Raw genomic sequence first — 288,358 nt, 5'->3', positions numbered from 1 at the left:
AAAAAAAAAGGAAGCCTAATCCTCCATTTCTGTGCACCTGCATATTTAGTGTGATTTGAGACAATCAAGACAAGAGCCTCACTGCCAAGAGCACTTCATACTCCTACAAAGGCATTCCTTTGTGTTAAGGCATTGGGGTTTTTTAGCAGGCATGAGGTAAAAAGCAAGTATGTTACCTGGGAAACTTAATTCATTAGCCACTTCTGGTACATTAGTTTATCAATTCTATAGCAGAAAGTACGAACCAAGAAATGAGGTTTAAGGGAGCTAAAGAAAAAAATGTGCTAATTAACAGAGGAGTAGGATGGTGAGAAGGCTGCAAAGAGCTATGTGGCCAGCTGTCAAGGGAGGATTACCTCAAAGGGCATGCCACAGGGGAGGACACAAAATAACTAGGAAACAGAGCAAAGATATTGAGAGCTAGTACAAAGTGGGAGGTGTCCAAAAAAACGAGGGGAAAGTAACTAAGAAGGGCGAGGGGGAGGGGGGAGTAAATAACACCAATTACATACTCTATTTTAAATTTTTGCCTGAAGCCAGTTGTAAGATATTATCATCACCAAGGAGTTCAAGGTACTTACAGTCATTGTTTCCAAAAGCTTTATGATTTCCTTGTAAGGCAAGGGGCAGCTGTAGTTATTTCTATTATAAAGATAAGGCTCCTAGACAGATAGAGACTAAGCAATTTGACTATGGTCATAAGGAAAATAGCAATTTAGCTAGGAACAGAATGTAGTCTTTCTAATTCATAATGCAGTTCTCTAGCCAACTCCTCCTTCCTGGATAAATAATAAAGACAGGTGAGAAGTGGAGGGGAGGGAGGGGGGGTTTGTTTTTGTCATGCAGTGGTTAAAATCTTGATTCATATATATATGTATATATGTATATGTATATATATATATATGCATACATACACAAATATATAGACACACACATATTCAATATCAATATAATTGACTTCTTTTGTAACACTATTTTATTTTGTATATAAATATTTACATATACACACACAAACACACATATACATACACACACACACACACACACACACACACATATATATATATATAAACTTTCAATATAATTGGCTTCCTTTGTAATACCACCATTTTATTTTGTGTATCTAAAACTATTATTCTAAGAAGGGGTCCACAGAGTGTCAATGCATAAAAAATATCCTAAGAACCCCTGAGCTAGAATGTGGCTTCTTTTAAGTGCCATCCAGAACCTATGACCATCTATTTTGCTAATTAAGGCCCTTTAGAGTCTAGCTCCAATCTTCCTTTTCTTGGGTTCCCTTCACACTACTTCAGTTCACCCCCTCTGCAGTCTAGCCAAACTGGATTGGTTAAATGTTGATCACTGAATCTAACACTGTACGTCCTATATCAGCCACTGCCTTTACATTGACTGTCCCTCATTTGGGGAATATACTCCCTTCTCCTCTTGGCCTCTTAGAATCCCTAATTTTCTCATCTCCTTTCTGGTGGTAACTTCTTAAAGTTAGCCTTCCCTCATGCTTCCAATTGATGGTGTTGTCTCTCTTCCCCAAACTATCCTGTCTTTATTTGTCTATGTCAATTGCATAAATAGTAAATACACTAAAGTATATAAATTATATGTTGTATTTCTCCCCCTTCCTAATCCCTGAGATCAGGAACTACTTCATGTTGTCTTTGTTTTCCCAACACCTAGTACAGTGTCTTGCACAAAGTAGGTTCGCGATACATGCTTCTTAGCTTGTTCAGTTAGATTTGGCACTAATATACAGGATATGAAAAGACACATTTTTGTTTCTGTCAATTAATAGTTTACTCATTATATCCGATAAAAATGGATATTGCCACATTGTTGTTTCAGTGAAAACACTGTCCTTCATCCAGGAGTATGCTAGTAAATGTTTAACAACCAGCTTTTGGCGGGGGAGGGAAATGTATACATGACACACTTTTAAGTGTAATCTGTATTATTATTTTCTCCAGCACTTTCTTAAGTCTAGATTATCAACAAAATAATAAATCAAAATTTGATTTGGAACATTTGCCAAGCTGGCTCCAGCCCCCTGCCTTCTTCCCATTTATTATGGTGGGGATTTGGATGTATGTATTCCAGAAGCGAAGGGGATGGGCACTTTCTTCACAATAACCCTTTGAAGTACATAGTAAAAATGTATTATCAGAATTCTACAGTACAGTCAACCAGACAATAAACATTTACTAAGCATCTACAATTTTCAGGCACTGTGTTAAGAACTGATGCAACAGTAAACACCCTAACATACACAGGAGTCCCGCTGTCATAATCTGCATTCGTAAAAGGAAGGGCAACCTTTGAGGGGTTAACAATCACTTTAGTTCAAGGGAAAAGTCAGCACCCTGAACTTCAGAGAAAATATAGAGAAATCAAAAGTCAACAGACATGCTTCCAAACTGCCTGACCATTACCATACATACATCTTTACCAGAGAGGGAAGCACCAACATCTGGGTTTTCAAAAAGCTGGGGGGCAGCTTAGTGGCTGCCCAGAATCTCATCTGGCACACAGACCTTCTTCCAAAAACTAAGCTCCAAAGTAAAACCTCACCCTCAGAGTATGTATACACTTTTCAGAGCCAGACGGCATAACCCTCTGACCCAGTGCCTCAGTAGCAAACACAAAAGGGATCCTATTCAGTCAGAGGCACTTTTAGTAAAACAAAAACAGCAAAAGATCCCAATTTAATTGCCATCACAGCTGGGTATAAAAAAAAAAGACAGAACCCTATGGACCCTGCATTTATAGAACTCACATTCTAATGAGAGAAGACGATATAGAATGAACCAGGTATATATAAGAGAAATACAGATTAGATGGAAAGTAATCTGAGAGGAAAAGGCACCAGGAGCAAAGGTGACTAGAAAAGGTCTCCTATAAAAGGTGAAATTTGATCTGAGTGTAGGAGTCTAGATAAACTAAAACACGGACATGAGGAATCAAAATATTCAAAGCATGGAAGCCCTCCATTGCAAAGCCATGGAAATGGAAGACGGAATATCATGTTCAAGAATCAAAGTGAAGGAGGTAATGACTTGCCCAAGGTTATATAGCTTGTAAGCAGTGAGTAGTGGTTTCCAAATCAGGTATTCTGTCTTCATAAAGATGACCATCTTGGGATCAAATCATCAGCCTCATAACTAAAAAGTCAGTTGTTACTATTCCAAAATCTGGTAGTGCTTCAAATTAGCCAAGAAATCTCATTCAACTTCTGACTCAATCATGCTCCAAGAAGTCAAAGGTTTTTTACCATACAGGAATCTGTGTCCCTCAATCTAAGTAGATTGAGGAATTGGGAATTGTTGGGAATGGGCTGTACTTGAGTAAGCAAATGTCAAGAGTTAATATGGTATAGTGCAAAAAATGCTCAACTTGGAATCGAGGAGAATCTTTGATTTGAATTCAGCCTCTGACACACATGACCTCTGATTCCCCAGACAGGTTACCTTACCTCTGTGAATCACAGTGTCCTCAGTTATAAAATATTGTAAAATAGCTATGGCATCTTCCTAGCAATATTATTGTAAAGCTTAAATGAGATAATGTGCACAAACCACAAGTAAATATCAACTGTTCTTAATAAGCTATCACCAAAGCTTTATCAGCAAGCTCACTTAAGGTGAGCTTCCTCAAGGTAACAATAGTAATAATGCCAGCATTTACGCAGCATTATAAGGTTTGCAAAGTGCTTTACAAATATTATCTCGTTTCATCCTCAAAACAACCCTGGGAGATAGGGGTTATAATTATCTCAGTTTTACAGATTAAAAAAAAAGAGATTGAGTAACTTGTCCAGGGCCACACAGCTAGTTAAGTGTCTTGTGTTTGTTAGTCCTTCGTTGCCTAAGACCATGCCATCAAAGAAATAAAGACATGACTTGCACTTGACTTTGTTTTGAGTGAGAGAGGGCTGTACAGGTCACCAGCCTCACTTCTCCTCCAGAGCCATGGGAAGCCAGTGACCTGATATTCATCAGGATGACTGGAGATGACCCAGGATGCACCAGAAAACTTTGGGTCCTTTAGGCCAAGGTCTTTGCAGGTAGTCACTTAGAGTGAGGTTAACTCCCATTCAATGAATAGGCCTGTTGAAGAAGCAGCCAGGGCATGGCCACTTTAATGAGCCCAAGAAAAAGAAAGACATCAGGCTGGGTGGGAACCAGCAATAGTGACTATGGATAATCACTCTAAAGCTAGGAGGGTCCAGAATAGCCCATAGGTAGGACCCCACTGGTGTCCCTTTGTTTTGAGTGAGGGAGAGCTGTGCAAGTCAAGTGCAAGTCATGTTATCTTTTCTCTGATGGCATGGTCTTCTTCAGCAACTGAAGGACGAAGACAAACCTGTGAGAAGACTCAGCTGGCTGAATGGTGACCCAGCTAGCTGGGTAACTCAGCTCCTCCTCTCCGTCTGCTTCCCCCTCCCCTTCCTTCTGCTCTCCAAAGAAAGGTAAATTTGGATGGCCAAAAGATGCCCAGTTGACTCGGTTTTACTGGCTAATTCCTCTCCTCTCCCCTGCTCTGCTCTCCCAAAACCTTAAACCTACTGCACTCCAAAGCTGGGATGCTAATGGGGTCCTGCCTAAGGGCTATTCTGGACCCTTCTAGCTTTAGAGTGATTATCCACAGTCACTGCTGCTGTTTCTCTCCCAGTCTGATGTCTTTCTTTTTCTTGGCCTCATTAAATGGGCCATGCCCTGGATGCTTCTTAAACAGGCCTATTCAATGAATGGGCATTGCCTCACCCTAAGTGAGTACCTGCAAAGACCTTGACCTAAAGGGGTCAAGGTCTCCCAATGCATCCTGGGTCATCTCCAGTCATCCTGATGAATATCTGGTCACTGGATTCAGATGGCTGTGGAGGAGATGTTAAGTATCTATGGTTGCTTTAAACTGGACTTCAGGCCCAGTACTCTATCCGCATTATCAACCAGCTGCCTCTATAGAACTACTCAAAGTAAGGATTTCCAAAAAGACATATTTCCTATAATCAGGATTTTGTACTGAGTAAAGTTGAGGAGAACAAGTCTTCTCCAACATGTGGTATCAAAGAGGGTACTTATAAACTGAATCAAGTGCTTCAATAAAAGAACTTATTAACAGATTCTGAAAAATGCAAATTTTAACAAGGTATTAATAGAACATGAGGACTATTTCTGAGCACGTCTGATGAGTGGGAAGTAGTGTGGAATTCACAAGTTCCTTTTATAAGAAGCAATTAATATCAGCTACCACAATACATGGTAAGAGAAGTGAAAGTTTTTGAGCTTCCTGAAATAGTATAAATTCTGGGCTAGAATTTTTTTTTCTATTTATTTCTTCTATATATGGTCAAAGGCTAACATTTTAGCCTTTTATCATTGAGGTATTAGTTAAATAATACTTCAACAGATCTGAGATTCAATAGTATCCTTAACAGGTTTAAATCTTATAAAAATTTAAAAATAAATCCAGGAGCTGGATCTCTCTGTATTTGGTCAAAAATCTTACCAGTAGGGGGCATGGTCATTTCAACAAGAACATAGTCAAGTTCTCAGGCTGCTAGACTTGAGCGAAGTTTATTGCTTTTTGTGTTTATTACCAACACAGGATGGAAAATATGTGCCATTTTCAAATTAAGTAATCCACTTTGACTAAAGTCTATTTGCAAGAAGAAATAAAGAAGCATATAATCAAATGAAGCACTTTTCTATTTAAGGGCAGTAATAAAATCTTTATTTTATTAAATACCATTCCTGCAAAAATACATTTTAATGTAGATTCTCTGTACAATATAGTAACTATATTAACTATCAAAATTAAATACTCACAATACTCTTACCATCTTTCCTAAATATTGTAATAGTCATAGACAATTTTAATTATGTTATAATTAGTACACATAATTCCTAGAAAAATTCATTTATAAAATTCTTTGAATATTTTAATACCTGTAATTATGCATATCCTATTTCCTAATCTTATTTGAACTACTGGTTTTCCATGAATCCCAGTTCAACTATACCTTCTAAGATTCCAAATTATGCATACATAAAAGCTGGAATGGGGGAAGGAGCATATGGAAAGAGGGAAGAGATAGAGATACAAAAACCATTTTACAGTATTAGAAAAAGAAAGCATGCATGCTTCTTACTTCCTTAATTTTTCCCCAAGAGACTGAGGGAAAATATAAATTAAATACCTGTGGGTCATCTAACGTTTCAGAATCAAGTGCCTTTCCAGGATTACACAACAGCCTTATTCTTCTGTTATTAAAATAGGTGAAGCTTCTGCCCCTGTGGTCCGTGGCCATGTATTTTTTCCATCCTTAGAGCTCCAGCTACTGGCAGATGAACATAAGAATAATTATAGTTCACTCATAACTGCACTTTAGTCTAAAGAAAGGTGAGATTTGCAACCATGCCAATACTTTGCTGTAACTTTTACAATCAGATTAGATTCTTGATAGGAAACGATTTGGAATTACATAGGAAACAAAGACTTGTGGTTCATTGGCAAAATTATCCATTTGCCTTGCAAAGATAATGTAGCTGATACAATAGATCCAGTCCCAGCTGTCATATCTATTGTGTTCTTTTCACACTGTGTGCAAGTGGAGGTGGGGTAGAGAGGGGAGGAGATGGAGAAATAAAAGGCACCTGAATATTCCGCTGCACGATAAAGATGTTCTCTGCAGTCACAGAGTTGAACTGTATAGTACAGAGGATAGAACACATCTGATGAGTAGGCAGTAATTTAATTTTCCTCAACTGAACACTGACTTTACACAATCATTTCATAAAATCAATTAATATTAACTATCACGATACATGATAGACAAGTGAAAGCTTTTGAGCTGCCTCAGCATAAATAGGATTATGCTCAATTCTGGAGGTGTTGCAGAGAAATGCAAATTATAGTACCGTGGAGGTCTTTTCTTCTTTATGGTCAGCACTCCGTGTCAAAAACTTGAGAAAGGTTAAATACATAATATTCAAATATATTGAAACATAAAATACTTGTACATCCTAATTCTGCCAAATGTCAAATGTACAGGAAAATTTTACTCTGCACGCCTATGCTTCTAAAAATAACATGGTTCAGAATGAACCCCGGTCTCTCTATACGGATTCTGGAATTGAGCCAGGTTAATAAGCATATATAATGGAATGAACCCTAAACTTGACCTGGGTTTGAGACCTGTATCTTTTACTTATTTGTTAAGTGGCCTTGGATAAGTCACTTTGCCCCAAGAACCTCAGTTATCACATCTGCAAAAGGGAGGCAGAACTGCATGGCCTCTACAATGACTTCCAGCTTAAACATTCTGTTCCACCAAAACACATGAACAAACACTTCCAACACACCTAAGAGCCAAAATCCCTACATCTTTCTACAGGATAAAATATTGGAGAGGAGAGGGGAGAGGTAGAGAGCCATGAGCAGGCGATGGATGAAAATAAATCAGTCGTTGTTGTTCAATAATCTGTCATTGTGTCCAATTCTTCGCGAACCCATGTGGAGTTTTCTTGGCAAAGATACTGGAGTGGTTTGCCATTTCCTTCTCGATCATTTTAGAGATAAGGAAACTGAAGTAAGCAGGGTTAAGTGACTCGCCCAGGGTCACACAGCTAGTAACTGAGACTGGATCTGAAGACTCAGGTCTTCCTGACTCCAGGCCCGGTGCTCTATCCATTTCACCACCTTGCTTAACTGATAGTAGGTGCTTAGCATTAAGTGGAAGTACTTAGCACTAAGGGGCAAAAGAGTTAAAAATCTAACATGGTGGAATAAAGAGATGTGGTCAGAGAGACATCCATCCTTAGGGTCTGTGATTCAACCCAACCAGCCTCTGACTACCTGTCTAACCTTGAGCAAATCACAACCTCTGGACCTCATTTTCAACATCTTTAAAACAGTGGGTTGATCTCTAGATGACCTCTGAGATTCCTTTCAGCTCTAGATCTATGAAATCTAGATTTCAATTATTGTATTCTGATAAACTAACACCTTCCTTCTACTTTTTTGTTTGAACAATTCCTGTTTCCAAACATTGTCTTAGGTGTGTTGGTCAAACCTGAGATTCTTACAATGGCTGTGTCAAAAGTAAGCACTTCCCCTTCCCGATTAGATCAGATTTTCCCCTAAATAGAACAAGGTGGACACAATCCTATTTGGGAGCCCTGCAGAGAAGGTCCAGGTGGGAGGTCATTCAGCATAACTGCATTCACCAGGCTGCCCTGACACGAACGTTTTAAGGACATCTTGAAGGGCTTCCCAGGTCAGTTCCTTAAACAGACGTAGAGGAACTGACCTGGGGCAGGAAAGCGTCCAGCTGAGACCTGAGTTAGATGAATGTATCTCAGAATCAATCTGGCCGAAGTCAGCCACAGCAGGGTTCCGAACACCCTTTGAAAAAGGTGAGACAGTTTTCAATGAAAGGCATAATACTTGGTGAGGCGAGTTTGGTTCTAAGTACTGACTGCTTTAAACTAATCAGTCTCGGAAAGTAATTTACTAGGCTCTGAGCCAATCAATTAAACAAGGATTGACTTTTTTTTAAAAAAAGTCTCTGACAGTTCACAAATTAAAGCAATTTTCTCAGTTAAAAAGCTTCACTTTTCAATTAAAATATACAATGGAGTGAGATGTACCAGGGCGGAGATGCTGAAGCCCAGATTTCAAACACGATTCTTATGAGGTGTCTTTTGGCTCATGGGGTGAGGAGGTGGGAAGAAGAGGGGGAGCACACCGAGTCGTGCCCATCTCTCTCCTTTCTCCCTGAATCAAGAACCGCTCTTTCCATCCAAGGTGGCTCCAGGTTCGTCTGGTGAGCCCCGCAGCACGCACGAAAAAGGTTAACAGCCTGAGCCATACAGTGAGAGATCTTTGTTTATTCCCTTCCCCCCCCCCCCCCCCCCCCACCTCACCCCGCAAAAAAAAACCCTTTCAGAGTTTCCAGCTCCGTTTTGGCATCACTGCGCATGAACTCACAGGGAGCACTCACGTCAGCACTGTCCTCAGCTCCAGCCCCAGTGAAGGGTGGCGGGGACTCCCGAGGCGGTCGCTGACATATCTTTTGTTCCCAGCAAATCCTCTCTGCGGCGGGGCGGAGTCGAACGCCATCGCCCTCGCCTTCCCCAGCCTCCGAGTCTTATAAAGCCCGGCGGCTCCAGGAGGAGCCTTCAGAGGCGACTGCCGTCTTCAGCCCAGTTCTCGGATCTGTATCATGCAAAGTGCTATGTTCCTGGCTTTCCAACCCAACTGCGGCTCCATGGAGAAAAGTGCCAGCAGCTACCCAAAGGGCGAAGAGAAGAGAGAAAAGATGAAGCGCACGATGTAAGCATCTCTCCCACCTACTCCCATTTCTTCTCCTTTTATGGGATTTCTTCAGAAACACTAGGCATCAGGAAGCTTTTCCCCCGGTTAGAAAAGCATAGTAAGAGGTTACTTTATAACAGGCTGTATCTCAGTCTTTAAAGGAGACTAAAGTAAGGTTGTAGCGGTTTTTATTTATCACAGTTAGGGGGAGGGAGGGTCTTGTTCTCTTATTTAAGCCAAGAAGAATAAATTGGGATGCATTTAATCCCCGGACATTCCTCGATTTTTAAAAGAAGAAATCATACTCCCTCCACTCCCTCATTAAAGAAAAATAAAAGTAGCCTGAAAATCCTGTCTTCCCGAGTTCCAGCCTTTTTCTCCGTATTCTAACTCTCCAGGTCGGTAGCTCTGCCCGACTTCTATCTTGCTCCTTGGACAGGGATGCCTTTATTGATACAGCAGGTGCTGGGCTTACGAATTTACTTCCCAAGTGAGAAGAGTTATTAAACTAGGAGACCTACTTCTTTGGCTTCTCTCTTCTTAGAAAGTATTAAAGCTCTTTTGTTTGAAAGGAGAAACTTAGAATTGCTTTTGAGAACTGTTGCACAAACTTTCCACGTAGGGCTTTATCCAAAGCCTTCAATTTTTGGAGGGGGGGGGGGGGGAGTAAGGAGGAAACTAATTAGACTGCTCTGACTCATTTCAGTGTCATTGAAGTAGATTTCACCAGATGACTGAAAATGGCCCAGAGTTGTCATAGTGTTGCAGAAACTAAAATTTCACACTGGCCAAAAGGAAAACCTGTTTCATTCACCACTTTTAGGATGACTTAAAGTTTCTCAATCATTAAAGCAACCTCACCTTGGCTACTTAATGAACCAGTAAAACCAAAAGCCATGTTCAGATCATTCAAGATAAGCTTAAACATTATTAGTGCAGAAAGGTTCATTTCACTGCAGTGCTTAGGTTTTTATTTTGGTAAGGTCTTATTTGTCTTTCTGTCGTTTAAGATTCTGTTTCTGGTATGAATAGAAGTACTTGGTAAAATGTGGGCAGCTATAATGATAAAGCATCATCACTCACTGAATATGATTGTTTCCTTTTAGCATAAAAGACTGGAAGACACGTTTAAGCTACTTCCTTCAAAACTCATCCACACCTGAGAAGCCAAAAGCCAACAAGAAAGGCAAACAGCAAGCTTTTATTAGGTAAGTTAGAGATCCCAAACTTAACAGTGGACTTTTGTCTAATGTGCATTTTGCCTTTTCTTTGAAGTAGGAGAAATTCAAATTTTTTTTTAAATGTATGCACTCATTTTTGCAGACCTTCTCCTGAAGAAGCACAGCTGTGGTCAGAAACTTTTGATGAGCTTCTTGCCAGTAAATGTAAGTGGAAATATTAAACTCAATCTGAAGTGATTTTAATCTCGGTAGCTGAATCCATGGATTATAAACTAGATTGATGTATTTTTAGAAGTTGGACATTGCAATTGTTTTCCAGGGTCAAGTCCTGTAACATAAGTAAGGTTTGGATTAGTTGTTTTTTTCTTTTCCCCTCATTATGAGGAAGTTCTGCCCTAAATTCAAACAAATGTCCTTTTTTTTTTTTAATAACCAGTGGAATTGTGTGTATTGTTATACCTCCAGTAAAATATCCTCAGGTGGGAAGAGAGTGAGAGAGTGAGACTCAGCCTGATTACAAATGCATTTGTTCACAGTTAAGGTTGAGTCAACTTTTCCTTTGCAAACAATGTTTTCAAAGGGCTTAGTTCAATAGGATTTATGGTTCCACCAGAGCTATTTCTTTTTCCTTGATAGCGTAGTTTTTATATATTTGAAGGTGCTCTGGAATGGCAATGTGCCAACCTTAAGAAATTTACCTGCTGGCATTTAAACTCTGAAACCTAGAGCTTTGCAAGTTTGAGTAAATTCTGGCAAGTTACTGCAACATAGAAAATCCTGTATTGAAGTCTTAGGTTTGTTGAAAAGATAAATAACAGAAAGTAATGTAAGACATTTTTATTTTAATAAATTCTTCACATTTCCCTCCTCTCTAGATGGTCTTGCTGCATTTAGGGCTTTTTTAAAGTCTGAGTTTTGTGAAGAAAACATAGAATTCTGGCTGGCTTGTGAAGACTTCAAGAAAACCAAGTCTCCCCAGAAGTTGAACTCAAAGGCTCGGAAAATTTATACTGACTTCATAGAAAAGGAGGCTCCAAAAGAGGTAATAATCCTTCATTTTGGCACAATTTTGAATACTTTAAGTTCTTAGCAGAATTCCAGTGAAAAGAAGGGCAAATATTCTTTTGTTTTAATAGGACAAAAGTTTTTATCCCACCATAACTTTCCATATTTTCCCCCAATATTAACTTTAGAGTATTAGGGCATGGTCCTTAATATTTTTTCATGACAAATATTAGCTGTTATCATTATAGCATTTTGAAATATGTTAACTGCTTTCCATACAACAGCTTCCTTGAACTGGTCCATTCAAATGTTATCTCCAGTTTTTACAAATAATGAAACTGACTCTGAGAAGTTGTGACTGACCCACAGTTACAAAGCTAGAAGTATGAAGCTGCACTATTCTAGATTCATGCCCAGTATTTTATGACATCTGAAATTTAGTTATTCAACATTAATATGATGTGCTGAAACTTAACAAACCATTGTCCATTTCTATTTCAGATAAATATAGACTTTCAAACCAAAACCATGATTGCTCAGAATATCGAAGAGGCTACAACTGGCTGCTTCATTACTGCCCAGAAAAGAGTCTACAGTTTGATGGAAAACAATTCCTACCCCAGATTTTTGGAGTCTGAATTTTATCAGGACTTGTGTAAAAAGCCACAGATTACTAGAGAGCCTCAGGCTACATGAATGAGCATGGGAAATGAAATACAGCAACAGAAAGAACATGTGACTTTTTCTTGCTAAGGAGGAAGGCCTGTGGCCCATGAAACCTAATAAAAACTGATGGTCTAAAAGACAAGCATCAAATTGAGCCTGGGTATTCAGGAAACATCACACAAAATACTGATCCTGCAAGTTGAATTGCATTCTGAATAACAATGACAGTAATGGCATAGGAGAAGATATGTTTGATTGTCTAGCAAGTGTTGTGTATAGAAGACAGTGAATCCATTGTCTAAATGATGTGTATTTTTAATTCACACTGGAGAAGTTGATATTCCAGAGCAGGTGTAAGACTATTCATCTGAAAGAATTGTTTTGTTTTGTTTTTTAATCAAATAGACCTGGGGGAGATCATATATAGCCTTCATTAAATGGCTATGCATCTCTTCCTAAACTAGTCTACGTTACCACTAAGTGTCTGATTGAAAGGTTTACTATGTACAGAGACAAGTCTGTATGACCCAGTCATTTGTGCTACTATCCCTTATCATGGAGAGAAAGAAGTGGTCCATATACATGTTGTCATATGTTGCAGGTTAAGGTTGTGTAGAACACTACCATGTTTGTGAATGCTATAAAAAAAAAAGTCGAAGGCAGCTAAACTTCAATGAAGTGGTCTTTAAATACTTGTTTTTAATAAATTTATTTTGATATTTATGACTGTTTTCTCTATTCTTTCGACCTGCCCCCCCCCCCTTTGCTTTTTGGATTAAAACCTGGTATCTATTAGGATTCCTAAAGATCAAAAAAGTCTAGAAAACCCAAAAGAATGAATAATGTGCATGAATTCAGGCATATGACTTCATCCTAGAAAGAAAGCTCCCTCCACTGATACATATGAACAACTTAATAGTCTTAGAAAATTGCCTAGGATGTTGGAAGGTTAAGTAACTTGCCTGTGTCCCCCTGTTCATGAAGTATGTACCAGCAGAAAGACTTGAACACAGCTCTTCCTAACTCCAAAGTAACCCTAGATACACTCTGCTATGCTATCTCTCTCCCTTTACATATGTTTATTGTATTTGCACAGTGACCATGGACAATATTTGAAGTTTCTCAACTGTCAACTGGGAACAGATAGTACTGTTTGCCCACTGAGGCACTAATAAAAGCAGTGTATATGGGCAAGGAAAATATCCTTTGTTTTCTCATCTCAACTTGAACAGGTGATAACTCATCAGCTAAATCAGAAATTGCAAACTGACATGCAACACGAAATTTAGCATTTTAAAACCATTAAGTTTAAGATAAGGCATAAAAAACCAAAATATTGGAAGTTCCTGGTCTTTATGAAATAGCTGTGTCAGGCACTATTATGTTGGGATAGAAAGATAAAACGAGTCAGTTCCTGCCCTCAAGGAGTCTGCATTTTATCAGGGGAGATAAACATGTATTCATATGAGCTCATAAAAACATTTACAAAATTTATGCAAGATAACTGTTGGGAGGAGCCACTAGCTTCGGAGGGCATAAGCAAAGTCCTCCTCTGGTAGAAGGCAACCTTAGGGCTGTCTGATGGAGGCAGGTTCCCTTTTATAACAGATTCAATTGTGATTTAATTAGTATTGTAAGCCACAGGTAAAGGAACTCTCCTTGACCACAGGACATTAGCACCTGCTTTGCACCTTAAGGAATTGCCTGGGGCCACAGAGAGGTTCAGTGACTTGTCCAATGTCACACAGCCTGTATATGTCAGCAGCAGGACTTGAAACCATTTTTTTTCCTGTCCCCAAGGTCAGCTATCTGTTTTGTTTTAGATGTCTCTCCTGGCAGACTTGTTTTCAATGTTTACAAAAGAATACTGCTTTTTTTTTTTCTCTCGTAAAATCTGCGAAGAACATTTGCAAAAAGGCCAGAGAGTAAAAACACCACCTAGAATTAGTGAAGAAAAGGGAGGAAGGATATCAGACCTATGATTGCATCACTGTGGGGAACTCCTGGGAATTCTTCTGCTGGTGCAGATCAGCAACTTGTCTGCCTGGAGGTGCAGAGGACTTAAGTGCCATGCTAACAATCATCCAACATATGCTAGAAGCAGGGCTGAAAATCAGCTCTTCCCAACTTCTGGACTTGCCCCCTACTCACTATACCCTACTGCAAGTCAGAAAAATGAATGGTTCTAAGAGTGAGAGCTGAATGTGAACCCTGAGAGCATATAGTCCATAGCTCTCTGTTCTACAAATAAGAAAACAAGTCCAGAAGTGACTTTACTCAAGATAAGTAACTAACCCTCTGATCCCATTTCCAGCCTTCTTTCTACTATTCTACACGTTATGCAGATAACTTCCAAATCTATACCTCAATCTCTGCTCTGCATGTAAAGCCTACCTTACTTGAAATTTACAACTAAACTCATTTCCCTACCCTAAACCTGCTTCTCATTCAGTGCTCCTCTTTCTTTTGAATGCCTTGGAGTCATCTTTGACTCTTTTCCTCCCTGTCAATCAGCTTCCAAGTCCGAATAATTACATTGCCAAAATATATCTCCCATCCTCCCCTCCCTTGACACTGTCAGCCCCATCTCAGGCTCTCATTACTTTATGCCCTGATGACCATAAAAGATCAAAGCTTTTCCCTCTAGTCTATTCATTCTCTAATTAATCCTTTCTAAAACTGGAAAAAAAAATTTTCTTTCCTAATGCACACATCTGACCATGTCATATACCTATTGAAAACCTCCAGTGATTCACAATTTTAGGGTCAAATACAAACTCCTTATACAGTACTGGTATATTTATGTAAGTCTCAACCTCCCTTTCTAGTTTTCACATATATTCATACAATATATGCTCAAGCCAATAAATTACTGTGCCTCTACTAGAAAAAAATTCATATCACCTTTCACAAAACCTTGTTTACTCTGTTTTTTGGCCTCCTGGATTTATGATTTCATTGATGTTAAAAAGCTCCAGGTAAGGGCATTATCTCTATAAATGAATATTGGCACCTACTTGTCAATTTATAGTCTTAGAGCAGGAGTTCTTAACTTGTGGTTTTTGAAGATTTTTTTTTTTTTACTAATGTATTTCAATCCAATTGGTTTTCTTTGTAATCCTATATATTTTACTTTCTGCATTTAAAAACATCATTGTGAGAAAGGATCCATGGGCTTCACCAGATAGTCAAAGGGGTCAAGACACAAAAATGGGTAAGAACCCTTGTCTTAAAGAGTTGCCTGGCACTGAGAAGTTAAATAACTTGCCCAGAATCACACAACTAACAAATGCTACAAGCAGGATTTTCACTTCCTGATTTTGAGAACAGCTCTCAAGGCACTGTACAATGGTGGCCTTTTCCCTTGCCCATAGTTGAGATATGATAATTTTCTGGTGAATTAACCTTAATTCAGTAATCTCATTGCAACTTTTCTTAAGAGGCATTGACAAATATACATCTAGGGATTACACAGAAGTAATAGCATTTTGCCAGATTATTCTGATCTAATTAGGGAAAAGGCAGGTGAGATATATGACTATTGAAAATGTATAAATTATCAAACAAGTCTTGTTGTAATTGACAATATTTCAAGAAAAGAAACCTCTCCCCTATAATGTTAATATTCTGTGGCAGATGGGCCTTTTGAAAAAAAAAAACACTCAAAGTCTCGCCTAAATCAAACATGTAACTCAAGAATATGTCCATTTGATTAGAATAAATTATACTGACAGCACTTTTAAAAAACATTTGCATGTCTTCATTGCCTTCATAGCTGGTAAAGAAGTATTTGTTTTCTACTTTCATTACAGATATGATCAGGAGCAATAGCAGAGAAAATAAGTTGCTCTAACAAAGAACAAATAAAAAATTCATTGCCCGTAATTTTTTCCCAGAGAACTGATAAAAGCATCAAATTTTCAGGTAGTATTTTCCACTGTTCTCTAGTGCCACTCACAGGACAAACTGGAATAGAGCTAAAATTAGCAACTGCATGCTTCCAGAAATAAATATTCCTTAATGTGTCAGTTTCCCAGAACATTTAGGATGTAGGTTAATTACCATAACCCATTAATTTTTACTAATTTCCCTTTTCCTCCCCCAAAGAGCATATCACTCAGTGAAACAAAAGGCAAAAGTTCTCCTAAGCATGTTGAGATCTTTCAAGATTAGTTTATAAATGTAAGCATAGTGGTAATTATTCCATCCAACTGTTAACGTCAAGTAATGCACAAAACATGAAGACATCGTCTGCAAAGGTTTTCACCACCAGAGAAGGTCCATATGAAAAATAGACTCTCTGTAGAAAGTGAGGTCCTCCACATACTCCTGTTTAAGAGTGATTGTTTTAGAGCCTAAGACATTATATGAACTCTTCATTGAAATCCATGATTACTCAAAAGGCATCAGCTTAACAACAATCCATCCAGGAAAAAACAAATGGATGAAAAATGCATATCATCCAGATGTAGCAGACAGTTGTTTGGTGATTCAATTGAGTTCATCTAGCTGTCATTATACATAGGATAAGTACTGTAAAATGATTACGAATTGAGCTAAGGACTGCACAGGTGGGAAAAAATGCAAGCTAGGTGGCATCTGAAAAACTAGTCAGAGTTTTTAGCCCTACCAAACTGTCCCCTGATTCAAAAACACATCTTCTTAACACTAGTGTTCTCCCAGCCATACTGTATGGTTGCAGTTCTTAAAACACCATAGTCTCCAAAGGATCCATGGTATAGGTGACTCAAAGGACAACAGAGAAACAAATGATGGACACTCCCACACAAAGCAGAACTGCATACCTCATGAGTCAGAATTTAGCTGACTGTCAGCTCCCATTTATTCTCTGACACCCACCATTCAGAGCTTTTGGTCATCGCTCTCCACCCAGCTGAAGCTTTCTGAAGATTCCACATTGCCCTTGAAGTCTCCTGCAGTTTCTGAAGCTCAGATGGTTTACATGCTCCTTGCATTTTGCTCATCGAGACCATCTGGGGCTAGGCTCCTACTCAGCTCCTGATTCAAGAAATGATCACTATCTCCTCCACATGATTATCTACTTCCTTCTTCTGTGATCCCCAACATTGATGATAACCCTCACATTTTTAGAAAAGTATCTGTCTGATAGGATTTCTATCAACTCCATGGCCCTGGAATATCATGATATATATGTTGTTCCTAATAGTTCAAGTTTGGGTTTGCTGTACAGGACAGTAAGAAAGAAGAATAGGCTTGCCATCACTGGTGCACTGAACAGGTAGCATCAGCTTTTGTCAGGTACCATAGCAATACATGGTGCCTTAGGAAGATGTCACTGTGGGGAAATTTAGATAGAGAGATAATAGGTGGCATTTATATGAAACCCAGGATCCACTAAGACTCCAAGCTCCCACAAACTGAGCTTTATCCTAGAAGCTGACCAAGTGGGTAATTTTCTCTTTGACAGAATTACTCCCCCCCCAAAAAAATTTAAATATAATTTGCATTTAGTTCATGTTTAGATTTCCCCAAATTCAGGTAACAACATCACAACTCCAGTACAGTCACTCAAGATAGTAATATATATGAGTAATGCCATCTTTATCTCACCCTACAGAAAGTGCAGGAGATGCAAAGGACTCATAGGAACGTATAAAAAGACGCAGGAATATAAAAAGAGACAGAGTCAGAGTCAATAAGCATTTATTAAGCTCCTATTATATTCCAGGCATTATACTAAGCACTGGGGATACAAAAAAAAAATAAGGCATGATAATTCCTGCCTTTAATCTAATGGAAGAAGACAACATACAAAAAAAAGTTAAAAAGCAAAAAGAGGGTGGGGGTGGGGGATGGATAATAGAGTCCTGAAGTCAGAGTGGAAAATTATCTGAGGAGCTGTGAATTATAGGGTCAAATTCATCTTACAGAATGATAACTTTATGAAGATTATGAAATCCAGGAGATCAGCTGGATAGGAAATGATGAGGTGAGTTCCCTTAAATAGTGGAGGATATGGGAGGAGTTTTCCAAGATTCAGCCTTCACCCTATCCAGTCAGAGAGAGGGAGGGCCTCCAGAGGCAAGGGGAACTAAGGAGATAAGGGGTTGATTTCATGCATCCTACACTGGCCTTTCGAAATATGTCATTGATCCTCTTCGAGAATGAAGAACAATCAGTAACAGCATCTTACAGAGTGAGTTTCTAAAGATCTGAAATGCAGGAGGTCAGCTGGGTGGAAATTCAAATAGCTCACCAGCAGTTTCCCTTAGAAGGGAACTGAATTTGAGATAGCTGTAAAGTCAACCCTTTGATATTCTGATGAAGCCTAACCCTCCTACAGGGTCCTATATAATCTCTTCCAGATTCATAGTGTCACTATGTAGTTTGGATTCCCCTAGGAAGGAAAAGTTTCTTTAGGACTCCTGAATAAGCAGTCTCTTTCCAAGTCTCTGTCCAAGTACTGTAAGACAGTGGTGTCAAACTCAAACATAAGTGGAGGCCACTAAACATAATACAAGAATCTCTGTGGGTTTCATGTTGACTCAGAAAACCACACATTTACATATTTCTTATTATTAATACATCATCACGTTAAAGTCATATGTGAAGTGCATTTAAATCTGATTCATCCTCACTAAAGAGAGTTGGGGGCCACATAGGGTCTCCACATTGCATGTTTGACACCTCTATTATATAGTACGTTGCTCAAGAAATATGTAGGCCATCCAATTCATTCTGCAAAAAGCATTCTTCAAGAAAAAATTCCCTTCTCTATCTAGAAGGTCTAATCCCTGAATTCTCAAATCTAGAATTTAGGGTTACCTATGAGGTAATCCTCAAATTATGTGCTGCCAAGGAAATCTCCCTTTTCTGACTGGAAGGCTAGTTTCCAGGAGGCTAGTGAATTAAAAATCCTTCTGCCTCCACAAAAAGTTGATGTTTATGAATATTATATATGAACTACTTTCTTGGGCCAAATGGGCATGTACATACCTACCTCTGCCTCATCTTCATCAGTGTCTCAATTGCTGCTACCTCAAGGTGTGGGGAAGCCCACTCTCAGGATCTCTCCTCTCTGACAGCACATGCAACCTCCAAATTCCTCTGCCCCATGAATGACATTTTCAGTTCTAAGGGGAAATAATTGTGGAAATGTGCTAGTTTATGTTGTCAATAGGGAAAAGGTAAAAAGTAGAAGTCCAAAAAGAAAGTGAGCTTAATTGTAAATTTTCTTGGAGACAGGTAGCTCCTCAAACAAGAAAACTTCTCAAACAAGGTCTGTCCTTCTGAGACCCAGCCAGTCTTAGAAGCAACCAGTGGAAGTTCCTTGTCCTCTCAGCAAAGTGTAAGTGGCTATGTGCACACTCTTCATGGGGAGATGTACTTCACATACCATCAAACAAAAGTTTATGCCCTGTAATCTCATGAAGTTGATTAGGGAACTCATCAGATTGATCAGGAACTCCCCTGATCAATACTTCCTATATGAATAGTACTTGGCTATCATCATCTCATTTGAGTCCCACAGCAACCCTGTGAGGAAAGTAGTCAGGCACAAGCATGCATAGAGTATGAATTTGGCTCACCAAGACACTCTGAGGGAACAAAAAGAATGCTCCCCCAGGGTATGCCAACACACCAGGCCCAAACTGGGCTATGACTTCAGGGATTATCCTCATTATGTCTAAAATAAGCTTAGACTGCTTAAATGAGGACATCAATAGGGTCAGTATTGGGATTTAAACCCAGGTCTCCCTTGACTACAAGTCCAGCACTTTCCCTTGCATTGTACTTCCTCTCAGATAGAGAAAAGTAAGAGTGATGGAGTGAGGGCAAGGAAACCAGAACTCTTGTGTCTCAGCCTAGGGCTTTTGCTCCTGAGAAACACAAAATAAATGACATCATAATACCATTCTGACATACTAGCCATTCAATAAGTAAGATGGTCCTTGCCTATTAGGAATTTCCAATCTAGCAAAAGTCACCTATACATAAATGGATATCAAACAAAAAAGAACATAATTAGTTGTAAGAGAAAGCACAAAAAAAAAGCAAAAGAGGAAAACTATTGATGAGATAAAGCCTTTAAATAGATGACATTTATATAGCATTTTTTAGTTTACAAAGCACTCTTCTCACAGTTCCCCTGGAAGGTAGGTAATTCAAACATCATTATATCCATTTTATAGATGAATAAATAGGGTTGTCATGTAGATTTTGGAAAGGCAGAGATGGTTCAGGTGTAGGAAAGTTTTCTCAGCAGTATGAATAGTACGAGCAACTGCAGGGAGACAGGGAAACATATGGTATATTTAGGAATAGTGGGAAGTCCAGCATGGTTTTAGATTATATGAGGAGTAATAGGAGATAAAAGTTTCAGAGGTAGATTGGGGATCAGATCAAAGAATTTTGATTACCTTTCCTTACCTGTAAAATGAGGAAGTTGGACTAAATCAGGGATTTTTAATGTGATATCCATGAACTTGTTTTCAAATTTTCTGATAACTATATTTCAGTATAAGTGGTTTCCTTTGCAATTCTATGTTGTTATTTTACTTAAGAGCATTTTATATTTATCTTCTTTTTAAGAGCATTTTATTCTGATATGGGTCCAAAGTCTTCACTGGACCTGTCGGAAAGACTCATGACACAAAATAAGATACAGAGCCTATGGTCTCTTCTAGCTCTAGAATGCCATGCTATGCTAAGATACTATTTGGTAGATAACGAAATATGATATATTAAGCTGTGTGCATCTTACTTCTACAAGACTGCAGCCTCTTTAAAGGCAAAGAAACTTCTTTTACTTTGCATCCTTTTGTACATAGTAGGCACTATGTTGAGTTGATCAGTGCTACTTCTTGTCTTTTGTTTGTTGCTAATGAGGAACTTTTAGGAAAATTTCTCTGCTAAAAATATGTAGAATGATTTGGAAGGGAAAGAAGCTGGAGATAGGAAGACTAGTTAGGGAGTGGTTGAAATAGTCTAGGCAAAAAGTGAAGAATGACTCCATAAAGCTGGTTGCAATGGGGGCAGAAAGGAGGGGAGAGATAAAAATTACAGGAGAAAATTGTTCACTGATTGGATCAAGAAAAAAGGAATCAAAGATAATAGAAGATTTGTAGCATGTATCACTGGGATAATGGTGAAGATATTTGCCAAAATAGGGAAGTTAGAAGGTTTGGAGAAGAAATGATGAGTTAATTTTAGACAAAATTGAATTTAAAGAGCTATCATGACATGTTGGTAGAATTATCCAGCAGGTGACTGGATGAGCAAGTTCATAAGAAAAAAGTTCAGGTCTGAAGATTTGGTTTTCATAATAACTAAGTTTAACTAATATGAACATTCATTAATTAACTACTATTGACCTTCCATTTTAAAGTTGGCAAATCATCTTACATAATCATTTCATTAGAACTTCACAATAACTTGTGAGGGAATCACTTGATTACTCAAATAGATTTGTACATTTATCCATGTAGATATTCCCTCCAATGATGCAGATCACAGCTCATCCAAATTTGAGAATTTGTGCATCCTGCAGGACCCTTGTCCATTTCTTCACATAATTCTCCACAAAAGATCTATCCAATATGCTGGGAGGCTTCCTTAATTCCTCCCTCTATCACCAGTGAAGTCCTTAGGCCACTCATCTGTTAGGTAACCCATCTTCATTCTGTTCATGTATTTCTTTACTATAGTTACAACTATCCTCATTCTTTATCTAAGGGAAGTGAGGCTCAGAGAGGTCAAGCAGGTTGTCCATGATCACTGAGCAAGTAAGCATTAGGAAGACATTCTGAACCCAGGTTTTCCTTACTCAAAGTCCAGCACTCTACACATACTATATAATTAAAGGTGAAAGTCAAGGTCATGGGAGAGAATAAAATTACCAGGTGAGAGGATATAAAGACAGAAAAGAAGACTGAAAACAATTATGGGAACTACCTACTTTTAGAGTTTGGTAGGAGTCAAAGAAACAGAGAAGAATAATTTAGAGATTATGAAACCTAAAGAAACAGAAATTCATAGTTATAGAAATCAAGAAAGAAGAGAATTTCAAAAAGGAAGTAACAATGATCAATGATATAAAATGCCACAGATACTTCAGGTGATATAAAGACTAAAAAAGGTGATTAGGAAGTGATTGATGACTTTAGAAAAAGCAGTTTGAGGAGAACTGTCAATGTGGACATCAGGTAGCAAAAGAAAAGAGCAATAAGAGGTGAGGAAGCAAATATAAATTGCTCTTTTATACAGTAAAAGGAAGGAAAGACATGGGACTATAGTTCAAAAAAGTCATAGGTTTCAGGTTAGTTTTGATGGATTTTTTTTTTTATTTTTCAGAAGACAATAGATTTGACCATGTATACATATACATGTGTGTGTTACTCATATAGATTCTGGGGATCCATAACCAAACTCCCCCTCCCACTAACAAGTTATGTCCCCAGAGGACAGTTAGTTCTGTCTCTTCCACAGGGTTCTATTGAGTACTTCTTAAGGGCTGGAGGATGTTTTTTCTAATGCTGTTGACTTGTGCTCTAGTTCTGGTATGCTTTTTCCAAAATCAATTACCTACGATTTCTGCCTCAATATGAAGCAGACCATATGTTTTCTTATTAGAAGATCAACCAATTAATATAAATTGCTTTAACAAATATATTTATGGAAAAGATATAATAAGAACCAAAGTTCAAAAAATGTCATTCTTTCCTCCTCTATCCCCAAAGGGCACATGCTTTCCCCTCAACATTTTAGGCACTGGGACTGAAATAAAAAGAGGTAGCTCTCAAACTTCCTCCCAATACAACTCCCTTTCAGGTATAGAATAACCAATGGACAAGTCACTCTCTTACTTGCAGGATATGGCATTTCAATTACTAAATTAATCCATTGCTAGGCTAGGTCAAGAAGAATGCTCTTCAGAGCTAACTACTTCCTAGTCTCAGTCACTGGACCTCTGGTGTCTCTTCCAACCTTCTGAGTCCTCATAAGGCCCTATAACAAAGGAAAGTAGATACAAACAGGAGGAGGACCAATACCAGATGCAGCTTTACTAAGAAGGCCATGTACCCATGGGCCACCCTGGTGGGATGAAGAGTACCCTTACACATCAGCCTTCTAGAGCACAGAGTCATCTTCACATTTCAAGGATAGCAAGAAGGAAAAAGGGAAATTTGGCATATTGATTTCATTTGTATGCATACTCAGTTCTATTTAAGCAGCCAATTAAAGGGTTTCTATCATCCCATTACAAAACAATAGGGAGCAGTGAGAAAATATCTACACATACTCTGAAGTGGAGGACAGAGCCCTTCATTTTGCTTTATCGGGAGAAGACATTCATGTAAGTGGCCACCAAGCAGAGCAGAGAAGACTTGATCTCTGACTTGCTCTATATCTCCATTATATTTACAAGCTGAGTGGAAGGAGTTAGTGGAGAGGAAGGGGTAAAAAAATGAAAAAGAAAGAACATCTGATGACATATGAAACTCTTCTGAAGAAAATGGAGATTTTCAGCCTGGAGAACGGAGCAGAGAATGACTTTCCAACTAATAACAAAAACAATGATAATAATAATAGTGAGCATTATATAGTGCTTTAAGCTATGCAGTTTTAAGTCCCTTAACTATGTTTGCCTCAATTTCATCATCTTTAAAATGAGCAAAGCACTCCAGTATCTTTGCCAAGGAAACCCCAAGTAGGGTCATGAAACATCAGACAGGACTGAAAAATGACTGAACATAATATAGTGTTTTAAGGTATACAAAGTGTTTTATAAACACTATTTTATGCTCACTGTAATCCTGGCTATGAGCAACTTGCCAAGCGTCACACAGCTAATTAAGCATCTGAAATGGAATTTGAACTGTGGTCTCCCTGACTCCAGGTCCAATGCTCTATCCACTACACTACTTAGGTGCTTGATAGAGTTAGTAGTTTGCATGGCAGGGAGCTCTCCATTACCAAAAATATTTAGCAGAGTACTGTCTGCATAGCAGATAATTAATAAATACTTGGAGAAAGACAAACTTCAAATGGGTACACAATTTAGACATAAACTAGGACATAACAAACAAATTAGAGAAACGTAGAAGAAATGATCCACCAGTTTTATAGAGTTCGTAACCAAATAAGAGACAGAGAAATTCATAGGAGATAAAATGGACAACTTTTATTACATAAAATAAAAAGAAAGTTTTTATACAAACTAAATCAATGCAGAAAAAATTAGAAGAGAAGTGGGAAATTGGGAGAAAAATTTTACAGCAAGTTTCTCTGATAAAGGTCTCATTTCGAAGATATATAAATTTATAAGAATAACAACCTCCTACAATTGACAAATGATCAAAGGATGTGAACAGGCAATTTTCAGAGGAAGAAATCTAAGGTTTCAAGAGCCATAAAGAAAAATGTTCTAAATCACTAATATTTAGAAAAACATAAATTTACAACAGCTCTGAGAAACCATCACATCATGTCCATCAGCTTAGCAAAGTTGACAAAAATGGAAAATGACAAGTGCTGGAGGATTTATGGGAAAATACTGTTGGTAGAAAACACTGAATTTGCCAATCAATTCTGTAAAACAATTTGGTCCTATGTATGCCTCAAAAGCTATCAAGCCATGCCTACTCAGTACCTCAATCCCTACCCACCAGTACCAATATTAGGTCTATAACCCAAAGAAATCAAAGAAAGAAGAAAAGTACCCATATTTACAAAAGCATAGCTACTGTTTTTTTGTTGTGGCAAAGAATTAGAAATTGAAGGGTTTCTCATTCACCAGGAAATAGCTGAACAAGTTATGGTATACATATGTGATGAAGTGCAGTGTGCTGTAAGAAATTATGATGTAGATTAAAAAAAAACTGGGAAGACTAGTATGAACTCATGCAAGTGAGAAATGAGAAGAATTAGGAGAATAACTTTTATACCAATACTATAAAAATAAGCAACTTTGAAAGACTTAAGAACTCTGATCAATAGAATGGAACCCACCACAGTTCTAAAGGACTCGTGATGAAACAAGTCTGACCCCAGATAATGAGTATAGATACGAATATATGTACATATGTGTGTATATACGCATTTACATGCACATATAAATATATGTGCATGTGAGATATATATATGCATATATAACATCACATACTATATATATATATTTGGACATGGCTAATGTGGGAATTTGTTTTGCTTGACAATACACATTTGTAACAGGTTTTGTTTTTTCTAGCTTTTTTAATGGGTGGCAAAGAGGAAGGAGGGAAGGAGAGAATTTGGAATTGAAAATAAAATTAAAATGAAATGAAATAGCATAAATAAATAGTTTGCTGAATGATTGATCAAAAAAATTTCAGTTCACTTTGTGCATGGCACTGTAGTAAAATTAAGGTAAGAATTTAATGAGGGTATGTTCTAATCACTGATATTAAATTATTATCAGATAGTTTTCACTCAAATGAATTGGGCAGATTTATAGCAATGATAACCTGCCTTTCAGGAGTTTACTCCAGCTTTGTATTTTGACTATGTGATTTTGCTCTAAAAATTTAGGACAGAGCTATTATGCAGATGTTGGATAAGATCCCAACTTGAAGCTGTCTGGAAATCTGATATTTATACAGTTTAGGAAGTCTACTGACCTACATGGAATTTGAATTTGGGAGTGCGGTTATATGTTTATTTAGCTGGTGTATATTTTAGAAATGTGAGGACGTCAAAGGGAAATCAAAAGGATTAAAAGAGAAATCAGCCAAAAGGGAGAGAAGAAATGTCTTAGTTCTTCACAAAAAGAATCACATGTAACTAGTTATAATTTTGAGTCTTTGCTTTGCTTACATTGTAGTTTCTGATAATTAATCCCCTTGGCACAAATCCACTACTCCAAAGCATGAAAAGTGTCAAAGTTGCTATTTTAAGGATGATATCTTGAGTTTGAGCAACTGGATTTTCCTGAAATTAAATGCAGGCTACCTTTAATTCTGATTTCTTGCATTGAGATTTAGCCCACCGTTTCAATGACCAGTAATGGTATTTATTAAAAGTAAATTAAAATTATCTATTAACAAGACTATTTTGGAAATAATCTTGATCTTCATACAAGTATGCTCCAATAGACAGTTAAATGAGTAGAAAATAAGCCTGATGAAATAATGAACATCAAACTTATGAAGATCAAGTATAATAAATTAAAATATATTTATTCTTCACCACTTATCCTTTGCTTCGTCCCTTCTTCCCCTTTCCCAGTTCTTTATATTTCTAAGACATAGAGCAGTTCTCTACAAACAGCTGTGCATTTTATCTGCCCATTTTGAGGGCTTTTGGGGAGTGTCATTTCTTAAGTGTCCCAAGTAAGTCTTTCAGTTACCATCTCAGAATGGATTGTTGACTGATGCCTGTTCTGAGCTTTCTTGCGTGTGTGATTTTGAAAGCTCAATATTTCAAAGAAAATTGCTCTTGTTCCTTTCTGAACTGGATTGTTGCTTCTATGTGTTTTCATTCTTATAATTCTACACTTCAAGGATCAGTGATTTCATGGTACAAATATTCCCTTTGATGACAAAGGTTGCAATTACTCTCTACCTTGGTAAAATCTTTGTGAGTTGCTATGACCAAAAAAATTATTGCCCACTTTTTGGTGACAAGCCTCTCAGAAATTAGTGAGAATGGTCCTCAGATAATAGCCATACATTCCCATCACAGGATAACAACTTGCAATCTTCCAATTTTCACAAGATTTGCACTTCATAGGCATCTCGTGAGACTTCAGGGCTATCTCCAGATCAAAAGGAAGAATGACAGTAGGACTTCAGCAGTTTCCTTACTTGTAACCCTGAAAAAAATGCTTGACCTTTTAGATATTATTTTAAAGTCATTTGCTTTGCTATACATGCAGACCTAGATTCAGGGCATTCCTAGGAACCTCTCTTAAAATTGATCACTAAAAAGCAAAGTCTTAACAATACAAGCTCTGTATCAGGACTATAAATACATTATTGCCTTTCTCTGCTTGGATATTAGTGAAAGCCATCAAAAGAGAGGTATAAAAATATTAAATGTAGCTTCATTGCTAATTACAATACCAGTATGAATAACTAGCACTTTAAGGTTTGCAAAAGTATTTTGCATTTATTATCTCATTTGATACAACAATCCTTCAGATAAGGGCAGTGGAATGGAAAATCACAAGTGGAGACTACCGATATTTTTCTCCTTCCTCTATCCTGGATTCTTTAGGCACTGGTTAAGTGACTGGTGGACTTAGAGCCAAAGGTCATGGATTCACTAACTTTGTCTGTCTCCCTGTCTCTGTCTCTTTCTTTTTTAATCTCTCTGTCTCTCTCTTTTATTTCTGTCTCTCTCTTTCTCCCCCTGAACTCTCTCTCCCTCGGTTTCCTCAACTATAAAACAGAGTTGAACTAAATGAACTCTCAGATTCCTTCCAACTTTGGATAGTTTTGGATTCTCTTCTCCCTTTAACAGAAGGCCTCAAGTATATTGTGAGTTTCTTCTACGGAAGATATGTGGAAAGGCAATGACAGGTATGAAAACGAAGTGGATGAGAAGGCATGGAAGAGGCACAATCTTCACAGGTAAAAAAAAGATCTACGGTTATCCCTTCCACATCATGACTTTTCCTATTGAGGCTTTTATGTATTGTGGTTTGGCATAAGAAATTAAATGGGAATTTTGGGGATGCTTTGTGGAAGCCAAAGGTGATGTTCAAAGGTCAGCAAGAAAAAGTTTCGAAACTAAGAAATACATAAAATATTATGTATAGTATCATACAATATCAATCCAAATTTTAAAAGTACTATAAACACCTCATGAAAGTTTTCCAGATTGCAGGGGGCAGAGGGGACTGTGTCTCTAACCCAAGAGGTGGGGTTACCTCGTATATTGATGAGATCACAGATCCCCAAAGTACTCAGACACCAACAACTGTGTGCCAGGCATTGTGAAAAGTGCTGGGGAAACAGAGATAAAGGGAAAAAAAAGTAGCTCCTTTCATCAAGGAGTTTAGGTTCTATTGGGAGGAGACAGTATGTAATCAAATGGCTATATACAAGACAGTGAGTAAGTATATACAAGATAAAGACTAGGTGGAAGGCACTAGAAGCTAGGAGACCCCAGAAAGACCTCCTATTGAAAGTGGCTTTAGAGCTCAGTCTTAAAGGAAGCCAGGGATTCTAAGAGGCAGGGACAAGGGAAAATATTTCAGGCATGGGGATGGATAATTAGTGCAAAGGTTCAGACACAGGGGAAGTTGCAGGAGAAACAATGAAAAGAAGACAGGAATGAAGGCTCCTGGGAGCCAGGAAAAATTTTTTTCTATCTCAGCTACTAACTTGTTTTACGACCTTGGACAAGTTACTTTATCCTTTTAGTCTCCTGGTTTCCACATTTCTAAAATAAGGAATTGGAACAAATAGAATAATCTGAGGTCTCTTCCAGTTCTAAAATTCTGTCCTTTTCTAGATCCTTATCCCTGATCCTTTCATTATTTATAGATTCTCTTTTGTATTGTTTACTGTTTATTCAAAAATTGACTAGATTAATACCGGTAGTTCAAAAGCAAGGATCTCTTCCAATACATCTGTATCCACAACAGCCTACAGTGCTGAACATTTAATAGGTATTCAATACTAGTTAATAGATAAATTCATCTATGTTCTGGGTTAGGCCTAACTCAGGCCAGTCTACTGATGGACTCTAAAATGAAATAAAAATGATATAACTAAAAGCAAGAAATAAAATGTGTTCAAATCCTAGAGTTAAAGAGGTAATAATTCATAAAAATGGCTCCTTGCCCTCCTCTTCTATTTTTACCACTACAAGGGCAGAAAGGTATTCCCCCAGGGCAGTGGGAATTCCACCAAAAATTCAAACACCAGTTCCCTATAGACTGGACCTTTTATACCCTAAACAATAAGAAAGTCACACCATTGATAATTCCCAAATTAGGCTCTCTGCCCCCTTGAGAGCTGTTAAGTAGTCTGGACTGAGAAAATCAGCCCAAACTACATAAAATAGATGCTGCTCCTACCATAACTGAGAAAAAACAGAAACTGGAATGTATTTCCTTCTCTCAATAGTGAGCCAAAGGAGGAATGTGCACTTAGAGACAAGTTTGATTTTCTTTTGAAAAACTTAAAATATTTTCTTCTATGAGAATAGTGTCATATTCAAATCTCTGAAATCAAATCCTTCAGCACACACACACACACACACACACACACACACACACACACGGAATACCCAATTTCTCTAAAGATTTTACGAGTATGATTGAAGGAAATATTAGAGCAACCCAGTGTCTCTAGAAACAACTGGGGCATAAGATCATAGAATTATAAATTTAGATCTGGAAAGGAAATTTCTAGTCGGATACAATCTTCTGGCCCTCTAAGGCTGATATAAAAAAAATTATAGTGTTTTTGATAAACTAATACTGATTATCTTACAATAATGGTGTTTACTGGAATTTTCCTGAATACACAAATAAGTATTCAAAATAAGACCACATGTGGCCTAAAATTTTGGCTTATAACCTACAGAAAATATTTATCAAGTTTAAATTTTGTCTCATTTCTTCTCATTCGTGTACTCTCATTGACCCAAACCTCCTACATTAAAAATGTGGCAGGTTCATTCTCTGACTCACAAATTCTTAGGGGAAAATATGACTTGATGAGGATGCTTCATAGACATTCCAATAAACTGCACAATTTTCCCAAGTCAAATTGCAATAGTATTATTTTCCACATAGGGTAAAGACATCACACCTTCAGACAATAGTTTGGTGAGCACCTTAGAAACTAGATTATTTCAGATAAACACCTAAATGACTGGCAAATATCAGATGGCAATAGCTTTTTGTCACCAGAAGCCCAACACTTTTGAGAAAAAGAGCCATGATGATTAAAATCTCAATGCCAGCCTCTGAATTTCTAGACCTATACAGACAACCCTACCCCTCTACCTTCACTTCAAAATTTTGTTGAGATAATGACAATAGTCATTTATTAAGCAGTTTCGTTTCTGTCATTAAGACAAAGCCACTAGAGATGATGGTTGCTTTCAATAGACACAGAAGTTTAAGAAGCAAACATTTCCCAGGAGCCAAAAGGAAATGACACAGTGATGATTGGGAAACAGTATGCCATCAGGTGTGACAACCAGCAAAGAAATATGCAACCCCAGCCTCCTCCTTTGATAAAAGTATGTTCTGTAGGAGGGCCCCTGGAAGCCTTTAGCCTATGAAATGCAATTAATAAAGATAAGCTTGGGTTTGGCCCACTCAGGCTGCTGACAAAAGAGTGAATATAATGATTGGTGTGAATATAATAATAAACACTGAGAGTGAGGCTCTGATTACAGAAATGAATGATCATCTCGTGCCTTTTTATCAGTGAGGTACCATTCAGGAATTACTTTGATAGAGATCTCAAAGGGAACTCCTTTTTTGAACACAGTGGAGTGCTTACTTGGTATAAACTGGAGCGGGTGGAGGTGACAGAGCCAAGGCAGGAGAATCATTATAAAGCAGATAAAAGATCTTTGGCAGGAATGAAGATGTTATTTGTGGCTTGAATATCAGAAATCTGAATAAAAATCACTTGGACAAGAAAAAAATGGTTTTAGACTTATATCCACATACAAATCAACACATTTCTTGGGGAACTGGTCATTTTTTTTTAAACTAAAAATCTTTTATTTGTATTAGAATAACATTATATATCACTACAGGTACCAGTCACATCAAATGGAGTAAAAAGTGTTTCCCTTCCTAAGTGGTGAAAACTTCCATACACAGTAAGTCAAGAGTGTCTGGTGTTCATTGCCAGAATGAGCTTCCTAGAAAATGAAAAATTATTTTGTCTGTTTAGGTTTTGTTTCATTACAAAGACCACATAGGATCTGAGGAAAAAATACTGAAAGTAGAAATAGAAGGCCAGCTTTTGAGTCCTGCTCTAGACATTACTAGCCTTTTGGCCATGGAAAAGTGAGTCACTTAACCTCTCAAATCCTCAGTTTCTCCTTCTGTAAAACTGAAAGAATAACATGAGGAAAGCATTTCCCAAACCTTAACACTTATATAAACATCAGTTGTTATTTCCTTTGAAGGAGATTAAAAAATGACTGATCTGTTATACTAAAAGGAGTAGGGCCTACTCAGTCACTAGGATAGATGCCTCAGAGGAAGTATGGGTGCGGTAGGAGGAAATGAGAAAAGAAATACAAGGGTCAGCGATGATTTTTTTCACCAGTAAATACTTTAAAGGCATTCAAGTACACTGAGTCATTCAGGAGTTAATCACTGAATATTAAATCTACTTATGATCCCTTTCCTCCTCAACTTTGCTGAGACATCATTTTCTTAGTGGTCTTTATTTACTCACTCGAAGTGGGCTGTGAGGTTTTACGTCACCTGCTCTCTGTCTACCAATATACTGCCCACATTGCCTTCAAAGGCTCAGGAGGCTTAAATACAAATAACTGATCCTCTGGACTGTCTGTATCTATGCTGGTCACCCAAAGTAATTTCAACTGAAATGCAGATCAGAGGAGAAAATGTGGCTGCTGAGAAATCCCTTATTCTAAATTACTTACACATCTATGGTAATTATACATTTCAGGCATGACTGAGTTCATGTAAGCACTCAGTTCAACCCCTGTAGGTATGGGACAATACAAAAGCAGAGCAGGAACTCTTATTTATCTACCAGCTAGTTCTCTATTGACACAGAGACTAATATTACAACCAAAAAAAGAGTACAAATGTTCCTACTTTGTAGTATAATCATTTGTCTTAGTCCTTTTACTGACCAGAGAGGTAATATAGGGTAGTGGAAAGGACCAGGGAGCCAGGTCTGATGCTTGCTGGCAATGTGACTGTGGTCAGATCCCTTCATCTCTCAAACCGGGATAATAATACTTGTATTCTCCAAGCGGTATAGCTCGATGACATAGCGGATAGGACCACTGACCTGGAGGCAGGAAGTTTGTGGTGCTTGTTGTTCAGTTGTGTCTGACTCTTTGTGACCCCAGAGGTTTTCTTGGCAAAGATATTGAATTGGTTTGTCAATTCTCCAGCTCATTTTACAGATAAGGAAACTGAGGCAAACAAGATTAAATGATTTGCTCAGGGTCACACAGTTAGTAAGTGTCTGAGGCCAGATTTGAATTCAGGAAGATAAGTGCTCCTCACTAAGGGCTCTCTAGGTCCTCAAGTGCAGGCCTTTAACTGAATCCAAACTTCACAGAACAAATCCTCTTATTAAAAGGATTTGTTGTAGAAAACTTGGACTCAGTCAAAAGGCCACACCCAAGGACCTAGAAGGCCACATGTGGTCTTGAGGTCACAGGTTCCTCATCCCTGATTCTAATCCGATCTGATAATTATATACATGACACAATCTTGGCCCCAAGAGGTGACTTCTAAGGTCACAAAATTAGTAAGTGGCAATTTCAGAACTTGAACTCATGTCCTCAGACTCCAAATCCAGGATTTTCCAGTCTCATCTCCAAATTAATGTTCGAAGGTATATTTAGACTATTAAAACTGTGCATTCATAGAAGGAGCTTTAAAAGCTACCTAGTCCAATCCTTCATTTTATAGATGAGGAACTTGACTCAGGCTGGTTTCCCAAGAGTTGTCCAAGGTCACACAAAAAGTAAGTGACAGAGGCAGGATTCCAACTATTTAACCTTTATCTCAAGTAATTCTAAATCTTGCCTTGACCCTGGGCTTGACATCTGGCTCTAAGCAGTTGTGCTGTGAGAAGGTTCCATATAGCACCTAGCCATCAGGGAGCAAATGGCTAAGGCCCATCACTTATCAGCCACCACTAGACACTTCTCCAGAGTAGTGAAGACATCATTAAGCCAAGAGCCTAGTACCTGGATACTAAGTTGCAGAGACTTCAGTGTCTCAATAACATTCTAATACACCATCTAAACTGGAAGAATGAAGTTGGTCACTCCTTTAATAACAACAAATAGCTAATCCTAACTTCCCCAGGTCACTCCAGCTTTCCTCCTTCTTTAACCACATCTACCACCCTAGTCATCAACTTCTCTCCAACTCCCTTCTTCTAACTTACTCTCATTCTTATCCAATTCAATACCACCCTTCCCAGAACTCCCTCTTCCTTCTCTGCTTACCATGTCAGCAAGTCTCCCACACTTCCTAGACAAAGGTAGTTCTAAAGGATAATCAAAACATGGCAATGCCAGAGGGTGACCAGAGTAGCCCCCCAACCTATGTTGTTTCACAATAATCTTACTAGCCTATTAATATTACTTATTAAATTATCATAATATGTGAATACTAAAATGTGACTAACACATCTTGTCAAAGTATCAAAACCCTGCTATAATATTATTTAGCAGACTGTTCATTTATACAGTTGTCCCTATAGAAACAACTGTTTCCTCTCCACTATCCCCCCCGTGACACTATTTCGCCTATTTTGTTTTTATTTTTACAGCTACTTAACAATTGGGAAGGAGGGGGAACAGTTATACAGGTACTCCTTACCCTCCAGGGCCACTTCCAGATCTATTTTCTATCACTGAGTCCTTCTGAATCCAGTCTCACCTTTCTGGATTACTTTAACACCTCAATAATAGTGTTTTTTTTTTTAGACTCCTGCTAATAAATTCAACATTGCCGTGATTTCCTACCTGACAGTATGACCCCCGAGTTTCCTCACAGCCTCAATTCCTAGAAATTTTATCTCTTCTCCATTTCAGCCACTAATTGGTACACTTGAAGTTCATGAAGGTTCCAACCCCCAAATCATAAACTCTGGTTCTTGTGTTCTGCTCATCATAAGATCATAGAACTAGAGCTGGAGGAAATATCAAATGGCTTTTAATTCACCTCCATAAAATTGAAAGATGCTTGGTCCCTTGCTCCTTGGAAGGAAAGCTATGGCATATTTGGACAGTATACTAAAAAGCAGAGACATCACCTTGCCAACAGAGGTCTTTATAGTTAAAACCGTGATCTTTCCAGTAGCATTGTATGACTGTGAGAATTGGACTGTAAGGAAAGCTGAGTGCCACAGACTTGACACTTCTGAATTGTGGTACTGGAGGAGACTTTTTAGAGTCCCTTGGACTGCAAAGAGATCATATCAATCAATACTTAAAGAAATTAATTCATGCTATTCACTGGAAGGTCAAGTACTGAAGTTGAAGCTTAAATACTTTGGTCACATAATGAGACGACTGGATTCATTGGAAAAGCCCCTGATGCTGGGAAAGACTGAAGGTAAAAGGAAAAGAGGATGGCAGAGGATGAGATGGAAAAATAGTGTCATGGAAACAATGAACATGAACTTGGACAGACTTTAACAGATAATGAAGGATAGAAGGGCCTGGCCCATGGGATCATGAAGTGTGGGACATGACTAAACAACAAGTTATTTTTCATATAAGAAACTGAAGCAGAGGAAGGTTAAGTGATTTATCCATTTCTTCTGATATAAAAATTGCATATTATATATGCACATATAAACATATATGACAACTACAACATATATGACATGTATCATATATGACATATATGATAACTACAAAATGTGTATTTTCTGAGAGTGCCGATTCCAAGAAAACAAAGCATTCTTTTAATGAGTCTATGCAGATGGGGTATCTTTTGCCTCTCCTTGTGTCCCAATTTTTGATTCAGTAATTTGGTCACTGAACTTACATCTTTCATTCAAATTAAGGCATCTGCTTTAGATAGGAACTAAGTATCTATCACTTCTTCCTAGCTATTAAGAGAAAAAAATCTGACCAGATATTGGAGGTTAGATTAGAACTCATAGTCTTTGACTCTAGAGCTAGAGTTCTTAACCTGGTTTCTGTAAACTTTTTAAAAGTATTTTTGATAATCTTTTCAATATAATTAATTGTCTTTATAACCCTATATATTTTATATTATCAATTTAAAAATTGTATTCTGAGGTGTCCATAGGCTTCAACAATCTGTTGAAGGGGCTAGTGATGCAAAGAAGGTTAAAAATTCCTGTTCTAAAGTGTATGTTTGTTCCCCTGTGCTGCACACGTCCTCTTCTACTCTTATGGAACGTTTTTTCTTCCTTCATTGTGATCTTAATCCCTTAGATCCCCTCCTATCATGTCAGTTCATCAGTTCCCTTCAGGCTCCATTTGTCCCCCTATCTTAAACACTATGTTTAACCACAAGATCATAGTAAGAGAGATGATTGATTAATGTCAAATTGTATGTGCTTTTTAAAATATAATAATAATGAAATAAAACATGTGTGATTTCCTTTATAAAAATCTCCATTCCATTTTATTATTAAAATTAAGGTTCAACATGTCCAAAACAGAACTTCTTTCCTTCCCTTCTAAAGTTGACCCTCCTCTACTCTTCCCCATTTCTATTGAGGTTACCACCATCCTTTCATTCCCACAGGCTCATAGACTTTGAGTCATCCTTGACTTTTTCCCCCTTCCCTACCTCAACATATCAAGTAAGTTACCAAAAACTTGAGGAATCCACCTTCACAACATTTCCCATTTGTCCTCTCCATTCTCCCAATCACTGTATCTATTGCTTCAGGCCTTCCCATTCATTTCTCGCCTAAGCCATTATAATATTCTTTTAATGGGTTTCCCTGCTTCCAGCCTCCTCCTTCTTTAATCTATTCTCCACACAGTTTCCAAAATAATGACCATAAGGCACAGATCACACCATGTGACTGCTCAAAATTTTTTAGTGTCTCCCTTTTGCCTCTATGGTAAAATACAAACTTCTCAGTCTTTCATTTAAAGCCACTACCTGGCTTTCATTAACCTTTCCCTTCCTTTAGACATTCTCTTCTAAATTCTCTATTCCATTAAACACTCTATTCTAATAAGAACTATAATAATGATCAGTATTCATACAGTGCTTGTAAAGAGCTTTACAAATATTATCTTATTTTATCCTTACAACAACCCTAGGAAATAGATGTTATTATTATCCCATTTTACAGATGAGGAAACCAAGCTGGCATAACTTGCCCTGGGTCATATAACTAGGAAGTGTCTGAGGTTAGATCTGAATTCAGATCTTCCTGACTCCAAGTTCAGCTCCCTATCCATTGTGCCACCTAGCAGCCTCCAGGTTCCAGACAACCAAGTTCTCTACCTATACCCTGAACTCAACATCCCATGCATTTTCACAGGCTATCCTCCATGTCTGGAATATACTCCTTCCAACCTACACTTCTTAAATACTTACCTTCCTTTAAGGCTGAGCTTAATTGCCACCTGCCACTGAAATCCTTTCTGGATTCCCATCAACACACCCAGTCTCCTCAGGTGTTAATGTTCTTTCCCTCCTCAAATTGCCTTTTAATTACTTATCTATGTACATATATGCTCCCACACTTACCACTGCCAGCCCAATAGAAAGTAAGGTCCTTGGGAGGAAAAAATGTTTACTTTCTTTCTTTAATCTGTGTGTTCCCATCACTTACATATAATGTGCACTTAATAAATGTTCTTTGAAGTTCACTAAGTGACTTTTGCTTTTATGTATCCCATTTCTTCCAAAGAACATACATGTTTGACAAGCAAACCTTGCATATTTCCTGAGACAGTACTAATTTCAAGGGGGGAAAAAAGCATCATTTTTCATGAATCTCTACCAAAAGATGATCTTGTGGCAGACCATATATTCCAACTTTGGGTAGCAAAAAAATATGGTCGTGGAATACGTGTGACTTTTGTGCAACTCAAGAATACTCTCCAGCTACCTTTAAAAAAACAAGCTACCAAACTTAGAAGTATGCATTCCAAAGATCTTTTTCTAACCTAACTTTATTTTACCCATCAATTTTTGTTCAAGACCAGTGCTTCCCTTCCCCTCATTCTCTCTTCTTGTGATCTGAGGCTCAGGTGAAAGTAGAAAGTAATTTAGGCCACACTTCAAAGTCACTAAAATGTGGTTTCATTTATAAAGCTGTGAAACACACAATCACTGCCACACTCCCATATACTGCTAGAACCAGATTAAAATGTAATTGGGAAATAGTTTGCAAAATAAATTTAAAAATAAAATTTACATGATGTTAATATGTTGTATTCTAAATCAATATGAGATTGCAGGAATCCTTAAGTATTTGTTAAATATAAATTATTTAATTAAATATTACTTATAAAAAACTTAACTAAATATTTAATAAAATTTTAAATTTAATTAATTATTGTGTAATTAATTAAATATTATTAAATATCATTAAATTATTTAATTAAATATTGATGTTTATTAAATAATTAATGATGGTTTTATTATTTAATAATCAGTTATAGTTAATATTATATTAAATAAGAATTAACATTTATTAAATAGATATCAAATAAATAATAATAGATAAATAATAAATATTACTAAATAAATGTGTTTATTGAATCCTTAAAAAATAAATATTAATTAATTTAATTAAATCCTTAATAAATAAATAAATAATGAGTTAAAGCTTTAATAAATGAATTTGATTGACCTTACTGATTTAATGGAAAGAGAATGAAAGTCAGCTTGAGGCAGTACAAGCCTTAGGTTCAAAGCTAGAAGACCTCATATTTCGAATTGTTTAGTGGTAAAGGTCTTAGAGAAAGGAGATTATTCACCTTAAAGAGAAATTTAGCATTAAGCATCCTAGATATGAATGTAATGGAATATTATTATGCTATAAGAAATGATGAGCTGGCAGATGTCAGAAAAACCTGGAAAGACTTACATGAACCAATCCAGAACCAGAACATTGTACATAGTGAAAGCAACATTGTGGGATAAATAACTTTGACAGACTGAATTCTTCACAGCAACAGAATGATCCAAGACAATCCCAAAAGACTCTTGATAGAAAATTCTATTCCACAACCAGAGAAAGAACTATGGAGCCTGAATGCAGGTAGAAGCACACCATTTTCACCTTTTTTGTTTTTTTCTTTCTCATGGTTTTTCTCTTTTGTTCTGATTCTTCTTTCACAACATGACTAATGTGGAAATATATTTAACATGATTGCACATGTATTATCTATATCAGATTGCTTGCTTGTCTTGGGAAAGGGGAAGAGATTGGAGGAAGAAACATTTGGAACTCAAAATCTTACAAAAAATGAATGTTGAAAACTATCTTTACATGTAATAGGAAAAATAAAATACTGTTTGGAAAAATGGTCATATCCTTGATCTTGCCATCACACACACACACACACACACACACACACACACACACACACACACAGCACCCTGTAGTTCAGCTCCCTCCTTTTACAAATGAGGAAACTTGGGTCCAGAAAGGTTAAGTCATTTGTTCAATGAAACAGATTTAGAGCTAGAAGGAACCTTAGAAGTCATCAAGTTAAAATCTCTTATTTTTTCATAGGAAGAAACTAAAGTCCATAAATGTTAAGTGACACATCCAGAGTCTCACTTTAAGTGTTTGAGGAAAGACTTGAACTCAGGTATTCCTGATTCCTCATCCAGTGGCCTAGGTTGCAGGCCACACTACATCTCAGGTCAACCTCCGCATTTTGTAGATGAGAAACTGAGGCCCATTCCACTGTTAAAGAGGTAGTAAATGGTCAAACCAGTGTTCAAACTTAGGAATCTGGAATCTAAGTTCCATGTGCCCTCTACTATGCTCTGCTGTCTTATAGAACCAGGTATAGCACTCAGCCTAGTAAAACCCTCCTGTGTTTACTAAATTAGCAAGCACCTAAAAGAGTTGCCACCAGATTCCCCAGCACCACTGCCAACAATTACTTTCTGTGTCTGGTGCCATGATGAGAATAAAATAAAACTAAGACAGTGCTAAAACTGACTCTTGGAATATAAGGAGGTAGGAACATTGGGGGTTTTGTGATTCAGTAGCTAATAGGGCTGTTGAGGGAAGACTAGAACCTCTGGGGTGAGGCCTTGCCATGTTCTTTTCAGGGATGCTAAGCCACCTTTGGTATCCACCTTTCTCCCAACTCTCACCTGAGATTCCAATAAATTGTAGCATGCACCGCAACCACACTTGGGTAAAACTGTCTCAGCAGATAGTCTAAACCACATTGAGGGTGACCAACTGGCCTCAAACCTGTCTGTGAGTTAGAGAGATGTTTACCCCAAGTATGTGAAGACTTTCCCCATAGAAAGGGCAGATGAGAACAATTTGTTCCAACGGTCAGGATGTGGAGTGCTGAGAGCTTGGTCAATTCACATATTCATTTTTCTCATTTTAATTTCATAATCTCTTCCTTGTTTATTTACCAAACAGAAAGCAAACTCTGAGGACAAGGACTGTTTCATTTTTACCTTTGTGGTGCCTACCTGTGTCTAGTACATAGTAGGTGTACATCTCTGCAGTAGAAGCTCTTTGACCATACGATTCCCCTCCCTAGGCTACCAAGGTTACCATGACCCCAGGCAATGCCTGGGAGGTGTGAAGAGAGGGCTAATCTGCTGGAAGACAGCATTGTGAGTGATTGGAACTATGGAGATTGTGAATAGTTTCACCTCTCTGGATTGGGTGAGCTCATCTTTTGCCTAAAGCAAGTGGGGAAGTATTAGTCAAGTATGCAAGAGCTCCCTTTTAGACTTTTTGCCAATGGATCTTCAGCTCATTAACAGCTTAAAGGAGAATCAAGACTTTATCCAAGAATTTCCTAATAGCCCAGCTTTCCTTGCATTCACATCCATCATTTGGCAGATCCTGAATGGGACATTGGCTCAGACCCCCTAATACAGGGATGTCAGATGCTTGCCTGCTATGACCCTCTTTTTGTTGTTGTTGGATACAATCCTGAGCTCAAGACTTATCACTATAAGGCAAGAGCTTCTGAAGGAGCTTCCTTGATCATAAGAATCCCTCAGTGCAACAGAGCCAGTATAAATTCTGTCATTTCTCTAGGAAATGACATATAGGAAATATACATATATGCATATATACAAATATATCTATATATGTACATATATACACACATATTTGAAAAGGCCTAGTTACCAAGAAGTTATTGCTTCCAGGTCACTAGCTTTGTAGATATTCTACCTCCTCTAGCAGCATGTCAAGCCTTAGAATATTCTCACTCAGAGTGGATTTAATGTGAATTCACAATGGATTCGGTACAGAGTTTTTAGCTCCTATTAACATTGCGTGACCATGAAGAATATGCTGACTTTAGCAAAATAGTAGATGCTCTAGAGGCATCCATGACATTGGAATCATCTTCTCTATCTCTTACACTAAGACTTTGTTGAGTATGCCATGGGTACCTTCCCTTGGCTCTGAATAAGGAGTTCTCCCTACCAAGTACCATAGTTGAAATAGTTCCCTTTTCAGATATATGAATACATCTGACCATTAAGACCATACATATATGTAGATATATGTAGAGAGATACGTATGGTATGTATCTGTGGCTACCACTGTATTATAAATGCAATCCTTGCCACCATTTGTTAGTGACATCAATTGGAGAAGTTTTTCTTATTATTAAATATACCTCCAGAATATTTTGTAAAGGAGCTTACAATTAAATAAAATCTCCCCCTTTTCATGTCTTGGTGACCTTTCATAGTTGATCTTCTCTGTTCTTTTAAAAAGAAAAGTTTTATGAGTTTTCTTTCCTCCATGAATCTTATTTTTTCCAGTCTGTTGCCCTGTTTTTAGTTCAATCGGATAAACACTTACTGAATGCTTACTTTTCATAAAAAGAGAAAATCAAGCAGCAACTTTTTAGTGCTATAGAGAAAACATTAAGTTAAAGACAATCTGTAAGTAACTCCCATTAGTATGAACAGTAATTAAGCTAAGGATATCTATTTAAATAGATATCCTGTTAAACTAGTATCAGTACCTCCCTTTAATTAGTAAACAGGAAAATAAATTATTTTCAAAAGCTATAGATATGTAGTTGTTTAAATGCTGTTGCTAAAAGAATCCCAGTATAGAGAGGACTTAATCCAGGATTAATAATTCTGCATATCATACATGTATTCTGCATAATGTTAAGAATAGTGGTCTAGGAGGCAAAACAAAAACCAAGTTTTCACTTTGTTTCTGCTACCAACTAGCCTCAGCATTTTTATCTGTAAAATAGGAATAGCGACATTTGTACTAACTACTTCCCTGGGCTATTGTGAGAAAAGGGTTTTGAAAACCTTAAAGTACTATTTTTATTATTAGATTGGGAAAAAAAGCTAAACAAACAAACAAAAAAAAGGCCTGCTATCTGATATGCACTAGGGCCACCCTAACTCTAAAATATAAACTTCTTGAGGGCAGAATTACTTTTTTGGTCCCCTTGTCTAGAAAGTGCTTTGCACACAGTAGGCAGTTGATAAATACTTGTTGAACTGAAAGACTTATTATAGCCATGCTGTGGAAGGTCTCATATGTGAGGCTATAAAGATAATTATTTCAGTTATCACAAGAATAATGTATGTATTCGTGCGTATGTGTGTGTGATCCTCGTTCACGCATTTGAGAGCAGCATTGAGTTCTCACTTTTTAATGCAAAGACACAAAAACAATAAAAAAAAAATTGTACTTCCAAGATTTCTTTCCTGGACTTTGCTTCAATTTCTCTAAGTTACGAGAATTTGCCTTTACTGAAACCTCAATTGCAGACCACATCACTCTGAGAAGGCACTGACCAGAGTATGAACTCCAGTACTATTAAAATAAAAGGGAAGGAAATTATTTCTCCCTGAACACAGCATGCAGAACCTATGGGAGAAAAATGTTCCTTACACAGGTTCTTTCCAATAAGAAAAATCACAAAAGGCATTCTTAATACCTGGACCTTCCAGTAAGCCAGAAGGCGATGTGATAAAATATGTCTAAGGGTTTTTTGCTCAAAGTTGTATATCTGCCAATGAACACATGGCTTCCTTTGGTTTGGAGTACTGGGAAAAAGTCATGTTGCTTAAGTGACTGAGTCATAGATCTACACAGTAGAAAATGTACTACAAGGCAAAAAAAAAAAAAAATCAGGCAAATTCTCCCATCTTTCCTCAGTTACCAGTAAACCCAACTTTATCTGATAAAGTTCAGTTAATATTACTAAATTGTTTGCAAAGTTAACATTATGCCCTTTCCCCTACACCGAAGGGGTCAAACATGGGATGCACATGGTCCACAACACTACAGAGAGAGGCCTAAACCAGATTAAAATATAATCAGGGAAAATTTAACAAAATAAATAAAAGCACAATAAAACTTAGGTAACATTTTAAAGCTGAGTCAATTTGTACCCCAAAAGGTCTTTATGGTAGAATCAGTGGGTCTTGGGTCTTGTTTCTGTTTAAGTTTGACACCACCACCCAACTTGCTTTGTATATATTTGTGTGTGTATATATGTATATGGGTATACATACATGTATACATACATACACATACATACATATACATATATGCGTATATGTGTATGTATGTATTTGTTTGCACGTCAGTTCCCCTGTTAGATTGTAAGTGCCTTGATGACACGGACATCTTTGATCTCCTTTTGTATCCCCAGTACCTGGCACATAATAGGTGCTTACTAAATGTTTATTGATTAACTGATTTTCTAACGAACCTGTATTTTTTAAGCTATTAGAAGAACACTTCACAATTTTCTTTGTAAACCTTAAAGCACAAAAAGGTATGTTATTGTTTTCTTTATTGCCTTCATAGTTATTGTTAAATCAATTGTTTTGATTAGTAAAGCTATTGGACTATAACATAATTGACCAGAAAGGCTCCTCGCTCTAAATGGGAGTCTAAGGATGAATATACTAGTTGAAAAATCTTCACCAACTACAGTCCCATACCCTGAAAATCCATTATGCAAATGTTTTAGTGGTTCCTCAAATTTAAAAGCAGAACATACTTTTTTAATATGTACCCAATCAAGAAGAGTACTTACTATTTCCTCTTCTCATCTTTAACATCTTGTTTCTAATTAATTCTAATTAAATGAAGCCAGTCAAAGTGGAATTTCCTATGGGAAATATAGGAATATGGGAAGCTAATGGCACTCTCCATCTGTCAATATTTCAAAAAGTATGGCCCAGAAGAAAAGAGGAAAAAGATTAAACCCTTTATTTTTTGGACTTACCTGTAGACAGCACTGTAACATCACTGGGAAACATGAGGTGGACAAGACAACTTTGTCTCAGCTGATTTTATGAGCAAAATTAGTCCTTTTGAAGTATCAGTTTACCAACAAAATTCATTCAAATTGGGTAAATAATACTGGCAGGAGCAGCATACCTTTACCATGTAAGTAAATTCTTTTGAGGAAAAAGATTGTTTTTGTATCAATGCCTTGCACACAGTAGGCAGTTAATAAATGTCTAATTGAATTACTGAAATGGGAAAAAAGTTGGATACAGTCTCTAAAGCATCTTAAATGCCAGGCTGTAAAGATATTTGTAGTTTTAATATTATTAAACTCCAAATCTTTATTTATTTCAGGTCATTTAAGTGGGGAATGAGTTGTAGAAGCACTTACTGATGTTGGGGAAATAAAATACATTTATTCTGCTTAACCTCGAGGTGAACTAAGACCAACAAGTTGCCAAGAGACTATTTCAACTCACTCTAAAGAAAAAAAAGTAGAACTGCCCCAAAATTAGCTAGACTTTTGAAAATGATGAGTTTACTATGAGAAGAGCTTTTCCAAATAAAAGCTAGGGATGCTGTAAGGGAGATTCATTTCAGGAAGAGGTTAGACTAGTTTGATTTTGTAGTCTCTTCTAGTTCTAAGATTCTATGAATATACCAAAGGAAAGTGGTAAGAAACGAAGGAACACTTTTAACAGCAGGAAAAGGAGAGAAGATTTAAGAGCCTAGAAACAGACTAGGGAATTTTACATAGCGTTAAGCAATAAAGCACAGATATAATAGAAGCCTAAATACACAGTCAAAAAGAGGTATAAAGTCTTGGAAACTGTCAAGTAGAGATTTTAAAGATAAATTCTAAATATACAAGATTAAATCCTCATTTCTATAGTAGTGAGAAATTATAAAATAAAAAGACTAGAGAAGTTTTAAAGCACAACTATTCAAATTTAAGATCTTGTTACTAATACAGAAGCGGAGTATGGTGTAATGGTTTGAAAGTCAGCCTTAAGGTCAGGAAAACCTGGGTTCCAATTCTCTCTATGACATAATAGGTATATGGCTGTGGGAAAAATCATTTAACTTCTCCCTGCTCCAGGCAGCTCCCTAAGACTGTGAATGCCTTTCCTAGGCATTCTCCATATATGTATACAAAGATGGTTTTATGTAGTTTCTTAGGACATATAAAAATAAAAGTCCTATCCATATTTTGTAGGATCCATAGGTAGTTAGATCTTGGAAATTGTTTACCAGACTTCTATTAATTAAGAGGCTTTGAAATCATTCCAAAAGTTATTTCAAAATTATTCCAAATATTTCTTGGTATGATTTATATGTTCATAATGTTAGTGTAGCTCTAATGAGAAAAACCACAGTGGCTCCCTGTACATAACTCATGTGGATTACTTTTGTAATAAGATGCATATATTACAAAGGTTGCCAGGTAGGGCAAGTCAGGTCAGGTGTGTATGGGAGTAGGAATCTAGCAAGTTGGAAGGCATTGACAGGTGCTGTCTGTTTGCCAGTTACAGACTCAAGTCCAGGAGATCAGGAAGCAGAAAGAAGGTTGAACCAGTATCATACTCAAAGTCCAAAGGGCAAACACAAGTTCTGAGTCTGAAAGTCTAGTGGCAATAAGAATGAAGGAAACCAGGTCAGCATTAGTAGAACTAAATCAAAAATAAGGAAATATATAGGAACAAAAGTGCAAGTAATCAGGTTGAGATCAATGACTAGGGATCCAAAGGAAATGGAAGGGTGTGAGGAAAGAGGAAACATCTGTAGGAAACGGGATCTGGACAGAGAGGCTAGATAGAAGTGTCCTTGGATCCTAAACATGCAGACAAGTCCACAGTGAGATTATAATCATGTTGTGCAATGACTCCAGAAAAAAAAAATTAAGGTCTCTTTATAGCAGCCCCACCCCCAACAATTACACCTTCTCTTATAACAAAGAAAACCAGTTCAACAAAACTGACAAAATGGGTCTGAGTCTGGTAGTGCATATAGAATTCTGCAACCATAGTCCCTCTCATTTCTCTGCTGAGAGAAGCGAATGCATATTTCCTCACCTGTTCTCCACAAATGATTAGTTATTATAATTCATCATGGTATAGCTTCCTTTTAGTATTGTTTTTCTTTGCATTTTTTGGCCATTGTGTTCATTGTTTACCTGGTTCTGCTTACTTTATTCTGTGTACTCTCTTACAAATCTCATGATTTCCCAAAGCCTTCATAATTTCTTGAAGAAGCTACATGGCAGACTGAAATCATGAGTGTTTGAATTTGATACCACCTCAGACACTTATTTAAAGGGAAATAAGGAAGCATATGCAACACATATAAGAAAGGGATTATGAAAAAGAATGAATGTTAAAGAGGTCATCAGAAAAAATATATGATGGAAAAAGAAAATGATCTGGTCATATGGAAAGTTAGGAGATGTGATCATGACACTGTTATCCTGGAGCTGATAGGAAGAAGTGAGGAAGGTCCCCAGTATAACTCATGGTTTCCCTGCAGTGAACTAAATACCAGACTACTGGCACCATTAGTTCTTGGCCCTTGATTAAAGAATGCTGGATCTTAATGGAGTCAGAGGATATGAATTGACTTAGGGAAGTCATAAATTCAATGGGAACCAGTTTTGATTGTTTTGTTTTATTATCAGCTGTAAAATGATTGTTGGATTAAGTGATCTCTAGAGAAACTTCTAGCCTTGGATTCTAGAAATGGAACTATTAAACAAATTTCAAAAATTGTTTGTGATAGCTTAATTTTATGTTTGCAATATTGAGTGGCTATGAAAATGGATTATTAACTAAATAGATTATGTACACATAGAAAATAAGGTGATCACAAAGAGCTAATATGTGTTCTGTAAAATCAAATTATGCCAAACCAAGTTCATTTCCTTTTCTGATAGAATCATTGGACTTCTAGATCAGGGAGATGATAAATAATATTGATGGCAAAAACTTAAATTTATATTGACTTTTAGAGTTATAAAGTACATTCCACACATCTTTTTATCGTTAAAAAGTTCTATGTGGTAGCAAGTTAAGCATTATTAATTCCATTTGGCATATGAAAAATTTTAAAGGTGAAGTGACTTACTAATGAGTAACATGGCACTTACTACTTAGGTGACTGACCTTAGAGACCTTTTCCATCATCTCTCTAGGCCTCAGTTTCCTTAATTTGTAAAATAAGGGCATTGGGGAAATATCCTATAAGATCCTTTCTTGCTTTCTTGCTTTAAATAATCCTATTATCCTATAAATAATAATAAAAAATCCTATCATCCTACAAATAATAATAAATAATTCTATGATCCTGAGAGGTAGAACAAGTACACAAACCCAGTTTTCTTAATGCCGTAACCAATGCTCTTTCCACTCTCCCATACTGCCATTAGAGACTTTCTATGAGACATTTGATAGTCTCATATGATGTGTTTGTGGACAAAATGGAGAAATGTCAGCTAACTGATGCTATGATTAGGGGAGTTTGTAACTCTGTCAATTGCAAGGCCTGTTCAGTTCAAAATTTTGTTCAACAGGATAGATGAAAGAGTAGAATGACAAATGGGATGAATATCTAAAAAGTCTCAGTGATCTAACAGTATGGACCAGAGCAAACAAAAAAATTTAACAAAGATTAATGTAAAGTTTTGCATTTAAAGAGGCGGGGATTATTGAGAGTACCAGATCATCTTACTTGTCTCTTGAGAAACCCATATGCAGGCCAAGAAGCAATAGCTAGAACTGAACATGGAACAACTAATTGGTTTAAGATTAGAAAAGGAGCACGGCAAGGTGGCATATTGTCATCTTATTTATTTAACAAATATGCAGAATATATCATGCAAAATGCCAGGCTGGAAGAACCAAAAGCCAGAATTAAGGTTACCAGGAGAAATATCAGTAATCTCAGATGATACTACTATGATGGCAGAAGGTAAAGAAGAAGCCTCTTGATAAGGGTGAAAGAGAGGAGTGTAAAAGGTGGCTTGAAACAATATTTACACACACACACACACACACACACACACACAAAACTAAGATCTTGACAACTTTCTGGTAAATCAAGGGAGAAGAAATGGAAGCAGTGTCAGATTTTATATTCTTTTACTCAAAGATCACAGCAGACAGCAACTGCAGCCATGAAATTAAGATACTTGCTCCTTGAAAGGAAAGCTGTGGCAAATTTGGATAGTATATTAAAAAGCAGAGACATCACTTTGCCAACAAAGGTCCATATAGTCAAGGCTATGGTTTGTAGCAATGTATTGATGTGAGCATTGGATTATGAGAAAAGCCGAGCACCACAGATTTAATGTTTTTGAATTGAAGTGTTGGAGAAGACTTTTGAGAGTCCCTTGGACATCAGGGAGATTAAATCAGTAAAAACTTAAATAAATTGATTCAGACTATTCACTGGAAGGTCAAATACTGAAGCTGAAGCTTAAATATTTTGGCCACATAATAAGAAGATGTGACTCATTGGAAAAGACACTAATATTGAGAAAGATTGAAGGAAAATGGGACAGCAAAGGATGAGATGGATAGATAGTGTCATGGAAAAAATGAACATGAATTTGGACAGACTATGACAGGTAGCAGAGGATAGAAGGGTCTGGTGTGCTATATGGTCTATGGAGTCACAAAGAATCAGACAAGCCTGAACAACAAGCAGGCACAAAGCAACAATAAAAACAATTGCCTAGGAACCACTGAGAAGAGATTACAATTGGTAGTGTTCCATGTGAAAAATACCATGAGTTAACCATGTTAATAATGAGCTCAGTAAATTAATGATAACAATAATAATGAACATTTAGATAGCACTTACCATGTTCCAGGCACTGTACTAAGTGCTTTACAATTATCTCATTTGATCCTTATAATAACTCTGAGAGGTAGGTGTTACCCTCATTTTATAGATGAGGAAACTGAGGCAAAAGGAGGTTTAGTGGCTTGTCTAGAGTCACAGAATAAGTAAGTGTCTGAGGCTGGATTTGAACTCAGGCCTTTCTGACTCCAGGCCTGGTAGTCTATCCACTGTACTCAATATTGAGTCAATGTTGTTATATAACTGTAATGTAGGAATTATGTAATTTCCCCATCATGAAAATATGTTAAAATTCCTTGAAAATGGGCTGGATGGTCCCACTCCATAAGACAGTTTAGATCAGGTCTCAAAGGGTCAGAGGAATAATCACAAGCCAGTCAGATTCCAAAGTCTAAGCTAGTTCTACTCAACTCTTACTCTTTCCAAGGTTGTAGTCTGCCATCATGATCATAATAAAGCTCTGAACCTAAGTTCAAATAGTGTGTCTGATCTCTGTCCAGCATTGATAGGGTGGAGAGAGATCATAGTCTCAAGAATGACGTTGTTTATCCTTCCTTCTTGAAGAGGACCAGTGACATCAGCAGGATGATGCCTTGGTTTGCAAGTGAATTGGATTTAAGTGAGGCAGAGCTGTGAAGTCATCAGCCTCACTCTGTGCTCCAGAGTCATTAGAATCCATTGGCAAGACATAGGTCAAGATAACTGGTGATGACCTCAGATGCAGTGAAAGACATTGGCCTTTTTAAGTTAAAGTCTTTCTCAGGTCTCAGTTTGTCTGAGACAATGCTCATTCAAGGGTGATAGGGCAGAGAAATATCCCAACTACAATGATCCTTCTCATCCATCTAGCATCACTGGAAGTTGCCACTGAAGGAACCCCCTTGGTCAAAGGCTTCTATTCACTTTGTGTTCCTGTAGACAATGAAAGGTGAATAGTACTGAAAGTTCATCAAGAACCAATTTTGTTACTTCTTACAAACATGTAGACTACTCAGTTCTTTCCACTCAATTCAGAATGCTCAGTAATCCTTTCAAGGACAATAACAGTGCTGAAGTATCTGCAAACTATACCATATTAGAACAAAAAATACTTGAGGGCAATAACTAGGTAGACTTAGCTTAGAGAGGAGTCTTAAGAAGCCAGACTCAAAGTACACCAAAAGGGGCACTTGAGAAATAATGAAATGTCAAAAATTCAGCCTAGAGTTTTATATCTGACCTTTAGAGGGTAAGATCAATTCTGAATTAAGTGACAGAAAGCCCATTGGAGCACAACAAGATATGACCATTTTGGTAATAAAATGAATAATAGTATTGTTTATTGATGCTGTTTATGATTGATCATTATTTCTTATTCTTGATAATTTAATACCATAATATACACTAATGGAAAATTGTAGGCTAATTAGTTTCTGTTTTAATGGCTGATCTTTCTAATGAGTTTATTATCTCTTCAAACAATGTCTATTGGCAATATTGCCTTAGATGCACATTGTGACCATGCTGTATATTTATCATTCATAAATAATTACTTCTCCTGAGTTACAAGTACTTTGAGAAGAGGGGAGGAAGTAGAATGTTGTCTTCCTTTTTTTTCCCTCTAGAAGCCTAAAAATATGATTCTTTATGGTCTACTTCTCTATGGTATCTTGTATTATAGCTAGGTGCCACAGTGGCTAGAGTAACAGGCTTGAAGTAAGGAAGACATTCAAATCTGGCCTCAGACACTTACCATCTATGTGACTCTGGGCAAGTCACTTAACCTTGTGTTACTTCATTTGTAAAATGAGCTGGAGAAGGAAACAGCTAACCACTTTATTAACTTTGCCAAGAAAATGGGGTCCCAAAGAGTTGGACATGACTGAACTGTTGTTCTGTCATGAAATTAAATATTATTATTTCACAGAATTTCAAAATAGAAAATCACCTTATAAATTTTGACTTAAAATTCTTGCTATTCTTGTAAACTCTTTTCTAGATCATTCAATTAATCTATTTTTAGACTAATTCCTATTATTTCACAACGATTGATAGGAATGAATTTTTACGGGAGTCATGATTTAAATGGAGCTGTAAAAATGTATATGCTTTATTCAAAAAGAACAGAATGGGTAAAAGTGAGAATGACAGTATTGCATATAGAAAAGTCAGTCAATAAATGTTTTAAGTAACTACTATGTGCCAAGCACTGTCCTAAGGCCTAGAAATATAAATACAACAAAGAAAGATATGATGGAATACTATCATGCTATAAGAAATGACAAGCAGGATGATTTCAGAAAAACCTAGACTTACATGAACTTTTGCAAAGTGAAGTGAGCAGAACCAGGAGAATGTTATACACAGTAATAGCAACATTATATGATGAAGAACTGTAAATGGCTTAGCAATTCTCAACAGTGCAATGATCCAAGACAATCCCAAAGGACTAGTGATGAAACATGCTATCCACCTCCACTGATATTGTCCGACTAAAGAATACTATCTCTCTCTTTCTCTCTCTCTTTCTTTCTCTCTCTTTCTTCTTGCTTTCTTTCTTTCTAGTCTTCTTGAACAAAATGACTAATATGGAAATTTTACATGATTGCACATGTATAATCTACATTGAATTGCTTACCATTGGGGGTGGGGGAGAGGAGGGAGGGATAGAATATGGAATTCAAAACTTTTTTAATGTTATAATTGTTTTAATATTTAATGGAGAAGAAAATAATGTTTTTAAAGAAAGATGTCTGCTGTCTCTAATGGGAAAAGACAACCTAAAAGGAAGGTGAAAAGATGGGGAGGTACGAGAAGAAGGTACTGGACTTAAAGGCATGAGGAGAAGTCCAAAGAAATCCAAAAGAATGCGATCAGATGTCTGATCTAGCCCATCTCCTTAAACAGAGCTTTGGGGAGTTCATTACTCCATCCTCCATAACAGAGGGGGAGAGGACACTGATAAGGTATGACTACCAAGGCTGACCGGATCTTGAAGAATGATGAAATCTTCCAATGATAAGGTTTTGGGGGCATTTGGCATGATGGAGAAGTCCAACGGTGTGGGAAACAAAGGAAGGAGTTGTGTTTCCACAGGTTTAAAACTCCTCCCAGCTCTAAGTGATAGCAGTTAATCCAAGTTGTGACCTAGAATGGTCAGGTAAAAGGTCAGAAACTTGAGCACAGGCTTGATGAGTTGTTTGAGGGGAAGCCTATTAGAGAGGAGAACATGAAGTCATGTGGCCAATAGATGGCTTGGCGGGAAGTTCAAATTTGGAACCATATAAAGGGCCTTGCATTAGTCTGAGAAAATTGTAGCACTCCCCTAAGAGCTATCCATTCATTTACAGGGAATGAGCATAAAAATTAATAAAAGCTTTCCTGATTTCACAACAAATATTGTTCTTTGTTTAAGGTGGGCACATTTCTCACATTTGGGGGCTTGGTGGGGGCTCGTTTCTCACAAAGAGTGCAGTCAGGGGGAAATGAAGAGATAGCTGACTTGGTCCACTCCTTAAATAAATATATTCATGTGAAGAAATTCAGGAACCAAAGAAGAAATCATGGTACAAAGCATTTGGGTGAATTTGAAAAGAGGAAAATACTAATATTTCTGTCTAGACATACTACAGACCACCTGAACAGGTGAGAAAAAAATAAGTCTGAGATCACAATGAGAGATAATTCCAGGAGTGAAAAAAAAATAGTTATTTAAAGGGACTGATATGGATGGGCAAAGACAGACAGCATAGGATGGGGAAAAGAGTACTGGACTTAGAATCAGGAGAACTGGATTAAAGTCTTGCCTTAGATATTTATTAGTGGTGTTATCTTGGGCAAATTTTTTAACATCTCAGAGTCTATTTCCTCAACTATAAAGATAGTAATATTCATACTGCTTACTTTAGAGAATGATTGTAAGAAAAGCATTTTAAAACAGTACAGTAGGAGAATGTGGGGAAATGGCTGAATGCTAGGACTTAGAAGAACCCAGGTCCTCTGAAAACACCTCAGAAAAACTTAAAAATGCCCCATTAACTAGTGAAATGAGAAGAATTGCTTGTAGATTCTTCCACCCGGAACATGGGTAGACAGAATGACTGTCTGACTTTTTCAACAGTACTGAATTAGACAAGATGGGAAGGGTCAAAAAGTAGCCTTAAGGCCACTGGAAAGGTCTAACACAAACCTGGAGCAAGGATAAATAAGATCGACATGGGAGGAGGTGTTCCCAGCTCAGTGGTAGGGTAAGGGCCAGTCCTAGGCAAAGACCAGACCCACATTACTCCAAAGCCAAGAGTAGAGCAAATAAACAGGTGACAAATAAACAGGAGCCAAGCAGGAGAGGGGAAAGGGCCTTGAGTAGAGCCTAAAGCATGGGTAAGGGTGGCCATGTCCTAGTAAGAGGGAAGTATTATGCAGGGTCCAGCAATAGTCTTAGTCACTTGAAAAGGGAGCCTAATCTTGACCACCACTCTCAGAACCAGGCACAGGTTTACCATCCAATTCAGAAGAGCTGGTGCAGAGCCTGATCCAAGCACAGTGGCACCTCTCCCAGCTCTACTGAGGCAGATGAGATGAGTAAACTGAGGAAAATATCAAATACTGTGAGGAAATACTTAGACTGAGACACTCAGGGAACAAACCTGAGAAAGAAACCTCACAAAAAGTCTGGTCACAAGGAATACAAGAGTATTGGAATAAATGAAAGGGGAGATACAAAATGGAATAGTTAGGGAGAAAATAATGGCAAGGAAAGCTGTCACTTTAGAACAGGCAGTGGAAAGTCACACCTAAGCACTGAAAGCCCTCCAAAATTATAATAATCTTAATAATTCTGTCTTTATTTAAGAGGATCATTCTTCAGACCTTTACTGAAAGTGAATTTGTCAGCAGACATGGGAAAAGGAGGCAGGAAGAGGGCTGCGTATTGTGTAGGGAGGGGGCCAGCACATGATCCAAGCACACGTACAGTTCCTAACCAACACAAACACCGACAATAGAAAGGGAGAGTGCACAGGGACAGACACTCAATCAGTAACATGAAGGGACATGTGGTGGCAAGACACTTGGGAAGGTGGGCAGAGCAAGGTGAAGCTCTCTTTCAGACCAGGAGATCTCAAGCCAAGCACTCAAAGCCTCGGTGGTGCTGTCTCTGCCTCCATTCCTCTGCTTTCATTTGGAAGGTTTTTGTTTTTAGCTCTTTTTAGTTGGGGAGAGGGAGAGGTGGCAGAGTGCTGAGCTGTGGGGCAGGTGCAAAGAGAGAAAGCATGGTACTATACAGAAAAGTTAACACAGGTGTGTTTTTGGAATATGGATTTCTTTCAGAATTCTTTATGTAAAGTTGAAGAAACTGAAAAGCATAGAGGGCATACTTATAAAATATACAGATGATACAAAAATGGCATCCATTCATGCAAAATGGCAACCATTCATGTAAAATGACAACATCAGAAGCCAAAAGGATTTCAACAAACTAGAGCAAGGAACCTAATACAGTGATGAAATTTAATAGGGATAACTTTTAAATCTTACACTTTGGATTTTTTTTAAATCAGCCTCACAAGGACAAAATAAAGGAGAAGAGACTGGATAGCAGTTAATGTGAAACACAGGTCTTGATGTGCTTTCAGTTTAACATTAGCCATCTGCACAGCTGCTAAAGTAATACTCTTAAAACACAAGTCTAACCTTGTCCCTGGTCTGCTCACAAAGCTCTAGAGGTCCCCCTTCACTTCTAGGATTAAATATAAACTCTTTTCATTGGTATTTAAAGCCCTTTGCCACCTGGATTTAGTTTGTTTCCAGACTTCTAGTCCTCTCTATATATGCTACAGAACAGCCAAAGTGACCCATTTACTATTCATGAATGAAAGAATGAATTTAAAAAAAACCATTTATTAAGCACTTACTATGTGTCAAGAACTGTTCTAAGCACTGGGATAAAAATACAACAATGGAGACAGCTTCTGACCTCTAGGAGCTTATATTCTAATGGAGGGAGACAATACATGGAAAGGAAAGGTGGCCAAGGAAGAGCAACGATTTTTCAAGTGCCTGGAAAGTGGGGCAAATAAGGAAGTGCAGCAATACAATGGCAATTCTGATTTAATGGTGGTTCCAAAGCTAGACAGTGAAATAGTGGCAAGGCAATTGGTAACAGGTTGGCCAGAGAGTAGTTAGATGTGGCTGGGGACAATCTAACATAGTGGGCCACATAAGATGTTCAGCTCTCCCATTTCGAAGATGATGGAACTGAATATTAAAGACATGAAGCAATTTGCCCAAGATCACACAGTTAATTAGTAACAGCTAGCACATGAATCCAAGTCTTCTGGTCCCAAATGCATTGACCTTTTTCCCCACTTAACACAGTGAAGGAAGTTGTAAAGGATAAAAGCCAACTGAGTGGTACAAGTTAACAAACTTTACTATCCATTGAAGCTAATGACAGTTGTTTCCAAATTGTCTCATGATTTCCCAGGTCTCCTTGTTAACTATTATTATTTTTCATTCACATTTTAGCCAAGTGAATACAACAATGTTACAGTTTATCAGACCTACATGACTAACAGACAGGTCTTGGGTTAAGTCACATCATTTTACCAGAACCGATCGCTTGAAAATTACAATGATGTATTCTTGGCACCAATTCCAAACTGATTAAACTGTTTGTGCTCTTAGAGCGCTTACGTTTCCTACAATAGTTCATGAAGTCCCCTAAGGCACTGGGAATTTCTGCATCTGCTTGCTACAATACTGGTAGGAATTTTAAAATGGGTACGCACTGTTCTATTCTTAATTATTCTAGGATTTTTTTCTTTCCATAGTTCTTCAAAGATTAATTTTACTCATTTTGTTACTTATGCCAACAATATAGAGTTTTGGGAACGTTAGTGGTTAACAACTTGAACTTTTGCGAGACCATCAAATCAGACTGAAGACCATCACATATTCCTTAGAAATGTTAACCTTGGAGATTTGATGTGGGAGCGGGATTTGGGGGAGTTGTTAATACCAGAAATGACTGAAAAGTGAAATCAAAAGGTGCCAAGAAAACATTGTTTTAATTTAATCTTTGAAGACCCAAAAGTGCATCTCTCTAGGCTTCAAGTTCCTCATCTGTTAAAGGAGAAGTTTAGACTAGTTATCCAGATTTCCCTCCCAGTTCTAAATGTATGATCTTATTTTTTAAAAGTGATTTGCCCTCATGTTTTAGTCAATCATCCCCTTTGCTAAGCAGAAAGGGGAGGGGGAGTGGGTATGTGCAATTACGTGTGTGTGTAATTAAACTCAATTAACAAAGAAAAATGTATTATTAAACCTCAATGAAATATTGGGAAGACTTTCCTTGATCTGTGATTTCATCATGTGTAGAAACTCACTCCTTCCACAAATATAGGTCAGCAAACATCTGTGGCACATCCTTAGAGAGTTGTCTGTGGCATTGGGTCTTATCCATGTTGACATAAATAGTAGCATGTGTCAAAGCAAGAACTGAACCCAGTTCTTCCTGACTCCCAAGCCAGCTTTCCACCCACAATTCCATGCTACCTCTCTAGAGTAGCTTGATCAAATGTTTATCTAATCCTTTTTTGTTTTCCTTTGTCACTTTCTGAAATTCCTTAACTCCAAATGTTCATATTTGAAATTGGGCTCTTACAACTAAGAAGGGAAAAGAATAAGCTTTATAGAGACTATCATGTGCCAGGCACTGTGCTAAGAGTTTTATACAAATATTATTTTATTTGATCTTTACAACCCTGTGAAGCAGGTGATATTATTATCCCCATTTTACAGTTGAGGAAACTGAGGCAAATAGTGGTTAGATGACACATAGCTAGAAAGTGTCTGAGGCCAGGTGTGAACTCAAATCTTTCTGACTCCAGGACCAGTAATCTATCTATCATTCTACCAACTGCCTCTTGCAACTAATCTTTTGTAAAATGATATCATGATCAAAATTAAGGTAAACTGAGGCACAAAATTCCAAGCATATTCAATTTATTGGTATGGTTAGCACTCACAGGCATATCTTATTTCATTATACTTTGTCTATACTCATGTGGGGGGGGTTTATATATAAATTGAAGGATTGTGGCAACCCTATGTCTACTAATGCCATTTTTCCAACAGCATGTCCTCATACATGCTGTGTCACATTCTAGTACTTCTCACAATATTTCAAACTTTTTCATTAGTACTACATCTGTTATGGTGATCTGTGATCCGTGATCTTCGATACTGCTATCTTAATTGTTTTGGGGCACCATGAACCTGTACCCACATAAGATAGCAAACTGAATCAATAAATGTTGTGTGTTCCAACTGCCTCACTCACCAGCTGTTCCTCCTTCTCTCTCCTTCTTCTCAGGCTTCCCAATTTCCAGAGACACAACAATACTGAAGAATATTTAGTTGATAAAGCAGCATGGTTTGAGAGAGTTGACTTCAATTTTGAATGACGTTCTACTGTGGGTAAAATGCATCTCACGGTACAGAGAATTTTCGTGAAAGAAAGAGCCAGTCACTGCAGCAAACTCCACTGTCTTATTTTAAGAAATTGCCACAGTCACCCCCCACCTTCAATAACCACCTTGATCAGTCAGTAGCCATCAACATCAAAGCAAGGCCTTCCATCAGCAAAAAGATTACAACTAGCTAAAGGCTTAGATGATGGCCAGCATTTTTTAGCAATAATGTGTTTTTATATATATTGTAATGTATAATATACATACCTATAAGGTGCGTATATTCAGGGGTTTTTAGATATTGTACTTTGCACATTTAATAGACTACTAGTATAGTATAAACATAGCTTTTATATGCATTAAGACACCAAAAAATTCATGTGACTCATTTTATTGTGGTGGTCTGGAACTAAACCCACACAATCTTCAAGGTATGCCTGTACCAATAAAAGGAGTTTTATCTCAGTTCCTCAGTAAGCCAAAGGACCCTAATGAGGGGGACAGTTCTTTTTCATAGACTAAAGAAGGAGCATCCAGAATAGAGGGCAACATCATAGATAGGGAAAATAGTATGATTAGTTACAAATCTTATAGCATCATAGACTTGGGGAACAGTATGAAAAGTTGCAAGTTGAGAATGAGGTAATAGCAACAACTCTTTTTTCCATCTGGTCACTAAAAAATGTTCATCGTTTGAGTCCATCTGCAAGGACAGTTTAATAATAGTGAACAAGACTACCTTGGATAAAAAATCAGATACCCTAGTGTCCACTTGCATCCTTCAAAGGTAACAGATTTCCTTGTGGCAAAAAATAGAACAGTGATTAGCAAGAGAACTCAACTTCTAAAAGTATCTCAGAAACTGGACTATTGATGGGAAAGCTGGATTTCCCAACTTAACCCTGAGATAAATGAAACATGACTTAGGCAGTTATAAAAATGTTGGCAGTGATACAGAGTGAAGTCAATAACAAAATAGAATCAATTTAATTTTCCCATTTTTCAACGAGGAGATAACATTATCTGATTTTAAAGTTTTCTTCCATCTCTAGATGTGTCTCTAAATTCTCAGCCTCATCTTTCACAGAATATTCTAAAATGCAGATGCCTTGACTGCAGCCAAGAACTAAAAGTACATATAAAATAATCTGCCCTGAAAATTTTACATTGACTCCTCATAAAATCTGAGATTTCTAACTAATAAATGTGCTTCAAACCAATTTCAGAAACTGTTTATTATAGCTAGTACACAAAAGGCTATGGATTTGAAGATGAGGTATTCACCAGCAACAAATTAAACAAGCAAAGGTCAAAAAGGGACAGTCTTTTGTTGATTCTAACAAGAATCCCCAATTAAGGATAAAACTTGCTTTCTACTGGTAACTACTCCAGACACCCATCTTATAATATGAATGGGAAACATGGTATGGATGGGAGAATAAAGTGTGTTCTCAGATGCCATCAAGAATCAGCTAGCCTGACATGCAACTAATATAAAATATGAACATGAAAATTGTAACATAGTAAGAATATATGTCAAAATGAGAAAGCAATATTCACAAAAGAATCTTTAAAAAGCTTAGAAAAAATGGAGTTGAAGAAAAAGAATTTGCTGATGAATCTCCAGACTGTCCAGAGGTCAAGGGCTTCAAGAATTGGCTCTCATTCTTTGTAAAGAAAAGTTGATAATGTGGAAAAGGTCAGTTCAAGAGCTAATACTTTCTGGTGACAATATCATTTATACCATTTTGGGTTCCCCTCCTCTAGTAAGTAAGGGCCCTGGAGTAGCTATCCAAGGTTCAAGGTAATCTATGGATCTGTATCCATTCACGACCTCAAATGAAATTTACTTTTTTTCTGGTCAGATGGAGGAGGCATTTAGTTGAAAGCAATGACATAATGAAATTTCATGTTAGGAAAAATGACAATAGAATATCCCTTCCCCCGTTACTTGAAGCACATTCTACTGTAAATACACACTGTTGCAAAAGTCATATCTTCTATACCATAGAATCCAGAGAGAGACAACTAGAAATGTGGAAGATGCAAAGCAAGAGCCAACAGAGGTCTCTGCTCCTGGAGCCCGCAATCTAGCTCTTAAGATAAAACATGTACAGAAATATGTTGATGAAGTCATTTTTCAGAGAAATGTTAAGACTGCCAAAGGTAAGTAGGTGGCATAGAAGGTTGGGCATGGAGTCAGGAAGACCTGAGTTCAAATCTGACCTCAGACACTTACTAACTGTGTGACCCTGGTTAAGACACTTTTAAGAAACTCTATCTCCCTTAATTTCCTCAAATTAAAAAAAAAATTCCTCCTGTGAAATGGGAGGAAACACCACCTACCTCAAAGGGTTGTCGTGAGGAACGAATGAGATAATATTTGTAAGGAACTTTGCACAGCGTTGGGCACATAATAAGGGTTATATAAATGCTTATTCCTTTCTCTTAAGATGATATAACCAAAATATACCCAAAAGCCACTTTTCCTATATAACAATTCCCAGGGGGCAGAACAGCTTGACCCCATTCTTCCTGTGGGTTGTTAGATATTATAGAGATGTTCAGCACTTCGAACAGACAATTCATTTTATAAAGCCCAAGTCCATATCAGCAGCAATCCCACTCACAAGCTAAGGGACATCAAGGTAATTGTTTCACCAGGCTGCTATTTGAAAAGCAAAATTAAAAAAAAAAAAGAAAGAAAAGAAAAAATCTTTTTTCAATAAGCTCAACCTCCACAAATTCAATCATTTTCTCATTAATTTCCCTAAGTCTCTTGTCTCTTAAAGACCTAGAGAAAAGGGGGTTGGACTCCAGAAACCTTAGAACTCCAGAGACAGATTACCCCTAATCGGAACCACATCTCCTAAACCCATTATATGAGGGTTCAGTCTTTTTTGAATGTTCTGTTCCTATGGGCACATAAATCGAATCTTTTTGAGTTGAGGAAAAAGTTTTGGGAATGGGGTTGTTTTGTTTTGTTGAGAAACAATTTCCAGATTCATCTAGAAGTTGTCATTTCTAAATAGATCTTAAATAAGAGGTTGGGGATTCCTGGGAAGCTAAAAGGTAAAACTGCTTTTTTATCTCTATGGATTATTTTTGTCCTCAAGCTAGTCATCCACCCTTTCCCACTACCATTTGCCCGTTAAATGTAATAGTATGATTGATAAGTTGCTTTTTGTACCTTAAATTTCCATGCTTATTATTGTGAACTTAATTAACAAACACATATTTCAGTACTCCATGAAGAACAAGAAAGAGGATTACCTAAGAAAATATACATACATGCATATATGTAGTTCGCTTTTTAAATTGTATATTATATATATAGTGTGTGTGATATAATAAGAGTAGAAAAATTATTCAATTTTTGTTGGTATCTCCTTCTGTACTTCTTTGTACTTTCTTCTGTACATTTAAAAAAATGTTTTCTTAGTGCTCTTTTTTGGCATAACTATCACTACTCACTAATACCACCACCCTAATAGAAGTTGCCATTGTAACAAGTAGGTATTACCAAAAAGGCTCTCATTCCTCAAGCATATTCATTATGCAAGCAAATATACTTAATCTAGCCTCTCAAGTCTCTTTAAAGATGAAGAAATTTGAAGCTTTTATAGTCTGAAATTTGGCCACCCAAGAATGTATCATCTATTTACAACAGTATCACTGGTTAATTAAATGTCCTTTGAAAAACTAGTTCATCTAAAATTATATTTTTATAAACCCATGCATTCATAAATTATCTGTGTGCATATAGACAATTGACTAGTTGAAACAAAAGTAGAAACCAATACCAAACTAGGATAAAGGCAAGAAAACATTGCATACTATGACAAAAGCTCCAATCTGACCTTTAAAAATAAGCAAAAAATGGGAAATGGATGAAGGAAAAGACATTGGCTCCATTTATTAGTTTTGTTTAATCAATGCAAAGTAACTCACAAGGAAGACAAAAGCTCCCAGAAAATGGTTGTAAAACGAACATTTGCTTTCTGTCCCAAGAAAGAAGAAAGACAAGGAGAATCCCTGTTTAGAAAACAAATCTATTTACAAAATGTTATAAAAAAGGATAGAGAAGGGGTAGCTAGGTTGTGCAGTGAATAGAGCACCAACCCTGAAGTTAGGAGGACCCGAGTTCAAATCCAACCTCAGACACTTAATTTGACATTTATTAACTATGTGACACTGGGCAAGTCACTTAACCCCAATTGCCTTGACTCTCCCCTCCAAAAAAAAAAAAAAAGGATAGAGAAAGATAAGTCCTCAGAAAGCATGAGGTTTGCATGACACCCAACTAATTTAGGTTAATCCAAGAGCATTTATAGATAAAACTAGAATGGATGAAATGAAATAGATATGCCCCCAATTTTGCTACAGTGATCTGTTTTCATCATCAAAAACAGTGAAACCATCTCATCTGGATTATAACACTTTAAGTATCAATACACTGTATGAGGAAATGAAATAATAATTAAGCAAGTTAGGAAGAGTAAAGAGATAAGATTAAGTATGTGCTGTAGCTCTGAAGGATCCATTTTCAAGGTATCTAAATGAGGGGAAAATATGAAATAACTAGAAAAAGTTGTAAAGAATTAAAGAATTATAAAGTCATAAAGAAAAAGGCAATTAGGAGGACATAGTACCAACTGAACAATAGCCTTATTTTTTTCATCTCACCATTAAAAGAGTAAGCTACACATGTATCAGGATATCTTTGATGCAAATATGGAATGAAAACAACCAGGTTTTCACAAAAGATTTTCTACAGAAGACCATATTTATACAATCAGACTTCTGTCTGAAGAGTATAGATCTTTTTTTTCCTAAGCATTTGATTGATTAAAATAAAATTCAAGCCTAGAGGTTCTTCTACAATGTGTCTCCCTTACATAATGTAATGTTAATGACATTTATGTAATAATGGGAATTAAAATCTTCCCCATCCATTAATAGGCTTCAGGTAAAGCCTATTAAGGAAATCTTGATTAGGCTTATTTTGTAGGAAGGCTTTTTTTTAAGTGCTGATGAGGTACTGGATCATAAAGCTCTGAAAAGAGTTGATATATAAATAAAGAGATATATATGTAAACCTACATATATATATGTGTGTTTATATATACCTATATATATGTACCTATATATAGATATATATATACACACACATATGTATATGTGTGTGTATATACTGAGGTGAGGTTTTGCTTTGGGGGCTTACTCTTTGGAAGAAGGTTCATTGTGCCAAATGAGACTTTGGGTAGCTGTTAAGGAGCACTCCCCCCAATTTCGAAAACCCAGACGCTTCTCTCTCTAGTAACTATGTATGTATGTAGTGGTCAGACAGTTGAATCCATCTGTTGATCTGTTTTGTATGTGTTGCTTATCTTCAGACAATTAGAAGTCCTGTCTGTTGGTCTTTATTTCTCTTCTTGTATTTTCTCTGTTGGTATGTGTGATTAAAGAAGATTACTGACCCCTCAAAAATTGTTTTCCTTTTATTAAAGCAGATCTAAGAACCTGTGCTAGCAGGCCATCCTGGATGTATCAGGGTGCTTGCTTAAGTATCTAATGATGAAGTAGATAGAGCAACAGGACTGTGGTCAGAAGACCTGAGCTCAAACTTGACCTTAATCACTTTTTTTTTTTTGAGGCAATCAGGGTTAAGTGACTTGCCCAAGGTCACATAGCTAGTAAGTGTCTGAGGCTGGATTTGAGCTCTCCTGACTTTAGAGTTTGTACCCTATCTATTGTGCTACCTACCTGTGCCCACCCCCCCAACTTTTTTTTAAACTAATGAATTTAATTTATTAAATAACTTTGAAAATAAATTCTAACTGAAGATCAACACTATTGGTTTCATAGACAAATACTCTTTTTATGTTCTTCTTGTATACAGAAATGATCTTGTTTGTAGCATTTAAGTTCAGAAAAGCAAACAAAAATAAAAAAACATTAAAGTAATGAAGTCCAGTCCTCTTATTTTACAGAAGAAGGAACTGAGGGCCAGAGATGTCATTTGCCCAGAGTCACACAGTGATTTAGGTAGGGCCTGGAGACTGAAAAAAATCTTTTCTTCAAAGGTAATGAAACAACTTCTCTTCAGATACATGAGAAGGACCTTTAATAGGGGATGGTGCTGTTTTCTGATGATAAAATAAAAGAAAAGCGGTTACAACTGCAGCCCTGTGAGGGTTTAAATTTGAGAGGAAGGATGAACTAAGCATTCCTAAATCAAGTAATATGTCAAGAGACCAACCATCTAAGAAGTTTTGGGTACTCAAGGAACTCTTGAGGATGTGGGATTATTAGAATGTGGTTCTGCCTCCAACACTGGGACTTTGGACCCTTATTGTTCTCTGACACACCTGAATATCTGTGTGTATTCGCTGGTACATCAGGGTCATCTCATGCTGGTCTGAGACACTTGAGTCTTGCTGGAGAGGGCCAAGGTCTCTTCTTCACCTCAATCTAACACTCAGAATCTAGGTCAGGCAGGATGGCTGAGAGGCCCTTGGGTAGCATCTTTAGGTTGAGACCACATGAAACTACAAATCTATTATGTATAACCTACTATTCTTTTTAAATATATAGTAATATGATCATGTAAATTTCTTTTTTCCTTCCATCTTCCCACCTCCCTCCACCCTAGAGACAACTACCAATATATACATTATACACACACATATATGTAAAATCATTCTATACATACTTGTATTTATCAGTTCTTTCTCTGGATGCAGATAGTGTCTTCCTTCATAGATCCTTTGTAGTTAATTTGGGTCTGCTCCATATTTATGCCATTTCCTCTTCTGCTAGTAATTTGTTAGTAATTTTGCACTGGTTATCCTCTGTATCTGGAATGCCCTCCTTCCTCTCCTCTAGCTCCTAGAATTCTTTCCTTCAAAGTTTGACTCAAATGTTATCTTCCACATGAAGTTTTTTAATTCCCCTTCTCCCCAGATATTAGTTACTCCAACTCCTCCCCCCAAAAAAACTTTTATCTATTTTGTATTATCTATTTTGTATCTATGTATGTAAATAACACAGAAGGTGCCAATCAGCACTTGTAGAGATAGTTCTCCCACCAAAGAAATAAAAAATCAAGTCTTCATCCCTATGACTATATAGCTATATAGGTACATGATTAAATGATAAAATATCTTCAGGCCAGGGCCACTTTTATCTCTGTATCTGTAACTAGCACAATGACTAGGTGATTAATAAGTATTTGTTGATTGATTAATGAGTTGTGTCCTGAGAAAAGTCCAAATGGAAGAGGAAATTCCTATCAATGACCAGGTCCTATAGATGTTTCACTTTGTGTGTGACTTCATACTGGTAATGGTCAGACCTCAGAATACCTAACATAAGGCTCTTTAAAGATATCCATGACAAATCAGATGTCTCTAACAACTCCTACACACACACAAACACACACATGATAGAGCATGTTAATTTTCCAGAATTAAAATTTCATATGAAACAAAGGGAAATAAAGAGACAAATAACAAGCATTTTACCAAAAAATATTTTACTTGGAAGAAATAGTATCAAATATAATTCTGGAGAACAGGGGAGTGTTCTCCAGGGACTGGAAAAAAAAACTACCCTAAAAGAAAACCCTGAGTGCATTTATAGGTGTTCTGTATAGTATTAATGGACAGATATTAGTAGGAAACACATAGTGAATATTACCAGTTCAACTCTACACTGTCCTTTTCTCTCAAGTCCTTTGTCCTATCAAAGACCATGCCCTGCCAAGCCTAAGACTTGTATTATTTCCACCATCCTATGCCTTTGCTCCTACACACATGCTATCAGACACAGCTGGAGAAAATTACAAAACCATACTGAGTCCACCACAAATTTCTGCTCCATAACCTTATCTAGGCCCTCACTGAGCGCCTTCCTAATTGACTCACTATTCCACTGTAAGGCTAATGTAAAGTTAATGGTGGTGGTGGGGAAGAGTTAAAGTTCTTCCCCACCCATTAATAGGTCTCAGATACCTTTTGTTAATTTTTAATGAGGCACAGGGTCATGAAGGTCTTGCCCCACAGACCTGAAAAGAGTATATATACTATGAGGTGGAGGTTTGGCTTTGGGGTTTATTTTTTGGAAGAAGATTCTTGTGCCAGATGAGACTCTGGGCAGTCATTTTAAGAAGCCCCCAGCCTTTGAAAACCCAAATGTTGGTGCTTCTCTCTCTGGTAATGAGTACATATTGTCTGTGTTCCAGACAGTTGGAAGCCCTGTTTGTTGGTCTTTCTGTTTGTAATTTCTGCTTGCAAATTCTGTCTGTATTTTCTCTGAAGTTCAGAGTGCTGACTTTTTCCTGTGAACTAAGGGAATGATACATGTGCTTGATTTTAAAAAAATTAACTCTTTAAAATTTGCTTTCCTTTCAGAAAAGCAGATCTAAGAACTTGTACAGCAGGCCCTCCTGTATATGCTGGGGACCTTGCTGTTACACCCACTCACCAAAAAAACTCTCCTAAACCTTCTCATCCCTCCACCCAACCTCTCAGCTGAAAACCTTGCTTCATATGTCACTGAAAGAAAAAACTGGGACCATTCACTGACAATTCCCTCTTTCCCCCTCTTCATTTCACAACAATAAGATGTCTTCCACCACTATCTCTTCTTTCACCTCTGTCACACATGACTAGGTGGCCCTTCTCCTTGCCAAGACTAACCCCTCTACACATACAAGTGATCTCATTTCATCTTATCTTCTCCAGCAGATTGTCCTCTTTCGTCCCCATTATTTCACTATCTTTAACGTCTGCCTCTTTGCTGGCTACTTCCTTACTTCCTTTTTCCTTAAAAAATGCTCATTTGATCCATCCATCACTCCTTACCTATCATGGCTAAAATCCTTGAGGAAGGCAGTCTACAGTTAGTGCCTTTACTTCCTTTCCTCTCGCTCTCTTCTTACCTCTCTACAGTCTGACTTTGGAAATTAATCCACTGAAACTGCACTCTCCAGAGTTACTGTTGATCTTTTAATTGCCCAACTGAATGACCTTTTCTCAGTCTTCATCCTTCTTGACTGCTCTGCAGTCTTTGATACTGTTGATTATTCATTTTTCCTTGGTATTCTACTCTCTTTCTTCTAGGTTTTTGTAATACTTCTCTCCTGGTTTTCCTTTTACTCATCTAACCTCACTTTCTCATTCTCCTATGCACAATTATGTTGGTTATTTCCACTAACTGTGGGTGTCCCCCAAGGATCTGCCCTGGGCTTCCTTGTATCTCTATTTTATTTTGCTTGGTGATCTCATCAGCTCCCATAGATTCAGTGATCATGATTCTCAGATTTATTTATCCAGCTCTAAACTCTTTCTTAGCCTCTATTCTTACAGTTGAACATCTTGAACTGAATGTTTCACAAACATTTTAAGCTCAACATGTCCAAAACTGAACTCATCTTCCCCCACCCCAACCCATTCCCTCTTACTAAATTTTCCATTACTGTGGAGGGCACCATCATCATCTGAGTCATCCAGGCTCGCCACCTAGATGTCATCTTCCAGTCTTCACTCTCTCACTCCCATATCCAATATGTTACTAAGTCCTGTTGATTTTACCATTTCTTAGGCATGCTGTTTTCTCTCTTCTGACACCGCCACTACCCTAGTACAGGTCCTCATCACTTCATGTCAGAATTATTGCAATAGCCTTCTGGTTGCTCTTCCTGCCAGTCTCTTCCCACCCCAGTCTGCTTCACTCAACTATCAAATTTATCTGCCTAAACTGTAGATCTAACCATGTGATCTCGCACCACCACCCATTCAATAAAACTCCAGTAGCTCCCTATTACTTCAAGATCAAATATGAAACCCTCTGTTTGGTATTCAAAGCCCTTCATAACCTGGAACCCCCTATCTTTCCAATCTTCTTGTACCTTACTCCTCTACACATACTACAGTACTGCAGTACTATACAGTACAGTACATATACTACACATACAGTACTATAGTAACACTGGCCTCCTTGCTCTTCCTTTCACAAGACATTATTTCTCTTGACTCCATGCATTTGCACTGTCCTCCATACTGGTTATTTTTCCCCTCCTCATCCCTATCTCCTCCCCTAGCTTCTATGGTCTCTTTTAAGTCCCAGTAAAAATCCCATTTTCTACAAGAAACTTTTACTGATCTTCCTTAATGCTGCTGCCTTCTCTCTGTTGATTATTTCTTATTTATTTTATATATGCCTTGTTTGTACATAGTTGTTTTCACTTTGTTTCCCTCATTAGACAGGAAGAGAAGGGAAGGGAAGGGAAGGGAAGGGAAGGGAAGGGAAGGGAAGGGAAGGGAAGGGAAGGGAAGGGAAGGGAAGGGAAGGGAAGGGAAGGGAAGGGAAAGGGAAAAGAGAAATTTACACCTAGTATATTTTTGTTTTCATAAGTGTTAAATGCCTAATAACTATGAATGCTCTATGTAACTCCTAACATACAGTATAAACTCATATATTAATTAGGCATTCATATAAATATGAAATATTTTTACCAACTTTCAGAAAACTGCAGGGTCTACCTCAATAATGGAGATTTAATTGAAAGCAGGGTCAGTAAAAATTCTTTCACGTTTTCAGTGCAAGGTAAATATTTAGTAAAAGAAACTAAAATCATGTTTACAGTTATAAAATGCAAACCATTTTAGAAGGCATTTAGACTTCTATGCAAGGTGTTTGGATAATTAAAGTTAAATCTTACTCTGATCTCAATTGTCTAGTGTAAGAGAAGGATAGGAGGAGTATAATTGAGACTAAAGTATATTGAGAGCTACAGGGATCTTTAATTATAAAATATATTGCATGTGTAACCTGATCTTGGAAATAAAAGTTCATGGGGAGGTCATGTCTTTTAATAGTTTTGTACTGTTCTAAGGAAGAAGTAGCCCCTCAATAAATGTCCTAATCGCCCCATCACAAGCACAACTAAATATCAAATGAAAAGCAGACTGTAGGTTGGTCGTCAACCAAGAAGGCAATTAAATAACAAGCTGTCTTGTGCCTTTGGAGGACACCCAGACACAATTCACGTTGTTTATCCACTGACTCATAGTCCCAATGAGTCTCTCACAAAGCAGGGTTTTTCTCAGTAGTTCATTTTTAGACAGACAATTTGGTAAATACAAGAAACAGCCCAGAAAAAAAAGATCTAGGATTGATTGTGTTAGGCCACAGAAGCAGCTATTTGATGAGTGATATGTATGATAGAGAAGACCAAAAAAGGAAGGAAAAGACAAAATATGAGCCAATGTCAGGCTACATCAAAAGGGACAGCACTCAAAGTTAAAAAGATGCTGGCACCACTGTATTCTGCCCTGACCAGACCACATCCACACTCAGCTCTGGGCTATTTAGAAAGGACAAGCTAAAATGCATCCAGAGTAGACAGTGGAGGAACTTGAGTTCACATTATGTGGTGATCAGGTGAAGAAAGCTGAGATGTTTGGAGAAAAAAAGATGAAGGAACGAGAGGATTACTACCTTTAAGTATCTGAAGGGCTGTGATGTGGAAGAAGGAGACTTTTGCTTGTCCCCAAGAGGCAGAAGTAGGATCAATGACTGGAAATTGCAAAAAAGGAAGCTTTAGGCTTATTGGAAGGAAAAAGCCCCAAACAATTAATAGCTTCAAAAAGTAGAAGGGGTAATTCCAGGATGTATAAAGTATTTGGCAATACTTCCAAGAAACACCGAAATCATAGAAATGATAAAAGGGATGGATTCCGAGAAACCAGACTTGTACAAACTTTTGCATGCTAAAGTGGACAGGATAAAAGAATGATTTATTATGACTTGCGTATTGTAAAGCAGTTTAGAAAGACTTGAGAATTGACCAACCACAAATCCAGAGGACCAATGATGTTGTGTCCTCATCTCCTGCAGAAACGTGATGTACTAGTGTCAAAGAATAAGATATATATTTTAGGATATGATAAAAGTATGTATGGGTTTATTTGGTCTAATTATGCTTATTTGGTACAAGAGGTTTTGGGGTCTATTTTTAAGTTTTTGCAAGGGACAGATTTGGGTATGTAGCTCATAAAAGTTGTATCAAAAAGAAAGAAAAGAATATCAATGAAGCATTTAATAGAATACGCAAAAGAAAAGGAAGTATAGAAGGAACCACAGACTAGTAGGACAACTTTGAAACTAACATGATGAATTAATTATATATACATATTTTTAAAGGAAATAAGCTTGCCATAGAGACGTGATCTTGTATAAAATCCTTTTCTAAAATGTTCATGTTTGTTGGCAATTGTCCAGTTTAGAATAACATATAAAACATTTTAAATAAATATAAATACAATGGGTTACTCAAAAAGTAATATGTTCCTACTCTCTGGAGCACTTTAAGAAAAGGTCAGATGATCACTTGCCAGGTAGGTTGTAGAAGTGTTTCATGTTCAGATTGGGTTCAAATAAATTATTTCTAAGCTCTCTTATAATACTGAGATGTTATTATCTCTGAAGTATTCTTTATATATTACAGTATATAAAATGGCTTTTTAAAATTAGAAATCCTTTCCCAAATGTAGTTATGACTGCTATGTCCCTTCCTTTGCATAGAATGAGCAGCCTCCAGTGCGGTAGTATTTGAAAGATACCAAAAGATCCAATTCTACCCAAATATTTCTCTACCCATCAAGTCACTTCTTAGCTTTATCAAGGAAGTTTGTTATCATGCCAATATGGTCCCTGAAAGTAGTAGCAGTAGTAGTAGTAATAGTAGTAGTAGTAGTTAGTAGTAGTAGTAGTTAGTAGTAGTAGTAGTAGTAGTAGACTAACTAGTAATGCAATATGGAGAAGATTTCTAATAGAGGACTCTAGGAACTTGTATTTCTACACAATTTTATCAGGTTTAGGTGAGGACATATATGTCATGGTTTTTAAAATTGCAGATAAAACAGTACTGAGAGAGATAGCTAACACACAAGATGAAAATCTGAACCCAAAACTATCTTGGAAGATGAGAACCATTCACCATATCTAACAAGTTGAAATTCAGTAACATTAAGCACAAAACCCTACATATGTAATCCAAAAAAAATCAGCTTCCCAAATACAAGACGGAAAAGGTGTGGCTAGAATACAGCACAAGGGGTGAAAAAAATGAAGGATTCTAGTGGATTGTAAACTCATTATAACTCAGTAGTGTGATAGGACAACCAAAGAAACTAATGTGATCATTAGCCATATTATGACAAACACAACGCTCAGAGCACAAGAGGTGATTAGTCCTGTATGCTGCCCAAGTCAGATCACATTGAGAATATTATATTCAGTTCTTGTCACCACAGTCTAAGACACTGACAAAGTAGGGTACATCCAGAGAAGAACCATTAGAACTCTTCAAATGTGGAATGGACTGCTCAGAACTTGATGAGTTTTTCCTCCCTGGATCTCCAAAAAAATGCTAGATGACCACAGTTTATAGGAGATGTTATAGAGGGTATTCTTGATCAGATGCAGGTTTGGTTAGATGACCTCTGAAGTCCTGTCCAACTCTGAGATTCTGTGAGATTGTGTAGGTTGACCTTTTTTTTAAAAAAAATCTTAGAATGCCATATTATTTTAATATTATGGGTTAGCAATATCGAGAGAATGGTTCATAGAACAGGTGGGTATTGACAGGAAAAAGAAAAATGAAAATGGCCAAGTTATGGAGGACTACTAGAGGAGAATGGGACAGACTGGGAAAGGGAAGACAGTAGTTTGAAATCAGGCCTTCTAGTGAGAAGCTTAAAAACACAAAGCCCTTGGAGAATGAGGGTTGGAGCTGGAAAAAGACTGAAAAGACAGTAAGAATTATCCAAAGTAGAAGTGACTGGATAGAGACTGTTGAAGACAAAATACCTATTTAACAACCTTTCTTGTAGCCGCAAAAGCCCCCCAAATACTCCCCGTGTATAATTCAGAGTAGCCTCAGGCAACAGTAAACAGGCCCCTGTTAAAACTGCTCCTAAGAATTAATATCCTTGGGAATGGGGATAGCTTATTAGCGACTTCATAGAAAACAGGCTGAGAGTTATGGTTTGCAGATCTCTCTTCTAGGCCAGAAAAATGGGGTAGATGGGTATTGTGGGCATTACCTAGATGTTTCTCTTCTCTCCTCTCCCAACAAAAATATAACCACCACTCACTCTATCCACTATTTAAATGAATTTCTAGTGGATAAAATGAGTAGTATTTATATTTTTGTTGGGAGGGGAGGGAATTCATTTAAATTTAAATTCATTATTTTCAGGTTTTAAAATTCTTTCTTCAGAGAACTGACAGTCTTTACATCTTAGTTTCAATTACTTTAATCAGATACCTACCTGGGCAGCAGCAGTAGCAGCAGCCACAGCATCGGTAGTAGCAATAGTAGTAGCAGTGATATGAGATGATGATGGAGATGATGATGATAATGACGAAGATGAAAATAATTTGTAACTGGCATAGTGAATAGAGGGTCAGCCTTAAAATGAGTCAAACCTCAGTTCAAATTTTGCTTCTGATACATACTGGCTTCATAAACCAGGGTAAGTCCCACAAACTGTCAGTGATCCCAGGCAACTCTCAGACTACAAGTTGTAAAACAGTACCAAACAGGCATTGATAGAAGGAGTTTTCTCACTGTGAGACACCTATGCCAAATCACAGGTCCAAATTAATCATAAAAATCTACTCACATAACAATGTATAAGTTACATATATGTTTTACCTGTACCATAGGAAGTAGAAATATTCTTATGACCATTTTACAAGACACAGAAACAGACTTTCTCAGTGTCACACTGCTAATAAGTAGAAAAGCTAGAACTCAAACCCATCTTCAATGAGCTGGAATTCTGTTTTCAGATGTGGGAGGTAAAAGGAAGAGGAACCATGAAGCACGAGGCATCTTAAAGGAGAACAGGAAGACAAGTGACAAGGTAGATAGATGGTTTTAGAGACAGACAGAGAGAGGCAAGGGCATTGAGTTCTTGAAGAATGGTAAAAGAAATATATAAAAAGGGTTACGCTTTTTTTCTTTACGATTTTATTTCCCCTGTCCTTTTTGATAAAGGACTTTTCCTTGGTTTTTTTAGGTCAATTAGGATAAAATGACGGTTCTATATAACAGAACTTGGAGATAGCCTCTGTCTATAAAACTTGTCAATGGTATTGCTTAAAATGAAATTTTGCTGTTTACAATTTTTTGAGTCTTATTCATTAGAAATAGATAATGTAAGAAGCATATTAATTAGCAACTTAACAGGTTTTTTTTTTAAATAGGCTTTTAAAATTTGTAGAATATTTTCCATATTCCATCCCTTCACAAATGCTATGCTATAATCATGTTGCCTGATGTGCTGTTATTACCCCTCGCTATTACTCCACTTCTGTGACTTTGCACAAGCTTCTCTCCTAACCCCCGACCCTTAGACTTCATAGATTCCTTCAAGAATCTAGCACCATTTTCTGTTGAATCCCTTTCCTGATGTTCTCCACTCCATTGTCAGGGCCTTCCCCCTCCCCATATTACTTTTTAAAATTTATGATATATACATTTACATTTACTCAATCTATGTACACATTATTCTATGACCACCTCCTACCAGGGATGGGGAACCTGTGGGCTTAAGGGCACATGTGGCCCTCTAAGCCCTCAAGTGCAGCCCTTTGATTGAATCCAAACTTCACAGAACAAATCCCCTTAATAAAAGCATTTGTTCTGTAAAAGTTGGACTCAGTCAGAAGGCTATACCCAAAGACCTAGAAGGTCATACATGGCCTCCAGACCCCAGGTTCCCCATGCCCTGTCAAGACAAATATAAGGTCCTTAAAGGTAAGGACTGTTTTTTATTTCATCATTAGTATCCCTGTCCTAGAATGATTAATGGAAATGTAATGTTGTTTGTCCTTCATTCTCAAAGAGGATCATGACACCAGAAAGAAGATGCCATGACTTGCAAGTGAATTGGATTTAAATGAGAAAGGGCTGTGCAAAGTCACCAGCTTCACCTTCTTTGAGTCCAGTGGCAAGATATAGATCAAGATGATTAGAGATGGCCCCTGGAAGTATAATAAAGACAAAGAGAAAGAGAATTCTAATATAAGTAATTAATTTTCCAGCACTAGACGTTTTTTTCTTACTAGCAACTATCTTTACTGTTTAATAATGATAACAATGGAGAATAAATTGTTTATCAGCAACTTGAGTCTCAGGTAAACGTTAAGCCTTTATGAGATACTCAAATACATTTTATATTACCTTGTAAATTAACTGATAAAATTGCCAGAGAACCTTTGAACACCAGCATACTATGGAAGAGTTACAGTCTGGTAGAGTGATTTTGTTGTTCATTTGTTTCAATCATGTACATGGTGACCCCATTCAGGGTTTTCTTGGCAAAGATATTGTAACAGTTTGCCATTTCCTTCTCCAGCTCATTTTCTAGATGAGGAAACTGAGGCAAACAGGGTTAAATGATTTGCCCAGGGTCACTCAGATAGTAAGTGTCTGTGGACAAATTTGAATTCAGGAAGTTGAATCTTTCTGACTCCAGGACTGACACTCTATCCACTGAACCACCTAACTGCCACCAAAAGTTGATGCGTCAGTAGAAAGATAGACTCAACTAATTTTAGTATACAATATTACTTGGTTAGTGCTTTAAACTTAATTTTCTCTATTCAAAGCTATAATACCACCTCCAAATACCTCTGTATGTGTGTGTCTCTGTCTCTGTCTTTCTGTTTCTGTCTCTCTCTTTTTTGTCTCTCTGTTTCTCTCTCATCTCTCTGTCTCTGTCTCTCGTCTCTCTGTCTCTCTCTGCTCTCTCTTTCTCTTCCCATTTCTCCCTCTCTCCCCCCACTCTCTGATATCCTCACTTCTTACTTCATTGAGAAAATCAAGGTCATGAGTTCCCTCATTTTTCTTATTCCACACTACATCTTCATCCATCCTCTCTAAGCTTTTTATATTCTATCAGGAACAGGTAGCCCTTCTCCTTGTCCAGGCCAGCCACTCTACTTTTGCCCTGGCTTCTTCTATACCCAAAAGAAATTATCCTATCAATCATTCCCCTTCTTTCTGTCATCTTCCATGTGTGTCCCGATATACCAGCTCCTAGTTGCCTTACAAACGTGCTCCAATCTCCTCTATTCTTAATTAACTTGCACTTGAACCCACTAGCTCTTTAAGCTAGATCTCTCCTCTCATTCACTGTCAAACTTCTACAAAGAATTAGCTACAATTGATACCTACCCTACCTTACCAGTAACTCACTTTTCAACTTAGATTTAGTGTCTATATATGTTGTGCACATACATATTATATATACATGTTATCTCACCTATTGAAATGCATTCACTGCAAGTAGGATTTTTTTTTTCATTCTTTCTGGCACATAGTAGGTACTTAATAAATGCTATTTATGGTTGATGGATTCAGTCCCTTACAACCTGACTTCTGATCCCATAATACTATTGAGAGTACTGTCTCCAAGGTTGCCAATGGTCTATTTTTAAATATTTATTGATATCTTTGGTTTTTATATCATCTTCATTTCCAAATATATTCCAAATATATTTCTTTAATTCTCTCTCTCCCTCCCTCCTTCTCTCTCTTTCTGTCTCTCTCTCTCCTCAAATAATCCTGTATTGTGTTTATGTGTGTGAATATCGTACCTGCCCCTGTAGAAGGTAAACTCCTTGAAGAGATTGTTTTATAAGGTTTTGTGTTCTCAGTACCTAGTACAATGCCTTGTACACATTAAGTACTTCATAAAGGTAATTATCTGTTTTTATTTTATAAAAGGTACATGGGGACACTATTTCTATCTTGAAGAATCAGGGTGGGCTTCCTTTGTGACAAGCCCTATGCAAAGTCAGGGAAGGGGTGTGACAAAAAACATACGGGGTGGGGGGGACCACAGGAAAAGAATGGTGGAAAGTCTGCAGTCAGAAACACAACTGGGGGAGGAATGGCCATATTCAGACTCTCCCCAAAATAGAGGTCCTGGAAAGAATTCATCAATGGGAGAAAGGGACATTTGAAGAGATGAAGAAAGATGGGGACGTTCTGGGTACAAGCAATGAGCGAAGGTGGGAGCGCAATATTTATTCATGGGGTTGTATTTTCCAGTTTGTTATCAGAGAAGAGGAGGGAGAAAAGACTGGTACAATGTTTACGGAGAATGAGGACAGAAGCTGAGAAAGGTAGTGTAGAATTGCTGAGCAGCAGCAGAGCCCAATCAAAATGATGTACTACATATCCCCGTTTTGCATCAAGTGACTGTATCAGGTGTCTGGTGATTTGTAGGGTCAACTGTGAGAAACTGTAGAAGGGAAGTTTTAAATTCAAGATAAGGTGAAGCACTGACATCAAATTAGAGCTATACAAAAGAGAAATGAGCTGCTTAGGGAAAAGGAGAGGACTGCTACTACAAAGGACAATTCCATAGGGGAGAAATGAGACTGTTATTCAAAACACTGTTGTTCAGTGATTTTTTCAGTTGTGTCTACTCTTTGTGACCTCTTTTGTAGTTTTCTTGACAAAGATACTGCACAGTTTGCCAGTTTCCTTCTCCAGCTCATTTTGCAGATGAGGCAACTGAGGCAAACAGAGTTGAGTAATTTGCCCAGGATCACACAGCTAGTAAGAGTCTGAGGACAGATTTAAGTTCAAGAAGATGAGTTTTCCTGGCTTCAGGCCCAGCACTCCCTTCAGTGTACTACCCAGTTGCCTATTACAAAGAATAGCAATCATGGATTTTATAGAAGGTTTAAGGTTTAAAAAATGCTTGACAAACTGTATTCTATCTGAACCATACAATGGTTCTATGACATAGAAACTGAAGATATTATTAAACCCATTTTACAACTGAGGAAAGTGAGACTCAAAAATATTATGTAATTTACCCATGAACATATAACTGATTAGTGTCAAGAGAAGAGATTCAAACCCAGGCTTCCTCATTCCAAGTACAGAACTCTAACTTCTATATCTTATTACTAAATTCAAAATAATGGCACACTGCTGAAGTTCTTCTTATTAATTAGGAGACCATGGGGCAATGATTAGAGTAGAGTGAACTTTGGTTAATCCCTTTCATTAGTTTGTACCTACAGCTGGTTATAATTAAAATTCTGTTTTCACATTATCAATCGGATTAAAAATGTAATAAACAGACTCCTGGCATCCTGGCAAACCCTGAAAAATTAAATTATCAGCATCGTGGAAGTTCAGCATTGCATTGGAAGGAATCTCAGAGGTCATTTATTCCAATGTGTAAACATATAAACATGAATCCTTCCAACTTCTCTGATGAGAACTTTACATGACTCTTATTTGGGGTTTCACTTTCTAGTATAGTCATTTATGTACTCTATGTTATCTGCCCAACGTAATCATAAGGTCCATGAGTGAGAACCAAGTCTTATCTATTCCTCTCTGCATCCCCACACATACATATTGTGCCTAACGAAGGAGGTGCCCAATTAAACGTGGGAGTGAAGGGAAGGGAAATGAACAAATGATTTAAAGCAAGCGTGGTAGAAGAGGAAAGGCAAAGAACTATTGTGAAATTTTTGCAATTCTGAAAAAAATAACCACATTTGTTAATGTCCTTATGCTTCCTTCGAATAAACTCTGTGTCATAGTTCTCAAAAACAACCAGAAACAACAAATCCAACTTTATTGGAAAACTATAGAGAGGATTAAGGAAGGATAGGAATGTGACAAACACACTTTTCCCTCTCAGGGTTCAGATGGGAGCATAGCTGGTGCTCTCCTGTTTTCAAAGAATTAAATCATTTCTTAGGTTTACAAATTTAGAGTTGGAAAGGACTTCAGAGCCTTACACTCTAACCCTTTGATTTCTACAGATGAGGAAAGAGACGCCAAAAAGTTAAATTATTTGCTCAAGGTCAAATGACCTTGATAATTTGAATACATATCTTTTTATTCCAAATTCTGGACAGCTGCTACTGTACCATGCTTCCTCTCCTACAAAAATCAGCATTGCCTCTGTGGAGCACACTGTTATTGACAAGTGAGAGTGAAGTTTTTAGCTGGCATGTTGAGCAGATTAACAGATGACATGATGCTGAGAAGGATAACAAATATATTGGAATCAGAATCTCAAAAGATGGCAACAGGTCATGCTGAGATCATGCTATTAATAAGACCAAAAAATATCCTTGAAACAAAAATAGATTTTAAAAAATTATGTTAGTTATTCATTAGGCTACTTCTGAATTCAGGCCCCAGGCAAATAAGGGAGCAAAATGTTGCTGGGAATGTGGGATCACTAACTTAAAAATTCCTTAGAAATAGTAGAAAACAGGCACAGGGATCTCCACTTTTAGCAACTCTTTGCATCCTGTTTGCCAGGTAGGTTAGCAGAACACAATGAAAATGAGTCAACTCTGCCCAGCCTGCTTTCGGAAGTTATAAAAGTTGGCACAGTGGTATTAAAGGATAGTCATTGGTGTTTGGGGATTACACTAACATATTGCACAAGAGTTGGTGTCTTGAATTAAGTAGGATGTTTCTTTTAACAACCGCACCCTTAGAGTCATCAAAAGCCTCTGTGTGGAAGTTTAAAAAAATTTAAAGGATGATGTTTTTTATCTAATAAATCTTTTGAGTTTTAATATTTGCCCAATCTAAAAAGTTTATGGGAACTAAAATGGCATATATTTCAAAGTCTTCAAGGTTTTTCCTTAATAACATATTGCATTTATTTAATGCCTTATATCTTCTTTTTCAGCGATGCCACTGTAAGTGAGATTCACCCATATCCTTGCATGATATGTAGGGTAGGTATTATCATCATTATTGTATTTTTTTTTTATTTTTGCAGATAGTTGTTTAAAATTTTAACGATGCTATTTGTTTTCAACATCACCAACGTATAATATACCCCAACATTCACTCCATCAATTCTTAAATCCTCTCTTAGAACTGTCACAAACATGGTGTAATTGTAGAGCAAAAGTTTATAACCTGGGGTCCACAGGCCCCTTTGAGGAATAGATCTCAAGGGGCCATGAACTTAGAGAGGAAAACATTTCATCTTTATTTTCACTAACTTCTAACAAATTTATCACTTCCTTCAATTATGAATATAAGCAAAAGGCATGGTACACAATATTTGTGTTTCGTACGCACACACACACACACACACACCCCTACACACTGTTCTTCAATTATGTCTGACTCTTTGTGAAACCATTTGGGGCTTTCTTGGCAGAGACATTGGAGTGGTTTGCCATTTCCTTCTACAGATCATTTTACAGAAACTGAGGCAAACAGGGTTTAAGATTTGTCCAATCACATAGCTAGTAAGTGACAGAGGCCAGATTTGAAAGCTGAGTCTTCTTGACTTCAGGCCTGGCACTCTACCATTGGTCCACCTAACAGCTCCACTACAGAGCAATACCTGAATATATTCATTCCTCTCTCTGTTAGTCATATCCAGATGTTATATGCATTGTCAATCCAAGAGGATGCTCAGGGGAATGGCCAAGTTCTTTTTGGAAAAGAGCTTTCTACTTGTCTCTTCTCCTTTCTTTATCCCTTTTATGGGTGGAAACATTTATCTTGTGATTTTAAGGGGTCTGTTGACCTGTCCAAGATGAGTTTTGTCTATTATTCCCACAAACTCAAGAAAAACTCTAGTACTTTCATTCTTTCTCTGCTATACTTCATTTGAGGTCATTTACTAAGGCATGATTGCATACAATTCTTTAATAATATTTTCAGCAATGTAATTAAATACATGAACTGATACAAAGTGAAATAAGCAGAGGCAAGAAAAAAATCCATAAATTTCTCCAATTCTGTAGGCCTTTGACCAAACCTGAACCACTTAAACTGCCAGCTCCTTCCTACTGTAAGTCAGGCCTTTTAGCCCTCCCTGGACACATCTGTACCTGCTACTAGGTTGAACCTCAAGAAAGGTCAACCTCAATGAGCTTACTTAAGAAAGAGCTTAACGAGTTAAGTGCTCTCTCTCTCTTTTTCTCTTTCTCTCTCTCCCTCTCTCATCTCTCTCCCTCTTCCCTCTCCTCTCCACCATCCTCCTGCACACACACACACACACACACACACACACACACACACACACACACACTTTTGTTTTTCAATGGGAAAAATAGGTTGTATGGGATGAGCAAGTATAGGTTATGATTTCAGAATATTTTCCCCTAAATACATCCTTCTTCCTAATTTCCTTAACTTTGTTGAAGTTTTCTATCCATCATCCATCTAGTCATCCAGGTTCACAACCTTGGCATTTTATCTGATCCCTTGCTTCATCCCCCTACATAGACAGTCAGTTGCCAAATCTTGTTGCTTCTACATACGCATCACCAAAATCCACATCCTTTTCTCTACTCACATAACCACCATTCCTTTTAAGTTCCTCCCCATCTCTCCCTTGGACTATTGCTACAGTCTCCCTGCCTCAAGTCTCTTCCCCCTCCAACATGCCCAATGTGCAGCTGCCAAAGTGATTTCTTAGAGTTTAGGTTTGACTGTGACAGTCTCTTATTCAACAAACTCCAGTGGCTCCCTCTTGAGTCTGGTAGCAAATATTATTTGATTTTTTCTCATCCTTTTCTAATATCTATCTTTGTGTCTTATAGTATCCATAATTATTAGTGTAGGAATTTATAATAACTTAAAATAAGAAAATATGCACACTTTAGGGGTAAATGCTCAAAAAAATTACCGAAGGGGTGAATGATCAAAAAAGTTTGGAAACCACTGCTTGATATCAGTATATATAGCTCTACAGGTTTTTAAAAGAAATAGAGACAAAGACAAAGAGACAGAGAAACAGAGACAGAGAGATAGAGTGTACTTAAACAGATACTAGAAATGGAAACTGAGTTGTACTCGGAATTAAACAGGAGAAAATTATGTAGTAATGCTCTTTAGAAATTGCCAAAAATCTTTTAATAATTCTGAATTCCTCCTTGAAATAAAAGCCTGTGTTTTCTGCCAATATTCTACCAATGATATTCCATGGTTGCAAGTTATAAAATGCTATAGTCCCCAGAAAATGGAAAATTAGTATTGATCAGGTAACAATGGAGAGGCATATGGTAGGTGCAAGTTAACTACAACATACAATAAATAAGAAATCAGACTGTGGAGAGGCGGAGCCAAGATGGAGGAGTAGAAAGATGCACATATGCTAGCTCTTCCCCCACAGCCCATAAAATACCTGTGAAGAAAGACTCTCAACAAATTCTAGAGCAGCAGAAGCCACAGAACTACAGAGTGGGGGAGATTTCCAGCCCAAGATGACCTAAAAGGCTGACGGGAAACATCTGTCACACCAGACATGGAGCCAAGCTCAGATCAGCCTTGGCCACAATCAAGGCTCTGAGAGGAGAACAAGAGCAGACCTCAGGGGTGGAATCCCCAGTTGCAGTAGCAGCAGTTCACAGATCCCTCAACCCACAGGTGCCAAAGGTCAGTGACAAGGTTTTTTCAGTTGGCTGAGAAGGGAGAAAGGCCTTCCCATAGCTCTGGCCTCAGGTTGCTGCCCTCAGAGGTCCCATCAGGAGGGCTGCAGCAGCTTCCACAGCAGCCCCTAGAGCAGCCCACAGCCATTGTTGGATCGTAAAACCCCTGGGGGCATTGAGCAGCTGACTCTTACCTCAGCCCTGTGTAGAGGCCCTGCCCCCACCTAATACTCCTGAGGGATTTGAGCAGCTGATCTTTATCTCACACTGAATGGAGGCCCTGCCCCTGCAGCTTACCTGAATCTCAGCCCCCAGTGCTGGCTTGGTGGAACTGGAGGCATGGTAGAGGAAACTCTATTACTCAGATTCTGGGCACAAAAATTTCTGTGTTGCTCCCAGGCCAGTGTACATGCTTGATTGTACCACCTTGGAGGAACTGAGATCTTACAGGTCCCCAGAGTATACCCTACTCTTGACAAAGGACCCAAAAGTCAAGTAACTGGTTGGGAAAATGCCCAAAAAAGGGGGAAAAAAATAAGACTATAGAAGGTTACTTTCTTGGTGAACAGATATCTTCTCCCATCCTTTCTGATGGGGAAGAACAATGCTTACCATCAGGGAAAGAAATAAAAGTCAAGGCTTCTGTATACCAAACATCCAAAATAAATATTCAATAGTCTCAGGCCATGGAAGAGCTTAAAAAGGATTTTGAAAATCAAATAAGAGAGGTGGAGGAAAAACTGGGAAGAGAAATGAGAGAGATGCAAGAAAATCATGAAAAACAGGTCAACACCTTGCTAAAGAAGACCCAAAAAAAATGCTGAAGAAAATAACACCTTGAAAAATAGGCTAACTCAATTGGCAAAAGAGATTCAAAAAGCCAGTGAGGAGCAGAATGCTTTCAAAAGCAGAATTAGCCAAATGGAAAAGGAGGTTCAAAAGCTCATTGAAGAACATAGTTCTTTCAAAATTAGAATGGAACACATGGAGGCTAATGACTTTATGAGACACCAAGAAATCACAAAACAAAACCAAAAGAATGAAAAAATGGAAGATAATGTGAAATAGCTCATTGGAAAAACAACTGACCTGGAAAATAGATCCAGGAGAGACAATGTAAAAATTATGGGACCACCTCAAAGCCATGATCAAAAAAAGAGTCTAGACATCAACTTTCATGAAATTATCAAGGAAAACTGCCCTGATATTCTAGAACCAGGAGGCAAGATAAATATTGAAAGAATACACCCATTACCTCATGAAAGAGATCCAAAAAGAGAAACCTCTAGGAACATTATAGCCAAATTCCAGAGTTTCCAGGTCAAGGAGGAAATATTGCAAGCAACTAGAAAGAAGTAATTTGAGTATTGTAGAAATACAATCAGGATAACACAGGATCTGGCAGCTTCTGCATTAAGGGATTAAAGGGTATGGAATATGATATTCCAGAAGTCAAAGGAACTAGGACTAAAGCCAAGAATTACCTACCCAGCAAAACTGAGTATAATACATCAGGGGGAAAAGTGGTCTTTCAATGAAATCGAGGCCTTTCAAGCATTCTTGATGAAAAGACCAGAGCTGAAAAGAAAATTTGACTTTCAAACATAAGAAACAAGAGAAGCATGGAAAGGTAAACAGCAAAGAGAAATCATAAGGGACTTACTAAAATTGAACTGTTTGCATTCCTACATGGAAAGACAATATTTGTAACTCTTGAAACTTTTTTCAGTATCTGAGTAGTTGGTGGGGTTACACACACACACACACACACACACACACACACACACACACACAGAGACAGATAGACAGAGAGAGAGAGAGAGCACAGGGTGAGTTGAATAGGATGGGATCATATCTTAAAAAATGAAATTAAGGGGTGAGAGAGGAATATAATGGGAGGAGAAAGGGAGAAATGGAACGGGGCAAATTATCTCTCATAAAAGAGGCAAGAAAAAGATTTTTCATTGAAGGGAAAAAGGGGGGAGGTGAGAGAGAAAACATGAAGCTTACTCTCATCACATTCAACTCAAGGAAGGAGTAAAATGCACGCTCATTTTGGTATGAAAACCTACCTTACAATACAGGAAAATGAGGGAGAAGGGGATAAACAGGGTGGGAAGGATGGAGGGCAATAGGAGGAGAGAGCAATTAGAAGTCAACACTCTTGGGGAGGGACAAGGTCAAAAGAGAGAATAGAAGAAATGGGGGGCAGGATAGGATAGAGGGAAACGTAGTTAGTCTTACACAACATGACTATTATGGAAGTCATTTGCAAAACTATACAGACATGGCCTAGATTGAATTACTTGCCTTCTCAATGGGGATGGGTGGGGAGGGAGGGAGGAAGAGAAATTGGAACTCAAAGTTTTAGGAACAACTGTTGAGTATTGTTCTTGCATACAACTAGGAAATAAGAAATACAGGTGATGGGGTATAGAAATTTATCTTGCCCTACAGGACAAAAGAGAAGATGGGCATAAGGAAATGGAGGGATGTTAGAAGAGAGGCAGATTGGTGATAGGGGTAATTAGAAAGCTTGGCATTTTGGGATGGGGAGAGGGGAGAAATAGGGAGAAATTTGGAACTCAAAATTTTGTGGAAATAAATGTTGACAGCATCTGGAATGGAATCCATTGTTTATGTCAATGAATTTCCATTAGTTTACCTTTCCTTTTTTATTCTTTTCTCTGGAGTGAAGCTGATCTCTGATAAGATAAAATGTGGAGGTAGGGTACTGTAGACTTAAGAAAGAAGTTTCTATGTTCAATTAGCTTGTAGTCTAGGACAACTGTTACACAGAGAACTCCAGTGATACAATGGGAAAAACACTGGTCTGGAGTGAAGAGAACTGGGTTCTTGTTTTGATTCTGCCGCTAGTGAGTTATCTGTTTGACTTCTTGAACTCTTCAACAAATCTCAGAAGCCTCAGTTTCCACATCTCTAGAATGAGGGTGTTGTGAACTACATGATTTAGTTGCGAAAATGCTGACCTTATTAAAATCTGCAAATCATTAATCTGCCTACTATATTAAGAACAGTACTCACCTGTTGTAGTAATCATTGACAAGTTTAAAGATTACGGAGCTAAAAATAACAAGGTTTATTGTCCTTTTCTATACTGTACTAGAAAATGTTTAAATAATTCTTCAGTGGATTCCATCAGTGAATGGCAATAAAAAGTGAGATTATACTGATAGCTACAGATAGAAATCTCACACTTGTCAAGGTTGAGCCTAAATTCTTTAAAAGCTATTTATATCAAGGTTATTAAAAGTATCCTATGGGCCCACCATTTTTTTTATGAGGAAACTGGGGACAAACTCATTTTATCTTCTTGCCCAGAGTCAATTCAGGGAATGAGCCCTAGAAGCCAGCTGTTAATTTTTTTTAAAAAAGGTTGTGGCATACATACACACACACATATGTACACACACACATACACAAATGTTGTTGTTCATTCTTCGTTTTTGAAGAGGCCCAACGACATCGCAGGGTGATGTCTTGACTTGCTTGTGAACTGGATTTAATCTGAGGCAGAGTTGCAGAAATTCATCAGTCTCACCATCTCTTCCAGAGTCATTGAAGTCCAATGGCAGGACAGAAGTAAAGATGACTAACAGTGGCCTAGGATGCAATGGATGACCTTGGCATCTTCAATGCCTGACCAAACTCTGAGCGCTACACAACACCTGCTTCAGTCTAGTCATAGGAAAAAATTGTTCTCACCCACCCATTCTACTAGGGAAAGTCTTCACATGCTTGGAGTAAACATCTCCTCAACTCTCTGACAGGTTTGAGGCCTGTTGGTTACCCTTAACCTGATTTAGCCCATCTGCCAAGACGGTTTACTGGGGTATGGCCAATGGACATGCTACAGCTTCTTGGAGCTACATGTGAGAGTCGAGTGAAGGTAGAAAGCAGCCCTGAAAAGGACTCAGTAATCCCTCACACCAGAAGTGCTAGTCCTCCCCAAAGACCTCATAGGCACATATAAGTATATGTATACATATATAATATGCACATATATATATGTATATGTTCAGGGAGGACTCTGGAAGAGAGAGTGAAGCTGACAATCTTGTACAGCTCTGCCTCATTTAAATCCAATTCGCAAGCAAGTCAAGACATCACCCTGTGATGTCATTGGTCCTCTTGGAAAAAGAAGGATAAACAACTTTAACAATCTTCATAATACAGTGATAAATATTGGCTATAATGATGACGGCCAATGGCAAATATGGAAGCTATAAATTTGTGAAAGAATGTCATGTGATTTTTATGCAGGGACCATTTAAAAATAGTCTACTCAAAGTGAACAAATGTAATAAATAATTCAATTTTTAAAAAAATATTAAATGCTTTCCTACTATATGCAAGGCCCAAAAAGTACTTATGGAGTAAGGGGAGGGAGGCATAGAGATAAAAAAATGAGCTTACGTTCCACCTGGCATTGAAAAATAGAGGTTATGGAAAGATCTGTACACAGATAATTATAGTTATGCCATTTCAAGATAGAGTGGGATGGAGACAAAGGAAAGATCCAAGCAAAGCACTATAGGAAAAATTGAAAAGATATTGAATATTTTCAGCATGGAAGATTGAAGAGACTTTCTGGAAGAGCTGAATTTCCATGGCACATGAAGTGAACCTTGACAAAAAAAAAAGAGGAAGATTTGGAATGTGACATAAGAAAGAAATGCATTATAGGCATGAGGAATGCCCTGCACAAGGGAAGAGGGAACCAGTTGAGCTTCAAAATGTGCAAATTGGTTGCAAAATAGAGTGTACAAAGGAAAGTGACCTGAAGTAAGAATGGGACTATAGTTTGGAGCTAGGTTATGGAAAGTTTCAAAGGTCAGACCGCATTTACTTCACATTTTAGCTCAGGGGCTACTAAAGGTTTTTGAGTAGGGAAACATGTTCCAGTGCGAACCTTAGGAAAATATTTGGGGCAGCTAAATGGAAAATGAGATGGAGAGCAGAGCTCTTCAGCAAGGAGACTGATTAGGAGATATTAGAAACACTCCAGGCAAGAACCTGAACTACAGCAGTGGCAGTTATATTATGGAGAAGTGGACAGAATTAAGAAATGTGGAACAATCTAGTGATCTGACATTTCTTTTCAAAAGAAGGGGAAGAGTTAAGGAGACCTCAGAAGTTATAAATCTCATTGACTATTAGGATTGTGGTGAAGTCATTTAGTCAGTAAACAATAAGTGCCTGGTGTATACCTGGCACTGTGTTAAGAGCAAGAGATTAAAAAAAAAAGTTAAAGAAAGTACCTTATCTCAAAGAGCTGAATCTCAAAGAGCTAAAAGCCTAATGAGGGAAACAGCATGCAAACAACTACATACAAATGGACTATACACAGGCTAAATTGAAAATAGTCAACAGGATGAAGGTACTAAGATTTTTTAATATTCAATCTATTTATTTTTTAGTTTTCAACATTCACTTCCATAAGATTTTGAGTTCCAAATTTTCTCTCCGTCTCTCCCCCTCCCCATCCCGAGAAGGTATGTAATTTGATCTAGGCTTTATACATATATTCATATTAAACCTGTTTTCACATTTGTCACGTTGAATTAGAATCAATGGGAGAAAGCATGAGAAAGAAGACGAGAGAGAGAGAGAGAGAGAGCAAATAATATGTTTTGATCAGCATTCAGACTCCACAGTTCTTTTTTTTTGGATGTGAACAGTATTTTCCATCATGAGTCTAGCAGTTATCTTAGATCATTGAATCACTAAGAAGAAATAAGTCTATCAAAGTTAGTCATTGCACAATGTGGCTGTTACTGTGTACAATGGTCTCCTAGTTCTGCTCACTTCACCCAGCATCAGTTCATACAAGTCTTTCCAGGTTTTTCTGAAGTCTGCCTGCTCATCATTTCCTGTAGCACAATAAGATTCAATTATATTCGTATACCACAGCTTGTTCACAACCATTTCCCAGTTGATAGGCATCCCCTCAATTTCCAATTCTTTGCCACCACAAAAAGAACTGCTATGTATATGTGGCTCCTTTTCTCATTTGTATGATCTCTTTGGGATATTGACCTAGAAGTGATATTTCTGGGTCAAAGGGTATGGCCGTTTTTGTAGCCCATTGGGCATAGTTCCAAATTACTCTCCAGAATGGTTGGATCAGTTCACAATTTCACCAACAACACATTAATGTTCCATTTTTTCCACATCTTCTCTAGAATTTATCATTTTCCTGTTTTGTCATGTTAGCCAATCTGATGGATGTGATGTGGTACCTCAGAGCTGTTTTGATTTGCATTTCTCTAATCAATAGTTATTTGGAGTCCTTTTTTCATATGACTATAGATAGCTTTGATTTGTGAAGGCACTAGGATTAAGGGGGATTGATAGGGGCTTCCTGTAGAAATAAAGAAGTTTGGAGGAGGTAGACAAGTTGAGGGAAAGCTGATGAATTCTGATCACAAATACTACATCTTGAGAACAATAAACACAAATAAAAAAAAAGAAATTGTCATATCACAATCATATGATGAGAGACCTAGAACTGGAAGGGATCTTAGACATCATCTAATCCAAACCTTCATTTTAAAGATGATGAAACTGAGGACTCAGGGAGGTTAAATGATTGGCCAACAATACTGGTAAGGTAGGATCAGATGCTGGTTGAATCAAAGTGTTTTGTTTACAGAAGTGTTCCTTCTACTGTGTCCTGCTGTTTCCAAAATATCCAGGTATTTAAATATGCAAACATTCTGCATTCTATAGATAAATACAGAGAGTTAAAGTGATTCTACTGAAAATCTATATTATAACAGAACTGTACTACTGTAGGCTCTGAATCATGCAATGACTATCTTGTTTCATTCTTTAAATGGATTTCTAAGGTACTTTTTTTACAATGTTAGTTATTACAAGCAAAATATAAATTATGATTAACAGGAAAAATATTATTTAAATATTTGGAGGCTGTTCTTATATAATCAGTTATGTCTCTTTCTTCTCATAGAAGAATTAATGGTTGGAATCAAGGTCACAGGGCAGTATTCGTGGCCTGACTCCTAAAACAGAACTAATTGTCCTTCTATCAAAGCCCTCCCCACCTCTAAACTTTCATTTTTCTTTTGAGAGAATCATCATTCTTCTGGTATAGTTGCCAAATGTCATTGATTCTACTTCACTAACATCCCCAGTCATATGGCCACCATCTATTTTGGTTCCTCATCACCTCTAACTTGGAACACTGCATTCTTCCAGGGCATCTAGGTGGCACAGAGGACAGAGTGCCTGGCCTGAAGTCCTTACTAGAAAGAACTACTTTTGTGACTTTTGTGACCAAGTGATTCCTCTTCACTTCTTTGTGCCTCAGTTTCCCCATTTATAAAAAAATTAAGGGGTGGACTAGATGTCTTCAAAGATTCTTCCCTGCTCTAAATCTATAAAAGTGAGAACAAAACCAGTGATATAGAATGTCAAAGCTAAAAGAGACTATAAAGATCATTGAATTCAGTCTACCTTCAGTCTACCTCCTAGGGCAGTCCATTCTATTTTGATACTGCTCTAATGATTAGGATTTTTTTTCCTAACCTCAAGTCTAAGTTTGCTTGATTTGCAAATTCTCTTCATCGCTTCTATTTCTTCCCTCAGGGCCAAACAGAACAAATCTAATCTTTTTTCCTTTTGACAGCCTCTCAAATACTTGAAGACAACTATCATGTCTTCCCTAGACCTGCTCTTTTCCACACTAAACATCCTCAGTTCCTTCAAACCATCTTTTTGTGACATGAACTCTAAGACCTTCCCCATTTCAGTTATTCTCTTCTGGATGCTCCTTAGGTTATCAAGGTTCTTGCTAATGTCTGTTCACAAAACCGAACACAATTCTGTGTTGTAATAAATTATTTTTTTCATATTACATGATATTTCTGATATAAAATTGGTTCCCAAGAAATTTGTTCAGAATACGTAATATCCAAAAGGAGGCAAATTTGGAGAGTTCAGTTTATATCATTATGTTATCAATTTTTTCCTGGGTTAAAGGATTGGGGGCATTTGGCATCACTTCCCAAAATCATATTGCAAATCTTTCCTGAAATTAAAAGGAAGCACATAAAAAAGTACTGAAGTCAAATATATACTCATTTCCTTTTCTGAAATACTCAGTGTTCAATTCATTAGTCATATCACAGATGTGAAATATTAAATTAAATTTTAAAAATTTTAACAAATAATGACAGGCTTCTACACTCAATCAGTTTATTCTTTCCTGTTTTTTAACTAAGTTGCACACTTTAGAGTTCAACATTACTTCACAACACCACTTCCTAAATGAAGTTAGGTAATGGCTCTCATTATTCTTTTTTCTGAGGAGAGCATAGGAAACTGAACCTTAAAATGCTATAAATGGCCATTAGCAAATTCCTACATTAGTCAAGAGATGGAAATTCAGAATCTTTCTTGAATCACAATCCTTACTCAAGGAAAAAATGCTTAGAATAAGCAACATTTGTGGCTACTTCCAGGAAGTGAGACAGCCTGGAATTTAGAATCTAGCATTTCTTCCAAGCCACAATGACATTTTAACATCTTACAACTCCCTGTGAGTCCAGGTACCTGATACTAACTTGTTGCCTCTCAGCCACCACAACTTAGTACTATAACCCTTTCTTCTTTTATTCTGACCTTCCGATCTCTATCAAAATTTATCTATTCTCTAATTTTTTTGGAGTCTTTCTAGGTCACTAGCAATTTGGAAAACTAATTCTCAAGTTGCTAGAAAAAGCTTTATACATTACTCTTCACCAAATAACATGTATTTTTAGTAGCATTTTCCAAGCATGCTGTAGCGAATAGAGCTCTGGCCTCCAAATGTGGAAGATTTGGTTTCAAGTTCCACCTCTGATACAGAATAATATATAATCCTGAGCAAGTCATTTAACCTCTTTGGGTTCTAAACGACTCTTTAAGGCCACAGATTGCAGAAAAAGCGCAGACCTGAATAGGTGGAGGAAGTTTCTTCTTCAAGTTCTCTAAGTCTATGAAATCACAGTTCAAGTCTGTCTGTCTGTCTGACTCTTTCTCTCTCTCTCTCTCTCTCTCTCTCTCTCTCTCTCTCTCTCTCTCGTCTCTCCCCGTATGTATGTATGTGTGTATATATATGCATGTACACATGCATATATATACACACATACATACATATATTTTCCATCGAATGCAAGGAGTGAATCATGCATTTTGTGTAAAATAGATTTGGGGGTAGGGAGAGGGAAAAGTACAGAGCATTTGCTGATTTACCTGAAATTGTACCACAGTGTACAGTCACCTACCCTGTCTAGATCTAAGTTCAGCCTTGCCCTCACTATCCCTGACTATGAGAATTTCTTTTCTATATTATGCTAACATTTGTTCTCTGTTATTCTAAGCTTGACTTTATTTGTATTTAAAGATTGTTGACAACATCTGGAGGAAAATTAGCAGTAAATATATTTTGTGGTTTTATGACTGAGACAGAAAATATTAATGTATCAATAGTTCTATATTGAACTCAATTCAACAAACCTTTATTAAAATATTAAATATTTAATTTAATAAAAATTAAATATTATATGGTGTATAAGGAGGTAGGGAAGCAAGCAAATGTTGGGTACATGCTAGGAAACAAGATCCTGGAATCATAGAATTTAGTTCAAGAATAAAAGTCCCTGCCTTTAAAGAGCTTATATTCAGCAGAATGTATGCAAAATAGATACACACAATTCATACAAATGTGTGTTACCAGATGTTGTTGTGTTTGTCCTTTCATTTTCAAAGAGAATCATGGCATCAGAGAAATGATGGCATGACTTGTACTTGATTTTGAGTGAGGCAGGGCTGTGCAAGGTCACCAACCTCACTTTTTCCTCCTGAGCCATCCAAGTCCAGTGACCAAATATTCATCAGGATGACTAGAGATGGCCCAGGATGCAATGGGAGTCCTTGAATTCAAACCTTGCTGCAGACATTGACCCTCTACAACGCTGGACAAGTATTAGTCTATTGCCTTCTCTAGATGTTCAATGCTTAGCATAGTGCCTGGGAGGCAAATAATAGATTCTTAATAATAAATGCTTGTTGACTGACTCACTCACTCTTTCTGCCTCAGTTTCCTACTCTGTAAAATGGGGATAATAATAACAATACCTACCTCCAGGATGAAACGAGAGTGCTATGAAAACCTGAAAGTACTATGCAAAAGCTAGTTAGACTAAAGTCTCACATTTGTTTAATGCTTTAGGGTATGCATTGCATTTTACATACACACATAATGACTTTGCTTAGACTGTATTGCATAGACACAGTAGGCACTTGCTTGATGTTTGTGCTTAGTAAATATGTGTTGAATAGAATTTTTAAAAACAGATCAATTTTGTTAGAGCTCTATGGTAGTGATATCAAACTCAGAGGCCACCAAATAGCAAATAAAGATCTCTGCAGGCCACATGCTGACTTAACATCAGTGAACATTTTAACATCATCTATACTCTATTGTATTTTTATTTTTTGTTAAATAATTCCCAATTACATTTCCATTTAGCTTAGCCATTTGTGGGCCTGAGAGCTGACTATCAATAGCTTCTGGTCTAGAAACCAACTAAGCTGCCTGCCCCTTGCTCGCTGTTCTCATTCTCTCTCTCTCTCTCTCTCTCTCTCTCTCTCTCTCTCTCTCTCTCTCTCTCTCTCTCTCTCTCTCTCTCTCTCTCTCTCCTCTTTCTCTCTCTCCGCCTCTTTAGGAGGGAAGCACTACATTTATAAACCAACTCTGTCATTTTAGAGATGGTAAAACTAAGGACATGAGAAACAAAGTGACTAGTCCAAGGCCACATGGTAAATTAGTAGCCAATTTAGAATGAAAACTTAGGCCTCCTGATGCCCAAAAATTCATTCACTGATTCAACAAACATTTGAGCACCTGTTATGTTCACTGTGTTAGGCATTACAGAGGATCCAAACATGATTAAGAAAGACACCGTCCCTGTTCTTTTACAGCTACCCTGAGCTGGCTGTACATACTAAGATGAAGAGGGGAAGTTAGGAAATATCTGTTTGCCATGTATTCCAATAGTAAAATGCTTTAATTTCACACTACATGAGACTCACTTGAAGGGACTGGTAATGGTTAGCCTGGAAAAGAGATTTATTGAGGACATTATTACATTTGGAAGGCTATGACATGAAAGGACTGGATTTCTACTGCTTGTCCTGAGGGAAGAAATGGGTGGAAGTTCCAAAGATGCCAATTTAGGATTGACTTAAAGAAAATCTTTCTAGCAATTTTAACTGCACAAAAGTAGAATGGATTGTCTTGGATCTGCGTTCTCATCAATGGTATATTCCCTCCAGTGATGAAGACTGCAACATATTTATGCTACTCATCCTATGGGACTCTTTCCGATGTTCTTCCATATATCTGTCAGAGGGAGTTCATGTTTCCTTGACATTGGATACAAATGAAACATGTAGGTTATCCACCAGCTATCCCCTGACTCGCTTTACCCAGAAAAACAAAGATAGTGTTAACAATAGAAAAAAAGTATCAGAAGCAATGTAAATGGTTTCTGACGATGATGATGATAATAATCAATGTTTCCATAGCACTTTAAGGTTTAACAATAATAGCTAGCATTTATTAAGTGCTTACTATCAATCTGATCTTCATGACAACTCTTATTTTACAGTTGAGGAACCCAAGGTAAAGTGATGTTAAAGTAACTTGCCCAAGGTCACACAGCTAGTAAGTATGCAAGATAGGATCTGAAGTCTGGTCTTTCCCATTCCAGGTCCAGTGCTCTATCCACTGTATCATCTAGATTACGAAGTGCTTCATATGTGCCTCATTTATTCCTCACCACAGCCTTATCCAAGAGCTCTAACTAGAGTGGGGGAATGTGTGATTTATCCAGGGCACTATAATTTAGAAGGCACCATCACCATTGTCCTCCTCTTCCAGCAGCCACAACACATACAAGATTCTGTCCTCCCCCTCCCTCAAACTACCCATCATTGCTCTAGGCTCAGAAATCCTTAGTTATAACTGTGTTAATGCACTAGGTACTCATATATTATCTGCATTTTACAAACGAGGACAATAAAGTCCATAGAATTTAACTTACTGAATCTCTCATCCACGGTCACAAAGATAGTATCAGTGACAGAATCTGAACCTTTCCTTCTCTTAACTTGAAGTCCAACACTTTATCCATGGGGGAAAAAATGAAGGAAACATATCCATTATACATCTTTGATATCATAAAAAGAAGTTAGGTAAAGAAATTAAATGATTTTGTTGTATGAATTTCTCCTTTTCTAGACTCTTCCAGTCAGATTAACATACTTATCTTCTAAGGAAAACTTGCGATATAATATCACAGAATATTAGATTTGGAAGGAACCTGAGAAGTTATCTACTCTAACTCCTTCATTTAGCAGATAAAGAAACCGAGGCCTAGAAAGGTGAAGTCATTTTCCCAGAACTACTCAGGTACAAAGTAACAGAACTGGTTCTTGAACTCCTGATTCCAAACACATTCTGCTTTTCCCAATGCCATCTCCTACACTCACCACAATTTCTTCTCCAAATTTGATTTGGCTCAAGTAGCAACATTTTAATCCTACTGTAATGTAAATGGTGACCATTTACCTCCACTAATCTTTTTTAAACTGCTTTCTGATTAATAATTTAATTTTCCCTGAGAGTTATATAAAGAAAAGTAGAGCTATTTTTGGACTTTTCCAGAAAAGTTTTCTTTTTGTTTGGAAAAGACGACTGCCAAGGTTCCAAACTGTCACAAAATTTTGTAATATGCTGTACTTATCAATTCAGTCATCTAATTTCTAGAGGCCCTTCTCAAAGAACAAATAAGAACTGCACCAGAAATGAGCTTCAGAAATGAAAGTACAATTAGCCCCTTATTTGGCCTTGTCATAACAAAAATTCTTTTAAGAAGAATTTATATTAGATTTGAAGGAATTCTAATAAGCACTTATAAAAATCTACAGCCCAGCCTCTTTGGGTAAAAACTACTAACAAACTGTTGCAACATTACTACCCCCATGTTACTAAAGACAAAGAAAAACAGAACGGATGTCCTGTCCCTAATAAAAAGAGGAACTTAAGGCTGGAGGAGTTTTATTTGCTTATTTTCAGACAAAAATTGAAGTCCCTAGAATCAACTAATCAATCAGCAAGTATTTATTAACTATTAACTATGTGACAAGCACTATTTCTTGGCACTTCGGATACAAGTATAAAGAGTGAAATAACTCCTACTTGCAAGTAAAAAAAATCTAAAAGCTCAGATATAGTCAAATCTTGGGAAGTTTCTATTTCCTAACATATTTAGTGACTTCACTTAGATACATGAATGAAAAAACTATTAGAAAGAAATCCAAGTGGACTCTCTGGCTTCAAAGCAGATTAGCTATGCTCCTGCGACACCAAGAATCTCAGGAAAATTTTCAAGGAAATCATCGGCTATTTTTCCATAACAGCTCCTATTCCTCATAATCCCAACAAAACACTGCAAAAAGTACAAGTTACTCTGTGGATAATCAAGAAAAGTTGATTGCAACCATGTGCCCATATGTAGATCAAGTGAGAGTTGCTCAATTCATTGATAATCTTTTTACTTTCAAACTGTTGTAGAATACTTTAATTTTATACTTATTTCTCAATTATCATATCTTATGTTATATTACTTATCCTTTTGTGCATGTCCTGTCTCCCAGACTAAACTAAAAGCTCAGTGAGGTTAGAGACTAGATCTTAAATGTCTGTGCATTCTCCATGCTTAAGAATATCCTTTGTACTTACAGGCTAAGTTGGTCAAGGTTGATGGACCTGGTATAGTTTCCTTCCATTTTTTTTTATTTTAAACTAAAATACAAAATGAGATAAGAAAAAAAAACATTTTCACAAGGATTCAACATAAAACAATATATTTCCATTTCAAGAAAACCTATATAATAAATACCATACATTGTTTTCAAAGCTGCCCAGATTTTCTTTGCTTCCTCATTGGTTTTCTTTGGTTCTCTGCTGTGCACTGTATATATGTGTATATATATATATATATATACACATATATACATATATACATATATATTTGTGTGTGTGTATACATACACACAAATGCACACATAATACGTTTGTGTGTATATGTGTGTATGTAAACATACACATATATACACATATACCCTCATACACATATAGAAGACCATATACTAACTATGCTTATTTTCTCCTATCGTCTGTTTCTCTGAAGGTCGATAACATCTTCCTTCATAATTCCAAGTCTTTCCATGTTTTTCTAAATCAGCCAGCTCATCGTTTCCTACAACATAGCAATATGTAAACCCAGTCACGTTCTATCTGAGAGATTGTATATGAAAGTTTTTTTCCTCAATTTTCTGCATCCCTTCTATTTTTGTCTATATAGGTTTTCTTAATCAAGAAAATTTTAATTTAAAATAATCAAAATTAGCCTTCTTACATTTCAACAATGCTCTCACCTTATAATATAGTTTAAGGTCTGATGCTGCTGAATCTTCTTTTTTTACGTCTTTGTTTCTTTGAAGTTCCTGACCTTTTATTCTTCCAAATGAACTTTGTTATTATTTTTCTAACTCAGCAAAATAAATTTTTAGCAATTTAGTTGAGATGACAATGAATAAATAGATTAGTTAGGTAAAATTCTCATTTTAAAAATTATATTGGCCATACCTACCCATGGACAATAACTATTACTTCAGTTATTTAGATCCAAGTTTATTGTATAAAAATGCTCTATGTTTATATTAATATAGTTTCTATGTCTGTTTTGACAGGCATGCACATAGGCATTTTATATTTTCTAGGTATTCTAAATGATCTAAAACAATATTTAATGATATTGTTTTTAATTAAATGTATTTTAACTATGAGATCATTATTATCCCTCCTTTTTTAACATATTAAATTCTACTCCTGCCTTTTATTTTATCTTTGTGTGTATCTCTCATTTTTATCATGTTTCCTGAGAACAACACATTGTTGAATTCAAAATTGTAATCTGCTGTGCATTTCTGTTTTATGGATAAAAGCTACAATTACTTATTTTGTATTTTCCTCCGTCCTATTTTTCCCTCATTATCCTTCTTATCCTGTCCTCCTCCTCACTCATCTGCTTTATTTCTACCCACTACCTTGCCCTCCTTAACCTTCCCACCCCTCTAAACATCCCTCCCCTATCTTCTGCCTCTGCCTTATCCCTTTGCCCTCTTATTTCTTTCTGACTTTAGAAGACATTTACACCCTTCTAGATATAGATGTTGTTCCCTCTTTAACTTATTCCCAATAAGAAGAAGGTTCCAGTACTACTTGCCCTCCACCTTACTAGCTTCTTCTGTATCATTTTTTTCCTTTTATGACTCATTGTGTGAAATAATTCCTCCTTTTTATCTCTCCCTACACAGTTTCATGTTTAGAATCACCCTATCTCACTCAGTTCAGCCCATGCCTTTCTTTCAAGCTACTCAAATAATTATGACAATCATAAGAATGACCCTAAGATTTTCATGTGTATGAAATAAGCAATTTGACCTTATTGAGTCTCTTATAATTGGTCTTTAATGTTTACCTTATATTTCTCCTGGCTGTCTTATGCTGAACTTTCTTTTAAGTTCTGGAAGTTTTGTCCCAAAAGAAAAAAAAAACAAACCTGAAAGTCTTTGAGTTCATTAGATATCCTTTTTTTCCCACTCAGTATTATATTTAACTTTGCTGGGTAAGTTACCCTTGTTCATAACCCCAGCTCTTTTGCTCTATGAAATATATTATTCCAAGACCTATGGTCAATCAACATAGTGGCTGCTGGGTCTTGTGTAATCTTTACTGTAGCTCCATGATATTTACATTGTTTTTTCTTATTGCTTCCATTATTTTCTCCTTAACCTGGAAACTTTGAAACTTGGCTATACTATTCCTCTAAGTTTTCCTCCTAGGATCTCTTTCATGTGGTGACCCATGGATTTTTTTCTATTTCTACTTCATCTTCTTGTTTTAGAACTTCAGGGCAATTTTCCTTGATAATTTCTTATAATATTTTATCAAGATTCTTTTTTATCATAATGTTCAAATACTCTATTCTTATATTATTTCTCCTCAATCCATTCTCAGATCTGTTGTTTTTCTGATGAGATGTTTCATTTTCTCTTCTATTTTCTTATTCTTTTGGTTTTGACTTATGATTTCTGGGTGTCTTAGAACTTCATTAGCTTCCCCTTGCTCAATTCTAGTTTTCAAGGAACTATTTTCTTCCTTAAGTTTTTGATTCTCTATTTCCAGTTGGTTAACTTTCTTTTTGTAATTTTCTTAATTTTCTTGGATTGCTCTTATTTTTTTTCTAATTTTCCTTGATCTCTCTTATTTGATTTTTAAAGTCCATTTTAAGTTCTTCCAAAAAACGTTTTTTGTGCTTGAGACCATTTGAGATTTCTCATTGAAAAAGGAGTGGTTTTTTTAGCTCTGCATATGAACCCAGATCTTCTCTATTCCTATAGTAACTATGCTTGGATTCTCTCTCTTCTGCTTGCTCATTTTTATTTATTTAATTGTTTTATTTTTGTTTAATTAGTATAATCAAGTATTAGTCCTGAGGTATGGAGAAGGATTCCCCCAGGTCCTTCTTTGCTGTTATTTTCTGAGGTATTTCTCAGGGCCCAATCTTGTGCTCCCTTCTCTACTCCTAAGCCACAGCTAGGGCCCCCAGCCACACTGTCTGGAAAATTATCTTGCTTCCTGTGGTCCCTCTGGTGATGCAAGCCCCAGTTGTCCTCTCTACCCCAGAAATGAAACCAGGGACTCTGCTCTCTTGCAAGTGCCTGCAACCAACAGGGTCCCTGCCCCTCACTAAGCACTTGTCAAGTGTGCACTAGCTCCTTCCCCCCAAGCCCAGGGGTCTGGTCAGCACAGCTGTGCTTGGTGTCCCCCAAGAGGAGGGTCCCTCAATCTTCTACTCAGCCATCAGATCTGTACACTGTCTGCAAAACAAAAGTTTTTAAGGGTGAGGCTGCTTCTCAACCCAGTTGCCCCCCAGGACTTGTGTGCTGATTCTGCAGGGTTGGTCTGGAGGTGTTTGCACTTCACTCAGGTCAAACCTTGACCCTTGGGGTCTTTCCTGTGGTATTATCAGATTGTGTTAGGAGAACAACTGCTTTTACCTTGTGTTTATTTCTCCTGCACAGAGGCAATGTTCTGTCTTTTTTTTTTTTTTTTTTGGTAGAGGAAATTTGAAGGGCTGAAAGTTTTCCCAACCTATTTGGCCATCTTCCCAGAATTCTCTCTCTCCTTGCACGTTTAAAGTGTTTCTATCCACGTTGTCTCTGTTTGATGGAAGAGATGAACTGACTCAGGGAACTCTGCAATTTTCTAGGTCAGAGCTACAAAATATATAATTGACTACTTTTTAAAAGTTTTACTGATGACTTTCATCAGCCAAAAAGCCCCATTATATCAAATTGTGTCTATTTCTCACTTATAGTGCCCACCTCTTTGACAAAAAAGGAGAAGTATATTTTCTTGTCTCTAGAAATGTTAGGTTATCATAATAACAATGTTCAGTTTTGTTTTGTCACTCTTTCTGTTTATCTTGATGATAGTAACTATGTACTTCTGCCTTTCTAGATTTCAACACTATGCCTCTGTGTGTGTACTTTTTGTCCTTGCCCATCGGCTTTTCAGTTCCTTGTTCTATGTCATCTTCTCCCATTATAATGTTAGCTACTTGAGGATAAGGACTGTCTTTTTTGTTATTGTTTTGCTGATATTTGTATTCTGAGTGCTTAGGACAGTGCCTACCATATATTTGAGACAATAAATTCTTATTGACTTGTTGCCATGCATGATGTATGCGTGAGTGTGAGTGTGTGTGTGTGTATTTCCTATCTGCTTGCTTAGTTGGTTCAGCATTAGTTCATCTAAGTTTTCCTGTCTCCAAATTCCTCATACTCGTGGTTTCCTATGGAACAATAATATTCCATTATATTCATGCATCACAATATGTTTATCCATTCCCCACTGAATGGTACCTATTTGGTTCCCAAGTTTCTTGGATTTGTTTTGTTTTGTTCTGTTTTTGCTACCACAAAAAGTGCTAATATACATATCTGTGTGAATACACACACACACACACACACACACACACACACCATTCCTTTTTGTTTTTGACTCATACCAAGTTAACAGGTTGTATGCCTCAAAGGCTATGGTCATATCAGTCAATTTTTATGCACAATTCTGCATTGTTTTCTCAATGGTTGAATCAATTCCCAGCTCTTCCAGCAATATGAAAACCTTCCCAGAGCCCCTTCAATATTGACTGTTTTTCATTTTTGTCATCTTTGTCAATTTGTTGGGTGTAGAATGAATCTTCAGAAATATTTTTATTTTTATGACATTTGTTGAAACAATCTTTCATAAGTGTTATTAATATTTTGCATTTCTTTTGAGAAATGTTTTCCCAACATTCTCCAAAGAAAAAATTCTTTTGAGATATGTTTGCTCATATCCTTTGATCATGAATCTATTGAAGAATGGGTTTTGGTCTTATATTTTTTTTAATTCTATATATATCTTAGCTATAAGACCAGATATTTTTGAAGCACAGTTCCTTTTCCCTTCCCATCCTAGATGTACTGATATTGTTTGCTTAAATACTTTTTAATTTTATGTAAAGTTATCTATTTCATCTTTTACAACCACATCTTTTCTTTATTTTATTGATACATTTTGTCTTATGGTCCTTTTAACTCCAAATATTCCCCTCCCCAATCAGACAACCACTCCCTGTAAAACCAAAGAAAAATGAAAGGGACAAAAATAGTTTACCATAATTAACCAACACATTCATCAGTTCTGACAATATTTGCAGTGTTTCACATACAGTCTCTTCCTTTTCCCCTTCAAAGAAGGAAAGAATGTACATTTTCTAATTCTTGTTGGAACCAATCTTGGTCATTATAATTACAAAGCATTCAGTTTTTATTTTGTTATTCCTTCTTTTTACATAGTTATTGTATTTGTGTGCATTGTTCTCCTGGTTCTACTTATTCCAGTTTTTATTAGTTTACATAAGTCTTCCTGTACTTGTTTGAATTCTTCATATTCAGCAGTTCTTTCAATGCAATTTGCTTATCTATTCCCAATTTGTGGAAACTATTTCATTTCCAGTTCTTTGCTGCTACAAAATATTTTGGTGTATACACAATTTTTCTTTTCCCCTGTACCTAATAGTGACATATGTTTAGCAAGAGGATCTCTGAGTCAAAGGGTATGGACATTTTAGTCACTGTCATGATAACTGCAAGTTGCTTTCCAAAATTATACCGATTCACAGCTCTAATGGACAGCAGTGTATCACTCTGCCTGCCTTTCCACAATCCCTTCAACATTGATTATTCTCATCTTTTATGCTTTGCCAATTTTTAGGGTGTCTGAAAATTAACTAAATTTTCATTTACTTAAGAATTCTCTACCTAGGAATAATTGTGAAGGTCCCTACATCGACTTTGCTGTGGTTTCTTATAATATGGGCTTTTATTTTATGTTTAGATTTTTTGTAAATATTTGTTTGCAAAACACTTAGCACAGTGCCTGGCACATAGTAGACAATAAATGCTTGTTCCTTTCACTGTATCCATTTTAAACTTATTATGGTTCATCACGTAAGATGCTCATCTAAATCTAATTTTTTTCTTTTCTTTCCTTTTTTTTGCCAAATTTCTTTATAGTTTTCCTAGTATTTCTTGTTGAATAGATTGCCTTCCCCCAGGTAGTTTATATTCTAGAATTTATTAAACACTGGGGTATTTAATTTAATTGTTTTCAATTTTTATAATCTGGGTATCTTCCAGGCTATGCAGGCTCCGTTCTGGACCCGCTTATCTTCTTATATACTTACTTGGTGAACTCATTGGTTCCCATGGATTTAATTATCATTTTCAAGCTAATGATTCTCAGATCTACTTACCCATCCCTAAAACTCCAGTCTTGCCTTTCCAACTATCTTTGGACATCTTAAATCCAACATATCCAAAACTGAAGTCATTATCCCCTACCCCCTTTTCAGTGTTCCTAGAACTTTCCAACTTTCCCATAACTACCACCCTACCAGTCACCCAAGTGAACAACCTAGGTATGATCCTTTGTTCCTCACTCTCATTCACCTCCCCTCCCCACCCCCATCCAATTTGTTGTCAAGTCCCATCAATTCTACCATCACAACATCTCTTGTCCCTTCTCTCTTCTGACACTGTTAATCCATCCTGGTGAAAACCCTCATCACCTCACACCTGGACTATTGCTAATAGCCTTCTTACTGAGAGGGCAAAGTGGAATAAGAGAATCTACTAGTAATATGCTTAAAGAAACCCTCAAATGAAAACTTCTAGGAACATCATAATCAGAATGCAGAACTTAGAAGTTTAAAAAAAATACCGCAGTCAATTGGAAAGAAAGAATTCAGGTGCCAAGGAGTCGCAGTCAAGATCACATATGACTTAAAATATGATGCTGTAGAAGGCAAAGAATGTGAACTTAAAGCCAAGAATAACTTGCCAGGGAAAAAATGATTATAATGCCACAGGACAGGGGCAGAGGGAGGGAGGAATGGACCTTTAATTAAATAAAGGACTTCCAAGCCTTCCTGATAAAAAGAACAGAGCTGTGTTGAAACTTAAATGTTCAGAGGGGTTAAAAGAAACATAAAATGGTAAGCATGAATGAACAGTGAAAATTGCCTAAACAAGGATAAACTGCTTATATTCTAATGAATTAGACATCTAATTCTAATATAGGACAATGATATGTTTTGATGTTTTTAAAAAAGATGGGAAAAAGAGAAGTGGAATAAACTTGGGCAAGGGAAGTGGTTATAGAAAAAGAAGGTCAGGGAAATTATTTCACATAACTAGGGTACACAAGTAGACATGCATACAAAGAGGAAGTGGTAGGGAGAGCCGCTGACATATCAATCTCACTCTCATTTGAACAAAAAAATATACATATATATATATACATATGTATATATATATATATATATATATATATATATATACACACACAGAGCTGGATGCAGAAATATATTTCATTCAGCAAGAAAATAATAGTAGGGGGCGGAGCCAAGATGGCGGAGTAGAAAGACGCACATACACATAGCTCCGAACCCACAACCCATAGAACATCTGTAAATAGCAACTCATTGCGAATTCTGCAGGACCAGAGGCCACAGAACATTGGAGCGAAGGAGATTTCTGTTCCAGAGGGACCAGCAAACCTCTCGCAAAAGGTCCTTTGCACCGCGGACTGGGAGCCAAGTACAGCCCTGCCATGGCCACGGCACCAAGAGGAGCAGATCCAAGCAGGCTTCAGGGATGGAGTCTCCAGCAGCCACGAGGGTCCCTCCACCAACAGGTGACGGGGGTTGGTGAGAGGGTCTCTTTGGTGGGTCGAGAGGGGAGTGGGGTGCCCCCATAACACAGGCCCCCTCGGGAGGCAGAAGCGGAGGTGGGAGCAGACAGAGGCTCCCAAAGCAGGCAGGAGCCTGGATCCATTGTTGAAGGTCTCTGCATAAACCCCCTGAGGGAACGGAGCCTGTGAGGCAGCCCTGCCCTGACCTGAGCACCTGAACTTAATCGCACACTGAATAGCAGCCCTGCCCCCGCCAAAAGCCCTGAGGCTGGAAGCATCATTTGAATCTCAGACCCCAAACGCTGGCTGGGAGGATCAGGAGGCAAGGTAGGTGTGAGGAGAATATTCAGAGGTCAAGTCACTGGCTGGGAAAATGCCCAGAAAAGGAAAAAGAAATAAGACTATAGAAGGTTACTTTCTTGGTGAACAGGCATTTCCTCCCTTCCTTTCTGATGAGGAAGAACAATGCTTACCATCAGGCAAAGACACAGAAGTCAAGGCTTCTATATCCCAGCCCACTCAATGGGCTCAGGCCATGGAAGAGCTCAAAAAGGATTTTGAAAATCAAGTTAGAGAGGTGGAGGAAAAACTGGGAAGAGAAATGAGAGACATGCAGTCAAAGCATGAACAGCAGGTCAGCACGCTGCTAAAGGAGACCCAAAAAAATGCTGAAGAAAATAACACCTTGAAAAATAGGCTAACTCAATTGGCAAAAGAGGTTCAAAAAGCCAATGAGGAGAAGAATGCTTTCAAAAGCAGAATTAGCCAAATGGAAAAGGAGATTCAAAAGCTCACTGAAGAAAATAGTTCTTTCAAAATTAGAATGGAACACATGGAGGCTAATGACTTTATGAGAAACCAAGAAATCACAAAACAAAACCAAAAGAATGAAAAAATGGAAGATAATGTGAAATATCTCATTGGAAAAACAACTGACCTGGAAAATAGATCCAGGAGAGACAATGTAAAAATTATGGGACTACCTGAAAGCCATGATCAAAAAAAGAGCCTAGACATCACCTTTCATGAAATTATCAAGGAAAACTGCCCTGAGATTCTAGAACCAGAGGGCAAAATAAATATTCAAGGAATCCACAGAACACCGCCTGAAAGAGATCCAAAAAGAGAAACTCCTAGGAACATTGTGGCCAAATTCCAGAGTTCCCAGGTCAAGGAGAAAATATTGCAAGCAGCTAGAAAGAAACAATTCAAGCATTGTGGAAATACAATCAGGATATTACAAGATCTAGCAGCTTCTACATTAAGGGATCGAAGGGCATGGAATAGGATATTCCAGAAGTCAAAGGAACTAGGACTAAAACCAAGAATCACCTACCCAGCAAAACTGAGTATAATACTTGAGCGGAAAAAATGGTCTTTCAATGAAATAGAGGATTTTCAAGCATTCTTGATGAAAAGACCAGAGCTGAAAAGAAAATTTGACTTTCAAACACAAGAATGAAGAGAACCATGAAAAGGTGAACAGCAAAGAGAAGTCATAAGAGACTTACTAAAGTTGAACTGTTTACATTCCTACATTGAAAGACAATATTTGTAACTCTTGAAACTTTTCAGTATCTGGGTACTGGGTGGGATTACACACACACACATGCACACACACACACACACACACACACACACACACACACACATAGAGACAGAGTGCACAGAGGGAACTGAAGAGGATGGGCTCATATCTTAAAAAAATGAAATCAAGCAGTGAGAGAGAAATATATTGGGAGGAGAAAGGGAAAAATTGAATGGGGCAAATTATCTCTCATAAAAGAGGCAAGCAAAAGACTTATTAGTGGAGGGATAAAGAGAGGAGGTGAGAGAAAAACATGAAGCTTACTCTCATCACATTCCACTAAAGGAAGGAATAAAATGCACACTCATTTTGGTATGAAAACCTATCTTACAATACAGGAAAGTGGGGGATAAGGGGATAAGCAGGGTGGGGGGGATGATGGATGGGGGGACATGGGGAGGAGGGAGCAATTTGAGGTCGACACTCATGGATCAAAAGAGAATAGAAGTAATGGGGGACAGGATAGGATGGAGGGAAATATAGTTAGTCTTATACGACACTACTATTGTGGAAGTCATTTGCAAAACTACACAGATTTGGCCTATATTGAATTGCTTGCCTTCCAAAGGGAAGGGGTGGGGAGGGAGGGAAGTAAAGAAGTTGGAACTCAAAGTGTTAGGAACAACTGTCGAGTAATGTTCTTGCCACTGGGAAATAAGAAATACAGGTAAGGGGTACAGAAAGTTATCTGGCCCTACAGGACAAAAGAGAAGATGGAGACAAGGGCAGAGAGGGATGATAGAAGAGAGAGCAGATTGGTCATAGGGGCAATTAGAATGCTTGGTGTTTGGGGGGGAGGGGATGAAAGGGGAGAAAATTTGGAACCCAAAATTTTGTTAAAATGAATGTTAAAAGTTAAATAAACAAATTTAAAAAAAAATTGGAAAAAAAAGAAAATAATAGTAAAAGAGGAGGGGGAATTAGAGGGAGAATAGGTTAATGGAAGGATTAATCCTGAGCAAAACAAAGTCTTAGGATTTACAAAAATATTTATAACTTTTTTGAGACAGCAAAGAATGGGAACTGAGGGAGTGCCTATAAATTGGGGAATGGAAATACAAGTTATGGTATATAGATATGACAGAATTGTGTTATAGAAAATGATGAAAGGGATGATATCAGAGAAAGCAAGGAAAACTTGTATTATCTGATGATGAGTGAAGTGAGAAAAACCAGGGGAATAATTCATACAATGACAACAATATAGAAAAGGCAAAAAATATTGTGAAAGGCAACTAAATGGTCCAGCAGACAGAGAGCCAGGCCTGATGTCAGGAAAACCTAAGTTCAACTTCTTAGACACCAACTATATGACCCTAGTCAAGTCATTTAACCTCTTTGTCTCAGTTTCTCCAGTTGTAAAATGGGGATGAATATAGCACCTACCTCTCAAGGTGATTGTGAAAACCAAAGGAGGCATAAATTTTCTGATACATAGTAAGCATTTAATAAATTTTTATTGTAGATTTTTGTCTATTCTTCTCATGTTTTTCTACTTCTTAACTAGTACAAAATCATCTTAGTAATTACTGCTTAATAAAATGGTTTGAAATCTGGAAATGTTATTTTCCCCTTTTCTCTATACTTCTCCATTGTCTCCTTTGAGATTCTAGACCTTTTGTTCCTCCAAATGAAGGTTGATATTATTTTGTTTACCTCAATAAAGTAACTACTGGATGTATGATTGATTGCTATGGCAATAAATACATAAGTCTATTTAGGCAGCATTTTCATTTTTATTATCAGTGCAACCTATCTATAAGTAATATATATCCTTCCAATTATTTGTCCTTATTTCTTGAGCTGTATTTATATTATATCATATTGCATGAAATATACATACAAATATAGATTAAACACATAAGTGCAATAATTTATATGGAATTATAAGACACAATAAATTACACAGTACTAGCCCAGTGTCCACAGCCATCTTCTTGGGAAGCAGTCCCTGAGGAGATACAGCTTAGCAACTACTGATGACTCAGAAAAGATACTTCTGGTCCCCAAAGTCTTTGAAACTGCCAAATGGTTCAATATCAGAAAGTTACATGGTTTTATCAGTGGAAATTATATTTTAAAATAGGCATTACCACTTGTTTTGTTGCTGCACCCTCAGGACCAAAGAACCTTTCCATCTCACTTGCAGCTGAACCCTTCCATATGTATCATCTCCCATATTCAAATATGAGCATTTTCACTGATGCCTGGAATTTTCTCCCTCCTCATCTTCACCTCCAAGTTTCCTTGACTTGCTCAATATCACTTTTGGTGAACTATTCAGTTCAACACAATGAAAACCCATAAAACGACAGCCTTGTGAGTTGTTTATCCCTCCAAAATAGTACTTAGTTCTTCTACTCATCTGCTCTATTTTGACTGAGCAGTGAGTGCAAAAGTCGGGTAGTGGATTCTTTTAGAAGTTTTAATCCTGAACAAAGGTAAATTTTAGCCACCTCCACTGATAAAAGGAAAAGGAAAAAGAAGAAGATTGGGAAGGAGCGCCAGAACAATTTAAAATAAAATATAACATGGGCTCTAACCATTCTCTTCTTTTCTTTAACTGATTTCTTTTTCTGCTAGATCTCTTGCCCAAAATTTGTGTAAAGGAGTATCAATGAGGGTAAAATAAATGTGAGTTAATAATATGTGTTTATCATAATGTTCAAAAGAGACATGCTCCTGAAGTATTTTTTCCCATGTATTGAACCATATTTTTCATATACAATTAGTAATATAGTTTCTGGAAAAGCTTCCTCTATACACACACAAATGTAGACACACACACACACACATATGTGTGTGTATTATATATATATTTTATATGTATATAATATACACACATACTCACACATACTATCTCTCACACACACATCCACATGCTAATCACACTTAAGCATACAGAAGATCCTTTTTAATGTATTTTATAGGAAACCAATAACACCATTGAATGATAACTAGAACTTCCTCACAGCATTGCTTGCTATAAGTGGAACCCAGTGTAATTTTGCCCTGTATTCTTTCCAATTTGCCTTGGACTCTATCCAAAAGAATTTAGTTAATAAATTATTAAAGGAATTTGTTTTAAGTGATCTCACCCAGAAGGTGGTCACACAGACATTTGGTTATTTACCACTTGAAAGAAAAAAAAAGGTAGTGAAACCTAGAGAAATCAGAGAAGTCCCTCTGATCTATTAAATTGGGACACCTGTATTCTCCCATCCACACTGAGGCTCTCTACAGAGTCTCTATAGTCCAGGTGAATGATGAGAGAGACCAAGTAACATACTCCAAAGAGAGAAGCAAGAGAGGAGGGGCAGAGTAGCAAGGTCTTTCTTCTTTTCTTTTTTAGACTACAGAATGGGATGCTCTTCCTGGCACAGTCACCAATCATCTTTGATGCAGCCCCCTGCTCAAAGGGAGCAAGGGTCTGCTTCCTCATCTCAAAATGCAGGTCCTTCGCTGCTGGGTCAAGCATATCTATCCTTACAGAGTCAGAGAGACCAGCTCCATGAGAAGTATAGCAGACCAGGAAAGTTCCCCTGATTTCTCCTGCTAGGTTAAATATCAAAAATAATCAGTAAGGAAAATGGCACTTCGCAGGCCAGTGCCTTCATTACCACATCTTCCGAAGAGGTAAGAACCTCTCTTTATTTTGTACCTTTATATTCTGGGGCAGCTAGGTGGTGCAGTGGATAGAGCACCAGTGCAGGAGTCAGGAGGACCTGAGTTCAAATCTCACTTCAGACACTTAACACTCACTAGCTGTACGACCTTGGGCAAGTCACTTAACCCCAATTACCTCACCCTGGGTCATCTCCAGTCATCCTGATGAATATCTGGTCACTGGATTCAGATGACTCTGGAGGAGAAGTGAGGCTGGTGACCTGCACATCCCTCCCTCACTCAAAACAAAGTCAAGTGCAAGTCATGTCATTATTTCTCTGATAGCATGGTCTTCTTTGACAACAAAGGACGAACACACACACAAACCTTTATGTTCTAGAGTTTTCCTTTCCTCTTCTCCTCCCCACCTTCATCCCCAAGGTTCTTATAAGATGCCACACACACCAAGGACCACAACGTCTAATGCTTACAGGACAGTCAGCATCCTCAGATTTCTGACAGAAGCATACCTGAAAAATTAGGGAGGTGATCAGAAAAGGTGTAGTGTTTCCTAGGTTTATGTAATAGGACCATTTCCTTATAAAATTTTTTATATTTTCCTGTTCACGACCTCAGGAAGCATGTTTCATGGCTGGGCACATAAGACTATTCCAGGAAAACTCACAACACAGTGGAACACAGAGAATCACAGGAAAAGCCACCCAGGAACAATAGACCCCTGAAATCCTACCTATTTCTACGAAGAGATCCATTTGGTACGTCTGTGCTTTTTCCTTCCCCGTTGTTTCCAAAATGATCAACTCTGTCATAACAACATAATGAGATAGCACAAAAACACTATCCCACAAGGTATGATCCTACTCAATTTTATCTACTGCTGCCTACAACCAGTCTCAGACGAAGAGCTAGGTTGATGCATTTTTAGGAATGTGAGCTGTAGCAGCTGTCTGTGGCCCCACATTTCAGTTGTCCTAGGTTCTTTATGTAGTAATAAATGACACTGATCAAACTATCCTGAGTGCTAGATTTGGATTACCTAAATTTTCTATTGTATCCAAGTCTAGAGCACCAATTTAAACATAGAATTAGATGATATGTGACTAATGATTCAAGGGTTCTTGCCATGTAATAAAAAGCTTCAGATCACGTTGGTCTCTTTTGATACTTGGTAAAAAGCTAATTTATAAATGTTTGTTGAAGCATGGTTCAGAAAGAGTTCTGCATTGGTAATTAGAGGGATTTGGTTTCAGATTTCAACTCTGATATTTTCTATCTGTAATCTTGGCTAAACTGCTTAAATTCTCTATGCCTCAGTTACCTCATTTGTAAAATGAGGGTGTTGAACATCTAAGGTACATTTCAGTTCTAAATTGATGATCCCTGAAATCATAACCCATGCATGACATTTGAATTAGCATTATGGTTCCAGGCAATCATCAAGCAATATGTTCCAAGTCAAAGCACAAGGAGAAGACAAGTCAAACACTGAAAATACTTAACGTGTTTCAGAAGATCCAGACAGACATGTTTATTCATGTATTTTGTGTCTCAGAGTACAAATAAAGATCTGAAAGCCAACTATTTGTCCAAAGAACAGTACTGACTGTCCAGTAGGAACCTGATAAATATTAATTGATGAGAAAAATATTGGAAAAATTATTACATGAAGTTTCTTCCCTGGTTAATAGGATAGGAATGGAAAGAACAGTGGGTTAAGAACCATCTGAACAAAATTAGTTTTCCTTGGATAAGAACTCAGTGCTTGTGTTTGACCTCATTTGTTTTTAATCATGCTTAGGGAAACGAGTAAAGAAAGCACAGCATAGTGTGTGTGGTAAATGAGCAATATTTTAATGATGTTGAAAGTTAGAGCAAATGAAGGTCAGTCAGCACTTCCCCTGTTCAGTAAATACAAAGGCAAAATAAAACGACTGTTCAATTTGCATCTGATATCAAAAAGAGAAAGGTGAAGCATGAACTGACTAAAGGAAGAACCATAACTTGGCATAATAATAGGATTATAAGAATATTTTCTACCAAATTTTCCCATGGGTAATAATAGTAACTGAATATAGTATTTTAAAATTTGCAAAGCATTTTACATATATTACTTCATTTTAATGATTTACAATACTAAAAATTAGCTGCTATTATTATTCCTATTTTATAAATGAAGTTAAAGCAACTTGCTTAGGGTCACAGAGCTAAGAAGTGTATAATATAGGATTTGAATTCAGATCTTTCTGAGTCCAAATACAGCACTCTATCCACTAAAACACCCTGAGGGAATATAAACATAAAATGGCAAATTGAATGTCAAACAATAAACAGTCCAAAGAAACAGCAAAATCCTATGCAGCCTTAAGGCTATTCCAACTTGTTCCCAGAACTAACTTAGATTGGGCAAGCTACGTGAGCATTGGGCTCTTGTCTTTCTGTTTGGCAAAGGGTAATGGAAGGATTTTCTCCAATTTTAGACCTATTTCTCTCCACAGAAGGACAAACTGTTTACATGCTGAACCTAACAGTGAAAATAAACTGGTTGCTAATTTGAAAAACTGACTTCCATCTGTGGAATTTTATAGGGGTAAAGAATTGATTATCACTGACTGATAAGCACATTTCCTGGTTACTATCTCTGTAGTTACTGTGATAAAGGGGGGGAAAGAACAACAAGTAGAGGTTTTGTACTTTATACCCATCAATAGATATTTTATGCATTGGAGTCTGCATATCGTCTCACTGGGCAAAGCTGTTGTACTGAAATGAGGCCAAACAGCTTGTATTTTGAGTTCACAGTACAAGGCAAATTTTCTATTTCATCTAATTATGTCAGTGGGGAAAAGTAATTACTCTTTTACTATTTATTGCCTTTAAAATATAGAAAAATTCTATGGAATCAAATATTCAGTCCACAAAGCCCACCTTTTTGTTTTGTGATACATGAAACCAAGCACTGTGATATGATGCAAAATCCAGGTATTTGTAGGACAAATAAGTTGCTCTGGGCTCCAATACTTACAGTAAACATCTGGAGTGTGACAGAGAGAGAGACAGACAGACAGACAGAAAGACAGAGACAGAATCCCTCTCCTAGGTAGGCATCACAAAAAATGTCCCCTAAGTTTTCAGTTATTGAAATAAATGACCCTTCTTGAAGACAGGAGACTTGGAGACCTTGGAGTTCAGCCTCCTCATTTTGTAGATGAGGCCAAGAGAAGGTAAATGACGTTCTCAGAGTATCAGTGCCAGTAGTCTTCTGAGGCAAGATTTAACTGCAGGACTCCCTGACTCCAAGCACAGCTCTCTATCTATGATGTTGCTTAGTTGTTCTCCACCTAGAGACTAAACAGTTCCATGTCCCTAATATATTCATCTCCAGTTGTTTCAGGCCTTAGCAGGCTGGTAGAAGAGTTATTCTTGAACAGGAGATCCTGTCCTGACCCTCTCAAATCATTCGCCATAAACAACTGCCTACTTTTACTACTCAGAAAGAAAATTCTCTGCTAAACAGAGTGGTGCACTAGAAAACAGGCTGCATTTGGCATCAGATGGCGAGCACTCACATCTACTCTGTAATTCATTATACTTACAATTCTGGACACAAATCTGCTCATCTGTAAAATGAGGGGGTTGCACTAGGTTGTCTCTAAGCTTCCTTCCATATCTAAATCTATTATCCTAAACCTTTTAATCTGCACATATTCCTCATATTTAAATATATTTTAATTAACCTTCAATAAATGGATCTGCATAAGTTTGGGTTAAATCTTTGGACAAGGACTGCAAGCCAGCAGAGTAACTTTGAGCATAAATTAGTTTGTATTTTAAACTCTAAGCTTTTGGAATTATGGAATAAAGAATTATGGAAACATATAACTTCTATGCTTACGTTGTTCTTAGATATCATCTAGTTCATCCTTTTCATTTTACAGATGTGAAAACTGAGGCATAAGGAGGTTAAGTGACTTGTCTACAGGCATACAGCTAAGTAATCACAAAATTAAGACTAGAATCTTTACCTTCTGACTCCAAGAGCAAATAGTCTTTCAGTTGTATCACAAAGTCTAGATAACAAATATTCAGGGATAACCCCAAATAACGTTGTGTCCCCAAATTTCTGCATCTTTCTAGGTGGTGCAGTGGATACAGTGACAGGCCTGGAGTCAGGAAGACTCATCTTCTTGGGTTCAGATACGGCCTCTGACACTTACTAGCTATGTGGCCCTGAGCAAGTCACTTAACCTTATTTACCTCAGTTTCCTCATCTGTAAAATGAACTGGACAAGGAAATGGCAAGCCACTCTAACATCTTTGCCAAGAAAACGTCAAATGGGGTCAGAAAAAGCTGGACGCAACTGAATGACTGAACAACAATTATAACCTCATAACAAAACTACTCATAATCTACTCAATGCAATATCCTCTCCTTCAAAATCTAGACACTTGTCTACCCCCTCCAAACAGCTAAATTGGCAAACAAATGTCTGGAGGTAGAAAGAGGTCAGAGGGGCTGTGTAATCCATAAATCTCAGGAGAGGTAGCACTTTTACCCTGTAGGGTATAAAGAGAATTTGTATTAGCATCAGAAGATGTGGATTCATGTCCAGGCTCTGACATTTCCTTCTTGATGTAATTTTAATGAATTGGCTAACCCTTAGTTTCCTCATCTATAAAATAGAAATAACAATACTTATATTACTTACTTCATAGGGTTGTTGTGAGGAAAGTGCAATGTAAATCTTAAAGTGCTTTATAAAAATAAACTTATCATGAAACATTAACTATTGTAAAATATTCTAGTAAGTGGGTAACTACTCATCCTTTCAGTACTCAAATATGTACCAATCAAAGTTCAAAGCTTCGTGATTGGACACAATACACATCTTTCCTTAAGAGCTAGCAGCATGATTAGTGTAACTACATTCGTTTTAAACGTCTACATAAGCCAAAAGAAATGAAAATTATAAAACTCTCCAAAACTAAGAATGGAATGAATTTCTATCAATTTTATCTACTTTAAGCAATGTCCTGTGGGCTATATAAAATATAATGTTTTCTTTTGTATCTATGTGTTAACTTTTGCAAAAGAAAAGAAAAAGGAAGAAATCCAAAGTGAGGAAGGAGTGAGTAAGAAAGGTGAATAAATCTCACAAAGGTTTGCTATGTGAGAAAAAGCCAGACAGTGAGTGATAGTGAAAGAAAAGATGCGGGTGGGGCAGATTAGAAGAAGACCCTGAAATCTGGGTGAGGAACTTAAATCTGACATTGAAAGGAAGAGGAACCATTTTACCGGTTGGGAAAAGCTTGATCAATGTGACCAAAGAGAAAGATAATTTCCTAAGTGGTAGCACTGAAAAACCATTAGAGAGGAAAATGTGCTTGTCCAGGTTGGAATATTTTTTTTTCTGGAAATCAAGACTACATTTATCAAACACAAAGTGGGAGACATCCTTTAGTAACATCCAACAAAAGGCAATGGAAATAGACTTGAATTTGAAATCAGAAAACCATAGTTTAAATCTTGGTTCTGTGACTGTGTAGCCTGAGACAAATCAATTCATTGTACTAGACTGTACTCAACCTATCTGTAAAATGAGAGGAACATTCCTTCCAACTCAAATTTATGATTTTAGTATGTAACATCAGTAGATGCAGGTGTTTTCTGCAACAACTAATGAAAGGCCTTACTACTTCTTCCCAAACCCACTTTGTGGAGAGGTAATCTGTCACACCATTAGAATGATTAGCTTGTTTGAAGTCTAGGGGCAATATAATGAACCCTCAGATTTCTCTTCTACTGCTTTTAGAGAGCTAATTTGAAATTTAACATTAGGATAGCATAATCCCAGATTAGCATTAACAGTTAGCATAATCAAAATTGCTTGGGGTCCCTAGAGACAGATTCCTAACATTTAGGCAAAGGTTTGGCTCTCTGCAGTAATGTAAATTTTCATTTATCTCTAGCTAACTCCTAGCTTTTTTGTGACTGAAGCAAAATTCAGGTTATCAGAAATGTTTCAGGTGAATCTTTAAGATAGCCAGGAATTCTAAGAGGCCAAAGTTAATGATAAATTCAGTTTGGGTCGAGTTGAGTTTGGGATACCTATGTGTTAGGGCCCAGCTCTGGACCGTGGCCTCCTGTATGGAATGTAGAGACACCTGGAGGTGTTAACCTGCCTACGTGGCATGCTAGCTGGTCTAGTAAGCTACGAGGTACTGGGACCGCCTCAGTAACAGGGTAGGCTCCACCTACGGGGAGGAACATGGGAGGAGCTCGGGTGCCTAAAGATATACTGGAGCATTGGGGGGATCGGGGTTAGAGGTGAATGAACAATTAAAGAGTGGACTGCTGCCAACTTGGGTGTTCTGTCTAGTTATTCCCCTCCCCCACGGGAGGGACCAGGGACACCTGAGGACCGACAAAGACGTAGATCTTGAGGTAAGATTCCAAGCGAAGCCCCAGGGAGGGAGGATTACCTTAGAGAGCCCGGGACATTTAAGTAAGTGAAAGGAGCCTGGGATATTTAAATTAGTGCAGAAAGCCCGGGACATTTCACCTATGAAACATTTAGTTCAAAATGTCTAAGAGGCAGTTAGTGATATGACACTGGCAGTCCAGTCTGAGGTTAAGGATAGGTAAAGAGATGTAGAAATGATTTGCATAGAGAAAATAATTGAATACATGGGCCAGTATGATTACCAAGCAAAATAGTATAGAGGGAGAAGGGAAGAAGGCCTAGGACAGAGTTTTGAGAGACAGCCACAGTTAGGGAGCCTAATCTAGAAGATCCAACAAAGCAGGCTAAGAAGGAGTAGTTAGAAAAGAAAGAAAAGAACTAGGAAAGATCAGTCACAAAAATAGAAAAGGAAGACTGAATCAGTAGAAGATAATCCACAGTGTCAAACAATGCTGAGAGGTCAAGAAAGATGAGGATCAAAGTCATTAGATTTGACAATTAAGATACCAATTAGCACCTGCAGAGAGAGCAGTTTTGCTTGAAAACCATATTAAAAAGGTTTGACTGATGTGAATGCAGTTAAAGTGAAGGTGCTCATTATAAATGCTCTTTTCAGGGAATTTAATACACAAAGAAATATTTAATATTTTTCAGTGAATTGTCTTTCCAGCCCAAAGAGACTGGGAAGTAGTACAGTAACTAGTGGGGATACAAAGATAGAGAGTGTTTTGTTTTGTTTTAAGGAGAAATATGCGTGTGCTGGGAGGTTTCAGATAAGTAGATGGAGAGGCACTGAAGATTAGTGATTCTCTCTGCCAGAGAAAAGGGAATGAAATTGAATCAAAGGTGAATATAGAAGAGTTTGTCTTGGCAAGGTCAACAATACACACATATTGCTAATACAAAGCAAATAAACACAAGAGAAAAAAATGTAAAAACAGGAGCTTGTAGCAATTAGTAGGCACATCAATGAACAAATATAATTACATTCAAGGGTAATTACCCTGCATGGACAAACATTGGCATTAGCATATGGCTATGTGTGTCCCTGCTTCACCAGTTTTGCCTGGGATACTATGTTAGTCTGACCATTGGTCAAGTGATCTTCACTCTTTTTCAATCTGCTTTGTTATCTATCTGCCCTAATACCAGTGTTAGTAAATAATACAGGCTGATCATAATGCTCATCAGAACTTTAGTCCTGCCTTCCTAAATGTGAGCTTGTGGAAGGCCCTGGCTTCCTGGCTCTGTTTTTAATTCTTGAAGCATAGTATACAGACTTCTTCCTGGGAAATGTCTGTTCCTGTTTCTGAGCCATTAGCTGGGACAGACTGACTTCGTGTAATGGCAAAGGGTCTTTTTAACTTAAAATTCATGGCAACAAATGTCTTTCAGTCGAAACCTGCTCCTCACAGAGTATAATTAACTCACCAATTAGCAACAAGTAACTGTAGTTTCAGGACCTCTTCTAGACTTCAGGATTATTTTGTAAACAGGTAAGTTTCCCAGTCTCTCCAAAACTAAGAATGGAGTGAATTTCCACTATCTGCTTAGCAGAATTCTGCCACCATGTTGGAAATCTTGACAACAAACCTGAGTATTTTACCATTGTGACTTTTTTTCAGTATTCTTCTAGGTTGATGATGTAAGCCAGATGATAAGCTTTCTCTAGCTTTTCTCCCAGATGAGAGATCTACTGGTTCTAGATATCTACAGTTTCTCCATCTTTAGAGACTTCAAAGCACAAATATATAGGTAGGTGTAGCTCAGACCCATATATCAACAAATAGGTGAAAAGACATTGACATTATTTCTGATGGGATTGTATGTTTGTATCAGACAAATCACATCTTGGCTCCACTAAGAATTTTGTTCTGGTCTCTGTGAACCTAACATGTTGTAGGTTCGGGTTGTAAGTCCCCTTAAAGGTGGTTAGGTATTGCTCTAGAATTCTTAAAGCCAGGCAAAGCTAACATTTCCTTGGGTAATATACTTTCGACATCTCTACCTTGGATCTTGTGGAAAGTCAGTATACTAAGAAATACTTCTTTCACAATATTTTAGCAACTGTGGAGGCTTTCTGGGTCTTGGTTGGGTATGATAGCCTCAACTGTTACACTAGGATCATGAAACAATCTTTATTCAAATAGCCCATGAATAAACAGCAGTCATTAATCAGGGTTTATATTCAATCTGTTTTATAGGAATTCAAGAATTGGAAAATAGTTTCCAAATTCTCAGGCCAACAGAGATTAATTTCTGTCTTCTGAATATGCATTTAACTCATGACTCTATGCCTTTGCTCACACTTTTCCTTGGGCCTCAAATTTTCACCTGAAGAATTCCTACTCATCCTTTAAAACCCAACTCCAAAGTAATTTCCTTTATTCTTCTGGTAAGCATCAACTTTCCACCTCACTCAGAGAGTATTTAGTATTCTATCTCTCCAAGATATTTCCCTAGCAGTTCTGTGTATTATACTTCGCTCTGCTTGTATCTTATTCCCCTACTAGACTGAGAATTCTATGAGGCTAGGGACCTTACATTATCTCAATGTTTCTCCCTTCACCAATATATCAGTCACAAATATTTAAGGACCTACTATATATTAAACATTAAGCTAGGTTATGAGGATCTAAAGACAAAAGTTTAAACAGTCCCTGCAACCAAGGAGCTTAGCTCTTATGTACATATATAAATATGTACAAAGAATATATAAAATAAAGGAGTTAAATCAATGGGGGAAGGTCACTAAGGCAATTCATGACCACTGTGGGGGAAAGGATGGTCATGCAAGGTTTTTAGTGTGTTCTTAAGAAATTTATTTTTGGGGGGGTGGAGCCAAGATGGTCTAGTAAAAGCAGAGACTTCCCTGAGCTGTCCCCCAAAGACTCTCAAATACTTGTAAAAAATGACTCTAAACAAATTCTAGAGTTTAAACGCACAAAATGACAGAGTGAAACAAATTCCCAGTCCAAGACAACCTGAAAAGTTGACAGGAAGAGTCTGGCATGGGCCACACTGGCACAGATGGGCCAGAGCAGGCCTCAGGAGACTGAATCATTGGCAGCTGTGGCAGTTTCCACACTTCTCAACCCATAAATGCCAAAAAGGTCAGTGGGAAAACTCTACAGGACATGGATGAAAGAGGAGCACACTATCTGTTTGGGTCCTGCCCCAGCCCCAGGGTGGTGGGAGGATGGTGGTGGTGGCAGCAGCAGAGGCTACTTCCAGAGTTCTGGCCCACACACAGTGGGGGATCAAGTGACTGATACAAAATCCCTGAAGCCTGAAACAGTATAGCCACCCCCACTGGAAACAGAGTTCTACCTTGAAAAAGAGTTAGAAAGACAAATGTTTGCCTGGGAGGGTGAGTAATCATCATAAAAGAACTCAGACTACAGAATCTTACTTTGCTGACAAGAAAGATCAGGGCATACAACCCAGAGGAGGACAGGAGAGTCAAAGCTCCTACATTCCTCCAAGAGGAATATGAATTGATTATAGGCCATGGAGGAGCTCAAAAAGGATTTTGAAAATCAAGTAAGAGAAGTAGAGGAAAAATTGAGAAGAGAAATGAGAGCGATGCAAGAAAATCATGAGAATTGAGTCAACACCTTTCTTAAGGACACCCAAAAAATACTGCAAAAAATAACTAACCTCTTAAAAAATAGACTAACTGAAATGGCTAAAAAAGTCCAAAAATCCAATGAGGAGAAGAAGGCCTTAAAAAGCAGAACTGGTCAAATGGAAAAGGAGGTCCAAAAGCTCACTGAAGAAAGTAATTCCTTAAAAATTATAATGGAGCAAATGGAAGCTAATGACTTTATGAGAAATCAAGAAATTATAAAGCAGAACCAAAAGAATGAAAAAAATGGAAGATAATGTGAAATATCTCATTGAAAAAACAACTGACCTGGAAAATAGATCCCAGAGAGATAATTTTAAAATTATTGGATTCCCTGAAAGCCATGATCAAAAAAATAGCCTAGACATCGTCTTTTAAGAAATTATCAAGGAAAACTGTCCTGATATTCTAGAACCAGAGGGTAAAATAGAAATGGAAAGAATCCATCAATTACCTCTGGAAAGGGATCCTAAAAGGAAAACTCCCATTTTGTAGACAAATTCCAGAATTCCCAGGTCAAGGAGAAAATATTGCAAGCAGCCAGAAAGAAACAATTTGAGCACTGTGAAAATACAATTAGGATAACACAAGATCTAGCAGCTTCTACATTAAGGGATGAATGGGCTTGGAATAAGATATTCTGGCAGCGAGAGGAATCAGGATTAAAACCAAGAATCACTTAACCAGTGAAACTGAGTATAGTCCTTCAGGGGAAAAAATGGGCATTCAATAAGATAGAGGACTTTCAAGCATCATTAATGAAAAGACCAAAGCTGAATAGAAAATTTGACTTTCAAATACAAGAATCAAAAGAAGCATGAAAAGATAAACAGGAATAAAAAGTCATAAGAGACTTATTAAAGTTGAATTGCTTACATTCCTACATGGAAAGATGATATTTGTAACTCATGAGACCTTTCTCACTATTAGGGTAGTTGGAGGAAGTAGACAGACAGACAGACAGACATAGATAGATAGATAGACAGACAGACAGACAGACAGACAGACAGACAGACAGACAGATAGATAGATAGATAGATGACACAGAGTGAGTTGAATATGAAGAGATAATATCTAAAAAACAAAATTAAGGGGTGAGAGAGGAATATACTGGAAGAAGGAGAAAGGGAGAGATAGAATAGGGTAAACTATCTCACATAAAAGAAGCAAGAAAAATGTTTCACAATGGAAGGAAAGGGGGGAGTTGAGAAGGAATGAGTAAATCTTACTCTCATAAGATTTGGATTAAGGAAGGAATAACATAATATACACTCAGTTGGTTATCTTACCCTATAAGAAAGTAGGAGGGAAGCAGATGGGGAGGGGGGTGATAGAAGGGAGGGAAAATTGGAGGAGGAGGAGTCAGAAGCAAACACTTTAGAAAAGACACAGAGTCAAAGAAGAAAATAGAATAAGTGTGGGACAGGATAGAATGGAGAGAAATATAGTTAGTCTTTTACAACATGACTATTATAAGAATGTTTTGCATAGCTACACATGTATAACCTATTTTGAATTGCCTGCCTTCTCAATGGGAGTTCTAAAACTCAGAGTTTTAAAAACAAATATTAAAAAATTATTTTTACATGCAACTGAGAAATAAGATATACAGGCAATGCAGTATAGAAATCTATCTTGCCTTTCAAAAAGTAAAAGGGAAGGGGATGGGGGGGTGATAAAAGGGAGGGCAGACTGGGGAAGGGGTAATCAGAATCATTCCATCAGGAGTGGAGGAGAGGGAAAAGATGGGGAAAAAATTGGGAACTCAAAATATTGCAGAAATGAATGTTGAAAACTAAAAATCAATAAATTTAAATCTTAAAAAAAAGAAATGTATTTTAACAACATTTATTTATATATTTACATTCACTTATATTAGTTATATTTATAGTATACTATTATTTATCTTTACCCCTCTCCCAATAGTTCGCACACTATACTACGCGAAGTAGGGTCTTAGGTTCATTGAAGAATGAGGTTGTTCTAAGAGAATATCTGATTTCAGGTACATTATTTATGTGTTGTCTTGGACCAAAAGAAAAAGAGGAAAGTATCTGAAAGGTTATCTACAATCCCTGAATGTCTTTCAAAAGTCATCTTTCCAACAACAAATGTTTATGGTAATATGACCATGTGACTTCAAAGTTGCTCTATGTTCCTGGTACTTGAAAGCACCAACACATAGGCACCAGACATAACATAGAACTTTCTACTGTAATTTTAAAAAAACTATAGTAGTTCAAAGAATAGGAAGAGAATCACAACTGTCAGTGGAAAGAGCCCCCAATTTGGAGTCAGAGAGTCTAGATTTCCCATCAATTACTATTACATTAGAGATCTTGGGCTAATGACTTTCCCTCTCTTGGCCTTGTACAATAAAGAGGTGGTGCTAGTTATTCACTAAAAATCCCTCCTAGCTCTGCAATTCTGTGACCAGAAAGTCAGTCAGTTGATTTTGGTGTCTTCAAGACTGATCGTGAGAACAAGTCACATACATTGATGAAGCAATCAACACCGAGTAGAATTAGTGCAGAGTTACGTGAGCAGAACCAAGAGAACGAGTTACACATTAACAACAATTTGGAAATGCTTAAGAACTTTAATCAATGCAATGGCTACCCACAATCCCAGAGGACAGATGATAACGCATGGTACTCATCTCCTGATCTAAGGGACTCAAGATGAAAAATGACATATACATTTGGGGACATGGACAATGGTGGGAATTTGTTTTACTTAATTATGAATATATTTCTTACATGGGTTTATTATTATTATTTTAATTGGGAATACATGAGATCAAAATTCCTACTATAAGAACGTATTCTCTGGGACAGCTATATAAGTCAAGAAGTAGCTTTGGCTACTTGCAAATTCTTGGAGATCAAAATGACAAAGGTGCCCCAACAAAGGTGTTGAAGAAAAAAATACTAACATTTCCCTGAATTGTAGTCATAAGCCTGCTAGAAACATTTTTATTAATTTGTGATTATTTTAAAACTAAACATTTTCTTTATAGAGAAAGAGAAATCCAAATTGGCAGAATCCCTCTGCTCCTTTAGGAGTAGTTCAAACACCATCTTCTGTATGGTCTTTCCTGATTCCTGCAGATACTAGTGCTCTTTCTTCCAAGTGACCTGATAGTTAACTTTCTTGTATATATTTCTATTTATTAATTTTTTTGCTTATACTATATGTATTGCTATTTACCTCTGGGAAGCTAGGTGGCACAGAGTATAGAGTAAGAACTCACAATCAGGAAAATGTGATTTTAAATACTAGCTGGGTAAATTCCTTAATCTTGGGCAAATCACTTAATTTCTCTCAGCCTCAGTTTCATTATCTATAAAATCTATAAAACATTAGCGCCTACCTCCCCAGGCTGCTGTGAAGACAAAATGTGATATTTGTAAAGCGCTTTGCAAAATTTAAAGTGCAGTATAAATGTTAGTTATTATATATATATATATATATATATATATATATATATATATATATATATATATATATATATATATATATATAGTCATTATCTTCTCCATTAGAATGTAAGTTCCTCATGAATAAATATTATTCCATTGTCTATACTTATATCTCCAGTGCCTATCACATGCAAACTAGATAATTAGTCAATATTTATTGACTGATTGATCTCTCTAGCCCAAGTCTTTCTGAGGTACTAAACTATAGAATTCTTGAATAGGTAATATTTTATAGCCAAGAATGAGAAAGGATATGGACTTTAGGTAGTCGTTTGGTTAATAGTTTGCTTCATTAAGGAGAACAATAGTCACTTAACTTTTGGATCATCTTTGGAGATTCATTTTCCAAAAATCTTTCAATTCCCTCTTCAACCACATCTCTGGAACGTAAGGAAAGAGAGTACTCTTACGTCGATCATTACCCTGATCTGGTAAAAGTGGCCCCTTGCCCTTGACTGGTTATTGCTAATCTGAAAAAAGGGGAGTAGGACACTGTTTTGGAATTGATAGAGAAATATTGAAAATAGTTTCTCTTTTCATTGGATTCTGATGGGATGTTCATCAACTGGGGGAATAGCTATACAAGTTATAATATATAAATGTGATGAAATACTTGTGTCCTACAATAATGAAGAGTATGGCTTCAAGGAAGTCTATGAAGATTTGTGTGAACTGATGCAGAGGGATGTGAACACAAACAGGATAACAATTTCTACAATGAAAACAATATTGTAAAGACACTGAAAGACTTAGAAGCCCTAGTCAACATAATAACCAACCACAATTATGGAGGACTAATGATCAAATATGGTATCTACCTTCTGAGAGAGGGACGACTAGGTGGCACAGTGGATAGAGTGCCAGTCCTGGAATCAGGAAGATTCAGCTTCCTGAGTTCAAATCCAACCTTAGACTAGCTCTGTGACTCTGGGCAAGTCCCTTAACCCTGTTTGCTACTGTTTTCTCATCTATACAATGAACATGAGAAAGAAATGACAAGCTACTTCAGTATCTTTGCCAACCTCCAAATGGGGTCACAAAGAGTCAGAATATGACTGAAAATGACTGAACAACTGCAAACTTCTGAGAGAGGTAAAAGGCTCAGAGTACAAGAATGAGATATGTTTATATGTGTATGTTATAATATATGGAGGATAACTATAGATGTAGAATGCTCATGACCATAGACAAAGGACGTAGAGACATGCGATAGTCAGACACTGACAACTGAAGCCTAAACTTAATGTTAAATTGAACAGATCCATCCACATTCTCTCATTTTTATACTCAATAGCATGGATTTTCAAGTTAGGGTTCAAGATATAACTATGGGGGAAAGGGAGAAGGCAATTAAAAGTAGATGCTAAATATCATGTACAGTGTTTTTTTTAATAAAAGGATATTTCATATCAGGTGCATAATCCAATTAACTTTAATAGGTACCTTGAGAAATTTTCAAAACAGCAGAGCTCATATAGTTACAGAATCACAGGAATCCAAGTGCCCTCAAGAGCTCATCTTCTAGCTGGCTTCCTGTCTCTGAGTAGGGGTGCACCTAAACTATCACATAATATAAATACCAGGAAAAAAAGAAATTAAAACAGCTCAGAAATATTGTTCCACAATCATGAGATTGCAAATATCAAAATACTATTTTAATGGTCATAGGAAGGCAGGTAAAACTAATACACTCTTTGTGGAGCTGTAAATTGGTCCAACCATTCTGGAAAAGATTTTGGAATTATGCAAAAAAAATTACTAAACTATTCACATTTTTTTATTCCAGGGATCCAACTACTGAGTTTATAACCATAAGGATGTGAATAACAGAAAGAAAGAAAGAATGTGTAAGAAAATATTCACAGCAGCACTTTGCAGTTGCAAAATGTTGAGAATAAGTTATATAACCAACAATTGGGAATGGTTAAATAAATTGTAGTATACAGATATAATGTAATATTACTGTAATTGTAAGTAATGATGAATATGAGGAAACACTGGAAATGTACAAACAGATGAAATATTAAAAATCAAAAGAATAGTATACACAATTATTACACAGAATTCAAATCAAATACAAGGGTCAATGTTGCTTCTGTGTATCTGAGGTTAAACATATTTCCACTCTGTTAAGAAACAGCAAACTATGAAATTGGAAAATTACACATTATGTCAATAACAAGTACTACTCTAAATGGTTTTGCTTAATCTTTTCAAGGAAAAGCTTTATTTTAGAAGTTGCTGCAAAGTCATTAATGTTTTAAAATATATCAATAACATCAAATATTAAAAGGAAAGGTAATTGCCTATATAATTTCTTCATAAAATCCAAAAGGAACTCTACCACCCTGGCAACACATTTTAGTGTCAACACCAGTTACAGTCTACATGAAGTCTGGCCGATTTCAATACAGACATGTTACCTCTTACTCTGTTTCCACAAAGACATATAGAGAACAACTAACAACTGTTCACCATCACCCTAACAAAACATCCATCTACTTGAAGCTAATTAAGTCCTTCCCCAAACCTTTTCTTGCCCTGGGTTAAATAAATCATGGCATTTTTTTTACATATTTCATAAATTTGGGATCCTTGCTTTAATTTCACTATTTTGTTATCAATGTCTTCATGGGGAGTACTAAACACTTTCACAGAATTAAAGGTTATTTTAATCCTCTGTATTAATCAAGTTGAGAAGCCAAGCTAATTGTACCCTGCTCAGGAAATACAATGCCCCACAACCTAACCAGTGAAACTCTCAAGTTTCCCTAATGGTCTGGGGATTGCCTCGATTTCCTGGATTCCCCTTAAATCCCTATTGCAACAGGTGTGACTGTCCAGTTAATGGGGCTGCAGTCTCAAGTAACTGATAAACACATGGAAACGAACAGCTGCCTCATTTGATACAGAGGGTTTCTTCAGGGGTATCCTCCAGCACATTTGGTGACAGGGTGTCGGGTTGCAAGAGAAGCATTCTCTTTCCAAAGTGTCTTAAGACCTTTTGCATGATCTAGACCAAGAACTCCAAACTCCTAGCACTGATAGCTATGTGTATATAGACACATATCACACAACTCAAACAAGGGTCTCAAATCCAAATAATCACATTATTTCTGTAATTAGAATTGGGTGTTATTTTAGGAGTTTCATAGTAAAGCCTGTGGCAAAACTGTATTCTTCAAGCACTACTCCCTTGACCATCTCATTAAATTCCTTCCCAGAACTTTCCCTCTCTATTTCCCATCCACATATACATGTAACACTTCATACCAAGTAAGTATGTTGACCCAACATCAGGGCCTGGGAACAGGCAGTTAGGTGGTACAATGGATAGGGTATACAGTCTTCACTTGGAGTCAGGAAGTTGTGAGTTCAAATCTGGCCTCAAACCCTAGCTGTGTGACTCTGAACAAGTCACTTTAACTTCTTCCTCAGTTTCCTCATCTGTCAAAGAGGATAATAGTAGCATCTACCTTCTAGGGTTGTTATAAGGATAAAATAAGATAGGATTTGTGAATCACTTTACAAATATAAAAATGTCATATATTATAATTTGACATATGTATTATATGTTAAAGTATCATATGTGTTATTTTTATGAGTACAAGTGCATCCTTCTATCATAGTCTTAAGTAGGAGTCAGTTCAGGAAGTGTTTTCACATGTTTGAGAAGCCTCCACTTTTCATCCCCTTCTCTTATACCAGACTTAGTCTTTGTCAAAGTCTACACTAACATCTGTTGTACATAAAATTCAGGAAATTTGAAGTGGTGTAACCCGCTGAATTGTGAGTACATGTGCTGGCATGGTTGAGTAATGATTCCAATTCCACAAATTTTGATATTTTGTGTATTTTTCAGCAAATTTCATCAGACTTGGGGAGGGGAGTCTATACAGGTCCTTCTACCTATGTTGTAGTAACCCAGACAATGAGACACTAGAACTAGACCCTAAAATTAATGGAAAAAAAGATCCTCAAATCTTCCATTGTAATAAATTCCAGTGTCTTAGGGACAGGTGAAGCAAATGGAGTCCAAATGTGATAGGAATACAACTTCAGTGGTACATAGCCATAAAAGATCTGAAAAACTGGCTATCCTTTCTACCAATGATTCCCTGAGGTCCTCCCCCACCTCATTCTGGCATGACTGAGGAAGGAAGCTGAGAAATTGAGTTGGAGAGTGAAGGGAGAGGAGGAGGAGGAAAAGTGGGGGAGTCCAATTTTGGCTTAAATGTCTGACAATATAAGCAAGTCAATGAAGAGATACCATTTGGGTATTGTATTTGGGTAAAAGACTGACTGTTTAGTACAAATGCTTTCCTAGGGATCAGAATGCTCTAGATTTTTCAGTTTTGGTGATAACAACTTAAAGCACTTAGGATAATGTTAGAGGAAAGCAAAAAAGAATGTACGTCAGTGACTGCTGGCTTTTTGACAGCATTCCCCTATGATTCATTCTTTTGGCAAACATTTTAGAGATAGGAATGTTTTATTTAGAAGTTTTGAGTTAGTTAGCCATGTGCAGGGCTTGTGTTTCACAGGCATCTACCGGGGTACATCACGTCGTAAGCTTTGCAAAGCTATCCAAAACAATAATGGATGATTCACTTAAAGAGGCCAGCAAGAGTTATTTTATTGTTCCGTGAAGCATACTGGCTACAACTGAAAAGGAATATTAGTCTTGGGATTTTTTTCCCCAAACTTAATGGCGTATGGAAGCTTATTAAATTAACAGCAGTTTTCCAGATAAAAATGGTAATTTTGAGGAGACCATGATGAAATTATTTGCTAGAATAGATTCTCATTGGCTTAAAGCTTATCACTTGTTTCTATAGTTAAAGAAACACAAGCTTAATTTTTTTTACTTTTACATAGTAGTTAGAGAAAAAGTATATTAGTTCTCTATATGTTGTATATGCCATCTATTTGTATTCAGTTAAATACACATTATGGAGAACCCCTCAAGTGACAATCTTAGCATAAGGAAGACCTTACGTTCAAGCCTTGCCTCTGACATTCTAGCTGTTAGGTGGCCAGTCACTTAAATCTTCATTGCTCCATGAATGAAATCAATCAACAATTGTTTTTTAAGTACCTACTAGTCAGAGGAATACAAAGACAAAAAATGAAAGTCTCTACTCACAAGAAGCTTACATTCTACCAAGGAAGACAATATGTACACATATATGAATATACAGAATACATGGAAAATAAATACATTGTAGTTAAAATATGAAGTAATTAGAGAGGAGCATACTAACCGTTGAAAGATCAGAAAGCTTCCTGTAGAAAGAAGGCAGTGTCTGAGCTGAGTCCTAAAGGAAGAGATAGCCAGTGCAAAGATGTGGACAAGGGATGTAGTGTCTGATCTACCTCCTTCAAATGTTTCACCACTTCAAGGGTGTAAAAGACATGCAAGTTGTTGGATTAGTGGAGGGAGATTCTGCACAGAATACTCTGCACATTAACAAAATCACAGGACTGGTCAAAATCACAGGTTTATATACATACAAGTATATGTAAATATATACACATGTATATACATACATGTGTGTGTTATATGCATATATACATGTGTATATGTGTGTGTACATATATATACATATATACATATATATACATATATATATATATATATATATATACATAGTATGTGTCTGTGTACAATGACAAGATAGTGGAGAAGTCAGAAAGACAGGGACAGGGACAGAAAGACAGAGTGAAATAAAGAAGTCTGGTGTAGGATTCTGAATAGCAGCAGCCCTTTAACAAATAACCATGATTCCATTCCAGCCCCTGAAGCCATTATCCAAAGAATCAAACCTTGTGGAGATAATGACCTGACAGCTGTTTCTGCAGGTTTTCAAGCCTTGCCTCCTCAGTGCCCACAACTAATGAAAACCCAAAAAAGAAAGTTCTTCTCACCAGAGTCTTAGCACTTTCAAATGGTGTAGTATTAGAAATGGATATGGGTTTATTTGTGGAAAAAACTTAAAAATGAATTTCCATTTGCTTTGGTACTACACCCTACAAAGTACAGGACTCTTCCATCTGACTTGCAGTTGAAATCTCCTATATATGTTTTCTCTCCCATTAGAATGAAAGTTCCTTTGAGGCCAGGAATTGTCTTGTTTTTGTATTTGTATCCCCAGCATTTTGTATATAGTGAATAACACTCATTCATACTGCATAGTTCCATTTTTGAAACATCCTAGCTGTGTGACCCTGGGAAAATAACACCTCTCAGGGTTCTAGACAATGCTTGCAGACTCAGTTTCAGAGAATATGATGTGCTTCATTGTTAGCAGGAGTACCCTCTTCTGGGAGTTCTCCACACTAATGAAATCATAGGTCCAGTACATATCCTATCCTTATATTTACATCAAAAACACAGCTCTAAGAAGCTTAGAATGTCACTGTAACTCTTGAGTTGAATTCTGATGTCATATTTTTGTAAGTCAGTGGGAAATTTTTGCTTTGTGTTTGCAATATAGCAGAAGACTATTATAGGGAGGTGTGTGCTAGAAAAAGTATTTGATTTAGAATCAGGTGACTTGAAGTTGAATTCTGACTGTCATTTATCACGTGACTAGAGACAAGACCTTTATCCTCTTTGAGTTTCAACTTTCTCATTTATAAAATGGCTGTTGTATTCGTACTACTTAATTCACAAAGCTTTTGGTAAAGGTTCAGGTTAAGACATAGTCCTCTAACACAGAAAGTGTTCTAGTAAATCTGTAAGCTAGGGGATGAGAAAGGGAGTATGATGCAATGGAAAGGGCATTAGGCTTTGTTAGAAAACTCTAGTACCACCCTCCTTTGTCCAGATGTATCTCCTACTATGAAAAACAGGGTGTCAGAGTGAATAGGAAGCTGGCCTAAAAGTCAGGGAGACCCAGGATCAAACCCTGGTACATACTGTGACGCCTAGGTAAGCCACTAAATCTCTCATTGGCCCCAGATAACTGTTAAGAATATAAATGGCAGGGTAGATACAAATCAGCAATGGTACAGAGGAGTTCCCCACAGCAGCTGTTTTCACAGTAAAGTTTGGGGATTCCTGAGGGTTCCTGGAGTTCCCCTTTCAGGGGATCCATGAGGTCAAAACTATTTTCATAATAATATTAAGATAATTTGCTTTGCAATATGGTAAATATCAATAGAAAAGCCTCACATAAATAAGTTCTTGGGGGGAGGGGGCTTCAAATTTTTTTAGTCTAAAAGAGTTCTGATACCAAAAAGTTTAAAAAGTGCTGCCTTATACCAATGAATGTATAGGTCCAATACAAAAAAACCTCAAACTACTCTCCTCTATGTGGCCTCTACTACAATCAAATGATTCTATTTTCTGCCTCAGAATTCTCTCAATTTTCCCAACTCTGACCTCCACTCCTGTTGTTCCTTATGCCTAGAATTATTCCCTCCATTAACCACTTTTCCTACTGAGTTTCTACTCATCCTTTAAAGTCCTCTCAAATGCTACCTCTTCTGTGAAGCCTAATCTGATACCATTTGTAACTTTAAAAAAAAAGTAAGAAACTTTACCCTTCAAATCTTATTGCTGTTGTGCAGTCATTTGTAGTCATGTACAACTCTTTGTGACCCCACTTGGAGTTTTCTTGGCAAAGATGTTGGAGTGGTTTGCCATTTTCTTATCCAGTTTATTTTTCAAGATTAGGAAAGTGAGACAGAGTTAAGTGATTTGCCCAGGGTCACACAGCTAGTAAGTATTTGAGGCCAGATTTGAACTCAGAAAGATGAGTCTTTCTGACTTCAAGCCCAGTATTCTATCCACTCTGCCACCTAGCTGTCTCAAACCTTACTTAGTATTTTGTTTTATACAGTATGACATTTATTATTCAATGTTGTATGTTAATATGCAGTTTATTTAGTTGTACTAATGTATTAACATACATTTTATTTATTGTAGTAATATATGTTAGTTATAACATTATATTTCTATGTTTTTATATATCTCTATGTTTATTTATTTCTTGAACTAGCTCATAAGATTCATAAGGTCAGAGACCATGTCATACCTAAACCTTATATCTCGTCCAACATCTAGTACAGTGCTTTGTATACAGTAGACATAAAGAATGTTTCTTGAAGGAATCTTGACTCACAGTACAATAATATAGGTGTTTGGGGAAGTTCCCACACACAAAAATATCTCCACACTAGTCCTTGATGCCTAAGTATTCCTCCATTAGAAATTTATTTGTTGAGATTGCAAAGGAATTCCACAAAATGCTACTTCTGTGTCATCATGGAATAAAGGTGACTCAGAGTTCTGGAAGACTATGCTAACAGGACATGAGTTTCAGGAAGTTCTACCAAGTAGGAAAATCTTCAAGTACAGTCCCAGAAATTACTACACCTGTCACCTGAGGAGCCATAAAATTAAAGATGGAAAATGCTGCTCAGTCTGGTGTCACGCTCTTTTTTGTTCCCATGATGTCAGTGGTGGAAAAGGAAGGAGAGAATACTTTAAATGGCATGGTTTTTAGACATTGATTTAGTGATAGGTACTCTCAGTGTAAGAACTTTGCCCAATGGCCAACAACTTTACATACTACTGAAGAAAATGAAGCAAATCCATATCTTTATTCTCACAATAATTGAAACCAGAAGAAATAAAGAAGATGCTCCAAAGTGGAGGGATGATTACCAGGTTCTCTTCAGGACAAATAAAGGGGTTGACAGGAGTGGTTTCGTTATGCATCCAAGGACAGTAAGAAACATCATTTCATGGTACATTTAGTCACCTCAATTTACCCTGCTTATAATGTAACTAAATAAGGAAACAACATGAAGATAGTTGCAGCTTGTGCACTGACATTTACAGTGAAGCGGAAAAATTCTATGAAGAACTTGACAAGATTCTCCACAGAGAAACATATGCTACTTAGTGATTTCAGTATGAAAGTCATCATGGGGGGGATGCAAATATATACATCATGGAAAGTACAGTTTGAGATCAAGAAATGAAGAAGGTTAAAGCCTTGGAGATCACTCAAAAGCCTCACGAAATTGTTTCAAGCATCTCAGTGGTTAGACACAAACCAGATATTGAAGTAAGCCTCAAAGGAGGAGGATTACATGTGTAGACACTGATATGTGTCTAAAAAATAGAAGAGAAGGAAAAAAGAACATGGAAATGGAAATATATGAGTGCCATAAAATCTTAAATTGGCATTTAAGATTAGCTCACTGTAATCAAATTAGGAGTAAAAGAAACAAAAAAAAAGAAATAAAGCTAAAAATTACGTAATTATGTAGGAACACAAATTAGTGTACTCTCAGTGAAGAGAGGACAAAAGGTTTGAGGCAGCAGTTAAGATAAAGTGTGATATTCTAAAAGAGATTAATAAAACAATTTTTAAACAGCAATGAGGGTCCATTTGAGGTTAGATAGCATAAATGTAGAGGAAACCCAGTTAACTTCCTCCAGTAACTTCAACCACTTAGAAGAAGAAATAGAGGAGTGGTGGGCATCATGCATGGTTGGGGTTAGTGGGCCAGAAATGGTGTAATGCAAAAGAGGTGGTGGATTAAAGAGTAAATGAGAAGACCTCATTGAAGTGAGCAACCATTTGTTCATGATTCTATAGAGACCAGGAACACCAAAGAACAAATTTGGTGTGGAATGATGTAGTGGGAAACATGGAAAATCAGGAAATTATGATCAGAAATGAGAATTTAATAGTTAAAGATCTTGAAAATAAGTGATTTCAAAAGATTATGAGATCTGTTTGGCACTTTCAATGTGTAGGTGGAGTAAGGTAGAGATGGAGATCATAGATGTAAAAGATAGATCATACTAGATAAGACTTTAAAAATAGCAGTTAAAGGGAGCCCGAATTTAAAACACTGATTAGGGAATGGACAAGTACGAATTATTGTTTTATAAGTACTGAAAGGGAAATAGCAATAAAAACAAGCAAAGAAAAACAAATGGAAACAGCTCTGTCAATGGGGATAGGAGAGGAAGACCAAGAATTACTTTTAAAGATGAGATTTAAAGGATGCAAGGCAGTAAAGGAAAGTTCAGAGAAAAAAATAGTTTGAGATGGAAATGGATGGAAACAATCCCAAAGCCATGGGATGTGGATTGGGGTAGGGTTGAAAAAAGGAACGCCCTCAACATGGCAGGCTTGTTGCATTTGTAAGTCAAACAAGTCCTTGCCTCTGTTCAGCCATCTTTGTATGAAGCCAGTGGTTTTCTAAATGGTTTTCAGCTAATATTCATGTAGAGCAACAAGCACTTAGACCTGTGTGGCTAGTTAATGGAAATCCTATCTAAGGAGGTACATTTCTGTATCAGAGCTATGTCATACTACCCTTCCTGCCCACTCTGTGCTAGAAAAGTAGAATCAAGTCAAATAATACCTTTTTAATTGTAACCTCTAGTATTATAGCAGTAGGACAGTACTGTATTATATTTCCGTGAATGTAAAATATCCTGTACCTGCTTATGATACATAGTAGTGAAAGAGCTACACCAAAGCTACTTTTAATGATATTTTTCTAGATAGACTTTTGTTTTTTCCACATGATGACTGAGAAGCTAATAAAAGGCACCAGGTACCACATCAGTAACAGAATGCTGTTTTTCTGGGATTTTTAAAAAGAAACTTCTTTGTGGGGAAAGGAGGATGTTTCCAGGGGTTTTTGTTTTGTTTTTGTTTTGGAAACAGTGAGCTGAATGTCTAAAGTGTATACTTTGGTTCAATGACTGCAGAATCTGGAAAGGCTGTTGCTGCTATTGGTTCCTAGCAAATTGCTTTGGGTTATCATATATATATATATATATATATATGTTTTGGATTTTTAGAGACTTTAGCTGTGATGTCAACTTTGGAAAAAATATCCCACTTGTACTGTGTTGAGTTGGCACTGTAAAGAAATGAACAGCCATATTGGTCTAGAAACATTAAACTTAATTTTTTTTCCATTTATACAGAGGTAACACACCGTATTAAATATATAAGGTCTTATTTACATGGGTTTGATTACAGAAACTAATAAAATATTCTCTAAATTAAGAAAAGGAAAAAGAAAGAAATTTAGTGAGATCCCATATGAAAAGTAATCTACAAACTACAATGTCCTGGGCTGATGTCTTAAGATTATTAGGTCAATGAAAACCCACAAAAGGTTTGTAAACTTTTTATGGGTGTTTAATCGGGAAACAAAAGAGCAAGGAGAAGAGAGAAAGGGGAGAAAAGAGAAATATGTGGAATTTGTCTCCTCCCAGGAGGAATGAAGAGGCTCTAGAATCTAGACACTATGGAATGCCATTACATTTCCAGGATCCATGAACATCAAAAAGCAGAGGGCTCTTCAGTTTCATCAGGAGTTAGGTGGGGCATAGAAGGTCCTTCAAGGCTGATGACATCACCCCTGTTCATACCTTTGTGTGAAGATGGCTAACTGTGGACTCAATGATTTTCATTCCTAGGTCAGTTCACATTTTCATCCTTCGCTATTGGTCTCCTCAGCCCTGGGTTGTCAGGAGAATTAAGATGATGGAAGAGTTAGATCTGCAGACATAGTTTACTAGCTATGAAACAACCCTCTTACCCACTTCTAAAGACCCACGAAGTTCTTTTTCTACAGATAATAATAGCTAGCATTTACATATTGCCTTAAGGTTTATAAAGTGCTTACATATGTAATTTCATTTGACCTTTGAGACAGCCTTTATTATCCTCATTTTACAGATGAGGAAACTAAGGCCCAAAGACATTGAGGGACTTGCCCACAGTCCCCAAGAATTAAGTGTTTGAAGCAGCATTTGAACTCAAGTATTCCTAATCCCATCCACCAGGCACTCTATCACCTGATCACCTAGTTATCTCTAGATGACCCAGGTGTATTAGTGACTCCTTCCCACCCATCTAGCCAATTTAGCATGGGGACCCTTGCAAGGCCAAACTGTTAGTTTCAACCTTTGAAGGTGCCTCCTGCCTCTCCACACCCTCCTCACTGCTATATCTGTTACCTCAAACTCTTGCTAATAATAGAAATGCAATATTCCATTAACTTCCATGAGGTATTTCAGAGAGAACATGACCATCAAGCCCTTTCCCTCACTCTCACTCCCACAAGAACTTGTGGTCTGAAGGAAAGCTCTACCAGCTGCCAAGTCAAGACTTGCACGCTCCAGGGAGAAGCCTAAGCAGGGCCAGTCAGAGTCTATTTACAAAGGACTCTATTACAGCCAAGCCTCTTGATACATTTACAATGTATCTTGTTTCAAAGTGGAATTAACTTTTGCTCCAAGGCCAGCTGATGTTTGAAACCATATAAAATATTTTATTACAAAAAAAGAACACATCGTGTCTATGAGGATTTTCATGCTCCTATTTTAGGACTTAAATGAAAATTCTGTTGTGCAAGTTGCTCCCACCATTATTCTACTACTCTAAACTATCATTTGTTTGTAACTCTTTTCCTGTTACAGTTTTTAGCCATGGTTTTAGCCACAAGATTGAGTTCAAGAAATATGTGTCCTTATGCAGAAATATATTCAAGAACAATGGAATTGTTTTGCTTATTGTTATTAGACTTTGGTTGTGGGTTCAGATGATACAATTTTTTTGTTTTAGGGGTTTTTTTCTATTCAGATTGTATCTGACCCTGATTGTTAAGTACTCATTTTGAGCTCCTTTGACAAAAATTTAGTAAAATTCCTGATGCATATTCAGGGAACCTGTCTTTAGTGTAACGATAATGGTTGTTTTCCTTCATTTTTGGAGAAGATTAAAATGGCATCACTATGTTGGAGTCAAGGCACAGTATTTCCAAGTGGACTTCATCAGACCAATACAAGCACAGAACACTCTATCACAAGTTGGGCAACAAGCAATCCACATGAACATTTGGAGTGGAATCTTTAGTATAAAATATCATTTGGATAGTCATACAGTCATAGAATTTTAGAGCTGGAAAAAGATCTTAGAAGACATATAATATCCAATTTTACAAATAAGGAAACTGAAGCCCAGAGGTTAAGTAAGTTGTTAATACCACTAGTTAGCATGAGAGTCAGGATTAGAACCAAGATCTTCTCTTTTGAAATTTATTTCATTTTAAATTAGTTCCCTGCGTTTGTGCTGAGGAGCTGAAAGTTTTCTCATGAAAAGCTTAAATTACTTTATAGATCATAGATATAAAAGCACAGACAAGTAAAGTTAGAAAGAGCATTGGAGAACATCTAGTTCGACCTTATCATTTTATAGAAGAGGGATCTGACCCAGCTAGAGGCCAACAGAGACTAAAAGTCTATAAAAGTGAGGGAATACATTTCAGGTTCTAACATGAGTTAGAAAGTTTCAATTGAACTAAAGCTGTACTGAGTAACATAATGGAGAGAGGGTTGAATTTGGGGTGACAAAGACCTAGATTCAAAACCTGCTTCCCATACATATTGGCTATGACCATGGGCAAGTCCCTTAACTTCTCAGTGCCTTAGGCAACTCTAAGACAATAAATTACCAATGAGTTACCACATTGCTTCAGTAAAGGGAGTTTCCACCCTGAAATTCCCCCCACAAAAACAAAATCATAAGTTAGGACCAAAAAAATTGTATCATAGGAAATTTTATTTTGGTACAGACAGATCCTAGATTTAAGATCTTTTTCACATTTCTTCTGTAATGACTCATTACTAATTTTAAAACCTATTGGTTCTGAAGCCAATTTGTGAACTCTCCTCTTTAAAAAAAAAACAAAAACATTTTCTGGGTCTCAGTAACTCAATTACAATTCCTAATTTCTGTTTATTGATTTATTTTTTTCTTAGAAAAATAAGTGGTATAGCAATTTCTTTTTACTCAGAGGTTTTAGAAGAGAAATGCTGATTACAAAAAGTGATAGACAAGATAAAATTGTTCTTTCAAAATATCATTGTTTTCTATCACATTGGACAGCAGTAGAAAAGAAATATTCAAACAAAAAAAAATTGACTGATGGCTTAGCTTATTCAGTTGCTTGATGCCGTGCCTCTTCTTTCAAAGTAGTTTAGAAATTTAACTAGTTTATAAATTATTATCAAATGATATGGATCCAGGGGATCGGTGGTACAGAGATATGTCAGGTACTAATTATAAAAGAAGGAAAAAGAGGTAGTCAAGGCCCTTAGGGAATCACAAAAGAAACAAGATGTCAGACAGTATACAAATGTATATAAGCCACTTTCTTTAAAGTATTTCACTGGGAACTCTTTACACCAATGGAATCACAGGTCTAATGTGGAAAGAAAAGTGATATATGGGTACTCTAATTCCTAGTTGTTACTTTGTTGTTTGTAATTTTCTTAAAACTTCACCTTAAATTTTTATCATTTCTCTACTTACAATTCACTAGTTTCCCACTGTCCTTTTCCTGTTATCGCCTGTAAATTTCCTACATGAACCTATCATTGTAGCAAGACTTTACCTTGCTCTTTTGAACAAATATGATTGCTTTAACGCTTGCATGCCTTTGACCATAGGGCAGCTAAGTGGCGCAGTGGATAGAGTACCAGTGCAGGAGTCAGGAGGACCTGAGTTCAAATCTCACTTCAGACACTTGACACTCACTAGCTGTGTGACTTTGGGCAAGTCACTTAACCCCAGTTGTCTCATCCTGGGTCATCTCCAGTCATCCTGATGAATATCTGGTCACTGGATTCAAATGGCTCTGGAGGAGAAGTGAGGCTAAGTGAGCGTTCCCTCACTGAAAACAAAGTCAAGTGCAAGTCATGTCATTATTTCTCTGAAGACATGGTCTCCTTCAGCAACAAAGGATGAACACACACACACACACACCTTTGCAAGGCCACTAGACACTTAGATACATAATCTGGTAAAAGATTTGTATTTGAGTCAGTTACTTCAATTTTTTTAAATGATGAATCTAAATATAAGTTAACAGACTATAAATTGAGTCAATTTTTAAAAATTATTTTTGAGGAATTATTTTCTCCTATATCCCCAATTTCCTTTGGCAGAGAGAGAAATGATCTCAAATATCATTTAATCAAACCCATGTTTGATTAAGAATACTTGACAAGTGATCATCCAGCCTTTGATCAAAGCTTTTAAAAAGGAAGGAATCACCTATCTCCCAGGTTAGTGCATTACACTTTTGGATAGCTCTGCAGGAACTTTTCCTCATTTCTAAACCAAATCTGTCTCTGTGACCCTTGCCCATTACTACTATTTCTCCCCTTTGGGGCCAAATAGAACAAGTCTAATCCCTCATTGACATCATATCTTTCAAATTTTTGAATACAGATATCATGCCACCACTAAATCTCCTACCCTCCAGTTTCCCCGGTTTCTTCAACCATTCTTCATATACCATGATCTCAAGAACCCTTACTATTATGGTCCCTCTCCTCAGTGTACTATCAAAATTTATCAACACCATTCCAAGAACATGATAAATCCAATACTCTAGATGTGAGATTTACCTTATTTTGTCAGGACTCCTTGGTCTTGAACACCGAGCTTCTCTCAATATGGCATAAGCTGGCCCTAGGTTTTTTGGCTGCCATGTCACGTTATTGACCCATATTGAGCTTGTAGTTCTCTAATGTCCTGAGGCCTTTTTTCAGACAAACTGCTCTCCTCTTATCTTGTACTTATGAGATGGCATTTTTTAACCCAAGTATAAAACTTTACACTAAATGCTATTAAATTTCATCTTATTCAAAATTGTCCAGTATTTCAGTGTGGAAACACATTTCTGAATTCTGACTCTCTTTTAGAATCCCAATCTTCTGTCATCTCTACATTTGATAAATCCTTATGTTTTTATCCAAGTTGTTGCTAAAAATGTTAAACAGTTAAGCACAGATACCAACAGCATTTGATTAAAGACCTCCTTCCAAGTAAACATCAAGGCAATGGCTATTCTTTGGATCCAGCCATTGGATCCAACTAGTTTGAATTAATTTCTGTATAGTATCATCTAGCCCACATATCTTGATGTTGTTTTTAGAAAAACAGGAGACAGTCATATTTTACAAAAAATCTATATAACATCTTGTCTGTAACATTCCTCTGACTTTATAGCCTAGTAACCCTGTTGAGAAAGAAAATAAGATTTTTCAGACACGACCTCTCTTGAAGAAGCAGTGCTGGTTCTTTGTGACCACTTTCTTTTATAGTTGTTCATTAGGTCATGGATAGTGGCATAATGAATACATCTCTACTTTTGGAAGGAATCCAGGAAGACCTAGGTTGAAATCTTGCTTCTAACATATTAGCTGTGTGGCCTGGTGATCTAAATTCATTCAAATGCACTTAGACATCTCTTTCTATTCCCTTATTTATCTCAAATTTCAATTCCTAATTAATCAGTTTTGTAACTTCTTTTCCTGTTCATAGATCACTCTCCTTGGCAGAGAAAATGGAACCAAAATAGAAGTTTAATAGCTCTGCCTATTCTCCATCATCAGTTATCATCATGCCATTTGTGCTGGACAGCAATGTTATCCCTCCTTTGTCTCTCCTTTTTCCTAAGATAGATAAAATAAAAACAAAACTCTTTTATCTTTTGTATTCTTCACCAAATCATTTCATTCTGTTTATCAGAATATTTATTATTGCAGGCACTATTTTTAAAGGCCCCTATTCTGTATCTATAGTTTCCATTTCTTGCCCTTCCATCTTCAGTACATGTATTCTTAAAATCTAACTTAGGTTTTTAGTTCTCTGTACAACCACATTGGCCTTTTCAGACCACTGGGCAGTACAGTGGACAGAACACTGAACCTCGAATCAAGAAGACCTGAGTTTAACCTGGCCTCAGATATATAATAGTTATTTGACCCTGGAAATTTACTACCTCTCCCAGACTAAGTTTCCTCAACCATAAAATAGGGATAATAGTAACACCTACCTCAAAGGGTTGTTATAAACATAAAATGAGAGAACACATGTAAAATTCTTTGCAAACCTTAAAGTGCTACATAAATATTGATTATTATTATATTCCTCTATAAAATTAGTCCACAGGATCCAACTTAACCTTTCTCTTAACTTCTAAATCTCCTTTTCAAAACCCTAGGGTACAAAATTTTCTCTCCTTGTTCACAAACTTTACCAGTGAGTGGTCACTTCCCTTCAGAGTTTAAAAACAAAGAGTCTAGACACTACACTTCAAGAAATCATTAAGGAAAATTGCCCTGAAGTTCTAGAACTGGAAGGTAAAATAGAAATTGAAAAAAATCCACTGATCACCTTCTGAAAGAGATCCCAAAATGAAAATTATACCTAAATTTCAAAGCTCCTAGGTCAATGTGAAAATATTACAAGTGACTAAAAAGAAACAATTTAAATATTGTGAAGCTACAGTCAGAATAACACAAAATTTAGCAGCATCTGCATTAAAAAACCAAAGGATATGAGACATCAAATTCTGAAGAGCAAAGGAGTTGGGTTTGCGATCAAGAATTACCTACTCAGCAAAACTGAGTGTAAAACTGAGGGAAAAATAGATATTTAATGAACCAAAGGACTTCCAGATATTCTTGAAGAAAAGGCCAGAACTAAATAGAAAATTTGACTTACAAAAATCAGGAAAAAACATAAAGGTAAAAATGAAAGACTACAAGGGATTTAATAAGGTTAAACTATTTATTTCTTTCATGGAAAAATGGTGTTTGTAACTCTTAAGAATGTTATCATTACTAGGATAGTTTGATAGAATATACATAGCTAGAAAGCTAGGGATTGAGTTGATTATGATGGGATAATTCTAAAAAATAAAATTGGATAGGAAGAGGTAAAATAGAGTAAATTATCTCATACATATCTCAATGAAAGAATTGTTATGGTGGATACGGTACAGGGCTTTTGACAAAATACAATATTCATTCTTATTAAATTTGAATTATTTTTTATCCAGTTATAGCAAAACTCTGACAAATTCATTTTAATGGTCCACTGGAATTGATAACAAACTGAGGACACATGAAAATGCTGACATTTCTTGAATGAAGATTAAAACTTCTTTTGCTGTGTGTCAGATGGAAACTCTTTCCAAGAGTTAATTTTCTATGTTTACTGTTCATCCTTAACGTTTTATATACACATGCATACAATGTTTTTATTCATATATCTATATATAACACATGTATATATACATAAATACATACATACTTTTATATACACAAACATATATTCAATCTTAAGTTTAGATACATGAGTGTAATTTATATTAGAGAACCTGGGAACAAAATACAATATTTATCATAACTGTTTCTTGGAGAGGGTTCCCTTCTCACACACACACACACACACACACACACACACACACACAAAAGAAGTTTCAAAATCATTCAAGAACTATTTATATGTGCATATATGTTCATATGTGTGTATTTAAGCCTATCATTCTTCCAAGAAAAAAAGTTATTACAGATTCCTCAAGTCTGAAGCTTCATGATCTAGAAAGAAGAAATTAAGTAAATGAGGAATTGGCACTCATTCTCCATATCCTTCACTTCAAGCTGTATGGTACATAGTAGGTACTTCAATGTTGACTGAATGACTGGCCAAAGGGATTATAGGTGGGAAAAGTACATTGACTATGTTGTTTTTTGTTCTCTCCTCCAGGACCATCAGAGTCCAGTGGCAAGACATAGGTCAAGACTATAAACATAGAGGGAAGGTAGGAAAGCAGGTAAGAGAATGCAACTTGCCTATTTATGATTGCTTATTTATATCTTTATTCATTTATTAAACTAGTCTTGACCAATTGGCAAATGGAGAATTTTATGTTTGATTTACATGATCACACCTTCACTTAAGAAAGATAACTTTGATAATTAAGTGTAAGATGGAGAGGAGTGAAGAGAAACTTGAGAAAGACTAAGCAGGTTATTAAAATAATCCAGGTTTGAGGCAATTAAGACCTGTGCTACAATGGTGGCAATGTCAGAGGAAAAAAGAAGGTATATATTAGGGATGTTACAAAGGCAGAATTGACAGAACTTGGCAACTAACCGAGTGGATATAGGAGGTGAAAAAGATTTAGAAGTCAAGGATGACATCTAAGTTTTGAGCCTGGGTGATTGGAAGGATTGTGGTACCCTCAAAAGTTATAGGGAAGTTGGAAAGAGGAGATGGTTTTGGGGAAAAAATGAGGTCAGCTTTGAACATACTGCATTTAAGATGTCTAAAGGACATCCTGTTTGAGATGTCCTACAGACAACTGGAAACATGAAACTGAAAGCCGGGAGAGAGGTAAGAATCAACATGGAGATGATAATTGAATTCATGGGAACTGATGGAATCATGAAGTTAAATGGTATGAGGAGAGGAAAGGAAAGGGGATTAGAAGAGAGGAGTCTAGTACAGGATCATGGGGGACAGCCATGGATCATGGGTGTGACTTTGATAAAAATCCAAAAACATAGACAAAGAAGGAGCAGTCAGAGCATCAAAAACCTAGAGGAAAGATACCAAGAAGTAATAAACAGTGTTATACTATAGAAAGGTCAAGAAGGGTAAGGATTAAGAAAAGACCATTAGATTTGGCAATTAAGTTATACATGGTAACTTTGGAAAGAGAATTTTCACTTGAATGATGAGGTCAGGAGCTATATAGAAAAGTTATGAAGAGAATGAGAGGAAGTAAAGTGGAGGTACTAATTGGAGATGGATTTCTCAAGAAATCTGACCACAAAAGGAAAGAGAGATAAAGGATGATAGCTAGCAGAAACAGATGGTTTGAATGAAGTTTTTTGTTTTTGTTTTTCCTTTTGTTATTTAGGACAGAGGCGACATAAGCATGTTTATAGGCAACAAAGAGGCATCCAGTAGATAAGGAGAGACTGAATATTAGTGAACAAGTAGGGATGATTGGGAGGGAGGGCATTCTGCATGGAATGGAGCTACTTGTGCATGTAGAGGGTATTTCTTGGTAAGTAGAAGGGCTACCTCTTCATATGAGACAGAAGTGAAAGAGATACTGGGGAAAGGCATGTGATGTGAGAAAAGGAGGAGAGGAAAGGAGCCTTAAAAGGAAAGGAGTGAATGGCCTTAATTTTTTATTCATTTTATTATGAAATATAAGGTAATCTGAGAGGAGGAAGGTAGAGGAAATAGGAAATTTGTGAAAATTGCCTTTGCACAGTGAAGGACCAGTTGAAATTGTGCAGCATGTACTTATAAAGACATTTTGGTGATTGTCTCCAGTTTTGTTCAGCACTATACAAACAGGAACTAAGGTAGGGGACAGTGGGAGTAATGTTATCCTAAAACTTGGCAGAACAAGTTCAGGAATATGATTAGGGAGCAGGAGACTCAAAACAAGAGGACAGTGTAGAGTGAACTTGAATTGATTCACCAAGGAGTCAAGGTAGGGTAGGGAGAATAGTGTGGGTACAGAATCACTGGGATGAGAAGAATATGGCAGAATTCAAGGATACTAACCACTAAGGAAAGAATTCAGGCAGACTATTTTTTGCAGAGGACCAGGCAGCCAGTATGGAGGTGGGGCAAGGAAGAAAGTGAGCTGGTAGTGGAGAGCAAGAGTTGTGGGGAGGCTTTGTCACAACATGGAGGTTCCATGCCTCAATTATAATATATAATAAATTTATAGAGCAATTTCTACATACATCCTACTTACCCCAACCCAAATTAAAGAACACAAAACAGAATCAGGCAGAAGGAAGCTAGATTGTCCTGTTTGTCTATAAGACTATCATTGTAATGGAAAACAAAGAATCGAAGTATTGATACTCGCTCCACTTTGAATCTGCTGGCCTCACTGGATGCTCATTACTTCTAAACTCATCACCATGCTGCTAACTCAAGCCTTCACTGATATCACCTCCCTCAGTCTCCTCTTCACTCTGATTGGAGGGCTGGAGGGCAGTGTCAAGCTCCTCTCAATTCCTTCCTTTATAGAGGGCAGAAACTAGACTCTCAGATCACTTCACTTTGCATCTGATGCCATGTCTGCTTTCAACTTCATAGAACCAGATGCCCCCAAGTCTGGTGTTCTGTCATCCCACTCCCTTTCCTGTCTTCTTTTGTGTTTTGTCTCCCTCTTTAGAGCTGAAACTAGTTGCGGGCATGGAATGTCTTTCTTTTTATTAATTGTATCCTCAGCACTTAGCACAGTACCTGGAATACAGTAGGTACTTAACAAAATTTGTCAGATTTATTGAATTGGCATCAAAGGGCAACATATTTGTGAGGACAAGATAAGAAGAAAACTATGACTTCATATTTCTCCTCAGGGAGAAGAGCCGTGTTGTATAGAAGAAAGCATGCTGGCATTGTCACTGGCTCTAAGTCTGGAGTCAGGGAAGGACTTTTTTTAATTCCCAGCTGTTACTTCCTAGTTATTCTCAGATTCATCAATAACCAGCTTCAAGAACCAGAGTAAGTCACATAAACTCTCTGAGTCTGATTCTTCATCAGGGCTGTTATGAGGAGTAAATCAGATAATAAAGCCCTATATAAGTGTTAGCTATCATTATTATCACCTGCCTCACAAGGTCCTTTTGAGGAAAATACCTTTTAAATTGTCAGATACTATATAAATTTAAGGTGCTTTGGGGGAAGGAGGAAGGAAGGAAAATTGATCTGGACCTTTCATTGGGATAGAGTGTTCCAACGGAAGAACATTCATCCACAAAAGCTGAGTGGCAGTGGTTTTACAATTTAGAGTTTATACAGTTAACCAAGAAGTTAAGTAATTTGCCCTAGGTAACACCATCAATATGCGTAAGATGCAGGACATGAACCAATATCTACCTGACTTCCTGTTTCTGCTGTCTATCCACTATAACTTATATATCTACCCACTATAACATGTGGTCTCTCTTATAGTTGTCCCAAATGGAACAAAAGGTTTAGAAATAATATGAGGGCCTCTTGGAATGTTGTTTTCTTTAAAAAATCAACATTAGGATTCACAAAGTTTTTTTCAAAGCTATATTTGGTCAAACTGTCCAATCTTGTTTTCTCTTATCTGCTGGAACTTTTCTGCTCTCTTAACAGCTTTCTTATGTATAAAGAATTGCAAGGAAATACCACCAATTCACCAAAGTTCCAAACTTGCTTCACTTGCTGCTGATTCACTTTGCTGGCGTATTTTTCTCCACAGCTTTGAAAGAGACACATAAGTAATGCTTCCCTTTGATACTGTTCTGCTGTTCCATGAGTTGTTTCATCTCAGCTTTGTTATGACCTGTTACCAACAATAGGATGTACACCGGATATCTCAGTGCCCTTTATCAAAGGTTAATGAACACCAGTGAATGCCACAGTCCCAAGGCCCCAGAGTTCTACTGTGGTAGTTCAATGTGGTCTCTACCACAACTCCTGGCACTACTCCATGGTCCATTTCCTGCAGAACCTGGTGCTGACTGTGAAGGACCAAAGAAGGAAATTTTGTTCACCTTGAACTTTAAGCAATGAATGTAAGTTATTATTATTAGTTACTGCCTAACTAGTCATTATGGTTCAGGTAGAATGTTTCAAAAGTGCTTATTTAAAAAGATAGGTATTTTTTTAATGTATCAATCCATTGTGATATTTTTTCCCCTCTCTAAAAAATACTTTTTGCCATATGGGACATCTCTCTGGGAGGGAGAGGAGGAAGGATACTTGGGATAATTATAGAGATGTAGGAAACAAAAAATATCAATAAAAACTTATTTACATTTTTTTTAAATAAAGAGATAGGTGATGAGGGAATTCAAGATGATATCAAATTGTAAAATCAAAAGAAAAAAACTTCTATCAAACAGTTAAGCTGCATTGTACCTCTGAAGATGTTTGATTTATTTTTCTTGATAAGTTACACCCAGTCATAGCTTCATCCTGGAATCTCTAGTCACTTTAAAGGGCACTGTAAAATTCTCCTAACATGATAGGTTGATTTTAATTTGCTGTATTTACAAAATGAAATTATGTCAAAATGACACTTTTGAGAGGAAATGGAAGGTGTCGGGAGTTACAGAAATCAAATAGCAAGAGGCTGGAAGTCATTCACTCTTTGGTTAATAAATAAATGCCAAGACACAGGGCAGCTTACTTAAAGAACCATCATTCTGAGCCTTGCAATCCTGCCACTTTATATTCAGTTCTAGCCGTATTGTTTCAAGGAGATCACAGTATAATGCTCAGAGACCAAAGGTGAGTTCTTAAGGCGTTTACAAAGGCTGGGTGCAATTTTTCTTTGCTTCCAATGAAGAAACAGAAGGTTTAATGTCAGGTCTGCAGCTCCATCATCCATTTACAGAGACTAGAGGCTATTCAACTTGGAGGACAGGACAAGAAAGTAGCCAAGAGTTAGCATTTGTATGGTACTTTAAGGCTTACGAAGATTTTTCTATTTTTATTTTTTACAAACATTACCTCGTTTTTCCTCACAACAACCAGGGAAAGTAGAGATGAAGAAACTAAAAGACAAATAGAACTTATGTGACACGCTCAGTGATTTATAGTTAGTAAGTGTCTGATTTCAGATTTGAGCTCATATCTTCCTGGTGCAGAGCATAGTAAAGCACTGGGGGGAAAAAAGCTTAAGCACTTTTAAAGTATGAAATGATCTTAGGCTGGAGAAGATAACTAGGTACATTGGAAAGGGCTTAGGTTTGGGGGGTTGGTTAAGTAGTTAGTTGGTTGGTTTTTTAACTACATGAGGATATTAAAGAAAGCGTAGGAGAGTTGCTTAAATTTGAGGAAACAATAATAAGGAATGAGGGAGAGAAAATGGAGCTACCTAATTCTTGTTTATGCTTTCTCTGGCAAGGAGAATTATCTTGGACCAAAAAATAGCTAATATGGAGTTGAGACTTGAGTAGAAAGATAGGGAAAACTTGCATAGCTACTCTTAGAAGCAGGTAGGTCCCACAGGAATAGAGTGCTAGGCCTGGAGTCAGAATAGACCTGAGTTCAACTCCAGCCTCAGACACTTAGTAACTATATGACCCTGGGCAAGTCATTAAACTTCTTTCTGCCTTACCTACTTCCCAGGGTTGTTGTGAAAATCAAATGAAATAATAGTTGTGAAGTATTTAGCACAATTCCTGGCACATAGTAAGTGCTTAAAACAGGCCAATTTCCTTATTTCCTAGATGAATTGAATACAACTGGAACAAACTCATCCCCAGGCATTGAAATAACTAGCAATCATAATTTTATTCAGTCTTTGTTATCTATAAGTTTTATATATATGCTGTTTAAAAATCTAAGTTAGAAATCTAAGTACCCTGTATATGCATATTGCTCTCACTAGGTAATTCTCCTTTTTCCTCCTCCTTTGAAAAATCAGGGAGAACAGCAAAGATACCACACTGTTGGAAGGGAAAAAATGTTTTCTTGATTTTCAAATTATATACAGTATATGTATAGCACATAATGTATAAGATGTACATATATACATCTGTATCAATATGTAAGTATATACATGTGCTTATATATATTATGTTACACAAAGTATGTCAAAAATATATGACAAACAAGAATACTAATGCAATTTTAGGTTACATTAGGAAAGACATTTCCCTTGTTTGGAACGTTCTTCCGCCTCTCCTTAGAATTTCTGACTTCCTTTAAAGTTTATCTCATTTGCTAGCTCTGACAGAAAGCCTTTTCTTTCTGATTCACTTAGTTATTAGTATTCATTCTCTCTTAATTTTTACACACATACACACACACACACACAGTACCACCAGTGCAATAGAAGGTATTTGAGAGCAAATAGTTATTTGTTTTGTCTTTTTATATCCAGAATCTAGTGTAATGCCTAGCATTTAATAATAGGCACTTCATAAAATTTTGCTGGATTGAATTGGATCAGATTTTGGATGAATGTTATCAGTTTTCAGCATTCAAAATTTGATGGGCTGTCATGTGGGACAGAAATTAGATTACTCTTCTACAACCTAGAGGTCAAAACTATTAGTAATAGATAAAAGAGGAAAATTCAGGCTAGAAATAAAATTTCTCAATAATTAGAATTACTGGGGCAGAGCCAAGATGGCAGATAAAAGGCAATGATTTACCTCAGCTCTCCCTAAAATCCCTTTAAATAATGCCATAAAATAATTCCTGGAGGAGCAGAACCCATAAAGGACAGTGTGAAATAATTTTCCAGTCAAAGACAACTTAGAAGTTCAGCAGGAAAAGTCTATCACACATTTTTAAGAGTGGAGCACAGTTCAGTGCAAATCACACCAGCAGAGCCCTAACCCCAGGAAACCAGGAGCAAGCCTTGGGAGCCACTGAATCAGCAGCTGTAGCAAACTGTTTCTGGAGCTCTCAGCCCACAGGTGGTAAGGGGATGGAAAAACTGGTGAGAAGGAGATTATGAAGGTTTCTTTGCTGGCTCTGAGGCAGGACTCTGTTGCTCTGCCCATACTCAGATATACCTCACAGTCCTAGGTGGCAGTCCCAGAGTGAGGAGAAGCACTAGCACATGGGAATTTGCAGCCATCATGGAGCAGGGACCATCATCAAAGTTGCAGGGCAGAAAAGAGGGCTTGTGATCCCTCACAGATAAGAACACAGGCCAGGAGAGTAATAAACACACCTCTCATTAGATCATACCACTTTGGAAGAACTGAACACTTATAGGTCCCTAGAATTATCTCTGAAAACAGCTGCACAAAACCCCTGAAACTTGTGACAGTGCATCCTCCATGGTGGAAGCAGAGCTTTACTTTAACAAAAAGGTAAAAGTCAAGAAATAGACTGGGAAAATGAGCAAACAACAGGGAAAAAAATTCTGACCATAGAAAGTTACTCCTGTGACAAGGAAGATCAAAACACACACTCAGAAGATAACAAAGTCAAAGTTCCTACATTCAAAGTCTCTCAGAAAAACATGAATTGGCCTCAGGCCATGGAAGAACTCAAAAAGTATTTTGAAAGTCAAGTTAAAAAAGTAGATGAAAAACTGGGAAGAGAAATGAGAGTGATGCAAGAAATCAATGACAAATGAGTCAAGAGGTTAGTAAAAGAGACCAAAAAAATGAAGAAAAGAATATCTTAAAAAACCAGAATAGGCCAAATAGTAAAAAGAGGTAAAAAAAGCCAAGGAGGAGAAGAATGCCTTGAAAAGCAGAATTGGCCAAATGGAAAAAAGAGGCACAAAAATTCACTGAAGAAAAAACTTCTGAAAAAAAGTAGAATTGGCCAAATGGGGAAGAAAGATCCAAAAGCACACTGAAGAAAAGAATTCCTTAAAAATTAGAGTGAACAAATGGAAGCTAATGACTTTATGAGAAATCAAAAAACAATAAAAATAAACCAAAAGAATGAAAAAAAATAGAAGATAATGTAAAATATCTCATTGGAAAAAAATTGACCTGGAAAATAGATCCAAGAGAAATAATTTTAAAATTATTTCATTATGTGAAATTCATGGAAATAAAAGAGTCTAGACATCATCTTTCAAGAAATTATCCAAGAAAACTGTGCTGATATTCTGGAACCAGAGGGTAAAACAGAAATGGAAAGAATCCACCCATCACCTCCTGAAAGAGATCCCAAAAATGAAAATTCCCAGGAAGAATATGGCCAAATTCCAGAGCTTCCAGGTCAAGGAGAAAATATTGCAAGCTGCCGGAAAGAAACAAGATAACACAAAATTTCACAATTTCTACATTAAAGGATCAAAGACTTAGAATATGATATTCAGGAGGGCAAAGGAGCTAGGTTTACATCCAAGAGTCACCTACCCAGAAAAAAATGAAGATAATCGTTTGGTGTGGGGGTAGGAGAATGAATATTCAATGAAATAGAGGACTTTCAAGCATTCTTGATGAAAAGAATAGAGCTGAATAGAAAATTTGACTTTCAAATGCAGGCTCAAAAGAAAGATAACAAAGTAAACAGGAAAGAGAAATCATAAGGGACTCAATAAGGTTAAGCTGTTTACATCCCTACATGGGAAGATGATACTTGTAACTCATAAGAATTCTCTCTTTATTAGAGCAGTTAGAAGTATATATAGACAGAGGGCACAGGTGTGAGTTGAATATGAAGAGACAAGATCTAAAAAAATATGATTAAGGGGTGAAAGAGGAAAGTACTGGGAGAAAGAGAAAAGGAGAGATAGGATGGGGTAAATTATCTCACATGAAAGAGACAAGAAAAAGCTATTACAGTGGAGAAGAGGAGAGAGGTGAAGGGAAATGAGTGAACCTTACTTTCCTAAGAATTGGCTCAAAGAGGGAATAGCATACAAATTCAGTTGTGTACAGAAATCTATCTTACTCTACAGGAAAGCAGGACAAGGGGATAAGAGGAGGTGGGGGTTGATAAAAGGGAGGTAGGATTGGGGGAGTGGGTAGTCAGAAGCAAAACACTTCTGAGGAGGACATAAGGTAAGAGGAGAGAGAAAATAAAATAAATGGGAGAAATAAGATAGAGGGAAATGCAGTTAGTAATAGTGACTATGAAAAAATTGTGAAGGAAGTCTCTCTAATAAAGGCCTCATTTCTCAAACATCTAGAGAACTGAGCCAAATTTATAAAAACAAGAGCCATTCTCCAATTGATAAATAATCAAAAGATATAAACACTTTTCAGGTGAAATAACCAAAACTATCTATAACCAAATGAAAAAATGCTCTAACTTACTATTGATCAGAAAAATGAAAATTAAAACAATTCTGAGGCACTGTCACATACCTATCAGATTGAATAATAGAACAGAAAAAGAAAAGGAAAATTTTGGAGGGGATGTGGGAAAAATGAGACATTAATGCACTGTTGGTGGGGTTGTGAACTGATTCAACCATTCTGTAGAGCAATTTGGAACTATGCCCAAAGTGCTATAAAACCATGCACATACTCTTTGACCTAGCAATACCACTACTAGGTATTCAAAAAGAGGTTAATATAAAAAGGGAAAAGGACCTATATGTACAAAAATATTTATAGCAGCTCTTTTCTTGTGGCAAAGAATTAGAATTTGAGGGGATGCCCATCAATTGGGAAATGGCTAAACAAATTGTGCCATGTGATTATGATCAAATACTAATTTGCTATAAGAAATTTTTAGGGGGCGGAGCCAAGATGACAGAGTAGAAAGACACACATATGCTGGCTCTCCCCACACAGCCCATAAAATAACTGTAGAGAGGGACTCTCAACAAATTTTGGAGCAGCAGAAGTGGAGAACAACAGAGTGGAGGAAATTTCCAGCCCAGGGTGACCTGAAAGACCCACAGGAAACGTCAGTTGCACTGGACACAGAGTAGAGCTCAGAGCACAGAGCCCAGGCCAGCCTTGGCCATGTGCGAATGGCTCGTGAACAGCCCTACAGGGTAGATCTCCAGTCGCAGAATCCCCAGTCCCAGTAGCAGAGGGTCTGCAGATCCCTCAACCCTCAGGCGTCAAAGGTCAGTGACAGGGTTTATTCATCTGTCCAGAAAGGGAGACGGGCCTTCATATTGGGCAGGCAGGTGGCAGGAGGTCTCAGGGCAGCCCCTACAGCAGCCTGAGACCATAGCTGAATTGTCAAAACCCCTGCGGGCACTGAAGAGCTGAGTCTTACCTCAGCCCTCTGTAGATGCCTTGAGACAGCTAGTCTTTATCTCGCACTGAATGGAGACCCTGCCTCCGCAGCTTGACTGAATCCCACACCCCCCAGTGCTAGCTTGGTGGAAATGGAGGTCAGGTGCCTGTGGAGAGGAAATTCTGCTAAGATTCTGGGCACAAAAATCCTTCTGTGCACTCAGACCAGCATACATTTGATTGTGCCACCTTGGAGGAACTGATATCTTACAGGTCCCCAGAGTATACCTTACTCTTAACAAAGAACCCAAAAGTCAAGTAACTGGTTGGGAAAATGCCCAAAAAAGGGAAAAAAATAAGACTATAGAAGGTTACTTTCTTGGTGAACAGATATCTCCTCCCTTCCTTTCTGATGAGGAAGAACAATGCTTACCATCAGGAAAAGATGTAGAAATCAAGGCTTCTGTATCCCAAACATCCAAAATAAATATTCAATGGTCTCAGGCCATGGAAGAGCTCAAAAAGGATTTTGAAAATCAAGTTAGAGAGGTGGAGGAAAAACTGGGAAGAGAAATGAGAGGGATGCAAGAAAAAGCATGAAAAGCAGGTCAACACCTTGCTAAAGGAGACCCAAAAAATGCTAAAGAAAATAACACCTTGAAAAATAGGCTAACTCAATTGGCAAAAGAGGTTCAAAAAGACAATGAGGAGAAGAATGCTTTCAAAAGTAGAATTAGCCAAATGGAAAAGGAGGTTCAAAAGCTCACTGAAGAACATAGTTCTTTCAAAATTAGAATGGAACAGATGGAGGCTAATGACTTTATGAGAAACCAAGAAATCACAAAACAAAACCAAAAGAATGAAAAAATGGAAGATAATGTGAAATATCTCATTGGAAAAACAACTGACCTGGAAAATAGATCCAGGAGAGACAATTTAAAAATTATGGGACCACCTCAAAGCCATGATCAAAAAAAAAGCCTAGACATCATCTTTCATGAAATTATCAAGGAAAACTGCCCTGATATTCTAGAACCAGAGGGCAAAATAAGTATTGAAAGAATCCACTGATCACCTCCTGAAAGAGATCCAAAAAGAGAAACTCCTAGGAATATTGTGGCCAAATTCCAGAGTTCCCAGGTCAAGGAGAGAATATTGCAAGCAGCTAGAAAGAAACAATTCAAGTACTGTGGAAATACAATCAGGATAACACAAGATCTAGCAGCTGCTACATTAAGGGATCAAAGGGTGTGGAATATGATATTTCAGAAGTCAAAGGAACTAGGACTAAAACCAAGAATCACCTACTCAGCAAAACTGAGTATAATACTTCAGGGGAAAAAAATGGTCTTTCAATGAACTCGAGGACTTTCAAGCATATTTGATGAAAAGACCAGAGCTGAAAAGAAAATTTGACTTTCAAACACAAGAATCAAGAGAAGCATGAAAGGGTAAACAGCAAAGAGAAGTCATAAGGGACTTACTAAAGTTGAACTGTTTACATTCCTGCATGGAAAGACAATATTTGTAACTCCTGAAACTTTTTTCAGTATCTGGGTAGCTGGTGGGATTACACACACACACACACACACACACAGAGAGAGAGAGAGAGAGACAGAGACAGAGACAGAGACAGAGAGACAGAGAGCACAGGGTGAATTGAATAGGATGGGATCATATCTTTAAAAAATGAAACTAAGGGGTGAGAAAGAAATATATTGGGAGGAGAAAGGGAGAAATGGAATGGGGTAAATTATCTCTCATAAAAGAGGCAAGTAAAAGACTTTTAAGTGGAGGGAAAAAGGGGGGAGGTGAGAGAAGAAGCATGAAGCTTACTCTCATCACATTCGACTCAAGGAAGGAATAAAATGCACATTCATTTTGGTATGAAAACCTATCTTACAATACAGGAAAGTGGGGGAGAAGGGGATAAGCAGGGTGGGGGGAATGATAGAAGGGAGGGCAGTGGGAAGAGGGAGCAGTCTTCTCCTCATTGGTAGAACATGATCCAGGCATAGGAGAACTCCAGGCAAAGTGCTCCAGGAAAATTCAAGGAGGGAAATTTGCAGAAAATGCTAAAAGCGATAAAGTGAGGAGAGTCAGTAGGGAGCACAACTGCTGGATGAGAGAGCTTCCATGTTGGAAATTCAACTTTTATGAGAAGATGTGGCAGAAATAACTGTTAGAGACCTATAATGCAATTATTAGACATCACCCTTCTTTAAGTCAGGAATTTTTGTCATAACATTAGAACTGCCTAGAGTAATTTATTATTTGTCATTTGAGAAGAAAACATACATTTAAACATTTGATTCAACTCAATAGTTACTTAGCTCCAATTCTATACTTCCTCAGTTTGCAATTTTTTCATTCTAAGAAACTATCCACTTCGCAGATTGTCAGAGCTGGAAGGGACCTTAGAGGTCATCATGTTAGGTAGTTGATGTTAGCTAGTTGATAGAGAGCTGGAGTAGGAGTCCTAAAATGCTTAGCTTTAATCCTGCTTCAGTCACTAATTAGCTGTGTGATCCTGGACAAGACACTTAACTTAAGTCTTAGGTTCCTCATTTATAAAATGGGGATAATTATAGTATCTACTGAACAGGGTTGTTAGGAGGATCAAACAAGATAATATATTTAAAGTGCCCTGCAAACCTTAAAAAAATGTTAGCTATTATTATGGTCCAATCCCCTCATTTTACAGATGAAAAACCTGAGGCACAGAGATTAACTACTTCTCCATGATCCCCAAACTAATAAGCACCAGAGCTAAGAACTGAACCAGGGATCCTGACTCTAAATCCAACCCTGTTTTTCTCCTTTGCTGACCTGGTTGCCATACTTTCTCCTTTTGCTGCTAATGACTTCAGCACTTCCCTGATGGGAAATATATAGCTATACTAGGCATACAGGCACAAATCAGTTCGAAAGGCTCAGCAGGAGCACTAGCAGCTTCCTTCTTTTTCATACTTTTCCATACTATCGTAGATTTCATTTTCCCCCTTCTCTTGACTCTTTCCACAGAAATGTATTCTGGGTACTTAACATGTAGCTGGCTGTCATTCATCATTTGAATGTCAGTGCAAGTTTGTGTAAGTGAAGTAGTGTGGAAAAACAAGCAAAAGGTTCTGAACTATTCCTCTGTTTAGTCGAAGGAAAATGTATGGTTTCTGGAGGCTTTTTGTGTCTGTCCTGTGCTTATGAACTTTAAAAAGTAGGGTGTGGGGTAAATGACTATAGGAAAAGTTTGAATCCTTGAACCTTACGTATTTTCCCCAGCCTGTATTTATTTTTATACCCATCATTTAATCTACATGGGAGGTACACACTTTGCAATACAATTATGACCTATCAGGTCAGCAAAATACAACAATTTTGATTGCAAAATTCTAATTTTAGCCAGTGTTGCAGTATTTCCAAACCTAAATGTCAAACACAAATTCAAAAATAGCCCTCTGGAGTGTTTCCCTCAAACAACACAAATTAGCCTATAAGCTCTAGAGGTCAAGGATGTGCAAAGTTTAAAGCAGGGCAGAAAACACTATGAAAACTATAAAAGATTGGCAAGCAAGATTTATGATTAGGATTATGTTATGATATTCTATTTTCAGTCCAACCTTTCTCACAAACAGGACATCCAGTGTGTGCAAGAACTATTCTAGAGAGTTACTGAAAAATAAACATGATGAGAAAGACTTTCCAAAAATAGAATTTTTTTAAAGAGTTCATCGTTTTTTTAGGCACCAATTATTTGCACTCACTCACCAACCTCTACTAATCCCCTGAAGTCTCTCTAACACATCACATCCCATCCCCAATCTCCAAAATAATTGCCTTTCATGGACCTGAGACTTCCATTGGAGGTCAGAATACATCTGTGTCTTCTCATCTTAGGCGATTCTCAACCATGTTCTTTCATAAATGCTCCACTGAGAATCTGCCTAACATGCTAAAGGCCTTTCTCTGGATCTTTAAATATTTCACTGATACTGCTACATTCATGACGTCCATTTCTAACCCTAAGTGGCACAATGGATAGAGTGCTGGAACTGGAGTCAGGGAGGCCTGAGTTCAAATTTGGCCTCAAATCCGTGGGATCCTGGGCAAGTTACTTAACTTATCTCTGTCTGCCTTAGTTTCCTCATCAATAAAATGAGGATAATGACAATACTTACCTCTTCCTCAGGCTATTGTGAGGATCAAATGAGGTATTTTTAAAGAGTTTTGCAAACCTTAAAGTGTTATGAAAATGCTTTTATTATCACTCTTTTACTATCAGTACACAAGCTCACTTTTCCTTTCTGATCAGATGTGGCACAGTTGATATCTTTTACACAATATCTTGTGTGCAATGTGTCATTGATGAAATGATGCTAATTGCCATCGTTCTCATAATCCTGTTTTGAAGTATGATTAAAATTTTAAAAAACCTCACTTAATAGATAGAACTTTGACTGAGAGTAAGCTAAGGCACAATAAATATATGTTGACAATTTATATTAATTTACAAATAATTTAAGCAGTTTTAAAACATCTATATGAAAATATTATTTATGCATTTTAAACAGGCACCACAAGACAAAAAAAATAATAATTTTGCTGGAATTCTTTACCTTGACAAACATCTTGAATATTGTATTGTATATCATTTGAGTACTGATCCTAGCACCAAATCAATTCAGTATATATTTAGTGCTTTCTGTGTTCAGGTGGATATAGGGATAAAATTACCTAGTCCCTTCCCTTCCTTTGAGGAGCTTAGATTCTGGAAACTGTGGAGAGTACTTAGAAAAGCTGAAGTACGTACTACATGTTCCTGAGTATGTATTATACAATTTAGGTTGTGATATGGTAAAAAGAAATATTTAGATAATATGCTCTAGAAAAACTGTAAGGAGAGGGAGAACACTTTTAGCTAGAGGGAACCAGGAAGGAAGGAAAGAAGGAAGGAAGGAAGGAAGGAAGGAAGGAAGGAAGGAAGGAAGGAAGGAAGGAAGAAAACTAACCTAATCTGCAAAGAACAAGTGGTAAGAATATTGTCCTACCTATTTCAGGGTGAGGGGAAGGGAAAAGCATCAAAGATGGCTAAGAGGTTCTAAGTCTAGGTAATAGGAAGAATATGGTACCATCCATAGAAATAGGGAATTTGGAAAGAAAAGCTTGTTCAGGCAGAACAATGATGAATCCAGTTTTGAACATCCTGAGTTTGAGGCACAAGCAGGTCATGTTGATGAAGATGCCCACCAGGCAACAGCTGACATGATTGAAAAGAGAGATTGGAGTGTGATTCTTACAGAGGTGTTAAGTGAAGAGTGGATACGACTGCCAAAGTGTAGGGAGGATAAGTGTCTACAACATCCTCAGTTAGGGATGAAAGGAAGCTGATATACTAATGAAGGAGATAAGAAAGAATCACACAGACAAAAAGGAACAAAACCACTAGAAAACACTGCCACAAGAGCCACGGGAGGAAAGAGGGTGTAGGAGGAGCAGCGGTCAACAGGGTCAAATGAAGCAGAAAAGCCAAGACAGATAAGAATTGGGAAAATGTCATCAAATTTAGCAGTTGAAAGTGACATGCCTGGCATGTCAATTTAGTGATAGGAGCAAGCAGTGTCAATAGAGTGGTAAAGGTGTAAAGTATGGAGGTAGGAATGGGTAGTTTGGCACATGGAGGCAAGAAGTTCCACTGCTATTGTAGTTATGAGCAAGGGCTACTACTGTTTTCAAGAAACTTAGCAGTGAAAGGGAGGAGAAACATAGGAAGGTTGGGCAGATGGCAGGGTTGAAGGAAAATTTGTTTTGTTTTAAAATAAGGGAGACAAGCATGTTTGTAGTAAGCAGAAAACAAGTTTAAAATTTTGTTTTAACATGTAATTGGAAAAAAATTAAAATATTATAAAAATGAATATAGAAAAATGACCTGGAAGTTGGTTCAAGGCTGTCCCTAGGGTATGTGGGACCCTGAGCAAACATTTTTTTTTTCTGGACCCCTAGCTATATAAATGATTTTGATCAAAACTATATTAGAAAAGTTATGGGCTAATATGAGGTATATTGATTAATCTATGAACATTTAAAGTAATAGGTAGAAAAGAGATGATTATATATTTGCTTATTACTTATTAATCAGTGCTTGAAGGTTCTTGGAAGTATCTACATGGGTAGGTGCAGCTTTAAGCTTCTCCACTGTGTCAGAAGTCAATCCCAGCAGGATTGGAGGTGATACAGTTGGTTTCAGGTCTTCCTCAAAAGGTGTGCAAGGCTCCCAGCCTCGGTTCAGAGTTCCTGTTTGGTATAGGTAAGGTTTCAAAAGGCTCAGCCAAGGTACTAGAATCTGTAACAGTGAGTGGCCGGTATATAGACAAGCTACATGTTCGTCCCCCTTTTGCCCCACCTCACTTCCCAGCAAAGTGGGAGTGGGCTAGATGCAGTTACAGAGTCCTTCCCCTCACCACACCCCACTAGGAGCTTTCCTAGCACCCAGTCAAAGTAGTGGAAGCCAGTGCAATGGAGGCAGCTATTGAAACCATTCTATGGGGTGCAATTTCAAAGCCCCAGGAAGGCCAGGATCTAGGGTCCTCCCTTATGAACCACCTGATGGGTTTCCAGGCTGCAGTCAAGGGCACTTGCCAATTCATATCAAGAATCCTATTGATAGGCATGTGCATTATTCTCATAAATACTTTAGAGAGATGAAAATGCAAGTTGATAGATGTTCAGTTAGTGACATCCTCTTAATTGCAATTCTGTATGGAAGTTTGCCATTTTCTTTTCCAGCTCATTTTACAGATGAGGATAAGAAGGAAAACAGGGTTAAATTATTTGCCCAGGGTCACACAGCTAATAAGTGTCTGAGGCTAGATTTGAACTCAGTTCTTCCTGATTCCAGGCTCAGTGCACTATACACTTCTCTACCTAGCGGCCCCAAGTCAGGAAGACTTGAGTTCAAATCCCACACTTAGCTATGTGACCCTGAACAATCTTTAATTTCCTCATCTGTAAAATAGAGCTAATTAAAGCACCTACCTCACAGGATTTTTTGTGAGGATCAAATTAAATAATGGTGACTTTTTAAACATTAGAGTGCTATATAAATGTGAGCTATCATATTGTTCTATTATTTTAAGTTCTAAAACATTGAGTTTCATTCATGTGATGAAACGTGCATGAGAATACACCAGGATCTCCTACTTACTACCTGTGTGACCTTGGAGAAATCATGTAGCCTCTCTGTGCCTCAGTTTCCCCATGTGCAAAATCAGGGAGTTGTACTAAATAATCCCTGAGGCATCTGTTACCTTAAGTCTTGTGATCTTCTCCTCCCTCTCCCACCTCACCCATCAAATATTTAATAAGAAAATATACTAAGCATCTAGAGGAGAGTTTGCTTTTGTAGGAAAGGCAGCATGACCTTTTGGCAGGGGACTCAACAAGAAAACAAAGGGTAGAATCCCAGTTTTGGCAGTTAGTAGCTGTGTGATCATGGAGGTCATTTAGCCTTGCTGTACCAGAGTATCCTAATCTGTAGATTAAGAAAAATGTTTGCACAATAGGCCTGTTATGAGGAGGGTATGTTATAAACTTTAAAGTGCTATATGTATTATAGATGTTTCTGGGAGTACAAAACAAAATATTAGCTAATCAGCATTAAACAAAATTACTTGAAGTTTTGGAATTCAGTCAATCTATGAATGAGAAAGTCACAGATTTTATGGGAAAAAGAAGCTTTAGACTAATGTTTAATCTATCCATTAGCAGCTAACTTGCAGATCATATCAAATTATATGATTAGGAAATATAATAGAGAGATAAAACGAAGGCACACAAATCCAGTATCTCTTTATTAAAGCTGTACATCTTACAGAAAGTATTACTTATGCTATGTTTGCATCAATAATCATATAATGGAATCATAAATGTTTGGGCTAGGAGGGACCTTCAACAAATGTCTAACTCAGTCTTCTAATATCTTATTTTACAGATGAAGAAGATGAGACCAAGTGAAGTGCAGTGGTGCCAGCTAAGACTCCATTTTGTATCTGCTGCCCTGCCTGGTTTCAGCTCTACAGAACAAAATCCCTTGTGATGGCCGGGTACCCCCCTGGTGTCTTGTCTTCTCTGCCTCTCTCCAAATTGCTGCTTCCTTTTACGTATTGTCTCCCACTTTAGATTAAGCTTGATTGGGAAGGGTGAGCCATCATTAGATTATGTAGAACTGGAAATGCTTAGCTGGTGAATTTGGATCTCTGTAGAAAATGGGGAACAAATGGAGGTTTTAAGCAGAAAATAACAGTCTATAAATTAGAATGATTACTCAGGTACTCAGGTAGTGGTATGTAGGACAGAAGAACAGAGGGCAAAAACTGGAGTCAGGGAAAGCAGCAAGAAAGTCACTTGAAGTATCTGAGGACTGTAATGATGGCATGAATTAGAGTGGTGGCAGCAGAAGTTGAGAGGGGTGTGGGTTGAGTAGAGGAGATGTTGTGAAGGAAGAATCAAGACTTGGCAAGTGATCATGAAGGGATTCATGCTTTATATGTGACTAGATGATCTTTGATGTTCCTATCAACTCATTCTTTAATTAATTTATTAATTTTATTTTTTATTTTTATTTATGTATTTATTTTATTTTTTTTTATTTTAACATTTTTATTTAGGGTTTTGAGTTCCAAATTCTATCCCTCCCTCCCCTTGCCCTTAATCAGATGTAGGTGATACATGTGCATTTATGTAAAATATTTAGATATTAATGACTTTGTACAAGGCTTGAATAAAAAAAAATGAAAAAGAAAGAAAGAAAGAGAAAAATAGCATGCTTCAGCTGTATTCAGTCAATATGAGTTCTTAAACTGCAGGTAGAAAGTAGGTTTCATCATAGTCCTTTGGGATTGTCTTGGATCATTATATTGCTGAGAATAGCTAAGTCATTCACAGTTCTTCATGGAACAATATTGCTGTTACTATGTACAGTGTTCTCCTGGTTTTGCTACTCCACTTTTAATCAATTCATGTCTTTGCAGGTTTTTCTGAAATTATTCTACTTATCATTACTTATAACACAATAAGATTCCAGTACAATTACATACCGCAGCTTGTTTAGCCATTCCAGTTGTTTAGATCTGATTTTATAGTTGTGTTCATATAGTTTCTGGGTTTGTCTTGGCAGGTAGACTACCAAGCATTTTATATTGTCTATGGTTATTTTAAATGAAATTTCTCTTTCTATCTCTTTCTGCTGAACTTCATTGGTAATACATAGAAATGCTGATGATTTATGTGGGCTTATTTTGCATCCTATAACTTGGCTAAAGTTGTTAATAATTTCAAGTAATTTTTTTTAGTTGACTCTGGGATTTTCTAAGTATAACATCATATTATCTGCAAAGAGTGATGGTTTGTTTCTTCATTGCCTATTCTAATTTTTTTCCTTCTCTTATTGCTATACCTAACATTTTGAGTATAATATTAACTAATAGAAGTGATAATGGGCATACTCACTTCACCCCTGATTATACTGGGAAGGCTTCTAACTTATCCCCATTACAGATAATGCTTGTTAGTGGTTTTAGAGAAATATTACTTATCATTTTAAGAAAAGCTCCATTTTTTCTTATGCTCTTTAGTGTTTCTAACAGGGATGGGTACTGTATTTTATCAAAGGCTTTTTCTACATCTATTGAGATAATTATATGGTTTCTCTTGGTTTTATTATTGATATAGTCAATTATGTCAATAGTTTTCCTATTGTTGAACCAGCTCTGAATTCCTGGTATAAATCTCGGCTGGTCATAATGAATGATCCTTATGATATATTGCTATAATCTCTTTGTGAGTATTTTATTGAAAATTTTTGCATCAATATTTATAAGGAAAATTGGTCTATAATTTTCCTTCTCTGTTTTGGCTCTTCCTAGTTTGGGTATCAGCACCATATTTGTGTCATAAAAGAAATTTGACAGGACTCTTTCATCAATTTTTTTCCAAATAGATGTAATGGCAATTTGAGTTGGAAAATCTTTCTTATTCATTAATAGGCTCATTAAGTCACAAGGAGCCTGTGGTGGGAGGAGTTTGCTGGATGGGTGGAGCAGGAAGAGGCAGAGCTGAGAGGAAGTTAGGCTTGAGTTAGTAGGAAGGATGCAGGGTCCTGGGTAATGTGAATGATTTTGTGATTGTTTGTGATTTCGTTGAAGAGAACCTGCTTGTGATGAGTGTAATGGACCTGGTTTGTGGGAAGTCTAGCAGGGGGAAGGCTTGGGGATGGTGTTGTCCTCTGCATTGTTATTGTGTATAGATTTTTGTTCTATTATGCATTTGGGTTCAAATAAATGCTTTGGTTGTGCCTTCCATGTGTAGGGTCTGTGGTATTTTGCAATTCTGAATTCTTCCATGATATTCATGGCTGCTCTGGGTGCTGTGAATATTGCATTGGTGCTATAATAGATTATATGGTATTGGGATTGTTTTTTAAACGTTCGGGAGAATTCTCTTGTATATCCATCTGGTCCTTGAGATTTTTTCTTAGGAAGTTCATTGATGACTTGTTCAACTTCTTTTTCTAAGACTGGGTTAATTAAGTATTTTATTTCTTCTGTTAATCTGGGTAATTTATATTTTTGTAGATATTCATCCACTTCATTTAGATTGTCAAATTTATTGGCATATAATTGGGCAAAATAGCTTCACACAATTGTCTTAATTGATGATGAATTCACCCCTTTCATCTTCAACACTAGTAATTTGGTTTTCTTCTTTCCTTTTTTAAATCAAATTAACCACTGATTTATCTTATTTTGTTCATAAAACCAGCCTCTGCTTTGATTTATTAGTTCAATGGTTTTCTCACTTTTCATTTTATTAATCTCTCCTTTGATTTTCAGGATTTATAATTAGATGTTTAATTGAAATTTTCAGTTTATTCTTGTTCTAACTTTTCTTAGTTTTATGACCAATTCAGTGATCTACTTTTTCTCTGTTTTATTGATGTAATCAATTAGAGATATAAGTTTTCTCTTAAATATCACTTTGGCTGTATCCCATAAATTTTGGTATGTTGTCTCATTGTTGTCATTTTCTTTAATGAACTTACTGATTGTTTCTATGATTTGTTCTTTGGTGCAATTGTTTTTTAGGATTAAATTATTTAATTTCCAATTGATTGTTAATCTCTTTCCATTATCCAAGGCAATTTTTATTGCATTATGATCTGGAAAGAATGTATTAAATATTTATGACTTTCTGTATTTGGTTGTGAAGTTTGTGTTCCTAATACATAGTCAATTTTCGTGTAGGTGCCATATATTGCTGAGAAAAGGGCATATTAATTTCTATCCCCATTCAATTTTCTCCCAAGATTTATCATATCTAACTTTTTTTCCGGAATTTTATTCATCTCCTTAACTTATTTCTTGTTTATTTTTTGGTTAGATTTATCTAGTTCTGAGAGGAGAAAGTTGAGGTCCTCCACTAGTATAGTTTTATTGTCTATTTCCTCCCATAACTCATTCAACTTCTTCAAAAATTTAAACGTTATACCATTTGTTGCTAATACATTTAGTATTGCTATGATGTCATTGTCTATGGTACCTTTCAACAAGGTATGGTTTCCTTCTTTTCCTTTTTTAATTACATCTATTTTTGCTTTTGGTTTTTCTGACATCATGATTACTATCCCTGTTTTCTTTGTTTCAGCTGAAGCATAATAGATCCTGCTCCAACCCCTTACCTTTACCCTGTATGTATTTCTCTGCTTCAAGTGTATTTCATGTAAGCAACATATTGCAGGATTCTAATTCCTAATCCATCCTGCTGTCTACTTCTGTTTTATGGGTGAGTTCATTCCATTCACATTCATAGTTATGATAACTAACTGTATATTTCCTTCAATGCTATTTTTCACTTATTTATGCCCCCCATCTTCCCCAATCTTTTACTTCTTCACAAATTTACTTCTGATCATCACCTTTCCCAATATACCCTCCCTTTTATCAGTCTCCCCTCCTCCTTCTATTATCCCCATCCATTTTTATTTCCTTATAGGGTAAGACAGATTTCTATATCCAAATGAGTGTGTATGTTATCCCCTCTTTGAGTCAATTGTGATGAGAATAAGGTTTTAGTTTTGCCAGTCCCCTTCTTCCCTCCATTATAATAGTTCTTTCATGCCTCTTTTATGTGTAATAATTCAATCTACCCCCCCTTTTCCCAGTGCAATTTTCTTTCTCACTCCTTTATTTCATTTTTGAGAGTATCATTCTATCAAAGTCACTTTGTATATATACCCTCTGTCTATACATAATCTTTCTAATTGCTCTTAAAGTAATAAAATTGTTGAGTTACAAACATTATCTTGCCACATGGAAATATAAACAGCTATCTTATTGAATTTCCTGTGTTTTCTCTTTCTTATTTCTTTTTTACCTTTTTATGTTTCCCTTGCATCTTGTATTTAGAGGTAAATTTTTTTTATTCAGCTCTGGACTTTTAATTAGAAATGCTTGAAACTCCTCTATTTCATTAAACACCCATTTTTTCTCCTGAAAGATTTTGCTGGGTAGGTGATTCTTGGTTGCAGTCCTAACTCCTTTGCCTTCTAGTATTGCAAGTCCTGTACTTCTTTAATGTGGAGGCTGCCAAATCCTGTGTAATCCTGATTGTAATTCCATGGTATCTAAATTGTTTCTTTTTGGCTGCTTACAGTATTGTCTCCTTGATCTGTAAGCTCTGGAATTTGGCTATGGTATTCCTAGGAGTTTTCATTTTGGGATCTTTTTCAGGTGGTGATTATGGATTCTTTTAATTTCTATTCTGCCCTCTGGTTCTAATATATCAGGGCAAATTTATTTGACAATATTTGAAAGATGCTGTCTAGGCTTTTTTTTAATCATGGCTTTCAGATAGTCTAATAATTCTTAAATTATCTTTCCTGGATCTATTTTGTAGGTCAGTTGTTTTTCCAGTGAGAAATTTCACATTTTCTTCTATTTTTTTAAATTTTTAAATTTTGTTTTATCATATCTTGATGTCTTATAGAGTCATTAGTTTGCAATTGTTCATTCTAATTTTTAAGGAATTATTTTCTTTGCTGAGCTTTGGTGCTTTCTTTTCCACTTGGTCAATTCTATTTTTGAGGGTGTTACTTTCCTCAGTAAATTTTTGTATATCTTTTTTATATGCTGTTGATTCCTTTTCATGACTGTCTTGCATTATTCTCATTTCTTTTCCCATTTTTTCTTCTACTTCTCTAATTTGCTTATTAAAAATCATTTTGGGATGGAGCCAAGAGGACAGAGTAGAAGCATGTACCTGCTGAAGTTCTCCCCCCAAAGCCCTTAAAATACCTGCAAAAAATTACTGTAAACAAATTCTAGAGCAGCAGAAGCTACAAAATGACAGAGTGAACAGATTTCCAGCCCAAGACAGCCTGGGAGACTGACAGGAAAGGTCTTTCACACCAAGCTTGGAGCAGAGCCTAGCTCAGCATGGGCCATGCAGGAACAGATGGGACTGGAGCAGGCTTCAGGGCATGGAATCATAGGCAGATGCTGCAATTTCCAGATTTCTCAACCCACAAATGCCAAAGACAACTTCAAAGGTCAGTGAGAAAGCTCTTTCACCTAGGTGAGAGGGAAGTGTGGTCAGGCCCCAGCCCCAGAGCAGCTGCAGCCACTGGCATAGCAGTGGCTTCATCTAGAGGTCTCAGCCTACAGGCCCTGGGGGAATTGCGTGACTGATCTGGGTCTCAGTCCTGAGTGTCAGTTCTGGGATGAGAAAGAGCATTAGCTTGGAGGAGCTGGTGGTAGAAGGAAAGAAGAGGAAGGAGAGGAAATCCTATTCACAGTTCCAGGGCATAAAAGAATGCACTGGCTGCTCAAAGACCAGAGTGCAAGCTGGGAGAGGAGTAAATAAATACCTCTCCTTTGACTATGCCACTTTGGAGGAACTGAAAACTTACAGGTCTCTAGAGATATCTTGGAGAACAGCTGCACAAAACCTCTGAAGCCTGGGATGGTATATCCTGCACTTGACAGGACTCAAAAGCCAAGTAATTGTTTGGGAAAATGCCCAAAAGGGGGAAAAATAAGACTATTGAAGGTTACTTTCTTGGTGAAAAAGTATTTTCTTCCATCCTTGTGGATGAGGAAGAGCAAAGCATACAATCAGAAGACCAAAGCATACAACTGGAGGAAGACAGTAAGGACAGGCTCCTACATCCAAAGACTCCAAAAAAATATGCAAAGGTCCCAGGCCATGGAAGAGCTAAAAAGGATTTTGAAAACCAAATAAGAGAGTTGGAGGAAAAATTGGGAAGAGAAATGAGAGCAACGCAAGAAAAGCATGAAAAATGAGTCAACAGCTTGCCAAAGGAGACTCAAAAAAAAATTGCTGAAGAAAATAACACCTTTAAAAATAGACTAACCCAAATGGCAAAAGAGGTCCAAAAAGGCAATGAGGAGAAGAATGCCTTAAAAAGAAGAATTGGCCAAATAGAAAAGGAGGTCCAAAAACTCACTGAAGAAAACAGTTCTTTAAAAATTAGAATGGAGCAGATGGAAGCTAATGATTTTATGAGAAATCAAGAAATCATAAAACAAAACTAAAAGAATGAAAAAAAATAGAAGACAAACCACTGACCTGGAAAATAGATCCAGGAGAGATAACTTAAAATCTATTGGTCTACCTGAAAACCATGATCAAAAAAAGAGCCTAGACATCATCTTTCAAGAAATTATCAAGGAAAACAGCCCTGATATTCTAGAACCAGAGGGTAAAACACAAATGGAGAGAATTTACTGATCACCACATGAAAGAAATCCCAAAATGAAAATTTCTAGGAATATTGTAGACAAATTGCAGAGTTCTTAGGTTAAGGAGAAAATATTACAAGCAGCCAGAAAGAAACAGTTCAAGTACTGTGGAAATACAATCAGGATAACACAGGATTTAACAACTTATACACTAAGAAATCAAAGAGCTTGGAATATAATATTCCAGAGGTCAAAAGAGATAGGATTAAAACCAAGAATCACCTCCCCAGCAAAACTGAGTATAATACTTCAGGGGAAAAAATGGAATTTCAATGAAATAAAGTACTTCCAAGCATTCTTGTTGAAAAGACCAGAGCTGAATAGAAAATTTGTCTTTCAAATACAAGAATAAAGAGAAACATGAAAAGGTAAACAGGAAAAAAGAAGCCATAAGGGGCTTATTAAAGTTGAATTGTTTGGATTCCTACAAAGAAAGATGATATTTGTAATTCATGAGACCTTTCCCAGTATTAGAGTAGTTAGATGGAATATATATATGTATACATACATATATGTAGGCATGTATGTGTATGTGTGTGTATATTATATATGTATAGGTATGTATATGGGCATATGTGGTTATGTATGTATATACATATATGTGTGTGTACACACAAACAGAGGGCACAGAATGAGCTGAATATGAAGGAAGAATACCTAAAAAATAAAATTTACCGTTGAGTGGAATGTACTAGGAGTAAGAGAAAGGGAGAGGTAGAATATAGCAAATCATCTCACATAAAAGAGGCAAGAAAGAACTTTTACAATGGAGGGGAAGCAGGGAAGATAAAAGGGAATAAGTAAACCTTACTCTCATGGGATTTGGCTTAAGGAGGAAATAACATACACTCAATTGGGTATGGAAGTCTATTTTACCCCTGCAGGAAGGCAGGGGGGAAGGGGATAGAAAAAGGAAGATAATAGAAGGGACAGCAAATTGGGGAAAGGGATAATCAGAAGCAAACTCTATTGTACAAGGACAGATCGAGGAAAAGAATGGAATAAATGGAGAGCAGGATAAGACAGAGGGAAATGTGGTTAGTCCTTTGCAATATAACTATTATGGAAGTGTTTCACATGGCTACACATGTGTGACCTATATGGAATTGCTTGCTTTCTCAATGAGAGTGAGTGAGGAGGGAGAAAGGGAGAGAACATGGAACTCAAAGCTTTAATAAAGAATGTTAAAAATTGTTTGTACATGCAATAGGAAAATAAGATGTACAGGCAATGGGGTATAGACGTCTGTTTTGCCCTACAGGAAAATAGAGAGGAACAGGACAGAAGAAGGGAGGGATAATAGAAAGGAGGACAGACTGGAGGAAGGGGTGGATAGGGTGCATGCTGTCCTGGCATAGGGGGTGGGGAGAGAAAGGGAAAAAATCTTGAATTCAAATTCTTGTAAAAAGAATGTTGAAAATTGAAAAATAAGTAAATCATATATTATAGAAACCAAAAATAAACAAATAAGAGTGAAGGACAAAAAAAAAATTCTTAAGCTCTTACAAGAATTTTTTTGGACATGAGATCAGATTACCTTTTTTTTTTTTTTTTTGAGGCTTCACATGTAGGCACTTTGACACTTATTCTCTTCTAAATTTATCCCTTGATCCTCCCAATTACCATAGTAACCTTCTATAGTCAAGCTCTTTTTTGTTGCTGTTCTTCAGTTATTTTTTTCTGTCATTTTTGTGACTTGGTGTTCTTATGTGAGAATTGGGCTCTGGTCCTGCACTGGACCAAACTTTTTGTGCTGAGACTCTGAATCTTACTTCTGCCTTTCGCTGGGCTGCAGGGCTTAGCGGCTTGCTTTCCCTGGAGGGTAGGCTTCCCTTATGGCTTCTCTGTTGGCCTCCCCACCACTTGTGGGGCTCAGCTACTGGCCTGCTCCAGGGGTGGGGCCTTGCTGCTGAGTTGCTGTGATAACAGAGTCTTTCTGGCGGCTGGCCCTAGAAAGCTAATTTTGCCGCTGGTTGGCCTCAGGGGTGGGGCCCCACTGCCGGGCTGCTATGGAGACAGGGTTTCTCTGCTTGGTAGGCCTCAGAGGCAGGATTTGGCCAGCCCTGGGGCAGGACTTCACCACTCCTCAGTAATAGGGTCAAGGCCTCTCTGGTGGCTTGTGCTGGGAGTGGGGTTGCTGGAGTGAGGCCTTGCTGCACTGCACAACTGCTTCCTTACCCAGGGGGTTGCAGGTTTGCAGGGGGGCTGGGTCTCCTTGGTGGATTGTCCCAGGCTTGGAGCCTTGCTGCAGGGAGGCTGGCTAGCTATTGCTGCTCTGGGACCTTACTTCCTTCCTACTCCAGTGAAACAGAACTTTCCTGCTGTGCTGGGAAACTGCTTTCTTATTCCTAGATCAATTCTGAGGTGGTTTTCTAGTTTGTTGGAAGGAAATTTGGAAGGATTGCAGAGGGCTTCTTCCTCATTCTCCCATCTTGTCACTGGAAGTCTCAGCTCTTATTGTATGATGAGGATTACTTATATAAGGATTCCCAACTAAGGAGTTGCAGAGTAAGGATCAGAACTCATCTTACGACTTGTAGTCTAATGTTCTTTCTCACTTCAACATGCTTTTTTAAAATTTCTGCACCTTCTACCCAGTGTGTAAGTTGTGTATAATAATCAGTTTCATGTGCATGTGCACATGTACACACACACACACACATCAGAATAATTTATTTATTGCCCTCCTATGCTATGTGCTATCCAGGTGCTATCTAGTTACTTAAGATGGATCCACATCCATTTACCACAAGTGGTTTACATTCCGAAAGACAACAAAGATGGCAATGGTATATTTACTAATAATTAGCATTTGTGTATCACCTTTAGATTTAAAAGTATCTTAAAAATATCATATCTCTTTAGAGCCTTACTATAACACTAAGAGGGAGACATTGTAAATATTATTATAACCCATTTTAGAAATAAGGAAAGTTTAAGTACCTTCCCCATAGTTACACAGCTAATAAATGTAGAGGTAGGAGTCAAACCTAGCTCTTCCTGACTTCATGTATGGGGCAAAAGCTCCATGCTAGTATCCTACTCTGGTGTGGAGGTAACTGTGAGTTCTAGAAGATTATGTAAATGGAGTAGACACTTTGGAAGCTTCTTCCAAGCAGGAAAAATCTCAATGTGGTCCTGGTGTCAGTCTGAGAGTACTTTCTAAGATTAGCCTAGCTAAATATAGAAGCTTTCATCAACAGTAACTGGCTGGCCCCTAAATGATAAATTGTTTATCCAGGGTAACCTGCAAATAAAAACATTAAATACCTCCATCAATGTTATGTGACTCCTTTCTGTTTCTGGTGGCAGAATGGTGGAAGAGGAAGCAGATAAGAACCAGACTTCAAAAAACATGAATATACCTGTTGTTAATCTAAATCTAAAATCTGATTCCAATGACAAATGAGTTGATATACTGGAAAATGAATCATATCAATGTTGGTATGCTTGTGAGAAGGAACAGATTGAAATCAACACACCCCAGTTAGAACTTCAAGCCTTTGAGGATCTGGCAGCAGATAAAATGAGTAAGAACAAGAGAAAGAATCAGTAGCACAAGGCAATTGACAAAAAGAGAAAGAAAAATTAGGACAGAAAAGAGAGATTAAGTAGGGCCATTGACCTTACATGATGCCAGAGCAGAAGCCTAGGGATGATAACCACCAGTTTTAACTACCTCCTCAACGTCAATGGGAAGTTTAAAGAAAAAGTCTGCTCTTTCCCCAACTTTCCCCTCCTGGTATTATGTGTTTGTTAACTGATACTGTAATATAATCTTCTCATTCTTTACTCAAAATTTTCTTGTAAATTGAATTTTGCTTCAACCACAAAGAGATTAGGGGTTAACTAGAAGTATGTATAAATGGAAATCTAAGCCTAGAGCCAAACCTCTATCTAAATGTTAGGAATTTTCCTAGCTGGGATTTGGAACAATAGTGATTGTACTCCTGACTTTTTGCTTAATATAAAACTCTCTAAAGCAATAGAGAGATGGGATCCACATGGACCTGAGGGTTAACTATATTAAACCATTAAGCCCTGAGCTTAAAATAAGGTAATTAGTATAACAAGGTATGAAATTGTTACAAATGAAGTAACAGTTAACTTTTATGTATAACTGTAAAGTTTCCAGTGTTCCATGTGTTACTACATTTAATTTTCACAACAACCCTATGAGGTAGATACTGAAATTGGAAGATATGACGGGAAATCACAGAATCATAGAATCTCCAAGTTAGGAGGAATCTCAGAAGCCATCTAATCTAATCAATACCCAACAGAGAATTCCTTCTCTAATATTTCCAAAAAGTGTCATTCAGCATCTACTTCAAGACCTCTCTATCACCTTCTGAGTATCCTATTCTACATTTTAATAACTCTAGCTATTAGGAAGGTTTTTTCTCCCTTACGTTCAGTCAGAATCTGAGACTTATCTAAGTTATGGATAAAAATGTTAAATAGCTTAGGAAAAGTCACAGATTCCTGGGACACTCCACTAAAGATCTCCATCACAGTTAACTTTGACACATTGATGATTGCTCTTTTGTTATTTAACCACTTTCAAATTCATTTAATTCTACTGCTGTCTGACTCATATTTCTCCATCTTAATCATAAGAATAGCATGAGAGACTCTGTTAAATGCTTTACTAATATCTAGGTTTTAAACTATTACTAGGTAAATCTATAGCATTGAACTTTTAGTTCTACCTAAATGGAGACTCACAGGATCTCCTAAAAGAGGAAAATAAAGAAGCCATTGCATTGATTGTATTATGTGGCCAGACATTCAGTTACATACATCATAGTGTCCACAAGGATCTAAAGCAAAAAGACCATTATGAAGATAATTGCAGCTTACATGTCAACATCTACTGTAGTCAAGCAAGTCAATATATATGCATTGGCATTCAATATTCTCCCCTGTAGATATAAATGAAAAATGTCAGAAAATTGGTTTGATTTTAAGAAATGTAAAAGATTAAAGTTTTAACATTACTAAAAAATTTTAAACCTATAGATTAATCAGTCATCAAGCACCTTTCCTCCCACACTACCCACCCTCATTGAGAAGGCAAGCAATTTTATATAGGTTGTGCATGGGTAGTCATGTTGTGAAAGACTAACTATATTTCCCTCCATCTTATCTCGCCCTCCATTTATTCTATTCTCTCCTTTGACTCTGTCCCTCCTCAAAAGTGTTTCCTTCTGATTACCCCCTCTCCTAATCTGTCCTCCCTTCTATATCCCGCCCCCCCTTCTTATCCCCTTCCCTCCTTTTCTGTAGGGTAAGATAGATTTCCATACCCAATTGAGTATGTATACTATTCTCTCCTTAAGCCAAATCTGATGAGAGTAAGATTCAATCATTGCCTCTCACCTCCCTCTTCTTCCCCTACACTGTAAAAGCTTTTTCTTGCCTCTTTTGTGTGAGACAATTTACCCCATTCTACCTCTACCTTTTTCCTTCTCCCAATACATTCCTCTCTCTCACCCTTTACTTTTATTTTTAGATATCATCCCTTCATATTCAATTCACCCTGTGCCCTCTGTCTTTCTCTGTCTCTGTGTCTCTGCCTATTTATATTTATACATATATATGTATGGATGTATGGATGTATTCCCTCCAACTACCCTAATACTGAGAAAGGACTCATGAGTTACAAATATTATCTTTCCATGTAGGAATGTAAACAGTTCAACTTTAATAAGTCCCTTATAATTTCTCTTTCCTATTTACCTTTTCATGCTCCTCTTAATTCTTGTATTTGAAAGAGCTCTGAAAGCAGCCACTGCTGCTGCTGCTGCTGCTGTCACCACCCTGGGTCTGGGACCAGACCATTATCCTCTCTCACCTAGGTCTGACAGACCTTTCCTATTGACCTTCTAAGTTGTTGTTGGCATCTGTGGGTTGAGAAGTCTGGAAACTGCCACAGCTGTTAGTGATTCAGTGCCCTGAGGTCTCCAGGTTTGCTGGAGCTCTGTGTGCACTGGACTGTGCTGTTCGCTCAGACTGGTGCAATAGACCTTTCATGTCAACCTTCCAGGTTTTCTTGGGCTGGAAATTTGTTTCACCCTGTCATTTTCTGGGTTCTACTGCTATAGAATTTGTTTAGAGTCATTTTTATGAGTATTTATTGGGATTTGGGGAAGAGCTCAAGCAAGTGTCTGCTTTTACTCCACCATCTCGGTTCTGCCCCTTCAAGTTGCTTCTTGAAGCAAGAGAGAGATCTGATGATTTGGAGGTAAGACTAAAGTGTATTCCAGGGAGAGGAAATAAGACAAAAGTACAGAGAGGAGATGGAGGCTAACATGTAAAGAACAGAGAGGAAGCCAGTTTGGCTGGATAATAGAGTATAGTAGGGGAAGAAAAATAAAATAAGTTTAGAAAGATAGGTGGGGATCAAGTTGTGAAGCCTTTAAAACATAAATATTGCATTTATTTATTTTTATTTTTATATTTTTTTATCCTAGAGGTAATAGGGAGCCAATGGAATTGATTGAGTAGAGTAGTAATCTAGTTAAATCTTCACTAAATGAAATCAGTTTGGCAATAATGTGCAGAATGAATGGAAGTGGGAAGAGACTTGAGGCAAGGGTACCAGTTAGGATACCAGCTGTTATAATAATCTAGGTGAGAAGTAGTGGCATGAGCAAAAAATGGGGGTTAAATGTAAGAGATGTCATGGTGATAGAAATGCTATTTGACATGTGATTGTGTGTGTGAGATGAATGAGAATAATGAATCAAGGATGACGTCAAGTTAGAAGTCTCTGAGACTGGAAGACTAGACAGAAGCAGGAAAGTTTGAAAGAAGGGTGAGTTTAGGGAGAGAGTTCAATTTTGACATACTGAGTTTGAGACATCTCTAGGATATCTAGTTTGAAATGATGATGCATGAGTAAAGCTCTGGAAAGAGACAGGGGCTACCTAGGGGATATATAGATTCATAAATCATCCACATCAAGATCTTAAACACATGGGAGCTGGTGAGACATCAAGAAAGCATATTCCCTTTATAGAAATTGTATTCAAATAGAAAACAGAAGTGGAAAGGAGAAGGGGTTTCCAGAAAGCTTGGTGTCAGAACCAACTAAGCTGTATCATCCCAAGAGCATTTGAAAATGAAACTAGATACAGGGGTGGGGAACCTGCAACCTCAAGGCTACATGTGCCCCTCTAGGTCCTCAGGTGTGGCCCTTTGACTGAATCTAAACTTCACAGAACAAATCCCCTTAATCAAAGGATTTGTTCTACAAAACTTGGACTCACTCAAAAGACCGTACCCAAGGACCTAGAAGGCCACATGTAACCTCAAGGCCACAGGTTCCCCTGCTCTGATAGTAGAAGAAAGCACATAGAATAACATGCAATGAATTTCCAGTGATTCTATAGGAAAAAGTATACTTCCTGAAAAGTCAAGCCAAAATTGTCAAAAACAGTGGTTATGACTAACAGCAACACATTATACCCCATCATGCACTCTACAATTGTATTGCCAAGGCAATATTCAGGGCACTGAGAGCAACTGTGAATATGCTGGCATAGTTCTGAATCACAAAGTGTAACAGACTCTCCATATAGAAGGCAGAAGAAAAACATTTATTCAGACACCAGAAAGCCAAATCCCTACACCAGAAACCCAAATCCATCGTAGTAACAAAGAAGTTAATGCACATTATCACTGCAGAGGACAAAACCATTCCCAAGCCTTCCCCTTCCCCTCTAGGGCCTTCCCACAAGCAAACAATGAAAGTAGCTGTCTGCTTGTCTGTGTTCTCTCCTCCCTCTGCTCTAACTGCTCTCACCAACTTTCCCCCAGCTCTGCTCCACCCTTTCTGTTCCACCCATTCAGCAAGCACCTCCCACCACATCTGACTTAGGCTTCCATGTGATTTAAGCAGGTCATATAGGCCTATTAATGAATGGGAAAGATCTCCCCATTTAAATTAACATTACAACAATCCAGTCCTCACTCAAAACAAAGTCAAATGCAAGTCATGTCCTTATTTCTCTGATGACACGGTCTTCTTCAACAACGAAGGACGAACACACGCACATACAACAATCCAGACAGATTATTTTACTTACTTCACTTTTCAAGGTATAACCAAAGAAAATGATAACTTGAAAACAATCACTAACTGGATTGTTATGAAAAGGTGATTAATATGATGTCAATAAACTACTAACCCATGTACCTACTTTATTTCTGAAAAGTATTTATGAAAATGATCTGTACATATGCATAGATTCTATTAAGGATATTCAATGTACCCATGAGAACAAGAAGGTTTCTGCACTAGTGCCCAGACCCAGAAAGCCCATACCATTACGGGCACTGCTGTCACTGGGCAAATCTCTCCAGCTGCCCCACTGAAGAAGACAAAAATCCAGTTATGGACAGAACTTATACTGTCCATCTCTAGCAAAGGGAGTGAGCAGTACACCACTCAAAGCAGTGCAACATTGAGAATCTGGAAGATAAATATTCATTAGTACCTATGTCAAAAGTATTCTGATCACATTCTTCCTTCTAGCTTTGAGAAGTCTCAAGAGCACATCTTCTGAAACTGTGCAGTGGGTGAAAACTCCGTTTGTATTTCCTACATGACCAAGCTTGCTGTTGAGTAGAAAATTAATTACTCATCATTTAGCAGAAGTGTGGGCCACTTCTACGAACAAAATTTCCAAAATGACATAGAGTTGTGTCAGCAAGATCCCAATATACTACTATCATTTCCCCAAATAGGATTTGCACTTTTGAATACTGTTATACTGCTGTGAAGCACTAAATAGAAAGATATTTCTTCCTGGCCCTCTTCTTTACACAGTCACAGAATCTTGAAGGAACTAGGAATGTTTTAGCTTGAAAAAGAGAAGCCTTAACAATAAAAATGAAGTATTTTTTGTCACATGGAAAAGGGATTTGATTATTATGTTTTATTTCACCAAAGAGAATTAGGATCAATGGATGCAATTTACAAGGAAGCATCTTTTAGCTCAAAATAAGGAAGAATTTACTAATAATTAGAACTGCTTAAAAATGAAATGGTTTGCTTTAAGATATAGTGAATTCTCCTTATTGTAAGAGTTGGATAGCCACTCATCAGAAATGTCTTAGAGGAGATTCTTCTTTATGTTAAGCTGGATCAGATCAATCTATCAATCAATTAATAAACATTTATTAAGTGTATACTATTGTGCCAGACACCATGCTAAGCACTGGGGATACAAAAAGAGACAAAAGACAGTCTCTGTCCTCTGGTGCTTACAATGTAATGCAGCAGACAACATGCAAAGCAAGCTATATACAGGATAAATAGGAAATAATTAACAGATGGAAGGCACTACACAATTAAGAGGGGTGGGGAAAGGCTTTCTGTGAAAGATGGGATTTTAGTTGGGATTTAAAGGAAGCCAGAGAAGGCAGGAGATAGAGTTCAGGAGACAATTTCAGGAATAGGGGACAGCCAGAGAAAATGCTAGGGGCCAAGAGGTGGAGCATCTTGTCCTGCAGTTCTATTGTACTTCTCACATCCTACACAACCTCTGAGGTCACTGCTGGCAAAATGATTTTCCTCAAGTGAAGTTCTGACTGTGTCCCTCTCTTATTCAATCAACTCTAGTGACTTCCTTAATGACAGAACAAAAATACTAACTCCTCTGTTTAACATTTAAAACCCCATCTGCCTTTTCAGTCTCATTTTACATTACTGTATTTTTTTCTCCCCCACCTCCTCCCTGCACTCACTGTGACCCAATCAGACTGACTTTTTGTTTATTTGTTCCTTTGATCCTCCATCTCCAATCTTCATGGCTTGGCGCTGGCATCCTTGGAATGTACTCTACCCTCTTCTCCACCTCATAGAATTCTTCTCTTTCATCCAGAAGTAGCCCAAGGACCACCTTCTACATGAATTCTTTCTGATCTACCAAATTGCTAGAACCTTCCTTCTTCAAATACCTTATATTTAATTCTTTGTTTTTATTCTTTACTATATTCATTCTGTATACAAACATGTACATATGTATATATGTGTGTGTATAAATACATATATACACACATACATATATGTATATGTATGTATGTATGTATACTTGTGTTCACTCGCCCGGGCTGGCACATGGTAAGTTTTTAATAAATATTTATTTGTTGATTGATGAAGTATCAATCAGTGTATATTCATTAGGTACCTACTATGTGCCAGGTACTGTGCTAAGTACTGGGAATACAAAAAAGGGGCAAAAGACAGTTCCTACCTTTAAGAAGCTCACCTTCTAACGTGATAAGGGAGCATCACTAAAATGAATAAATGAATAAATAAGCAAATAAATGAGTAAGTAGATGGACAGATAAGAAATAGAATCACTTTTTAGCTTAAACCAGAAAATATATGTCAAAAAAGGGAGAAGACAGCATTTCTCAGTATTCACTTTGCTTCAGTTTTTTTTTTGACCAGGACATTGATCTTTGAACTAGAAAAGACAGAACAAAAATGGCTAATTTGAGAGGGATAATGAGATGACCTTTGGTGTTTCTTCCAGTTCTAGATCCCTGATCCTAAGATAAATAGAGAGATAGAAAAAGCATCTAGCTGCCTTACATGATTCAAGTCAACAAACTTAGACAATAATAATACAATACTATACACAACGATGGCTGGTTGATGCTGACATAAAACTTTTAAGGTTTATAAAACATTTTATATATACTATCTCATTTGAATCTCACAATAATCTTGTGATGTAGGTGCTATTATTATCCCTACTTAACAGATGGGGAGACTGAAGGTGAGAGTCAGTCATCAAACATTTGTTAAGTAGCTACTATGTACCTAAGAGTGGAGGATATAGAAGAGAAAAGTGACAGCTTCTGTCCACAAGGGGCTCACAATCTAAGGAGGGAGACAACAAACATGTACAAACCATTTATATAGAGGATAAATAGGAAGCAATTAAGAGAAAGAAGGCACTAGAATTAAGAAAGCTTGGGAAATACTTCCTATAGAAAATGGGATTTTAGTCGTAACTTAAAGGAAAGCAGAGAAAGTGAAGCTGAGGAGAAAGAGAATTCCAGACATGGGGGACAGCTAGAAAAAATGCCTAGAACCTAGAGGAGTTTCTTGTTTGTAGAATGAGGCCAGTGTCACTGGATCAAAGAGTAAATGATGGAAAGTAAGTTGTAAGAAGACTAGAAAGGTAGGAAGGGGTTAGGTTAGGAAAGGCTTTGAATGCTAGAGGACTTTGTATTTGATGTTGGAGGTAATAGGGAGCTACTGGAGTTTATTGAATGAGAGGGTGACACGCTCAGACCTATACTTTAGGAAAATCACTTTGATGGCTGAATGGAGGATGCACTGTAGTGGAAAGAGACTTGAGGCATGCATATCCATGTTATTGCAGCCATTCAGGTAGGAGGTGATGAGAGTCCTCATCACAGTGGTAGCAGTGTCAGAGGAGAGAAGGGGGGACCTATTTGAGAGATGTTGGAAAGATGAAATCAACAGGCCTTGGCAATAGTTTGGATATGGGGGCAGGAGCGGGGTGAGAGATAGTGGAATTGAGAATGACACCTAGGTTGTGAGCCCAGAGAATAGGAGCATTGTGGGAGGATATTAAGTAACTTGCCTAGTACAAGAATATATGATTGGGAATAATATTACAGATGAACGTAAAGATGCAGTGACACCTATATAATGTTTAAAAGACTCCAAAAGAAGGCCTGTTGCACACTGAATAGATCCTCTGTGAAGGATTTATGGTGGATACGGCCAAGAATTACATAGGATTAGAAGATGTGAATGGGCTAGCCTTTGTATCTCTAAAGAGAGTGGTCAAATCAATGAGATAAAAATCACTGAAGTATTCAGATGTCCCTGGACACATCCATACAATCTGGGACACCTGAAGAAAGGACTGGGTTACTTTTGAAAACTGAAGAATGTTTTTAATGATCCCAAGATTCTTGCTGATATGAAAACCCATCTTTTTGATATCACTATTTTTTCAGTGATGCTACTTGGCTAGATATCAATACCATAGTGTCAGGAGAATTCCAGAATCACAGCTTTAGAGTTGGGAGGAAACTTAGAAATCATCTTATCCAATCCTCTCATTTTACAGATGAGAAAAGAGATCCAGAGTGATGAAGCAATTTTCTCAAAGTCATATAGGCATTAAGTAACAGAGCTGAGATTTGAACCCACGTTCTCTGACTCAACTCTTTTAACTGTCCCATACAAGTGATACAAAGTGCAATGGAAAAAACATATGGTGAATATATATAGATAGTATATTTACCAATGATAACATGCCAATGAGAAGTGGTTCAAGAGGAAACGTACGACTACGAAATGCACTCCTTTAAATCACCTTGTATGTTCTTTAATCTGTCCATGTTATATTCCCTTTGGGTAAAATGTAAGTATCTTGAAAACAAAAAATGTCTTTATTCCATCTCGCTTGGTCCATGTACATGTAGCTTCTGTAATAAATGTTTGTTGAATTGAATTGATTTGTACAGGAGATGCAGTGACAGTGAACATAAATGATGAACAGAGCCTGAGTGCTAAAGTAACAATAATTGCTAGAATGTATATAGTTTGCAAAGTACTTTATAAATATTACCTCATGTTATCCTCACAACCACTATGAGAGGTGTTAATTATTGTCCCCATTTTACAGTTGAGGAAACTGAGACAGGTCGTGGTAAAGTGCCTTGGTCAGGTTACACAGCTACTAAATGTCTGAGGCTGATTTTGTACTTAGGTTTTCCTATGTCAGCTATGTCAGCACTCCATCCATAGCAACATCCAGCTATACAACAGAACACCTAAATATTAACAAAACAAGAGGAAGGTCCCTGTCTTGTTGGGAGGATCTTCTATACAGTATTTACAGAAAGACACAGACAAGAGTTACATAAGCAACAATGGGCTTTGATTTTCAGCAGGGTAAAGGGACTACAGATTCACCAAAAATATTGTGTGTGTGTGTGTGTGTGTGTGTGTGTGTGTGTGTGTGTGTAGTATGTTCATGATAGCATTTAGTGTTTCTTGAATACCCACAATGCACTTGAAGTACAAAGGAAACACAAATTTTAGAGTCCTAACTTGTTTGCGTTTTTTTTTTAAATTCAAAAGTAGGAAATATAATCAGGACAATAAATGTAGAGAGAACATATGACAGCAAAATCAATTAGCAATATGTTTACGAATTTTAGAGTAGTGATCCTTCCAGTCAAATTGTCTATAAACTGGTAATTAGAACCCTGTCAATTCAGCAAAAGACAGAATTTTGCTTACAAATTTGATTCTATTAGTTACTTTAATAATGGTTCTTTTCCTTTATTTTTTTTTTTAAGAAATAGGGTATTAATTATAGCAGTTGTGTTGGATAGTAATCTTCCACCTCATGTCGCCTTTTTTTTATCATTTTCTCATAAGGGTTGTCCTTTGCAATGGCATCATACATAGGTTATTGTTTTATGGTCCATTAAGTATATACTTTTTTATTGAGTGGATAACATATTTTTTCTCTAAAAAAGCATAAACCAAAAATGTTTAAGATTCTGGAATTAATCTGTGAAAGAATAATATCACAGGCTACTCATATGTATAATTATCTTAAACAAGATAACTTGTGTAAAGTACTTTGCAAACCTTAAAGAACTGTATAAATGCTAGTTAAATGATTGTCTTAACCCATAACTTTACTTTGATATTTGCCAGATATAATATCAGTGTACTTTTAATTTATCCTTTCCAAAAGGAAAAAAAAAAAAGAATTGAGGAAATATGATGCTGTAGTATAAGGTATACTTGTATCCTAGTCCATATGAACCAATAATTGAATTAAGGCAGGTAAGTAGGGTGGTGGATGGAGCATACTGGACATGGAGTCAGGAAAACCTGAGTTCAAATCCTGCCTCATTTTCTAATTATGCCACCCTGCAAAAATCATTTAACCTCAAAATATCATTTTCCTCATTTGGAAAATGGGGATAATAATGGTACCTACTTTGCAGAGTTGTTTTGAGAATCATAAGAGAGGTAATATGTGTAAAACAATTTGCAAACCTTAGAATGTTTTATAAATATTAGTCATTTTTATTATTAATTAGATTCTGAAGGCTCAAAAACTTTCTGATTACCAACAACTTTCCATTATTCAAGTACAGATGAATATGTCTTTGAATTGTCTATCTATACTCTAAGCAATTGTTTTCTAAGCAATCTTATTGTCAGGAAGCAATGAGTTGTACCCTAATATGAATCATCATCACAAAGTAGCCCTAATAGTACAGTACCTGGCATACAGTAAGTACTACATAAATGTTAGTTGTTGTGGTGGTGCTTGTTATATCTGACTCAATACTCCCTTCTCTCCCACTCCCATACTCAATCTTTCTCTGACCTAGTCAAAACCTTAACTCAACTCCACTTCACTCATATCATCAGCTAGTGCCTGGCTACATTCTCTCCCTTCCAAATGCTAGACTCCATAGATGACCACTTTAATACTGCCCTCTTTACCACCCTAAAGCAGTCCTTTTGTCTCTCTAAACTAAGTTCCCTTATCCAAACTTTAACCATGAATCACCTCTACCGTATACTTTTTATACTCTAACTCCAAGATTACAGATCACCAGTCTATTGTTTCATTTTCATGTGCCTAAAGAACAGTATTTAATCCATGTTCATAAGCTCACAGATTCAGCTGTAAAGGCTTTCTAGTCCAATGCCCTCATTTAAAGATAAGGAAACTATCAAGACTGCATGTGCCTTGGGGAAGGGGAGAAAATTTAAAACCCAGAATCTTACAAAAGTCAGTGTTGGACACTGAAAAGAAATATTCTTTAAAAAATAAAGATAACGAAACTGAGGTCCAAAGCATTATTTGCCCCCTTTTTGCCACTCCATTATCTTCACTGCAAAAAGAAGGGGGGCTGTACGTGATTGACACTCATTTTACATTTTTATGTCAACTTACTGGTGAGAAATAGCATAACTTAGCGGAAAGAAAGCCAGTCTCCAGGAAAATCAATGTTCAAGTCCTGCTTCTTCCACATACTAGCTACATGACTCTGGGCAAGTCCCTCACTCCCTTAATACTCTGGGAAAGATTATAATTAGCAGAAGAGGTGCTGACCTGTAGGAAGTTTCCTCATATAGGAATTCCAATGACTCATACACAGGTCCAGTCCCTATCCCTAACTCACTGGTGATGTTTCTCCATATTTAAGCTTTGATGGTCCCCAGAAAGCAAAATAGTGCCACTAGATCTGGATAAAAGCCTTTCAATTCAGTAAAAACTGCTAGAGGTTGGTCTTCACTGGTATAATCTCCAAAAACCCAAGATCACTTCCATGTTCAAATATAGGGGCAAAATATCAGTCAAGTGCCTAGGATACACCAGATACTGTGCTAAGTACTTAAGATACAAAAACAAAAGTGAAATTGGTACCCGCTTGCATTCTAATTGAGGAGACTCTGGGTACATATAGGTACGCACAAGATAGAAATAAAATCAAAGTAACTTTGGAAAGGAAGGTACTAGCAGTTGGATAGAACAGGAAAGGTCTCTCATAGAAGGTGGTGGGCTAAATCTTGAAAGAAACTAGGGATTCCAAGAGTAGAGCTGAAGAAGGAAAGCATTCTAGGGGTGGGGGTGAACGAGTGTAAAGTCATAGAGACAGGAGATGGCGCATCCTAAGTAAGGAATGATGAGCTAGCCAATTTGGTTGGACTGTATGGGAGCAATGTATTACAAAGCTGGGAAGTTAAGAAGCTAGAATATGAAGAGGTTTATGCAAAACAGAGGACTTTATGTATGTAGAATGGCTACTGTATTTTGTGTGGTAGAGGAAGGAGTGGAGGGAGAGAATGTGGAACTAAAAATAAAGTTTAAATTTAATTTTTTAAAAAAGAGTTTATATTTGATCTAGAGGTAGGAGAGAACCATTAGAATTTATTAAGTTGGTGGGGGGAGAGGATAAAGGGAGAGGGGAAAAGAAAGGTGATGTGGTCAGACTTGAGCTTTAGGAAAATCACTTTGGTAACTGGATGTAAGATACCCTGAAATGAGAAGAGACTTGGGAGAGACCAAATAGGAGACTTTTAATAGTCCAAGGGGGAGATAAAGAGGGCTTGAACTAGAGTGGTGGCTGTGTGAATAGAGAAGTGAACAAATGCACTGACTTATCTCAATATATGACAATATAAATCCCTGCTTCCACTACATTAAAAAAAAAACAAAACACATCAAAGGTCTGACTAACTAAATTGCCATATCAGATGTAGAAGGAATTTTTAAAATGCATCACTAATGCTTTTTTTTATGATCTTTCACCAACCTAAAAAACTGTTCATTTTTTCACTTTTCTCTGAAATATATTACTTGGTTTAATTTTTTTGTCATCCTAATGCACTTAATTGTGTATTGTGTTTCAGTATGATTACCTGTACCTGAGTTCTATCACTCCCAGGCAACTCTCAGCAAATCAATTACTCTCTTTGGGCCTCAGTTTTCTCTTCTGTAAAATGAGAAAGTTGTACTAACTAAATGAGTTCCTTCGAATCTAACACCTGATGATCATATGCTGTTAGATCCATGAAGACCTGGGCTTTGTCTTATCTACAATTTGTACTTCCTGTACATACAAATGCATAATAAATATTTGAATTTGTTCAATTGAACATCTGAATTTTGAATGTTTGAGCTCCACACAATGTTGAGGATATTCACAATATTCACAAAGTGGAGGATATTCTTAAATGCAAATGACGTTGAAGAGCAAATGAAGTTGCTGAATATTTTGACAGGCCTTTACTTTTTTTAAAAAATTTATCTACTACACTGTGTAGAACCAAAAGATATCTGTTTTGTATTCACAGTTCCTGGTATATTTAATAATTCTTTTCAGGCCCTATTTCACACATTAGCACATCCTAGTGTTTCTTGAATATTAAGGAAACAAGAAAAGAAAGCAGTTTAATCACACTAATCAAAAAGTGGACTGACTGTCCTACTCATTTTCCTCCCAACTCACTGTGGGTATGTAGGGAGTTTTTTCTACCTTTAATAAAAAAAGAAGCAACTCTTTATTAAAAATAGATTCTTCGCTAAAAACAAAAAAACTCAAAAAACCCTTCTTTGCTCAAACTCAATTTTCTACAATAACACCTCAAAGGTCTTTAAATTACAAAAGACCAAATTAACAAATAAACAAAACTTCTACTTCTCATCCAGGTTGAGATTTTTACCTATCACTACCCTCTAACTAATTCTGTAATCTTGTAACTTTAGATAAATTATAATCTCCTTAGGGGCCCAGCCCTAAATTGAAAAAGATCAGATTAGAGGGTCACTAAGGTGTTGTTGATTTACATTCAATTCTGTGACACTATCTGGGGTTTTTTTTGGCAAACATACTAGAATGGTTTGCCATTTCCTTCTCCAGCTCATTTTACAGATGAGGAAACTGAGGCAAACAGGGTTAAGTGATGAGTCTTCCTGACTCTAGGCCTGGCACTCTATCCACTGCACCACCTGGTTGTCCTAAACTGTTCTAAGGTGACTTCCAGCTATAAAACTCTAGTACAGTATTATGAGTCTATGATGTATATAGAATGGCTATTGTATTTTGTGTAGTAGGGGAAGGAGTAGAAGGGAGAGAATGTGGAACTAAAAATTTAATTTTTTTCTCCTGAGCACATTCTTTAAGTACTCCTGACCACTGACATCACTTCTCACCTGTCGGCTCACCTGGACTTCCTCACCTCCCCAGAAACTCACCTTCCTGTAAAAGCAAATCAAATTTGAAATTCACACCTTCTCAGTACCTTCTGCCTCTTGGGCCCTTCCCTACTTCTGATTGGAGAAAGCTCTGGTGGACATCAGAGGGTTCCTCTGGACCCTCTGAAAAGAGGATCCAGGATAAACACCTCAGTATTTCCCAGCTGGCTGTAGGATCATGCTCTGTAGTAGATACTTTCCCTCCTCTCTTCCCCATCCACCTACCTTTTCACTTTCTTTTTGTGTTGCTTTCCCCCATTACACTGTGAGCTTCTTGAGGACAGAAATTGCCTTTTGTCTTTCTTTGCATCCCCAGCACTTAGTATAGTGCCTGGAACATAGTAGGCACTTAATAAATGTTTGACTGACAATCTTTGATGTTACTTAAAACTATAGTGAATATGACAGAATATGTGTGCATATATGTATATAGATGCATAATAAATACATACATACATATATATGTGTATAGTGAAACTTAATATTTACTTCCAGCCTAGGTGTTTTGGCAGTTTGGTGAAACTTATAAATCCTTACTCACCATAAAAGTTTTAAATGTATAAAATACATAGGTTTACAAAGGAAACTAATTATATTGATATATTACAAAAATATGTTAAAACAGTAATATATGTGTTTTTAACTTTGTAAATGACAAAATAATACATTTAAAATATAAGCAAGTTAAATTTTATTTTTAGACATATCAATATGAAGGCAGTTGCTGTTTAGCTTAAATAAGACCATGAAACTGTTGGTTGGTCTTTGACATGGTAACAAACACATAATCAATTTCAATTTTTTGCTTTGAAGGTTACAAGTGTTAAAAATCCCAGTTTGCAAACATATGCTGTTGCAAATGGAATTAAAGCTTCAATAGTTGACTTCACTACAGTCACAGTAATTTGAAGTAGTGGCACGTTAATATTTTGAGATCTCTATAACCCAGTCCCTTTCCCAGACCCCCTAATTCCAACAGATTCTTCTGTGATCATGGAAGCAGGATCAGATCAGCCACTAAAACTGGGGCAGACAGAATATAGAACCCAGGGGGCTACAGAAGTCAGCTTTGAATGGCTCCTTCCACCTGAGCTACTTCTACATAGATGTTGTCATTCATGATGACTGGTTTTTTCATTTCAATTTTAAAATTCATTTTCTTATATGTTGTCCTTTCACCACCACTCCACCACCAATCCCAGTCCACCTGGATGGATATTTCCGATTTTGACCTGACTACCAGAAACAAAGGAGGCCAAATCTTATGTGAAACTTTTATACACTTCCTACCTCATCCCCTACCCAGCAAGGAGCTTAAAACATATTCAATATACAAAGATTTTTGTAAACATGGCAACTTTTGTTTCATGGCCAATAAGTATCATTAGTAAATTGCTCTCTTTAATAGAAGTGAACTCCTATAACATGTTTATTTAAAAACATGTTTACTTTTTTTTACTTTGTCTTACTTGTGAATTTTATAGCCTCTTGCTCTCATAAGTGTTATTTGTCCTGGTATTTCTACTCCTGTCTGGTTTCAAATATTTGTATTCTTCAACCACTCCTTAAGGACAGGGACTGGGCTGGACTTTTGCATGATCAGTGCATTATTCATGCACAGTCAGTCGGTGATTCATAATTATTAAACTGTCATTGTTTGCCTTCTCTTCAAAAGCAAAGTCAGTCAAGAAACATTTATTACCTGGCTACTATGTGCCAGACTTCGTGCTAAGTGCTAGGCTAATCTTGAGCCTTTAGAAAATATTGCACAAGGCTGGCATATACTCAAAAGATAACTGTTTTCACGCCCTATGTTCTCTTTCCCAGTATAAGAACTGATGGAGCTTTCAGAATGGTGTTCTACCTACACATCTATGTTTACTAAGATAAAAATCTTTTATTAAGATATGAAAATTCTGACATTAGGTCCAGAAAATCACTTATATCTAAGGAAACATAAAAGGGTGGGTTAATTTTCCAATGGCATATCAATTTTTTTGCACAGCAATGAGATATATGCTGCCTTGCAAAATTGCCAAAATGAGGAAATGTAGAATATATCTGCCTGTTCTTGTTTATACATTAGGAAAGTTTCTTAGCTCTGGCTATTCCTGCACCAAAGCTGTTTCAGTAATCACATAGAATACATTTTATGAGAGTTAAAAGATTCTCTATGACATACAGTAATTCCAAATTTATCCCTATGTATTCTAATATTAATTTGCATGGTGTGCACACACACATACAGGTCATACAACCAGATAGATTAAAAGGGAATATTTGTTTAAAGGATCATCTACATAAAAAGATAAAGATGTCATTTGTTTTATAAATGCTTCTTTTAAAACCCTAGTAAGAGGTAAAATAACTATAATGAACCGTTTTCAGTCCTGAAATTCTCATAGAAAATTTAAGTATAAGATTTACATCTCTGCTTTGAGACAATTTATTGCCATTATTTTTTATTATTACCATTCTACAATTTTAATTTAATAAAAGAGCACTGTTAGAATGGTATGGCGTAATCCAGTGACTGAGCCACTCTGCTCATCTCTCAAACCTAATCAGTTGTTGAATTTGGAAATGTACTTCAACACTTCTTGCTTCCATCCCCCTCTCTCTATTCAGTGTCTCTATCCTAGCTCTCACAGGGACTATTTAAGTAACTTCACACTTGGTTTTTCTGCATCCAGTCTCTTCCCTTTCCAATTCATCTTCCACATAGCTGGCAAAATTATCTTCCAAAGACATGTCTGATCATTTCATTTCCCAGCTCAAAACCTTATTATCTATAGGATAAAATACAAATTCCTTATGTTGGCATTTTAAATCATACATGATCAGGCATTGATCTTAAATTTCCAGCTTTATTTCATTATTTCTCAGCCTAAATATATTCCAGGCAAACTGTATATTAATAAGAAACCGGAAGTTCATCTCTCATCCCTATGTTTTCCTTTAAGCCATTCCTTATACCTGAAATGTACTCCCTCTCTTCCTCTTAGAATCTTTCTCTATAAAGTCTGTCCTGATTCCTTCCCCCTCCCTCCCACCATTAGTGTTCTCTCTTTCAATTGCCCCCCATTAGAATATAAACTTCTAGAGGGCAGGTACTATGTTCTCAAACCGTAGTACAGTGCCTTTCTTAGAGGCTGAACTGAACTGAAATATTAAAATTATTATGGGATCTAGAAAATTTTTAAAAGAATGTTAGCTACTGTCCAAGAAAGGTAGTATAATACTCAACTGACTACAAGCAGCGTGGTAGAATCAAAAAAGGAATAAATTTAGAGTCAAATGACCTGGATTCCAGTTCTAGATTTACTGATTTCTAGCCATCTATCAACTAGCATTTATTAAGATATTACTATGTGATAGAACAGACACTGTGCTAGGTGCTGGAAATAATGCAATTGCTCTAAAGCAGCTTACATTCTATCATAGAAGATTATCTACTATACACACACACAAAATAAAGACAACATAAATGTGATAGTTTAGAGAGCACAGACAGAAGCAGTTGTGGCAATCAGGAAAGGGTTGACAAAGAAGGTAATTCTTGAGTTAAGTCTTGAAGGAAATTCAGAATATTATGAGGTAGAGGTTAGAAGAGTATTCCAGGCACAGAGTACGGCCAATGAAAGGCATAGACAGGAGACGGAAGTACCATGTGTGACAAACAGCAAGAAAGTCAGTTTGTCTGATAAGAGTACAGGAAAGGAAGTGATGCATGTTGAGCCTGGTCGGGTCCATGCTGTGAGGTGCTTTAAAAGAGAAACGTGTATTTTATCTTTGAAGCAATCGGGAATCACTTGAATTTAATGAGTATTGGGGCAAGGGAAAGAATATGGTCAGACTTGTAGAAGACAGATTGGAGTGGAGAGAGTCTTGCTGCCCTTCTATTGTCTTAAATGAATAAAATTAGTAAATTATGCACAGAAAAAAACTCATTAAATTGTTTTATTAATATCTCATCAAATTTTAAAGTAATATAATCACTGTGGTGAGGTATTTCCTAAAACAGGTACCTCCTTTGAAAATTCACATTAGTAATGGGCCTAATTCACAAAAGGAAATGAAATTTCCTTTTATATAAATAGAAATTATGAAATTTCAATTACAAACATGACAAATATATTACATGAAGTAAAATTTGATTAAGCCCAGTATTACAAAAGATGTTTTTAAATGGCACTCTAAGCATTTGTTGAACCATGCCTCTCCACCATTTTTTTTTTTAACTGTCCTGGAGTTCCTATTGGCCTCCACCCACATTCCCATTTTTAAAGAAATTCTTTTGAAGTATAAGATCACCAAATTAAAAAACAATTTTAGGACATAGCTTAACAGTTTAAAAACCAATGTGGCCAAAATGAGAAAACTTTTAAAATATAAAATACGACAGTGTGTCATTAAGAAAAAAATATGCTTTGAAGCACATGATACTCACATGTTTCACAAAAATAATTCTACTCAAAACAAAACATTTAAAAAGTTTCCCAAAACAAAAATGGGCTATTAATTTTTTTTCCACTGATAGAAATGGAAATCCTTAGGTATTACACATTTGCCTTTATTAAATGGGTTTGTAATTAAAATATTATCAACTACTCAGTATAGAAAATAAAAAATAAAATTCTATTTAAAACCTCCAAATAATAAGTACCAAAGAGAAAGAGATGTAACAAACTGTTCCATTAATGATAAGATTTAAGAAAGAAAAATAGTTCAAATATTATTACATTAACAAGTGACATTTTTTTCTGTTTTATTATAAATTTTAATCTTTAATTGTGGGACAAAAGCCTAAAAGATAAATTAGGAACAGTTTAGAAGGAAATCACTTGTGCATTTCAGGTGCATTATAGTAGTTTTGTTTTCAGAGAAGCTATCAGGAATTCAGATACAAATGTCAAATAATGGAATTTGGTCAAGCAACTCTAAACACCACTTTTACTTAATATGCACTACATGCACATGATGCAGGTAAGGGGAAAAGATTGTATGAATCCATGCATTCAAGGTGAGACAGATTGTTACTATTGTCAAACGTGCGCTGGACCAGATAGGATGTTGTTAAAAGTCCTATATACTTATTGTTTTTTCATCAAAGTAAGATCAGAAGTATCTTTCTCCAAGCATCTTCTTCACTTGGTTTCCTGAGCTTTCTTTGCATTCTGTTTTTCTTTTGCCTAGGAGTTAAAAGACAGATTATGACACAAATTCAATACCAACCATTATACAAGATTTTCCAGGATAGACTGAATGTGTACCTTTGTTGAAACACTTTCCACTCAGTTATCTGAGCCTTTCAGTGAAATAATTTATAAAGATCATTCCCTTCCTAAGTACAAATGACTTAAGATAATACTTAGTTCCCAGTTCCTTTCTATTTGAAACTGATTGTTCAACTTTCTTACTCTGAATGGCTTGCTCCATAAATACATTAACTTCTTCAACTATAATAATATTAGACTGACATTTATACAGTGCTTTAAGACTTATAGTCTTACATAAATATAATCTACTTTGATACTATTAAGATACAATAATGGTAGGTTCCAAAGGAATTATTATCCCCATTTTATAGACAGGGAGTGATAAGCTCAGATCTGCACTTAAGGAAAATTACTTTGGTAGCAAAGTAAAGGACAAACTAGAATGTAACAGGTTTCAAACAGGAAGGTTAATCAGGGTTGCAATAATCTAGGTAACAGATGATGAAGGTCTGAAGATGGTAGCTGTGTGAGTAGTGAAAGGAATGGATGTGAGTGATGTGGATTAGAGAGATGGCAAGACTTGGCAAGTGCCTGGACATGTGGGTGAGGGAGAGTGAAGAGTCAGGAATGATATCAAAGTTACTAACCCTGGAAGAATGATGGTTCCCTTCAAAAGAAATAGGGAAGAGAAGTGATTTTGTAGAAAATATTAGTTCTATTTTGAATGTGCTGATTCTGAAATGCTTCTGAGACATCTAGTTTGAAATTTTCAGTTGGCAACTGATGTCACAAGACTGAAGCTCAGGGAGGAGAGTGGGGCTGAATATATAGATCTATGAGTCACTACCACAAAGACAATAATTATATCCATGGGAGTTGATAAAGACACTAAGATAAAGAGTGTAGAGAGAAAAGAGGGTCCAAGAACCTCAGGGAAAACTCACGTATAGGAAAAGTGATTATGGATAATGAGCCCAAAAAAAAGCCATTTTTAAAAGTCCCTATGGGAATATGGAAACTGTTTTTCTCTCATAGATAGGGAACTGGTTTAGAGACAGGTAAAAAAGGATTAATATAAATAGTACTTTTCTAGCTAGCAAAATAAATGCTATTATCCCTGAGATATTAGCATTAAGACCAGTATTATTTAACATTTTTATACACTTGGAAGACCTGAAATCTTCAAATTTGAAGATTGTTGTCACTAATGTATTCCAGAGTAAAGATGTTAAGTTAATGGAGATAAACCTCAAGAAGGCTGAGTGGGGCAGATAAGCAAGTAGCTAAGTTTTGATAAAAAACAGCACTTACCTGACATTAACACAGAGCTTTAAAATTTAAAAAATATTTCAAATACATTATCCAATTTGAACCTCACAGTGATATTCTTAATTTGGTGCTACAGCTATAATTATACCCTTATTAGAGATGAGAAAACAGGCAGGTTGTGGCTTGTCCATATACATAGGGTTATTAAGCATTAAGGAAGCTGGAAACCAGGTCTTCTGCACTCCATATCGTCTATCCAATACACTATGATGTGGAAAAGAGTAAGGTAATACAATTACAGAAAATAAGTAATTTCTATAAAATGGTAGGCTGTGGATTCTGAGTCACATTCCTGAAAGAGGAACTTGGGAGTCTTTCCAGAACATCCCAAGGCAATTACTCAACCTACAACAGAGGCCAAAAAGGCCAACAAAAAAAAATCCATTCTAGAAATGAATTCTAGAAATTTATACAAAATCACTGTGCTACAAGATCTTAAATACTAGGTGCTATTGGAAATTCATTCACTCAACAAACAATATTAAGGACCTGTTTGCTTAATACAAAGAAACACAAAAGAAAAAATATTGTCCCTGCCCAAGTAAATGTAAGATAATTTGAAGAGGGATCTGGAGTGCTCAGCAAAAGAGGTAGTATTTGAGCACAGACTTTAAGCAAGTTAAGGATTCTAAGAGAAATGGATGAGAAGGACAAGCACTGCAGGCCTGAGCAAGGCCCAAAGTCTAGACACAGAATGCCAGTTTCTCAGAACAGATCATGGGCCAGTCTGGCTGGAACAGAGTATGTGAAAGGTAATGATATGAAATAGATGTGAAAAGGTGAAGTGACAGTCAGACTGTGCTATATTTAACTGTCACAGGGAGATGCTTATACTTCGTCCTAAAGGGATGAAGTGAAACAGATCCAAGTCTAAGGAAGATAAATTCTGATAGCTGAATGGATGGACAGGATAGAAAAACCTGGAAGCAGGAAAGCTAATTAGAATGTTGTTGCAATAGTACAGGCAAAGGTAACAAAGACCTGAATTTGGGCAGCAGCAGTGTTAAGGGGACTGGAAGAAGCTATCTGAGATGTGGAGACATTTGTCATAATGGCTTTAACAAAATTTAACTTAGATACATGCCAAAATTAAGATTTCATATAAATTTTGAGAAAATTTAACGTAAGTAATCATGACTTACCTTTTCTACTAGTGGTATTAACTGCTGGTGTTCTGCTAAAGTCTTTAATAGCTCCATGATAAAAGGCAGATAATTATGCTTCCTTCTAATATTTTCAATCTGAAAGTAAGTCAAAAACAATGCAGAGTACTATCTTCTCCATACTAAGTTTTAAAAAGTAATCTTACATAAATACCATCTAAGAAATAAGTATCATTGTAGAATAATATAGACCTATAACAGGCATTACATTTTTAAAAAGAAATATCAATCTTGTCAAGTCATATGAATCTATATACCTCATTCAATAAAGCATTGTAGTAATTTCAGATTAAAAAAATGAATTTAATATTCTTATTAAGTCTGTCACAAAGTACTAGTTCCATGCTTTATGAAAGTAACCTTAGGTTCAGTAAGGCTATGTCAACAGAATGTAAATTCTAGCAGGTTTTATCACGCTAAAAAAGTTTTGAGCATGGTCCTAGCAATGGACTATTTTTGCTTTCTGAGGTCAAACTCAGCTTATTATCACTTGGCTGACCACTCAGTAGCAAATTCTTGGGTTATGGCAATCTATAAAACAAAGGAAAAAGCAAAACAATCCTTGGTCCCATACTATGCCACCTTATATAATGGCAGTGGCATAGAGACAGGTAATGTTGTAAAAGATGTTATGGAGGCCAAAACAACAAAACTTGGAAAATATTTGGATATGGGAGGTAAAAGAAGAGTCAAGGATGAGTATGAACCAAGAAAAAAAGAAAGTTTGGAGGAAGAGACAGACATATGAGTTTCATTTTGGATGTGTTAAATGGGACACTCAAATGGATGTAGGATTGGAATATTAAGATAATACAGGGTGTCTCTCAATTCTAAGATTAACTTTCTCATGTTTAAAAAAAAGGTATGGCACTCCATTTTGTTTTCTGGGAAATGTTTATTCATTATCAATAACTGCAGAAAGATTAAAATCTAATTGCACTGTACCTAGATAAGAGAATAACAGTTATCCTATTTCTAAAGTTTAATAAAGATCTCAAATTAAGCTAAAGCCAACAGCCAACCAAAGACTTAAAATCAAATCTTTTTATAACAACTTATCTTTTCAAAAAGGAAACAGAAAAAATGTGGACTATAATAAATTCGAAAGAGAAGACTTAGGTTCACCTGTAGATGAAAACAACAAACTGAAATTTGACAATGATGCTGTTCACAATATGGCTTCTATGAAAGCAATCTTAGATACACAAATCCACTGACAATTCCAGATAAGTTATTTCATCCCACTATTATACCAAGGTGAAGTAAATTCACCTGGGATCTGCAGCCTAGTGAGTTTCACAAGCATTTCAGATTCCCCTCCCCAAAGGAATATATTAGCCAGCTCAAGACAACAAGCTGAGGTAAATTCATTGCAGTATGAGCTCTTACATCACCACTTTCTAATTGGAACCTGAAAAATGACTATTTCTCCAAGTTTCTCTATTAACTAACTACTCAGCATTTTCCCTTTCCTTCCACTCTGTCCAAGACTAGCGTCTTCCTTCAATTTCTTTTTCTAACCTTCTGTTCTCCTAATCCTTGCTACATTAGGCAGAAATCCTTTCTTGTTCTCATCCCTATTCAATTCAGCCCCTCCTTTTCCTTCTGTGCCCATCACTTCCATGGTGTCTTCTGAACACTTTACTTCAGTACTTCAAAAGTATTCAGTTTGGGTACACTTTCTATCCATACAGATCACAACCCCTCTACAATCCACTGGGTGGCCAAAAGTTGCTATAACTCAGAAGCATATCACCTTATAGCTCTAGAGGCAATAAACCTCTGAACTGATTACAGATATACAACCCATCACTGAGTCCATCCTCATGGTCTTTCCAAACTGGCAGGAACCTACACTCCATTTACATAACCTTTGAAAAAGCAGGACTGTCTCTGTTCCATGATGAAGTACTGGAGTAAGTCTTTAGTAGAAATTATAAGGTCACAACTTAATATTATTGTAATTTGGTTTATCCCTCTATAAGACTGTAAGTTCCTTAAAAGAGCACATAAGGTGATCTGTTTCAACTCCAACACCCAAGAAAGTGCATTATATACAGAAGGGTCAAATGAAATTATTAAGCTGAACTATACAGTCTTAACTTCATTTACAGAACCCAATTCACTGCAGTTCACAGCAAATGACCAAGATGATGAATAAAAAACTATTTACTGTGTGTGTGTTCATCCTTTGTTGCTGAAGAAGACCATGCCATGAGAGAAATAATGACATGACTTGCACTTGACTTTGTTTTGAGTGAGGGAGGGCTATACAGGTCACCAGCCTCACTTCTCCTCCAGAGTCACCTGAATCCAGTGACCAGATATTCATCAGGATGACTGGAGATGACCCAGGATGAGGCAACTGGGGTTAAGTGAGTTGCCCAAGTCACACAGCTAGTGAGTGTCAAGTGTCTGAAGTGAGATTTGAACTCAGGTCCTCCTGACTCCTGCACTGGTGCTTTATCCACTGTACCACCTAGCTGCTCCCTAGAGGTAGAGAAATGGCTTTGTGAATTATTCCTACAGAGAAATCCCTACAGTATGGGAATGGATGAGTTAGCTGAGAGAAAAGAGGGTCAAGGGCAGAGTGTTGGCAAAGTTCAGTGATTAAGAGGCTTACGTGTAATACAATACACACATACATACACACACACACAGAAGATTCTTATAACACTATCATTCAAAAATTTTCCTGATCTTTTTGAAGAGACTACTTTACTGCTACTTTTCTTTCTTCTCGTTCTTCAAAACTAGTTCTTCAAACTTCAAAACTTCAGAAAACTTGTTCAGTTCATTTCACGCTGTCTTCAAAGACTTGCTATCTGGATTCACATGGGACTATTCAATTATCATTGATATCTAGCAGGACCTTAGATTTAGCAACTCTTCTGATTTTATTCCTTCATATAAGTAAGGTCCCTATTTGATTTAGCTTCTCTCTTCAGGTACATGGTAAACAGCATGAAATACCACTTCGTACTGTTATTTAAGTCATGGCTAAGGATTATCAAAAATTAACCAACTGGTATGTCAGACAAGTTTCTGGTAATGAGCTGTTCTATATTTAGCTCAGGCTGTAGACAAAGAGTAGGCACAATCTCGATCTGTACTTGAAGTCTATCCAGCTTGGCAGAACCTGACAGAGCTTGCTGCGATCCACTGACTTCAAGAGCCCAACAATGAAGAGTCAGGTGGGATTTTTGTAGGAAATGGGGAGAGGGAAGGAAGGAGAGAGAGAAAGGAGGAGAGAGTGAGAGAGCTAGAGAGAGGGATCTTGAAATAATTTAAGAAGAAGTATACCTTGTATCTTTTTAATTTCTGAATTTCTTCTTCAATTAGCATCTGGTGTTTGGCAACTTCTGACTGAATGGTACTTAACATGTTACTACTCTGATCTGTATCCATGGGTTCCTCCTTGGAAAAAAAGAACAGTAACACTAATGATTAAGCAATAACACTGTCAACATTTTTAAAAGGATAAGTATGTAACAGAACAATTACTCTGAAATTAACATTTAAAATGTTGGTAATTGAGCAAAAATATTCTAAAATGTAACATTAACAAATATAAAAGCCACATTTCCAAATACAAAAATGCATGTTTATGTGAAATAAAATACTTGATATAGGAAAATATTTCTATTTTTCACAAGATTCATTAATTTTAGTCAAATTATTGCACACATTTTCACTATTATGAGTAACTTTCCTTTTTAAATGGAAATAGAGAATCTAAATTCTCTAAAATCTTTGCTAAAATGTTTCATGCTAAAAGGTTGCATGCTAAAACATTTTTACAGAAGAACTCAGTAATATGGATCATTATTATAACATTTCTATTAAAATCTATTATAAGTATGAAGCACAAAATGGCATTTGCTAAGAAAATAATCTAACAAGAAAAGTAATATGTTCTAGTAAAATGCTTAAGTCTTTGAGGCTAAAGGCTATTTTTCACTGTACTTTACATTCCAAGCACCAAGTTTATCTTTGTGTATAGTACATACTTAATAAAAGTTTGTTCAATCAAATATCCATAATTCTGACAACCAACCTCTGCAAGCTGTCTTTGCAATTCAGCTATTTTCTGTTCATATATCATTTTTCTGTCAGACACAATGGCCATCAGGTTAAATCGTATTTCACCTTCACTGTATCTAAAAAAGATTTCTGAGAATTATTTCCCATTCATTTATACAAAAAACATACTGTTCACAATAATAGGAAAAATTATGGTAATCTATTTCAAAATTACCTTTGAAAGCAAGCCAAATACCCTAAATTGAATAACCTGTGCAAGCAGATTTTAAAGGTTCACAAACAAGAACAATCTGACCATGGACAAACCAAACTCCAAACAAAATTTTATTTGTAACTGCTTTTAGACCAATATTTTCATCTTTCTTCAAAATGCTTATGATGATACTAAGTACACTCTTTACAAATGGCAATGAGCAAAATGAAAAAAGGCAAATTAATTTCTGCAAATTTTTTTGACCAGAATTGTATCTTATGTTTGTATCCACATATAGTTCTGTATTACTAGCTCTTATTCCATTCCTAAAAAAAGTTAGCCTGTTTAGAGCAAGGATGAATAACAAGCACCTAAGGTGACAAGAAAATAAAAAAAATTTTAAAGAGCTGTATAAGTGAATTTCAAGTACATTTCCTAAACAACTTCACTTTTTTCTCATGAAGTCTTACATGAATCCAGCTTAACTTATGAGATAAATTTCTTGTCCATCATATGTAACTACATAAGAAACAAATTTATGAGCCCAACATATTATGTTGGAGCACCTTTTTTACTCCTTGGAGACAACACATTACTACTTAAAATTAAGGCATTTTCTACAATAATAGGAATGCTATTCTTGAATGACATTAAGTTCACTAAAGTTAAATGTTTTTTTAAATAACAGAGATATGCTCTTCAACAAATTTTTTAAACTGGACTTTGGTACCCACAAAATTTAGGTGAATGCTTACTTTTGTATTCTTTTCTCTATAACTGGTCTTACTGCATTAATCCAATCTTCTTGATTACATGCACCTAAAACAAAATGGAAAGCTTCAAGTAAAATAAGATGTGAAAAAAAGCAACAGCAAAACTATTTGGCAGGTTTGATTTAAAAATACATCTTTTCAGGCAATGGTGGCATCGGTGAGGGGAGGAAGGCAGAAAAATTTTTTTTCAACATTACTTATAGTTTTAACTCTCAGCTTTCTTTGGTAACCAGGACCAGAGACAGAATGAAAACTGAGCCCAAGAAACAACTCAAAAATATAAAATAGAAATCTAATTTCAACCTATAAAGCTAAATCTATTTCTCTTAGCAGAGTGACAAATAAGGCAGGAAAACCTAACTGATGAGTTTCATCTTTTGTTTCCTCAACTTATCCTTTGATGCCTAAGGAGTTGGTCAAATAAAAGGAAGCAAAAAATGCAAGGAGATGGGATAATTCATGTATTAGAAAAATTAGGCAGGAGTAAAGAAAAACAAAGAAAAGTATACACATATAATAAGTTGGAACGGACATATATAAGTATTAATTTTCCTCAAGCTAACAAAGAAAAAAGAAACAAATGTGTCCTCAAGATCTGTCTTCATAACATGTCTTCAAGAGTTATAAAGGAAATTAATTGAGACTGACACCTGCAGGCCTGAGGATGGTTTGACTGAGGAGAAAAGAGAAGTGGAAAAGATAGGAGGCTATGTGGTGGAGAAAGGGAGAGAACTCACTATCTCACATAAAAGGGTTACATAAAATTAAAAAAAAAACAGGAGTGAAGGGAACTAGAATCTGATGCTCTCCTCTCTCTTCTGGTATATCTGCTTATTTATAAAAAGGGACAGTAGGGTTAAAGGTGAAGAGAGAGAAAAGTACAGGAGGAAGGAATGAAGAGAAATACACAATTAACAATCACAACTGTAAATGTGAGCTGAACAAACTGATCCATATATAAGATCACAGCAGAATGGGTGAGGAAGCAGAATTGAAAAATGGGTTGTATACAGGAAAAACACCTGAAACAAAAACTCACAAAGACATCAAATGATGAACTAGAGCTGAATCTCTTAAGTTTCAGGTGTGAACACAAAAGAGCAAGGGTACCAATTATGATTTCAGATAAGGGATACAATAAATACAGACATGATAAAAAGAGAAAAGCAGGGAAAGTAAAGCCTGCTTAAAAGCATCTTATAGCACTTAAAAAAAAAGGAAAAATTAATTGAATCCAGGGAAAAACAGACAGCAAAACTATAATAGTGAAGGAATTTGGAGCTAGAAAAATCTAACAAAAAGATAAACAAAAAAGAAGTTAAGGACCTGAAGAGAACTGTGGGAAAAAATTAAAGATGATAGCTCTCTAGAAATCACTGAATGGCAACAGTTTATATACTTCTTCAGTGTGCATGACAGTTTTACAAAAATCATCTAAGTATTGCAGTATAAGAGTGTCACCACCAATGCAGAAAAATTAAACACATCATTTACAGATTAAAATGCAATAAAAACTATACTTCATAAAGGGCGTTTGAAAAATGAATTAAAATTAAACAGAAACTAAATAACTTAATCTTAAGAACTGCAAGCGCTAAACAAATCACATAAGCTACAGAAAATTTCAAAGACAAAGACAAAAATGAGACAATGTAACAAAACTGAAGGCAAGCAGGTAAAGTAGTCCTTGGAGGAGACAGTGGGAAAACTCCTATCTCTAAATGCTCTCATTCAAAAAAAAAAAAAGGGGGGGGGGGAGAACAAATCAACGAATGGGGTATGCAACTAAGAAAACTAGAAAAACAACAAATCATAAATATCAAGGCAGAAACTCTGGAAATCAAAGAAGAGCATAACAGAATCAAAATAAAAACCTCCAAACCAAAAAACTCACTGAATTAAGAAAACTAGGAGCTAGCCCTTTGAAAAAAAATCAAAAAACAGTTAGCTAATTTGATGTTTTTTAAAGAAAAGAAAACCAAATTGTTCATATCAAATATTTTAAAAAATCAAAACAACTGAAAAAGAAATAAAAGAAACAGGAAATATTCTGATCTATGATAGGACAATAAAACTTATAAAATCAATGAAATGGACACTTACAAAAATATAAAAAGCATGAAACCTCCAAAAAGTTATTTGATTACATATAATAGGAACAACTGACCAATAAAAATGCTATTAGTTATATAACAATATATGCTTACCTAAATCAATTGGTCCTTCTCTCAATCCATCTAATTCATATAGCCTTCCATTGACAGGAACATAACTAACAAAATGAAAAGCATCTTCTTCTTTTGCTGATGTTTTTGCATCAAATTCAAACATTTGTTGTCTGAAAGTAAGCAAAAGATCAAAGTTAAAGAGAGAAAGAATGAAATATTAAGGCTATCGTTTTTATATAATATAAATTCTCACTACCTGGCAAAACTGTTGTGAACTTGTCGAATCACTTCTGAGTTACTTAATGCCAAGCCTTTCATCTAAAATTTTAAAAATTAAGGATATTAAAAAATAAATAAAGCATATTAAAATAAGAATTCACTTCCCAAATGATGTAAAAAAAATTATAAAAGTGCTATACTTACAGCAGCATCAAAACTTTGCGAAAATTCTTTAAACTCTGAAAGTGTTTCCCCTAAATGGACATCTTGATGAGTACAATTCAATAATACACTCACTATGGCTTGAGTAGCACAAGCATTATTTATTACCTTTAATACAAAGAAAGGGAAACATTATTGTTATACAAATAGTTAATTTATGACAGTAGTCACAGTCCAAATGAATTAAAACAGTGGTTTTCAAATTGTGCTTCAAAGACCCACTGGATTTCTCGAGGCAGTGATTCCTTTAAATTATAATTATAAAAGGTATTTAAGTTCTTTTCTAACCCCTTCAAGGCAATTAATCTGGGATGCCAGTGCATGAATGTGCAGAATACATTTGTGATCTCAAAATCTGAAAAAGCAATATACAGAAAATCATTCCTCACCGTTCCATTTCTGAAATTTAGCTAATGCTAAAATTGTAATTTTCCCTTCCATTCTTCTTACCTTTACTGATATTATTACCCAAACTCAGAATATTCGAACCCTCCAATCCAGCTCAAGTCCTACATCTCCCTCAGAAAGTTTCCCTCTAATAAATTTACAGCCCATACTGATCACTACTTTCTCTGAACTCCCATTTAATTGACAAATCGAATAGCCTTTTCTCAATCCTTATGGTTCTTTGACATTTTCAATCATCTTCTTTTCCTAGACACCCTCACCTCTCTAGATTTTTGTGACATCACTCCTACTGGCTCTTCTGTCAGTCTGACTGTTTCTTCTCAATGACCTTTGCTAGAGTTTTATCCATGACTAACCTTTGCTGTCTCTTGTCACCCAAGGATCTCTTCTGAGTCCCTTTTCTCTTCTCTCTCTATACTGGGAGTTTTTAAAGAAGTTTATGAATTTAAAACAGTTTTTTTTGGGAAACTACAATTTCATAAAATTAGTTTTCTTTGTATTCCTATATACTTTATACATTTAAAGACATTTTAAGAAAGGGTTCAAGGGCTACACTAGACTGCCAAAGGAATCTATTATGCAAAAAAAAGGTTAAGAACCCCTGTCCTAATCTCTTTCCTAAACTCAGTCCACATCATCCACTACATTTTGGACATCCTGAATTTGATTCTTGTGATACCTCCCAAACTTAACATGCCCAAAACAAAACTCGTTATCCTTCCCTCCAAATTCTCCCTTCTTTCCAATGTTCCTATTACTGTCAAAGGCAACAATATCTTTATTGATACTTATCTCACATATCCAATCTGTTCCAAGTCTTACTTCTACTATATATCCTATTCTCTCCAGTCATACAATGTCTACTCTGGTACAGGCCCTCGTCACCTCACTCCTGAACTATTCCAAAAGCCTCTTAATTGGTGTGCCTGCCTCAATCGGCCTCATCCCAATCTATCCCCCACTCCTCTGTCAAAGTGAATTCCTAAACCACAGATCTGTCCACATCAATCCCCTAACTCAGTAAGTTCCAGTGGTTCCCCATTACCTCCAGGATCAAATATAAAATGCAGTCTGGTCTTTTACAACCTAGCTCCTTCCTACCTTTCCAGTCAACCCTCAAAACATACATTTGATAATCCAGTTATATTGCCCTATTTGCTGCTCCTTGAACACTGTCTTTTCAATGGCTGTCCTTGGTATGCCTGGGATGATTTTCCTCTTTACCATCATTTCCTTGCTTCCTTCAAGACTCAATTCAAAACTAACCTTCTGCAGGAGGCCTTTCCTAGTCACCCTCATTGCTAGTGCCCTCCTTCTAAGATAATCTTCCATTTACACGGCATCTGTATCTCTCTCTCACACACACACACACACACACACACACACACACACACACAGTTATCTGCATGCTGTCTAAGTGAAAATTAAATTTCAACTAACTTTGCTACTGACCACTTTGTAACTAAGTTTTATGACAAAAAAACTCTCTAATGTTTAATGACTAATGAAAGTTGATAAACATTAAAAATCAAAACCTAATTGTCTGATTCTCGTTTAAGAAGCAAATTGTCAAAGAAGTTGGGGGAGGACTTTAAGACAAATACTGTACAGTTAATCCTTAATATTTGCACCTTTAACTTATGAGACCCTCAAGCACTCATATGATTTTATTAGTAGCCTCATTTTCACTTTTGTACTGGCAACTGTACATAATTTTGGCTATGTGCAGTAAAGGGAATAAATGAGAGGTACGCAAGTTTCTGGAGCAGCAGGCATCCATCCTACTAGAAGTGTCACTGGTCTTCTTCACCCTTTGTAAAGAGCTCCCAGTGCATTCACTGCATATTTTCACTGTTTGCCTTTAAAATACAAGTTTTGTGTTGCTATTATGCCCTGGATGATCTGATCAAGTTGATGCATCCTTCACAATAATCTCCAGTGCTATCCATTAGCCATGAAGGATGGCAACCAAGGTCCCAGCAACCTTTCTCTTTGGTTTACATAAGGTGGCCAAGGGAAAAAGGTTTACAACAGTATAATATACAGTAAAATGCCCCCACACTGTGATCTAACACAGTGGAAGGTGAGATTCAGGTTTAAAAATTTAGTCTTAAGACTTTTATTTGCTATATAATACTTATAGTTGTTGCAGACTTCATTGTTACAAAAGTGAGTATTGTGTGAAATTGATCTTTTGTTTGTTTTTTTAAACTGAGATGTTAGCATAAAAAGTCACAGAATTCTAAGGAATTACTAGTGAGAAAGAAATGTTTTGCCTGTTGCGAATTTTATTTTATGTACATTTTACAGGTCATTTCATGGTTACCGGGTTAGGAAAAGTGCATATTACCAGAACAAATGTTTTTTTAATAAAGAATTGTATTTAGAAAATTGTATTTTCAGCAATCTCTAGCAAAATATTAGTTTTTCGTGGTTGAAGGAACCTTTACATTCTACTTCCATAGGTTCAAACTTGACTTTCTGTAAGAAAATTGACGTTTTCTAGGAATATTACCCCAGTGAAATTTGAAGAATGTCTGTATTTGCCATGTATGTAACAAAAAAATCACTATGTATTAATAGTCTTTTATGAATAGCCTTCTGTCATGGACTGAGGGAACTCAAGCACAAATTAATCCAAGTTCAGGTTGAAATCTACAGTAAATGTTTTAGGAATACTTCTACCCTGTCAATGTACTACACAGAATATAAGAATTGGCACTGTGCAAGAATAATATGCAAGCTTTTTAATTGTTCCAAAATTTCCTTGGCCATTTCATACACTCTCATAGCTTTATCTCACTCAAGGATGACTCCTCCCAAATATCCAGATTTCTAGTCATGATGTCCCTCTGGAATTCCAGATTCACATTTCCTAAAGCCTGCTAGACATCTCCTGCTGTACATACAGGCCACTCAGTCCCAGTATATACAAACTTACCCTCTTCTTCCAAAAATGTATTCTTCCTTCTAACTTCCCCATAAAGGACATCACAATTTTGTTACCCAAACTGGAAATTCCATTTAAATAAAAAAATTCATTCCTCAATGTTCAAAATCTTCATTTTCTTTTAGGGTCTTCAACATCTAATCAACTGTCACTTCCTCTCAATTTTGCTGCCATGACATTCCTTGCTTCTAACTCCTTCCTTGCTATTTTCATTACTACCATGTTACCTCAAAACCAATTATTTGGATTATTACAACCACTTCCTGACTTACCTCTCCCTAAATCCTAGCCCTAATCAACTACTGATGTCAGAGTATTCTCCTTAAGGGACAGTACTGATATTCATTCCATCATCTATGCTCCAGACAAACTAGACTACTTGCCATTCTCCAAACATATGGTATATGGACGTTCCAGTCTGATATTTATGTCATTCCCACTTGCCTGCAATACATGCCATTTCTACTTATCAAAATCCTACCCATCTTTCAAGGTCAAGGTATGTTGTCATCTCTTCCACAAAGTTTTCTCTGACTTCCCCAGATAAAATTGATCTTTTCCCTCTTCTAAAGTGGAATATTATAACTCTCTTACAGAAGCACTTAATACATTCTATTACATTTCATCATTATTTGTATGCCTTTTTTAACCACACCCTTATAAGTTCCTTAAAGTCTGTTTTATTTTTGTACCTTCAACAGTGCCTTACATAGCAGGTAAATCATTAAATGTTGAATAATCGATGAATTTCTTTCCACTGAAATAAGACCATTATAAAAATAATATTCTGGTTAACATGGCTGGTTTTGTAAAATAAAAAAAACCTACCAATCTGCCTATGCTAAGTTTTCTAAAAATATTTTCAGGTTTTTTAAATGAATTTGGTGCCACCAAGTGGCTGAACTATAAACTACTAATTTTAAAACAATCTTTATGTAGTATAGCTAGTGAATATTTAGTGAATAAGTAGTACTGAACTTAAAGAGTGCAAAAGATACAAGTTCAAATTCTCCTTTATACAAATAGCAGCTTTGTAGTCTTAAGCAAGTCACTCAACCACTTTTAGCCTCAGTTTTGTCTGTAAAATGGGTATAATAGTATGTACTTTAAAGAGTTGTGATGATTAAATGAAATCATTTATGCAAAGCACTTTGCAACTATTAAAGCATTATCACAAAAATAGAATTTAAGAATTAGGACATCAGTAGGACTCTAATACAAAGCATACTCCATACAACATACTCCAAAGACAGTAAAACCACCTTCAACACAAAGCCACTTTCCTCTAAATTGTTAAGAAGGTTTTCCTGACATTAAGCTTAAAGAAAACTTTCTGCCATTTCTATCTACTGCACACTGTTTCTACCCACTTGAGCCAAACAATACAAGTCTAATACCTCCTCTACATGAAAGACCTTCAAATACTTCTAGTACTATGGACTCAAAGTCCTCTACCATCCTGGTTACCCTTCTCTGGTCACTTTAAGATCACAGACTGAGTGCTAGAAGGGAACTCTCCAGCCAAAGAATATTCTCCTAAAAATGCAATGCCCCAAACTGACCATGATACTCCAGATGAGGTCTAACAACAATGGAGTACACTGGGATATTCACTCCCCCATTTCTGGAAGCCTTGTTCCCTTGAACATAGCTCAAGATTATATTAACTTTGGGGGAAATCCATCCCATACCTGCTGACTCATTGAACTTGTTATACACTAAAATTCAGCACATGATTTTTTGACTACTATCTATCCAAACTTTTCTCATCTTAATATGAGATATATTTGTAAAGTTCAATTTTTTTGTGACCAAGTATATCTATTACTCCTATGGGATTTCATCTTAGTGAATTCAGACCAATGCTTCAGCATGTCAAGAACCTTTTGGATTCTTATTCTGATATCCAGTTTGTTAGCTATTATCACATATGTCCAATGTAACAAGCTGCCGAGAGGCCACTAATTTTTTATATCTAAAATACAGAAAAAATTTTAACTTTAATATAATTTTATATAACTAGCCCTCATTTATATAAATTTCTCCCAACTATTTAATTTGCAAGCAATCTTTCAACATATTTGCATCAAATTTTAGATCTCACTGAATCTTGAACTAAGAAGGGACCTGATACCAGGGAAGTCCAACATGTACCTTAACAAGAAGACCCTCTATAACTTAACTGTTCAATATTAGTCCAGTCAGTTGCCTGAAGACCTTCAGTGAAACACAACCAGAGAGAAATAGATCAAAAACAGACTAAAAGTTCTTAACCTTCTTTAGGCCTGTCATAAACTCCTATGGGAATCTAATGAAGTCTATAGACTCCCTATTAATGTTTTTAACTTTTAATCACAATTGAAAGAAATACTAAGAAGTTAGAATTATTAAGGGTAGGGAGATCAAGATGACAAGCATTTTTTTAGGTACTTCTCATATATGAGCCATGGTGCTAAACAATCCCTGTTCTCAAAATTACAGTTTAATAGACATAAAAGAGGCATAGGGATGGGGGGGCGGGGGGAAGAGGAGAAGGGGGAAAAGTACCCACCTTAAGCCTGGTGGAACACTTAGGAAACTACTTTAGTAGTCCAGATGACAAGTGATAAGGATCTAATCTATGATGGTTGCTAAGTGAGTAGAAAGAATTGAAGAGATATAAGAAATGTTGTGGAGGAAGAATCAATAAAACTTGGTAAGCATAAGAGATTGGAGTTGAACCCAGGACTTCTTGACTCCAAGTACAATACTTGGATCTCTTATATGCTTCCTCTCATGACAGGTTATTTTACCAAGATAACTCAAGTTTTTAAAAATACAAATTGTTCTCTGCCTTGATTGATTTGTGAATGTACTGTAGTTATAGGGATTTTGTATTTCATTACAATCAAGAAAAACGGATGAGCTCTACAGAACAATTATTTGAAGATTAGCTCCAATCAATCATTCAAACAACAAACATTTAACAAGCACTTAAACTACATACCAAGCACAGGGTTAAGATCTAAGGATACAAAGACAAGAGTGAATGGTCCTTGCCTTTGAGAAGTTTACATTCTAATGGAAAAGACAACATATACTTAAGTACATATGCTAAATTTCTATTATGCACATACATACAATACATATATATATTTAAATGAATAAATTTATTTATTCACTTATTCAACCAGTAAAGGTTGATTTGGGAAGGAGTGCATGAGTAGCCGGAGGGATAGAGAAAGGTTTCATGTAGAAGACAGCAGCTGAACTGTGTCTCAAAAGAAACCAGGGATTCCAAGAAGTGGAGGTAAGGAGCAAGTGCATTCTAGGGATAGTAGACAGCCAATGGAAAAGCACAGAGATGTGTGCAAAACATTGAGAATGCCAGTATATCGAGAGTGCAGAGTACATAGAGGGCAGTAATATATAAGGATACTCGAAAGGTAGGAAGAATTCAGATTGTCAAGAAATTTAAATGCCAAATAGAGGATTTTATATTTGATCCTAGAGGTAACTAGAAATTATTGGAATTTGAGTAGGGGAGATATGATTAAACCTGTATTTGAAAAATCACTTCACTGGCAGTACAGAGAATGGATGTGAATGAGGAGAGGCTTCAAGCAGGCAAGGAAGCTAACGTATTGGTCCAAGTAATGGGTGACAGAAGCCAAAACCTGGGTGGTAACCAAGATTCTGGAGAGGAGGGGACTTATGAGAGAGATGTAGTAAAAATAAAAATGTGGAGTACAAGAGAATGAGGAGTCAATAGTCACATCAAGGTTGTGTAGCAAAATCTAAAATACCAAAAACTAAAAGCATAGTGGTACTCTCAACCAGTTATCATGAATTTTTTAAGTTTATCTTCATCTTATTATTTATATCCAGTTTCTCAATTTAAAAATAATTATCTGTATCCATTTCACCAGTTTTTATTGTAAATATCATCTCAAAAAAAAATACAATAAAGGCTCAAATTAAACCCAATTAAGAACAAGAAGCACTACTGGAGAAGCAACAAAATAGCTTCATATCCATGAAAGACTGGTTCAAAATCAAGCCCTACCACTATCTGTATGACCTTAAGCAAGTCACTTACTTTTTTTTGAGCTTTACATAAAAAGGGGGCTGATATTTATATTACCTAATTCATAAGGTTTTAAGGAAAAGTGCTTTGGAAACCTTAAAGCACCAAAGAAGAGGGAACATCGACGGAACTATTAACTGGTGCTTTTAATTTTGCTTATTCCTTTTCCACAGGTTTTTTTCTAATATACTATCCACAATTATCTTCATAGTTAACATTTATATAATATTTCTTTTCAAAGTTTACAAAGTTTTACAAACTTTTCATTTATCATCACCATTTATGCAAATGAGGAAACTGAAAACAAGAAGAGTTAAGTGACTTGCTCAAGGTTACCCAACTAGTTAAGTGTAAGAGATGGAATCTGAACTGAAGTCTACCTGACTCCAAATCCAGCATTCACTCTACTACATCGCTCTGCATACAGCGTTAATCATTCAACAGGTATCAACACAGTGATCTCTATACTAGCTATTACGGGTATATTAGCTATGTGGGAAATATAAAAAATATATAAAACAAAGTGCTTGCCTTCAAGGAGTTTAAATTATCAAAAATCTTATGAAACAAATAATGTGAAGAAATAATGATTAAGTATTTAAATGAAAGCTGTAGATCAGTGGTCAAACCCAAATGGAAATGGGCAACAAAACTTGGAAAACCATAAATCAACCTTGTCTATGCTATCCTGTATTTTTATTTTTGTTAACCATTTTCTTAGTGGTCATGAGTTGGATACCTCTGATGTGGACAATAAGTACCACAAGGGTTCAGTAGTCAGGAAGGCTTCACGGAGAAGCTGAGACTTGAGCTAAACTTTGTAGGAATGACAAGATTTAAATGCGCAGAAAAAAAGAGAGCCCCCACATTCAAAGTAGGGGGAAAAGCAAGGGTATGGAAGAAAAAATGAGGATGGTATTTTGAAGGAATAATAAAGAGACTGGTCTAAGTAGAGCAGTTCACCTTAGATTATGAGTAACATCAGGCTGGATTATGAGGGTGATAAAAAGAACTCTGAGTAGTTTAGATTTAAAGATCAATGTGAAGCCAATAAAAGTTCCTGAACTGAGATATAAAATGAGAAATGCTGTGTTTTAGAAAGGTTCAATGTGCAAGATAATTAGACAGGAAAGAAGATAAAACAAAGGAACTAGTCAAGAGGTTATTATATCAATTTTGAGTGTGAGGCATTTAAGGCCCTGCATGAGGATGGTGGAGGCAAAAATGGAGGGAAAGTGGCAGGGATGAGAGACGTCTGAAAGAAAGAAATCATAAGGCACAGATATGAAGGTTAAAGGAGAGAGAATAAAAAATAACTTTAAAGTTTCCACCTTTGTCCCCTAAGAAATTGATGGTAGTACTGACAATAACAGGAAAGCTGCTTGGGTAGTTGAGTTTGGTTTTAAGCAGACTGAATCTGAGGAAGTAGCTAGAGATCAAAATGGAAATAAATGTCAAACAGACAATTGTCAACAAGGACCTATTTTGCAATATTAATATTGCTTCTTTAGTCATACGATGCTACACTATATTATACTATAAGCTCCATGAATCCAGGAACTAAATTTTTGATATTTTTTTGGTATCACTCCAGTTCATTCAGTGCTAGACAAGTAGAAGGCATTTATTAAGTATTTGCTGACAGACTGATTTGAAGGACATCACTGTTTTGGTAAATTTACAAGAAACATAAGCATACAACACTAAGAACAGAAAACATTAAATGTAGGAAGGGAGTATAACAGAATGGACACATGGCCTTGTGCAAGTCCCTTAACTTCTTGGAGCCTCAGTTTGCTCATCTGCAAAGTTAAGAATATGGACCTGTCTCACTTAAGAGGATTGCTGAGAATTCAATGAATTAATATATGTGAAAACATTTAAAAAACTAGTTACTATTAGGAGATAATATCAGAGCAACATCAAGATTCTCCCATAATAATTCATTCCCTCTCTTGTGTTAATTTCCTTTTCTTTCTTATAGGTTTCTTCCCTGTAACCTGTAAATATGGTCAGGTCTTAAATAAATCACCACCAAATCCTAGTTTCCCTTTTCAAATGCTAGCCCATCTTTTTTCTTCCCTTTTAAAAAGAAATTTTTCCAATATGTTTATTTTCACCTGCTGCTTTATTTCCTCATCACCATAAGGGCTACTTCAAGCTATCGGTTCAAAATTAATTTTTAAAGTACAGATAATGGATTCAAAAAATTTTGAATACTTGGAAAACACTCAGAATTCTAGGAAAAGCTGCAGAAAAAAAGTGGATTAAGAAAAAAGGCACCTAGTTAATAAAAGCAAAAAGTATAAAAAACAAAAATTTGCTAGAATAGCATACAATTGCTTTAAATGGCTTAATATAATATAAATCTGTTGGTGTAAGAGAACACTGTACTACATGAAACCTCCTATTGTAAGGATTGTCATACCTGCTTTGCAAAAAATATTGTGTCAAGTCTGGAATCCTGAACCACAGAGCCTGCTGGTTCTTCTCCTGGCTGCCACTTGAAAAGAAAAATTAACCCATGAACTGGCCTACAAAATAAAATACAAATTAATGATATCTTTTGTGCCATATGGTCTTAGTAGGTTAAGTTATGTCCAGCTAATTATAAAATCTAACAACAAATTAGAAGTAACCCTTAAAGATACTACCCCTCTCACCTTACTGCCTCTCAGACCCCCTACCCCCAAAAGAGCAGCTTTCACCATGCACAAAGTATTATTTCTAAGAAACGGATTCACTGAATCCTAGATTATTATTTACTCTTTAAGTGCCATAAGTTAGAAACAGAATTGTAATGTAAAGAAAACAGACTATTTAGCTCTAAATTATATTAATTTATTTAAAAATTGAAAATAAGTGCAAGATAAAGCTAGAGCTACTTTTAACATTCTACATGGTATTCCATGAATGAAGTTTATCAACTGAAAAGCATTTATAGGAATTAATGAAAGTAAATCTTACTAAATTCAGTCAGTCCCCTATGTAGGAAAACTAGTCAGGAGTGAATTACACACCTGAATGGTCACCGTTTCTCAGCCTTGAAAGCTTTTTTTTGTCAATGGAAGCCAACCTCTACTATGTGTGAAGAAGCTGTAGCTTTCAAGGTACCCCCTTGTACCTTAATCTCTGAGAGCCCCTTGGGAGTCACTGTTATGGCAAATCACCTCCCTAGTCCTTGTTTTAATATCTCCAATTATTGAAGGATGGGTATGATTTAAAAACTGAGCTAACATAACCTCCTTCAAGATCTCTTTCTACTTCATGCAGAGCACTGTGCTGGACACTGGGGAAGATACAAAATTAGATATAATCACTATCCTCAGAGAGCTCTCCATTTTTATGTCAGTGTTCCCATCCTGAAAACTCACTATCCCAAAAAGAACAGTTTACCATAAAAATACCATTCTTTTCTACCAACTAGCGCTACTTTAATTAAAAGGTACTGGAGCCTCTGCCAGTGTACCTTCAAGTCCCAGTTGTCAAAGACCCTCTCATCACACAAACTATCCATCCCCACCCATCACAAATCATATCCCAACATCCTACCTTAAAAGTCCTGGTCTCTACAGGCTACCCTACAAATCAATACTAGTCTCCTCTGTCTTGTGTAGTGGAATACCCCACTAAAGTTGTGGAGATAATGGAGTTCAAGGCTCTAGTGTTCAGGTTCTAAGGTACTGGGCCTACAGTAGTTGAGGGATAAGAAATATTCCTATTGTCTCCAGCTGGAATGTTTAATACACTGCTGAATAGTAACAATGTTAAAGATGATAATCAAGTTCTACAGTAACATATGTAACTTTCCTATGATAGTAACAGATATGTACAAAACCTGTACTCCCGCTTTTTTTGTCTGGGCCTGAGATTACTCTCTCTACCAATAAAAACTGGCAACTGTTACGCAAATTAGTCTTAGGTAAAGTTGTCTGAGGCACTAAGAGGTTAAGTGACTTGCCTAGGGTCATACAGCAAGTGATAAAATTTGAGACTTAAACCCAGGTTGACTTGACTCAAAAGATTGACCTTTTTCCACCATAACCCAAAGCTTTCCTCCCTTCCCTCCTCCTCTGAAAAAGTGAGAATAATCTTTTGATTATCCTCCTGACTGAGAGATACACATATATAAATAAAATGTATGTGTAAGTAGAAATGGAAATACATTGTTATTTAAAACCATTCAATTACATTATAGGTTAAAACGGGCCAGAAATCTAAACACACGATATCACAGTTAGGAAAGACCTTAATTCAACAAGAATTTATTAACCATTTTTAATTTATTACAATTTGTTAATTGTATTTTATTATTATATAAAAGACACTAGAGAAATAAAGAAAACAAAACAAAAACCTGACCTCAAGGAGCTTACTGTTCACTGTGGAGGACATAACAATTATATAAATAAGTACATACAGGATTATCTCGGGAGGGAGAGAACATTAACAACTTGGGAGATCAGAAAAGGCTTCATGACACTGTGGTGAGCCTTGAAAGTTCAAGATTCTGAAAGGCAAAGATGGGAAGGCAGTACTTTCTAAGCAAGGGAGACATCTTACAAAAAGACAGTCATCATAAAGAATGCTAAATATAGGGAATTTCAAAGAAGCCAGTTTGGCTAAGCTAGAGAACATGAAGGAATTAACATAAAAGAAGGCTCAAAAGTAAACTAGCTAGATGGTGAAGGTCTTTTAAGTGACAAACTGAGGAATTTGTACTTTATCCTAGATATGGAGGGGTACTAGATTTCAACCATGGGAATACAGACAAGGGTCACTTTGAGATGCTCATCAAAAGTTCAAATTCACACATGCCCAATACAAAACTCATTATCTTCCTTTCCCCCTCTCCCTCAATCTTCCTTTCTCTCCTTTTCTTTTGTGATTTATATTGAAGGGACCACCCTTCTTTAAGTCCCCTAGACTCACATCCAAAGAATCATCCTGTACTTTAGCTTCTCCCTCATTTCTAAACAGTCACCACATCATGTCCATTCTATCTCCAGGATGTATCCAACATGTATCCCTTTCTTTCCACTAACCCAGTTATTATCCTGTTTCAGGCTTCATCACTTCCCACTTAGATCACTGCAACAGCTTCTCTAACTGGTTCTTCTACAAGTGTTTCCTCTTCCAATTCAACCTGGGGAATGCTATTAAAATTGGTATTCCAAAAACCCAGGTCCATGTCATTCTCCTCAAGAATCTTCAGTAACTCCTTATGTCTATAGAATAAAATACAACATCCTCAGATGTTTAAAGATCTTTGTTTTGGGCCACCAGTTTACCTTTCAGACATCTTTCACATTACTCCCCATCATGTCCTTTACATTCAAACCCAATTGGCCTAAATGTGGTTCTCTCCAGATGATACCCCATCTTCCACCCCTGCCTAGGGTGCTCTCCTTCCTTAATCCCACCTCATAGAAGCTTCCATCAAAGCTTGGCTCCAGTGCCCTCTCCTACCAGAAGCCTATTTTAATCACACCAGATGCTAGGGTACTCCCTCAAGAAATTACTTTTGCATATACTTTGTATTTAACTTCCTATGTATAGGTTGTTTCCTCTCAAACAGAATGTAAGCTCCTTGTTATTCCTTTTTTTATCCCCAGTGCCTAGCACTTAAATACTTGCTGACTGTGTGTTGAGGGACAAATCATTTAACTTCTCAGCCTCAGTTTCCTCATCTGCAAAATGGGGATAATAACACCTATAGTACCTACCTCACAGAGATGTTGTGAGGCTGCATTAAGAGAGGCACAGCTTCCAGGAATAAGGAAGGTTTAGTCCTGCTGTACTCTGCCCTGGTCAGACCACATCTGGAGTATTGTGTTCAGTTCTAGGTGCCGCAATTTAAGAATGACATTGTTAAGCTTGGAGAATGTCCATAGGAGAATAACTTTTCAAAGCCTTTAAGATGGCTTTGAGTTTATTTCATATAAGGATCTACTGAAGGAACTGGGAGATAATTAACATGAAGACTGAAGGGAAACATGATGCCTGTCTTCAAGTATCAAAAGAACTGTCATGTCTTAGAAAAGGAATTAGATTCAATATGATTGATCCCAGGAACCAGGAAATTCCAAAAAAGTAAACTTGAATGTGAAGTTAGGAAATATTTCCTAAAAGTCAGAACTATGCAGAAGCAAAATGGAAACCTCAGCAGGTGGCAGATTTCCCTCACTGGAAGTCTTCATAGGGGAGGGATGATAACCTGTCATGTGAACTCTGGTGAGGATGCTATCTAGGGCATGGGTGGCACTAGCTGACTGTTAAGGTCTCTTCCAACCTTGAAACTCATGCATCTTTGATTGCACTCTTCTGCTCAAAAACTCTCTGTAGCTCCTTACTGTTGAGTGAGTGAAATTCAAACCCCATTACTTGGCATTCAGGATCCCAGTTGATTCTGCCATCCTAGCTTCACCTCAGATGGCTTCCCTCAACACATCCATGTTCCACACAAACTGGACTATTCTCTATCCCTATAAATTGCATGTGCTTTTCTCTGATACTTCTATGCATTTGCTCAATACAATAAGAATGTATTAAGTGTCTACTACGTGCCAGTTACAGTGCTAGGCACTAGGGATTCAAAAGACAAAAACCAAAATAGCCCCTGCCCTCAAAGAGCTTACATCCTATTATGGGAAAATAACATGCTCAGCAAATTAAGTAATAATACATTCCAAGCACTTTCTTGGGAAAGAGTACTAGCAAATAAGGGGACCAGAACAGGCTTTCTGTGGGAGGTGGCACCAGAGCCTAGCTTTAATGGAAGCTAAGGATTCTCTAAGGTGGGGAGGAGGAAGCAGTGCACTCCAGACATGGGGCAAATCCTGTGAAAGGCACATAGGTGATGGAAGGTCAAGTGCAGGAAATGGCAAACTGGCCCATCTGGCTATGTCAGGTGTGTGGACAGTAATATGCAAATAACTATGAAAAGGTAGGCTGAAGTCAGAATATGAAGGGCTTTAAAAGCCAGGGAGATTTCTACTTTATCTTAGAGAAAAGAGGAAGCTATAGGAGTTTTTTTGAGCAGAGGAATGATATGGTCACCTCTGTGCTTCAGAATGTGGTAACCAGTGTTAGAGAAGAGAATGGCTACAGGAGACTATTGTAGGGAGGACTATGGTTATGGAATATTACATGAACTTTCAGATATGGTTGAGGCCTTGGTTAGTTTTGCTGAACCAACTTTTCCCTTTTAAAAAAAAAAACTATTGCAAAGGGTTACTAACTGGAGGGAAAATAAGAAAATTCTTTTTTTAAAGGAAGCTACTGCAAAAGTCCATGTGAGAGTAAGACAATGAAGGACTGAAATATGATGACGACTGAGTAGAAAGAAATGTAAGGTATTTCGTGGTGGTAAAATTGATAAGATTTGTCAATTGTCTGGAGATAAAGGATGATAAAGAGGTAGCTGACTGAAGTTGATTAGAAGAATGGCGGTATTCTCAACAGAAATAAGGAAACTGGGGTTTTGGAAGGTAGAGGCAATGAATTACTTTTTATGTCTGGAATGCTCTTCTTTCCCCTCTTGTCTTGCTGAGTCCCTAGCCAATCTTTAACATGTTACTCAAAAGCTATGTCATCAGTGAAACCTTCCATGATGCCTCTGGTCAACAATCAACTTTTGCCTCTTATTTATTACACAGCAACAATTAAACTCTCTGATACACTAGTAATGTGATATTGGATATTCTATTTTTCTGTATGTTGGTATATTACTCCCTTATTAGACTCTAAGCTCCATAAGGACAGGGACTATGTCTTATCAACCTCTGTGACTCCCTAAGCGCCTGGCACAATGCTCTGCACAAAGTAGGCACTTCACATTTGTTGAATGAATAAAATGAATATGGAAAATAAATCTCAAGTTCTAAAAAATGGACTTTAAAGTTGGGGACTGTTTGTACTGGAAATTTAAAACATGGACCTGCTACTGTAATTATATAATGGATACATACATACATGTCTATGTGTGTGTATATACATGTATGCACATCTAATTAAAATGAATTATCAAGTATAATTATATTTTTAAATTTTAGTTGGATGATAAATTGGGAAAAGAAAAACTGAAAAAGAGCTTACTTTAATTTCTCAAAGTTCTCTGGCTCCAAACTCCATATTTCCTCTACTTGTGCTCCTCGACAACCTAAAATAAGGGAAAATATTTTTTCAGAAAATTTAAATATATTTGCTTACAAAGATTAAAGATACAAGTATAGAATAAGATACAAATTATGTATAATTTATTTCACCGTGTAACATTATTCTCATTTACAATTTGCATCAAAGTTTGCGGCGATAAAAGTTGCCAGATTTCTCAAATTCTTTCATAGCACTAGCCAAGTTTCTCTCTCACAAAATGGAAAAATTAAATGCTTTTTTCCTACATGTAATAAACAAAAGTACATAGAAAGAACATTTTTATTAAGCACTCAGTCAATCTTAACTATTATTCTTATGAAATTGCCACAACTTCTTATGACAGAGTACCTTTCTTATTGTGATAGGAATTACGAATAATATAGTTCTCAACTGAATGTAACTAAATGTTCTACTTCTCCCTTGGAAACAGTTCTGAGAGTATAGATAGATTGGGCTGAAAAACAGATTCAGAGAAGATTTGACTGTTCTGGATGCCAGAAGGAACTGAAAGGATGCACAAGTAGAAAGTAATGATAGATGAAGACTAACTTTTCCACAGAGCAGAATCAGTTCTAATGACTTGTCAGTGAATATACTTCAACCAACTCAAACAGGTAACAGGTCAGACACAAAGGCAGCTTCTAGAGTGTGGACTCATGAATACCTTCAGGAAGGGTGAAACAGGCAAAAGTACAAAGTTAGTGTAGAACATCCCAAAGTTCAGGGGAGTTGAAAAGTGTCTTCCTCATGCAGCGACCAAAACAGGGAAAGAACCGGAGAGGGCAGGGCATCTGTGAGTTAACAAGCTCTAACTAATGCTGAGAAGGAAGACTGAAAAGCAGGTTTTTAGAGACTGAAGCTCCCACCAGACTTGCAAGGGGCACCAACCCTCTGGTTCTATCTTTGACTATCAAAACTGACCTACCCAACAAGGACCAAACCAAATGCCAACCTTCTCCAGAAAGCTTTCTGGTATTATTCATCAAAAGTGATCTTGTCAAAAAGGTTAGAAAATGTACTTCCCTCCTCCCTTTTAGAAGCAGTGGTGTGGAAAAGGGTAGGAGTATTGGTATAGAATATGTCTATCAGTCATGACAGTATATACTGACTTTGCTGAAGTGCTTTTTCTTTTCAAAAAAGTCCTTATTACAAAGGGTGGCTAGTAGGAAGGAGCCAAACATATTTAGAAATAAATGTGATTAAAAACAAAAAATATCAATAAAAATTTTTTACATGATCTCAATTTAAAGGATCTATCCCATATAGTTATTTGTATACATACATCTCCCTTATACGATTTTTTAATTACCTTGAGGGTAGGAATGTTTTTATATTTTATCTAACTGGCCTTCCAAGCCCTCGCATATAGTTTCTCACATAGTATGTTATGCATTTGATAATTTGTCAAATGAATGAATTTTTAGAACACATTTAACGTATGAAATGAAGTATGCCTGTATTGGCAAATTACTTGCTACTTAATGGTCTCAAATTTTTCTAGCTCCAACTTAATGATCTCTAAAAGTCATTATTATTTTTCACAAAGAAAATTTAACAATTAAAAATACCATAACAGTCAATGTCTCAGAAGTTAAATATTTTAATTTATGGGTAAATACCATCTCATTCAAGTAGGTAAAAGAACAGATACTACCTGGTATCAGTATGAGAAATCTAACCTCAGCACAAGGGATCAAATTAACAGCTAAGAATACAGCCTTAAGAAAGAGATAACATATTGGAAAATAAAGTTGCAGTATAAAGAAAAGACAAAAAGCAGTAAGTTACAAAGAAATAACACATGTAATGTTAAAAAACATTCCAACAAGCTCCAGCTTTACTAAGTTACATGCAAGTCACTATGCTAAGTCCTGAGGTTACATAGAAGGAATAAACACCCTGGAACCTTGAGGAGCTTATGTTCTGCTATGGAACAGAGGTAAACCAGACAAGTAATGTAAGGCTAGATGAGCCACAAAGCACCAGCAATGAGTGGGATCAGGAAAGATTTCAGAGAGGGGTCATATGACTTTGAGACTTGAAGGAAAAACATCTTCCAAAGGGTGGAAGTGAGGAGGACATGGAAGCAAACGTTGGGAACATCTTGCACAACGGCAAAGGCAAAAGAAAAAATGCTGAATTTGAGCAAATTTGACTCAAACATAAGAATGTTAAAGGGAATTTCTCTATTAATGGATTAAGAAATAAACTTGTAAAAGAAGGCTCTCCAGATTATATAATGTATTTAAAATGCCAACCTGGAAAATCTGCTACGGATGTTATTTTACCGATTTATGCTACAGAAATAATCACTGTTATTGAGAAAGGGATTAGGATGATGACAATGAGCTTTATTCTATATGCATGAAATATGCATGGAACTCTGCCTTCTTACCTTCACCTTTGGCCTTCCTGGTTTCCTGTAATACTCAGTTTAAATCCCACCATCTATAAGAGGCTTGTCCAGATGTCCTCAGCTGTCAGTGCCTTCTGAGATAATCTTCCCCTCCCCCCAAATAGATTGTTTGTCCCTTCCTCCACTAGAATGTGAGCTCCTTGAAGGCAAGGCCCATACCATATTTTTGCCTTTCTTTGTATTACCAGTGTTTAGCACAACCGTGACACACAGTAAGCCCATAATCAATGACTGCAGTCTGACCTGCAGCTCTCTTTTTCCCATCCCCAGCACTTAAGAGTTAATTCTATACTTTTGTCATACCTAAAATCAAATCCTATCTAAGACATTAACTGTGTGACACCTCAGGCAAATCACCCAACCCTCCTCAGCCTTAGTTTCCTAATCTGTAAAATGGAAATAACAGCACCTATTTCCTGGGATTGTTGCATTTCACAAACCTTAAAACACTACGTACATGCTTGATATTATTTTTATTATAACCTGCTCCTTTATTTTTCCTAATGGGCAAGATAAATAAAACTTTTTAAAAGCTGACAGCACAGGATCTAGTATACAGTGAGCTGCTTAATAAATACTTGTTGATGATAGCTAGAATTTACATAGCACTTTAAGGTTTGCAAAGCACTTTCAGAAATTATTTCATTTTATGCTCACCACAAAAATGGGAGGTTGGTGCTATTATTACCCCACTTTACAAATGAGCAAACTGAAGCGGGCAGTCTTCCTAACTCCAAAGGCAGAGCTTGGCTGCCGGCTGACCCATTGCTTTAAAGGAAGGGTATCCTGAAGTTTTATGGGAAGATGGATGGAAGACTGGATCGTGTAATCGTGAATCCAATTAAGAGGCTATTTGTTTCTTGACCCATTATTAATAGAAAAAATTCCCTTTAACACTCTTACGTGTGGGTCAAACTTTTGCCCAAATTCAGCATTTTTTTCGTTTGCGTCTACCACGGTACAAGCCGTTCCTAAGTCTGACTGTATTTTCTCCTCACTTCCACTCATTGAAAGCAGTTTTTCCTTCAAATCTCAAAGTCCTATGACACTTCTCGGAAATCTTTTCTGAATCCAATTAAGAGGCTATTAAACATAAGCCAGGCAGAGTGCGATGAGGGCCTGAACTAGGGTGTTGAAGACCTGAGGCTCAGGGTCAGCGGGGAAACATTTTTTTTTTCGGTCGGGGCGGGAAGATCACTTTCTCCCAGGAAACCAACTTGGCCACGAGGCCTTGCGTCACAAGCAGGAGGAAGAGCAGGAGGAGGAAGAGGAGGAAGGGGGCGGGGCAGCAGCAAGGCTCAGAAGGCAGTTTCCCCAGGAGGTCTAAAGGGGGCGGCTTCGCCCGTAAGGACTCGGCTCAGACTCTCTCGGGCGTGCACCCCTGCGGTGAGCAGGTCATCGCACCCGAGACTGGCTGGACCCGAAGTCCTGGGGGGTTTAGGAGCTGTACCTGTCCCGCAATGAAATGAGATCAGGGGGCAAGGGGACCAGCCGGGGGTAGGGAGGGGAGGAGAGGAGGAGCTGCTGCCGCGGACCTTGCTCCTGCCCCGGGCGGGGAGCGGGAGGGTGTCCGGGAGCAGCCCTCCACTCGGTCCTCGCCCCAAGCTGAAGAGCGTCGGGTCCAGCCCACGCCGGGTCCGGGGGCCGCCTCCTCCTCTGGGCTTCTTCCCAAGTTTCAGAAGCTACGCGGTGCCCTCCGCTCTCACCGAATCCTTTAATGAGTTCAGTGAAGACCCCGGGGTCGCTCTCCATGAGGCACCACTCCCCGGCGCTGCCCGCCATGGCCCCAGCAGCTCCTCTCCTCTCGTCTCTCGCCGCCTCTCAACTCCCGGCTGTCGCCGCCGCAGCCGCCTAACACAGAGCCCCCAACACCAGGCGCAGACCCCGAGCTCAGCAAATCCGCCGCGGCTGCCCTCCACCCCACGTCACCGCGCCTCCTTCCCGACAACCTCCGGGACTCCCGTCACCTGAGCCGCCACAGCCGGCCTCTCTAGCCTTAAACGAGGAAACGAGGTCCAAGGGAAGAGTGGCCCCTTTCCCGACCCGTAGCCTTCAGCGAAGGCGAGGGAGGGGCCGAGCAAACGAGGGGGAGGGATTCTGGGTAGGATGGTGGGCAAAAAGAGGTAACATCCGGGATCCTCGAAAGAGGCGGGGGGGGGGGGGGGAGGGGGGAGGGAAGGGGCGGGACGAAGTCTGGTAGGGGAAAGAAAAACAGCTGCCTCTGCCTCTATTACTGCTTCCCACGGAGGCCAGCCTCTGTCGGGCGCCCCGACGCGGAGCCGCCTGCCCTGAGGGGCCCCGCCCGACTCTGTGCGGCTGCGCTCAGGTGAGGAAGCTCCTGGAGGCGGTTCCCCCCGGAGGGGCTTTGTGCGGTCGGAGCGAGCCCTCCCCCTCCCCCCGGGGCCCGCGCGCCTCCGGCGGCTCCGCTCGCTGCGGCCTGGCCTCCCGTGGATGAGCGGGTCTAGGTCCTCGGCGCGGGGAGGCAGTTGTCCTGGGGCCGGGTCAGGGTCCCACCTGGAGGAGTTGCGATGCCGTGGGCGCTGCCCCGCCGGCGCTTCCCGCTGCGGTCATGGCCGCTGACGTCCCTGCGGGAGGGACTGTCCCCCCCATCCCTACCCTTTCCTGCGGCCGCCGCCATTCGGAGATTAGGGAAGGGGGCGGGGGGAGAGATGGAGCCTCGGCTTTGTCCGAGTCCCGGCAGGGCTTGGCGGGCCGTGTGGATTCCGGAGGTCCTCGAGGGGGCGGTGTGCTTTGATTTAAGGGGTGGCGAGGGGAGGTGATGGGGGCGACGGTGCTTTATCGGCTTCTTCCAGCCCTTACGGGATGTGGCGATTCTGTCTCCGTAGGAAAGGTTAAAATCGAAGTGACGGAGAATGAGAGCGGCCTGGTGTGTCTTTCCTTTTAAAGTTACCCACACGATCCTTGTTCTGAAGGGCCTGGAGATCGAGGAAAAAGGGCCTTTACCTCGCAAAGACTGAATTAGAAATCCTTAGGGTCTTTTGAAGCGACCCCTAGTGTAACTGCTCTGGGGAGTCAGCCTTAGAAGGAACAGGGTGTTCCAAAAATCTTAATGCTGTTCTAAGCTCTAGTACCTTAAAAGAATGGTAATGGCATTTACTTAGCTCTTTATCTGCTTGGGAGGTAGGTGTTATGACCGTTTTTGCAGGTTTAAAAATAGACTAGTGATTTGCTTAGGGTGAGAGAGGTAGGGTTTGAATTCGGACTCCAGGTCTACCTCAATACGTCTGTGCTTTAGAACTTTGATAAGTCTTGAGACCTCCTGTGTTGGCTTTCAAAATACAGGTGGGTTTGTGGGGTTTTTTTTTTGATGATTTAGAAGACGTATACAATACTTTGGGGACAATAATCGGAGTATTGGACCAGAAGTTAAGAACTGATTTCAAATCCTGCCTCAGACCTGAGACTCAACTAGCAGTGTGAACAGGGAAAATCACCTAGCCAATTTTTGCCTCAGTTTCCTCTATAAGATGGGTATCATAGCACCTACCTCACCCGGGTGTTATGAGGTTCAAATGAGATAATACTTGTAAAGCTCCCGTAAATCTTAAAGGGCTATAAATGCTACAGATGCTAGCCAACCATTATTATATTTAAAGCACTATAGGAGTGGTATTAAATTGAATGAATTAACAGAAACATCATGATTTGTAGAATAGCTTTTATCAAGTGTAGGGGTAGCTTGGCCAAGTGGATAGAGAGCTAGGTTTAGAGTCAATAAAACATTTATTCACATTCTGTTTCTGTTACTCGTATGTGACTCTGGGCAAGTCATTAAATCTATGGGTCCTAAGCAACTCCCTAAGATTTAGTTTGTGCCGTAATTCTTGTTGCTTCTCTGTGAGATATCCTGTGTATATTTTGTTTGTATATAGCTCTAAACTAAAAGAGTGCCAAACAGGTTCATTGTGTTTATGGTATTTACTGTGATGTGTTGATACCTATATTTTGCATTTCCATTTAAAATAAATGAACAGACTTAAACTACATAGAACTTTAATTATGAATATTCATCATATTAGAAAAATCCCAATCATTACTGTTCATATTTACTGCATTTTGTTCTTAATCCATCATTTAAAAAAATTCAAGCATATTATCAGTTTCTTTGGAAAAACAGAAACGAGTTTCTCTAGAGTGAAAATCCTTACTAACTCCCTAGAGTGATACAGTTGTTAGAATAAATAAATAATTTACATGCTAAGACCAACTCCATTGAAGAATTAACTGCTTTGTTATTTTAAACAATCTTCTGATTATACATGAGTGGGTTATCTAATTACAGGATTACCTATGTCATCCTCTCCATCATATTGCCTCTGTTCCTTTCACTGCCCCAGTCTGTCCTGGCCTGCTGATGATGAGGCTGACCAGAGAAGGTAGAAGAGCATTACGTAGAGCTGGGGTATAACAGACCTAGATTAAAAAATGACTATGTCCACACAAAGATTACTGTTTTATTGTATATTCCTTTTGTTGTCCATATAACCAATATTAATGACTTTCTTTTTAATTTCATATTTAAATGTACTCATAGTGTTTTTGTTTTTACCAGTTTGATAACTTTTTAATAATAGTCAAACTGAATAAGTCATCCAGAGGACTAACTATGCATATTGTTACTCACTCCTTGCTTGCTTAAGAGGTAGGGGACTCAAATTGCAGGTGAAGACAACATTTTCAGATATGGCCAATAAATGGATTTGGTTTTCTTAATTGTACTTACTCTTTTTTAAAAGTTTGGGATTGGGGGGAGTGGGAAAGATTGGGAGAGAGACCATAGAGAATGATGCCAAAAAAAAAAAGAAAGAGGAGGGTCATTATAGTATCTTTTATAAGGATTTACAGAAGAAAGTTTGGATGGAGGTAAACAGGACAACTTCACAAATAACATGTTTAATTCATTTTACCATTTTGAAAAGAAGTATGCTGTACATAATAGAATTCTGTGGTTTTACTTATAATCCTCTGCCTATGTTCTTTTGTATATGGAAATGCTTACGTGTCAAGTTGAGAATAATGGAAATAAAATTTAAAAATTTTTTTTAAATTGAATAGGTAAGAATTTTATCCTGGCCCTACCATTAGTTATATAATATGTTATATGACTGTTCTCTGCTGCGTAGCCCTCTTCCAAATGGAGTGTCACAAGAGGATAAAAATATGTAAATGGCTAAGAACTGTTAGCATCATTGCTAAAAAATAATCAAATGTGCTTATCCTACCAATTATGTGTCAATAAGGTCATATGCAAAAGGATAGCACATTTTAATGATCTCTCAGTAAAGAACTTAAAACTTATTTTTTAGCCTTGTCGGAAAGGGAAAAAAGCAGGCATTTATTGAGCATCTCCTTGGATCATAAAACCCTGAAGGGTATATGCTATTATTTTTTCCCATTTTAGAGTTGAGGAAATTGAGTCTGACAGAAGTTTAAGTGACTTGATCACAATCACAGAGGTAGTGAATACCTGAGTCTGAATTTGGAGTCTTTCGGACTCCAGGCCAAGCACTATCTACTGTACCATCTTCTTCTCTTATTATGATATTAAGTAATTGTGTCCACCTCAGGCATGTTCCATAGATGAGATAATATAATATTTCAAGAGCTCTTTGTGACTCTAGATGGGACAAAAGATACAAAGTATCAGTCATGGAAGTTTAGAACTAGATAACAAAAAACCAGTGTTTGTATGTATAGTATACTCAGATGGCATTTCTTTTGTTCAGTTTTTGTAACTTGTGCTTTGTGAATGTCATCTCAATATATTTGCCTTTTTATAGAAAATATTTTACATGAACTACATAATCCGTAGTCAAGTTGTTTTATCTATATCTTGATTAGCCATAATGTTCTCAGCTCATGGCATACCAGTTGGTATTTGTTGGTATGTTGCTTTTTATAGCATATATTAGAGCTGGAAGGAACCTTTCAAATCATCAAACCCAACCCTTGCATTAGAGACAGAGTAAGTGGAGCAGTAGGTAGAGTGGTCAACTTGAAGTTAAGAAAACCTGAGTTTCAATACAGCCTCAGCTGCTCATTAATTGTGACCCTGGGCAGATCATGTGGCAGAATACGCTACTGTAATATTATAAATAGAAAAACAACAAAAATGAAACTGAATGGCATAAAAATTGAAGTTGGCTCCTAGGAAAAAAATGAGAAAATACATCACCTTCCCCTCTTCCCTGGTGAAGGACTATGAGTGTGGATCATTGCGTATGCTATTGCACTCAGTTAATATTTTAATTAGTTTTGCTAAACTGCTTTTTTCTCCTCTTACTAGCTTGACAACTCTGGCAAGTCACACAACTAGTAACTGGCTCTCCCAATTTTAGTTTTCTCATCTTTAAAATGGGAATAATAATAGCATGTACCTGACAGGATGGTTGTAAGGTACAAATGACATACCATAAAAAGTTTGCAAGTCTTAAGGTGCTATGTAAATGGAAAGCTGTCATCATCATCATCATTATCATTATTTTTGCAGATGTGGTTACTGAGGCAACAAGAAGTTAAGCAGCTTGCCCAAGTTCCCACAAGTAGTAATGAGGATTTGCACACAAATTCTGACTCAAAACCCAGTATTCTTGCTTCTGTGCCATGCTGCTGACATATGTGCTTTGGATGTTTAGGTACAGATATTCCGCCTCCCTGCCCCCCCACCAGATTATAACCTAAAGGACAAATACGTTTTTACAAGGAAAGGCTTAAAATAAGATTTTCCAGTAAAACAACAAAACTTGTTTTAAGCAAAATTTAGTGTAGTACAGTAACAACTTGGTATGATTAAGGAATTTGTATAGACTCTTGGAGTTGATTTTAATAGAATTTGAACATGTGCTTAGTATTATTGCTGTGCAAATATTCATGCTCGAGGAATAATTATACTGACTTGTAACTTAAAGTGTGTTTCTTTTTGCATAATATACTCTGCTACAGCATTATGTAGTAGTAAGAGTACTGAGTTTAGAGTTAGATAATTGTGGGCTCACAGATTTCTAGAGGAAAAGGACCTTTGGAGTTATCCCTCCTCATTGAGGAAATGGGCCTGGACAGGCTAAGTGATTTTTCTAGGATAATACAGGAAGTAAGTGGCAGAGCCATGATTAGAACCCAGATTCTGTAACTCATTCCCCAAATGTATAGATCACTTATTCTACTGCAACATTTAAAATTAAAAAGAAGTTGGACTACTAAGGTTCTTTCCAGCTCTATATCTAAGAACCTATGATTATAAAACATGAATTTTTATTAGAATACATTATAAAGAAATGTACTTATTGAAACCATAGAAAGAGGGTTATTTTTGACAAGTGACCTTTAAAATGAGTTTTGAAAAATAAAAAATTTTAAGAAGGTTTAAGGCAGTTAAGTAGCATTTAATAAGTGCTTTATATGTGCCAGGCACAAATACAATCTATACCTTGAATGAGTTCACATTTTAATGATGGAGACATGTAAAAAACCATTAAATAGAAGATATGTACAGAGTAAAGGGGAGGGAATCTCAGAGGAAAGGCAGGTGTCCTAAACAACTTCCCTCAGGTACCTGCTTATTTAAAGCAAAGATAGCTCCCAATACACCTCTTGATTCAGTTCCATTGTTGATACAATTGTATGCTTATTATTATTAGACATTATAACCAAATAAGAGCTAGAAGGAAAGGGCTTTTTTAAAACTAATAACTTATGCTTCTAGTGCCCCCACTCCCCACATAATAGACAACATATTTAGAAATTCAACATGTTTATTGAGTCCCCACTGGTTAACACTATGTTAGAGTCAGCTCACATTGTACAGTGACCAACTTTGATAGATTTAACTCTTTCCAGTAATACAAGGATCTAAGACAGTTCCAAGAGACTCATGAGGAAAATGCTGTCCATATCCAGAGAAAGGACTGTAGAGTCTGAATGCAGATTGCAGCATACTATTTCTTTTTTTTCCATTTCTCATGGTTTTTCCCTTTTGTTCTTATTCTTTCATAACATGACTAACATGGCAATATGTTTAATATGATTGCACATGTCTAGCCCATATCAGATTACATGCCATCTTGGGGAGGGAAGGGAGAGAGAAAAATATTTGGAACTCAAAATATTGTAAAAGTGAATTTTGAAAACTATCTTTACATGTAATTGGAAAAAATAAAATACTTTTGAGGTGGGAAGAGAGGGGAAAAAATGTCAGCTCTACTTAATCTTTTTTTTAATCCTTCTGAGGCAGAGATTATTAACCTTTTTTATGTGTATCATGAATTCCTTTGGTGGTCTGGTGAAGCTGGAAATTTCCTCATCTGAAAAATGGGGATAATAATAGTACCTGCCTCACTCCTAGCTTATGCTTGGAATGGTTCTGGTGTACACTATGGTTTCACTATTTTCTTTGAAGTATTCTGAGTTCACAGAATGTACCAATATGTAAATGCAAATAAGAAGAATTGAAGGTACTTTATATTTTTTAGTTTTTCTGTTTTATATTCCAGTGGTAACCTTGTGGTATTCTTGGCAGGTTTCCTAAAAAAAGAAAATAATGGAGGAATCTATAAGCCAAATGCAGCCACTGAATGAAAAACAGGTGACCAATTCTGCCAGTGGTTATGTATGGCAGGTCACAGACATGAATCGACTACACCGTTTCTTATGTTTTGGTTCTGAAGGTGGTACTTACTACATCAAAGAGCAGAAACTGGGCCTTGAAAATGCTGAAGCTTTAATTAGACTGATTGAAGATGGCAAAGGATGTGACGTGGTACAGGAAATAAAGACTTTTAGTCAAGAAGGAAGAACAGCAAAACAGGAGCCAATACTTTTTGCTCTTGCCATTTGTTCACAGTGTTCTGATATAAACACAAAACAAGCAGCATTTAAAGCAGTTTCTGAAGTGTGTCGAATACCTACCCATCTCTTCACTTTTATTCAATTTAAAAAAGATCTAAAGGAAAGCATGAAATGTGGTATGTGGGGTCGTGCACTCAGAAAAGCTGTAGCAGACTGGTACAGTGGGAAAAGTGGCATGGCCCTTGCTCTGGCTATTACAAAATATAAACAAAGAAATGGCTGGTCACACAAAGATCTTTTAAGATTGTCTCATCTTAAACCTTCTAATGAAGGTAAGGCTTACGTTTTATTTTTAGTGTCTTTTTAATTTTCTGTCCTAATGAAGCAAGCAGTAGCACAGATAAGTCCTATACTTTTAATAGTCATGAACTGGGTAAGGATAAGAGAAAAATCTTTTTAGAGCAGTGTTGAAAAAAACAAGGAAGAGCAAAGGTAGGATTGTTCCTCTGGGTAGATGAAACCTTGATGACACAAACAAAATGGTAGTGTAGCTATTTGACTTTTATTGTGCTTTTGTTTGCCAAGGAGAAATCTTGGGCTGGAAAAGACAAAAATAAAGGTTAATAGGAAGTTAAATGGATAGGGAATGACCTTGAGATTTTATTGATAAGGAATCCTAGATGATGTAACTACTTCTAACAGTACAGATAAGCAACTTCTCTGCAATCTACAGACTTATAAACTTGTCTAGAACACTAAGAGTTAAGTGATTTGTTCAAGGTCACATAGCCTGTGTATAATAGATGCAGTGTAGACCTTGGTCTTGTAAATTTCAAGGCCAACCCTATTGACCATACCACATTGTGAAGATAAATTGGAAGATAGCAAGAGAGCACTTAGATCTCCTTTACTTCCTTCCCTTTGTTGAGTGGTTGAAATCACCTGACTCAAGCATCATAACTCCAGGATATTGAAAGAACTGATATGGATATTACTAGTTAGTCATCTTTGAAAGCTCATGGAGTATAGGAATGATGCTGCAGGATGGAAGCAAGACAAATTCTACTTTTTTTCACAAAAGGGCAGAATATAGAATTGGCAGACTTAGCCAGTGAGTTTGACTTTGATCTTTGCAAAATTACATAATATATTATTAAAGATGTAGTGACTGTATAGGAAAGGAAGTAGTGGTCACAGAGGATTCATTAAGAAACAGGTAATGCTAAACTCACCCCATTTCCTTATTGATAGGGTCACTATAATGGTAGATGATAGAAGTGCTTTTTTAGAGAATTACAGATTTAAACATTGAAGAAACCTTAAAGGTCGTCCTATTTTTCCCCTTTGTTTTTACAGATAAAGATGAGGGCCAGAGAAATAATAAATTTCTGAATCAGATATCAAACCCAGGTCCTCTGACTGCAAGTCTAATATTCTTTCTACCATACCATGCTGCGTCCCAGTAGTTTACCTATGCAACATGATAGTCTTTATGCTATTCTTGTGGAAAAGATGGAGTTGTAGCATAGGTATGGTTAATAATAATATAATAACTATATTTTATATAGCTTTTTAAGGCTTACAAAGCACTTTATAATATGTTATTTCATTTACTTAGATGGATTCATAACTATTGGATTAGCCAGGCATAAAGAGTAGTCATTTGTGTTCACTGTCAGTTTGGAAAGATATCTCTCCTACTTGAGAGGTTTATTCTTAGCCCTGTACTATTAAGATAAAATACAGATTTGAGCATAGTCTTAGACTTGGGTTAAAAAATCCATATTACCAATAAGTAACCTGATGTGAAAGCTTAATACGACTTGACACAGTGATTTTGCAACAACAAAAAAAATGGCCACCTTTAAGAGTTACAGGGTCCAGGTCTGTATACTGTGTCCCCATACTCCTTGCCCCCATTCTCTACCTCCTCACCCCCAGAGGACAAAGAACTTATTTGTCTATTTTACTTTGGAGGGGAGAACTAGGAACAATAGCTAGAAATTTAAAAGAGGCAGATTTAGACTCAATTTTAGGAAAAGCTTTTTAATAGCTTATTTAAGAGTGGGAGAAGCTGCCAACGGTTTGGGGGGGTCATCAAATTAAAAACTAGATAAACATTTATTAGATATGTAATAGAGGGGGATTTATCTCCATTGGTAAATGATTGAACTAGATGACTTCTAACTCTGAGATTCTGTGATTTGGGTCTTCTCTACACACTGTCTGTTCACCACTTTTTCCAATCCATTTTTCATTGTACTATCAGAATAGATTTGGCTGTTCAGCAACTATTTAAAAATCTCAAATGACTTCCTATTTCTGAATAAAGTTCTAATTCTTGTCCCTGACATCAAAGATTTCCACAATATAGTAACCTTTTACTTCACCATATTTCATATACTTACTTCCATATGCTCTATATAACACTACAACCAAATAAGAATAATCACTGTCCACCATAAACATCTATCACTTCTCTGCCTCTGAACCTTTACTCTGGCTATTTTGTAAAACTAGAATGCCTCTTCCCATTTCCATACCCTACCTTTCGCCTTGAAGTCTTATTTCTTTCTTTTATTTTTTAAAAATTTCTTAATTTAATTTTTTTTCTTTTTAAGTTTCAGCCTATCTCCCTCCCTCCCCAACCTACACTGGAAAAATCTACTATTTAAAGATACAGATGGGGTGGGTGTGTGGGTGTGTTTGTATATGTGTAAAACCACACTATGCATACTTTTATTCATTACTTTCTCTGGAGGTGGATAGCATCTTTCTTCATAGGTTCTTTGTAGCTGATTTGAATATAATACTCAGAATGGCTTAGTCATTCATAGTCATTCTTCAGAAATATTGCTATTGCTGTATACAGTGTTCTCTTGTTTTGGCTCATTTCACTTTTCATTGGTTCATTCAAATCTTTCTAAAATCAACCTGCTCATCTTTTCTTACAGCACAGAAGTATTCCATCATAATCATGTGTCACAACTTGTTCAGCCATTTTTCAGTTGATGGGCATCCCCTCCATTTCCAGATTACTACAAAGAGAGCTGCTATAAATATTTTAAAACTTATAGGTTCTTTTCCTTTTTCCCTGACCACCTTGGGAAACAGACCTAATAGTAGTATTGCTGGGTCAAAGGCATAAGCAGTTTTATAACTCTTTGGGCATAATTCCAGGTTGTTCTGTAAAATAGTTGGATTATTCACAGTGCCACCAACAGTATATTAGTGTCCCAGTTTTTCCACATCCCCTCCAGCGTTTGTCATTTTCCCCTTCTATCATGTTAGCAAATCTGAGAGGTATGAGATGATATCTCAAAGTTGTTTTAATTACCATTTCTCTAATCAATAATGATTTAGAGCATTTTTTCATATGACTATAAATGATTTTGATTTCTTCCTCTAATTACTTATTCTTATCCTTTGATCACTTATCAATTGGGGAGTAACTCATATTCTTATAGACTTGACACACTTCTCTATATATTTGAGATATGAAACCTTTATCTGAGAAACTGTCTGTAAATAATCCCCCCCCCAATTTTCCATTTTCCTTTCAATCTTGCCTACAGTGATTTTATTTGTATGAAAATATTTTAATTAATGTAGGCAGAATTAACCATTTTACATCTCACAATACTCTCTCTTGTTGATAAATTTTGTCCATAACCTGATAGGTAGTTGTTTCATATTCTTCTAATTTGCTTATGATACCTCCCTTTATATCTAGGCCACGTATCCATTTTGACCTTATCTCTAATGTCTAATTTGTTGGTCAATACTTACTTTTTGCTAGCCTGCTCAACAGTTTTCCCAACAGTTTTTGCCCAAATAGTGAATTCTTATCCCAAAAGCTTAAATCTTTGCATTTGTCAAACATGTTGTGAATATGAGACTGAAATGGTCAAATTGTCACTTTAAGGAAAACTGCTTTGGCAACTATGTAGAGGATAAATTGAAATAGGAAGAAACTTGAGGCAGGGAACTCAATAAGGCTCTTGCCTTAGTCTAATGGGTACAAGGTAAAGAGGCCCTGAAATAAGATGGTGGTTGTAAGTTTAAGAAGAAGGGGACACATACAGTAGATGATGTGGAGGTAGAAATTTATAATTGGATTTGCTATGTATGCTAAGAAGAAGTGAAGAATCAAGGATAGTACTGAGACTGAACCTGGGAAACTGGAAAAATAGTGGTTCTCTTGACAGAAATAGAAAAGTTTGGTAGAGGGATAGTTTTGGGCAAAAAATTTCTTGAAGACCTATCCCTGGAGCATCCAGTTTGAAATGTTCAACAGGTAGTTGGTGATAAAGAACTATAGCTCAGGAGGGACTTGGGTTAGATTTGTAGATTGCTAAGCCATCTGCATAGAAATGATAAGCTTATGAAAACAGACCTTTTTATCAATAGGGAGGGTGATAAAAATGGGGTCTGGAACCCACATTTCCTGAATCTCGGTTAACTATTACATCCAGTGTTCCAAGTTGTAATTGTGGGGGGAAATTGTAAATGATAATATTACAAACTTATTTAGTTATACCATTCAGAAAATATGTCTTGACTAAAAAATGAAATTTATTCAAATGACAATTTTCACCTGCTAGAAAATAGGAATATTGGCATAGAGTGGAGCCAAGATGGTGAGCTTGAGGCAGCAACCAATTGAACAGTACAAACATTCATCTCCAACCAACTTTAATGCTTCAAATCAAATTTTAGAGTGGCAGAGCCAACAAAAGATCAGAGGGAAACATATATCCAGCCTAAGACAACTTATAAGATCCACAAGAGAGGTCTGTATTGTGGGTTCAGGCCCTGAGCATGGCAGGAGTACAAATGGTGGGCATTGGAGGTGGCTGTGATAGCAGTGACAGTAGCTTAGGCAGCTCTCAGCCCAAATACAGTAAGAAGATAGCTCCTTAAAAAGTAGAACTGGCCAAGTTGGAAGTAAAAAAGCTAACGGAAGAAAATAACTCTTAAAAATTATAATTGAACAAGTGGAAATTAATGATTCCATGGGACATCAAGAATCAAAGTCATGAAAAAATAGAAGAAAATGTGAAGTATCTCATTGGAAAAACTGGTCCAGGAGAGATAATTTAAGAATTATTGGACTAGTTGAAAGTCATGATCAATGAAAGGACTTGGATATCATCTTTCAAGAAATCATTAAAGAAAACTTGCCTGATATCCTAGAACCAGAGGGTAAAATAGACTTTGAAAGAATCCACTGATCACCTGAAAGAGATTCCAAAATGAAAACTGCCAGGAACATTGTAGCTAAATTCCAGAAGTCCCAGGTCAAGAAAAAAACATTGCAAGCAGCCAGAAAGAAAGAAATGTTATGGAACCATGATCCGAACTTAGCAGCTTCTGCATTAAAGCATTGCTAAATTGTTTGCTTCCCTACACAGAATGTGCTACTTTGTAACTCTTTAAGAACTATATCACTATTAGGGCAATTGGAATGAGTATACACAGGCTGACTGTGTGGGTATAAGGTAGCTTTGATAGTATGATATCCAAAAAAATAAGGGGTGAGAAAGGAGTGCACTGGGGGAAGGAGAAAGGGAGAGGTAGAATGAGATAAATTATTTTACATGAAGAGGCACAAAACACCTATTGCAATGAAAGAGAAGATGGAGGTGGAATGGGTAGTGGGTATCACTTGAATCTTACTCTCACTGGAATTGGCTCAAAGAAGAAATAAAATACAAAATCATTGGGTATAAAAATGTATCTTACCCTATAGGTGAGTAAGAGGGGAGAAAGTTAAGAAGGCAGGACTTAGAGAAGGGAAGGCAGATTGAGGGAGGCAGTGATCAGAAGCAAAACATTAGTGAGGAGAGAAAGGATGAAAGGAGAAAGAGAACGATAAACAGGAGGAAAAAGAGATTGGAGGGAAATACGCAGTAGTCATAACTGAATGTGAATGGCATGAGCTCACCTGTAAAACTGGAATTGGATAGCAGAGAATTCTACAATACGTTTATAAGAAACATACTTGAAACAGAGAGACACACAGTAAAGGTAAGGAGATGGAGCAGAATCTATTATGCTTCAGCTGAAGTGAAAAAGAAGCAATCATAATCTCAATCAAATCAAAAGCAAAAATAGATCTAATTAAGAGATAATGAAACTGTCGTACTGGAAGATACCATACACAGTAAAAGAATATCAGTTCTGCACATGTGTATAGTAAGTGATATAGCTTTAAATTCTTAAAGAAATTAAGTGACTTAGGAGGAAAGTAAAATTATACTAGTCAGGAACCTCAGCTTTCTCCTCTCAGAATTAGAAAAATCAACAAATAGAATTTTAGAAAAATATAAGACTTCTATGGAAAGTTGAATGGGGATAGAGAAGCATATATGTTTTTCTATAGGTGTGTGGCACCTATACAGAAATTGACGACGGGCATAAAAACCTGATTTCAAATGTACAAAGGCAAAAATATTAAATGCATCCTTTTCAGATCATAATGCAATGAAAATTACATTCAATAAAGAGAAATGATAAGTTAGATTAAAAATTAATTGAAAACTAATCCTAAAGAACGAGTGGGTCAACAAATCATAGAAACAGTTTCATTAAAAAGAACGATGACAACGAGACAACATACCAAAATTGATGGGATGCAGCCAAAGCAGTACTTGGGAAATTTTATTTCTCTAAACTCTTAAATCAGTAAAATAGAGAAAGAGAAGATTGAATTGGGCATACAACTCAAATAATTAGAAAAGTACAAATTAAAAATCCCTTGCTAGGTACCAAATTGGAAATCCTTAAAACCAAAGTTGAGATTAATAAAATGGAATGTGATAAAAACTATCGAGCTAATAAAACTAGGAGTTGGTTTTACGGGGAAAAAATAGGATAGAAAAAACTAAATCTGACTTTAAAAAAAAATTACCAGTATAAAAATGAAGAAGGTAAATTCACCAGTGAAAAGGAAATTAAAGAAATTTTTAGGAAATATTTAGCCCAATTACATGCCAATAAATCTGATAATTTAAGCAAAATTAATGAGTATTTGCAAAAATATATATTATCCAGATTAAAGAGCAAATGGAATACTTCATCTTAGAAAAAGAAATTAAGCCATCAGTGAGCTCCCTAAGAAAAAAATCCCCAGGCCAGATAGATTCACAAGTGAATTCTGCCAAACATTTAAAGAACAATTAATTCCAGTCCTATATAAACTATTTGGAAAAATAGGCAAAGGAATCCTACCAAATTGCTTTTATGACATAAATATAGTGCTGATACCTAAACCAGGAAGAGCTGAAACAAAACTGTAGACCAATTTACCTAATGCATATTGAAAAATATGAAATGTTAAAAAGTAAAAATTTAAAATATTTAAAATTATAAAGTTTTAAGTTTAAATATAAAAATATTTTAAAATTTAAATCAAATACTTCAGGAAGTATTTGAAGGAAGGAAATTATAGTACTCTATCATAAGTATCATACTTACGACCAGGTGGGATTTATACCAGTAATGCAGGGCTGGTTTAATATTAGGAAAACTATCAGCAAAACTGATGTATCAGTAACAAAACCAAGAGAAATCAGGGGATTTGATCATTAGATGCAGAAAGAGCTTTTGACAAAATACACTAGAGAGCTTTGGGGTAAATAAAGCTTTCCATAAAACGATAGTCTCTATCTAAAACCATCAACAAACATTAAAAGGAATAAGCTAGAAGACTTCCCAGTAAGATGAGGGGTGAAGCTAGGGTGCTCATTATTACTCATATTATTCAGTATTATATTGGAAATGCTAGCTATAGCATTAAGAGAAGAAGAGGAAATTAAAGGAATTAAGATAGTGAGGAAATAGAATCATCACTCTTTACAGATGATGTGATGGTGTACTTAGAGAATCAACCAAAAAAACCTCTTCAAATAATTTAACAACTTTAGCAAAGCTGAAAGATATAAACCCATGTAAATCATTAGCATTTCTGTATATTACCAATGAATCCCAGCAGCAAATTACTTAAAATAACTACAAACAGTATAAAACAATTAGGAGTTTACCTGCCCAGAGAAACCCAGGAGACATGAATACAGTTACAAATACAATAAAGTTAGATCTAAGCTATTAATTGCTCATGGGCAGGCCTAGTCAATATAATAAAAATGGCTGTTCTGTCTCAGTTAATTTACTTATTCAGTACCATACCAATCTACCAAAAAAATTATAGAGCTAGAAAAAAATAAAATTCATCTGGAAGAATAAATGTTAAGAATATCAAGGTAGTTAGTCAAAGGAATTTTTTTTTTTTTAAAGTGGCCTAGCTGTACCAGATCTGAAGCTATATTATAAAGCTGTAATCATCAAAACTATTTGATACTGGCTAATAGAGTGATGGAACAGTGGAGTAGATGAGGTACACAAGACACAGTAGTAAATTACTTTAGTAACCTAGTGTTTGATAAGCCCAAAGCCCCCAGCTTCTGGGAAAAGAACTCACTATTTGACAAAAACCATTGGGAAAAAGAATATAGTAGAGCAGAAACTAGGTATAGAGCAGCATCTTACAACATATACTAACATAAGGTCAAAATAGGTACGTGATTGAACAGTAAAGGGTGATACCATAAGCAAATCAGGAGAGCAAGGAATGGTTTACCTGACAGATCTGTGGACAAGGGAAGAATATTACCAAATGAGAAAGAAATCATTATGAGATGTGAAATGGATGATTTTGATTACATTAAAAAGTTTTTACACAAATTCATTGCAACAAAGAGTAGAAGGAAAGCAGAAAGCTGGGGAAACTTTTACAGCAAGTGTCTCTGATGAAGGCTTCATTTCTTAGATACATGGAGAACTGAGTTAAATTTATAAGAATGCAAGTCATTCCCAAATTGATAAATGGTTAAAGGATATGAACAAGATGTTTACAGATGAAATCAAAGCTGTTTATAGTCTTAAGAAAAAATGACTAAATCAGTATTGACTAGAGAAATCCAAATTAAAACAACTCTGACATACCATCTCATACCTTTTAGATTGGGATTGGATAATATGACAAAAAGAAAATGACAGATGTTAGGATATGAGGAAATTGGGACACATGCACTATTGGGATAGCTAGGAATTGATCCAACCATTCTAGAGAGCAATTTGCAATTGCCCAATGGCTAATCAAATTGTGCATAGCCTTTGATGCACCAATACCACTACTAGGTCCATGTACCAGAGATCATTAAAAAAGGGAAAAGGACCTATATGAACAAAAATATTTATAGCAGCTCTGGAAATCAGTGGGATGCCTATCAATTGGGGAATGGCTAAACAAGATGTACATGAATGTAATGGAGTACTACATGAATGTAATGAAATACTATTGTGCTATAAGAAATGACAAGCAGATGGATTTAAGAAAAGCCCGGAAAGACATACCAACTGATCCAAAGTAAAGTAAGCAGAAGCAGAAGGACGTTGTACAAACCTTGTGTGATGTTGTTGTGTTTGTCCTTCATTCTTGAGGAGGACCATGATGTCAAAATGATGACATGACTTGCAGTTGACTTTGATTTGAGTGAGGGAGGACTGTCACCAGCCTCACTTTCTTCTCCAGAGCCATCAGGTTCCAGTGGCCAGATATTCATCAGGAGATGGATGACTGGAGATGGCCCAGGATGCAATGGGAGACCCTGGCCATTTTAGGCCAAGGTCTTATTACATTACATATTACTCACTTTGAGTGAGATACACCCATGCAATGAATAGGTTTCTTTAAGTAATTACTCAGGGGATGACCCCTTTAATCAAAAAAAAAAAAATGAAACTGGAAAGGAAAGACCCTCAGGGTTCCTGGGTAAAAGAGAAACTGTTACTATTTACTATTTACATTTACTCTGTGCCAGGTAGGCGGGGACCTGTTGTCCAATGCATGAACTCCAAAGTGAATTGGGCTTAAGGCTTGGTCTTCAAGCAAGAAATATAACTAGTAAACCCAAAGGAAAAAAGGCAGCTTTTAGCCATGGAAGTGTATCTTCCCCTGGATGGAGTACCCCAGGCAAAGTTGGAGAGGAGAAGAGAGGAACTGCTACTCACTCAAGGTGGTGTTTGTCCTTCATTCTAGAAGAGGACCATGACATCAAGATGATGACATGACTTGGAGTTGACTTTGATTTGAGTGAGAGAGGGCTGTGCAAGGTCACCAGCCTCACTTTCTCCTCCAGAGCCATGAGGTTCCAGTGGCCAGATATTCATCAGGATGACTGGAGATGGCCCAGGATGCAATGGGATACCATTTTAGGCTAACCTTGTGTGATCAACCATAAGTGACTTCGCTCTTCTCAGCAATACAGTGATCCAAAGTAATTCCAAAGGAATTGATGGAAAATGCTGTCCACTCCAGAGAAAGAACTGATGGAGTCTGAATACAGATCAAAGCATACTATTTCCACTTTTTTTGTGGTTTTTTCTTTTAGTCTGTTTTTTCTTCCACAACATGACTAATATGAAAATATGTTTTACATGATTGCACATGTATAACCTATGTCAACTTGCTTACTGTATTTGGGGAAGGGAGGTGAAGGAGGGGAAATGTTTGCATTTCAAAAAAGTTTTAAATGACTTAAAAATTATCTTTACATTTAATTGAAAAAAATATTTAAAAAGGAAAAAAGCAAACACATGAAACAAAAAACAAAAATAGATCTAAATAAAAGAGGTAAGCAGGGAAACTATATTTTGTTAAAAGTATCATAGACAACAACAAAATTTTTTGCAACAAGTTTCTCTGATAGGGCTTCATTTCTCAAATATATACTGGATATAGAAGTGAGCCAAATTTAAAAAATAAGAGCCATACCTCAATTGATAAGTGGTCAAAGGATATGAAGAGTTATTTTTGGAAGAAGAACTTAAAGCTGTCTGTCATACCTGTTCTAAATCACTGTTGAAAGACAAAGTAAAACAACCCTGAGGGACTAACTCACACCTATTAGAAATGACAAGTGCTTGAGCAGATGAAGAAAAATAAGTCCATTAATGAAGTGTTGGTGTAGTGAATTGGTCCATCCATTTTGGAGAAAAATCTGAAACTATGCCTAAATGACATAAAATTCCAAGTCAATTCCAAAGGACTTGTGATGAAATAAAAATGCTGTCCATCTCCAGAAAGAGAGAACAAACTGATGAATTCTGAGTGCAAATTGAAGCATAATTTTCTTGCTTTTTAAAAAATTTGTTTTCTGATATTACTAATATGAAAATGCATTTCACATGATTTCCCATTTAATTGATATATTGTTTGCCTTCTCAGTAGATGGGAAAGAAGTGGGAGGGAGAAAGAGAATCTGGAACTCAAAATTTTAAAAAGAAAAAATGTTATAAATAAGTGAAAAAGAAAGAAAGCAATCAGGAATATTGATTCAGAAACTGAAAGTGGCAGATAGGTTAGGTTAAAGGGTAGGTTAAAGCAATTGAAGTATTGTCAGAGTTAAACTCCTTTATGTTTCCTCCCCAAACCTTCCCCTCTTCCTAACTTCTCTATTTCTGTGGAAGATATCACCATCCGCTGAGTCACCCAATTTACCCCCAATTTACCTGTCATATTCAATTCCTCATTCTCACCCTAAACGCTATATTCAATCTATGGCAAAGTTCTATCAATTCTACCTTCCTAACATTTTTCCTATGCCCACTTCTCGACATTTCCACCATGCTGGTACAGACCGTCATTATCTCCCACCTAGACTATTTAGTTGTTGGGTATCCTTGCTTCAAATCTCTCTATTCCAGTCTGTCCTCCACTCAGCTGACAAATTGACGTTTTTTAAAGCGCAATTCTGACCATGTCATCCTTCAGTGTCTCCATTCAGTAAATTACATTAGCTTTCTAGTTCCTTTCATGCCAGACTTCTGTAATAGAGCTATTTAAGATAGGCAGGGTGGAGGAAAACATTCTTTAAACTGATCTTAAGCCCTTGAATATTTGAATTTGTTTATCTTCAGTTGCTTAAATCTTTGTAGGTAAAAATATAAGGTACCATGTTTTTGAAGGGCTCTGTTATTGATCTGTTTGAATGAGCTTTCATTTATTCCTATGTCAGTCTTAGATTCACATGCTATTTATAATTTTCTCATTTTCTTAAAGGACTTGCTGTTGTGACCAAGTATGTTACAAAGGGTTGGAAGGAGGTACAGGAAGCATATAAAGATAAGGCACTTTCCCCAGAGATAGAAAAATTACTGAAATATCTGGAAGCTGTGGAGAGAGTGAAGCACACAAAAGATGAACTGGAAGTGATTCATCTAATAGAAGAGCATAAATTGGTTAGGGAACATCTTCTGACTAATCATCTAAAGTCTAAAGAGGCAAGTCAATTTCTTAGAATAATTTACTCTTATTTTTATGTGTTCAAACTTAATTATTCACATCATTAACATTAATAGTATTGTCATTGTAAGTTATAAGTGGATGGATGCTTTTCTCTCATTTCATTATGTCTGTTTATATAAATGTAACAGGTGTGGAAAGCCCTGTTACAGGAGATGCCTCTAACTGCATTGCTGAGGAATCTAGGGAAGATGACAGCTAATTCAGTGCTTGAGCCAGGAAGTTCAGAAGTTGCTTCAGTATGTGAAAGACTATGTAATGATAAACTTTTAAAAAAGGTAAGATTTATTAAAACTGAATTGTTTTTGAATGAACGTAAAAATATATGATATGTATTAGATGTTAAACTGTCTTGAGTATTTTTGTCTTTGATCTAACATTCTAAGTGGGCATACACTCAGGTCAGCCTTTCTGCTATTTCTTTATTCTGTGGTTCTGTGTCTGTTTAAAGGGAATGAAGGGAGACATAGCAATTACTGGACGCAAGCTCTCATTACTATAGGTAACTTCCAAGTGAGGAAACTCCTTCTATGATTACAGGTCCGTACCTTCTCAGCAGCTTAGAATCTTAGAGCTTTTCCTAGAACAGAGGAGGCAAACAATTTGGGCCATATGGCCTGCACACAACAGTGTGACCCAAGCCACATTAAAATGTAATTTGAAAATATGCAAGAAAATAAAACATAGATGACATTACATTTTTAAACTAGATCAATTGTGACCCACAGGTATCTAGTATATGCATTAAGGGCCTCCATTTCTATTCAAGTTTAATATCATTAGCCTAGAACCCTGTTGGATTAAGTGAGTCCCCCATTCACACAGCCAGTATTTGTCAGAGATGGGACTTGAACCCATACCTTCATAGCTTGAGACGAGCTCTCTATACTGTACCATGCTACTTGATGGCACACTGAGTAGATTGCTGGGCTTGGAGTCAGTAAGAACCCAGTTCAAATCCAGCCTCACATACTTATTAGTTGTGTGACCTTAGATAAATCACTTAATAACTGTTTGCCTCAGTTTCTTCAACTGTAAAATGGAGATAATATTAGTACCTACTTCCTAGGGTAGCTGTGAGGATCAAATAAGATAAGTCTTTGTAAAGCATTTAGCACAATGTCTAGCGCATAGTAGGTGCTATCTAAATGTTAGCTATCATTTTTAAAAATTTTTTATTTTCAGTTTTTAACATTCACTTCCATAAGATTTTGAGTTTTAAATTTTCTCCCCCTTCAGCTCCTCCCCTGATATAGGCTCTACATATATGTTCATATTAAACATATTTTCACATTGGTCATATTGTAAAGAAGAATTAGAACCAATATAAGGAAGCACGAGAAAGAAGAAACAAAACAAAAGAAAAAAAGAGAGCAAATAGTCTGTTTCGCTCTGCATTCAGACTCCATAGCTCCTCCTCTGGATGTGGATGCGTTTTCCATCATGAGTCTTTTGGAGAATGTTAGTTATTATTACTGTTCTTATTATCATACACACACATATACACATACAGTGAGTATAAACTATTTTATTCTTTCTAGAAGCTTGGCAGTGGAGGGGGAAAAGAATGTTTGGATCTATGCTAGTAATATTTTATATCAAAGCATAGATGGCATGCTCACCAATTTGCAGATGGAATAAAGATGGAAGAGATAACTATCATAGTGGATGACAAAGTCAGGATTCAAAAGAATCTTAAAAGGCTACAGCATTAGACTATTAATAAGTTAAAGTTCAGTAGAGAAAAACGTAAATTCTTACATCCAGATACAGAAAATCAACATAAATACAAAATGGAGGAGGTATAGGCAACATAGCAATTGTTTTGAAAACTACTTAAGGGTTTAATGGACTTCAAGCTTAATACAAGTCAATAATATGAAGTGGCAGACAAAAAAAAAGCTAATTTAATTTTAATACCACTTTAAGATAGGCAACACAGCTTCCAGAAATAGGGCACTGATAGTCGCACTTTACTATACTTCCAGTGGACCCTTTCTGAGTATTTTTGTTCCGTTTTGGGCACCATAGTTTAAGAAGGATAGGGATTAACTCGAGACTCCAAAATAGGGTGACAAGAATAGTCAGTGGCCTTTAATTCATGTGGGGCACATTGAAAACACTAGATAAATTTAGTCTTAAAGAGATGACTCAGGAAGCCATGACAGCTTTCTTCAGGTGTTTGAAGAACTATCTTGTGAAAGAAGGTTTAGAATTGTTCTGTTTGCCCTAGAGTACAGAACCAGGAGCAATAGGTGGAAATTGTAGAGAGCTAAGTTTAAGTTTGATGTCAGGAAAAATTGCCTAATCATTGTACCTGTCCAAAAGAATGAGAACTTTCCTAAGGTTAGTGTATTCCTCCCCCTTAGAAGTGTGTTTAAGCAGAAGCTAGAGAGGCACTTAACAGGTATGAGATAGTAGAGATACCTTTATTGTATGGAATGTTTGGCCTGGATGACTGTCTCTTCCAGCTCTCAAATTTTATGATTCTTCTCATTTCAAAGGTACTGAATAATTCCACCCTTGTTAAAATAGTTATACAAACTGTTTCTTGAAGTAGCTGGTTATTAAACTTTGAAAATAGTTCATGCTCATTTGTGTATTATTGTCAATGATCTCCTTACTAATTTGCTAGTTATAAAAATCCAGTACTATAGTTAATGTTTTAAAAATTATGCTAGAAGCATATATTTTTCATTTAGCTAGTTCTTTGACAAATTATATCTATATTAGCTTATAGCTCCTTGAGGGCAGAGACTTTGTCTTATTCATATTTAATACTTGTCAACCCCAAATGCCTAGCATTTCATAGACACATTTTTTATAACACTTTACCTGTCTCTCCTTTGACATTATTATGTTCTTTGTGGTTGTTGTTTAGTCATTTTCAGTAGTATCCAACTCTTTGTGACTGCTTTTGAGATTTTCTTTGGCAGAAATATTGGAGTGATTTTCCACCAGGCAAACAGAGTTAAGTGACTTGCCTAAGGTCACACAGCTAGTAGGTGTCTGAGGCCAGATCTGAACTCAGGTCTTCCTTATTCAAGGCCTAGCACTCTATCCACTGCACCATCTAGCTACTATTACATTCTACACTGTATTATATTTATGTACACATCATATTCTCACCCATCCACTCCTCTCCCCCAACCCCCTCGCCCCTGTTTATTTAAGTGCCTTGAGGAAAGGAAATTCATTCAGATTAAATAAAGAAATGGATTTACCTTACCTAAAGCACTGATTTAAAATTTGAGAGGAATACTTAATCTTCATAATTATCTTTAGTTTTAAAGTTTTGTTCATAATTTTTAAATGTCTTTATCTTATCGGTAGGCTCGTATACATCCATTCCATGTTTTAGTTGCATTAAAAACTTATAAAACAGGACATGGGCTCCGAGGAAAACTGAAGTGGCTTCCTGATGAAGAAATTTTGAAAGCATTGAATACTGCATTTTATAAAACATTTAAGGTAATAATTTTATTTGTTTCAGTTTTTTTAAAAAGACAAAGTAAATATGTAACATTATTTAATATTAATGAAATACCATTACTAACACTTGTAAATTTTAGCCATAGAGCTGAAGAATTTTGATGAGGCATTGATTTTTTTTAGTTCTTCTGATTTTTTTTTATTTTATTTTTCCTGTAAATTTTTTGTTATTGTTTCTAAAAGTAGTTTACCTGCCTGTAGACAAAGTACTTGTTGGATTTCAAATCAATTTAAGATACATAATTTCTGTACCAAGCTGTTCTAGCCATTTACTTTGAAATTTGCCTAAATACTATAGGATATGCTAAAATATTAGAATATACCCAATATGAAGTTACATTGGTAAAGTAGAATTCTGTTTAATTAGCTAGCTTCTAATTTGAGGAACAATAAGATGTTCTATTCATCCTGGCTATACCAGACTTTAAAGCAGAGAGAAATCTTTGTTGTGCTTACTGCATGCCCAGAGAAGGGTAACAAATAATGTCAATTTTTTGAAAATGTATTTCACAAATGTATAAATATTCCTCTAAAAATTGTCCTCATGAAATGCTGATTTAAATGCCAGCACTAAAATTTAAAATACTGATTGGCTAACCCAAATTTAACATTGATAAAATTGTCTAATAATAGCAAATTAAAGTTTTTTTAATTCAGAGAAATCATTGCTTATGAACTCAGTTCTGCAGTATTATCAGTGTGGATCTCCCTCCATTGATGTAGACTGTAGCTCTTTCCTTCCTCTCCGCACTTTGTCCCTCTTCACCTTCTCTCACAATAAGTGTGAGGGCACCTAATGTGCCTTGGACTTTTCCTTCTCTTGATGTCATGAGGACACCATTGGAACATTGACGCTCTCATTCAGTGATCTCTCCCTTTGACCATATCTTTTTCTTACACGTATTTCTTTGGTGACATCCTTTATGCTACGTCTTCACATTGCCTTGTAATTTGTTGTAAACTATTCACATCAAATGTGTGCTTCTTCATTGCCCCATGACTGAGCTTCACTCTCATTCTTCGCAGGTTGTAGTATTCTGTGATTTATAGCCATACACCATAAGTATGATGACATTAAGAAAGTGATCTTTTGTTTCACAGAAAAGCTTATGGTCATTAAAATAGCTTTGCAGTTTCACAAAAGCCTTCCAGCTTTCACTCTTCTTATTCAATGCATACTGATGGGTGAGCTCCACAGCTTTTCTCTGTACCTGCAAACCATAGACTAGACCATGGACATTCCTTTTTTTTAAATTATTTATTTTTAACACAGTTTATAGCAGATAAAGCAATTCCAACTTTTGGTAATGGACATTTTTTATCTGCTTGTTGTTGTTTTTTTCCTATGTGAACTATTAGACCAAACTCTTTTCATGTGATTATAGATCCCATTTAGAAGGCTCAGCAGTTTTATAGGGCTTGATGCAGTCAGCACAGTGCCATCTGTAAACAAAACAATGTGATGACTTCACTATATAGAATCACTCTTCAGTTTGAACTATGCAGTTTAATTTACTTCATAACACTTGCATTTCTCTATTTTATTTTTCTTGATAGTAATAATTTTTGACAGTCTTGTTTCCAAACAAGGTTTTTTTATATGTCTTTTAAATCATCTAACATAATTTTAAAATGTGTATTGAAGAAACTTTTATTGAGAACCTTTAAGGTGACATTTTACCCTTCCTAATCAATTATTTCTTTTAGTAATCAATAAATAAGCAAAGTGGGATCTTGTCTTTCAGTTATTTTTGTGACACTAGTGTCATGTTCAGAAGCCTACCTGTTGCTTTTTAATGCCTTTATCATAGTTTTCATTGGTATGTGTATTGATATTATGAGTAGAATTTTATAGAGATGAGTAGGTGTATAGGTCATTGACTGTTAATTTTTTGGTGGTGATAAAGTATGTTATTTTTCCTCACCTTTTCTAGCTTCTCATAGGTCAGTGGTTATTAATTTTTTGGTGGTGATAAGGTGTAAGATATTTTTCCTCACCTTTTCCTATCTTCCCATTCTTTATATTCCTTGAGACTCAATCCCTAGAATTCTCAAAATTGTCATTTCCACTGTGAACTTCCTTGGTTTATACATGCACTAATAGAGTTGCTTTTCTCATCTGCTTTTTCAGTGCCATTTCCATTTCTATGAACACATTAGAACTTGAAAATTAGAGTCTAAATGGGATGGTTCTGCTAACCACAAGGGTGAAAAGAGTTTGTTTTAAAAATCTTTGGAGATCTTTTCCATATTTTTTCTGTTATCATCCTTTTAGTTTCATTCTTAACTGTCCTCAAGATGACTTTATTTAGTTGTGTCACCCATCACAGACTCTTATTGTTTGACACAACACTGCTTGTAATCTACTTTTCCATAAGATTTTTCAAATGTTTCTTTGTTATAAACTGGTGTTTCCCTTGGATGCTATAACTCTCCAGTTTTGCAAGTAAGTCAAGTGTTTAAGATAGTTTAGACTTTTAAAAAAAATCTCATTGTTGCATTTTATTTATATCAGTTAAACTTCCCTTTAGCATTATTATAGTAGATATGAGTCTTTTCCTCCTTCTGTTTCCAGTTTGAGTTGAGTCAGTAACCTAAAGAAGTCAGACCAGAACTATTTTAATTGCATTTCAAATCTTTTCTTCATTTCTGTTTTAGTTTTGTGCCAAAGTCTCATTTACGTAGGAAAAGTATTTTTGCTTCTTATTAAAAATGACAGCCCTTCCTAAGTTCCAATTTATATTTATGGGATGAAACTGGGGACTTGGGGAGGATGGAACTTTGCTTTGGCGAAATTATGTAATAATAACGATGATGACTGTATGTCATTTCTTCAATTTCTTGCACTAAAGCCCTCTAAGGCTTATAGACTTGATGTCTCTTCATAATGAGTAACTAGATTCTTGAAGGCAATGTGAGTGAAACACAAGCCTCTGACTTGGTTGTACCATCCTCAAAAGACTTTGAGTATGAGTTGCATGATGAACTTTGTAGCCTGAGAACCAGCTAAGAACCATTCTAAGAGGCTTATCATTAGGTTTGCTGCAGGATGATGAATTTTTTGGCTACAGGAACTCTAAATGACATTTTCTTAAGTTTAAGAGAAGTTATACTCTTCACAGAGTAGAGTGCTTATACTAATGAAACCATATGTTTTTGAAGTATTAAAATATATTTAATTATTTTTTTAAAATATAAGCATGATATTAGAAAGTTTTCCCCTTTAATTAGCAAGTTTCAAACAGTCATCTCTGGATGTGTCCTATGGAAGTGCTTTATTGGTAAAAAGATGCCAAATGTTAAAGAAAGATTTTTACAGATTCTCAAATTTAGAAGCAACCTCAGAGACCATATAGTCTATACATGAATAGGAATCCCCTCCACAATATCTTCCCAGAATGGATTTACCTGTTTTCACTTGAAGAAAGGTAATAACAAGAAACCTTCCAAGAAATATTATTCCACTTTTGGACAACTCTACCTTGTTTTTATTTTTTAAAAGAAATTATTTATTTTGTTAAATATTTCCCTGTTACATTTTTAAATAAAATTTTTTTAAGTCATTTTTAAAAATTTTGAGTTTCAGGGCAGTTAGGTGGCACAGTGGGTAGAGCCCCAGCCCCAGCAACAGGAGGACCCAAGTTCAAATCCAGTCTCAGACACTTACTAGCTGTGTGACCCTGTGTAATGCTGAGATTAAAGATCTTCCCCACCTATTAATGGCCCTGCCCATTAAGGGGAGTTTGATTAGGGGAGATTTTGTAGGAAGGCCCACACCTTTTGTTAATGAGGCACTGGTTCTCAAGGGCTGTGGTGCCCTCTGGCTCTGAACAATGTGTAAGTACTCTGAGGTGAGGTTTTACTTTGGGCTTAGTTTTTGGAAGGTTTGTGTGCCAGATAAGACTCTGGGAAACTCTTGAGCAGCCCCCCAGCTTTGAAAACCCAGATGTTGGTGCTTCTCTCTCTGGTAACTATGTATATATGGTCAGACAGTTGTATCTGTCTGTTCATTTGTGATGTATGTGTTTCTTATATCAGGCAGCTGAAAGCAATGTCTGTTGATTTTGATTTCTTTGTATTTTCTCTGAAACTTAGGTTGCTGACTTTTTCCCCTGAACTAAGTGAATGATATGTGTGCTTGATTAAAGTGATTGTTGACCGCTCCAAATTTTAGAAATGCAAACCTAAGAACTTGCGATTGCAGACCCTCCTGTGTATGTTGGGGTGTTTGCTTTTACACCCTGGGCAAGTCACTTAACCCTGATTGCCTGCCTAAATAAATGATAAAATTTTGAGTTCCAAATTCTCTCCCTCCTCCTTGTCCCTCCTCCACTGCTTGAAAAGTCAAGCAATCTGATATCCATTATACATGTGAAGTCACGCAGAACATTTCCATGTTAGCCATGGTGTAAAAGAAAACACACAAACACAATAATAAGAAAAGTAAAATGAAAAAGGTTGCTTCGATGTGCCTTCAGAGTCCGTCAGTTCTCCCTCTGGGGAGATATGGATAGCATTTTTCATCATGGATCTTTTGGAATTGTCTTAGATCATAGCTAAGTATTTCATACTTTATCATCGTTATAGTATTGGTTTCACTGTGTACTTTGTTCTCCTGGTTCTGCAACTTGGCATTAGTTCATATAAGACCTCCCAGGTTTTTCTGAAACCATTCTGCTTGTCATTTCTTGTAGCACAACAGTATTCCATCACTGTCATATAGCATAACTTGTTCATTCATTCTCTAATTTATGGGCATCCTCCTTATTTCCAATTCTTTACTACCATAAAAAGAGCTGCTATAAATATTTTTGTACTAATAGGTTTTTTTTTATCTCTTTAGGATATATATCTAGTAATGGCATTGCCGTGTTAAAAGGCATACAATTTTTGGGCCTAGTTCCTAATTGTTCTCCAGATTGGTTAGACCACCAACAGTGTATCAGTGTCCCAATTTTTCCACATGCACTGTAACATTTGCCATTTTCCTTTTCTGTTACATTTGCCAGTTGTATAGATATGGGGTAGTATCTGAGATTTGTTTTAATTTGAATTTTTCTAATCATTAGTGATTTAAGTATTTTTTATGTGACTATTGGTAACTAATTTCTTCTGAAAACTGCTTGTTCATATCCTTTGAACATTTATCAACTAAGGAAGGGCAGTTATTTTAATAAGTACGACTCAATTCCCTGTAAGTTTGAGAAATGAGTCCTTTACCAGAAAAACTTTGCTATAAAAAATTATTTCCCAGTTTTGTGCTTTCCTTCTAATTTTGACTGCATTGGTTTTGTTTGTGCAGAAACTTTTAATTTCATGTAATCAGAATTATCCATTTTACTTTCTTATGATCTTCTCCTTCTTTTGTTTGACCATAAACTCTTCCATTATCCATAGATATGATAAGTGGATTTTTCCATGCTCCCCTAATTTGCATATGATATCACCCTTTATGTCTAAATTGTGTACCCATTTTGACCTTATTTTTGGTATAAGGTAGGAGATGTTTTTCTATACCTTGTTTCTGCTGAACTGCTTTCCTGTTTTCAAAGCAATTTTTGTCAAATGGTGATCCCCAAAGTCTTGGATCTTTGAGTTTACCAAACACTAGATTAGTATGGTCATTTACTATTGTGTATTGCATACCCATTCTGTTTCACCAATCTACCACTTTGTTTCTTAGCTAATAAGAGATTGTTTTGATAATTATCACCATGTAATATAGTTTGAAATTAGGAAGGGTTTATCAATTAGCATATAAAACTCTAAGTTGAAATAGTAAGTATTCTAATATATAATTTAGACATATGTAAATAATTTTTTACATTTTTAGTATTTTTACATTTATGATTTTATATGATCCTAACAACATCTCTGAATGATAGACAAAGAAGAAAGTATTTCCTCCATTTATAGATAAGGATACTTCTTTCCCTTTTTTTCATTGTTTCCCTTAATATTCTTGACCTTTTGTTCTTACGAATGAATTTTGTTATTTTTTCTAGTTCTATGAAATAATTCTTTGGTAGTTTATTGGTATGTCACCAAATAAATAAATTATCTTAGAACTGTCATTTTTTATATTGGCTCGGTTTCCCCCCGAGCAATTAATATTTCTCCAGTTGTTTCAATCTGTATTTATTTTTGTGGGAAGTGTTTTGTAATTTTGTTTATATGGTCCCCGGGTTTGTCTTGGCAGGTAGACTTCCAGTATTTTGTATTTTCTTCTGTTAGTTTAAATGGAATTTCTCTTCTATCTTTTCCTGCTAGATTTTGTTGGTAATATATAGAAATGCTGATGACATACCATCATATACCATCCTGTCATCTGCAAAGAGTGATAGTTTTGTTTCCTTATTTTTTTTAATGCTTTTATTCCTTCAATTTTCTTTTCTTGTCTTAGTGTTACAGTTAGTATATCTGATACCATATTGGATTAATAGTGGGGACAGTGGTCATCCTTGCTTCACTCCTGATCTTATGAGGAAGCTTCTAATTTATCTCTGTTAGAGATAATGCTTACTCTTTGTTTTAGATTACTACTTAGTATTTGAAGAATGGCTCCATTTATTCCTGTGCTTTCTAATTTTTTTTTTATAGGACTGAATATTGTATTGTGTCAAAAGCTTTTTCTCCATCTATTAACATAATCATATAATTTTTATTGTTTTTGTTATTTTTATAGTCACTTATGCTGGCAGTTTTCCTAATATTGAATAAATCCTGCATTGTTGATATAAATCCCACTTGATTATGGTTTATGATTTTTGTGACATGTAATCTCCTTGCCAATATTTTATTTAAAATTTTTGCATTGATATTCATTAGGGAAGTTGGTCTATTGCTTCCTTTCTCTGCTTTTACTCACTCTCATTTAGGTTTAAAAGCCATATCTGTGCCATAAAAGGAATTAGGACTCTTTTGCCTATTTTTTCAAATAGTTTATGTAGCATTTGAATTAATTATTCCTTAAATATTTGGTAGAATTCACTTGTAAACCCATTAGGTTCTGGGGATTTTTTCTTAGGGAGCTCATTTATGAATTGTTCAGTTTCTTTTTTTAAGATTGGGTTATTTAAGTTTTCTATTTCCTCATCTGTTAATCTAGGCAGTTTATATTTTTGTAAATATTCATCCATTTCACTTAGATTTTCAGTTTTATTGGTATATCCTTGAGTAAAGTAACTCCTAATAATTGCTTCAATTTCCTCTTCATTGGTGGTGCATTCACTCTTTTCATAACACCTCTAATTTGTTAAGAATTTTTTCCTTAAACGAAGCCAAAATTTGTTTTTATCACTTCTGCCTGTTTTTCTTATTTGTATTTTCTGAGATCAAGCAGAACAAATCTAATCCATTTTCCATTCATTCATTCACATCATTTATGAAGTATTTACTGTGTGCCAGGTACTTTGCTGGTGATATAAAGATAAAAACATTCATTGTCTTCAAATGGCTTGCATTTTATTATAGATGAAAATAACCTGAACACAGATATGTAAAATAGAAAATACAAAGTAATTTTTGTGTTGTTAGGCATTAAAGTCTACTAAATCAATTTAAGCTGGGTCATGAAGGGAATTAGAGATTGTATGATGCAGAAATGAGGAGAGATTTATATTACAGCCAGGGATGATAATCACCTGTGCAGAGTTGCAGAGTTTGGAGATCAAATTTTGTATTTGGGAAAAAGCAAGTGGACCAATTTGACTGGAATGTAAAGATTGTGAAGAGATTAATATGCAGTAAGCCTAAGTAGATAGACTGGAGCCAAATATTAAAGGGTTTTAAGAAGCTGATATTTTATCTTAAATGTAAGAGTTAATTGTCGGAACTTCTTGAGCATAAAGTGACAATGGTGAGACCCATGTGTGTTTTAGTAATATCTTGTAGCAGTTGTGCATTTTAATACCTGATTTTTTCCCCCTCTTTTAGACAGTTGAACCAACAGGAAAACGTTTCTTGCTAGCTATTGATGTGAGTGGTTCCATGGACCAAAGAGTTTTGGGCAGTATACTCAATGCTAGCACAGTTGCTGCAGCAATGTGTATGGTGAGAAAGGCTTTTTTGCATTTTGTTCTTTTGTGAAATATATATTATCTACCCAGGCTATAAAGCAATGATTTTAAAATATGAGTTGATATGATGATTAAATTAGGCTTTCACTTACTTTCTGATAATATATAGATACTTTTTTCCATTGGTTTTTGTTAAGCCAAGTCATTGTTACATTGACAGAATGCAAATAGTAAATAGATTATTCTTTTTAAACATTGAGGAATTAACTGTTAATAATGGTTTTGAAAAATTACTAATAAAAACTACTTAATAGCCAGTCTTGGAAAAAGTAGTGAATTAGGACTCAGTTGATCTGGGTTCTATTACAGATTCTGTCACTGTCTAAATATTAGATGACTCCAGTTAGGTAAGTCATTTAACTTTAACTTTCAATGTCCTTATCTATAAATGGAGGAAATACTTTCTTCCTTGTCTACCATTCAGGGATGTTGTTAGGATTATATAAAATCATAAATGTAATAATACTTTCAAATGTATTAAATTATTTACATATGTCTAAATTATATATTAGAATACTTACTATTTCAACTTAAGAGTTTTATATGCTAATTGATAAACCCTTCCTAATCCACCGAAGATGACTGTAATTGAATTTTTCAGGTTGTTGCAAGAACAGAAAAAGATTCCCATATAATTGCATTTTCACATGAAATGGTACCATGCCAAGTGACTACGGATATGACTTTGTGTCAGGTATTGAAGGTTATGGATGAGGTAGGTAACAGTTTTGTGAATAATATATTTGTTGATGGTGAATATAATTTGCTTCATTATTAGATCTAGTCCAAGAATAAAAAAAGTTCTCAGCTGATAAACAGAAATTCCACTGCATTAAATTTCACTGTGTACAGGGCACTATACAAGGCAGTTCAAGTAATGAATAGAGAAGAAAGTTTCTTTAACCAAAATTTTCCTGCTTTATCTTTTATATTTTTAAGACTGTGTTTTCCTGTCTTACCCAGGCTGGAAGTACAGGGGTTACTTATAGGCCTGCCTCACTCTGATCAGCATAGTATCTTTGACTTTCTCTGCTTCCAGCCCGAGCCTCTTCACATTCAGCCTCCCCTTCTTTAGGCCCAACATTCCTAGGAAACATTTTACATGAACTTAGTGCAGACACCTGTCCGGCTTAGTCAGCTACACCCTAGTCTCAGAGAGCCTGCTGGGCTTACCATCAGGGGAAGCCACGATTACGGGATTATGCCACTATGCCTCACTTCTTTGTTTTATGAAATGTTGCTTGTTTCTTTTCATAATAGAGAAGTAATATGAAACTGTATTGTGGAAGACAGATTGAAGTGGGGAGAGCCTGGAGAAAAGAGACCAATTAAAAGGTTATTGCAACAGTTCAGTTAAGAAGTAAGAAGGGTCTGAACTAAGGTGGTGATTAACGTGAGAGATACTGTACAAGTAGAAATATAGCAATTCATTGATTATGTGTCCTGGAAAGTGAGGAGACAAGCTGATAATGTGGAGTTTACAAACCTGGGAGACTGGAAGAATGGTGGTCCCTTCAGTAGAAATTTGAGAGTTTTGACATAGGCCTGTATTTGTGGAGAAAGATTAATTTTTAGGCATGATGAGTTTTGAAGTGTCTTCGGGTATCTATTTTGAAATATTCATTAGGCAACTGGTGATGATGAACTACAGTTCAAGAGAGAGACTCAGTACTGGGTAGATACATACATACATACACACACCACTGCAGTTACAGAGGTAGGCATTTGTGTGGACACCCAGTTCCTTCTGAAAAGATCCTGAATGAGTAGTTAGGACACCAGCTAGCTGTTGTGGCTCCTACATTTTAATGTGACAATACTCACTAGAAATTTTTCAAGATTTATGTAGGAAAGTAGAACAGCATTGTGACAACAGCCACTACCTTGTCCGTGGAATTTGTCAAGTCAACAAGCATTTATTAAGCATTAACTAGCTGCCAGCCACAAGCACTTAGCTGATTTCTGGGAATACAAAGAAAGGCAAAAACCAGATCCTTTTCTCTAGCTCACAGTCTAATGGAAGAGATAACATACAAACAAGGTATATGGGATAAGCTGGAAATAATTCAGGCAAGCCAGTCGAAGTATTGGAATAGGCTTCTTGAGATGGTGGGATTTTAGGTGGGACTTGAAGTCAGGAGATGGTGATGAGGAGGGAGAGAATCCCAGTCAGGAAACAGCCAATGAAAATTCCTAAAATTGGGAGATGGGAGTGTTGTGAGGAACAGTAAATAGTATCATTATAACAGAGTATGTAGAAGGGGGTCAAAAGGTGTCAAAAGACTGGAAAAGGAAGGAAGGGAGCAGTCTTTGAATGGTAGAGGATTTTATAATTAATCCCAGAGGCAATACTTATGAGTTAATTGAATACAGGGGTGACTTGGTCAGGGCTTGTGCTTTATGAAGATCAACCTGACAGCTGAGTGAATGATGACCGAGAGTGGGTGGGTAATGTAGAGTGGGGATACCAGCCTGCAGGCTATTGCACAAGTCCAGGTGTGAAGTGATGAGGGCTTGTACCATAGTGGTTAATGTCAGAGGTAAAAAGGGAGGCAGGAGGGTGGGGAGAGGGGGATAAGAGAGATAATAGGAAAGTAAAAATCAGCAGACATTTGCAGCTGGGATGGGTAGGGATCATAGTGAGAAGTGAGGTTTTGAGTCTAGATGACTGGGAGAATGATAATGGTAATTAAATTGTGGACATGTTGAATTTAAGATGTCATCTAGTCATCCATTTAGTGTTGTCTGTGAGATCTGGAGGTCACGAGTGAAATTGGGGCTAAATAAGTAGATCTGAGAATCATAGTCACAGAAATGATCAATCGAATTCATGGGAGGTGATATTACCAGGCAGAATAATAGAGGAAAAAGAGAAGAGGGTCTATGATAGGGCCTTGAGGGAAACCCGCCATCATTTTAGTGTGACCTGGATAAAGATTCAGCAAAGGAAGAGGAGAAAGATCTGTCCCAACTAGTAGAAGGAAAACCAGGAGAGAGCAATGAAAACCTAGATGGATGAGACCATCAAGGGGAGAGAGCACTTGATGTCAGAGACAGCAGAGATCAAGAAGCATGAAGACTGAGAAAAAGCCACTAGATTTATCAGCTAAGATCATTGGTAACTTTGGATATTTTTCACTGCAAAGAATGAAATGTTGCTTTCTAAAATAAGTATATTTATAGACCTAAATAAAATTCTCCCTAAACTACTTAATGGTCATGGTGACTTTTTTCAAAATCTTAAGAAGTCACATAATGATGTCAGCAGACTCTAAAGAATTAATAAGAGAGTGAGAGAAAAGGAAGTGGAGGGTTTATCAATTGTAGAGGACCTTCTCAAGTTGTTTAGACACAAAACTGAGGAAAGCTATGGGACAGTAGCTACTAGGGAAAGACACATCAAATGAGGATTCTTTTTAGGGATGGAGAGGGCATGGTTGTATTTTGGCAGTAGAGCAGCAGTCAGTAGACAGGAAGACATTGAAGATAAGTGAGAGTGGGGATTGTAGAAGAGGCAATCAAGATAGGATGAAATTGAATATGAAGGAATCTTATACTGGAAAAAAATGCTGTCCTAACCATTTCTTCTCTTGTGTATTTCTGTCATTTCTTTGGCTTATCTTCCTCAAACCAAACAAAAGAGAGCCTATTCAAACAAACTTAAAGAGTTTATTATTCAAAATTTTAGTGTGTAGACTTATACAGAGAATGGGAGGACTATCTTTTCTTGCAGTTTTGGTATAAAGGTAGTTTTATTATAGTGCATATAATACAGGTCATGAACTCATGTATCAAAGTATAATGATTAGTAGACTAAACTATTATCTTAAATACCACACTAATATATCCCCTATGGGCAGATTGTATCTTGAACAACACCCCAGTTTAGGAGCTTAATGTATGTATAAATCGATAAGTGAAATGATTCTAAGTTTATTAGATTTATCTACTTGCTAAAGGTGCTGTTTTATACCTAATGTTCATTTTTTTTTTTTTTTTAGATTCCAATGGGTTGTACTGATTGCTCTCTCCCAATGATATGGGCTCAGAAGACAAACACAGCTGCTGATGTCTTCATTGTGTTCACTGATAATGAGACCTATTTTGGAAGTGTTCATCCAGCTGTGGCTCTGAGGGATTACCGGATGGTAAATTGGATTTTGATATTTTGTTTCATAACATAGAATCCTGAAATGTTAGTATATTCAGAGAAAAATGTATGACAGCATGTAGTTTTTCTCAGTTCAGGAAGGAACAGTGGTATTCTAGTAATATTAGCTAGGTCCTTAGAACTAGGCAGGTTTAAGAAAAATTACTGGACTGATAAATTCTTTAAAATTTTAGCCATTCTTAAAATACATTATTAGTAACCTTTAAAACATGTATTTCCAAAAATGGGGAGAAAAGATTTATATGTAACTCAAGTGGATTTATTTTAGTCATTTTAAGATGCTTCATAAATTCAAGTAGGATTTCTGAAATCTATTTAAAGGTTTGCATAAAACCAAAGTAGCAAAGTAGCAAATATAAATTTCACTGGTAGGTAGTATAGTGTTTAGAGCACTGGACCTGGAGTCAGGAAGACCTGAGTTCATATTCAGCCTCATACCTAGCTATGTGATCTTGGGCAGTTTTTGACTGCTATTTGCCTCAAGTTTCCTCAGCTGTAAAAAAGGGATCATAATAACATCTGCCTCCCCGTGTTGTTGAAAATATCAAAGATATTTGTAAAGCACTTAACACAGTGTCAGGCACATAACAAGTACTTAATGAATGCTTATTCCTTCCTGTCTTTCATTATTTAAATGACAATTTAAATGTTTTATAAATAGCTTATTTATTTGATAAAGAAAAATCCTTTTGCAGCTTAACCTATAGAGAATTTTTTACTCATGTTCTTAATGCTAAAGCAGGAAGGAACTTTTCATAGATCATCTAATTGAAATTCCTCAACTTACATGAGGAAAATGAAATGAAGACCCAAGAATTTAGTGAAATTCTGCCTTTGGGTAAAGCATCAAGGCATTAAAATTAAATATATTTCTTAGATCTTTAAAATTTAAGCTAAAACTTTAAGAGAATTTTCTTATTTCTAAATAAAACGAAGTTAATATTGTAAACATAAAAAACTTATGCCAAGATATTACAAGGGATATTTCCAAATATTGCATAATCAAAATTTTGGAACTTTGACATGATAAATATTTTCAGAAATATCTAACTCAGTGTCTTACCATAGGTTGGTAGATTTAGAACTGGAAGAGACCTTAGGAGCTCTGTTAGATCTATGACAGAGAAGTTTTAAAGTAGCTAAAATTTTATATGCTTTATAGTTAGTGTAGAAATTAAATCCATATTTAAAATAATCAAAATTCTCATCTATTTAATTTTACCCTGTGGATCTTTTTCTTTCTACAGAAGATGGATATTCCAGCTAAACTTATTGTTTGTGGAATGACCTCCAATGGTTTTACCATTGCAGATCCAGACGATAGAGGCATGTTGGATATGTGTGGTTTTGATGCAGGAGCTCTGGATGTGATTCGAAATTTCACAATGGATGTGATTTAATCTTCTGGCACCAGCACTTCACTTCATATCTATTGCTGGCAGTGGATTTTGCTACAAAGATCTAATTACCAGCTAAACTTAACTGAAAAATGACAAACATATCAGAAAGTTACCCTTTTATCCTTTTTTCAGAAGGAAAGTAAGAAACCTAATTACTCTCTTGTTTACTATATGTAATTTAAACTGCTAATAAATTAAACTCAACCAATATTTTATAAAGCACCTATTGCTAAACTCACTGTAGAAATTTTACCTCCAACTTCTACTTAGAAGAAAAAAATTTGCTTTCTGATGCATTCACTGAAGAATATTTTTGCTTTAGAAAATCATCAATACTATTTATTAGGTGAGAGACAAAAACAAAAGTGGTCCTGACATCATAGACTGTGTGCCAGCTTAAACAATTTGCCTAAACTGTATTTAAAATTTCCTATGTTCTCATTCAAAAAGGATAACTTTGGTGATACTTCCATTGTTTAAATTCCAAATACTAAATATACTCTCTGGGTGCACTAGACCATGTAACTGTGATGGGATATAAAAAAAAAATGATCTGTAAAGTTTTCTACCTGGGGTAGGGGAGAATAAGGAACAGGTGGTCATACCAAGAAATTTGAGGAAGTAATCAGAGCTACATCCTACCCCCTAAAATAATGTGTGATCTTTATGATCACATTTTTTAGTAGTTTCTTATATTTTGAAAATCAACTTTAACAATTTTTAATTACCATTCATAGAATGCAAGATAGATAATCAGAAATAATAGCAAATTCTTTGATTAGCAACTTTGAATAAATTTACATTTTGATGAATTGTTTTCTAGAGAAAAAACACTGTTACTCTAGGTTATAAGAATATTGACATAAATTCACTTTAAAAAGTTTAGTTGATCTTGACAATTCCAATAATCATCAAAATTAAACTATCTTAAAACTTAAAATTAAATCTCAGAAGTGAACATTTTTCTACTTTGAAAGTATATATTTTAAAATAATTATGTTCTTAACTATTATTTTAGTTAGTTGCATGTTAAATGAGTTTGTTCTCTACAATGTAAAACAGCCACTAACTACCTATTGCCAGCTATTTTTTCTGGTACCACAAATTTAATTATTTTCTGACACAGAAAATATTTGACAAAAAATATGTCTACTGGTAACTTTTAAATACATTTTGTAAAGGATTTTGTGGCCAATCATTGTTTATGAATTAAAGCAATAGGTTCGCTAACATTTTCAGGGAAATTTTTAAAAATTGAGTGTGGTTATTAAAATGTTTTTTTTTTTTTAGTACACCAAAGTATACTAAGGAACATATACTCTTGATAGGAAATTTTCTTTTATCTTAAAGTAACTACTGAAGTTTTCAGCTTTATTTTTTGTAATTTTCAAATGATTTTTCCAACAGTGGTCCCTGAACATTAAAACTTTAATTTTTCATTTATTATTTTAAAAATTAGTGTGCAAGAAGTAAAACTAGCAAATAAAGATCTTAACTTTCCACTTGCTTAGCCATCAGAGATTTATATGTGTGTAGTCGGGTAAAACAGTACTATTGTAGTTATATACATATGTTTTTTCTACTTTTAAGAAAATCTTTTCACAGTAGTAATTTTAGAGCTGTGATAAAGCTGTTATTGCAACCCTAACTTCAGATATCTTGATAGCAGGTTCAGATTGCTTCCTGCATGAGTCATACTATAATTTCTTCCATATTTAAGGAAGTATGATTCCATTGGTATCAGTACCTTCTCCACCAAAGTAGATAGCAAATCTGTCAGTTACTAGGCAGTGTTTGAGAGCTGCCATGGCTAAAAAAATTATTGTCCTTCCTGCAGCCAGCCTGACAATGAGCCCCTCTCCATTTAGCTAACGTAGTCCTTATACAGCAGTTTATCACCAGGCAACTCCTTAAAAGTCCTTCCAGCTTGGTAGAATCTGCTAGACTGCACTTCCTAGATTGTGAGGATATAGGCCATATTTTTAGTAAATCAAGCTGTTATCAGAAAACATCCTTCTCAAAATGCAGTTACTTCTTATACTTCTGACATCATAACCAAACTCTAAGATATATTTCTAAAATATTTGATTTATTAGCCTTCTATCAGACTTTGTGATTGCATATTAAGATGCTTTTGATACTTAAAACTGTCATACCATCCAGATGGAATTTAAAGAACATTAGATGTATATAATTAGTTATTAAAATTACTTTTTGAGTACAACTCCCTAAGTTAAAAAGCTAGAAATATAGGATGACTTCTTATAGAAATGCTGAGATAAAGTATAAAAAAGAGACTAATTACAAGTGCAAAATACTTCTCTTTTAGTATTTATAAAGTCAACAATCTTTTGTAAGTATCTTCAGGAATTAATATCAGAATCATTCAGAGAAATAATTTATGACCTTGGAAAAGGTTAAGTCTAATTTAAAATATTATGGGGATCATGACATAGATGGATTATTTCATTCTTTTTTTTTTAAAGAACCAGAGACTTATTTAAGTTGATGTGTAAGGCCTTGTGTTTTTTTTTCCCTATTGACACAATAAAGTTCTTTTGGGATGTTAGAAACAATACCACTTTGGTAGTGTTTTAGGAGATGGGAAAAGAGAGAAAGGTTGTAAGTTTGTGGTCAACATTAAAGAACCATGTTACCCCTATAATTTACTTACAATTCATTTTGGCACAGTTTGGGAGTTGAATGTGTTTACGGGAATAACAAGGTCCTGTTAACTTACCTCACTATGTAATATACTATGGCACAAATTACACTTTGTGAATCATTTTTAGCTTTACTTCAATTATGAGGAAAAAAAGTTACTTTTACAGTTTTAAATAATGCATACTGCTATTATATCCTAATTCTCTATGAAAAAGCAAACATAATCTTTCAAAACTGAGGCTGAAGTAGTGTTCTTGAAAAGATAGGGGCACGAAATTGATGGCTACCTAAAAGTATTTGAAGAACTATCATGTGGTAAAGGGATTGTGAGATTTGTTTTGCTTGGTCTTAAAGGGCAAACTTTGGAACAAATAGGAAAGTTGCAAAAAGACAAATTTAGGCTTGCGGAAGGAGTTCCTAACACCCTTCCCAGAAGTTAAATGTTCTACCTCAGGAGGTAGTAGGACTCCACTACGCCCCCTACCAAATCCTAATTCCCATTCCCCACTAAAAGTCTTCAAGCCCAGGCTGGATCACCACATGTTAGGTATATAGTAGATCATAATCTTGTTTAGATAGGAATTCTACATGAAGTCATATGATAAAATTTAGTGTTGGAAGGGATCCAAGAGTTCATCTTGTCCAACCCTTCCTCCCTATGCCCTTCTCCCCAAAAAATTTACAGATAGAGAAATATATCCAGAGTGGTTAAGTGACTTGCCCTCTTCCATCACTGAGATAGTTTAATTAACAGAACAAAAACTAAGTTTTTTGCTAATTCTACCCTACAGTCTGAGTAGTGGGCAGGTCATGGCAATTCTGTTTCATTATTTTATTATAAATACTTAGGCATATAATTTAGTATTTTTTGTAAACATTAAGTACTTTTGATTTAGGAATATTAGAGAATTTTGTTTACTTAACTATAGCTTTTGTTATATATCTCTGGCATCTCAACTGCTGCATGACTGAACCACTTTACAACTCAGTTCCCCATTATAGAAATCTAACTTGTACTTGACAGATGGTTTGATCTTTGTCAAGTACTTTGAGAGTCTGTGGGAAAAAAAAATCTTTCGTGTAAGTAACATTTTATTAATCAAAGACACTGCTTGTAAGTTTGTGATCTTCTTTTAAAATATATGGTCAGCATATTTTGAAAACCACTTTACTTAAATAGGTGTTTTTTAAAAACAAAATATCTAAATTATCTTGTGAGAAATAAAAGGTCAGAAAAGTTCTATATAGTCATATAGGTTGAGTACTGGCTTATTAGGACAATTACTGGGGGTTGGGTGGAAGCATGGAAATAAAATACCAAATATACTCAAGTGGAATCAAGGACTCAAAATTTGATTGAGGGGAAAGCCCATCAGAAAACCCTTATTGACCATTTGATTTTAAAATTTACTCTTTAAACTGCAAATTATTTTGAGGGACTTTAATCTTTATTTCATAACAATTTTTTGCCATGATAAGAAAAATTATGAAAAATTGAAAAGGAATTACAGAATGTGATCTTTTATCTTTGGATGATGCACCAGGATTTTTTAATAAAGTTTAGGATCTGTTACTGAATATAAAGATTAATATATTTTAAAATTAAAATTGTTCTCATCTCTGTTTGAATTTTAACTTAGGAGAAGTTATAGCTAATAATCCACAAACATACCACTGTAGCTTAGGAAACTAATGAAAAGGCACTGTTTATCAACAATGTTTTCATTTGACATACATTTGATAATTTGTTAGAAGCACTGTAAATATAAAATTTTAAAGGTATAAATTTCAAAAACCAAGTTTAACCATATAAATAATAACTTTGTATTTATTGTACATACTTGTAGTCTTAGGTAACTAATACCCACCCTTCATCCTTTCTACCTCTTAGTGACACTCTTCTTTTTATATTAATACCCTCCCTCTTATACTTAATTACCTCTCTCATAAAAAAACAAAAAGTAACATTGTTTCCTTTTTGATATCTCATTTCAACTCTGCTTTAATGGGGTTATGCACAGTTGTAATGTAGTACACATATGGATCAGAAAAAAGTAAATTTTTGTTTTAGTTTCTTTGCTTATAGGACTATTCTTTTAAATGCCTTAAAATATAAGATTTTAATATTTAGTTTTATACTAGTAATATCTGAAAAACAATGTGCAAATCTACTGGGGAAAAAAACCTGAATTAATATATCTTATCCCTAAAGCAGTTATGATAGCAATAGCTGCCCAAAATGTCTTAAGATCAAAGTCTTTAAAAAAAAAATTAGAGCCAACCCTAGAAGTAGAATTATCTGAATAGATTTTCTAAATAAATGGCATTTTAAATTGTTCTCATTGGGGTCAATAAAAATCTGCATAAGTAGCATAATTTGGAGTCTTCTACTACAAATCTTAGTAAGTCTATATACTACTTAGGGCATAAGAAAAATCACATAAGCAAATAACTTGTATTCAGTTTTCATACTTTTATTAAGTACCAAATCAGTGGATTTTCTTTCAGAAAAGACTGTCTTAATCATGGTGTGACTTTTTTTATATGGTAAACTGACAAGGGAACAAGGGCATTAGTTAGTAACTCTACTTTCTGGATAAATATGTAATAAATTACTTTTTACTAAACACTGAAAATATTAAATTGTACTAGGATGTTTATAAGTAGTAAAGAGGATAATATAAATTGTGAGAATTAAAGTTGGTAAATCTGTAACTGACAGTTAAGATCTAATTCTTTGTGACATTGATGATAAAATTGTGTGGCTAGCAATGTGTAAGCTATTGTTTCTGAACTATAAAGCAGATAGATCTTTTCTTCTGCTTCCTCAGCTGTGGAGTTTCTGCTCCACCTAGAACCTACACCAAAATAACTTTGTTGTAACCAAACAAAAACCACATTAACCATATATTCTCTTGGTTGTTATTTTAAAAGTCAGGGTAGTGGGGTCAATGTTGACATACAAGGTCACACATAATTGTTGGAATATGCAAGTTAAGAACTAATTCAAAGCCTTTTATTAAAGTTTTTAAATGAATACTTGTTAAGTTTATTCATTTATAAATGGGAATTATTTAGGAAACTCTCTGGCCCCATAAAGGATAAATTACAGTTGATGTGTAGCATAATTGTTATTGACAGACTGGTATATTTTTGTCATACTAAGCAGTTCTGAATAGTGTACATACAAATTAATGTCAGAATAGGGCACCTGAGGATCACGCTCTTGAATTTCAGCTCTTCCACTACCTGTCTTCTCGTGTGAGGTCTAGATGATACAGAAACTATAATCTACTTCTGCAGAAGTAGTGGTTGTATGCTGTTATAAATATGCTATGTTTGGAAAGGCATTGCTTTCCAAACTCTGTCACTTTTGCTGCTACTGTGTTATGAAAAGTTTATATAAAGTAAAATTAAAATATTTTTAGAGTGGTTAGAAGAGCCTTAAAGTGGAAATTTCAACTTTTACTGCCTTAAAGTGTCACTCTCCAGTACAAAAACAGGGTCTCAGTGTTACCATATACTGCCTTAAAATGTTGATCTGGTATTTCTGAGGTATAGAACTCCCAAGTTCTTTTAAATAGAGACTCTCTAGTTTTGTATAATGCCTGGAAATAAACTTTAAATTTAGAAACTTTACATTAGTTTAATTATCAGGCAAGCATGGGCACTTTAGTGTTTGCATATTCTATATTAGTCAAAATATGGGCACCTTCCTACCCCCAAATCTGATTTGCGTAAAACATTGTATTCCTAGTGAAAAGATCAGAAAGAAAAGTGATGAAAAAAGTAATGAATATAAACAAGAGTGATGATAAAAATTACTAGAATCTTTATTTGAGTTTTAGGAAATTTTAAACTTTCATAGTAAATATATTTTATACAGTAATTTTGCATATTTTTGTCACTGTACACGAGGGCTGTAAAATTTTCCCTTTCAAAAAATCGCATTTCAGGAGGGTGTTTCATATTTATATTGATATAATATTCTCTTGACACATCTAGGAATCATTTGATGGTTTGATATTTTTTTTTACTGCTTTATATAATTCCAAATAACCTAAGCAGAATATTATGATTATTAGATAACCTATTAGAATCACACTGTATTAACCCTTTGTATGGGACATATCCTCTGGAAGCTTATCTCCAAGAACAGTGAATTTTAGGAAGCAGGTTTGTTCCAAATTACTTGTGTAAATCAGTATATAAAAAACCATATTCCATGTATGTAACTCATAAAAAAAACTGTATTGGGAAATAAAAATCAAAATAAAATGTAGTAACAGTTGCAATAAAAAAATCTAGGCCAGTGCTTTGGTCAATTACATATCTTTTAAAGTTCACTGTTTTTCAAAGTGGAAATAGTTTTTAATATTAAAAGAAAGGTCAGCCATATACAAACATAATCCTGACAATAAAATTAAGGTACATGTATAGATTCAAAATTCCGTAGAAAGATTTTTCCGAATTCTGCTTATTTAATGCTTTATAAAATCTTTGTAGTTTCCTCTGTATATCTTACCATGAACTGTCATTTTTTTCAAGGAAATGCATATGTCTATTAATTGTGGTATTATGAAATAATTCTTCAGAAACCTTAGGGCTTTCGTTTCACCTCTCCTCCTAAGTCTTGACTGGATAAATACAACAATGAATAAATTCATTTTTCTTTAGAGACTAGGGCAAATAAAATTTAAACCTTTGTAAAATGCTAGTTGACTGCATACTTACTGTAGAACATGAGATGAACAATTAATAAACTGCATATCAAATTGTCTTCTCATAAAATTTTTGTAGCATTTAGTATTTTAAACAAATTTAAATTTGTTTTATAGAAAGGATAACAGGCCCTTGCATAGCAATTTTTCATTTTAAGAAATCTGAATCAATGACACACAAAGTTAATATTTAATAACTAAGTCACCTAAAACCCATCTAAGAATTCCTTCTGAAATTCCAGTGGAAAATGTGGTTTGGAACACCTCTACTGTGCAATAATGACTGACTATTCAGGGAAGAGGAAATGGGTGTAATGCATGATGAAAATGCACTTATTAACATAGGCATATGACAGCATGAACTCTAAAGATATAAAACAGCTAAAATATAGATTCCTTTGAGGAAAAAAGTGTTTAATAAAATAGAATTGAAGCAGCTATGAAATAGGCTTACAGCAAGAGAAAAGCTAATCACATCTCAGGTTGTTTCAAACAAGAATAAACCATTACCTGTGGGCAAATAAACATTTTATGGTTTGTGCCCAACTAAGTTTTCTTGGAGTTTATGGTCATGTAATTGAACCATGGGATCAGAGACTAGGCCCACACTTAACCCTTTCAATTCTGCAATTTCCATTCTGGGGCTCGTAACCCTAATAATTGAGTGCCTGCTTCATTTTAAATGCATACACACAACCCTACTTCCTCCCCATCTCACCATCCACCCTTGGTACATTTTATGTCCACACCTCCCCTCTTCATCATCAAGACACACTCTTTCTGCTATTGGAATGGGTGTGGTATGTCAGCGTATTCTGATTGCCAAACTCAAATATTACTATCTGGTCCTTAAGCCACAGATAAACTTTTTTTAACCCCTGGTAAGCTCTGCTTCTCTTTTGTCTTTCTGTCTCAGTGCTTAGCACTCTTCCACAGAACCTAGCCAACAATAAGCAATTAAATACTTATAATTCATTTAATACACTGAATAACACTCAAATCCAGGCCAGTCTAATTCCGTTAGAAACCTGTTGCTATAGTTTCAACATTTTAGTTACAGCTAACAATATTATGAAAAGGGAAGAAACTAAAACTGCAATTTTCTTTGTGAATAATCAGTATCCCATATAAAAAAACATTAAAATTACTGAAGGAATTCCAATCATAAGCTTTTATTTTTTAATACATGTGACTGAAAACATTTTCCCCAAACACGACAATGTGGTGGGGTAGAAAGAGCTGTGCAAATTGGTCTCCTAATAGAATTCCCACCTCCAAAATTTAGCTGTGTGATTATAAGCAATCATTTTATTTCCCTACACCTCAGATTTCTCATTTGTAAAATAGGGGTTATATTTGTACTACTTTATCCCTCACAGTCTTAGGGTGAGATATCACCATATATAAATGTTATTCATCACATTTCTGTCTTACTGTTCCTAGATTTTATTATTAAAACTTTGTACTGGTAATACTTTCCTCTTTTCTCAGAAGAATGCTTCACTTCTCCCCTCCAACTTTCCCAACTAACATAGTTTAGGTAAAAGCAAGGAAAATGTATTGAGAATATACAGTGAATGAAACAAATCATGTTTTGGAAGAATAATATATCCTCTATACTTCACCTCTCACAACAAAAAAATTAAGATTATAATGGAACGAGGTCTTTCAATGCAAAAAACAAAACAAAACAACCAGTGGCTCAGGAAGACAGTGAACTTGTATAACAATCTCAAATAGCTGGATGACTTTAAGCAAATCATATAAGCTCCCTGTTGCCTCAATAAAGGACCTGGAAGAGACTTCTGAGTTTTAATTCTAACATTCTGATAAAATGAACTTAAAAGACTTCTTAACTATAAGGTGTCGATGCTATATTCCTACCCTCAACACACCTCTCTCTCTCTCTCTCTCTCTCTCTCTCTCTCTCTCTCTCTCAGGAGTCAAACAAAGCAGCACAGAGAAATGCCAGTTTTGCTTAAGGCTCATGTTGACCAGGGGTTCTTAATTTTTTTTGTGTCATGGATGCTTTGGCTGTCTAGTGAAGCCTGTGGACTCTTCTCAGAATGTTTTGGGTTTTTTTTAATTCATAATTGAAAGAAATGCTAAATTTTTGTTAGAGGCTAGTGAAATAAAAATATAATTATTTCTATCCACATTTCACAGGCCCTGTGAAATCTATGAAAGAGATTAAGAAGACTCTTATTAATCTGTAAGGCAGAGTTGAGATCAAATGCAAATTTCAGCAATAAATGTTTCCAAAGTAAATTATTCTTACAAAACAGGCTAAGCCAGGTACAGAGCACTGAGACCCACCATAGGCCCACCTGATACACTGAAAAAGCTGCTCTTGTTCCTGCTCAAATGTTAGAGATTTTCTTCAAATTGCACGAATACTGTAAAATATAAAACTAGGTTAGCCATTTAATGAAATTTAGGGTTTTCAGAATAAAGATGTCTAATATTAGTGCTTTTAAACCAATGGCGTAGAACAAAATCCCTTATCTATATTTAGTAATAATACCAAAGGCTGTGGTGTTTAAAAGCTTTTCTTGGAATATCTAGAGTTCTTAATATCTTGATCTTTAGTAGTTAAGTGCTTTCTCATCTTTCTAATCATCACATACAACAAATATGCATTATTTCCCCAGTAAACTGTAAGGTCCTTGGAGACAGGGCTTGTTTCAGTTTTTGTTTTTTAGCCCCAACATCTAGCACACCATGTTCCATGTAACAGGTCTTCATGAATGCTTGTTTGACTGGACTATAAAGTTCAAATAGTCTGTTTTCTGCGCAGTGCATAAAAATTTGATAGGGAAAGAAAAATTTGCTAGGAAAATCTTGATTACTCTGAGCAGTCACTTTTTAAATGGAATATTAATCAGAGATAAATTAACTACATTCTTCTATAACCTGTATCTTTTTCTGTGAAGGTGTTTTCTCCCTGTGGATTCTCAACCATGCTCACACAAACATGTGTAGCCACCTCTTCTCTAGATAACATATAACCTAAAACAGTGCCCTACCCTGAATAAAGCTGACAATGAGTAAACTGGTACTAATGATACACACTTGATGATAAAACTAAAATTTAAGACATACTTTCCCTTATTTATGTGGTAAGCTGATTTCTTCTTACATTTCAAATCTGGGTTAAGGGGGTGGTTTAAGCTGAATTATTTATTAATCAGCTCTGGGTTACTAGTTTGGGTTTGGGATATATGCCATTTTTAGGTATACACTGATAACATTTTTAATTGAAATTTCCATCCAATGCAAGAATCTTCTTTACAACATTCCACAAAGACTGTAATGCAACCCCTGCCTAAACATTTTTTATGATGGGAAATATGCCACCTCCTCACAAAATAGCCCATTGTATTGTGGATCACTTCTAACCATTAAAAGGAAGTAATATCCCTATAATGCCTACCAGTTAGTTGTAACACTGCAATTTGGAGTACTAGTCAATAAAGTCAATAAAGAAGGATTAATGTATTTTCTTTAAGACTGATTGATTCTCATTCTATTTTCCTAGCATTACACAAAGGCTGGATAGTCTATGACTGACATCCAAGACTTGACTGGGAAATATTAACAGAAAATAGGGTATCAAATCTGCAGTCCCTAAAATACTAACCCTTAACTTTCAATTCTCACGTAACAGTTCTAACAATATCTTAACATTTTCTAAAAGAAGTTGTATTCCATCACTGTGTGGTTTCACCACTGAACTACAAAATTAAGAATACAAAGTACCAATCTCCATGTTGCCAAAAAAGTTAGCCTAGCCTTAAAGTGCAATAGGAATAAGAATATTTAGTAGGTTTCCACAAGTCTTTATTGTTCATCATTTTATAGGCCATTCTTTGAGAAAGATTTCACATTTTCAAAGAATTTTTAAAATGTTGTATAAGCAAAATGACTAAAATGCTGACATTTGCCAGCACAGCCAAGGCAGTCTATATTACTGTCTGAAATTCTTTGCTCCAAACTTTTTAAAATAACACTGATGAACTAATGGAAGCAGCTTGCCTTCTCTGTGAAGTCTATGAGTATCAGCTGCTCCTCCAATAAAAGTCCCATTGACAAAAATTCTTGGAACCTGTTTAAGTATACAGAAAATAGGTTAGTTATTACTTTATCTTTTTTCAGTAATGATAATATTGCCTAATTAATACACTAAAAATATAACATTTAATTATAATGTATATAAATATAGTTCTTGCACGTTATAAAATGCCTTCCACGTGCATACAAATGCAAATAAACACAAACATATCTCCATACACAGGACCACAAACTTAAAGCTAGAAGGGCCCTTAGAAGTCATATGGTCTTTTTTTAAAAAAAAAAAATTTTTTTCCAGTTACATGTAAAAACAATTCTTTATATTCTTTTTAAAAAAAACTGATTTCCAAATTTTCTCCCTCTCCTCCCCTCTCATTGACAAAGAAAGCAATTTGATATAGGTTATACATGTGAAGTCATGCAAAAACAAAGAAATCATGTAGTCTTACAATCTCATTTTAAAGATAAGGAAAATGAGGCTTAGAGAGGTAAATTGAATTCTCCCAGCTCACATAGCTAGTAAGAGATAGAACTGAGTTTAAACCTAAGACATCAAAATCTAGACCAATTAGATTTTGCCATCCTCTTTCATGATACTTTCTCTCAGCCCTCTTAGTCAGTAAAGTCTTTCTTTCCTCTCACGTGCTTAGTCTGGACCCCTCTAATGCAGCTAGGTCACACAGTAAATACTGGTGGGCTTGTTGTTAGGAAGATTTAAGTGCAAATCTTACTTGAGACACTAGCTGAGTGACTCTGGGCAAGTCCCTTAAACTTTGTCTGCTTCCATTTCCTTTTCTGTAAAAATGAGGATAATAGCACCAACCTCTTACTGCTGATCAAATGAGATAAAGTAAAGTGCTTTGCAAACTGAAAAGTGTCAAATGAATTCTAATTATGATTATTATTTAGTATGTAATTCTGTTTTACAGTTTGAAAAGAATGTATACAAAAGGATATGTTTTATAAATGTAATAAATGTTATATATAAATTTATATAAATATATAAATCCACATAAATAAGCAAATAAATAAATATATGTTTTATAAACACATGCAGAGCCTCCACAATCTGATTCAACCCACCTTTCTAGTTTTCTCTCATAACTCTGCTCATACATATTATACTACAACCAAACTGAATTTTGTTATTTTCCCAAAAATTCTCTACACTTGGCTCCTCCTGTGCCCCAACATCCAACTCAGCAACACCCTTCAAATTTCCACAGCTTGGTTTGATCTCTCTTCTCTTTGACTTTCACAGAACCAAGTACCTTTTTTGTGGCACTCACCTCTTCTATGTGTACACTTTTCCTTTCTTAATACACTAAAAGCTCATTGAGGGCAGGAGCAGTATCTTATTCATCTTTGAATCTCTTATAGCACCTAGCATAATTCCTCACATGAACCAAATCTTCAAAAAGTATTTGACTGAACTGACACCTATTTCATGGTTAAATATTCTGAGAAATCTCTGAGTTTCTGAGGCTAAAACAGTTGGAAGACTGGCTAAGCCCTCAATTACATAATTAAATAAATTCAACTGTATTAGTTGAATGAAAAAAAAATAACCTAAACAGGACACAAAAATGCAATCAGAAGGGAAATATCAAGTTTTTAGTAATATGCTAAACAGTGAACAAATTGTCCAAAAAAACATCCGAATAAATTACAAAGAGGTTAGTGTCTGTGTGAACACTTACTGAAGAAAAAGTCTTATGAGATTTTAGAAGGTTACACAAAGATCTGCTTGCTAAGAAAAAAACTTCTGATGCATACTCCTCACCCTTTCACCACCAAAAGAGGGACAGGAGAAAAATCTATACATTAAATTAATTGTGCTACTTCCCAGTCTTGCCCTCTGGTTTTAGTATCCAAAGGGTTGGCTCAGGAAAGTACCACTTACTTGACTTCTGGACCTAAGCCTCCTCCAATTCTGTGTAACCACAGACTCAACTCAAAAGCTTGCTGGAGACTTGCTGTAGGTCCGGTACTATGTTAGGTGCTGAAGGAGATACAAAGATAACTTTGACATAGTCTTTACTTTCCAGGTGGATCACAAGAAAGTTAAGGAGTATGAGCTACGTACACACAACTACAATACAAAGTAGAATGTTCTAAAATGTTCTAAGAGAAGCACAAATGAAATGCAAAAAAAAAAAAGTTTATACTTTTAAGATAGGGAATATTAAGAATTTACTCACAGTTCTTGCGCCAGTCATTTTGTGAAGAGCATCCTGAAACTGGCTTCCGTATTTATGCATGTCCAATTCCACTGCAGTATATTTTATATCCATATCACTGAAAAGTTTTTTTGCCATTGTGCAATAAGAACAGGATGTTTTTGAGAAGATCACTACACAATTATGTGAAATTGTTTCCTATAAAGAAATGCATAATTTTAGTCTAGACTTTCTTGTGAAAGTGACTCTCAAGAGGAGGTCTAGGCATTTTAATAGTTCTAATAATCAAAGAGGTGCAAATTAAAACAATCATAAGGTCCTATCTTATACTCATCAAATTGGCAAGAATAATTTAAAACAACAAAAGGTGCTTGAAGGGGTGAGAGGTTTTCGTCTGTTACTGGGAGCTGCACTTGTTTTTCTAAGAGAGACGTTAGTTAATTCACAATAAAAGTTACAAAAATAAATCATACCCTTTAACCTAATAATTCCAATGTCAAGAATCTACTCTCAACATGTTACAAAACAAATACACATAAAAACTCTGTTCAAAAATTTTCAAGTCAGTCAATAAGCATTTATTAAGCACCTACTATATATGCCAATTCCTTTGCTACAGGCTGGGGATACAAAGGGAGGCAAAAACAATCAATGATGTCAAGGAACTCATAATCGATTAGAAGAAACAACAGGCAAACAACCATGAACAAAAAGATACAGATAATACATTAGAGACTATCTCACAAGGAAGATACTAAAATTAAAGAAATTCAAAGAAGGGTTCTTGAAGGAAAATGGGAAGCCAAGAGGCAGAAGTCAGGAGGGTGTGGTAGAAATTCCAGAGATGAGGGGCAAACAGGAAAAATGCAGAGTCAAGAGCCATAGTGTCTTGTGGAATGAGCAACAAGGAGGCCGGAGTCACTGGATCACAGAGTATATAGAAGGGAATAGTTTCAGAAGCCTGGAAAAGTAAGAAGGGATCAGGTTATAAAGAGTTTTAAAAGATAAAGTGAGGCACTAGGGAGCCACTGGAGTTTAATGAAAAAGGGAGTGCCATAGGCAGACCTGCATTTTAGGAAGATCGGTTTGACAGCTGAATTGCAATTATAATGGTAAAAAGTAACCTAAATGTCAATTTCTAGAAGCAACCTAAATGTTCAATAATAGGGAATGGTTAAATAAATTGGGGTACATTACACTAACGTAATGAAATAGTAAAATCAATCAGTAGGCATTTGTTATATGGCTCCTATGTGCTAGGCATTGGGATTATAAAGGCAGAGCTAAAATAGTCCTTGCCTTCAAGAAGCTTACATTCTACCAAAGACAAATATCTTCATACATGCATACTAAAATTAACAGAGGGTAAATTATTAGAGGAGTTACAAGCAGCTAAGGAGAAATCAGGAAAGGCTTCATGCAAGAGGTGGTGAGTTTTGATGAAAACTAAACATTCTAAGACAAGTGAAGCAAGTGAATTCTAGACCAGAGGGATAACCTGTGCAAAGGCAAGGAGAGGAAATGGAGTGCCTCGTGAAGCACAGAAACCCAGCTTAGCCAAACCAAAGAGTAAACGAAGGAGAATAATTTGTACCAAGGACAGGGAGATTTAAAACATGTAGATACCAATGAGGCTAGGCAAGAGGAGAGGAGGGCTCCAGCTAGGGTGGTTACTGTACATAGTATAGGAAAAGAGTACTAGATTTGGAGTCAGAGAACCTGGGTTCAAATCCTAGCCCTTCCACTAGTTGTGATCCCAGGCAAGTCACTTAACTTTTCTGTACCTCAGTTTCCTCATCTGCAAAATCAGAGAGAAAGACTAGCTGATCTGTTAGGTCCCTTTTAATTTTAAATTTGTCTTCTTCCATAAATTGTCCCCTTTGGCATCCTCACTCTTATCACTTATTTTCAATCTCTCCCTGTCTATTGCTTATGTAAAACTACCTCATCCTGAAAGAACTCTTACTTGACCCTGTCATCCCCAATAACTGTCTCCTCTGCCATTTGTGGTTCAACTCCTTAAAAAGGCTATAATAGGTGCGTCCACTTTCTCTCCTCTCACTCTCTTTTTAATCCCTTACAATCTGGCTTCCAACCCTATCATTCCACTGAACCTACCCTCTTCAAAGTTACTAATGATCTCTTGGTTGTCCAGTCCAATGGCCTTTTCTCAGTCCTCGCTCTTCTCGATCTCTCTTGAGCCTCTGACAACACTGATGACTTTCTCCTTGATACTTTCTTCTCTATAGCTTTCAGGATGGCACTGTCTCTTGGTGGTAGTACTCCTACATATCTGATCACTTCTTCTCAGTCTCCTTTGCTAAACGATATCTAAATCATATCCCCTAACCATAAGTATGCCCTCAGGGTTCTGTCCTGTGTCTACTTCTCCCTCTATATTATTTCACTTGGTGATCTGATCAGTTCCCATGAATTTAATTATGATCTCTATGCTGACGATTCTCAAATCTATATTGCCCTAATCTCTTTGGTGAACTTCAATCTCACATCTACAACTGCCTTTCAGATATCAGGAGTCATTCTGGATTCTTCACTACCTCTTAACCCACTCCTTCCCATGGACATCTAATCTGTTACCAAGTTTTTGCAACATCTCTTAAATATGCCCCCTTCTCTCCTCTGACACTGCCACCACTCTAATGCTGGTCTTCATCACCTCATGCCTGAACTATTACAACAGCCTGCTGATGGGCTTCCCTGGCTCATCTCTCCCATTTCCAATCCATCTCCATTCAATCATTAAAATGATTTTCCTAAAGTCCAAACACGACTATGCCATTTGCCTACTCAATAAACTTCAGTGGGTATATCGCTTCCAAGATCAAATATAAAATGTTCTGTTCGGCATTCAAAGTCCTTCCTAAGTTAGCCCCCTTCTACATTTCCAATACGTTTACACCTTACTCTATGGCACACTACACTCCAGTAACACTGGCCTCTCCTGGCTATTCCATAAGTAAAACACTCCCTCTCTCAGCTCTGGGCATTTTCTGTCCCCCATGTCTGGAATGCTCTCCTGCTTCAATTTCACCACCTAGCTTCCTTTAAGTCCCAACTAAAATCTTACCTGCGACAGGAAGCCTTCCCAACCCCTAATTCCTATGCCTTTCCTCTGTTAATTATTTTCTACTTATCCTGTATATCCCTTGCTTTGCATTCAGTTTGTTTGCATTCAGTTTCCCTCATTAAATTATAAGCTCCTTGAGGGCAGGGACTATTCTTTGCCTCTTTTTGGACCCCCAGAGTACAGTGCCTGGCACATAGAAGGCACTAAATAAATGTGTGATTGATTGCTAAAACAAGACTTAGAAACTCACTGGATATGTGGGTAGGGGTGAGGGAGGAATCAAGTATACGTCAGAGGTTGCAAATATTGGTGACTGGAAGAACAGTGATGCTCTAAATAGAAATGGGAATGCAATGCAAATAAGGTCTATGAGTATCAGGAATACAAAGATATATGAAAAGACTTTTTAAAAATAAAAAGCAAAAAAGCAAAACCAGAACTATGAAACACTAACAATATAAGAAGAGAAATAAATGATAACAAATGTAAAAAAGAATCATGATAAGAATTTTAGAGAAGGTACCTAAAAAGTTCCATTTTACGTGTTAAAATAACAAAATTTAATTAGTACTGTTGATAATAAGGTTTAATTAGTACAGCATTGTTTATAATCTTTTTTTTTAACTCAGATGTGATTTGTAAATTCAGTATGAGTTAACAATGTGGTATGGTAACCAAAAAGTATAATAAAATCTTGGGTTTCATTAACAGATGCCAAAATAGCTAGAACAAGTTAGAAAACAGCTCCTGTTGTAATTTGTTCTATTTAGAGCAAATCTGTTTTTACTATATTGATTAGAGTGCCACAGTTCGGAAAGGAGGTTTTACAAAATGTAAACACATCCAGAGGAGAACTATGATCAGTAAGTCAACAAACCTTTATTAAATTCCTACTATATATCAGGCTCTCAAGATCTCTCTCAAGACCTTTGGATTTGACTGTGCAACATGGGAGACACTGGCACAGGACCACTCAGCATGGTGTGCCCGCATCAGAAAGGGTGCTGGGCTCCATGAGCAAAGTAGAATTGAAACAGCAGAAAGTTAATGTGGGACGTGCAAATCTGCAGTAGCCACTCCAAATATGCACATGGACTATCTGTGGTAGAACATTCCAAGCTCGTCATGGTCTGATCAGCCACAGTCGGACACACTGAAACTCCACTTTATCATGGTGATGCCATTTTGGTCCTCTTCGAAAATGAAGGACAATAACAACCATACCACTATATATCAGGCACTGTTCAAGGTACTGAAGCTACAAAGACAAAAATGAATCAATCACTTCCCTCGAGGGCAAGGTAATAATGTGTGCACATGTATCTATGCATACATTTAAGTACGCATGTCAGTAAAAAATACAAAAAAGTTAATTTTGCACAAGAGAAAGGCTTTAAGAAAAAGGCAGCATTTCTACTTTGAAGGAAACAAGGGATTTTAAGAGGCAGAGTTGAGGAGGAAGTATATCTTATGTATTATGAGACCTGGGGAATACTAAAGTGCAAAAAAAGCATCACTGGGCAAAAAGCCAGTGAGAAGGCAGTGCCAGTCTGGCTGCATCACAAACATACATGAAGGAGAGTTATGTTTAATAAAGCTGAAAGGGTATATCTTGGCAAGATTAAGAGGGTCTTTAAAAGCCCAGGGAATTTACATTTAAATCCTAAAGACAGTAAAAAGTCACTGGAGATTCCTGAGTAGAATGATTTATTCACTCATGGGCTTTAGGAAAATCCCTCTGGCAGCTGTGTAGAGAATGGACTGGAGTAGGAGGACACACAAGAGAGTTCAAACATGAGGCCATGGTAATCATCTAAGGCAAGAAATAAACACAGTCCTGAATTAGGGCGGTGCATGGGTAAGGGAAAAGAAGAGGGCAGTAGGAAAGACTTGAGAAGGTATAAATAGCAAGATTTGGCAACTGATCGGATATGTGGGATCAGGAAGAAGCAGTGCAGGATGATGCTGAGGTTATAAAACTGCATGTAAAACTAGTTATATAGTGGTTCCCTCAACAGAAATAGGAACTTTGGGAGAGTGGTAGGATGGAGAAAGGGAGTGGGGGGGCAGGGGAGAGAGAAGAGGGATGAAGAGGAGAGAAGAAAAGTTCCACTATATACATGTTGCATTTGAGATGCTTCTAGGACATCCAGTTTTGTAATGTCCAATAAGCACTTAAAGATATATGAGTGGAGTTCAGGAAAGACAAAAAAGTTGATCTGAGTCATGCACGGAAATCATAATTAAACCAATGCAAGCTAAGGAAGGCACCAGATGTGAGTGAATAGAGAGGAGAACCCAAGACAGAGACTTGGGATAGACCCACAATTAGGAGGTGTGATAGGGGTGAATGAGCAAAAGAGCCTGAGATGTAGCAGTCAAACAGATGAGAGAATGGAAAAAGAAAAGTTTCATAAAATCCCAGGAAAAGTATTCAGGAAGAAAGAGTCAAAAAGAACAGTGTGAAATGTTGCCAAAAGGTCAAGAAATCTGACAAACTGTTATCACACTTAGCAATTAAAAGATCATTGTCTATGATCATATAATGGTAAGACTACTAAAGACCATGCCATGAAGTTCATCTGAAGGAACTGAATTTTGATTTGAAAAAAATTATACTTGGCAGACACAGTATATGATGGCTCTCTTCAAGTATTTGAAGGACTATCGTTTAGAAAGGTAATAATAACAATAATGATAAACATCTACATGATGTTTTAAAGTTTGTAAAGTACTTTAGATATATTATCTCATTTGATCTTCACCACCACCCTATGAGGATCAATGCTATTATTACTCTGATGAGGAAACTGAGGCTAGAAAAGCTTAAGTGCCTTGCCCAGGTTCACACAGCTGGCAAGTGCCTGAGGAAACATTTTAATTCAAGGCTTCCTGACTTCAAGTACAGCTTCTTATCCACAAACAGGTTCTGCTTGCCTGCACAGTGTAGAACTTCAATGGGTGGAAATTGTAGAAGGGCAGATTTCAGTTTATTATAAGGAAAAACTTCCTAACAAATTAAAGCTTCTCAAGAAATGAATGAGTTACCGTGGAAGGAAACAGATCTATCATCAAAGGTCTAAGTGAAACCCTAGTAAGATATTTCATCTCAGGTAGAGGGGAAACTATATAATTTCTGATGTTCTTTCTAGGACTCAAATTTTTTTAATGTTAAATTTAAATCCCTTAACACAAGCATTAATGCCAGCACATCTTTTAAGATGATTACAACTCATAATAAGTTGCTTTTAGTACATTAATGGACTGAGGGAAAAGAAAAACAGAAGGCCTATTTCACTAAGTTAACTGGGTAACAAGCTGAAAAAAATAAGGGAAAAAAGGAAGGAGGCTAAAAAGGTTGTGTGTGAGAGAGAAGAGAGTGAAGAAGAGAGGACAGGAGAGGAAAGAAGCAAAAATGGTATTGCATAATCTAAAACAGAAGAAAGGAGACTGTAGTGAAGAGGTACCAGGTCAATTAAGTTCCCTACATCAACACCTAGATACAGTCAGTGGCACAGCTTTGTTGCTGTCCAAAGTGACCTCATGATGGGTCACTGGGGAGATGCAACATTCACCTAGCCACCCAAATGTATGGGACATTAATAAACTAGATTTTTACTTATTTGAGGCCTAGGACTAATGAGTCCCAAGGATTATATGATCTTCATAGATTTTTTTAAAATAACAGATTTTAAAATATTACTGAATTGACAAATACTTTGCTGAACTACCAATGACAGAGTAAAATGTTGAGAAAATCCATTAAATCAATTAAGATTACAGAGTTCACTTTTCATAATTAAAAAAAAACAACACCTGATGTTGAACTGCACTCACCTGGATCTGATTTATAGGAGCAATTTCTGATTTATCCATGGAAGAGGATGTTCTATTCCCCATCCTAAGGGGGGGAAAATTAAAATTACACAACTCTTTTTTTTATACCTTTTAAGGATAGCAAATCACATATGCATCATTTTAGAGAGAAAAATGTAAAAATATAAGTTACAAAACAGATAAATTAGGTGAAGGCCATTCACATCAGAAAAAAAGATACCTTAATTAAAGTATTTATTGAAGAGTTCCTTTGAATAGTACATTTCCCACCTCTGACTCCTCAACTACATTTAATGATCAGTTATATATTCAACATCAAGAATTCATCGTGCAAGAATTTACCAACTTACCTAGATTCCAGAAAACCACAATTCCATAGATTAATCAAGAAAATATATGTCCATAACAATTTCAATTCAGTAAACTTTCTCCTATCCTAAAATTCACTTTTCCTATATAACCATAAGTTTAGCATTTTAATAGTGAATTTTCAAAGGAAGGTTTTTACAGACATCCTCCCTTTTTTTCTTTTGTAGAAGGTTTTAAAACACTGTGAGAAAAGGACTACTGCACTGAGCCTGCAAAGTACAGCATACTCAGAATTTGAATGAAAGAGGAGGGGTGTGTGGTCTTATTCCCAACCCAATGCTTCAGCTGCTACAGTATATGGAATACCTTCTATCTGCAATAATTATTTCAACAAAGAAATTTTAAAAACAATCATGTTAATTCCAATAGATTCCCTCAAGAGCCCCACACTGTAGTATCAAGCTTTTTAAACTTGACAATTACAAGTCTAAGAACTGGGGTCCTTTTTCTGTGATAGTCACTGTTTTCAAATTTCTAGTGAAAGTGAGTATACTTTCTCAGGAACTGGTGATAATTTATTCCACTGCTGGACAGTTCCAGCTGTTGCAAAAGATCTTTATAAAGTTGAATTGACATCTTCCTGTCTTCAAGTTCCATCAGTATTGCATAGTGCTGACCTCTGGAACAATACACAACAGATCTCTTTCTTCCTCTAAGTGACAGTTCTTTAGAACACTTGAAATTAGGCAAAATGTCTCTCCTTTCCAAACTATATACATATCTTGGATTCTTTCAACTATTTTTTACTGTCATTTTGCAAGCCTGAGATCACCATCCTATTGTACTGCTCTAGAAAACACTTTTATTTGTAAAAATAAAAATAAAAAAAGTAAAAAAACACCCGTATTGTGGTAATATTACAGATGCAGTCTGACCAGCTCTAAATAGTTTGATTATGACTTTCCCATAATCTAAACACTATATTTCTCTTAACATCTTTTTCCTTCTTTTTTATTTTTTTGCAACTACATTGCACTCCTAAAGCATATTAAGCATTAGGTCAACTAAAACATAAGATCATTTTAAAATAAATTAACGTCGAACTAGTGTCTTTCTTTTCTGTACTTGTGCAATTGATTTTTAAACATAAACCAGGACTTTACATTTACATCTGCTAAAATTTTATCTCCGCAAAAGCTCTTGTGGTATGGACATAAATGGGAGCTTTTGAAGACTATATCTTAAAAGAGATCAATGGGAAAAGGCCAGTATGCAGAGGTTTATTACAAAGAGGTTGACTATCAGGTGATTTTTCTTTTGCCTAAAACAACCCATGAAATCCATTTTATCTTGTTAGCATTGCAATTAAAATGAACTGTCATCTGTTATATTAGGGATCTCTCCAGTTTTGTGCCAACTGGAAAACATAAGCATGTCTATGCCTTCATGTACAATCACTGATGATAGTGCTGAATGGCTAATAGGCATATCTCCATGGAATTCTAATAAACATATGCCATTAGTCTGACTTCCATTTCATCTATGTGGATATTCTCTTAAGTCATTGTATATTACAATTCTGCCATCCCTCAGTGAAAGTTTAATGAGTTGTCTCAACCCCCAAAATAAATAGATAATAAAATCATCACATCTACTCCTCTACTGGTGACAATATTTCTCAAACAGGGTTAAACCAATCCTCAGATGACAGCCTGCCATCAAACCCATCCCAAAGGCTTTTCTAATGCAGCAAGACTTGCCAGAGCTTATTCTCTCTCTGCTGGCATAACTTTCTTCTACCTACAGTCATATCATCCAAGTCATCTGAGGTACTGCAACTTTAACAGAGAACCATGGTGATCCCAGACATGAGATGACATCAAGGCACCATTCAAAACATCTTAGGGACAACTGTACCTAAATGACTGAAAATAAATTTAACGCTGCTGCTATTTAGCTCGTGTTTCATCACGATCCAAGATTATTTTGTGAAAGCCAGCTAAATGATTTCCTGAAACCAGTACATATGCCATTTCTCTTTAATTTACCTAATGAGTAACCTTCACCAGAAAAATGAAATAAGATTTATTCTAAGTGAATTTCATCTACTCCTAACGATGGTTAATTTTTCCTTTCTGAAATATTCCATTTTAATAGATGATCAGGGTAGTTAGCATCTCAAAGATCACAGGATCATCCATTTAGAACTGGAAGGCCATTAAGTCCAACCCCATCTTTTCCCAGATGAGCAAAATCAGGGACAAAGAGGTTCAATGACTTGCCCAAAGTCACAAAACTAGTATCTATGGCAGAATCTGGAACTGTCCTCCTGGTTCCCAGACAAGGCCTTAACCATGATATGTCATTTGGTACAACATAAAATTACATACAGTGCTGGTGTCACCTTTTGTCTATTCCTCAGCTCAACAAGCTCCAGAAAGCTACAATGACCACCCACCCAGAAGTGGCTCTAGGGATGTGATCCCTACCACTATATAAACTGATTTCTTAATTACAGTGGGAGATATGCTTACAAAGAAAACTGCTATTAGTCATTTTCTTTATAAGCTATAAAGACTATAAGATTCTTAGTAGTTAAATTGGGACATTAGAGGCCATCTAGTCTGGCCCATTCATTTCTGAAAAAGAGTGCTGTAGCATTCCCAACAAGTGGTCATTCAGCAGAAAGATTTCGAAGGAGCAACATACTACCTCAGCCCAACCCCAATTTAAGACTGCTTAAATACTTAGGAACTTTTTCTTCACAGTGAGCCTAAATGTGCTTCTTTGAGACTTCCCTTATAACCACTACTTTACTTCCTCTGGAACCAATAAAAACAAGATTCATTCCTTTTTCATAGGATAGTCCTTCAAATACTAGAAAACTGCTATCATGCTCCACTGTCTTCCTCTTCTCCAGGACCTGGCAATATAGTTCCTTGAACTAATCTTACATGGCATATTCTTCACTCCTTTCACCTTTCTGGGGACTGTCTTCTGCAAACATCCAACTTTATGTCATGTGGTAAGATGTGGCAATCAGAACTAAACATAATACTCCAGGACAGAATATACCAAAATTATAACCTTGTTGTTCTAAACACTAGGCTTCTCTCAAAAATGGAAGTTAGATTTTAAAAAGCACACAACTGCCTCCTTATTGTTTTTTTAATTTTGACAAGAATATGAATGAAGCTTACTTGTTTATAGTTTGTAGGGTTCACCTTCTCCTCCTTTTGAAAATTAGGACATTTTCCCCTTCTCTAGTTCACTAACACACCACCCATTTTCTAAGATCATTCAAAAAATGCTTGATATCTGGAAGTTCTTTCAAAGGTCTAGGATATCAAGGAATACGGAATTAATTTCACTGAAGATGGATGAGATTGCTGTCTGAACATCTTCCAGGAGTGGAGAATCTGCAGGCTATAGAACACATGTGACCTTCTAGGTCCTTGGGTGCTACCTTTTGACTGAGTTGACATTTTACAGAACAAAGCCTTTTATTATAGGGATAAGGCCATAAGTTCTCCAACCCTGATTCTCTTAGCATAGGCTCCAAGTCCCAGCTAACTACTTTGTTGAATTCTTCCACTTCTAAAAGTCATACTTACCTGAGGAGAAAAAAGGTAAGGGCTAAATAGTATGACTCCTTACAATTAACCAAAATCACCAGCCTACACTCGTCTCACAAATAATCCTTTACTTATTATTCCATTATCATCAGCCTACTTCCCCTAACCTCCTATACAATAATCTCTTCATTAATCTTTCCTGACTTTAAAAAAAAAGTTGCTTGTCCAATATAAACTTAAAGAAAAAGGAGTTAGATGTTCTTAAGAGCTCCTGTTTTTCCACAGCTAGATGATGCAATGAATAGAATGCTGGATTCTGGAGTCAGGAAAATGCGAGTTTAAATTCTGGCTCAGACACTAACTAGCTATGTGACTTTGGGCAAGTCAAATTCTTCATCTGTAAAATGGGGGTAGTAATAGCACCTACTTCACAGAGTTGCTGTGAGGATCAAATAACAGATGTGAAGACTGCATAGCTTCTATAAAGGTCAGTTATTACTAAAATGAAATGTTAAAGCTCTCTATAAATGCTAGTTATTTTTTCTATTTCCACTCCAGGAATTTCTATCTAAAGAACTGGAATCAGTACTTCACCATGACCAGTGCAGGGTAAACATTCTTGTTTTTGGCTCTTTTTCTAGATGCCATAGAGATCAACAAATCAATAAACATTTTTAAGCACCTACTATGTGGCAGAACCAAACTAAGCATCAGGGACACAAAAAATGGTAAAAGACAGTTCCAGTCATCAAGAACCTTACAAACTAACCATAAGATTACTACTTGGCAGACCAAGTATCCTGCATATATATAACAATGCAACTGAGTAGATTACTTATTTTCTACAGATCAGACTTCTTATATGCCATCTCTTTTAGTTAAATTACTTCTACAATCAGTTACTCTCACTCTATCTTGTTTCTTATTAGCTCCAACTTTAGAGGATGACATTTCAGCTCCTTAATGTCCAGGGTAAACATATCTTCTTTCCCCTACAGACTCAACACTCACAAACCATCTGTTTAATAATCTGGCCTAGAATTATATCAGAGATTGATGTTAAATTTACTGATGTGTAGTTTCTAGAATCTATTCTTCGCCTTTAAGAAAAAAATCAAACACTTGGTCTCCTCCAATCTCCTGGGCACTTCTATTTTTCATCATTACTATACAAACTGTGTTCCCAATATCTCACCTTCAAAATCCTCCAGGACCAGAAGTTATTAAATACAAGTCATCTGAACCTGGACAGCTGACTCATTTAAAGTGTTCTTTTACTATCTTCTTGTTTATCGTTCTGTTGCAATTTGCTCTCCTAACACTTCCAGTTTAAACACCACTATCTTTGCTCAATGGAAACATAATAGTAACAAAGTGGTTGTCTTATGTTAACAAATTAACATTACACTCTTGCAAGCAGCAGGCCTTCCCTTTCTTGTTCTTCTCCCCAAATACAACTACAGAAGATATACTCTATGATCCTTAGCAGCTTTTCCTAGGATCTATGGGCAGGGCTCATGTGGGGCCGTTATCCTTATTGAGGTCCTTAGGTTTTTATATAAATCCCTGATGGAGGAAACTCTCTGAATTTCCTGAATGTCCTTTTCCCACTGTCCAGGAATTCTGGGTTCTACTTCCTTAAAAAAAAGCACCCCAACTTCCAAACTCATCCAAATGACCCATGTCTGGAGAGCCCCCTTCCACACTCTAGTTGCTTAAAGCGCCCTCAGCCACATATAAAGAATTCCAGTTCCTATATCCCCTTCCCCCACTGATCAATTAAGAGAACAGGCAAATCATTTTATTAATAGCTAGCACTTTAACATCACAAGTCGCTTTGCAAAAACTATCTCATTTTATCCCTAAAACCACCCTGAGAAAGTACATGCTATTGTTACCCTCATGTCACAGAAGCGGAAAGGGAGGCTGGGGTGAAGTGACTGGTCCAGGGTCACACAGCCAGCATCTGGTCAAATTTGAACTCAAGACTTCCTGACTCCAGAAGGAGTTTACAAATTCTTTAATCTGTAAATTACTTTAGTGATATATACTCGCTGGCGATCGTGGTGCTGGAGCTAGCCTTTACTTTTAGGGGGTGATGGGGGTGGGGGGTAACTAAAGTCCTTCCTTCTCCCTCTCATAGTTTACGGGTAAAAGATGGGAACTCTTCCTCCCCTTCTTGTCTTGGGATTTCTGAGTCGCCCCAAGGCCGAGAGAACGGATCTTGACGGTGGTGGCGCCCTGAACCCCACCCGAGCTGTCTTGGGCGTCCAGAGGGAAGTAAGGAGGGAAGTAAGAAGGGAAGACCCCCCCGCCCCTAGGGCAGAAAGGGCGCCCCCCCCCCCAGCTACGTCAGAACCTCTACGAGTACAAGCCCACAAGGGTGCAGCCCCTACCCCAGCCCCCGCCCCAGGCGCAGGCCGAGGCTGCCCCCCCCCACTCCCCCGCTCGGGCCCTGGGGCTGCTCGCTCCCCCCCCCCCCCCCGAACGTGGGGGCCGCCCACCCCCCAGGCGACAACGCCTTCTCCCCTCCCTCCTCCCGCACCGTACCCGACCGTGACCGAGGCGCAGGAGCTGCAGCGTCTCTGGGCGAGGTGCCGGGCGCCTGCGACCGCCGCCCTGGTGAGCAAGGACATGGCCCGAGAGGAGACGGGGCCCCACCGCCGGCGGCGAGACCTGCCCTCCCCAGCTCGCCCGCGGCTCCCGGAGCCGGTCAAATCCGGGGTCGGAAGAAATCCCCCCCTTCCGGGACCGACCTAACGTCAGAAGAAGCGGACGCCGGGACGCCCCGCCCGGCCCGCCCCCAGGCCCGCCTGCTAGGCCGCGCTCGGTCTCACCAGCGCCGGCGTCCCCGGCTGAGCGGCTCGGCGTGGCCCAGTCTCTCCCCGCGCCCCCGGGGCCCCGTAGAGCGCGCCTGCCCGCTCTGGTGGGCGCGGGCGCGGGGGGCGGCGGGACTGCGGGCTGGGCCGGGCTGCCTTTGTTACGCCCTGATCCCGGCCCTGGCGGGTGGGGGATGTCCGGCAGCCCTGGGGGGAGGGGTGGGGGGCGAGATGGGAGAGACCCTTACCTGCGACCGCGGAGCCCGAGTCTGCCACTAAACTGCGGCAGAGCCCCGGCCTGGGGCGGGGGACGACGAGGCTTTGAAGAAGCGAATCGTTAAGGAGAAATTCTGCTGTCTTTTGGTTTTGCCAAACCTACATTTCCCCCATTTCCCTTTCCTAACCCTTCCCGCATAACAAGTTTTTTTAAAGAAGAAGAAGAAAAAACAAATCAACCCTACATCAATAAACCGAAAAAAGTCGGGCGGTGAATGCAATGTTGCATCCCCGTGGCCCCCCACCTCCACTGGGTTCTCCGGGCGCTTAGCCCCGTGGCAGGCTCCCAGTCAGAAAGCGTCCCTTGCTTGGGGACCAGGCTGGTTCTTTAGAACTTGGCCACATTCCTTTTCTTTCGATGGAGGGCGTGGGGGACGACACACACCACTTTTCTATAGGACCTACTGACATACCGTGGGCAGTCCTTTTAAACGTCATTTCCCAAGCCAAACAAGGATGCCAACAGCCCTCTGGGGTTTATACGGCACTCAGCCACGTAATTATACGGTGGGGATCCTCCACACCCTTTGCATTTTGCCTATAAGGCAATTATCTCTAACTCGATTTGAAAGATAGTCTATGGACTTTCCGGAAGCCAGTGGCAGAAATTGTCCCTGAAATTTCAAAAGCATTGATTGGAACCGGTCAGATTGTTTGTTTTGTTTTATTCCCCATGATACAGTAGCTGAGTTGATGATTCTGATGGCCAAGGTCCAAGTCAGAACTCTGTTTCCGATTGGAATTTCTTTTTTTTAATTATTTTATTTGTTTTCAGTGTTCTACAGTCACTACCATATATATATCTTATATTTTTTCCCCTCTCTCCCCACTCCCTTCCCACTCACTCCCCAAGAAGGTGTGCAATCTTATATAGGTTCTGCACATACATTCCTATTAAATACATTTTCACCTTAGTCATGTTGAGTAGAAGAATTAAAATGAATGGGAGAAACTATAAAGCAAAACAAAGCAAAACATAATACAAAATAAATGTTCTGCTTCATTCTGTGATCCAATTCCATAGTTCTTTCTTTGGATATGGAAGGCGATTTGCCTCAAAAGTCCTTTGGGAATTTTTTAGGTCCTTGCTTTGCTACGAAAGACTACATCTACTAGAAAAATTCCCACACTGTGGTCCTTGCTGTGTTCAAAGTTCTCCTGGATCTGCTCCTTTCACTCAGTATCAGTTCATAGAAGTCTTTCCAGGCCTCTCTGAAGTGTTCCTGTTCATCATTTCTTACAGCACAATAGTATTCCATTACATTCATATACCACAATTTATTCAGCCATTCCCCAACTGATGGGTATCCCCTCGATTTCCAGTTTTTGGCCACCACAAAGAGAGCTGCTATAAATATTTTTGTACAAGTAGGACCCTTTCCCATTTTTATGACCTCTTTGGGATGCTGTCCCAGAAGTGATATTGCTGGGTCAAAAGATATGCACATTTTTGTAGCCCTTTGGACATAGTTCCAAATAGCTCTCCAGAATGGTTGGATCAGCTCACAGCTCTACCAACAATGAATTAGTGTTCCAACTCTCCCACATCTTCTCCAATATTTATCATCTTCCTGTTTTGTCATGTTAGCTAATCTGATAGTTGTGATGTGGTACCTCAGAGCAGTTTTGATTTGCATCTCGCTAATAGTGATTTAGAGCATTTTTTCATATAAGATAGCTTTAATTTCTTCCTCTGAAAACTGCTTGTTCATATTTTTTGACCATTTATCAATTAGAGAATGACTTGTATTCTTGTACATTTTACTCAGTTCTCTATGTATTTTAGAAATGAGGCCTTTATCACAGACACTAGTTGCAAAAATTCTTTCCCAGTTTTCTGCTTCCCTCCTAATCTTGGTTGCATTGGGTTTGAATTCTATATTTTCATACCGCACAGTCACTCATGAAGCACAGACTGTGTCACAAAAATTCTTCCAGGGGTCTGTGATATCCCTGAGATGGGTCCTCCCTCCAGTGGTACATACGACCCAGGTGGTAGAATACAGTTGGAGAATGAAACATAGGCCGTCAGACATGGTCAACGTGTTGACTTGTTTTGCTTAATTTTACTTTGTAACAAGGGAGGGTTCTATTGGCGCTTACTGAGAAATGACAACGAAGGGAGGGAGAGAACCATGCTTTAATAAATATTAAACAAATAGATGAGGGGAAGGGAAGGCAGACAATATACCTTCAGTTCTAAATCCTATGATTCAATGAACTGAAAGGTTGAGAATGGGGTCTTCAGCGTAATTACATAGCTGAGTATTGTATAAAAATCAAATGGCTTGAGAATGGGGTCAATTCTTAAAAAGTTGTGTATTGTAGATAAAGCCTAGGTGAAGTGCATGATTTTTCAGGTAACTGATTCTTTCAGTGCCTGCATATTCCTGTGGCTATTTCAAGGAAATGTATCTTTCACTCCTAAATTTTGCATACATTCATATCAACATCTTTTTCATGTTTTCCTTCAAATAATGGGGCAAATTGCCAGAGTAGGATTTTTTTTAATAATTGTTCTGTATTGAGAAGTTTCTGGGTTCTTCAATTGTAAACATAGGGTGTATGGGGTATTAAGGGCAGACTCGCACCTTTGGTGTGGGGGCGTGCTGAGCCCTTTTCAGGACCTCTTGTGGTGTCCAACCAGTCACCCAACTCACCTGTGGCTCCCAAGAAGCTGTAGCATTCACAGTGTCTACATCCTGAGTAAACCTTCTCAAGCAGAGGCTAAACCATGTTGAGAGCAACCAACAAGTGGTCCAATTGCTCCCCCATCCCATAGGAATAGGCATGTGAGAACAATTTGTTCAGATAGACATGAAGGTGGCTGAAAGAAGGAGATGTGGAGCACTTCGAACTTGGTCAGAAATTGAAGATGACAAAGTCATCCACTGCAACCCTGGCCATTTGCCAGTTGTCCTGACTTTTGTCCTGCCACTGGACTTGGATGACTCTGAGTGACGCTGATGACTTTGTGCAACTTTGCCTTACTTAAGGCACACACACAAGACATCAGCTTGTGATGTCATTGGTCCCGTTTGGGTAAAAGAAAGGACAAACATCAACCTGTAAACATAATTTAAAAACATTCCAATGAAGTCAGCAAGCATTTATTAAGTAAGCATTGTAATGTAGAATTTAGATTATGAAAATAATACACCTGTCACTATAATTTACAGTAACCATGAGTCAACATAATATTTAGAACATTATGCTACAAGAAAAATCACAAACATTTAGAATGACTTTAAGTAATGACTTTCAGATTACTTGGAATTTAAATCACAAGGTTTTCTCTTTTTTATATACATAAAAAGAGCATGAGAGTTAGCTTTAAGTTCATGTTCACCAGTGTTATGGGCTATTGTATTAAATATCATTCAAAATAAAACCTAAAAGTTCTGTCAGTTCAACCTGCACCACTAAGGAGAAGGTTAGGGAGAGATTTTTGTGTAATTAGACCTGAAAGTGTCATAACTTTTATCACCTCATTTTCCCAATGGATGTTGTAAAGATCCTCAAACAAAAAAGAAATTAACTGAGTGTACAGTAGAACAAACTAATTTACATCAACTTTTTCCTGACTTCCACCTGGCATCATCTCCTGTTTAAAGAACATTCCCATAGTGATAAAATATGTGTTTTCTACTTCCAGAGTCTTTATAAGCTTAAGAAATCAAAACTAAATGCTTTCTATTAAGATGTGGGAAGATATTTTTAAAAAGATATTAAAGGACTGAATGAAAATGATCTGCAGTGCCATCTGGTGTTTAAAGCGTAGAATACATTTATTCTTTGACTTTTCCCCTTATCAAGTAACAACTAACCAATAATCATTAATCATTCTCTTATTTTCTTTTGTCAAGAGGATAAAATACTGATTGGATTGTTACATTTTTTTAATTCAAAGAGAAAAGTAATGAGCAAGGAGACTAGAAATAAAAATCTAAGAGGACATAAAGAATCTAAGAAATGTTTGTTTAGTTGATATGATTTGGTTGTAGAAGGGATGTTGGAGATCATCTAGTCTAACATTTAGGATTCCTTCTTGGTAAGTGATCACGAATTCAGGAAATACTAATTCAGTTAAGAAAATAGTAGATACAATTCTCTCTATATCTAACTGATTTATAAATTGCATTAAATCTTTTTTTTAAATTTAAGCTACAAGTACCATACAGGATAAAAAATCCATTTCATAAATCTAATATCATTATTATTAGTTTGGTTCTGAAGACTGAAAGTACTGAGGTGACACAGGGGAGCTTTTACACAGGAATGTTTACTTCAGAAGTTATAACATAAATAAACATACCCCCTCCAATTTGTGAGAGGCATAATCCGAGTCCCTTTTTGTGCTACCTCTGTCTTTGAGAAGTAGAAAGGGATTAGGTTCATAGTTTAGCTTGGTTACTTAAAGCATAGTCCCCATTCTAAGCCTAAAAATCCCACTAGGTATCGAGTGTCAGGATCCCTGATTTCTCAAAGTTTCTATGTGGATGTGACTGGCTGCTGTACCACCTGCAATCCTGGCTCCAAGGTCTCCATGGCTCAAATTCCTGGAATTTGGGGATCACCTTTGGCCTGCTGAAACTGAGGAAGAAACAAAGCCGAAACAAACACCCCTTAGACCTATTTCTTTTAAAGTAAAAAGGAGAGCTGGGGAAGGGCAAGTCTCCCCTCTACTCTATTTTGTTCTTGGTATCAACACTACTTGGAGCTAATAGAAGAGTCAAAAAAGATAGTGAACCATGCATGTACTACTTTTAAAGACACAGCGAGTGAATCAAGGAGGCTACCCTATCCACATGGTATTGGCAGAGTAGGCTCCACCTTCACTAAACTAGGGCATGTTCAAAAGCCAAGTTATACTTACATCATTTGCAGAGGTTCCCAAGTGTTCAATACTGCCCCCTGGGGGGGTGCTAGACTGATCAGGGAGAGAGTAGTAACCTCCAGTGCAACTGAATGGGGGAGGGGGGACATTGAATAAAAATAACGGGGTGGTGGAAGCATAAGAAAAAAGAGATCAGAAAATTTAGAAAAACCGTTCATTTATATTTCATCTGTTATGTGAGTTAAAGTCATAATGGTTGTATTATTTCCAAATAAACACCAAAATTCAAGTTATTAACTGATCAGTGGTCAAATACACCAACAAGTCTTAAAAAGCAAGTGTTGGCAGGTGAGCATTTCGGGCATTGTCAGGAAGTCCAGCATTCATTGACAAGAGTATGTGCATGGAATGACTTGTTTACAATACAATACTATAAGGTTACATGAGACAATATTGCATCATCTAAATTTTAATGCAGGAACCCCCCCCCCAAAGTTACAATAAATTATTAAATTTGCATCATTTTATAAAAAAAATTTTTTTGAAATGACACAATTTTTTTTTAAAAGTTAAAGGGTTAAAGATTCCCACAGGGCACTGAGTAATTTTTTTTTCAAAAGGGGGCAGTAGGCCAAATAAGTTTGGGAAACTGTTTTAGAGCAAAACAAAACTACAAAAACAATCCACTGACCTTATTATTCATACTGAATCAGGTAAGTTGATATAATTCAATGGTTTCCATCACAAAGAGACAGGAGGATAGGGTCATTATGGCATATTATACCCAATCAAATTACACTAGAAGTTTTAGCTGATGGCAATATTCATTAATTTTTGTTTTAAAGTGTTTGTAATAATCTGAACCTTCTTGGAGAAAAGAAAAAAATAAGTAGATTAATGCCATTCTAAGTTTATGTAATGTAGTTTAATTGGACCTTCAAATCTACTCAGCACATTCATCTCTAGTTGATTTCAAATTCCCCAAAATACTTTCAAACATTCCCTCCCATTCTGTACCCCACTACATTCTCCTAGGTCCCTTCCACTGCAGATGACCTTACCTCCTAGGTGGTGAAATTATGGCCATCCAATATGAGTTCCCTCAATTTCTTGCCTCTTGACTATATAATTTTTCTTTCTTCACCCTATTTTTCTTGAAAAAAAAAAAACAAAACCCAAAAGATTCCTACTTTCCCAAAATAAACCCTTCATTTATTTCCTCAGTCTTGAAATGGACGGACCAAGACAAGCACAGGCAAGAGTTAATTGAGAATTTGGGAGCATCTTTATTAGCCAGCAGCTGTCCACTAAGGAAGAAGCCCCGAACAAAGGTGTGCGTGCCTTTTAAGCATCTTAGCACCTCCCGGTACAGCCTTGCGGTTCCAATAGCACACATTTTTCACAGAACAGTTTTGACAGGGGTTCCTAGGTACTGCTAGGCAAGGGGGCACAACAGAGAGGGGGGCCCAGGCAGCTGCTAGGCAAAGGGGTACAACAGAGAGGGGGGCCCAGGCAGCTGCTAGGCAAAGGGGTACAATAGAGAGGGGGACCCAGGCAGCTGCTAGGCAAAGAGGTACAACAGAAAGTGTAGCCACTAACAGTAAGTGGCTACTAGGCCCAACCCTGCCTAGAAACTCAACAGACATTTCTCAACCCAGGGGCTCTGGGAGGGAGGGGAAATAATGTCCACTTCAGTCTCATCTATCCTCTCTTACCTCCTCCAGATGCTTGCTTTATTATCTCATCTTAGTTTAGTATCAGGGAGAGAGTGTTAGATTTAGGATACACCATGACTCTGACCTTTAGTTTACTGTTCTTAAGTAGGGATCAGAACACTTGTCCTTTACTTCTCACAGTTGTGAGGACCAGGTAAGACCTATGTGATGTTTGGAAATCTTAAAAGCACTACGTAAATATGAGCTATTATTATCCCTCCTCTAGTGGCTTTTTTCATTCTACTTAGAAACAGCCTCAGGTTTCCCATATACTAAAAGAAACTTTCCCAGGATCCTTATTGTTCCCTCAAGATAGCATCGAATTTCTCTCCCCCCTTTAATTAACAAATTACCTGGGAATTACATTTCTGGTGATGATACCATCTGTTCCAGTTCTAAATTGATTTTCCTAAAATCAATCCTCCCTGTCCTTGAGCCTAAACTGAAGGATCATTTTTTACTTGCCCCTCTTCTAGTTACATCTCCTTACGCCATACCCTCTTTGTCTCTGGAAATCTAAATCTAAAATGTGTCATTTTTTAGCTTATTTGCAATATAATGGTCTCTTGAGTCTAGGTGGTCCCCTCAGATACCTAATGGAGTTCATATAAGATGAAAAAATGGTGGCAAAATTACAATAGCCCAGAGCTCCCAATTAGGGAAACTGATAACCTTCAGGCAAAGATATGACTATCTGGCCTACTTTAAAGTTGTTTATCTCTGTGACTAGACTCACTTGAGTAGAGAGAGTTGGAGAAAGAGCAGACCTTTGTATTGAAACTTGCTTGAGGCCTTGAAGAGGTGGACACAGCACTGGTAGCTTTAGTAGAGCTATCTGCTTTGAGGTAAGCCCCTACAGGTGTGGGCTTATGGCTCTGTTTTCCTTTTCTTGCTTCTCCTGCTCTGCTGTGCTTCTGATTCTTGGTCAGAGTTGAGGGGGCCACTGTTGTTTAGCTCTCGAGGTTTCCACTCCTTACTATCAGTCTGTTTCTTGAAGACCATGTGTGTCTCTGGGCTGTGTTTCAATCCCACCTTACAACGCAAAAATGATGATAGTCCCAAATTATTTTCAAGGCTCTCTGAAGGGAATTTTGTGTCTTTGAATAACAAATCCTAGGATGTCAATAAGTTCTCAAACTCTCTATTGTACTTTTAAGTATACTTGTTCTATCACCCCAAGAAATTATAAATTTCT

At 36.7% G+C, this 288,358-nt stretch overlaps 4 protein-coding genes across 22 annotated transcripts; 2 read left to right on the top strand and 2 right to left on the bottom strand.

The window, feature by feature from the left end:
* Positions 1-9,014: 9,014 nt before the first annotated feature.
* Positions 9,015-12,905, top strand: RGS2 (regulator of G protein signaling 2). Its single transcript, XM_072648354.1, has 5 exons — positions 9,015-9,348; positions 10,437-10,538; positions 10,654-10,715; positions 11,387-11,553; positions 12,018-12,905. Exons 1-5 carry the CDS (start codon positions 9,239-9,241, stop codon positions 12,210-12,212), a joined length of 636 nt encoding a protein of 211 aa, XP_072504455.1. The 5' UTR covers positions 9,015-9,238; the 3' UTR covers positions 12,213-12,905.
* Positions 12,906-185,373: 172,468 nt separating this feature from the next.
* On the bottom strand, positions 185,374-217,741 carry UCHL5 (ubiquitin C-terminal hydrolase L5). 9 transcript variants are annotated; one of them, XM_072648342.1, is made up of 12 exons: positions 217,273-217,412; positions 212,283-212,346; positions 209,912-210,027; positions 206,614-206,719; positions 196,744-196,869; positions 196,577-196,638; positions 196,360-196,490; positions 194,135-194,198; positions 193,200-193,302; positions 192,446-192,559; positions 189,122-189,220; positions 185,374-186,623 (listed from the first exon to the last, which is right to left on the bottom strand). In XM_072648342.1, exons 3-12 carry the CDS (start codon positions 209,935-209,937, stop codon positions 186,579-186,581), a joined length of 876 nt encoding a protein of 291 aa, XP_072504443.1. In that variant the 5' UTR covers positions 209,938-210,027; positions 212,283-212,346; positions 217,273-217,412; the 3' UTR covers positions 185,374-186,578. The 9 variants fall into 9 exon arrangements, with proteins under 9 accessions (XP_072504443.1, XP_072504441.1, XP_072504442.1 ...); XM_072648340.1 differs by lacking the exon at positions 217,273-217,412 and adding an exon at positions 216,465-216,650; XM_072648341.1 differs by lacking the exon at positions 217,273-217,412 and adding an exon at positions 212,892-212,910.
* Positions 216,751-253,279, top strand: RO60 (Ro60, Y RNA binding protein). 3 transcript variants are annotated; one of them, XM_072648334.1, is made up of 10 exons: positions 216,942-217,084; positions 221,270-221,414; positions 223,295-223,895; positions 235,688-235,908; positions 236,062-236,208; positions 239,264-239,401; positions 247,358-247,474; positions 248,102-248,215; positions 251,502-251,648; positions 252,919-253,279. In XM_072648334.1, exons 3-10 carry the CDS (start codon positions 223,316-223,318, stop codon positions 253,069-253,071), a joined length of 1,617 nt encoding a protein of 538 aa, XP_072504435.1. In that variant the 5' UTR covers positions 216,942-217,084; positions 221,270-221,414; positions 223,295-223,315; the 3' UTR covers positions 253,072-253,279. The 3 variants fall into 3 exon arrangements, with proteins under 3 accessions (XP_072504434.1, XP_072504435.1, XP_072504436.1); XM_072648333.1 differs by lacking the exon at positions 221,270-221,414 and having other exon boundaries at positions 216,751-217,084; XM_072648335.1 differs by lacking the exons at positions 216,942-217,084; positions 221,270-221,414; positions 223,295-223,895 and adding an exon at positions 225,015-225,092.
* An 11,000-nt stretch (positions 253,280-264,279) lies between these two features.
* Positions 264,280-281,151, bottom strand: GLRX2 (glutaredoxin 2). Of its 9 annotated transcripts, none has more exons than XM_072648347.1 (5): positions 280,067-280,263; positions 277,142-277,279; positions 273,633-273,696; positions 266,729-266,905; positions 264,280-264,561 (listed from the first exon to the last, which is right to left on the bottom strand). In XM_072648347.1, the coding sequence occupies exons 3-5, from the start codon at positions 273,693-273,695 to the stop codon at positions 264,424-264,426; spliced, it is 378 nt and encodes a 125-aa protein (XP_072504448.1). In that variant the 5' UTR covers position 273,696; positions 277,142-277,279; positions 280,067-280,263; the 3' UTR covers positions 264,280-264,423. The 9 variants fall into 9 exon arrangements, with proteins under 9 accessions (XP_072504448.1, XP_072504451.1, XP_072504450.1 ...); XM_072648350.1 differs by lacking the exon at positions 280,067-280,263 and adding an exon at positions 279,665-279,847; XM_072648349.1 differs by lacking the exon at positions 280,067-280,263 and adding an exon at positions 279,553-279,810.
* Between the last annotated feature and the right edge of the window lie 7,207 nt (positions 281,152-288,358).

The sequence above is a fragment of the Notamacropus eugenii genome, chromosome 2 (genome assembly GCF_028372415.1).
Source record: "Notamacropus eugenii isolate mMacEug1 chromosome 2, mMacEug1.pri_v2, whole genome shotgun sequence".
Taxonomy (NCBI): domain Eukaryota; kingdom Metazoa; phylum Chordata; class Mammalia; order Diprotodontia; family Macropodidae; genus Notamacropus; species Notamacropus eugenii.
Note: the sequence above shows the minus strand (reverse complement) of the source record. Positions and strands in the feature narration are given on the sequence as shown.

Bases quoted from the DNA above. Each gene is read 5' to 3' on its own strand.
- RGS2 (XM_072648354.1), top strand. From the start codon at position 9,239: ATGCAAAGTGCTATGTTCCTGGCTTTCCAACCCAACTGCGGCTCCATG. The intron at 10,539-10,653 runs GTAAGTTAGAGA...TCATTTTTGCAG, and splicing joins AAACAGCAAGCTTTTATTAG to ACCTTCTCCTGAAGAAGCAC. The intron at 10,716-11,386 runs GTAAGTGGAAAT...CCTCCTCTCTAG, and splicing joins TGAGCTTCTTGCCAGTAAAT to ATGGTCTTGCTGCATTTAGG.
- RO60 (XM_072648333.1), top strand. From the start codon at position 223,316: ATGGAGGAATCTATAAGCCAAATGCAGCCACTGAATGAAAAACAGGTG. The intron at 223,896-235,687 runs GTAAGGCTTACG...ATTTTCTTAAAG, and splicing joins TCTTAAACCTTCTAATGAAG to GACTTGCTGTTGTGACCAAG. The intron at 239,402-247,357 runs GTAATAATTTTA...CCCCTCTTTTAG, and splicing joins CATTTTATAAAACATTTAAG to ACAGTTGAACCAACAGGAAA.
- GLRX2 (XM_072648345.1), bottom strand. From the start codon at position 280,152: ATGTCCTTGCTCACCAGGGCGGCGGTCGCAGGCGCCCGGCACCTCGCC. The intron at 273,697-280,066 runs GTACGGTGCGGG...TCCCCCCCTTAG, and splicing joins TGCGCCTCGGTCACGGTCGG to GATGGGGAATAGAACATCCT. The intron at 264,562-266,728 runs GTGAGTAAATTC...ATACTTAAACAG, and splicing joins AAATGACTGGCGCAAGAACT to GTTCCAAGAATTTTTGTCAA.
- UCHL5 (XM_072648336.1), bottom strand. From the start codon at position 216,540: ATGGCGGGCAGCGCCGGGGAGTGGTGCCTCATGGAGAGCGACCCCGGG. The intron at 194,199-196,359 runs GTAAGCATATAT...ATTTTGTTTTAG, and splicing joins AGAAGGACCAATTGATTTAG to GTGCATGTAATCAAGAAGAT. The intron at 192,560-193,199 runs GTTGGTTGTCAG...TTTTTTTCCAAG, and splicing joins TGCAAAGACAGCTTGCAGAG to GAGGAACCCATGGATACAGA.